Source organism: Trachypithecus francoisi, unplaced genomic scaffold (genome assembly GCF_009764315.1).
Source record: "Trachypithecus francoisi isolate TF-2019V2 unplaced genomic scaffold, Tfra_2.0 Lachesis_group15, whole genome shotgun sequence".
NCBI classification, from domain to species: Eukaryota; Metazoa; Chordata; class Mammalia; order Primates; family Cercopithecidae; genus Trachypithecus; species Trachypithecus francoisi.
The window spans coordinates 100621356-100906185 of NW_022681460.1; the positions used below are offsets into that span (position 1 = coordinate 100621356).

At 40.8% G+C, this 284830-nt stretch overlaps 1 protein-coding gene, 1 long non-coding RNA gene and 1 pseudogene across 20 annotated transcripts; 2 read left to right on the forward strand and 1 right to left on the reverse strand.

The window, feature by feature from the left end:
• Positions 1-303: 303 nt before the first annotated feature.
• Positions 304-206248, reverse strand: MRTFB (myocardin related transcription factor B). Of its 19 annotated transcripts, none has more exons than XM_033235703.1 (18): positions 206006-206248; positions 188711-188775; positions 158389-158476; positions 125574-125794; positions 58107-58172; positions 56011-56066; positions 54781-54856; positions 50989-51150; positions 49264-49442; positions 34259-34396; positions 28110-28357; positions 22738-22870; positions 20887-21924; positions 19308-19463; positions 16372-16530; positions 15892-16029; positions 9246-9306; positions 307-6175 (listed from the first exon to the last, which is right to left on the reverse strand). In XM_033235703.1, exons 4-18 carry the CDS (start codon positions 125725-125727, stop codon positions 5640-5642), a joined length of 3300 nt encoding a protein of 1099 aa, XP_033091594.1. In that variant the 5' UTR covers positions 125728-125794; positions 158389-158476; positions 188711-188775; positions 206006-206248; the 3' UTR covers positions 307-5639. The 19 variants fall into 19 exon arrangements, with proteins under 19 accessions (XP_033091600.1, XP_033091594.1, XP_033091593.1 ...); XM_033235702.1 differs by having other exon boundaries at positions 158376-158476; XM_033235701.1 differs by lacking the exon at positions 158389-158476 and adding an exon at positions 174308-174469.
• On the forward strand, positions 63984-64027 carry LOC117098155 (annotated as a pseudogene).
• LOC117097637 lies at positions 157027-177056 on the forward strand. Its single transcript, XR_004443012.1, has 4 exons — positions 157027-157135; positions 158391-158507; positions 171147-171185; positions 176542-177056. It is a non-coding gene; the product is annotated as an uncharacterized LOC117097637 (long non-coding RNA).
• Positions 206249-284830: the final 78582 nt, after the last annotated feature.

Sequence of the window (284830 nt, forward strand, 5' to 3'; positions counted from 1 at the left end):
GAAACTCAACCCCCTAGGGAGAACTACCTATTTCTAACTTTCACTGTGGAAGAAAGAAACTGACTTTGGTGCAAATCATGACATGTTCAAGTTCAGCTCATGCCTGTGAGAGTTTCTATTTTGTATCTCATGGTCTTGGATCCAGGGGAGGGTGACAAGTTCACAGGCTTTGCCTGGTGGCTTTCTGTTGTGAGTTGTGTGCTGAAGGTATAGTGTCTCCTCCTAATAAATCCACTCCCGTTCCACAGTCTACAATGGCTCCACCAACCCATAGGGAGTGGTCTTTCCTCTGCACAGCAAGAATCATAGTACATCAAAATGTCTTTTATTTGAGACACAAAAATGCAAAATTGCTGAGATATCAAACATTTCCCGATCAGCTACAATACTGCCACTATGTACAAAAGATCTGATGATAAATGTGCACACATATAAAAATACAGTATGCATTACCTATGTACAGTACATGTGCAAAATGTATGGCATTCAAACATGATATGGAATTGATTTCAGGGGTGCAAACAGCAAATACAAAGGCATCATGGTTTTTCTTTTAAAAAACAACATAAAGGCAATACATGAATGGACCCCCGACTGCCATAATTTTGTGATTAAACGAGTGCTTTAGCAAGCAGGGCTCTGCAGATTGGTATCTTTCTCCTTTTTTTCATAAAGTGAGATGCTAAGACATAATGTGACAATGAAAAGAAGAAGAGAAACACCTATCACATTGCATTTCTACTGCAAGCAAGAAAAGAAGAAAACTAATTTCTACATAGAAAAAAAACTTTGTATTACTACTGAATGTTATTCTTAAACCAACAAAGCGACTCTATGCTATTTTACATGAAAACAATAGAGAAATATCTACATCTTTGTGAAAATTATAACCTTAAATGGATAATACCTTTCTGGGACTGATTTTTGAGATCTCATTAGTCTCAAATTTTAAATAAAAAGTGCCTCCTTTTGGCAAATACTTGGCAATGCCTTTGGTTCCTTTAAAGCAAGTTTGCATTACTATTGGTTACTTGAGGTCAAGTACTTTTGGTAGATACTAAACCCTTTCCTAAATGCTGCTTCTTCCTACCAAATGAGCAAGATTCCTTACAGCATCACGTAGAGAGGTAATTGTTATGACTGTCAGTATTCTATAAACTTGGTTAAAGCTTTGTCTTCGTAGTTGGCATAAAGCTCTGTTAAACACTATAGATGTGATGATATCTCTCATATTTGATTCCCGACAGCACCTTGTAGATCCGAGATTGCCATCTTACTGTCACAAAACTGTGACATCACAGAGCAAAGTGTTTGCATGGAGGGTAAGAGCTCTTCTGTAAACATGTGCAGCTTTTCGAATTGTAGGCCTTCCATGAAAGATTTCAGGTAGAAACCCTTTGTGACGATGTGTTTCCTTGGATACTGCAAGAAAGGGTGAATGCGGAAAAAACACGGACCTGCTTATTGCCATGCAGACAGAGTCACTTTACAAATAAAAATGTAGCTCAGAGAGACTGCTGAATGAGCGAGTTATTGAAGGTTTAAACCAGGAAAAAAAATGACTACCTCTTAGTTGTTTTCCAGTTTTGACTGAAATCTCTTAAAAGATGAGTTGAAATGCAGTTAGGATGCTCTCCAGATACACACTGATGCACTTGTAAGCTATGTTCCTTGAAAAACCTGGCCTTCCAGTTAATGTTCTTTGACAAGTTTGGGCTAGTTTCGTGGCCTCTAGGGTGGTGGGACGGTGTGTATGGGTATTCTGTTGTCAGTATTCAACATTCATGTTTACAGCAGCGGATACTGAAAAATGGAGAGTTATTTGTGAATTTGGTTACATTGACACGTGTTGCTCTGCTGGTAGACAGTGAATAGCTGTTCTCTTTACATTTCTTTAAAAAGTCCCCAGCGGTACCATGAGCTCCCCCGCCAGGTGACAGCCAGGACTTCTGTGAGGCTAGCAGCAGGTGGGTGCATGGAAGCTGGTGAGGATGTATACTGAAATGTGGGCTTCTCACGAATATTTTAAGCCCTGCCAAAGTGCTCTACCACGTCTCTAAGGCCAAGTCCATTTGAGGACAGTACAGGGACTATCCCATCACTTGTGGGGACAGCCGTTTTGTCAACTGCTATGGCTGATTTCAGCCTGGGAATTCTGAAAGGACTCTGAAGAAAGCTATGCTGCCCGGAATGATCTGGGGCTGAGGGTCCAGGAAGCCTGAGTCAGCTCTGGTGACAAAATAGGTAGTGCGCTCCTGAGCCATCACTCAGGGTATGCTGACTGCACAGTTCAGAGATGCTATCTCATTACTATGACTTTGCCTTCCACAGGCAGCAGCTTGCAGGCAATACCACCCTGCCTTTGCCACTGTTTCTAAACAGCGCTGAAAGCCAAAAAGTGTCAGTTACATGGATCACAGAACCATGCGGCTTTTGAGAAGGAAATTTAAATAAGATCTCTTTAGAATTACAAAAATATTCATATGAAACAAACACAACAGTATCTAAGCAAGAAATTCCACAAATTCAGAATACATCTATGTACAATTATGTGGCAATATTATACAGTAGATTGCACATTTCAGGAAAAAACACTAGAACGTGAACCACTAACACTGTCCTATGAGGTTTCCTAATAGATGCTTTGCTGAAATGTACAAGATGACCACATACCCCTAGACTTTCCAAGACTTTACAGAAGTTTTGGTATAACTTTTTAAATTCATCCCACCCCCAGTAGGATGATCTGATTATCTACATACAGCAGAAAGGTAAGGCTGACACTACTGTGTTTTGAGAACATGTAGGAAAGTAAGATGGGGATGTGAGATAATGCCTTTCTAGGAGTTACTTTCTTGGCAGCATGATACTTTGCAATATGATACACAACAGTACCACTGCTTAAACCACACACGTGCATAATGAAAATTCAAATGGCGACTTTGACTTGTGCTGTAATGGCTGTGACACTAACCTAAACAACAACAACAACCAGTCTTTAGTCAACATCCACCCTTTCTCACTGCACTCACCATCACGTGCACTGAGTCGGGTCAGAGGGGCCTTGTTTACAGGGCCTCATCTTTGGTCATGTCACATGAGTGTGGGCACACAGCGTGTCCTCACTCTGACCTGGAACATGCAGTGGAGATCCTGGAGAGCAGCACTTGTGTCACAGGTGCCTGGCTGGTGACGTAAGCCAGGAGAGAGGAGGGTCAAGTGGAATGGTGCAAGTGGAGTGGTTTGCAGAATTAATGGGCTAGAGACGCCTTGCCTTTTTAAAAATGAAATACTGGTTTATAAAGGTTGAAACACATATGTGAAGTGGGGACTTTAGCAATTCATAGTCAAGAGAGTAGGCTAATGAGATAGCACTTTTTTTGCACTGCACTGTGTATTTTTGGAGAGCAACCTTCCTGTGGCATGTTTCAAACCCTATTTTAAAAGCAATAAAGGGACCAGAGAGCTAGAAAACTTATCTATACAATTCAGGATTATGGACATATAAAGTTATTCAACGAGAGTCAATGGCACTAGTGTTCGGTTACCTCCTACAGTCCCACTGATGTTTGGTGCTAATTTAATAAGCCATTCAAATCTGAATGAAGCAGATGCTCAGGGTCTAAGTATGGACCTGATAAGCCCAGACAGAAACCCTCAGCAAAAACACTGTGGCCAAGAACTGTAAGAAAAACACTTCCCCAAGTCAATAGCCTGGCCCTGGAGACAGGCCCCTCTCAATGGAACTGACTCGAGGATTCACAGAACATCTAGTGTGGTAAACTCTTGTAGGGCTTGGTCAAATGACGGTGTTCTGGTTAACAGAGAGTTACTGTATCCCATGCGTTGGTTTACCAATTTCTGAACACTTAAACTATTCATCACAGACTGCACTGAGCACAGTGGCCTCTGCCTTGAACCGCCTGGAAGGCACATGAGCACTGTTCGTGCCTTTGAGTCAGGAAGTGCCAGTGAGCAGAGGGCTTCAGCGTGCTCGTGCTGGAAAAGCAGACTTTTGTTACACGTAGTAAAATTTATAAACCACACACACACAAATCAGAAATAAGATCAGCTCTTAGGCAAAACACAAACCCAGAAATGATTCACAAATTCTTTCCAAGTAACGGGTCAGGCTGCCTCTCGCATGTCAGTATGGAACATTTACCATTTTGTGACCCAGGGGAACCAACCTGACCCGAGGGTTTACACAAGGGTGAGGTGGAGAGCACAATAGTATTACTTAAGAAAAACCTCCATGCTCTTTTGGTAGATTTCAGTTTTTTGTTATTTACATTTTGTCATATACCTCAATGACTAGCTTGAAATAATCCTGTGATAGTTGGCATTTTAGAAAATTCTTAAGAAATGACCTGACTTAACAAATATGTAATAACTGTTTTCTATATAAAAACACTAATAAAGCCTCCAGTTTTTCAATCTTAGGCTTGACAATATAGTGAGAGCTCTGGTAGAACATCCAGTTACAAGCCTGTAAAATGATAACCAGGGTTAGAGACAGAAGAAAGAGGGCCAGGGCGGGGACCTGGAGGCCCACCTCATGGCACAGTCTGACCTGTACTCATCATGGGAATGTCCTGGGTAGATGATAGACCTTTCCCTTACCTTCCATTCTTCTAACTCACCAGCTCAGAAAGATATTTCATGCTAAAGCCTTTTCTTGGTTCTTTGAGATGGGTCTGGTTACCTGAAAGTTAGTCAGCAATTCTTTAAATAGAGAAATACACGTGGCTCAAGTACTCTAGAAATATTCGAGCTATTAAAAAAGTAGGACCTTGGATACCCATTTTCTTACCCCAATGTAGGCTGTACATATCACAATGTTAGAGCATACATACAAATGTCTAATATATACATTAAAATCAATCTAACCAACCCAGAAGGTTGCTAATAGAATTTTCAGTGTTATCAGTATACCTGGACTTCTGACAGTATTTTGTAGTTATCTTCCGTTTATGGTGAAACATCTTGCATTTAAATTTAAATTTGGAAATATAAAGTACGATTCCAAAAATCACAAAATAAACTACAACATTAAAAAAACAACACAGGTTTCTGAATAGAACCAAAAGTCTTTAGCCGGAAGCTGTCACTGAACCGGCCAGGGCTCTCTACTGCCTGTGACCTCTGCTGTGTCTCGGGCCTGGCTCCGGCCATCTCTAGGAAGTACCAAGTGCAGTGACCTCTCACCTCCCTCGCATCAGCCTCAGCTTTTGAGTGGAGCTGTCTGCCTTTTATTTAGGGTCTTAAAGTGATCAGAGAGATTTAAATGTAGTTAATTACCAGAATCCTAACGTCACTGCTGCATATATTACTCCTCTTTGTTTTTTTATGTAAAGGTACTTTTCATTCTTTACTGAAGTCTGGAGAAACAGATGAGTCGTCTTTGACTGGTGTGTTTTTCAGAAGGCCCTGTGCTATATTAAACTGTAGAAATTCACTACTGAATGCAATGAAATGTTTTCAAACTTGGGTTCCAGGCTATGACCTTCCACCTATTCTTTCTGTGACAACATATTTTGATTCCAACAATGCAACTATAGATCTGTCTCTAAAAACTGACCTTTCAGAATCTTCATGTTCTTAAACCTCATCAACTCTCAGATAAGAAATCTGTGACATTAGTCCCATGGTAGTGGTAGGTCCTGTGGGTCTAGAAAGTCGGCGGAGAACATGCTCGGGGTGGTGGTGCTGAGAGGAGTGAGTCCTGAAGAGGAGTTGGGCATGGTAATGTCCAACCACTCCATGTTGTCCAAGTTTGAGTCTGACAGGTCGAGAGACAGACAGGGAGTACCTGCAGCAAACTGGGTCTCGGAAGTCTCCATGGGTGAGTGTGAATGGTCCAGCATACCTGAGTGACTCAGCAGGTCATTCTGGAGGTCCTCAATCAGAGAGAAGGGCTCTCTGTCTTCACTGCTGCTTTGTAATGGAGCAATTTCATTGGCTGAGGGTAAAGTTCCATCCAAGAAAGCTTCTAGTTGGTTCTCTAAGCTGGCAGATAAACTGCCCATAGGTTCTAAAGATACAGGTGGTGCCATTTGGACTTGAGGTGGTGGCCGGGACACCACTGTATTCACTGGCATTGTGGTGATGCTGGCTGTCACTGGTCTCATTTTGGAAATAGGAGAAGGTTCTTCTTTTATGGGGAGGGAGATCTCTGTGTAAAATAAATGAAGTAATTAGTAACTAAAGATTTATTACTACTTAAAAATTTTTATTAATTACTAGGACAGTTACTTTACTATTATGCGATTCCTTCTACGCACGTCCATCTTAGAAGTAGGAAGAGAATGCTATTGGTCAGGTACAATCCTTGACAACCTTTAGGATGATGGATCATTTTAGTTAAATAGATAAACATAAAAGTTTATTACATTCTTTTTTATTGTAAATTTAGTCAGCAGACTGTCCAAGGCCAGTTTATTGCATTCTGATATGCTTTAAATTCTTTTCAGTAAGACTAAGCATTAAAAGCAGTTATATCTCACTAGATAGGAATCAATGGTTTCAGATTATTTTATCTTTGAGTCCTTATTTTGTCATTTAAAGTTTTAAGATAGGGCTCATATCATTCTATGAATCTATCTATAGCAGCATGATACTCCTAATATAAATGTTGAAATGTACATCCTGAGTTTGTGCTGAGACATGAAGTACATCCTCAGTGTTATGAAAGAGGTAATTCTATTCTTTTTTCCTTTTTTTTTTTTTTTATCATTATAGTTGGACTGGGTATCCAATTTAGCCAAGTGCGTTCTGTGTAAAGTTCTGAAAATATACAATGGCATTTGATTTCATTTCTGAATTAAAGCTAACACATGGTCCCTCTGATCCTTTTCTTTTAAGGTGAGGTGGATCACTTGATTATTTCTTTCACTTTTTGGTCTTGTTTTCTGAGTTTATATAAAATTTTGATTTGGTAAATGTCTTCATTATGTGTTGTTCCCTGCCAGATCAAGTAGCAAATTAACAGACCATCTTCTATAAATACTAGTGTTCACTAAACTACATATATGAATAGAATATCTTTTAAAATTTTATGAGGATATGATTGGTTTCATTTATATGCAGATACACTAGGAAAAATAAATTTAATTAACAATAGCTCTTAAAGCTCAATGATTGGTATGTACAAATGGCTGAGAGAAGGAACTTAAAATTTGATTCTTAAAAATGAATTGTCAACTGTGTGTACTGCATTTATTTTTTAATGGTTTGTTACTTTTAATTATCAGTAGTCATCTCTAAAACTGTTTTGAAAGCTTTAAGTGTAATCTAAGTAACTAGTCTTTTTATTTTTGTTATTTTTTTGAGATGGAGTCTTGCACTGTCACCAAGGCTGGCTGGAGTGCAGTGGCATGATCTCAGTTCACTGCAGCCTCTGCCCCTGGGTTCCGGTGATTCTCCTGCCTCTTAGTCTCCTGAGTAGCTGGATGACAGGTGCCCTCCACAATGCTCAGCTAATTTTTGTATTTTTAGTTTCACCATGATGGCCAGGCTGGTCTTGAACTCCTGACCTCAGGTGAGTTGCTTGCCTTGGCCTCCCAAAGTGTTGGGATTACAGGCAGGGCCAGGCACAGTGTCACTAGTAACTAGTCTTATAACTAACTATATAAAACTTGGTTCTCATTATTACTGATTTTAGTAGACAATAAGATGAAATAATATACTTATTAGATACTTTGTCATAAAAAAAAATCCCATTTAGAAAACAGCTTGTTTGTGTCACATTTTAATTTCCAAGTTTAAGGCGCCTGCCACCACACCTGGCTAATTTTTGTATTTTTAGTAGAGACAAGGTTTCATCATGTTGGCCAGGCTGGTCTTGAACTCCTGACCTCAAGTGATCCACCTGCCTCAGGCTCCCAAAGTGCTGGGATTATAGGCTAAGTCACTGGGGTTGGCCAGCTTAAATTATTTTTGTTAAGGCCAATATAATTCTTAGCAAAAAATACTATTGGCGTTATGTAGAGCTGTAGTCAAGTATCAATTCTCTATGTCAACGTCAACTTCAGTGTCAAATGATACATGCTATAAATGGAGAACTTCTGATCACTTTGAAAATTCAAATAAAACTCCTTTCATCAGGGTAATTTTAAGACTACTCTAGGCCGGGCGCGGTGGCTCAAGCCTGTAATCCCAGCACTTTGGGAGGCCGAGACGGGCGGATCACGAGGTCAGGAGATCGAGACCATCCTGGCTAACACGGTGAAACCCCGTCTCTACTAAAAAAATACAAAAAACTAGCCGGATGAGGTGGCGGGCGCCTATAGTCCCAGCTACTTGGGAGGCTGAGGCAGGAGAATGGCGTGAACCCGGGAGGCGGAGCTTGCAGTGAGCTGAGATCCGGCCACTGTACTCCAGCCTGGGCGACAGAGCGAGACTCCGTCTCAAAAAAAAAAAAAAAAAAAAAAAAAAAAAAAAGACTACTCTAAATATGCAAATACTATCCAGGATTTTTTTTTTTTAATATTGATTTTTATACTTATTTTTAAAGATATGTAAGCTGAGGCAACAATATCCTTATTCTTTTTGTGGCTAATGTCCCTTTTAAATAAAGATGATATAAATCTAAGATTTCATATTATATTGTAGAAAATGCTTTAGCATTGACTTTGAATTTTAAGAAAGATACTGGAGCTCATGCTAGGTAGCTTGAGGTCACATAATTAAGGTAGTATTGGAATGTTTTCATCCCATTACAAAGACATACGCATGGAACAAGTTTTGAAGCTTTTCAACATGGAATTTAAATCTGGTTCTGCTTTGCTATCTTGTCTTTGTTTTTTAGCAGGCATCTATCTGTGGATAAATCTCACATTGTATTACTGTTTTAAGCTATCACAGTTCACTGCAGCCTTGACCTCCTGGGCTCCAGCAATCTTTCTACCTCAACTCCCTAGTAGCTGGGACCCCAGGGGTGTGCCACTAGACCCTGTTCATTTTAAAAATTTTTTGTAGAGACGAGGTCTCATTATGTTCCCCAGGCTGGTCTTGAACTCCTGGGCTCAGATTCCCAAAGTGCTGGGATTACAGATGTGAGCCACCACGCTTGGCCATAAGTTCTTTTAATGGCCTATATTTAACAGATTTTAAAACAGTAAATTCAGTTAGAAAAATACATTTCTCAGTATCTAAAGATAAGCTATGAGTGCTTAAGAAAAGCTTTCATGTACTTGTGTTAAGAGTTGCCTTCCTGTGAGGATGTGATGTGACTTTTGACTTACCTCCACTCTTAATGAGGATATCAAAGAGGTCATCCATCTGCTGACTGTGTGCGTTGGAAATCTACAATGAAGCAGAGTACAAATTAGGTTTCTTTCATACAAACCTGGAAGCATTATACAATGAGGAGTCCTAAGGGACTTTCTAGACGATTTAGTTCTAATCTATCATGTGATAATTTTGAAAACACTGAGGTCACCTGAGAAGTTAAGCCATTTAGCCAAGCTGTACAGCTGGTTAGTTGACACAGCAAGAACAGGCAGGGCTAGTCAGTACCCAGCTCCACCGACTTCTATGCTTCCCTTTTTTTTCTATCACTGAATTGCATTTTGAGAGGCCTCTAAGACCTTATTTTAAAAGTGTCTTTATTCGTTTGTATTTAGGTAAAAATTTGTATAGGTGATCACACTACATATATTTGTTCAGCTCTTATTGAGATTTACCTGACATACAGTAAGGTGCACTTATGTAAAGCATACAATTTGATATGTTTTGACATATAAATATACCCATGAAACCATCAACAAAATCAAGATAATGAACATATCCATTGCCCCTAAAGTTTCCTCATCCCCTCATCCCTAGGCAACCCCCAGATCTGTTTGCTTTCACTATGGATTAGTTTTATATGAATTGATTCATACTGTGTGTACTTTCTTGGTGGTAGGGGAAGGACTAGCTTCTTTCATCCAGCATAATTATTCTGAGATTTACGTGTCTTGTAGTGTGTATCACAGGAACAGTTCATTTTTTTTTGGTTGCGTGGTATTGCATTGTATGGAAATAACAGCAGTTTATTTATTCATTGACTTGTGGATGGACATTTGGGTTTCCAGTTATTGGCTATTACAAACAAGTTGTGAACATTTGTGTACAGGTCCTTGTATAGACATGTGTTTTCTTTTCTCTTGGGTAATTAAGAGTGGAATGACTGGATCACAGGATAGGTATCGGTTTAACATTTGAAGAAATGTCCAAACTGTTTTCCAAAGTAACTGTTCCATTTTATATTCCCACCCTCAGTATATGGTATAAGATTTCTAGTTGTTCTTCATTCTCACCAATACTTTGTAGGGCCGGTCTTTTCAATTTTAGATATTCCATTAGGTGTGTAGTGGTATTGCACTGGGGTTTTAATTTACATTTCCCTAATGACTAATGATGTTGAACATCTTTTCTAGTGCTTATTTGCCATCCACGTATCTTTGGGAAAACGTATGTTCAAATCTTCTGGCTACTGCAGATTTCTTCTGCTTGCTGCTTGCATGGTCTATCTTTTTCCAACACGTTTGCTTTCAATGTGTCTTTGTATTTAAAGTATGCTTCTTGGAGATACATGCATTAGTTATCTATTGATATAAATTATACCAAAACATAATGGCTTAAAATTATTATGTCACAGTTTTGTGGGTCAGGAATGGTTTTGATGGGTCGTTCTGGCTTCGGGTCTTTCATGAGGTTGCAGCCAAGACGCTGGTTAGGTTACTGTCAACTGTAGGAGTGGCTGGGGAATGCCCTCGACTGGCAAGTTAGTGCTGGCCATTGACGGGAGGCCTCGGTGCCCCTCCACGTGAGCCTCTCCAGATGGCTGCTGACATGTCCACATGGCATGACAGCTGGCTTTTCCAGAGTGAGCAATTCAGGGGAGAGCAAGGAAGAAGGGGCATGCCTTTTTATGACAGTCTCTGGAGTCACACACCATCACCTCTGCCAATTCTGTTTGTTAGAAGTGAGTCGCTAAATCCAACCCAGGGAGGAATGTCAAAGAATTTGCAGACATATCTTAAAATTGCACACAGTTGAGTATGGCTTTTATATCCATTCTGACAATTTTTTGCATTTTACTTGAATTGTTTAGTCATATATGTTATAATTACTGACATGGTTAAGTTTGGGTTTACTATTTTACATTTGTCTTCTATTCATCCTATCTAGTTTTTTTTTTTTTTTTTTTGTTATCCTATTTTTTCTTTCCTGTCTCTTTAAAAAAAAATTGACATTTTTGTATTCTAATTTTTCTTTCTTCTTCTTCTTTTTTTTTTTTTTTTGAGACAGTCTCACTCTGTCACCCAGGATGGAGTGCAGTGGCACAACCTTGGTTCACTGCAGCCTCAACCTTCTGGGATCAAGTGACACTCCTGCCTTAGCTTCCCAAGTAGCTAGGTCTACAGGTGTGCACCACCACACCTGGCTAATTTTTGTCTTTTTTGTAGTGATGAGGTTTCATCATGTTGCCCAGGCTGGTCTTAAATTCCTAGGTTCAAGCAATCCTCCCACTTCGCCTCCCAAAGTGTTGAGATTACAGGTGTGAGATGCCACGCCAGGCCTTTCTAATGTTTTTTTTTTTTTAAGCTATCTCGAATTTTTTAAATTGTTACCCTAGATATGCAATATATATCCTTAACTTCTCATAGGCTACTTAATGTTGTACACTGAATAAAACATAGAGATCCTAAAACCACACAGATCCACTCATTTCCTCCCCTATCCTTTATTAATTATTATTATTTTTTTGAGACGGAGTCTCACTCTGTTACCCAAGCTGGAGTGCAGTGGTGCCATCTCTGCTCACTGCAAGCTCCGCCTCCTGGGTTCACGCCATTCTCCTGCCTCAGCCTCCCGAGTAGCTGGGACTACAGGTGCCTGCCACCACGCCTGGCTAATTTTTTTGTATTTTTAGTAGAGATGGGGTTTCACCATGTTTGCCAGGATGATCTCGATCTCCTGACCTCATGATCTGCCCGCCTCGGCCTCCCAGAGTGCTGGGGTTACAGGCGTGAGCCACCGTGCCCGGTCTATTAATTATTTTAAGTATCGTCTACACATGCTATACACTCCTCAAGACAATGTTATCTTTGGTAATGAACTAACACAGTTTTTCTTTATCTGAAAATATCTTCACTTTCATTTTTAAGGAATATTTTAACTTGATGATAGAATTCTGGCTTCACAGTCTCTTCCACTTCTTCCTCCCTAAAAGCTTTTAAACGTGCTGTTACACTCTTTTCCAGTTTTCATAGTTTTTGACGAAAGCTTGACATTAATCAATTAGTTGTTTGCTCTGTGTGAAACGTGTTTTTTCTCTTGATGCATTTAAGATTTTCTCTTTGTTTTGTCAACAATCTGACTGTGTTGTGATTTATCCAGCTTGTTTATCGAGCATCTCAAAGCTGTGAATTTGTCTTTCATCCTATTTGTGAACATGTCAGCCATTGTTTCTTCAAATACTTGCCTCTCCAGTTCTTTCTCTCTTGTTCCAGGACTTCTCTTCTACCTATGCTAGACTGTTCGAATTATATAAAACAGAGTTCTGAGGCTTTGTTCACTTAAAAAAAATCTTTTGCCCCCATCTCTGTTATTCAGATTAGATAAGTTATGATCTATCTTCAGGTTCTTGACATTTTTTCCCCTGCCATCTCCATTCTGGTAAGTTCATCTATATATATTTTTTTCATTTCAGATACTGTACTTTTTTAGTTCTCAAATTTCCATTTAGTTCTCTTAAAAATCATTTCTGTATATATATGGATCCCTTTTAATTTATTACAAGCATATTTCCTTTTCCATCACTGAGGACAGTTGTAATAGTAGTTGCTTTGAAAACCTTGCCTGCAAATTCTAACATCAAGATGAGCTCAGGATTGGTCTCAGCCTTTTTCCTTTGAGAACAGGTTACATTTTCTTGATTCTTTGTATGATGCATGTTATGGATAAGTGTTATGGATGTTAAACTGTGGTGACTATGAATTCTGCTGTTATTCTCAGATGAATGGTTTCTATTGTTTTAACAAGCTATTAACTTGGTTAGACTTAAACTTCAAAATGTTTCTTGGGTAGATGTTCCAATCTCACTTTAGATCTTTTGTCTTCAGCTGAGCTGCTATGCATCTATTCCACGCCTGTATGGCTTAGGGGTCAGCCAGAGATGTGGGCACACATAATTTGGGGAGCTCCTCTCTAGCTCTTTCCCTCTGGTTGCTCTCAATTCAGTTCTCTGGATTTCCAGGCCATAAAGACTATGGCTTTTCCACCAGTAACCATGCCACTTAGCTGGACCCCAGAGTAAAAGCAACAAGAAGAGGGAAATCATGCCACATCACTCCCTCCCTTTGAGTGTGGGTTCCCCACCAGAGAATGACTGCTTCTATTTACTCTTCAATGCCTCAGGTAGTTGCTTTTTGTTATGACCAAGATTAACAGCTATTATCTGTGGGAAGACTGAACCAGTAGGGCCTTACTTAGCCACTCGTGGAATTCCAAGTCTGAGTAAATGTACTTAAATGAACTTTGGTGCTCAATGGCATATAAGAAGGTCCTACAGGTGGCTACTCATTTGAATAACCAAAAACCAATGTAGAACCTCAGTCTATAAACCTCAGTCTATAAACAGGAACCCAGAGACATGTAAATACCAGAGATTCCAATCAGCTGTCTTACGTTACAGTGGAAGATTTGTCAAGTAAGCAGGACTTAGGAAGGATGGGTGCTACCTTTTTGTTTTCTTTTTTTTTGTTTGTTTTTTTTTTGTTTTGTTTTTTTTGAGACGGAGTCTGGCTCTGTCGCCCAGGCTGGAGTGCGGTGGCCGGATCTCAGCTCACTGCAAGCTCCGCCTCCCAGGTTTAACGCCATTCTCCTGCCTCTGCCTCCCAAGTAGCTGGGACTACAGGTGCCCGCCTCGTCGCCCGGCTAGTTTTTTTTTTTGTATTCTTTAGTAGAGACGGGGTTTCACCGTATTAGCCAGGATGGTCTTGATCTCCTGACCTTGTGATCCGCTCGTCTCGGCCTCCCAAAGTGCTGGGATTACAGGCTTGAGCCACCGCGCCCGGCCTTTTGTTTTCTTTTTTTTTTTTTTTTTGTTGAGACGGAGTCTTGCTCTGTCGCCCAGGCTGGAGTGCAGTGGCCGGATCTCAGCTCACTGCAAGCTCCGCCTCCCGGGTTTACGCCATTCTCCTGCCTCAGCCTCCCGAGTAGCTGGGACTACAGGCGCCCGCCACCTCGCCCGGCTAGTTTTTTGTATTTTTAGTAGAGACGAGGTTTCACTGTGTTCGCCAGGATGGTCTCGATCTCCTGACCTCGTGATCCGCCCGTCTCGGCCTCCCAAAGTGCTGGGATTACAGGCTTGAGCCACCGCGCCCGGCCTTGTTTTCTTAAAAACTGCAGTTAAGCTCTTGGCAATTCACTTCATCTCTGCTCCCTGTGAAGACAACAGATACCACTCCGAATGGACCATCAGGGAGGAGTGTAGTCCAGCACCACCTGTTTGACTTCTTACTGCAAATGTTTGAACCTATCTTTGAAATCTGACTTCTCCCTCGCAGAGAAGGGCCTTTGCTGAGTCTGTAAGTAAGGAACGTCTTACAACTCAAAGTCACGTCCCCTCAATACAGTGAATACAAAGAAGCATATGGCAGGTTCCACTTCCTCCAAGAGGCAGCCCCCTTCGGGTCCTGAGTGTCCGTGGATGTCCTTGGTGAGGGTGCCAAACTGACAAGGTCGCCTGGACTAAGCAGCTTCTGTAGATGCTCACTCAGGCAACCAAGTGGGTCAAGGCAGCGTAGGCATGACTGCATACTCCCTGGGTGAGGGACTGGCTTGTTAGGTGCTTGATAGAAAAAGCGCAGAGCCCTTGGCCCCACGTTCCTTGGGTGCAGCTTGACCCACTGCATACACAACCACCATGTGGCCCCAACAAGTTACCCCACGGAACACGGGAGCGGGGGAACTGGCACAACTGCGCTGATGCTCCTGCTGTTTGCCGTGGATAATAAATAGTCCCGCTTGGATACTGTCTCTTGGTGTCCACCTTTAGCGCCCATGGAGTGGTGGCAGGGCCACTCCTTGAACTCTCTATGAGGCTGGGGTTATTCCCTGAAAGGTTAGTTTTAAGCTTTGACAGAAAGCTTTAGAGAGATAGAAAGATTGGAGGAGTGTTTAGGGTAATGTATGACAAGTGCTGTTGTGGCTGGCACCCACCATGGGCCATCTGCTTTTACAAATAGGAACCCTAACTTCTTCCATTGCCTGGTATAGTTGGGGCTACTTCTGTTTTATCAGTGAAACCAGGAAGGCTCAGAGACCACATGGTCACCATGTGTGGTGAAACCAGGAGAACCTCAGGTCTGTTACCTCCAAGCGCATTTGCTCAGTGTATGAGCAAAGTCATTTGGATGGGCTGGCCTGCTGGGGGCAGAGGCTGCTAGAGACCAGAGAGATGAAGCAGGACCAAGTCAATTTAGGTGCTGGTGGCCTTGAATGTCAGACAGGTGGAACAGTGATACCATGTCATTTTGATGCTGGCCTGACACACGGTGGCTTTAGAAAAGGGACCTGTATAAAATATGTGTCCTGGTCATAATCAGATCTATCTCTAACATGACTGATATCCTTACCCCAAAGGAAAAGTTAAGAGATAAACCCTGAATTTCTGAATAAACAGTAAATGCAGTTATACTGCTGCTGAAAGCTGTTTAAGATCTTCATGATAAATGACATTTTGATTTTAAATAACCATGTAAAATAACAAGGTTATTTTTGTATTTCTATTGAGGCAAGTCAGTTTCATACAAGGGATTCTGTACAGGTCTGCCCGAGACTGAAGATGGGCACATCCACCATAGCCTTATGCACCGTGACCCTGCCCTCACTCACCTCTGGCAGGGGGGCCTGTGTGCTGCGTGTTTGCTTGATGGCCTCCTCATAGCGGGGGGGATCTTTTGTCTTGGCGACTGGGCTCCCAAATAGAGAGTGCTGGACGACAAATTGCTGGGGTGGCGGGGGTGAACTAGGCTGTGTCAAATAAAGGAGGAGTGCACATTACATCTTGGCAATAAACTCTCTCTTTTCCTGGCTAGACTCGGCTCTGCTGTTCTCTATGTAGTGACCAAATCAGGGAATTCATGAGCAGGTTCTTTTAAGCACCTGTGAGGCTGACAGCACTGGTGGCCACCTAATGTGGGAAGGATCATCTTCACTGTGATCATCGCTGAGCTCCTCCTTCACAAGTTATCACTGAATTTTCAACAATTTTATCCCATTAATATTAGTCACTCCAAGCCCAAAGCACTAGGCTTTGGAATGATTTTATGCCCCTGTAGAACTGTCACAAATGCACAAGCCTCACAGGGTTACCTTGTTGGGTGTGTTAGGTCCATTTTGCAGGGATGGAAGCGGAGCATTTCTGGATTGAAGAACGCTGTTGGAGGCCTTATTGATAAAGGGCTGCTGGACAGCTGGAGCAGGATGTCTCTGATATGGAAGAACTGTATTTGATGCTGAGTTTGTGAAAACCTGTAATGAATAAATGTTTCTCCATTAATTTGTTCTTTGGCTTTTGCTAATGAAGTAAAGAAAACCATGTTTTAGGGCAGGGGTCAGCAAACTTTTTCTGTAAAGGGCCGCAGAGTATACAGCTTACCATTTGTGGGTCACCTGGCCTCTGTTGTTACCACTTGACTCTGCCATTGCAGCCTGAAAGCAGCCACAGATAGTACACAGATAAATGGTTGTGGCTGTGTGCCAATGAAACTTGATCCACACAAACAGGCGGTGGGTTAGATTTGGTCCATAGGCCAGGTTTTGCTTACCCCTATTTACGAGCATATGTGGTCCCTTTACGCAGTAACTTGCCTTTGATGGTGGTACAGACAGAGATTTGAGGAAAAACAGTGCTTGCTCTTTATAATTCTCCTCTTAAATGATAGCTGAGTTTTTTCTATTCCTCTCTAAGGTGAGCTCATCTACTCTCTCTCTTTTTTCTTTCTTTTTTTTTTTTTTGAGACAGAGTCTCGCTCTGTTGCCCAGGCTGGAGTGCAGTGGCACACTCTTGGCTCATTGCAACTTCTGCCTCCCAGGTTCATGCCATTCTCCTGCCTTAGTCCCAATTAGCTGGGACTACAGGTACCCGCCACCATGCCCAGCTAATTTTTTGTATTTTTAGTAGATGGGGTTTCACCGTGTTAGCCAGGATGGTCTCGATCTCCTGACCTTGTGATCTGCCCACCTTGGCCTCCCAAAGTGCTGGGATTATAAGCGTGAGCCACCATGCCCGGCGTACTCTCAAGTCTTTAACGGCCATGACTAAGCTAATAATCCCGAGTCACTGCTCTGTTTCCAACCTTGCTCCCAGGCATCAAAGCCACTTACATCATCTTCCTAGGTATCTCAAATTAAAAATATTCCAAATGATTTTTCTCCTTTTTCCCACTACCCCCTGCCTCTCAGCTTCTGAGGGAAAATAATTCTTGGTTCTGCCTTTTTAAAAACTTAAGTAAATAGGACTATCAGTCAACTCTGCTTTCTCCCTCAGTGTTCACACATCTCACGATCCCTCTTGAATCTGCCGCTGCTCTCTGCTGTCCTGCGCCTGGCCCTCACTATCCATCACAGGGATTCTGCAGCAGCCTTGCGGCACAGACCCCCTGCCACAACGTGTTCTCAAGGCATGGCCCCTACCACACTCATTGGCTCTCTTGATTTGGGTAAAACCCTAATCTTTGCCTGGCATGTAAGCTGCTTACTACCTGGTCCCTTTCCATCCTACCTAAAACCTCAACCTGCTATGGTCACACTCAATTTTCCAGTTTCTTGAAAATGTCTTCAAATACAAGCAAGGCCCCATTTAAAACTGGCCCCCTTCAGAGAGGCTGTTTCTATTCTAACATGCAAAGGTGAGAACTTCTTGCTGCAGAACTCCAAGACGTTTTGTTTAGCACCTCCATCAAGAGCCACAAGTTTTAGGGTCTTTTATAAATATGTGTCTATATTGCTGATATTGTAACTGTATTTCATAGAACTTGGTTTGCTCATAAAAATACTTAACACGTTCTATACTACTAATACTCCGAAAAACCTCTGTATTTCGTAAGCAGGAAAGTCTATGTGTATATACCTCAAACAGTACAACCTTGACGGTGATGAGTTCTGTAAATATACTCCTATTTGAAACAATTAAATTTCCTTATATTTGGTAAAAAATTACTTCCTTTACACTAGAAGTAATGATTCCTAATTCTAGGATCTTGAGACTTAGTGAAAAAGCCCTTATTTATCCTATCTACATATTTTTCCCTTTCCTCCCTAAAACAAATTGTCTTAACATTTGAACATTTACTAAGCTTTTAATTACACTAAATGGCATTTTGAGCTTTCCCCAAACTCAGTAACATACAACCATGATTCCTTTAGCAGAGGAGATTCTGAAGCAGCACATCTGTTACATGTGACTGCTGCTTTCTGTCCCCAAAGCTGGTTTCACCCAGACAGTTCACACTATCCTGAGGCAGATCACAGGCACAACTCATTACCTGGGTTCTTTTATGTTGAAGAGTAAAACTCTGGGATTAATAATTTTCAAGGTTTAAAAGAGTAAGACCTATTTTTGAGGCCTAAGATTTTTCTAGCAAGGAGATGTGCACATAGCTCCACCTACTGGCTACTGGGGAATGTGGGAGAATTTTTTTGGTAGGTATTTGTGTAGAGGACACTGAATCCTAGACCACCAACTTCATTTTAAAGATGAGGTAATGGACTCTCAGAGAAGGTAAGTGAATTTTGTGTGAGGCCAAACACCTAGGCAATGGTGAAATGGAATTGATAAGACCTTCTGGGCTCTTAATCTGAGATGGCAAAGTCTTACAAATGTATTTCAAGATCTTATTCAACATAAACATTTTGGGAGTACATTTTTCATCTTCAAATACCTTTTCCAAGGGAACAGCGTATCTTTTTTTCCACAGTATGTTTAATTTGAAAAACATTATTTTAAAATTCAGTACATTTAATATATGAGGATTGAAAACAAATACTTTTGAAACTCTCCCTTGGAAAAGGGGTTAACTGTGAAGGCAAGCTATCTTTCAGTAATGAAAAGCTTTCTCCATTCCAAATAACTGGGAAGTCTGCAGCCAAATGGCATCTGACCTAAGGCTCATTCCATCGGAGACGGATCACAGACCAGAATGAACAAGGAGCTTCCCAAGGCTAATTTTACGAAGACGCTTGTTGAATGGATGATTGGAGGGTGGTAAAAATCAGTGACAGTTTACTGCTCCTTGGCATTTACAAACCTTTCTGACTTGTTGAGGCTGACTGAGCACATGCTGTGGGAACTTGTCTTGTGTCTGAGGTACAGCTGGGGCCAAGCCTGAGGCCAAGGCAGCAGTTGGTATTTGTGCAGCAGTTGCTATCTGAGGCTGAGTCTGCATGCCTGCTTGTGGTGAAGTCTAGGGAGGTGAATTGAAAAAAAGTCAATTTAATTGTCAGAATCAAAGTTAGAAATGACAATTTAGATGCAGAATCACTGGTCACTTGGGGATTGTATCTAAATGAAGTAAGACCAAGGTTACAGATACACACTTCATCTGCACAGAAATCTGAACTTTAATGATTGTAAACCAGAGAGGGAAACACCGGACCAGTCACTGCATGTTCTTATTATTCCTAAGTAGCTAAGATTTTCATTTGAAAATTTTGAGAAAATGGAAATAATAAGAACCTAAGGCAGTTCTTCACACAATAGCTCAGGTATTGTAATACTTGAAGAGCAACAAGGAAACTCGTGAGACCTAACTGTCCCAATTGCTTTTGGTAAGCTACGCATGCATTCCCTAGGGAGAGCCGGCAAGGGGCCAGGGCGCCCTCAGACCCAAGGATAAAAACACGGTTCTCGTTTCTACTACAGCAATGGCAGATTTGGACCAAAAAATTTAAGGATTTACTATGGAATAGACTTTCAATTTTGCAAATACCCTAAAGATAAAACAGAGGAATTAGAGTTTTTTGCATGTGCCAAAGGGTCTGCAGGCCCTGCCTCCTAACCACAGGGATACAAGATGACTCCTCTTGCCTATTTCAGGTATTTGGGTGTCAAGGCTGAGGAGCACTGGTTCAAATGGTTTCTTGTTCACTCGTGGTCCATGTTTGCTTAAAACTTACCAAAACTGCATGACATGGAACAACCTCAGGCAAATACATAGGTTATGTAGGCACAAAAGGGAATTTCATGCTCATCAGTGTTTTCTCATCTTTTTCAATTATATCCTCACTCCTAAATTTTTGGTCATGTTTTCCTTAGTTTAGACATCTTCATATAAGCAGTGACTTTCGAGAACTAAATGTGGGAGGCAGAATATAAGAATGGGCATAAGAATAAAGGCTCTGCGGGCAGAACACCTGGGTTTAAATGCCAGCTCCATCCTTGGGGAACTCACTTGAGTACTCCTAGGCCTCAGCTCCTTATCCAGAGAGGGGTCATATCACTTACATCTTCTAGGAGAAGGGAGGATTAAGTGAAGCCAGCCATTTAAAATACTAGATGCTGTGCCTTGCCAGAAGAAGTGCTCAGCAGCAGAGACTATGATCACAATGATCATGTCACTGGTGTGTAAAAAAATGTCTGCATGGATGATACTGTGTTCATTCAAGGGAAAAGGTAACAGAACTAGAAAAGCACCCTGTATTTGTTTTCACTATATAAAAAGTGTTAGATATTCAGATTTCTGAATAACCCTCTCACACATGCATATGTTTCCTCTGTGAGGTCTGCTCTGGATGCATTTATGAAAGCTCAGGTATGGTTCCTTCCTTAGCAGGGTTTGCATTCCAAGCGTGCTGTAAGGCAAAGTAGTTAGAAGACACACTTCACACCTGGAGTTTGAGGCTGCCTACAGGGAGTTGCACTGAGGTGACACTCGAGCCCTGGATGGACACTGGGAGCAGGAGCTGTGCAGTCTGCGTGGTCAGTAAAGCCTGGGGCTGAGCAACAACAGCAGGTGGTGGCTGTCCCTGGGAACTCACGTAAAACTGCGAGACGACACTCTGCTGCTCTGCCTGGGCCACAGGGACCTCTTGCTTGATAACTACAGCCTTTTTGGCTACAAGGGTCTGGCCACCTGTAGAGACAGGCTGGCCTACAGTGTGGCTGGCTACTGGGATGGGCTGCCTGGAGCTGGAGCAGTCGGGGAGTGAGGCCTCATCTTTGATGGAGGAGCCAAGGCTGCTGTGCTTCTGATCTGACTTGTTGACAGAATGACCTGGGGCACTGGGCTGGGGTTCCAGGGGCCGCTGTTGCTGCCCTCGTTTTTCAACCTCAAGTTGCATTTTCAGCACTTCCACGAGCTTCTGCTCTTGTTCCAGTTTCCTCTTCAGTTCTTCGATTTGCTTCTCTTTCTCCTGAAGCTTGCGATCCTTCTCAGCTGCATCCAGTTCCAGGTTGGACAGAGTGCTGCTGGTAGGACTCAGACTGTCTTCATTATTTGTCATTCTCAAAGGAGATGAACTCAAGAACTGTGAAGGAGACATCATGGTCATAATCTCGGTGAAAGTGTCTGCCATGTTTGTGTCATCAGTACTGAGACTGGACTGTTCAGAAGGAGATGGTGAAATGGGCAGAGGGGAATGAACATTTTCCACACGGGCTGTGTTGCTGGTTCCTGTAGATGGCAATTCTGCCTTGAGAGTAGAGACTGGGCTAGTCACAGTGTTGTGTAGTGTTGTAACCGGCAAGGCCACAGTGACTTCTGGGTTACTGGTGACAATGGCTGACGATGACACTGCCACGATGCCCCCAGCAGCAAGGCCACTGCTGTTCACTTCCTGGTAGGGTTTCAGGCGCTCAATGAGGTCTGGTTTGGTGCCTGACACTGGCAGACCCCTTAACTTCAGTTCTGTCTTCAGTTCTGACACCTGGAAGTACAAACAAAGCAGATCTCTTGGTATTGGAGCTTTCTGGCAAATCTACAGTACACTTTTGTGATGGGAAAGGTGCCTACGTCTGTCAGGTAACTCTGTGTTACTGCACACCTGAAAGTGGAACTGGTTTTCTATTGAAGCACATAGAAATAGATAACTACGTACTAGACGTACTTGAGGAGCCAGCGATACAGTAAGGGTTTTTAGAGGGTAATTCCGCTTTTATGTCAAAGCAGAGAGAGACTACCAGGAATGATGATGGTATAGCTGCATTTATTGAGTAGCTGCCATGTGCAAGACACTGCTGGAAGTGCTCTATTCTTTCCACTCGTCTTCACATGACCCTATGAGGTGTCCGTATCATTATTCTTCCCATTTTACAGATCAGGAGGCAACAGAAGAAAGAGGTTGAAGCACTCACTGACGGTACCACAGATAATAGAAGGCTGAGCTGTGATAGAAACCTAAAAAGGCTGGCCCTATAGAGCTCATATTCTTAACTGTTACATTTTCCTGCTTCTCCCAAACTTGGCATTGAGCAGGGAAGAAAAAAAAATCACAGCCTCTGGAATCCAGCAGAACTGGCAGGTGCCCGCACAAGGTACACACTCAGTAAATGACAGTTATTGGTTGCTTTAAAAGAAAATTTAGTGGAAGTAAAAAGAATGTACCTTTATAAAGATTATCATATTGTTGGTAAAGTTGAATGTCTATTGAAAACTACTTAATGTCTGCTAGTCAAATCTGGCAAATCATTTACATGTTTGTGGTACTCAGGGGTGAATAAGCTCCAGTTGGAATTGTCACCTTTAAGTCATCCAGGCTAGAAGGCAGAGGTCCTGGCTTTCTCACAGGAGCAGATGTATTCTGTCTTGGTGTGTTAGGTGTGGTATTGTTCAAAGCTGAATTCCCACTGTTACTAGTTTTGTCATTGAGTGGCCTTCAAAAGAAAAAGAAAATTAGTTTATAATAATTTCTAGATTTGACATTGCTTCTATTAACAAGTTGACTAACTTATGAAGAGACAGATACCGTGGTCATGGATTTGGAAGGCTGAATATTGTAAAGATGCCAATTACATTAGATCTCAATGAAATCCCTGCAGGTTTTGTTTGTTTGCTAGCATGGTGGAAATTTAGAAGGCGATTCTAAGCTTTATACGGAAATGCAAAGGACCAAGAATGGCCACGAATCCTTGAAGAAAAGCAAAGCTGGAAGAGTCACACTACCAGACATCAACGCATAATTAACGTAGGATGTTGCTGATACAGGGACAGAACGACAGGCAAATGAGAGACTCCCAGCAAATCCAGAAACGGCCCTCTGCATACCTGGACCCTTGAGTTACCAAAAAGAGGACACTGTGATGTAGTGGAGAGAGGGCGGGACTTCTGATGGCGCCACGCTACGTTGGAAATTCACACAGAAAAAACATGGCTCTTGACTGGCCCCACCTCACCTTGTTCCCAAAATCTACATGTGAATTATGAAAATCTTTCAGAAAAATAGAATAGTATCTTCATGGTCTTTGGGTAGACAAAGATTTCTTAAATAGGACATAAAAAGCACTAAGTAAAAGGGACATCTTGAAGACAGTGAAAAGTCAAGCCACAGTGCAGGACAACAGATCTGTAATACATATTTCGGACAAAGACCTCATATCTAGAGTATATAAAGAGGTCTTTTAAAATCAGTAAGAAAGAGACAGAAAACCCAGTGGAAAAGTGGGGGGAAAATCTCAGATGTATCACAAGAAAGCATATCCCAATGGTCAATAAATAAAGGAACAATGGTTCAACTTCATTAGGTATGCGGAAAACACAAATCACAACAGAATAGCCCTGCATTTTCATTGGAATTGCTATAATAAGTAAGACTGATACGAAGTACCTGGGACAACCACAACAATCACACACTGCTGGCAGAGGTGTGAATGATGCAGCTATTTTGGAAAACTGTACTAAAGAAAAACATCTTTGAAACTTTTCTTTCGTAGTACTAAAGGAAAACATCTCCCTATCCTATGATCCCGCAATTCCATTCCTAGATAGACATCTAACAGAAAGACACATGTATGTATACCAAAAGACAGATTATTTATTACGGGGTTATTCATAATAGCCCCAACTGGAAGCAGCCCAACTATGCATCAAGAGTGAGTTGGATGGCTAAATTACAGTATAGTCAGCCACGAAATATTAAACAATAACAAAAAAACGAACTGCTATTGGCACCAACAAAGATGCTCCTAGGTATACTGTAAGATTGCATGTATATAAAGTTCAAAAACAGGCAAAACTACATTTTGGAAGGCCAAGGCGGGCAGATCATGAGGTCAGGAGATCGAGACCATCCTGGCTAACACGGTGAAACCCCATCTCTACTAAAAAATGCAAAAATTAGCTGGGCATGGTGGTGGGCGCCTATAGTCCCAGCTACTGTGGAGGCTGAGGCAGGAGAATGGCGTGATCCTGGGAGGCGGAGCTTGCAGTGAGCCGAGATTGCGCCACTGCACTCCAGCCTGGGCGACAGAGCGAGACTCTGTCTCAAAAAAAACAGGCAAAACTAATCTCTGCAGATAGAAGTCAGGATCATCACAGAAAAGGGACACAAAGGGGGCTTTTGGGGTACTGATAATGTTCTTGGTTTGGGTATTGGATATAGGAGTGTATTTATTTTTGCATCAATTTTCACTTATAATTTATGGACTTTTCTGTATGTAAGCTATACTTCAATTTAAAAAGCTTATTTAAGAGAAGTTGGTGCATCACTTGTCAAATTCTACTACAGTTAGGTGCTTTGTACTAATTTCCCTAAATTTTCAGTATTAAAACCAGATCCCCACCTAACATCTTCCAACTGTGATACTCTTGGTAACAGTAGTGTTTCCTTTCTGGATGGTTGCTACCATACAGCCGATTCCACTGCAGCTTCAGGCTTGGTGCTGAAGCCAAGAGACTTGGAATTCCACATTCTGAAACAGGGATTTGAGGTGACAGTGCCTATGGGGTGACGGCCATAGTTGGGTGAGCTTTCTCTGAGGAGTTCTGGGAAGTCTGTGGTTGAAGCCAGTGCTGGCTTTGTCAATAGCTAACTCTTGACATTCACTTTGGGGGTCTTCTAAAACCTGGCTGAATTTTGTTGAAGTTAAATACTTGAAATCTTTGGGATGAAGTTTCTTGTTATTGGATGAAATGACAAATATTTTATGCATCATTATTCTCCTTTATAAAAATTCAACTGTAAAATCTCAGAGTTATGAAAACATTTTCTTTAAGTCAGTGTTTCTCCACGTTATTTTCATTCATTAGGGTCTCCCAAAAGAGCCTTTTAGACATTTTCCTCCAAATCTCTCTCCCCATGAAGTTTCAACACCACAGACATACTGCATGTGTTTATGGACTGCACGTAAGTCTGTGCTTTATTACATAAGAGTAATCTCCCTGCTGAGCCACCTTTTGCTTCCTTTGTGAATGGTATTATCCCCTTGAGAATGAATGTAATTATTTTACTCATGCTGTTTTTTTTTTCCTGTTGAGATTCTATAATACTCTACCTATTATAATGAAGTTTGGTATTTAACTCAATCTTTAAAATAATATAAACATGTTAATCTATTTTTCTCCCAAATCAATAGAGGGGGAGAAAAAAAAAGGAAAGGGTTACTGATGAATGTGATTGGCAGATGAGAGACCTGAGTTCAGAGGGATGCAGTGGCCTTCGGGGACCTCCAGTGACTTCCCACTGTGCGGACAAGCTGGGCTGGACTAAAGCCCAGTCCCTTTGGGCGCTTGCTCCTTTGTGGTGGCAAAGGGCTACATGATTCAGGTAAAATCCTACCACTATGGGCACTGTAGGACTTCCACATTCAGTTTCTTGTAATGGAATTTTGATAAATATAAACAGTGCGTTAGGAAACAAGGTCTCCATTTTAAGGATCTGGAAACTGAACAGGACTTACATTCTTTTTGTGGTTAAATAATACACAAAAACAAGTGTTCTTTCTCCTTCTAGTATCCTGGGTCTTTTTGTATGATAATGTTCTTGGGTGAGCCTGGTTATTGTAGAGGTGCTGAATGTCTGAGGAGGAGAGGGGAATTGAAGCCTTAATGGAAAGACAAAGAACTGGTAACAGTTCAGCAAGCCCACACCTCTGATGGATTCTTCCCATCTACAAAGCCAACCACACAGCCAAATTCTTTCATTACAGAAAAGACTGTTTCAAAGATATCAAAAAAATCCTTTGGGATTTTCACCTTAACAGGTCCTCATCTGGGAATGCGGTCAGTAACAGCAATTCCTCCTAGACTTGCAGCAAAGATGAGGATGATGCACAGTTTTAAGCACAATGCATTATACATAGTAACTGTGAGCCATCATTACCATTATTATTATTATTATTGGTGCCCAATGCCAAAGGAGGATGGCAGTGGAAGAGGCCTCCCTAGGGCCTGGACAAAACTGCAAAGTAGCAGCAGCTTGGCTCGGATTCTCTTGGATTCTCTTGGGTATCTCCTGATTCCCTTCCGATGTCAATAGCTCACTGGGCCTGCTTGCTGTTAAAATAGTAACTGGATACAAAGTTCTTTGTCTCTTCATCTCCATACCCTGATGTTTTAGATTTAAGTACTTCACAGTCAGGTCTGAATTACTAACAGGTTTAATCTTCCTCAACATATCTGAATCTTAAGAGGGAAAAGAGGGGCTACCTATGAGGGAATGCTTAGGCTACATGTAGAAAACAGAAGTTTCTACAGATCATGTAATCGTAAGTTGAATGACTTGATCATGGCTAGTAATTTTTCATTATCATGAACTTTTGCATCTCTTTCAAGAGTAAAATGAAAGTATTTCTTTTTCCAGAAAAGTGAGGAAAATGAAGACAACATCTTTGCATTTTTATCTGTTTCCCAGAAAAAGCATATTGGGAATGTATATCCAGAAATTTTATTACATTAATTAAAATTAGCCATTGATGTCTTGCTGTGAACTCAGTTTCAGAAATTGTCAGAATTCACTCCCTTCTGTCCCCCTCCAGTTGGGTTAAAACTTTCAAAACACCTTTCTTCTTAGCAGTTGCTGGTCACCAAGGCCTTTAACTGTCTTCTGAAACACTCCCTCTGCTGCCAGAGCTCTTCACTGTCTCTAGACGTCCCTGCAACACCAGCATCCAGCTGTTCTTTCTTACATTTCAGCCTCACCACGTTAGCAGCTTGCTCTGAAGCACTCCATTGTCTATCTGCTGTGTCGAGTAAGAGTCTTCTGCCCAGCTTCAAGTCCCCTTAGACATTGGCTATACTCGATTTTTGTCTTCCACTTTTTTTCTTAAAAATTAATCAGATTCTTTGTTTAGGCAATTTTTCTCATCTTCCAATGAAGAGAGGCACTACTTACTCTATTCCTTCCTCTGTACTAGTGCTCACAGCATTCCCCTGTGCCTGGAAAGGCCCTTCTTGAGAGCCTTCTATATACAAACATCCTGCCTTTTCCACCAGGCTTTCCTTTGACCACTCCAGCTTTCATGCCCATCTTTCTCCTATTTTAGCTGTTTATGACAGTTCTTATACTACTTATGCTTTTCTCAGAGCATCTAGTACTATTTTGGTGTTCTAATAACAGGCAAATCTGGATGAATAATTGTGAAAAGGCATTTCTCATTGTAAAAATTCAGAACCTATTTTGGAGGACAGAAACTGGACTGGAATGCAGGCCATTCTCACCATGTGGACTTCAGACACTGTATGATAAGCTCTGATAACAAAGAAATGAAAATCATCACTGAGCACAAATAAATGACAATATTCAACTTTTGGTAACTTATAGTTCCTCATAAAAAACTACAGAGGCCGGGCGCGGTGGCTCACGCCTGTAATCCCAGCACTTTGGGAGACCGAGGCGGGTGGATCAGGAGGTCAGGAGATCGAGACTATGATGAAACCCCGTCTCTCCTAAAAATACAAGAAATTAGCCGGGCACGCTGGCAGGAGCCTGTAGTCCCAGGTATTCAGGAGGCTGAGGCAGGAGAATGGCGTGAACCCGGGAAGTGGAGCTCGCAGTGAGCCAAGATCGTGCCACTGCACTCCAGCCTGGGTGACAAAGCGAGACTCTATCTCAAAAAAAAAGAAAAAGAAAAAACCACAGAAAACCCCGCGTTGAGGACAGCATGGGCCCCGCCGTACTTGAATGGTGCAGGCAGGATGGTCTGGTAGTTGTAGTGCTGCTTCTGCTGACTCAGGATCTGCAGCTGCAGGAACAGCTGCTGCTGCTGGAGCAGGCGGGCATAGTTGGAGTCCATCTGCGGCTCGTTCTTCTCACCCTTCTGATCTGGTGGAATGTATTGGTGGTATTTTAACTTCTTTACCCGTGGTTTGGGATCTTTGCACTTTTTGCTACGGTGTTTGTCATTTGGATTCTTGGGATGGCTTTGCTATTTTTGAGAAAAAGAAAATAACATTTAAAGAGATGTCACCACATGAAATCTATTGTACTGTATGCCTAAATGATTTGAAATTAAAAAGAAATGTACCTTAGATATGGGTACAGCCACTTTGGAAAGCAATATGCTAAATCCATTTCAAGAGCCATGAAAACTTTTGCATATTAACTCTGACCAAGAAATGTTCTCCTGCTGCACTGTTCCCTCAGGGTATGGGCAAGGGGCTCAGCATGAGCTATTCAAACTCAAAGCACACTGACCTTAGGTCTCCTGTGTGAACACACTACCAAGTGCTTACACATATAATCTCCTAGTGAAAAACAAGCTGCATGCTAAATATCCAATGGGAAAAGATTAAGTATACTTCACCAAAACCATGTAACAGCTAAAAATTCTGTGGAGAATATGTAAAAATGAAAAAATGCTTCCAATGAGAAGAAAACAGAATATAAACTATCTCTAAGGAATATAACACAAAAACTAAAATACTGAGTGATATGGACATGAATTTAAACATTTTTCAAAAATATTACATTTTTCCTTTGAAACTGGGATGTGAGACCATGTATCTCTCATCTTAAGATTAGGAATCAGATGATGTTTTCCTGAGTTCTTGTTGTGTTCTCAGTTTTTAAGTTATCAGATCACTTTATATTTTTCAGTATTCAGATTCTAAGATAGCTTCATCTGAAAAAAACCCACCCAAACAAACAAAAAATACAGGAATGTATTCCTAAGCTTCTTTAGGGAACATATCCAACTTAATACAAAGACTTTGAGAAGTACTCAATTAAATGGAGCTATTGATATGATCACATCATATTCATATCCAAAGAATTAGGACACTGCAATCAAAGAAGAATAAAAACTCACTGCATTCTGCAGGTTAGGAATAGTCTCATTTCTAATGTTAGGCTATTCTAACATTCATAGAATATGACTATTAACATTCTTTTTTATATCCTTCCTTTAGATATGTTTTAATATAATTGGGATGATACCATATATGCTTATTAGAAACGTGCCTTTCTCTCTCTTCACTTGATATGTCATGAATTCTTAAATCCCTTTATAAAAGAATGATTCTGCAACAAGATTTTTATGGCCATTTTTACATAACAGTTTATGGACATAGCCAGCGGGGTGCTGGAGCCAGCTCTTACTCATGAGAACCAAATGTGTGCTTCTTCTCCCAACTTGCCATTCAGCAATATCACACGGGTAGCCTGAAACTGGCCACTGTGGGAATATTTACACCATGGGAATTGGCAAAGGTTATAATCTGCCTTCTGAGCCCAGTCAGTTATTAAACATTTACTGCAATACTACTGGACATAATATAATCCAATTAACTAGGAGCCTGTTTTTAAATGCTGGTAAATAAGAATTTATAAAAAGTAATTATGTACTGGAAATGATTGGTTCTTGTTAATCTCATCTCATGCTTTCAGACTTGAGCATCAGGACCTGGCCTCCTTCTAGTTCTTTACTGACTCCTATGACACATTTGACACTCCCACTGCTCTTTTACTTTCTTTAACATTACTTCAGTCACTGTTCTTGATGATTTTAATATCCACACCTACAATCCTTCTAACGTTCGGGTCTCTTAGTTCCTTGACTTCATTGCTTCCAGATATCTCATATCCTCTCTCAGCCAGCCACTGTGTGATGACAGCCTAGATCTCGTAATTATTTGAGCCTCCCTTGCTTCCCAGTATCCCAATCTCTGATACAATCTCTCATACCCACCATGTGTTTTGTCAATTCACTCCATCCAGGAAGCCAACTCCAACAATTGTTTCTCACTTCCCTCCCTACCCAGCTACATCCAATGGTCCCCTCAGTTGCACAGTCCCCTCTTTGTCATACACACCTGGCAAAACCCTTATCTAATTAATTCTGTCTCCTTCTGTTTCTCGACAGTGGCTCTACTGATGTTTTGAGCTAGGTAATTGTGTTGTGGGAACCCATCCTGTACATTGTTGGATGTTCAACGGCATCCTTGGCTACCACCCATTAGATGCCCCTAGCAACCTCCACCCATCCACTTCGTCCCCCGCATTGTGACAACCAGAAATGTTTCCAGAAATTGCCAAATGTCTGTGGTGGGAGGCAAACGTACCCCTGCTGAGCACCAGTGGTCCACTTCATGCCTGTACTCATATAACTGAAAGTGGCTACAGGAAAAACATAAAATCATGCTGACAAGTCTCACTTTAAACTCATGACCACCAACTTCAAGGGTTCATCAGTGCTACCTGGCCATCCTGTTACATTTTTCTGGTCCTTTAATTTTCCTGCTCTTCTAGAATACCGCCTATCTTTTCTTCTCTCTCTAAACCTTTAGTCTTTCACCCCCATCCTTACTGTCAACTGATGACCTCGCTGCCTAAACATGGAGAACAACATGTAAGTGATCAGCACAGAGCTGACTGCCTGCCTGCACCGAGACTCTGCACTTTCCTTCCTGCTGGTGTTGCTGTCTCAGGCTGGCCCTTCCCTCCTCAACTGGATTCTGTGTTCCCTTGCCCACACCTGGCTGTGGTTCCCCACTCTTCTCCTGGATCACTCCACTGGATCACAAACAGCCTTCCTTGACCCTACAGTACAATAAAACTACAGACCCATTTCTGTGAGCTCTCAAGAAAAGCTTTCTGTAACACCATCTCCAGCTCTGCCTTTCAGGCTCTCTTGTGCCCACTTCAACTAAGCTTTTGGAAACTGTTCTTGTCAAGGTCGCTGTGCTTCAGTGTTAAACCAAGGCCAGTTCCCAGCACTCATTTTAACTGGGGCACAGCAGCCTTTGATACATTTAGTCTCTCCCTTCTTGAAACATCATGTCTGACTACCTTGCCTCACTCCCCTTGCTGGCTGTTTTTGCCGAGTCTCCTTTGCTGGTTCTCCTCTCGAAAATGGAGGTTCCCAAGGACTCACTTCTTACACAGCTTTTTCACCTGTACTTAGACCGTAGGTGATTTTACTGGGTTCCATGGCTTTAAACACCATTTATACACTGATGACCCACATTTCTATTCCCAGCCTAGACCTCTCTCCTAACATCTGCACTCATTTATCCAGCTGCCTCTAGGACATGACGAGAGGTGCCTGCACAGCATCTCACACTCCAGGTGTACTCCTTTCCATTACAGGATGTGGCAATTGCAAGTTGCTAGTCGCTTAGACATATAACAGTAGATGGTTCACAACTTCTCTTCACACCACACATCCAACTTGTCTACAAATCCGGCCAGCTTAGCCTTCAAATACAACCAAAATCCAACCACTTCTGTTATCTCGCCAGCTGCCACTGTCTCCTGCTGTGCATTTTACCTGTCTCTGCTTCTACCTTTGTGCTCTACTGTTTCTAACACATCAGCTCAAAAATCTTCCAGCACCTTCTTCCCTTAGTGGTAATACAAAGCCTAACTTCTTACAAGGCTCTACAGACGCTGTTCTCTGGCCACACCCTGTCTGCTTCCGCCATTGCTGTTGGAGTCAGCAATGGTGGAGGCAGCTCATACTGGCTGCCTTGGTCAAACTTTCTTCCCATAGGTATCTTCATGGCTCACACCCTCACTTCCTTTAGATCTTCTTTCAGATCTCCAAATGTCATCTGCATATCCTCAGACCACTTCAATTAAAAGACACGTCTCTCCTTGTCTCCCCAGCACCCCCATCCTCACATTATTCATCACCACCTGGCATATTCTATGTTAGGGATCGTTTGTTCCTTGCTTTATTCCTAGTACCCAGAACAGTGCCTGGCACACAGAAGGTGCTTGAAAAAGTATCTCTTGAACAAATGAATGGTGAATGTGCATGCTAACTGGAAATCACTTTAATTATCAGGCACTTAAGGTATATACCTCGATGTCAGAAAACACTTTCCCCCACTTATTCTTTCAATCTCACAATATTAATCAATTCACTATTTACCTGCTTTTTTCATTATCAATAATTCATCTTATTTGTTTTTGAGGCAGGGTCTCACTCTGTCACTAAGGCTAGAGTACAGGGGCATGATCTTGGCTCACTGCAGCCTTAACCTCGTGGGCTCAAGTGATCCTCCCACCTCAGCCTCCGAGTAGCTGGGAGCATAGGTGTGCGCCACCATGCCCAACTAATTTTTTTGTACACTTTATAGAGATGGGGTTTTGCCATGTGGTCCAGGCTGGTCTCAAACTCCTGACCTCAAGCGATCTGCCTGCCCTGGCCTCCCAAAGTGCAGGGATTACAGGCATGAGCCACTGCACTGGCTATACATTTTATTTTTAGTCTTTTAAAACTGATCATAAGAATGAACGGGGTCTAGGATAATTTACACTCAAAATGGGGTTCGAGTATAACTGTTGTGGAGTGATAAAATAATTGACCCAGCCACAGTCCGGAAGGCACCTGTAGAGGAGGGGCACAGAAACATAGTAACTAGTGTTCCTCAGACGGAATCTGGTATTACCTATCAGCCCCCATAAGCGAAGGATGGAAAACAGCTTTCCTCATAGAAACACTGAAAGAATTCTGGTCTGTTTCCTAATGTTTTCCTGTCCCCTCCTCTCTTGGCATAGTCCTAGAATTCTCTAACCAATCCCTGAATTTCACATTCTTAAACAATGCTTCTTGCTCTAGAACCAAAGCCTTCCTTAAAGACATCAGTGAAGAGCAGACATTCAGAGAACGGGAGAGGCAGAGAACTCATTTTGAGGATTGGCAGGGAAGAAGGGCTGTGCATGCAGACCCTCTCTGTGCCGTCGGGGTTGCATGCATGAGGATGTTGGGAGAGGAGGTAAAAACTGATTTCATTGGCAGAGTTGCCACTTGTGACCCTCTGGAATTTCTGACTCCAATGCTAAGCAACAGAAGATGGGGAAATACACTGATGTGTGTTCTGAAGCCACCAATACTCAGCCATGCTGACAAGAGCCTTCTCTCCAGGAAGTTCAAGGACAAGGACAGTCGTGGGGACAGACGGCCATGAGGATATGCATTGTGTTCATCTGAAAGATGCTCCCTTGCCTCAGGAGAGTGCTGCAACAGGTAGGGGAGGCAGGAGAGAGCTAGACTTGGATTCAGGAGGTTGGGACCCTTCCTGGCTTTGTCATTTCTTCTTTGGGCCTCAGTCTCCCCATCTGAAAGGTGGTGAGAAGTTAGCTAACTATAATATCCTTTTTTAGTTTTAAAAGTTTGAGATGTATATTCTGCTACACTATTCCTCACTTTATTCTCTTTACCCACCTTATCTACAAGTTCTAAGCACAATTCTAAAAAGTTTAAATCTGTTTTTCTCTTGTTTTATCTTAGTGGCCTGGGTAGCAGAACTGGGGCTTTCTGCATAGCCCTAGAAGTTTTTTTTTTTTTTTTTTTTTTTTTTAAAGAGACAGGGTCTTGCTCTGTCACCCAAGCTGGGGTGCAATGGTGTGATCATAGCTCACTGCAGCCTCAAACTCCAGGGCTCAAGTGATCCTCTTGCCTCAGCCTCCTGAGTAGCTGAGACTATAGGCAAGCACCACCACCTCTGGCTTTTACATTTTTTGTAGAGATAGTGTCTTGCTATGTTGTTTGCTATGTTGCCCAGACTGTTCTCAAACTCCTGGCCTTAAGTGATCCACCCGCCTCAGCCTTCCAAAGCAATGGGATTACAGAGGTAAGCCACTCCATCTGGCCCCTAGTGTTTTAAATAGACCAAAATTTGTGCCATTTTTCTATGACTATAGCACAATTTCAAACATGAAGACCCCAGTCTAGCAAGTCTTTGCATGGCTTGGTTTTTGAGACTTTGGCCTAAAAGGCAGGCTGAGCAACTTGGATAAATGCCTTTGTCTTCCATTCAGAAGGCAATAGACAGAGTCACAAATGAAGCCACCAAACCCAGGGTGTATCCAAAGTACCCACCTTCACCAGCGCTGGGCCAGACTTTGCTGAGGACACAGTGTTTGTGGGGAGGACAGGAGCTGCAGGCCGGGGGGGAGGCTGATCTGCAGTTGGAGGAGCTTTCAAGAATTCAGGAACTGTTGGGGACACTGAAGCAAACTGATGGAAAAGGCAAAAAGGAACAAGTCTGTGAAATTAATGATCATAAAAACAGAAAAATTAGAATTACAAGGGAATGACCTAGTTTTTAAGTCCACTAGAAAAGCAGCAAAGGAAAAATATATCATTTAGTCTTTGCTCCAAGAGCAGTGAAGAATTAAAGCCAAGTAAGGTTAGATTGACGATATTGGAGTCTTTTCTCAAAAAGATGGTCAGAACCACTCTTTACTGGCAGGGAAAGAAAAGTCCAAGACACTTGTATATATGATCAAAACAATACATGGTAGTCTTTTTTTTTGAGACGGAGGCAACCTCTGCCTCCCGGGTTCAAGCAATTCTCCAGTTTCAGCCTCCCAAGTATCTGAGACTACAGGCATGCACCATCACACTCGGCTAGTTTTTGTATTTTTAGTAGAGATGGGGGTTTCACCAAGTTGGCTAGGCTGGTCTCGAACTCCTGACCTCCAGTGATCCACCTGCCTCAACCTCCCAAAATGCTGGGATTACATGCATGAGCCACTGTGCCCGGCCAATACATGGTATTCATAAAGTCCCTTTGCTATATAGGTCATGCTGACCCTGGCTGATCTAAACATGACCTTCAGGCTTCCCTGCAGAGCCTGGTGAATCCCCGTATCACACTCTACCCACCCTCCGGCAGCATCCTTCCCGAGTGCCCATGCCCCCCCATGTGTCCGTAAATGTGCTTACACCCTCAGTTCCTCTCTCCAAATCTGACTAGAACTCTCATTAACCATATTCCCCCATTTCTTGCAACAGAAGATTTGAAGAATATATTTTGGGAAAGTTGACCTGTTTTACTGACAATATTCTCTCTCTATACTTAAAACAAGAAGTTACTTTGTCACCCAGGCCAAAATCAATAATTACTGAATCTCAGTTTGGGGTCACATATTAACAAAGGAAGCTACAGAAGTCTTTACTAGGTTTTATCAATTCTCACTAGCAATCTATTTTACATAGATTTTAAGTATTCATTTATTGTAAAGAACAATTACTACTCTAATAAACTAGTCAAAATTTGCATATTGATTACTACTTGGGACTTACTTATACCAGCTTTATCTTAAGGAAAAATGTCCTCCTTGATCACTTCCACTTCCCTGAACAACTCTTGAATTCATTACACCAACAATCAAAATCTTGTTAAAGTATTTGCATTTTAAAATAGCAAACTGTATTTTTCCTTCCTAAAATAAATGACCTGAAAACTTGGAGGGCTATTAGCAGCATGAAATATGAAGTTTGACACATACTGGTTAACTCAAACAAATATTTGTTTAATTGATGAATGGGCATTCCTTCTGGCTTTACTCACGCTAGGTCACGTTCTCAAGCCCAGCTGAGACCATGTGTGTGCGAGTGTGCAATTAATCGTGCATGCCCGTGTCAGCTCTCTTGCTCCCTGAGGCTTCAGCTGCTAATTTCAGCTTTTCAGTTATTAGTAACTGTGAGTGTTGACCTTACTTTGAAAGATGGCTGCATTCAATTTCATTTTTAAACAGAAACGAAGGGAAAGGGCTCATCTAAGAGACTGGACACTTAAGTTCCAGCAGACTTCTGCCCGCAAAGAGCCCTGAGACATCTGGATCCTCGGTGAATCTCTGACCAACCAAGACTCACACATAAAGTGGAAGATGATGTTAGCTGATCACTTCTTTACTGAATATGACTTTACGTGGTTGGTTTTCCTTTCACCTTGCATATTTTTTTGAAATGGGGATACTTATCTGTGGGTCAGTGTTCACAGAGGGGAAAACATTCCTTGGCTATTGTGTAACTGGTATGTGAAGCAGATTAAAATGTTTGAATTCTGAACTCTATATAGATTTCCTGGCATATAAATCCTACTTACCTGGCAAGCTATTATACCCGTACGGCCCCCACTGACTGAGGATAGTGTGATCAATTTGAGAGCAGTAAGTGTTAATCATATGAAAAATAATCCAGGAGCATGGATGTGGTATCAAATGTAATATTTATGTCTTGCCTAAATTTCTAGACTGTTCCTAACTGTAGCCTTGATTACTGATATGCCTATCTTATTAGCTCTTTTGGTATTTCAGCATGACTTTACTACCCAGAAAACCACAGATTCCAGCATAACACAAGAATAACCCAACTGAAATACAGGAATTGTTGACTCTACCTAATCTAAAGATAAATATATCAAAACTTCTAATTTTGCCAGCCATTTTAATGTGCTTTAGAAAGGACCAAAACACAACAAAAGCCCCTCCCTTCCCCTACCAAACCTCACTTTAGACCATATCAAGGGCTCAGGCTCCTAGTGGCTAAAGTTAGCAAAAGAATCTAAATGTGAGTAATTTTGAAGTGATGTATTCCGAAAAGGATTAAAAGAGTATCCAGGCCTGGAGCTGGGGGCCGTTATAGTAGCGAACGAATGCAGGAACAGAAAACCAAATGCCACATGTTCTCACAAGTGGGAACTAACTGATGAGAACACATGGACACATAGAGGGGAGCAACACACATTGGCCTTCTTGAGGGTAGAGGGTGGGAAGAGCGAGAGGACAAAAGAAACTACATCAAACTCCTGTGACACGCAATTTACAAATACAACAAACCTGCACGTGTACCTGTGAACCTAAAATAAAAGTTAAAGTATTCAGGCCATAAGAGATACTTAAACTTACTTTGTTCCACTGTAAATTCAGCAATATGTCAAATTCTTAAAAGAATACTTTTAAGATTTAAAATGTAAATAGGTTTAAATGGCCACCAAGACCTAAGTTCAACTTATGTTCTACAAAAATTTAATTTCAAAATGATTCTGAATTGCTTCCCCAAAGAAACAAAAAAAGCTGCAAATTTTGCTTTGTCTTATTGGATCCGACCGCTGTTTCATTACAGGTTACAGGTCTCACAAGGGCCAGATCTTTAGTTTTCATCAGAAACCCATATAAGACAATGCAGAAAGATGGTTTTTAATGGATATTTATGCATTAAAAAAAAAACTAAAAAGGCACTGTTGATCATAAAGACTGACTTTTCTCCTACTAGAAACGGCTACAGGAAAGCTTTGCCACAATACAAAAAAACAGAAGTCAAGGCAAACCTCTCAGCTGATTAAAGCTCTATCCTGTTTCAGATGTCTGCACTGTTCCTGCTGCAAAACGCAGTGCATAGGCCAGGGGCCAGTCATTGCTTCCGGACTGTTCCTTTTTATTAGAATTTCTTTATGTGGTCTTGAGGGACAGAAACTAGATATTTAAAAACAAAGCTTTTCTGTATTACAGATTTTAAGTCAATAATAAATGTTTTTAATTTAGGATGCAGAAGAGTTCTTAACTAAGATGGAATATGCAAATAAGAAAGTCAAAATGCAATTACTCTTTAAATATTGTTTTCATATTCTAATCCCCAAATAAAATGAAAAATGAATGAGTTGAATAAAACAAAAATCACACATTGCATGTTTAATAGATGAATATTTTATGTAAAACTCTAGCTTTGTTAAAATGTATCACCTAGCACTGACCATTTGTTCCTGTAATATATGTTTAAGCATTTCACTTTTAGAATAAGTAACTGAATTTTTTTTTTTTTTTTTTTGAGACAGAGTCTCGCTGTGTGGCCCAGGCTGGAGTGCAGTGGCCGGATCTCAGCTCACTGCAAGCTCTGCCTCCCGGGTTCACGCCATTCTCCTGCCTCAGCCTCCGGAGTAGCTGGGACTACAGGCGCCCGCCACCGCGCCCAGCTAATTTTTTGTATTTTTAGTAGAGACGGGGTTTCACTGTGGTCTCGATTTCCTGACCTTGTGATCTGCCCGCTTCGGCCTCCCAAAGTGCTGGGATTACAAGCGTGAGCCACCACGCCCGGCCTAATAAGGAACTGAATATTAAAAGTGAATTTCCTTGCACAGAATCTAGTGCTTCATGACCTGATTGGTAATGAGGATGTGCACGTATCCCTGCTTTAAAAGTGCATTTAAAAAATTATACTAAAATGGGCCGGGCGCGGTGGCTCAAGCCTGTAATCCCAGCACTTTGGGAGGCCGAGACGGGCGGATCACGAGGTCAGGAGATCAAGACCATCCTGGCTAACATGGTGAAACCCCGTCTCTACTAAAAAAAAAAAAAAAATACTACACTCCAACCTGGGTGACAGAGCGAGACTCTGTCTCAAAAAAAAAAAGAAAAAAGAAAAAAAATTATACTAAAATGTATATAACATAAAATTTACTATTTAACAGTTTTTAAGTATATGGCATTAATTACATTTATATTGTTCTGCAACCGACACTACCGGAACCTCCAGACTTGTTCATGTTCCCAAGCAAACTCTATACCTTAAACAATGTCCCCCTGGTTCCACATTCCCCTCACCCCCACGCAATCACCATTTTCTTTTCTGCCTCTATGATTTTTACTACTCTAGAATCTTACATAAATGGAATCATACAGTATTTGTCTTTTTATGACTGGCTTGTTTCATTGAACATAATGCTAGAGTTTCATTCATGATGGATTGCAGAATTTCCTTCCTTTTTAAAGGCTGAATACTATTCCAACGTACACGTATGGCACATTTTGTTTATCCATTCATCCGGCAGTGGACATTTGAGTTGCTTTCACATTCTGGCTATTGTGAATGTTGCTGCTATGAACAGGGATATACAAGTATCTTCTGATCTAACGATCCAACTCCTGTTTTCTATTCCTTTTCTTTTTTTTTTTTTTGAGATGAAGTCTAGCTCTGTTGCCCAGGCTGGAGTCCAGTGGCACGATCTCAGCTCACTGTAACCTCCACCTCCCGGGTTCTAAGAGATTCTCCTTTCTCAGTCTCCTGACTAGCTGGTATTACAGGCATGTACAACCACGCCCAGTTAATTTTTGTATTTTTAGTAGAGACGGGGTTTCACCATGTTGGCCAGGATGGTCTCGATCTCCTGACCTCGTGATCCACCCACCTCGGCCCCCCAAAGTGCTGGGATCACAAGCATGAGCCACTGTGCCCGGCCCTGTTTACTTTTGGGCATATACCCATAAGTGGAATTGCTAGTTCATTTGGCAATTCTATTTTAATTTTTTGAAGACTGAACACTGTCCACAGTGGCTATACCATTTCACATTCCCACCAACAGTATACAAGAGTTCCAATTTATCCACATCCGTCCAAACTTATTTTCTGTTCTTTTGATTGTAGCCAATGTGATGGGCATGAGGTGGTATCTTGTGGTTTTGATTAGTATTTCCTTAATGATTAGTGATATCTAGTATCTTATTAGATGCTTACTGGCCATTTGCATATCCTCTTAAGAAAGAAGTCTATTCAAGTCCTTTGCCCTTTTTTTTTTTTTAAAGATAGACTGCAACAAAAACCACATTCAAACCTTTGCCTCTTTTGAACCGAGTTTTTTTGTTGTTGAGTTGTGGGAGTTCTTTATGTACATTAGATATTAGTGCTGTCTTAGTCTGTTTTGGTTCGCTTTAAAAAGTATTTGGCCGGGCATGGTGGCTCACGTCTGTAGTCCCAGCACTTTGGGAGGTGGAGGCAGGCAGATCACGAGGTCAGGAGTTCGAGACCAGTCTGACCAATGTGATGAAACCCTGTCTCTACTAAAAATACAAAAATTAGCTGGGCATCGTGTTGTGCACCTGTAATCCCAGCTACTCAGGAAGCTGAGGCAGGAGAATCGCTTGAACCTGGGAGGTGGAGGTTGCAGTGAGCTGAGATTGCGCCACTGCACTCCAACCTGGGTGACACAGCGAGACGTCTCAAATAAAAAAAAAAAAAAAAAAAAAAAATGAGGCTGGGTAATTTATAAAAGAAAAGAGGTTTATTTGGCTCATGATTCTGCAGATTTTGCAGGAAGCATGGCACCAGCATGTGCATCTGGTAAGGCCTCAGGCTGCTTCCACTCATGGTGAGAGGGAAATGGGAGCCAGCGTACAGAGATTACAGAGCAAAAGATGAAGCAAGAGAGAGCAGGGAGGATCCAGGCTTTTCTTTATTTTTTCTTTTTCTTTTCTTTCTTTCAACAAGTTCTCTCTCACGGGAACTAATGCAGTGAGAATTCATTTATTTCCAAGGTAGGCTGTTAATTTATTCATGAGGGATCTGCCCCCATGACAGAAATGCATCCCATTAGGCCCTACCTCTAACAAATGGGGATCAAATTTTGACATGAGGTTTGGAGGAGACAAATATCCAAACCATAGGAAATCCTTATAAGATATATGATTTGCAAATATTTTCTCCCATTTTTTGGATTGCTTTTTTACTCTGTTGATGTCCTTTGATGCACTCAAGTTTTTTTCTTGTTTCTTTTGAGACAGAGTCTCCTTCTGTCACCCAGGCTGGAGTGCAGTGGCCGGGTCTCAGCTCACTGCAAGCTCCGCCTCCCAGGTTCACACCATTCTCCTGCCTCAGCCTCCTGAGTAGCTGGGACTACAGGCGCCCACCACCACGCCTGGCTAGTTTTTTTTTTTGTATTTGTTTTTGTAGAGACGGGGTTTCACCGTGTTAGTCAGGATGGTCTCGATCTCCTGACCTCGTGATCCGCCCATCTCGGCCTCCCAAAGTGCTGGGATTACAGGCTTGAGCCACCGCGCCCGGCTTGTTTTTCTTTTAAGAGACAGGTTCTTGCTCTGTCACCCAGGCTGGAATGCAGTGGTGCTTTCATCGCTCAATGTAACCTCGAACCTGAGCTCAAGTCATCCTCTCATCTCAGCTTCTGGAGTAGCTAGGACTATAGGTGCATGCCACCATGCCCAACTAATTTTTTTGTTTTGTTTTGTTTTTTGAGACGGAGTCTCGCTCTGTTGCCCAGGCTGGGGTGCACTGGTTGGATCTCAGCTCACTATAAGCTCTGCCTCCTGGGTTCACGCCATTCTCCTGCCTCAGCTCCCAAGTAGCTGGGACTACAGGCGCCCGCCACCTAGCCCGGCGAGTTTTTTGTATTTTTTAGTAGAGACGGGGTTTCACCGGGTTAGCCAGGATAGTCTCGATCTCCTGACCTAGTGATCTGCCCATCTCGGCCTCCCAAAGTGCTGGGATTGCAGGCTTGAGCCACCGCGCCCGGCCTAAGTTTTTTAATTTTTATTTTTTGTACAGATGAGGTCTCACACTATGTTGCCCACGTTGGTCTTCAACTCCTGGCCTCCAGGGATCCTCCTGCTCTGACCTTCCAAACAGCTGGGATTACAGGCGTGAGTCACTATGCCTGGCCAAAACGTTTTGAGGAAATGTAATTATTTTTTCTTTTGCTGCTTTGGTGTCATATCCAGGAAACCAATCCAGTGTCATGAAGCTTTCCCCTATATTTTCTAAGAGTTCCATAGTTTGTTATTAGATTTAGATCTCTGTCTATGGAGTTAATTTTTGCCTATGATGCTAGGTAAAGGTCCAACTTCATTCTTTTTTGCATGTGGATATCCAGTTTTCCCAGTACCATTTGTTGATGAGACTATCCTTTCCTCACTGAATGGTCTTGGCACCTTTGTTGAAGATCATTTGATCCCATATCTAAGGGCTTATTTCTGGGCTCACTGTTCCATTCTATTTATCTATCTTATGCCAATACCACCGTTTTAATTACTGTGTCTTTGTAGTAAGTTTTAAAATCAGGAAGCATGAGACTTCTAACTTTTTTAAAATTCAGGACTGTTTTGGTTTTTCAGCATTCCTTAAGATTTTTCTATTTCTGCAAAAATCAACATTAGGGTTTTGACAGGACTGTACTGAATCTGTAGATGGTTTGGGGTAGTATTGACATATTAAAAATATTAAGTCTTCCATGAACACAGGATGTCTGTGTTTGATACTTTGTAGTGCCTTGTTTTGATTCCCTTCTCCTCTCCTTTTGCATTGCAGGAAAATAGGCTGTTGCATGGCCAAGAGTGTCTGATGCCATCTTGAAATAAAACTACCATGATGACTGGTGGTTGGCCCCTCCACAGCAAGGTGTTCTGCAGTAAGGTCTTTAAACAATTCCTATAGCACAGATAACCCCTCATAAAGATGCTATCAAACTTCCCCAGTGGTCACATCTTGACAAGAAAGTCTGAAGGTGTGACCAGCTGCACATGTTTTATCCCAAAAGCTTGCTATATAAAGAATATCTCTGGGAGGCTGAGGTGGGTAGATTCCCAGAGCTCAGGAGTTCGAGACCAGCCTGGTCAATATAGTGAAACCCTGTCTCTACAAAATTAGCCGGGAATGAATGAATGAATGAATGAATACTTTCTCGATGGCAGGTGTGGACAGCCACCCAAGACATTGCTTCTATTTTTAAGTTCCTATAAAATATTTCTCTCTGAGAAACTGGATTTGTTAGCCTCTTTCTTTGGCCTCTGAGTTTCCTCAGCTTTTGGGGGTAGGTTTGCATATGGCTGTTCAGATTCTACAAATTTTTTGTTTGTTTCCATAGGAATTACAAATAGTATCTTAGAATTATGACATTCTATCTTACATTGATAACAACTTCAGTCACATAAAAAAATGCTACTTCTTTACAGCTTCACCCCCTCTATGTTATTGACGTCATTCACAAACTACGTTGTTATATACTGTGTGGCCATTAACATAGATTTGTAATTCTTAATGAATGTGTCTTTTAAATTCTGTAGGAAAAAAGTAGAGTTACAAACCAAAATTATAATACTGTTTTTTTATTTGCCCACGTATTACCTTTCTTTCTTTCTTTCTTTCTTTTTTTTTTTTAAGATGGAATTTTGCTCTTGTTGCCCAAGCTGGAGTGCAATGGCGCGATCTTGGCTCACCACAACCTCCGCCTCCCGGGTTCAAGCGATGCTCCTACCTCAGCCTCCCGAGTAGCTGGGATTACAGGCCCATGCCACCATGTCCGGCTAATTTTCTACTTTTAGTAGAGACGGGGTTTCTCCATGTTGGTCAGGCTGGTCTTGAACTCCCAACCTCAGGTGATCTGCTCGCTCTGTCCTCCCAAAGTGTGCTGGGATTACAGGTGTGAGCCACCATGCCTGGCCAATTTTATATTTTCCTATGGCTTTGAGTTACTATCTAGCATCCCTTCATTTCAGATTGAAGGATTCTTTTTAGCATTTCTGATAGGGCAATTCTAGTGGTAATAAACTCCCTCCGCTTTTGTTTGGGAATGTTTTAATTTCTCCTTTATTTTTGAAAACAATTTTGCTGGATATGATTTTCAGGTGACTGTTTTCTTCTTTCATCATTTTATATATTTCATCCCACTGCCTTCTGGTCTGCAAGGTTTCTAGTGAGAAATCCACTGACAGTCTTACTGACCTTGTATGTGACCGCTTTTCTCTTGCTGCTTTTAAGACTCTCTCTTATTTGACTTTAGACAGTTGATTACATTGTGTGTTGCTGTGGCTCTCTTTGACTTTATCTTCTTCGGAGTTTACTGAATTTCTTGTACAGGCATTGTGGTCAACAATGGACTGCACATATTAAGATTATAATGGACCTGCTCTACACAGGTGTAGTATTTTAAAAAACCACTTACATGGTAAATGTAGTAAAAAAAATATTTACAGTACAAAGGTACACTGTAGTAGGTGTAGTAGGCCATACCATCTAGGTTTGTGTAAGTATACTCTATGATGTTTCACAACAACAAAACTGTCGAACAATGCTGATATAATGTGGCTCATGACCAAATCTCATGTCGAATTGTAATCCTCATGAGTTGGAAGAGGGGCCTGGTGGGAATCATGGGGGCAGACTTCCCCCTTGCTGTTCTCATGACAGTGAATGAGTTCTCATGAGATCTGGTTTTTTGAAAGTATGTAGCACTTGCCCCTGTGCTCACTCGCTCTCTCCTGCCATCATGTGAAGACATGCTTGCTTCCCCTTTACCCTTCCACTTAGGACTATAAATTTCCTGAGGTCTCCCCAGCCATGCCTCCTGTACAGCCTGTGGAACTGTGAGTCAATTAAACCTCTTTTCTTCATAAATTGCCTAGTCTCAGGTAGTTCTTTATAGCAGTGCAAGAGTTGACTACTACAAATGCTTTGCTCAGAATGTATCCTTGTTGTTAAGCAAAGCATGACTGTATTTGTATATCCATGTTGTTCCTCATATTTGTGAAGTTTTGGGCCATTATTTCTTTAATTAATATCTCTGCCCCTTTCGGAACTCTCACAGTGAATACATTGTTCTGCTTGATGGTGTCCCATAAGTCTCTTAGTCTCTGTTAACTTTTCTTCATTCTTTTTTCCTTTTGTCTTCAGACTCAATTTCAATTCATTTGCAGATTCTTTCTTCTGCTTGTTTGAGTCTACTGTTCAAGCCCTCTAGTAAATTTTTCAATTCCGTTATATCTTCAACTACAGAATTTGTTTGGGTTTAAAAAGTAATTTCTACCACATTCTCAGTTTGTTCACATGTAGTTTTCATAATTTCCTTTAGTTTGTTGTTCATGTTTTCTTTTAGTTTTTGAGTATATTTAAGATAATTACTTTAAAGCCTTTGTCTAGTAAGGCACATATGTGTGTTTCTTCTAAGATAGTTTCTGGAGATTTTTTCTTTCTTATAGGGGCGGGGTGTGTAGGGTCTCGCTGTTATCCAGGCTGGAGTACACTGGTGTGATCTTGGCTCACTGCAACCTCTGCTCCCTTGGCTTAGGTGATCCTCCCACCTCAGCCTCCCGAGCAGCTGTGCCTCCCGACAATAGGTGTGCACTACCACGCCCAGCTACTTTTTTTTTTTTTTTTTTGTATTTTTAGTAGAGATGGGGTTCTCACTATGTTGCCCAGGCTGGTCTTGAACTCCTGAGCTCAAGCAATCCACCTGCCTTGGCCTCCCAAACTGCTGGGATTACAGGTCTGAGACACGGCACCCAGCCTTCTGTCTGTTTGTTTTAAATGGGATTTTGCTATGTTGCCCAGACCAGACTTGAACTGTTGGATTTAAGTAATGCTCCTGCATCAGCTTCCCAAGTAAGCTGGGATTATAGGTGTGTGCTATCATGCCTGCCTTCTTTGCATCTTTTGTTGAAAATTTGGAATGTGAAAAAACAGCCACCTCTCCTTATTTCTAGTGTTCTTATTTCTCCGCAGCTTCACCAGCATCTGTTGTTTCTTGACTTTTTAATAATTATTCTGACTGGCGTGAGATGGTATCTCATTGTGGTTTTGACTTGCATTTCTTTAATGATCAGTGATGTTCAAGTTCTCGCTGTTGCTCAGACTGGTCTTGAACTGCTGGGATCAAGTGATCCTCCCACTTTGGCCTCTCAAAGTGCTGGAATTATAGGCCTGAGCCACTGCCCCCTGCCTCAGTCAGGCATAAAAAAAAAAAAAAATCACATTTTTCTAATTTCTCTGTTTAGTTTAAGCCAGGGGTGTCCAATCTTTTGGCTTCCCTGGGCCACACTGGAAGAAGAATTGTCTTGGGCCATATATAAAATATATTAACATTAACGATAGCTGGTGAGCTAAAAGAAAAAAAAAATCACACAAAACCACTCAATGTTTTAAGAAAGTTTACGAATTTGTGTTGGGCTGCATTCAAAGCTGTCCTGGGCCGCATGCAGCCTGTGGGCTGTAGGTTGGATAGCTTGGTTTAAGCCACAGGATTAAACATGCAGCACACAATTAGTAATAAATACATGACAAAATTTGGCTCAGGCAAACAAGAAGGAAAGTGAAATCTATGGCAGAGATTTCACTCAAAGTATGGTCTGTGGCCCTCTGTTACCTGTGAAAGTCACACAGAAATTTGATGTTACCCCACCACTTGTACTTTACAAGAGGATTAGTCCCCATGCATCAATAATTAAATGGGCTGGGTGCTGTGGCTCATGCCTGTAATCCCAGCACTTTGGGAGGGCAAGGCGGGCCGATCACTTGAGGTCAGAAGTTCAAAACAGCATGGCCAACATGGTGAAGCCCTGTCTCTACAAAAATACAAAAATTAGCTGGGCATGATGGCGGGTGCCTACAATCCCAGCTACTCAGGAGGCTGAAGCAGGAGAATCGCTTGAACCCGGGAGGCAGAGGTTGTAGTGAGCTGAGATCACACCACTGCACTCCAGCCAGGGAGACAGAGTGAGACTCCCTCCCAAAAAAAAGAAATATCTAAAAAAATCAAGCTAGTCCTTCACTACAGCCAATTCGAGGAGTGGTCAACAGCAATGAAATTTACCATCAAATTCTGACAATGAGTTATTTCAAGATTAAAAATTAAGAATCTTAAAGAACCCCTGAAAGACATGTATGTTGCTCTTTTATTATCTTTGTTTTACAAGCACATTTTAATAAATTGTGTCACAGCTCATCTTTGTGGCAGTGGTATGATGGTAATTCTAAAGCAGGAAAAAACAGACTGCAGAGAGAGTCTCCAAGAATCTGTCATGTGTTAAATCAGTTAAGGAAGGTAAGTACCTGCTGTGTGCTGAACCCCTGTGCTCATTATGAGGTTACTAAGATAAATCCCTGCCCTCTAGGAATTTGGTGTCTAAGGAGAAGCAATGTGTCAAGGTCCTTTCCCCTTGAGCTACGAATATGAAAATAAGTATATTTAGGTAGATAAATATATTTTATATACATCAAGTGAGATGCCTGGACAAATTCTATAACCAAACACTGGATAACAGTGAAAATAAAGTACAAAATTTGCCAAAACAAAACTTATCACCTTTAGATGACACAAAAATCCCCAAGACTTTACCAGCATCATAAAGTTCACCTCTGTAGTAAATTTAAAAAAGAAGTCAAAACAAAGCACCTACAGTGTATTAATAATCCTACTTAAGAATTATCTTTCTTTGACATCCGTATGGCATAGTTACCAGGGACATGCTTCTTTCATTACATGAATAAAAGTATAATAATCATGTCTGTCAGATTCCTTACTTATAAATACTAGAACACTTAATACAAGGGGGTTTCATGAAGGACACAATTTTAAGAGGTCTCAAGGCACATAGGACAGAAATGATTTAACAGGCAAAGCTACAGTGGAGCCAATCCTGACTCCAGGTTCTTTTTCTTGAATGTATACATAGGAACTGTTAACATCCTGAAAAGTGGGTCTTTTCCCATCGCCCTAGTTGACAGATAAAAAGCTGACTGTTAATGGTCTGCATGTAACAGGCAGCACTGGTACTGCAGCAGCACTGAAGGTACTTTGAAAACTACTGCTTAAATTCAGGAGTGACCCAAGGCTTAATGTGTGTTGCACTGGCAATAAACAGACCATATTTATTCTTCAAGAAACACTGTTATTACTATTTTCCTTCAAGGAATTCTGGACTGTCAGCTCACTGTGTGGGAATGTCTCTGGTTAAAGTGTCTCAATTAAAAACTTAGCTGGAGACCATGTTTTAAGACTACAGAAATAAAACACAGTAGTACCAGCAATACAAGGAAGAGAATTATAATCTTTCATGCAGGTGAAATGGTCTTGAAGTTTAAACAATAGGTGGCTGTTGTGACACAAATTCTGTATTACTAAAAGTTAAGGCCATGCTAATTGCTATCTGACATCCTAACCTACTCAAAACAGAAACAGAGAACAAACAACCCAAATGGATAAGTGTAACTGTTTGTTAATGGTATCTACTTGCATACTTGACATTCTTTTTACCGAATTTTTAAAGCTCAAAACCAGGGTGCAGCAAATATGTGAGAACACAGTAAGGTTTAGTCTCCCTCGCTCTTGCTTTCTGCCTGCTCAGACCTCAGACTGTGGGCTGGTCACTGACCCTTATACTTCTTCTAGGCCAGGGTCCAGTACAACTGAGGGGCCACGGTCACCCCTGCCCTGTGAACTTGGAGAGGACAATCTGAACTGCAGCCATCCACACTACTGTTGATGAGTCCACGCTGTAGAGGCTCTACATGCACATGGAAGAACAGAAACAAGCTTCCACAACCATTGTGTCAGTCTGCATTCAAGGTGCTTAATTCAAGTCAGCATTTACTAAGCACCTTTTCTGTACCAGGCCCTGTGCTACATGCTCAAGATACACTTGCTCTCTCTCTCCCCCTCCCTCTCTCTCCAAAGTAGCTCTTATCTTCTAACAGTCAAAATCCCTCTCATAGGCTCACATTTTAGTTGCAGGCATAGAGACAACAAATTAATTAACATATTTCAGATCATGGTGATAAATGCAATGAAGAAAATAATGCTGAAAGACATAGTTCCTAACAAATCAATGGTCATCAATGAGAAGAAATGCTGTAAGAAAATGGGCATTTTTAATCCCCAAACTTCCATACTTCTGTGAACCCAGGCTGCCTCTTGTATGAGGTTAAAGCAGATAATTGCTAAATTCCTTTCCGACTCAAAAATTCTATGATGCCACGCTTAACAAGAACATTTTCTGCTGACTTGATCACTCCCATTAAGTAGTTCAATAGTTTTGACTTTAAAATAACACTATTAAAATTTCAGGAAGGAAAAAGTACCATAAGGAGAAAAAACATTATGTATAGCACAGGAATTATTATAAAGCCAAAGGAAACATGGACACCCATTAAAAGGTAAGAAATGTAAATTTCCAATGCAATTACCAAGATATTTCTTACATTCCTTTGTATGCACTAGATTCTCAGTTCCCAATAAATCTGAAACATAATAGGTGCTCAATGTGTATTTGTTGAACAAACAAATTCAGTTCCATCAATGATCAAAACATTCAACTCTCCAAGATTTCAGGCAATGGTATTACCTACTTGTGATAAAGACATAGTGGCTGGAAATCTTTATTACCTTCCTGGAGGGCAGTTAAGTGCCTGCCTTTTGCCTAATCGATTTAAATTCAATTCAGAATTGTCTTCTGGTGACAGTTTATTACCTTAATATATTTAAAAAAAAAAAAAAAAAAAAAAGCATTTTCTTTCTTTAGCGCTCAAAACCAGAAAGATAATACCTGGGCTGGAGTGTTTGTAGTCACAGGAGATGGCGATTCACTAACTTTTGGCTCACTTGGGGACGCGGCTGACCCCTGTGACTCCTGACTCGCAGGCTGGTCCGGAGACAAAGCGTCACTGCTGTCTTCATCAAATGAGAAATCGCCCTGAGTGTGGGGATAGTCCTCCTTCCCAACGCCTAAAGAAAGAAATGATTTTTGACTTATGTTGGCTTTGGAATACCAAGCTTAATGTGAAGGAGGAAAACATTGTTTCCTATGAAAATTTATGAAGCTGCTTTAAAAAAAATTGAACACAATGTACTTCCCAGTGCAAGAACACACCACTAACCATGATGTATTCTTGGGTGAAAAAGAAAAATCAAACCTTCATTAGATTAAGACTTCGGGTCCAACTACCAGTTACATGAAGTACAAGTGCCAGGAATCTTAACACCTGGGGATGCAAATGCAATCAGTAAAATCCACAATGTGGGACATGCTAGAGGACAAAACAAGCCTGTTTCTCAACAAATAAGGAGTAAGAAAAAAAAGAAGATCCACCCAATAGATTAAGATTTAAGAGAAGTATCAGAAGCCATGTGTGGACCTTGTTTGGATCCTGACAGGAAATCCAACTGTTAAAAAAAACACGTGACAGGCCGGGTGCGGTGGCTCATGCCTGTAATCCCAGCACTTTGGGAGGCCGAGGCGGGTGGATCATGAAGTCAGGAGATCGAGACCATCCTGGCTAACATGGTGAAAGCCTGTCTCTACTAAAAATAGAAAAAATTAGCTGAGCATGCTGGCAGGAGCCTGTAGTCCCAGCTACTTGGGAGGTTGAGGCAGGAGAATGGCGTGAACCTGAGAGGAGGAGCTTACAGTATGCTGAGATCACACCACTGCACTCCAGCCTGGGAGACAGAGCCAGACGCCCATCTCAAAAAAGAAAACAACAAAACCAAAAAACAAAACACGTGATAAGGAGGAAAATGGGGCCACGACTAGGTGTGTGTTGATAAGTTCCCACTTTAGGGAGCAACCCGGCTACAATGACATCTCACATGATTTTTCCTTTTTTTCTGCTCAAGCTTATGCCAGAAATAAAAAGAGAAATATCAGTAACTAAGTGTGATAAGACCAGGATAAAATGGAGAGACACTACCATTCTGTACTCATCTGCTATTCACCTTGCTGAACTAACACTGAACATGCTATTTATATTTCCTAGAAGTAGACAGAAATAAAGTTAGTAAAAATATTAAACAGAATCTAAGTTTAACTTAGAAAATTATTTCAATAATAATGCTACTTACTCAGCAAGCAATTTTGAAAAGTTAATATCCTATCTTAAAACCTGTTGTCATTTTCATCACCCCTGGGGACTTCCTATTTTGCACTGGTATGACTTTAAAGCTTAGGCAATTTGTAGTCAAGATGTCTAAGCAGTACAATCAACCATGATTCCATGCAGTCCTAAAGAGATGGACCCCAAAAGGTGAGATGAAATCAAGAATGTACGAATTAAACCTCAGACTTAACAAGGGAATCTGTTAATCGGCGGCAGATACTAGACTTATAATATGTAATGAAATGACAGTAACAGAAATCACTCTAAGTGTTAATTTCTAATTAACCCAGAAAACAATACTCACGATTGGTGCTAGCCTTTAAATTATATTTGTTTTATCTAAAATTTCCAAGTTTCTCTTTCTCCCCCCAAACAGTAAATTTTTAGAGTCTTGCCTATAATTGCTTCTTTAACACTGGAGTCCACAGGAAGGATGTTTTTCTCTACCAGCTCCATAGGACCAGGTCTTTGAGCAATCTTTTCATTCAGATCATCTGCTAGTCGAGCTCTTTTCAACTTCATCTGAGTAGCCTGCAGGGATGGCTCTGCAAATGTTTCTAAAAAAGGAAACACAATTTTAACCATTACTCGAATTACTATTTCTATTCCATAATGTTATTTCAGGCCAACTAACTGAATTTAAACCGATTTAGACATATTTTTGTGTTCTCGACATATTTATGGAAAGAGAAAATGACTGTTTAAGAATGTTCCAGTATGCATTTTGTATTTTTTAGTTCTGGATAGCTTTACTTTCTCTATGTAATTTGGATGCCCACAGACTCAAATTAACAGGACCTTAAACCAAAGGGTACTGCTATTGTTTGTTTACGGTGGGAGGGTCAAATTCACATTTATTAGGTATTGGAGATATAGAGGATGAGCGAGACAGATGTGGCCCACGGTTCAAGAAGTTGATAGTTCTGGATTTGGCTTCATTGGAAAGTCAATTCTTAGAAGGGAGACACTGTCTCTTAGGCTTATAAGCTTCTCTTCAGAGGTCAATAGGAAGAGCTATCATTCATATTCTTGAATTGATCCCCTGTGTCTCGGTCGGTCATCATAATTAAGAATTTGCATTTATTTCTGGATGTATATCCTTGTGTCTGTTAGGAACATTCAACTATAATACACAGTAATTAATGGTTGTATACAGGCATCAACTCATCTACTTACAACTGCATAAAATTGGTACAAGCAATGTAAAACTATAAATACCATAATACATCCATCTGCTTCATTCTGTCATACTTGTATTCCTGGTAACTCTTGTTAATGTTTTTTCCATTGTTCTAAGAAATGTTTAGAAATGATGAAAAATAATGATGTGGTGTCTATCCAAATTTGGAGTTGAAAGTTGCTTGCCTCTTAAGTCATACAGTAGAAGGTCTTTTAATGAAACTCCCCATATGTCGGCGTAGGATGAACTGATATTCTTTATTCTGCAATTATTAATAGAATGTTCTCGTGAAGCCCAAGGCTCACTGAAAGCACATGGCTAGGAGGTTACCCTGCAGCACATCTGTGCAGATTCTCTATCCACCAGCTGAGCTGTATGCTTGCCAAAAGTGAGCCTTGATTGTCCACAAAATGATTCATATCTGTTGTGACCGCTATTGAGTGAATACAAAATTTAACTAAATGTTATGAGAAAATGATAAAACTTCAAAAAATAAAAGATCATTTCTTGGAAACATCTGATAAAAGGTGAGTCATTAAAAAAATCACTGTCAAATTTGTTTGGGCAATTAACAACTGCAAGAAATTTGAGAAAAAGGTTGCGAAATCTAGGATTTTAAAGCTCAGATTGATGTGAACTCCATTCATTAAAGTCTTACCCAAAGAGAAGGCCCTAGCACAATGTTGGAATACTGGTAAATAAATGTAGACATCTACAGGTTAAAATGTGTGTCCATCTCATTTTTATCATTTTCCCATACAACCAACTGTGGCCCCAATCTTCTGACATAACACTTGTAACCATACAAGATGATTGCTGGGGAGAATCAGAACATAAGAATCACTCTCAGGTTGATATTTCAATGCTTCTGGTTAAGATCTAGGTAGGACAGACTTCTGTCCTTCTCCTCTCTTACATTACTACCACCTAAGTGATAGCAATATGTATGGAAAGAAAATATTCCCAAGTAAGTAGAGCCTGGAATTTTGGTATGTTTCTGTTACTGGTCTTATTACCTCTATCCTCATGACTGAGGCTGAAGTTTAGCTGCTGAACTTCAGGAAGTAATTTAGACCCTTGCCTGCCAAATATCCAATCCAATCAAAATTGGGTTAATGTTAAAATACAGTTGGGAGTGGTGGTGGTTTTAAGATACTTTAAAAAATAAAATGACACTCTTTCTTATTTCAAAAAATCCCAACTTAAGAACAGATGTCCTAAAAACATCACTTATGGTTCATTCATAAATACAGTTAGATTTTTAAATGGTGGGTAGTCGTTAAAAAAAGATTTCTTTTGAGAGTTAAATGTATTTTCCTTGATTTTAATTATATTAATAAAGCTTGTTACAGTTAGAAGACAAATTGAAACAGATAGCATTGTTACTACAAAAATGTCCCTTATAGGTCAAGATGTTTTCAGGCAAAGAAGCAACCACTTACTTGGCTACTTACCAGTAAACTTGCTTCTTTGAAGATTCACTTATCCCTGACTGGTAGCTGCTCTACCCTACTACTGGAGTTCTGGAAAAGCCTTTTTAGTCCAGCGGACTTCTGAGAACACAACCCAAAGTAGAGAAAGGGACATACCTCTCACCTCCTGCCCCTGGAATGAGGAGGACAGCCATATAATCAAAGATTCTTTACAATAGAAGAGCCCCTACTTGAGGTCGTAGAGACCACCTTAATGCTTGGAAGTTCTTTACCACATCCTTAATATTGAGTTTTTTCTCTATCATAGCAGTCTGTTTACTCCCCACAGACCTCTTCTCACAATCTGTAATTCACTTGTTTTGCTTGTTTGTTAGCAAAACTAGACTGCAACCTCCGTGAAGTCAGGCATCCATCTGTCTCGCTCACTTGTTGGGTCTCTGGAGTCTAGCACACTGGCCAATGAAGGAATACCTCTAATAATGGTAGCCATATCACCTCCTGAAGATTTCATTTCTGGACATGTCTGACCTTTAAGATATTATTTCTTATGTTGAGCTACAATCTAATACTTGGTAATATCGACCTAACTTAATACTAACTCTAATCCTATCATTAGGCCCAGAGAACAAACCTCCCTTCTACCTGACCATTGTCTCTCAATGTCTGAGAAGTTTTCAGACTGTTTCTGTATCTTCTCAATACTTAACAGACCGAAGGCCACCAAAGACTCAAGCTTCTAGTCTTAATAAATTCGTTGGAGAAGCAAAACAATGAAAGAAAATGTAACTTGGGAGTTGATGGTGGAGGTATAAGCTTTCGAGAATGCTTTGCCTTTAGAGAGAAAAACATCCTGGCCTGACCCATGTGTTAACCAAAGATGTAACGGAACTGTCCTTACCAGCCTCGTAAGTGATGAAGCTAGATGGCTGAGATCATTTGGCGGAGGTGGGTGGGGGGTGCTAATGGTCAGCTCGAGGTGGCTTGTTGTGGGTAAGTGGCAATAAAGAGAAAACGTTGGGTGTGGAACTGTCCTTACCAGCCTCGTACGTGATGAGGTTAGACGACTGAGATCATTTGGCGGAGGTGGGTGGGAGGTGCTAATGGTCAGCTCAAGGTGGCTTGTTGTGGGTAAGTGGCAATAAAGAGAAAACGTTGGGTGTGGAACTGTACCAGGTAGACACAGATAAGGTCCAAGCAGTTGAAAATCTAGGGTTAGACTTGGGCTATTGCATTCTTTAGGACTTAAAAACTGGATATATGTTCCTCACTGGACATATATCCATTTTAGATGGGGTCCTCTGGACACTAATTTTTTTAATGGAACTGTAGAGTAGAGGCATCTGTGGTACCAGCTGGTGTGGAAGTTAGTCCATTAATTGATTATGTGAAGAATCAAACTTTCCCTGTGTATCTAACATAATGATTTAGCTTTGGGTCTTCATGTTGCTATCCAGTTTGGAGGAAGTAAGGCTGTGGGGTAAAAAGTTATTCAAATGGGAATAAACAGAAATGGTGAAATTCTCACTTCTTTTCTTGAAAAAATACAGCAAATTAAGAAGAAATAAATCCTTTACCTTCTAAAATGTGCATCCTGACAAGCTCAGAACGATCTGGTCGACTCCGAATCTTGTGTTTCAAAAAGTTTTCGGTCTTTAAAAAGAAAAACAGTCTTACCATAAATTATTTATTATTTATTGTGGTTTTAAATGTTGTTTAAGGCACTCTATTTAAATAAACAATACCCTTATGGTCATGTGTTTGAGAGGAAGAGTAGAAATTAGCACTTAGAAAAACTATTATCCAACACATGATTTAAAGTGTAGCCTTCAAAATTGTACAGGGACTTGAAGAGTATGTTGGTATGAACTAAGCACTTTATAAACTTTTAAAACTTATCAACATTGAAAGGTCATGCTTTGAAGATAATTTTTTAAAGATAATTTTTTAATAAACATAGGATTTAAATCACTTAAATATCTAAAATCAATAAAATCTATACTTCAGGTCCAGTAAAAATCCACCTAGATAACAATTTCCTAAAAGTACTAATGTATTTTCTTTGGTAAGTTCATATCCTTGATCAGATTTTCTTAATTAGAAATGTATTCAACTCTTAAGGAAGAAAGCCTTAATATAGGTTTTATAAGACTGTAAGAGATCATTATTTCATTCTAGAAAAATTTTAAAGAAAATTTTGGAATATATTTATTTCATGTTGCATGATAGAAATTTTCCCCAAGACAAACAAAATGAATGAATATTCATAATGGCATTTTTAAAGAAAAATCTTAACAATTATCATGTGCAAGTATGATGGTGCCATCTTAAAGAATAAAGCAGAGTTGAATGTAGCAATGTTTTCTGATTTAGCCATATTCCCCTACCGTTGGTCAAATGTACAGGTAACAGAGACCCAGTAGGGAAATCACCAAAGGATCTGGTGTCAGCACATCCTTAGCTGTCTCTTTGCAGGGGTAACAAATGACAGAATTACCCCCTCTTATGCCTCTAAAAACTGTTGTTATGCTCTGAGAGCAAGAAAGCAAAGAAGTATGATTTGTCATTTTTGTACAAAACTAGTAACTGGTTTTAAAAGAACAAAATTTGAATGTCATGTATTTTCTACAAACCTCCAGATCAAACTGTCCCAGAGTAAATGTTCTCTATGCCATGTATCCTGAAAATACACTATTTTTTTCTCTATTGACACGTTTAGGAGTAAGACTGCTACTTGTACACAGGTATTTTAGAACAGAGGGAGAGGAGGAGAGAGAAGTAGAACATTTTAAAATGAAATGTCTTACTCTGGCTCGTTCCAAGCTTTTTATCTGTTCATGGAATGCCGCTGGGCTCTTCAAAGCTGTGAGAAAAGAAATGGGTTCCACAGTATAAATGGAGTTCATACTTCAATCCAATGTTATAGTATATCATGTTGACAATCCTATTATTAATAGATCACATCTACAGTTCCATTAATTTACTAGTTCCATTAGGAGACCCACAAAATTTGAAATCTTAAATGTTACAAGATAAAAATTATGTATTTCACAAATAAAGTAGACATTTAAAACATAGTTGTATACAAAATGACAATGCAAATATCAGCTCAGACTAGTTCTGACTACTCATAGCAAATCTCCATTGCCAAGGGGACTGTCTGATGACCCCTTGATGAGTCTTTGCTCTTAATGGTCATATAAGCTATAGAAAAAGTCCGTATGTCCTTGGGAGTGATGTAACCTTGAACATCACACTGCACTTTGTGTCCAACAGATTTGCGGTATCATTTATTTAGAGCCCATAACAGGCTCTGTGCTTAACCAACTATGTTGCTATTGGTCCCTGCAATAAGCTTACAAGGTAGGTCTAAGCCCCAGTGCAGGTGAAAGGCTTAAGCGAATTCTTGAGGCCATACAACCAGATGGTGGTCAAAGTGGTATTTAAATCTAGAATTTTGAATTTGAAAGGTTCATGCTCTTTCTACCATACCACAGGGCAACTCACTGTAAAGACACAGTGACTCCTTAATATGCTAACTGCTGGTAAATCAAATATTCTGGAATCCCAGTGTGAGGGTAAGCAGTGCTTACCAAAACATTACCTACCAACAGTATTCTATCAATTATCTTTGCAAAATCTTGTCTGCGTATGTCCACCATTGCCTGGTAACACCCTGCACTTACAAGCATGCGCAGTCAGATGGGCGGATGGGATAGAGGACCGGGATTCCTTGGGCTGTCACTTCTAAGACTTGACCAATCAGCTCTTACAGCATTATTTTCAGCTCTGGCACATGAAGCACCACAGAGACTCCCGGAGCCCAGTCCAATCGGGTTTGGCTGAGGACCAGCCCCCAAAAGCAGATTAGAGCTGGCCTAGCAGTGGTGTCTTAAATATCCTAATTTGATCCTTTTTGATTGATTGGTTCATAGTAAGGAATGTGGTGGTGGAGAAATCTGGCAGATTATCAAAGCACCTTTTGACTATCACAACGCTAGATTTAAAATATTGAGATTCTCGATTAATAGTAGTCCAGAAAAAAAAGGTTTTACTGGGAAAAATATATACTAGAGAGAAAAATCATTCCATATCACAAACCAAGAAAACAGTTTATCATAGCCGTGATTCAGAAGACTGGAAAGCATAAATTAATTTTGTAATTTCTTTCTAGTGTTTTGAAACTGAGTAAGTTACCTCTTGGAAAGGTCAATTTTTACACAAAATCCAGATACACAATCCTAATGGCCTACACAAAACGGCCATTCCTCCCCACTAAAATATAAAACCACCTCCAAACTTGGTGACTAAAGGTAAAGAAAACAACTAGAACAAACATTCTAAAATTAATCAACTCTGAAAAATTTCTGAAAGGAACAAACCCTAGGGATACTAGGGAAATATCTGTACTGGAGCCAAAAATATGAATTATAAATGGAATGTTTATCAGTCCTGTAACTGAGATACACTTAATTACTGTATATAGATCATAGCATAGCACTAAATATTAATTGGAATTAAATGTCTAAGTAAAAGTTATAAATTGATTTTATGTTTTTTGGCAAGTCTAATGAATTTCAAATCTATTAGTATAGCGATTACTTTAGTCATTTCAAAACTAAAACAAATATTAAAGTTTAAAGAATGAATGAATGTTAGCCTTATTACAGTGTAAAAGTGTTCTCTGTGTAATATAAAATTCAAGTCCCTCTTTTAAACTGCATCTGGTTTTTAAAATGTATTCTAAACGATACACTTAGGTGCCTCATTTTTCCTTGGAAATTCATTTGGTAATTGTTGATTAAATGGATACAACTGAAAGCAGAGCAAGATGCAGGCTCTTCTTGGACACGCCCTTCATGTTCTGTCACGTTAGGGATGGCAGTGATGGTATAAATCTTACGTGGCATGATGCCCTGGTCCACTAGTTGTTCTCTCGTCCTCCTTTGTTGAAGCCTCAGCTGGAGCACTGTGAAAAGGAAATAATCACCATTAGAGTTTATCGGCAACTGTGGGATCCAATTTATGTGATTCCAGAGGAGATGCACTTAAGCTTTACCAAGCATCTTCTATTTCACAATTAAACAAGAAGGATATTACCTGGCACCACGTAAGTTGTAAAAGGGAAATTATTTTGTAATTTCTGCCTGTTTAGTGAACACTAAAGTTTACACAGCATAAATGTTTTGTTTAGTTTATCCTAGTTTGATGACCAAAGCTATGTATTTGTTGTTTAAAACATTCATAGTACTCAAGAAAATAAACAAAAATAGTTGGTTTATACATTAAGACTTGCTAATAAATCTAATTCATAGAAATAAGAGACGTGAAATTCTTTGACACATCTTAGTTTTTTTAAAAAGCAAATTAATAGCAAAAATTTATTTTAAGGAAAGACTGACTATAAACAGCTTTAAGGAGGGCTGCTTGTGTAATAAAAATTGGACCTATGAGATATTCCTAATGACCCAAAGGGAAATTTCTAAATTAGGAATTTAAAGTTTAGTAATCTTTGCACAAACATAATACCATATCTCAGTCTGTACGTTCTAAGAAAGTCACAAATCAATTGACACCTTATTATTTTAATAAAAGTAAATTATTAGAACTGGCAGAGAACAAGATACACATTATGAAATGCAGACATCCAGTTTGCCAAATTTAATAAAAAAATTAATTTTTTCTAGTTTTCTCAAGCAGATTCGTTTTATAAGCATCTACATATTTTTATGTGGAAAATGAGACTATTTCAAAATAAGGGGAATACAGGAGGTGACTCTGAAAAATACTTTTCTTGCTTTGCTTTACATTCAAACCAAGTTTCCATTGTGATTTTAAGTTGCCACTTTGATTTTTGTTTCAAACCATGGATGAAAACCAAGATTAGAATGATTAAGAGTCTGCTTAAGGGTTGTCAATATGCTTTAAAAAATTACTTATGTGCCTTTCTTAAACGGTGGAAAGAGAAGACAGAATTTTCTAGTGAGTGGTGATGGCTGGAATGAGAGGCTCAAATGCAGTGCGCATGGTGTCTCCTCCTTAAAATAAAACCCTGAGGCCTGCAAACGCAGGCAAGTGGCCTCATCCCTTGTTTTTCAGTTGGTCTTGTGCTGACTGCAGAGCAGAGCAGTCTTAGGTAAAGTTCAGAAAGAATCTAAGTTGTCACATGGCTTTTAAAAATATTTTATCATTGTTTGATATGAATGTCATCATCTATCAGATACAGAAATAGGTTTCGGTTTTTGTTTGGTTTGGGGCCAAAGGATCACAAAGCTTCATTGATACCTATTTAGAACTGAAGCAACTGATAAAGATTCTGCTACACAAAGCAAAAGAAATAAAATTTCTTTAAAAAAGATACACACATTCCTGACATTAAGATGTTCTGTGATACTTTGAATCAATTGTGCTCAATCAGAAAGATCTTTTTCCTAAGTTGATTGAGGTTAGTATGTTCCCACTGTACTTTACTAGGAACAAAATAACCAAGGAGCTGACCTGTGCTTAGTACAGCACCCAAAGACCTGTGTACTTTAACATTCTTCTAGGAATGCTAAAGTAAATGCTTGTCTGCATTTAAGATAGTCATATTCAAGAAGTAGAATCTCAAGAAAAAGACAACTGAGAGGAGAAAAGGGTTAGAACAGTTTTCCAGTTCAAAGGTTGATACTTCTGGAACATGGGGGTCCATGTCTGTTGGAGAACCTCTAGTAGGAAAATCTTTCCTTTCTCCCAAGGGAATCCTCAAAAGAGTAAAAAACAAAGAGTAATGAAAACATCAATGGCCCCCTTTTTGGTTTAAAACAAAAACCAAACAAAGCACACATTTGTGAGACAAATCTATCAGACATAATACGTTTTTTGGGTGAATGACATCTTTGAATGATGCATACATCTGCAACAACTTGATTTGCAAACCAACACTCTGATGACAACAGCTGGTTAGTCTTAGAAGCATCTCTTGATTGTACATTGGTCATTTCAGGTGCCTTCATTTACCAGGACAACAATCCTGCCAGCTGTAATCATCTATGACCAGAAATCACACTTTCATGCTAACATGGAAAAAGGTACCTGCTATCAGGAGGGTAACACACAACATGGATGCATGTCACTCCCATCTGTTTCTACTTCCAACACTTCTGACACCAGATGTGTGGGTTTTTTCCCTCATACCAACCAATTCTCCAACTCTGGATGCCCAACTGGGTGTCCAATGATTCAATTCTAACACTAGGTTCCTGGAGTTAGTGTCAGATCCTACAAGTTAAAGGGCTCTATCCCCAGAGACTGCCCTCACTTCAGATGCCAACTGTTAGTCCAAACCACTCAGACTTTTGACCAGTGAATTATAAAGTTGGGAGGTTCCTATAATCCCCTCCCCAGGTTTGATAATTTGCTAGAACAGCTCACAGAACTCAGGAAGGCACTTTATCTATTATTAGTAGTTTATTATAAAGGATATAACTCAGACACAGCTAAATGGAAGAGACACATAGGGCATGATATGGGAGAAGGGGCACAGAGCTCCCATGCCCTCTCTAGGTACACCACCTTTCCTCTGGCCATGCCTTGGTCTTTCTGGTGATCAGCCCCTATCTGGAAGCTACCTAAAGGCTTTCAACTACCTGTCATCTCAGTAGCATACAAAAATCACTCTCATCACTCTAGAGAGTCCAAGGATCTTAGAAAGAAGCTCTTTGTCAAGAACTAGCAACTAAGACCAAATGTATAACAAATGATGCTCCTATTACTCAGGACATTTAGGAGAACTTTAGGAGTTCTGTGCCAGGAGCCCGAGAGAAAGAACACATATACATTTCTAATTGTATTCACAATATCGTAGACACCAACCACTAATTATTAAAATAAAACAAACAAAAAATTTGTGTTTTCTATGTGGCCAAATAAGCAACCAAACAATCGTACTTATACTGCTTGAAGGTAGGAGAATAATTTCCCCTATTAATGCTCTCACCATTGCCTATATAACTTTCCCAAGAAACAAGAACCTCCCAATACAAGTATTATTCAAAGCAGCTGTGGCCATCAGCCTCCCCCAGGCACACTCATTTATTTAGAGCATATCTGTTAGGTGTCTGGGTACTGTATGGGGTAAAAATCCATGGGAAAGAGCAGCAGCAGTAGCTGTAAACGGATCTTTTTTAAGCGACGTTAGGAAGAACATGAATGGGAGGGGAGGCAGAATTGCAAGTAACTAGCCATTCTGTTAAGTATGTTCATTACTCAGTTTTTTTTTTTTTTTTTAGCTTTTATCTGCACCCATAGGTGGACAGTACTGGACATATTATATTGAATATGAGGCACTATGCCCTAGCAAGAGCTCAGGTACATTGCTACTTTGGGTTAGTATTAAAACACAATTATACTTTGGGAGGCCAGGACGAGACGGGCAGATCACTTGAGGTCAGGAGTTTGAGACCAGCCTGGCCAACATGGTGAAACCCGTCTCTACTGAAAATACAAAAACTAGCCAGGCAAGGTGGCAGATGACTGTAATCCCAGCTACTCAGGAGGCTGAGGCAGAAGAATCATTTGAACCCAGTGAGCTGAGATCGTGCCATTGCACTCCAGCCTGGGCAACAGAGCGATACTCTGTCTCGAAACAGAAACACACAATTATAGTATTATTTGTTGATGTCAACTAAAACCAGTTATTCACAATTGACACATGCTATTCTGAGAGCAACTACTACTTATAAAAAGTACCAATCATATAGGTATAGACTCATAATTTTAGCAGATATCAAACTTGCTTTCAGAACTTCTGTTCATCAAATTAGTAACAAAATTAACGTATAAGTCACAGCAGATATCTGCACCTTAGACGGAGACCATCCAAGGCCAGGAAGAACACGGCTTGAATGATACAGACAGCTTAACTGTCATGCCACACAGAAGTTAGGCAGAATGTGCTGGTGCTTATCCAGAACTGAGGAAGGGGTAAGGGACCCTGAAAACAGAGGACCAGACTCTTTTAATGATCAGAGAGGCATTTACGGTTGTGGGATCAGGAATGCTTTATCAAGTTTTCCTGGGACCTTCATAGATTAAGCCTGGAGACCTTCTTCCTCCCTTTTCAGCCTCCATGCTCACCCTCCATGTTTATATCTGCATGGAGGGAAAAAAGGCTTAGATCACTGAATGTCACTCAGCCTTGCACCGTTGTCTGACACACTGTGCTTGTGTTGACAAGATTTCATATCTGTAGCTGCAACCAAAGACTAGACACTGGCCTGGGACTGCTTTCCTGTGGCAGAGGCAGTCTGGGAATGGCCTCATGTGTCAAAACTGAACCCAAGAGCATTCTCTCCTGGTGACTTGTTGAGTGGATGAACCGTACTATTGGGTTGACATCATAGCCTCCATCCTCTTAGTAAGTTGAGTAACATTCAGTATCTTCCATGGCCATTTTGCAAATAGTAGCATGCAAGAAAAGGATACACGTACAAACTATAGAATCCTCACGGGAATAAATAGTTCAAAACACTGAGTGTGTACATCCTTTCAGAAACAAAGGACATAAGTAATAACGAGAAATAGACTTCATGTTACAATTACATTTGAACATTTTCAAAGAGTATTAATTTTGAGAAAGGTAAAGGCTAAACAATCCAACACATGGTCCTAAGAAATCCTGAAGTTTAGAATCATGGTTTGAAACAGGGTATAAACCTGTTTCATTTTATCAAAAGCGGGGGCAGATATAAAACAGCATATCTCATACAGGTAGCATTGTATTCTCTGGGCAAAACATTAACCCCAAGTTGAGAATTCTACAGTAGTTGTGTATTTCCAGATGACAAAACTCACAAGAGGCAGGCAAAGCACCCTCATGGATGGAGGGAGATGAGGTTATAAATCCATTTACTTCTGTACGTATCCCATCTTTCCTAACTAGCCTAGGTCTCAGGAATTTTTATTAAAAAAAATCTTTTCACACATGATAAGGGCCAAATATGTTCATTACACAAAATATGGAAATAGAAAACAGTAGGATAAAAAACTAGAAAATCACCGATAATATCATCCAGAGACACACAACTAGAGTTACCACATATTTCCTGTCTTTTCTCTAAGCATAATTTTTGATTCTCTGCTTCTACATACTCCAGTCACTCTGTAACTACAATGATAAATATTATTTTAGTGGCTACATAAAATATTCTGTTAGGTGGATATGGCATAGTTTACTAAATAGTCCCTGCTTATCACTTAGGTTGTTTCCAGTTTTTTAACTATAAAAAATCCTGTGGTGGAATTTTTGTGTAGAAGTTCCTCATTTCAGTTATTCCTTTAATTTGAATTCTTAAAAGGAAGACTATTCCAGCGTAATCTATATAAAGCATGATCATAAAGTAATGAGACTAATTTCCTCATGTATTAACTGTCATCTTTTGCAATTGTAGGAGACATCTGTGAACATGGATACAGGTGGCTATTTCATTTAGAGAAAAAAATTTAATTACTGAATTATGATCTTTTATCTCTTAGGGCTAACATTTACAGTTTCCTGTTCCATTTCAATAAGGAGAAAAGGGCGCATAATTTTGAAATTTTTACTTAATCTTTATTCCTTATCACAACACATAAAAACAATATTATGTCAATAGAGGTGCTGTGAATTTGCTCTACTTTTATGCAAGAAAAGTAAAAATTTGATTTTAATCCCAATTCCAAAAGAATGAAAGGTAGCTTATCTAATGATATACTGAAATGTCATTCCCAGCAATATGGTAGTTTACATATAAAGTATCTTAAGTGTTACAGCTCTTTTAGAATTTGTCTAGCAGGTTTTCCATAAAAAAAAAAAAAAAGTATCTTCTTTTAGTTCCTTTCTCCTGCTTCTTAAATGGTTCAGAGTGCTTTCAGAACAAAATTTTAAGATTCGTTTCCAATATAAAAAAGCTGTAAGGCCAAACTCAGTGGTTCATGCCTGTAATCCCAGTGTTTTGGGAGGCTGAAGAGGGAGGATGGCTCGAGACCAGGAGTTTGAGAACAGCCTGGGCAAACACAGTGAGACACTGTCTCTACCAAAAATAAATAAATAAATAAATAAATAAATAAATAAATAAATAAAATTAGCTGGCCTGGTAGCACACACCCGTAGTCCCAGCTACTTGGGAGGCTCTGAGGTAGGAGGATCACTTGAGCCCAGGAGTTCGAGGCTACACAGTGAGCTATGATTGTACCACTGCACTCAAGCCTGAGCAATAGAGCAAGAACTCTGTCTCAAACAAACAAACACACAAAACAAAACCTTTAAAATACAGTAACTTCTGATACTTATAAACCTAATTCAAAAATTTCACATGCTTTTGAACCAAGATATGTCTTTTCTCTTTTGTTTCCATAAGTAGAATGTGGAATTTTTTTTTTTTTTTTTTTTTGAAACAGAGTCTTCCTCTGTCGCCCAGGCTGGAGTGCAGTGGTGAGATCTCGACTCACTGCAACCTCTGCCTCCCGGGTTCAAGTGATTCTTGTGCCTCAGCTTCCTGAGTAGCTGGGATTACAGGTGTGTACCACCATGCCCGGCTAATTTGTTGTATTTTTAGTAGTGACGGGGTTTTGCTATGTTGACCAGGCTGGTCTCAAACTCCTGACCTCAAGTGTTCCATTCGCCTTGGCCTCCCAAAGTGTGAAATGTTTTCTTAATATGATGTAATTGAAGTGTCTTTTCCCCTTAAAGGAAACAACACATTGTATGCAGCATATTAATAACAAAGAGCAGCTTAGTTTGAGTTGAGCAAGCCGAAGCAAAGCATGGCTCTGGCCCTGAGTTTTCAGTGGGACCTCGAGGATTGCATGTTACCAAAACAAAGCAGAAATGACACTTTGTGGGAAGCATAATGGCAGGCAGCCATGGTCTTGGAAATTCTTTATGAATAGCTGGATTTCAGTTATGGGGTATGAAGGAGGGTCGGAAAGGGGAGAAGGGAGAGGTGATGAGGCACTATCTGAGTTAGAGAGAAGCTCCAACGTATATTACTTAATTACAGGGCAATGGACAGAATAAACTTCAGGATCATGAGGAGTGAAAAAAAAAAAAAAAAAACCTGAGCAGTCAAGTGAGGGTTCTAGAAGAACCATCTCTGAAGATGGAAAACTAAAGAATACTGTAGAATTGACTATGTATTGACTCTGAAGTCAGTACTAGGTAATAAACAGATCCTAATTTCAGTTGTTTATTGTTCAAACAGATGTCAGGGTAGTTAAGAGAATGAAGTGGTTGGACTTTGGCAAACATTTATTATGCATTGTTTAAACAGTATTAAGTGAAGGCCTGATCCTGTAAAAACACGACAGTTTAGAAAAGCCAACTTCCTCATATTATCTTTTGAGCTTGGATACAGGAGGGATTAATTGGATTCCATTCAATAGTTGTTTCAGTGTTTCATCAGATAGCAGTGTAGTGGCCAAATGTAGAATTGCACTTGTTTAATCAGCTAAGGACTTGAAAACAATTATACTGAAAGGGCAAAAGACTGATGAACTACTTTTCCTTTCTCTTAAAAATAAATGTTTAAAATGGTGGTGGCTATTACTAATTATTACCACTATTGTTACATTAGACACTTGGTGAAAATAATACTTTTTTCTCCAAATATAAAACCATAAGGCTTAAAAAATTTTAGTTCCACAAAGATTCACACATTTATAGTTCTCTCTTGTGAATAGTTTATTTTGCAGTCAAAGGGGAGAAAGTCAAATCATGGAGGGTCTCCTTCTGAGCCCGGGACTCAAACAGAACACGAGGTGTACTGCTAGTATCTTGATTTAAGAATCCCTGCTTTATAATATGTTTTACTTTTCTTTGTTAAAATAAAGTATACATGCACATAAAAGAGATTTTAAAAAGCAAAGTGAAAGTTAATCCATCCTACTTCAGACCTCCAGTCCTTCTCCCCAGAGGTAACCACTGTTAATTAGACTTCTACGGCTCCAGAAGATGTTTTGTGAATTGTCCACCAATGTTATATATAAAATGTGCAAAGGAAGTATATGTGTCAGATAATACTATTTATATAGTTTGGTAATTTGCTTAAAGAATATCATGGAATCTAGCTCTTTCTTAAAGGCTGTATCTAACTTATGGATGTATTATTCATATACTTAAGGTACCAGATTTTTTGCTATTACAAATAATGGTATAATGAATATCGTCATTCATTCTGGGGGCATCCTTTGATGATATACCTATACATTAAATTTCTAATGATGGAACACACACTTAAAATTTTGATAGGGTCACTTTGCCTTCCAAATGGTTGTGCCAATCTGTAGTCCCACCTACAAGATAGTACATTTTTATTTTTCCCCTTCCCCACAATGTATAACATTAAGTTTTAAGGTAAATTTAAATTCGGAAGCAAAGATTACCTCCTCTCACCTAAGGGTACTGGTGATCTTATGTCAAATAATATAAATAACTAATAAGCACTGAAGAACTGTAAAATATAAAAACAATTAGTGAGGACAATGGGGCTGGGTTTCTGACTCAATGGGAAATATTTACTGTGGTTGTCAAAAGCTCAGGGTAAGCTTTCTCTTGAAACCAAACATTTTTTTCTAAATTTCACAGAATTTTCCGATGTTCCAGGATAGAAACTTTGATCACAGGACTTATTTTTTTTCTTCAACTCCATCACGGCTGAGAGATGTAAAGAAGAGATTTGAGATACATTTAGAATAAAACCAACAGTGGATGGTAAGGGAGTAGATAGTGGGTCTGAAGGAGGAGGTGGTCACAAATATGACCCTGGGTTTCAGGCTTAGGCACCTGGGTAGGCCACTTACTGAGATAAGGAATGCATGCTGGCTATTAGGAAGCACAGTCTTGGGCATGTTTGAACAGGAAGTGAAGATGTCAAAATGGCAGTTGGCTACATGGGTCCGGATTTCAGAAGGTCTTGGCAGAGAACGGAATTTGGAAGTTGTTGCTTATGTAGTGTTTGAAGCCACAGGAGTTTGCTGAGGTAGAGAATATAAATAGAGAGGAAAAGAAAGCCCGGGGCTGAGCACTTAAGAAAGCCAACAAGTAGAAACCAGTTACAGGTCAGATAGGGAAGGAAGATCCAACAAAGAGGAAGGCAGAGGAAGCTGCCTAAAAAGGTGGAGGAACCAGGAGGGTGTGTGTGAATTTTTAAAGAAAGCATGATCAAGTGTGTCAAATGCTGCTGTTTTAATCCCTGGAGGAGCTACTTTTGTGAAGTGACAGATGTAAGTCAGGCTGGAGGAGGTCAGGGGTGAACGAGAGGCAAGAGTGTGAGTGCACCAAGTGTAAGCATACTTTCAAGATGATGCCCAGGAAGAGCAAGGGAGAAAGTGAAAACTTGAGGGTGTGACACTAAGTTGGAAAATACTTGAGCAAGTTTATAATTGATGAAGAGCAAAAGAGAGGGAAGGGGAGAAGAAAGAAATGAGAGTGAATACAAATGAGAGAATGAATAAGAGCGTAAGAGATAGCAGGTTTCTTGAAGGCAGCAGGAAGGGGACAGATGTACAAAGACATCCTTTATTAAAAGACACTTCCTCTATCATAATAGGAGGGCAATGAGGATTGGCTACTGCTGCAGGAAGCTTTATAGCTTTGGTCCGGGACATCCAGGGAGTTCCCAGATGATGGCTTTTAACTTTTCAGAGAAGTTGAAAGAAAGGTCATCTGTTCCAAGTGAGATGGGCAAAGGGAAAGTTAATTTTGAGGCCAGTGAAGGAGGTTTGGAATAACCATGGTAGACTGTGAAGAGAAAGTCAAAAAGAGAAACATGGTTATGCATTACCGAATGCTCCAACTAGTAAAGGCAACAGCCAAGGGGAGAGAAATCAGGAAGCTGCTTGGCAAGTTATTCACTGGCTCTAAATGGTATCATTTTTATCAGAGGAAAATACCACAAGGTACATAATTAGAACATTTAGCAGTTCTTTCTAAAGTCTTTCCTAAAGAAGTTCTTTTCTAAATTGAATATAATATGAGTTTATAACAACTGCAGCCCAGCAATTCTACTCCTAGGTGAAATAAGAATTGGAAACAAGTACTCAAACAAGTAAATGTACACACATGTCCATAGCAACTCTATTCACAACAGCCAACAGGCAGAAACTGCCCAAATGTCATCAACAGATGAATGGATAAACAAATTGTGGCATATCCATACAATGGAATATTATTCAGTCATAAAAAGAAATTACTCATACTACAATGTGGATGAAACTGAAAAACATTACAAGGAAAAGAAGCCAGATATAAAAGCTCACATATTGTAAGAGTACCCATTTACATGAAATATCCAGAACTGGTAAATTCAGAGACAGAGTGCAGATTGGTGGTTGCCAGGGATTGGGGGGAAGGGAGCATGAGAGCAACTGCTTAATCGCTAATTTTACGTTATGTGAATTTCACTTCAACAATTAAAAAAAAGAAACAGCAGAACAGACATTATGAAACTAATTTCTCAGTAATCACATCTCTTATTTCCTACCCACCCCTGGCTGGCCCCTCTCACCACCATAATTCCATTAACCACTGATAATGATTTCATCTTTTAACAATTTAGTAACTACAATAACTACATTATATATTCCCCATCACACTGCACTCTAGATATCTATATTTTGCCTCTATTTGCCCTACTAGACCTCATCCTTACATTTCTAGCACCTTCCACAATGCTTACCATATATATAAGTTTAATAAACCTATTTTACTCAAGTTTGCATGGTATACTTAGAGCATATAACTGAGTTGCTACTTTCTAAGGAAACAGAATACAATGTCACATTTAAGAAAAAATTACCAAAATAATATTCTATGGGCAAGTGATTATCATGGGGGCAAAACGCACACTGTTTGACTTCACTGTGGGGATCTGGAGTTTGGAGTTATTTCTGAATTGCTGATGATGGTAGGAATGAAGACAAAATGTAATTATGTTGTTCTGAAGGGTAAAAGACTAAAAAGGAGAAGCTATGAGCAAAAAAGTAAAGAAGGGCATGAAAAAGTGGTAGATTTCTCCACTTAGAATTAATGCGAAATTCAAGCTGCATTAAAGAAGAGAAAAGCACTGGCCGGGCGCAATGGCTCATGCCTGTAATCCCAGCACTTTGGGAGGCTGAGGCAGGTGGATCACTTGAGGTCAGGAGTTCGAGACCAGTCTGGCCAATATGGTGAAACCGCTATTAAAAATACAAAAATCAGCCAGGCGTGGAGGCGCACGCTTGTAATCCCAGCTACTTGGGATGCTGAGGTGGAGGTGGGGTGGGGATCGCTTGAACCCAGGAGGCGGAGGTTGTAGTGAGTCGAGATCACGGCACTGCACTCCAGCAACAGAGTGAGACTCCATCTCAAAAAAAAAAAAAAAAAAACAAAAAAAAAAAAGAAAAGAAAAACAAAAAAAGAAGAGAAAGCACTAACGTACTCTCATGGATGATAAAAAGTAGTAACTGAATATCACAAATTATGGGTTATATTTCAAGGGTGCTAATTTGCCAATTATAAAATAGGTGCTTCTTCAAAGAATTTAAAAAAGTGGAATGCAAACAGGCCAGAAATAAAACGGTGGTTTGTTCTGTAAAAGCTGTGCTATCTGCACTGAGCAAGCAAACTTCCACCAGCACTTCCGGTCTGAAACAAAAGCAGAGCGCCACAGTGTGCACATAAATATCAACCCCAGACACTACAAAGAGCAAACAGCATTTTCATCAGGAATTTTGATATTATGACTATTTTCGGATGAAAAAGGGAGCAATAACATCAAGTTAACTGAAAAACTATTCAAATTAGTGTCTGGAAAAAGGCTCTAGACCAAGTGGTAATACTGCTTTTGATTTCAACATGAGAAAGTCTACTGCATTCTTATTAAGTACACAGAATTGGAAAAGAAGGGAAGTGGCAGGTGGTATAGACCTGGGAATTCTAAACCACCATCCCTTGCCTGTAAGGAAGTCCCACAATCTAGAATGTAGCATCTATCTTCCCTTAGAAATTAAAGAGCAAAATTAAAGTAAAAACTAAAATGCTAACAGGACCGCCATTATTCCAGACTAATACACTTCAGGTTTCCTACAATAATCTGCAGCATGAGGTCAGGAAGACAATGTTTCAACACTCAGCTTTGGAAATTTACAGGAGCTTTGATAACTCTCTGGTTGGCTGCTGCTTCTGTTGCCATGGAAACAGACTGCTAAAAATGGGGCATGTTTCTTTAAACTCATCATACCTTCACACAAATTCCTTTCTCCTTTTTGTCAAAAGTTGGAATGAATTTAAAGTATGCTTCTCGTGATATGACAGTATGATGTCAAGCCAGGGGCCTAGTACAGAATGGCAGAGATAACATTAGCCTGCGACAGATACACATAAAGATATTACAAATATTTACATTTAAAAATCTCATTTGGTTAAAAAGTAGTAGAAATAAAGTCCACAGTAGGATAAATGTTAAGTATAACACGAATAACAGGCACTTCAAAAGCAAAATCATCCACTTAATTGTCTGATCACCAACAATGCAGAGGTTAAAACAATACTTGATTTTTCAAACGATTCATTTTTAACCTGTAAGATCATCTTGGTTCTATCCTTAAAGTTCTAAATTCCTTATCCATATGGTTCCCAAAGAAGATAATGTTTATTTTTCTTATTTTTAGGGCAATAAAAAATTCTACACTCCACCATGGTTTAGAATTTCAGTGTGCAGCTATAGGTAGAGCTAGCGCTATAAGTTAAAGCTCTGCTTCTAAATCCCTCTATAATGGAAAAATGTACATTGTATAGAATGTTCTCACGTTTCTTAATACAAATTCGTAAGGTGGGCCCTCTGAATAAAAGAACAATTAACAACGAAACAGGGAAACAGTGGAATATTGTTTACCTCCAATTTTTCCCACAATAGTAAGCACACACTACTCTGTTGAAGTCAGATGATCCAGACTCAGTATCTTGGTTTTTCTTTCCATTTTGTGGATTCAGGAATGGGGCTGATACAAACACACACTCAAATATATTTATACACATTTGTAGATATACCTGTGTATATATATACACACACGTGCAATTTGCCTAGCAAAACATAAAGACAACTAAGAACTGCCATAACGTGTGTGTTATCCTAATATCATAGCAACTGTGTGAGATGATCCAGACAATGATGGACCAAGCAGCTATGCGCAGCATGGAGGATTGCCACATTATCCCTTGCCATGCACAAGAGCCAACTATTTTGGTATTAGAATGTCATGTTTCATGACATGTTTCAATGTCAGTAGTATGTGGAGAAAAGTTCTGATGTTTGGATGTTTTTGGTGTTTAAACTCCAAGATAGACAGTCTACTTGCTCTACTGTTTAGATTCAAATAAACGAGAAATAGGGCAACTCTAGCAGATGATCATGCATGGTAGAATGCACAGACTGGACACTTGCACCTCCTCAGAAATCGTATTCAGTTGGGAAATCGCCAGCCTGTGTGCATTCACCTGGTTCAGCAGCCTAGAAATTGGTTTTACTTTGCCCCTCACTGGGAAAGGATGGCCAAGTGGGTCAAACGGAGCTTTAATGTGGGCTCATTGCTTGTCAGACTCCATCCTGGGAGCTTTATGGCTATCACCACATCTAATCCTCATAACAACCCTACATGGTGGGTACCAATACTGAGTTTTACAGAGGAATTAAGCATTTATCCAAGATCACACAGCTAATGAGAAGCAGAGCCAGAATTAAGGAGGAAAATTTCGTCTTTCCACAGGATAATTTTTCAAAAAAAAAAAAAGGCATACAAAAAGAAGTATTTCCTAATATGCTATTAAGTTTTCGTCACTGTACCAATTAACCTCATCAGTGCTTTTGCTCACACTATCTCTATTTTATAAGAAATCTTGTACCTTAACATTCCAATAGAAAAAGTTCTTACATCAGTAAGAGTTCACTGGTGTTATAGACCGAACTGTATCCCTCTCAAATTCCTACATGGAAGCCCTAACCCCCAATGTGACTGCATTTGGAAAAACGGCTTTTCAGAGGTAAAGTTAAATGAGGTCATGAGGTTGGGACCCTGATCTGACAGGGTTAGTGTCTTCATGAGAAGAGACACTAGAGAGCTCACCCTCCCTCTTCCTCTCCCTGTGCATGCACAGCAAGAAGGCTACAAGCCAGGAAGAGACCCACTACCATTAACTGGCCCTACCAGGCTTCCTAGCCTCCAGAACTGTGAGAAAAGTGACTTCTGCTGTTTAAGCCATGTAGTCCATGGTATTTTGTTATTGCAGTATAAGCTGACTAATACAACTGGGAAGACACAAAGAAATGTTGAGATTCTCTTTGCCATTCTGATGCCTGCTAAAAAACCCTGATAAAGCTATCTTTAGGAAACAATGGAAAACCCAATGTTTCAAACTTACCTATGTTTTTTCCTGAAAGCTTTTAATAAATTAGACTGGTGTTATGATAGTACAGATGCTCCTTCACTTACGATGGGTTTAAGTCAAAAACTGTAAGTCAAAATGCATTTAATACTTTGATAAACCCATCATAAAGTCAAAAATCCTAACTTGAACCACTGTAAGCAGGGACTATATCACCTTAATGAGGTGAGACTGATATGATGAAATAGTAATCAAGGCCTATCCTGATGCTGAATGTAGGTTTTAAAATGGTTTTAATGGTAATTTTGATGTGCTTTTTTCCTTTAGGTGATGGAATCAGAATAACCACAGCAGCCCTAGGAACACTTTCCTGATTATTCTATCCCAGGAAATAAACATCCTCCTGTGAAACAATATTTACCAAGTGAGCAGCAGATGTCATGGGCCGGCAGGTGCAAGCACCGTGGTTAACAAAATAGACTTAGCACCATCCTCATAGATCTTACAGTCTAGAGAGGGAGAGGGATATTGAATAAAATAATAGTGATAGATACATACAAAGACTACAAGGATCTAAGTCAGTTTGAGGAGGGAGGAGTGGTACTGAAGAGCCTCTGTGAGAAGGCAACATCTGAAGTGAAACTGAAAGGGTGAGCTGCAAGTGTTCAGGCCAGGGGCTGGGGAGGGGAGGCATTCTAGAGAGATGAGAGATGAGGGAGAGGGAGTCCAGCAGCTTCTGGAAACATAGGCAGGGTCTTTTACCCCATGGATTTTTTATTTTATCCCAAGTACAATGGAAATCAATTACAAGATGTGAGCCAGTGACACAACAGAATAGGATTACATGATCTTTTTTTTTTTTTTTTTTTTTTTTTGAGACAGGGTCTCACTCTTGCCCAGGTTGGAGTGCAGCGATGCTCCAACCATTGTATTATGACCATTGTAATACGATGATCACTCCTGACATTGGTGGAGGATGAAGGAATGAAAGGGGCCAGAATGTGTGTAGGGGGAGGGAAAGCCAGCGAGGCTGCGCTCTTTCTGCTGGAGTAAAGATGCCCGTAAATATGCGATCTGAGTAAAGGGGACCTGGACAGGGCTGTTGGCCGTGGTGATACAGTGCCGTGGACAGATGAAATATTTCTGAGGTAGAATTGGCAGCTTTGGCGGCAGGACTTGGTGACAGGTTCTGAGGACGTCAAGGAAGGTGTCAAGAATTGCTCCCAACTAGGTTCCTGGCAGGAGCCACTGGGTGGACAGAGGTGCTGTTTATTGAGATGGGGAACCCTGGAAGAATGTTTGGTGGGAGGGAATAAAAGGCCCACTGGAAACATCAGGGAGGCAGATGGCTGTGCAGGTCTGTAGCACAAGAGAGGCCCAGCCCCCAATCTGTAATGCTTGCTCATTTGGACCAAAGTGTATACAGTTTTTTTCTGTTACCTCATGAATGTGTTTGTGCTTTAACTTCTATTATCATTTAGTTTCTCACCGTTTAGGCTATCAGCTCCCTGGATGCAGGGGCTTACAGAAGTTTAACGTAACTGGCATTGTGCTTTGTGAAAGCACTCAAACTTTGCTAAATAAAATTATTTCTAATAAAAAATTACATAACTTCATCTCAATAGTATGCACCTTTTAAAAATATTGAATAGTGTCTGTGAAGAGAGATCTTTCACTTGTTCATTCCTGTTGTGTAAGAACCATATCTCATATCTTTTCAAATTTACTTTTTGATACAGAGGTCTTGTTCTGTCGCCCAGGCTGGAGTGTAGTGGCGTGATCACAGCTCACTGCAGCCTCAAACTCTTGAGTTCAAGGGATTACTGCATCTCAGCTTCCTAAGCAGGTAAGCCCACAGGCGTGAGCCACTACACCTGGCTAATTTTTTTTTTTTTGTAGAGTCGGAGTTTTGCTATGTTGCCCAGGCTGGTCTTAAACTCCTGGGCTCAAGTGATCCTCCTGCCTCAGACTCCCACAAGTGCTGGGATTATAGGTGTGAGCCACCGTGCCCCACTCTTTTAAAAAACATTTAGTGGCAACTCACTTGTATAACACTTGCAATTAGTAGAATGTTGGCAGAAAATAAAGAAGACATTCCAAAAGAAATCAAAATAGATGTTGCAAAATTCATGTGCTTATAACACCTTCTGTACGTTTTAACCATTTATTTTAATTGTTTATTTTATTTTTGAAGATGATTAGAAGCAGCAATCAGAAAAGGAAGAGCACCCCGAAGTGGCAGATGATTAAAAATCAAACAAACAACAAATAACCATTTGAGTAATCTAGTAATGATCCAGCAATCATTCTGTGCATGGACAACAATCTTACATACCTTAACAGTGCCTTCGGGGCACCATGGCATTACATTTGGGGTGAGCCATTAATTTATAATGGAACTATAAATTATATCTGAAGGTGATAATTCCAATTATTATATTCTGTTTAAGAAGGCAGAGAAGGGTATAATACTCTTTAAATACTTATGCATAATAATAATGTGTCTATGAGATGCAGGACATTGGGGGATGAGGGGGAAAAAGAGGCCAGACAAGAATTCTTTCCCCAAGAAATACTATGGGGCTAATAGCAAAGACAGCACAGATGTATATTACACGAGCATAAGGTGAAATGCCATAGAACAGTACAGATACAGTTACTGGGAATACACAGGAGAGAAGAAATTATCATTAGCTGATGGGATCAAGTGCCTTTCTTTAAAAAACGGCACAGGAATTGGGTTTTAAGAGACAGGGCCTGCAAGGCTGGAGCGAGAGGAGCAAAGCACTGAGTAGTGTTGTCCAGAGCTTTCTGTGAGGGCAGAAATGGAAATGTTCAATGCAGCAGCCACTAGCCACATGTGGCTCCTGAGTAGTTGAAATGTGACTAATGTGACTGAGGAGCTCAATTTTTAAAACAATTTATTTCATTTTAATTATTTTAAATTTAAGCAGCCATATATGGATAGTGGACAGTACAGGTAGAGTATGCATAATTTCCTTCATTTAAAAAAGTTCTGGTGCTTTGGTAAAGTGATTTATTTAATCTCGATGTATTTCCAGGTTGGAATATTCATAATATCTCAGACAAATGTTCATTTTCTTCTCAAAGCTACCACAGACACATCCCAGTACAGTATGTTAATTTACTGCATTGCTGGCTGGGCCATCTACCATAAGCTTTCATGTACTTCATCTTGGCTATTAGCCAGTGTGTGGCAGAACTGGAAATGTGGCCCCCCAAGTCTGTAACTCCTCCCCACTCCCTTGACACTCATGGTTGAACCACACAATGACAGAAGCCCAGGTCCCCAGGTCACTTCTTGGAGGACAGCTGTCTAGGATAGTTGTCCTGCCCACACTGGACTGTGTTTTGAGCAAGAAATGCACTTTGAATGGTTAAAACACTGCGATTGGGGGTTGACTGTTAGGGCAGTTTTAGTCAAAGCAATTAACACATAACTCAGTTTTCTTTCTGTATTATCTTATTTTTTACCATTAGAGAGTCCTTTATATCAAATATCATTTTTTCCTCTTAAAATCTATTTGCCTATAATAAATATGGAACATAACTAGCTAGTAGCATTAGAATTATGATTCACTTATCTCAATAATGACTCAGGTTAAAACACTTATCTGAATTAAATCATCTCAATTTATTTGATTTTTTCCCTGAAAATTCATAATTATCAATTCTTCAGTTGTCATGTCAGAATGGTTTGTAATACTCTTCTTAGTTGTAGATCCAGAAATTAAAAGCTCATGTATGTTGAGTGTAATTAGAGAATATTTGAAGCCGTTTGTAGACAAGTTAAAAGTTGAGATTTCCTACTGCTGCTTTGACAAAAGAAACTAGTCTAAGGAGAATTTTCTGTTTTGAATTTGTTCAGGGGAATTCATGACATTTATTGCTGTTCTCTCCTACAGGAGAAAATAATTAAATTCTCCAACCACATACACTGGTTGGTATTTATCAAAAAGCTTATATAAGCATCAACAAAGCTGTGAGATGATATGCTTTATTATCCAAACAATTCTCTGTGTGATGACAACTATTCACAGGTGGTCAGCAGTTAGAACCTTTTTCCTCTTTTAAATTTTCAAAAGGTATTGCTAAATTTTCTTGTTAAGGCATTCCATCAATTCTTGAATCCTACAGTGTTTGCTAATAAAGGCTGTTTTCCCCTCATAATAATTTCAGCCAACTAGCACTGTCAACAATTACAAGATTCTAAAACATCCCAATATAAGGAAGCAAGCAAGCAACTACTTGAGAAGCAGAGTAGCCTTCCAAGCCCTGAGAATAGACACATATCAGAAATATGAGAGCCCAAGCTTGTGTCTATGTGATTAAAAAATTAAATGAATCCAAATTTATCCCTCCTTCATTACCCAGAAACTTATAATTCAGACATTAAAAAAATTCTAAAGGTTGCTCTTTCAAACAACCCCAAAACAAGTTTTTCAAAAATGAGTAGAAAACCACTGTTGATATAAAATATGATAAATATTTTTAATCAGTGTCCTTTAAAACATGAGGTATAAACTATTAGGGATATTATTAATAGTCATTTATATATTTGTCTCTTTTGACAAAACAGCACAGATCTAATTCGACTCCAGGGTATCTTAGAGTAAAAAGTTAACCAAAAGCATTTGAACAACTGCTGCCATCTCAATCAACTTCCATGGATTCATGTAAACGATGCAGGACCCAATACTTAAAAGCCGATGAAGTTAACCAGGAGCTTGTCCCAAAGTTAAATTCTACAAATCTGATGAGCTAAACATTGTTGTTCATCTGCAGGCAGGATCAGTGATATACTGAATTTTGGGAGTTCAATTTTGCAAAGACAACCGAGTTATTTTTATATGACTCCAAATTTTAAAAGTGCCTATCATTTTTATTTTTTCCATTCTAATTAAATCCAGATCTAATCCTTTCAATGTCACTAACTTTGAGGCAGCAAATCGCCCTTAATGTCTATATATGTTATTTTAGCTTCAACCCTATTAGATGAGTAGAATCTATTAAATGAGTAGAAATATTTAGTCTGTTGAAATATAAAGCAAAACCCAGTTCAATGCAACTACAGTGAGACATTAATTTTATCATTCGATTATTTCTGTGGAGTGTTTTAAAGTTTCTCACCTCTACCTCTTTATATCAATGAATTTAACAAAACAATAAGATATATAATACTTGTATTTTGTAAATATATGCAGGATTTTAAAATTTAAATTTTAAATAGAAGGAAAAAGAAATATGAAAAAAGCAAGAAGAGAGATGAGAAACTGGCATTAATGAGGCATCTTATAAAATCACTATGAAGTAGGTATTATTTCTCCTCATTGTACAAACGAGGAAGTCAAAGCTCAGAGCAGTAAGCTTGTCCAGGATCACAAACCTGGTAAATGGTGAATGTAGGATTTGAATTCAAGTATTTCTCACTCCAGGGTCTATGCTGTTTTGCCATTGTACTATTGCACCTGTATAAATCGAAAGCATGGTCAGAATTGTTATGGAAAGAATCTGTACATTATGTAATTGTCTCAACTCTATTTTGTGGTTCCTGTTGATGATTCCCTTACTCTGTTTTTATATTTTTAATCCTTGCTTTCTATGTGCCTTAATCCCTTTGCTGTTGTGACATCTTTTTATTTCTACTATTCCGTTTTCATCTACTTTCCTAGTTTTTCAAGTACACAAAAATGTTTTAAATTTATAGTATTATTAGGAGCTTGACACTTGAACTTGACTTAAATGATAGATAATTCTCAAACTTTTAAAAAATTAATGATTTAAGAAATTTAAGTTCCCTTCAATGAGTCTCCAGAAATGCATCCTCAAAATTCCACTGGCATTGATTTTTATAAAAATCAACAGTAAGACATGCTGTGCACAAGCAGAGGCAACTCCATTGTTTGGTTCCTAGCAACAGCTATTTATACTTCATTGTGTGTCATTTATTTCGACCTAGGAGTTCTTCCTACCCATACACAAAAGTAGTTCAACTCCAGCAAGTCTAACTCTTGTTTCTTCTTCTTATCTTTTAGAAGAAGCTCAAAGCACTAGTTAGGCCAATTAAGTGTACATTTACTCTCTGGGTCTCTATAAGACAGGCAAGAGCGAGCGGGGAGGCGAGGGGGTGGCTGATGGCAGCAGCTGAAAAAGGGTTGTTGTGGGTTTTTTTGCTTCCCAAAATGACTAGGAAACCAATTTTCAAATTAAACAAGCATTGAGAAGAGTGACCCTCATGTCTCAAATTCAGGAAAACTTACTCTCTGTAGACCCTGAATTTCTTCAACACTGGCTACAGGAAGGCAAGCTGTGTACCAGTCTTGCCATGCTTCCGTATGCCAGGACAGAGGACAGCAATGCCCACACGTTTGGCTCTTTCCTTAAATCAATCAGTAAGGTGCCTGTGCAGTGTTTACTAACAATAATAATCGACCGTTTTTATTCTCAAGCTTATTCTTTGCTTGCTTTGTTACAAAACAAAATGAAGCTATGCAATGTGCTTTTTAAAACAAAACTAAAACGATGCTATGCGCATTACAACCAATTAACCTATCATTGTAGGATTTAAGAGCTAGCTACCTTCCTGGTTTTAAACAGTAAAAATCATGAGCATCTTAACTGAAAAAATGAATTTTGCTGGAATTATGTGTTTGGAAACCTAAAAGAAGCAGTGTTCTCACTAACACAGAAAAGGAAATGGCCTCTCCGAAAAGAGAGAGGGAAGAGAAAAAAAAAAGGAAGAAAATATACAAAATGAACCTGGGAAGATTTTACTAAAATGAGGACAGGCTGTACAAGTACCCTTACTGTATTTAATTACTGCAAAAGCCCTACAATTCCATCAGCTAATGAATTTTTAGTAACAGCTACCCAGAACAGCATTAAGCTTTCATTTCAAAGAACTTAGAACGTGTAAGGTACATGAGTGAACAGAGAGAGCAGACACACGGCATGGTAACAGACAAGACACGCTCAGCTGGCTGACCAGAATATGAATTTGGCAGTTTTGCCCCTGTCCACAGACAGACTGACCTTCCTTGAGACTTTTCTGGTTGCTCCCCTCAAGGCATTCCTTTTCTTTTAATGGTTCAAAATCCCCAGCAGTTAAAATCTCTGGGAAGCCCTGTTGCTGCTTCTTGGAGCTATCGATCATGGTGAGAGGCTTCTGGAGACAGGCAGCATCAAGCAGGAGAAAAGCTTAATTTGCAGAAGAGCGAAGTGTGGTGCTCAGAACACTCTGGTCCCTGGGTCCCTGGTTGCTCCCCACAATACCCCAATCACTGGCCAATTATGTCTTTAAGCAGTTGAAGGCAGCCATTACCCTTTAGTTCCCAGCTTGACCCGCAAATACACTCATGCCGCTGGAAGCCCTTAACTCTCTCCCACATCGGGAGGCAGAGCCACACAGGCACGATTCTAAAATCCCACCCCTTTTCCCAGCCAGCCCCCTTTCCCTTGCCATTCCAGCTTCCCCCGCGCTGGGGACTTCAATCTGCAGTTTGATGGTCCGAATCATCTGACAAACACTGAGTCAAGCAGTTAAAAATAAATCTTCTAGTTGTTAAAAGAGAAGACTTTGCTGATACCAAAGAAGACAAATTGCTGCCTGTGGTCTCTCTCCCGCTCTCTATAAACACAGCCACAGGCTGTGGAAATACTTTATACTGGCCAGACAAGCACATCCATTACTCATTAAGTTCTCCAGCTACACAAACGGCAGTCTAGGGCATCTAAAGGAAGCGGCTCTTATCTCCGCAGAGGCACACACTGAATAAACATGCTACCAGCATATGTGAATGAAGACAGAGTCATTTCACTACCAAAGTTCTTTTGTGGTGTGCTTTGTGCTGCATATGGCTCTTCCTGGCAAAGCCGATGCTCTTTGTAATAGGGAAATGTACTGTAATTGCAGCTTTCTTCCTTTGGCAATTCAGACTCAAGCAGCAGTTTTCCTTAGTGCCGCTAGTCGGCTGGGAGAGTTAACATCGCCATGATTTTTTTTTAAGGAAAATTCTCCTCCCATGCATTAAAAGTGGCAACACTGCAAGCTTCTATTTCATAACAGAGTAAACCAACGACCAGCCCAAGTTTAATTTTTCATGAGCTATCAAGGATGGGCACCTCTCCTGCAAGTCACAGGCTGCTGTTCACTGTGTATAGGGACACTGCTGGAAGGAACTCTCTAGATACAGGAATTCCAGGCAAATGTGGAGATAAGCCTGTCTCCAAATACTCCAGATATATATCTCTGTAGCCAAAATAATCTGATTTTTAAAAAAATGGTTCAAAGTGTGTTCCTTTGCAAAGAGTTCCCATAAAACCCATGAGAGGTTATAAGAGCAGTAGACTGTGAATACTGTTATGAGGTTCTGTTTTGTCCACTTTTTTTTTTTTTAAAATAACTTCTAGCAGAGTGCTTGGAATATTAGGTGTTCTCAATAAACATTTGCAGCATGGTTGAGTGAATGAATTAAAGCAGAAGACAGTGTATCAGGAAAACTTCCTTTAATAATACCCAGAATTCTAAAGAAGTCCTGGGTCAATAACTAAGAGTCACTAATTTTAGATGAGCAACTAAATAAGTTCTCTAAAGGAAGCACATTTTCTCTTTAAAAGAAAATATACAGACACATTTTAATCGTGCACCTGATGAGACCCTCCTGTGGGATAAAGGCTTACATGTTTACAGACAGAAAAACCAATATTCTTTCCACCACTTAAACACAGGTGGGACTGGATGAAGTAATCTGTCCTTTGTCCCTGGTTCCAAGGCTGGTATGCACTAAACCCATATTGTTCTAGAAAGATTGCTATCTATCCTTTTTCAGCATCTCACAGGACATGCTTCTTGTCAACTGAAATTCCTTCTGAAGCAATTTAAGTCCATCCTTGGCAGTCCAAACCTTAGCAGGAACAAAGCTTATCACACTCTCAAAAATGCCCTCAAATGTTCTGTTACTATCTCTGACCCCAACGCTTGTATTCCTCTAAAGAAACTACTCCTGCACTTTTAAAGGAGTAATAAAAATAACCATAGTTCTTTGAGGACATTCTTTAGGTGGGTCACTTAATTAGATGTTTTGCAAAGTTTATCTAATTTAACCCTCCACAATCCGTGTGGTCGCTATGATTATTTGTGTACGTTACAGACATTTTACACGCCAAGGCTCAAGTCACAAAGCTTGTAAGTAGCAGGTATGGAATTTAACCAGTCTTAGTTCTCCAAAGCCCAGGTCTGTCTGTGGCCTTGCCCTGCTTTCTGTCTTCTAGAATATGCTCCAGCTCCAGATTTTAATTTCATCTTGAGACAGGCTTAACAGCAGAAGCCATGACTTTGATGGTCCCCTAGTAATTTTACTCCTGCTGAGAGAAAAGCAAGCCAACATAATCATACTAAAATGATTTTATGAAAGCATTTTAATTACTCATGAAATAATAATAGCAGCCAACTTTATTTAGTGCTCACTGTATGCTACAGACTATATTATCTCATTTATCCTATTGCAAGACTTGTGAGTTCAACATTATTTTCCCAATCTACACATGGGAAAATGCAGGCTTAAAAAAATCAGTGGTGGGTCATGCCTATAATCCCAGCATTTTGGTAGGCCGAGGTGGGCGAATGACTTGAGGTCAGGAGTTTGAGACCAGCCTGGCCAAAATGGCAAAACCCCATCTCTACTAAAGATACAAAAATAAGCTGGACATGGTAGCACATACCTATAATCCCAGCTGCTCGGGAGGCTGACACAAGACAATCACTTGAACCCGGGAGGCAGAGGTTACAGTGAGCTGAGACTGTGCCACTGCACTCCAGCCTGAGCCACAGAGTGAGACTCCATCTCAAAAAAAGAAAATCAAATACTTTGTCAGAGGTGGCATATCTTATAAGTGGTGGCCAGGATTCCAAAGCAAGCAGCTTGGCTCCAGGGCCTACATGCTTAATTACTTTGCAAAAAGAACAACAAAAACAATAAACTCCAACATTTTTTTTTTTAAATTTCAGGATGTTGCTTTTAAATTCTGAAAAATGCCCAACTGTTTTTAGACCACAAGCCTATAAATCTGAGTAGATGCACAACTACACCAGCCACTTTAAAATTCTTTACCATATCTGTGTGTGTATGTATCTTCAGTGTGTATTAAATGGGTTTTTAAAAAGCTATCTTTTAAGAAACCTCTGCATGCTTATTTTTATATCTAGTAGATATCAAAATCCCAACAAGAAAACACATTATTCTGCTATAGGTTTATATCAAAAGTTGTGTCTTTGTAGTTCTCAAAGAAAGTAATTTCTCTAGTGGTGAACGCACCTGAAAGAACATTTAGTTATTTAAAATTTTGTTTTGAAATAATTTCGAATTTACAGAGCATTTCCCCCAGAATCATCTCTGAATAGGTTCTAACATGATACTTCTTTACCCTAAGTGTTCTAGTGTGTAATTCCTACAAACAAGGATATTCTCTTACAGAACCAAAATATAATCATCAATATCAAAATGATATTGATGATTGCTTAGTCAGTATAGATATATCAAATTAAACATTGATAAGAAAAAAAGCAAACACATAAAAAGAGGAAACAAATTAACATTGATATATCCGCATTCAAATTCCACCAATTGTCCCAACAATATCATGTATAGTAAAAGGATCCAAACCAGGATCACATATGGCATTGAGTTCTTAAGTCTCTTTAGTTTTTGTCCATCTCTAACATTCTCTCAGTCTTTCTTCACTTATCTTTCCTTGAATTTTGATGATTACAGGCCAGTTATTTTGTAGTATTATCCTCAATTTGAGTCTGTCTGTTGTGTCCTTAGGAAGGTTCTGGTAATGCATTTTCAACAGGAATACCCCAGAAATAATGATGCAATATTTGCATCCTATCAGATAATACACAAATTCAAGTATATGCAGTAAAGGTCTCAAAACTGATGATGTTCATTTTGACATCTTGGTACTGGCCAGATTTCTCCATGGCGAAATTATTCCTTTTGTATATAATTATTCCGTAGGAAGGTGCTTTGAGAACAAGTCATTGGTGTACTTGGCTAAATTATTTATCACCATGATGGTTGCCAAATGGTGAATTTGAAAAATCCATCATTCCCTCTTCATTTATTAGTGGCACATCCTGCTATAAGAAAAAAAAAATTCTCTTCACATGGTTTATGTTCCCTATTTACAGTCTCCTATTTCATGCAATAGCTTATAATCTGTGACTTTCATTATTTATTTTGATGCCCAAATTGTCCCAGATTTGGCTAGTGGGAACTCCCACAGTTCCTTACTGTCACAATTCTATCATTCTTTGAGCAGTTTCTTATCTTCTTACTCCCTGGCACAAGATGTCCCAGGCTCATCTTGTACTTTTTCCCTGCCTTGTTTAGAACCCAAGGTCTGAATGCTAGGTGTGCTCACTGCCGCAAGGGGGTCACTGTTCCCAGGCCTTCTCTGCAGACGGAGCTGGGGAACATGTCTGAGTTTATATGTATACGGATGTATACACACACATCTACATAACATTTATATCTCTATATATGAACGGATGTAAATATACATCTATATTTAAGTACATATGTCTGTATTTATTTATATGTATTGAAAACCATGAGTTCATCCCAATGCCTTCAATTCCATTCCAGTGCCACAGGTTCACTTTTTTTTTTTTTTTTCTGTATTTGTGGCCCCTTCTCCTACAGGAAGAAACCTGTCTCCCATAGCTTCTGCCCCTCCACTCATGGACAGCTTGTATACATCACCACTACCACTGCCGTGGCTAAAACTGTGCAGAAGCCTCTTCACCCTATACTGGCCTGCCTCCCCCTCTCCCACAGGGCAGCTGCCCAGCTCAGCCCCACACAATGCCTTTTCGGATGAATTAGGGAGAGATGGAGGAGACCTGCAGTATCCCTCAGTAGAAGAAGCCCACACCACTGTCACCTGAATTGCTTTCCAGTAGGTTTGCCCTTGTTCCTTACTAGATATGGTACATCATCTTCACTATCATTTGGCTCTAATGTCACGAGTGACATTTAACTTCAAATAATATGTGATGAAAGTCACTTCTGCTATGATAAATCTGCTTCCATAGTGTATGTTTGTATGCACACTGAAAAAGAGCTGTTTTAGTATGAAAGACATGACCATAAATCAAGTCCATTTTCCCACCACCCCAAGCAGATATTTAATAAGTGTGAGAAAAACTGTATGGCTTAGAGAATAGGAACAATCCAAGAAAGTCTTCAGGGAATCAGAATACAAACAAATGCAGCTCCAGGGACTTACACAAAAACTTGGCAGAGTTAATATATGCTTATAAAACTACTGATAAAAAGAGTATTGCTGTGATGATACTGTACTTCACTATGAAAAAACCTGATAATATTTTCAACTGGGCAATGTTTCACAATGTAAAAACATTCAAGAGTAATGAATAAAATAATTAGTAACAAATGCAAAGAGACGGGTAAATACTGAGGCATACTTTTCTGGTAGCATTCTTGACACAAAGATTGAGTAAAGATGACCTTTTCTTTTCATCTTCTGTGTCTCAGTACTTGGTAATAGATCCTCAGCAGCTATTCACTCAAGTGAATAATAGTAAACTTTGCAACTTCCTTCGTAAAGGCTGAGTCAGAGTATTACAAAATCTACATAGATAACGAGATTGGATGTATTTAGGAAGGAAAATTTCAGTCTAGGGTACACGTAAATTTTTTTTCCTAATGTTACCATATTTTTAGTAAAATACATGTTTGATCCATATTTTTCTTCCTTTTAACTTTATAAACACCACTGTAAAATACTATACCTTTAGATCGTTACTAAATGGTTATGGTAAAATTCCAACTTTTAATTTAAATTTTTTTTTAAACAAAGAACAATTAAAGAGTGTTATCTCTCAAATCAGATAGCATGTATTAAAAGCTCTTTACAGTTATCACTTTTAAAATATATATTGAAAAAGTCCTTCATTTTATCACTTTAAATATATATACTGAACATACAGTACTTCAGATGTAAACAGATTAGCAAATTAGCCCCTATGAAAACCGCTGTTTCATAAGGAAGGATACATTTTTCTGACCTTTCTAGGGTAATAAGATTTTGAAGGAAAACATCCATGTTTCACAGTTAAGTACTGCAGCAGAAGTGAACACCACAACAGGGCAAAACAGTCTGATCACTGGTTTGTCATTTGTGCTTGTTGTCCCCCACCCCGGAACAGACCGGCACACCAGCACATGTGGCACCTACCTCACCGCCGGGTTTGCTTCACCCTCTCTGAGGACATGAAAGGCAGTGAAGGTTTTTCGGGGTTGGAATTTCCCCATGCATGGTCTCCTGACTGGCCTGTGCTCGGACTGAGGGAGAGGACTGTGTGGGACAAGGGAATGGCAGCATGGGCAGAGGACAGCTTGTGTGGCTCCTCAGACAGCCGTTCACATGATGGCAGCAGTGTGCAACACAAGTGTTCTGACTACACTTGTGTAAGAGACTGGGGCCATTTGTCTCTTCCTGCTCAAATTGTTAGCATGAGTCATCAAGAAATGACAGAACATACTTTTATCAACTTAGAAAAAGTCATTCAAATCCTTTCTCCATTTCTAAGCTTTATAGTTACCTACATAAATACAACTGGCTACAAGATTTACAACAAAGAGCTTTCCTCAGATGATATGATCAGTCTTCCTCAAATTCTGAGATAACTTCCCTAGCTATGGATATCTGAAAGACTTTTAATGTCATTTCATCACCTCATTGATACAAATATGTCTAGACCTCATTAATGTAACTCACTGAGGGCCAATGTGCATTTACTAAGATCATTCTATGCACTGGGGACATGTTAGGTGTATGTGGGACACAATCTCTGTATCTTAAAGAATACAGTCTATAGCTTTTAACAATTTCTGACTGCCACTTTCTCCTCTTTTCCATTCTTTTGCTTTTATTAGAATGTTCTTTATACTAGTGCTTCTGTAATTATCTGTGGTTAAGAGAAATATTTTAAAACTTCCAATCTGCTGTAGATCAATATGTGGTCCCACCATGCATTGCTAGTATACTGGGTCACATTAGTTTGGTAATAACCAGACTAATCTGCTCTCTGTTGAACAAGAGGAATCCACTAAGCAAGCACTTGAGCATCTCACCAGTGTCGTGCTGCCGTCAAAGTTTCTAAACACTCCCAATTTCTCAAGTTACCTCACAGGAGAATAACAAAAAGCCTGTAGGATGGCACAGCACATGGACCACGCTGACTAGCACTGCTTGCTACTCATCGACTTCAGTCTAGTCCTCTGACCACTCCCCAGACTACTAGTTCATGCCCTACTTGCATCCTCTTGAGACTTAGTTTTAAGTCTAGGATAAACTATTTCAACCACTAAAGTCTTTCAATGTCTTGATATTCTGCCATTGCTCCTTGCTTATCCCCTGCCCACAAACGACTAATCTCAGTCAAGCAGTCAATCACAGAGTCTCAGGATTTGGTAGAACAAGCACTAGGACATAAATTTCCCGAGTCCAAAGATGTATTCTTGGGTATTCATGAACTCCTTATGGAAATGTATGCAATTTGTTTTCATTTTGTTAACCTGGAAAAAAAAATCTCCTTGATCACCTGGATGAGTATTTTATAGTCAAGTGTTGTCATACAGTAACAAAATCAGACATTGTGAGAATGACATGTTTGAGCCCAGAGAAGGCAAAAAGATAGCCAGACTGTAATAGTTTGAACAGAGAAAAGGAATGGGATCTATGAGTCATGATAGCATAAACCAGTGCTAGAGCAGTAAGGACCACTGTCAGGTGTCAAGCAGCAATCACATTTATGTAAAAATGCATCATGTCACAGCAAGTTAATATTGATTTGAATTTCATTAGCATTGTGGATTTCTATAATTAATATGCAAAGTGTTTCAGTTTTGTCATTGTATAAGTGCTACTAAGTACAAGGAGTTTATACTTCATTCATTTATAATTGTACATAATTCAGCAATGTTATATTAACAAAAATTAAGTCATCTGGCTGGCGCGGTGGCTCATGCCTGTAATCCCTGCACTTTGGGCGGTGAAGGTGGGTAGATTTCTTGAATTTGAGAGTTCAAGGTCAGCCCGGGCAACATGGTAAAACCCCATCTCTACAAAAGAATTAGCCAGGTGTGGTGGCATGCGCTTCTGGTCCCAGCTACTTGGGAGGCTAAGGTGGGAGGATCACTTGAGCCCAGGGGGCAAGGCTGCAGTGAGCTGAGATGGTGCCACTGTACCCCAGCCTTGTCGACAAAGTGAGAACTTGTCTCCGGAAAAATACAAAAAAAATCCCCTGCCCCCCAACACACTGAAAAGTCAAACTAATCATCTAAAAACTGTTTTTAAAAGGTCTGTATATTACTTAAGTTTGTGAAACACTAGTCCACCGTATAAACATGGAGAGAGGAGATGCTACTGCTTGGCTTACACAACACTCTCTTAAAGTGGGAATTAAGCATTTGTCTTTGTTTACCTAATCTGACTGACTGTCCTATTTTATTATCTTGGGAGTTACGGCAAAGGTAGAGAACAACAAAAGCACAGCTTGAGAAGTTAAGGAGCCAAGATGACTACCAAATCTGGTATGAAGTTATGCCATGCCCTCATATAAACTCCAAAATGTTTCCTTCATCTCTTACTGACTTTGAATCTCCTGCACCTCTGTTCCATAAAGCATTTTCATTTTCCTCAAGATTACACTACGCTACCATCCTCACAGCTTTCTCACCAAGTAACCTGGGCCCCTAGATTCGCTACCAATATTGAGATCTTCAGACATAAATTCTACAACACGTTCCCACTCCCATCCTTCCTTCCATCTTTGAGGAAGAAGTAAATTTTTTTCTTGCCATAGGGAATCCAGACAATTTGTTTAGGTCTGTAATCCCTCCCGCCTACTTACAAAACTGTGATCAATGTACTATACCTCTCCACTAGGATCCTTTGTGCCTACCAAGATATTTGCATTTTCCCTCAACTCCTCTTTTCTAATCTCCTAAGATTTGGACTTTCCATTTCTGCACCATCTCTCTTAATAATTTCAAACTGTGTACTGGCATCAACTATTAACTCTAAACACCCACCGGTGCACATATACACATGCACACACCTTACCTCTGGTTCATGTACTTCTTGCTTTCTAAATAGCAGTTTCTAAATGAGTTTTCTTTTCTTTTCTTTTCTTTTTTTTTAAAGATAGAGACTTATTCTGTTGTTCAGGCTGGAGTACAGTGGTGCAATTATTACTCACTGCACCCTCGACTTTTCAAGCAATCTTCCCTTTTCAACCTCCCCAGTAGCTGGGTCTACAGGCTCATGCCACCATGCCCAGTTAATCTTGTTTTTCAGTAGAGACAAGGTCTTGCTATGTTGCTTAGGCTGGTCTTGAACTCCTGGACTCAAGCAATCCTCCTGCTGCAGCCTCCCAAAGTGCCTAAATGAGTTTTCTTTCTGGAGTTCAGATATCCTTGATTTTAAGATTATATACTATACTTAAGACTAAATCATCTAATTTGAAGACAGGCTTTCGCCAGGTGGAAAAACAAAGATTAACAAACAAACAAAAACCCAAAACCTACAACAGCGAGTAATGGGTTAGCCTAGACCTCAGGTTGGTCCAGCTCTGGACAATGTACTTAAAAACTATGCCAAGCTATCTTATTTATCTCTGCAGTCCCAATGCCTTGGATGCTATGACTGCTTAATTAATGCTGCCTCTATGAATAAACAAACGCCACTCAACTGACCAAACCTCTTCCATGCCTCTCCTCTGTCTACCTAAGTCAGTCCACCCTTCCTAGCTTGGCATTCAAAGCCATCAGTGCTTTGTCTTCCACCTTCCTGACTAGCGTTATTAACTCCCTACCTTTTCCCTATGCTTCAGCTAATTCGAACTACTTGGTATTCCCTAATACACTCTGTACTGTCCTTGTTTTTGCACAAGTTTTTTCTTCCTAGATTTCCCTATTCCCTATCTCTGCCCATGGAAACTGTACTTAATCTTCAAGAACTAGTTCCAGTATCAGTCTCTTTCAGAAGCTTTCCAGATGTCTCTCTCCACGCCTGAGAGTCAGGTCTGTTCCTCTGCATACTCTGAACACTCATGATACCTGTCATCAGAGGACTCAGCACGCCATGTGATGACAATAATGAAGATGATGATGCTAGTTGTTACTGTTTATATGCCACTTACATTTTACAGCACTATATTTATGCATGGTGTTAAGTGCTTTACGTGTATTAACTCAAGTTTATTCCACTCAATCGCTCTCTCTACTACTATCTCCATTTTACAGTGAGGCAATGAGAGGTGGAATCACTTGTCCAGCTACACAGCTTTTAAGAAGTAGAACAGCAGATTTTTTAACTTAGTATGGCTTCAGTCTAGCTTTGTTCAATGGGTTCTGTGAGGAAATTAAGCCCTAATACCCAAAGGCATCCACTGTATATAATAAATTCACTTCTCTTCTAAGAATCTAAAATGGTATTTGCTATGTCATCCTTGGGAGAACTGAGAAAACAGTCACAGAAATCACATTAGTAGGGTTTAATTCTCTGGGCTGAGAAAGGCTGGATGTGTTTAACCTTTTATACTTTCTCTCAACATCAACACTTGTCTGTATACTTTTCATATTTCTGAAATCCCTTACCTCATCTTCATAAATTTTACAATCTTTGAGAGCTGGAACTGCATCTCATTTATCTTATTCCTATAAGATCTATTCCAGTGTTTTAGCAATTTTTACATGGTCAAGCTTCTCTTTAATTAAATTCTTATATTTAGCAGTCCAGGCTAGTTGATAAGCATCTTCCTTATAATCAATCAACTAACAACAAAAACTACTTGTTATATATTTTTTGGTTGTATTTAAAAGACATCTCAAAATCAATTTTGCTGAGATATAATTTAAAGACAATAAGGTGCATCCATTTAAAGTATATAAATTAGTGAGTTCTGATGGAGGCATGCACCTGTGAAACCACAGTCACATTTAAGACACAGGATAATTTCATCATTCCTAAAAGATTTCTCTTGCCCCTTTGCAGTTTCCAGATAATCACTGATCTGCTTTCTATCACTATCAATTAGTTTATCTCTTCTAGAATTTCAAGTAAATGGAATCATACAGTGTGTGGTCTTTTAAGTCTAAATTCTTTCGCTTAGCATAATGACTCTGAGACTCATCTGCATTGTTGCACCTCATCGGTGGTTGGTTCCTTTCTATTACTGAGTAATTCACTGTATGGATACACCATGTTTTGTTTATCCATTCATCTGTTTGATGAACATCTGGGTAGTTTTCAACTTTGAGCTACTATGAATAAGTCTGTTATGAACATTTGTCTATTAATCTTTGTGTACACATTTATACTCATTTCTTCTGTGTAAAGGCTTGGTCATGTAGAAGGTATATGCTTAGTTTTTAAAGAAATTGTGGTTTCTTCAATATAAATTTATTGGCAGTCTTATTTGTAATAGCCAAAAACTGCAAACAATCATCTACCCATAGTGAATGAATAAATAAAAATAAGTAAATGCATAGAGGAGAATGCTACTCAGAAATAAAAATGAATTACATACAACAACAAGGATGAATCTCAAAATTATGCTGAATGAAGCAGACAAAAAGAACACATACCATGTATAATTCCATTTATATATGAATAGCTGCCTAGAGACTGAGATGGAAAGAGGAATGGATTACAAACAGGCGTGAGGAAGTTTCTAAGGGTGATGAAAATGTTTGTTGTCTTGATTGTGGTGATGGTTTCACAGTGCATACATATGCCAAAATTCTTCAATTTGAATACTTTAAATATGTGCGGTTAATTGTATGTCAATTATAGTTCAATAAATCTGTTTTTTTTAACCCCATAATGGTACTTGTGGGAAGAGAGAAATTCCTATATGTAATACAATAACCCCAAAACAGTCTCTATTACAAAACTTTAATGCAAGAGATTATTTACCTGGGCTTCTAAACCATGAAAATGATTGAGCAGAACTACTCAAAAGGATCTTAAAAAAGAAAAAAAGAAAACCAAAACAACAAAACCTATTCATCCATTCAAATAAATCCCACCTGTAATAACTGAAGAATGATTTCTACAGTGCACACTGATGGTATAACGCAATGAGCTGTGACTGACAAGCCTATACTATTTTGGTTAACTGATGTGTGTTACAGATCAGGATGGCAAAGGGGTGGTGATCCTGAAAACAGAAAATGTAAAATTCAAGTAAAAAAATTTGTATGTGACAAAGGAAGACACTTTTCTGTGGGGTGGGGAGTAGAGTCTTACTCTGCGGCCCAGGCTGGAGTGCGGTTGCATGATCTCGGCTCACCGCAGCCTCTGCCTTCCAGGCTCAAGTGATTCTCCTGCCTCAGCCTCCTGAGTAGCTGGCATTACAGGCGCACACCACCAAGCCCTGCTCATTTTTGTATTTTTAGTAGAGACGGGGTTTCACCACGTTGGCCAGGCTAGTCTTAAACTCCTCGCCTCAAGAGATCCACCTGCATCAGCCTCCCAAAGTGCTAGGATTACAAGCGTGAGCCAACACGCCTGGCCACGAAGACTTTTTTTTTTTTTTTTTGAGACGGAGTCGCGCTCTGCCGCCCAGGCTGGAGTGCAGTGGCCGGGTCTCAGCTCACTGCAAGCTCCGCCTCCTGGGTTTACGCCATTCTCCTGCCTCAGCCTCCCGAGTAGCTGGGACTACAGGCGCCCGCCACCTCGCCTGGCTAGTTTTTTGTATTTTTAGTAGAGATGGGGTTTCACCATGTTAGCCAGGATGGTCTTGATCTCCTGACCTCGTGATCCTCCCGTCTCGGCCTCCCAAAGTGCTGGGATTACAGGCTTAAGCCACCGCGCCCGGCCACACGAAGACATTTTTTAATGCTAAAAGCTATATAATCAAAATGAAGCTATAACACTATGACCATGCACCAAACAACACAACAACCACTGTTACAAAACAGAAAGGACAATAGATCAATGTGACATAGACACAATTAATAGGAGGCTTTAATCTGCCACTCTTAGCACAAGACATATGATGTAGATACAAAATAAGGATATATAAGGCCAAAATAGCATAATCAATAAAGAGATCTTATTGATACATGTTGAACTGATCATCACACTGATAATAGTGAATACATCTTCTCAAATATACATGGAATTCCCCCCCCCCAAATTATATATTAAGTCACAGGAAAAACAAGTTCCATAAGGTAAAAAAAATTACAAACAACACTCTGATCTCAATGTAAAACCAGTATAATTAATAAAAACTAAACAGGATTGTGTATCTTGAAATTAATTACATCTTCTATTAACTCATAAAAAGGGAAAAATACAATGTAAAATAGAAGAATTTCTTTAAAAAAAATAGTTGTTTTGTATATCAGGACCTATGGCATGCATTTAAGCAGTGATCAGAGAAAAATTCAAATCCGTAAACCATTATATCGATAAAAATGAAAGAATGAAAATAAAGTACATGACAAAGAGGAAAATGATTAAAAAACAAAGAACAGAACCCCAGTGACCCATGTGATTATATCAAAAGTTCTATTTTACATGCAAGTGGAGTCCCAGAAGGATGGCAGAGAGAGAATGAGGCACAAGACATATTTGCAAAAATAATGCCAGAAAATTCCATGAATCTGAATTTGAAAAACATTTTGAATCTGAAAAACATAAATTTACAGATTCAAGAAACCTGGCAAACTTCAAGTAGGGCAAATTCAAACACACACAGAATTCAGTAGCCTTCAGATATACAAATAAATAAGCAGTTAGAGATTATAATAGTGGAGAAAACTCCATTAATTATAGCAAATAAAGACGATAAAAACTCTTAGGAATAAACTAAACAGGAAACGTATAAAACTCCTAAAAAATACTGAAATAGGCTAGGGCAAATAGAAAGACAGTTCTTGGTCTTGGATAGGATAACACATCATAAAGATGTCAGTTTCTCTAAGTTAATTTACAAATTTAGTGCAATCCCAGTAAAAACACCAACAAGCGTTTTAATGGAGCTAAGGCAAGTTGATACACAAGTTCATATGGAAAAAATAAAAAAATCCAAGGTAAGCCAGAAAAACAAAGAAAAAGAAAAGCAATGTGGGGGGAGGGGCCTTATCAGAAAAACAAACAAACAAACAAATTCCAAGAGGATCAGAGATCTGGGATCTAAATGTAAAAAAAGAAAACAAATCAAACCATATGAGTATGCTGAATAAATACTGATGGGATTCTTATGACCTGGACATAGGGAAAGTTTTCACACTGTGACCCAAAATTTAGATGCAGTTAAAAGAGGACTGATACATTTTGGCCACATTAAAGGAAAAACCCAAAAACATACTGAAGAGGAAAGGCTAATAGCCCAAATATGTAAATAACTCTAAAAATTGAAAAGTTCAAAAACCTGACAGAGAAATAAACAGATAATTCATTCTTTCCCTCTCCAAAAGATTCTGAAATGGTCCTTAAACGTATTGAAAAGAGGTTTACCCTTACTCATAATTAGAGAAACTGAACCCAAATTATACCAAACATTAGATGGTAAAAATGTCTGACAACACATTCTGTTTATTCCTCCAGGCTGTGGGGGAATAAACATTCTCTTACAGTGCTGGCTGGAATGCAAAGTGATGCAACCCTCTGGGAAAGCAATGTCTAACAAAACTACACATGCATTTTCCTTTTGACCCAGCAACCCTCTCTCTAGGAATTTACCTGACAGATAAATCTCTGACATCATAAAAAAAAAAAAAAAAAAGCCAAAAGTTATTTACCGCAGCAGTTTGTAACAGCAAAATCTTAGAAACAACTGAAATGTTCACACATAGGAGACTGGCTGAACAAAACTATGGTACAACCATACAATGGAATACTATATAGCTATTAAAAACAAGGAAGATCTTTACAAACTGGTATGAAGTGTTTTTCACAATACAGTGAGTGAAAAAAGCAAACTGCAAAATAGGGTCAATATGTTACTTCTTGTATGAGAAAGAGGAAATAAAATATAGCTGCCTGTTTGTTGGGGGGGAAGTGGTGGGGAAGGAAGGACAAATTAGAAATCAATGAGATTTATTACCTTCACTGGGTGGAGACACAGTGTAGAAAGGATGAAGGGATGGGAACGGGATAGGAGAGAAAGGTGAGGAGTGACACTTCTCTGAGGACATCTTTTTGTATATTTTTGACTTTCAGAACCTTATTAATATTTCAGGTACTCAGAAATGAATAAAATTAGCTAGGATAGAAGACAACCCAAATTTGAACATAAAATAAATGAATGCAACTGCATTTCAAATAACATGAACACGCTGAAGAAAGGACAGAATCAACCTTAACAACTTTTGAATGCAGATTTTGACTATATACCTGTAGGCTAAAACCAAAAAGATATGAACAAATACTGAACTCCAGTTAGTAGGTATTTTTAAAACAGGTTTGCTGAGATATAATTTAGAAACTATCATAAAGTTCACGTTTAAATGTAACACATTTATTTTCACAGTGGAATAGGTTAGCAATTCTAAAACTACTTTATGTATATTCTAGAATTAAACACATAAAATATATTGTGGATAATGGGAGCCAGGTTCTAGGTTCTCATTGTCAGAAAGTGGAGTTACAAATACATAAAGGAGACAGGCTAAAGGAACCCAGTGATGTGGGAATGAAAATGGAGTTATCACTAAGGATATCTGGCTTTTAATATATACAGTGATAGTTCCAGAAACAGAGATGTGTGTATATGTATTTCTTTTCTTTTCTTTTTTTTTTTTTTTTGAGATGGAGTCTCACTCTGACACCCAGGCTGGAGTGCAGTTGTGCAATCTCGGCTCACTGCACCTCTCTCTCCCACGTTCAAGAGATTCTTCTGCCTCAGCATCCCGAGCAGCTGGGATTACAGTTGCCCGCCACCACGCCTGGCTGCCTGGGCCTCCCAAAGTGCTGGGATTACAGGCGTGAGCCACCATGCCCAGAGTATGTGTATTTTCTATTTCTGTTCACTAAGAGGATCTAGAAACAATGAACACACCTAGTTCCCAGATCTTAGTTTATAAATATTCTACTAAAAGGTACCACACTTTCTTCGAGAAATGGCTGGCTCCAGGGCTGGGGCAAGAAAATCTCCGGTTGAGCCTGGAGTATTTTGTTGTGCCAGAATGCAAATAAATGCTCAGAGAATGATGTCGGGGCCTGTCAAAAGGACATAGAGGCTAGCTTGAAGGAGGTGGCCAAATCTGAGACACTTTGAGCATCAAAATAAGTAACAGTAACAGAGTATAACCCACAGACTCCATGATTCTGTAATCATATAAGTTAATAAAGGGAGGAAGAATGAAAACTTTTTTAAAAAGTAGAATGTCATCTGTTAATAAACATAAGGAATGATGGAATTATTACCACTTAGCAATTACCCATATTTAATAACAAATTTTTTCAAGGAGACCAGAATACTGTAAATACTTTCAAACACCGTCAATAAAAGTATAAATAATATATTTCTAGAATAGAAATGGAAATGTATTCAAGAATCCAGAAACAGGTCTCAACTCTTTGACCCTATAATACCTATGACTATTCTAAATGAATATTCTGGAATATATACGTATGATACATACTCTGATATATATGTATAATGGTTTATATGCAATGGTATTCACACCAGCATTAACCATAGCAGTAAATTCTAGGCTTGATCTAAATGTTAATCAGGGAGTGATTTAAGTTATGGCACATTTATAATGATATTGTAGAGCCATTGCAATTAGGCTTCAAAATCAAAAAATAATTATTGAGTGCTTACAATGAGCCAAAGAAGTAAAAAGTTATTTTATTTCAAAAGTTTTTGTTTTTTAACAGACAGGAAAAGACAGGGTCTGGCTGTGTCACCTAGGCTGTGGTTTCAAGGGAACCTCTCTCTCGCCTTGTGAGTAGCTGGGACTACAGGCGTGTATCACCACGCCCAACTACTTTTAAAATTTTTTGTAGAGGAGTCTTGGTATGTTGTGCAGGCTGGTCTCGAGCTCCTGGCCTTAAATGATCCTCCTACCTCAGCTTTCCAAAGTGCTGGGATAGGTGTGAGCCACCATGCCCAGCTGAGAGGAATATTTAATAACATGGAAGAATGTTCGCTGTAAGGGTGACAGGAGAAAAGGAAGCCATAAAAACATGATCAGTACAGTCTCCAATTAAAAGAAAAAATCATGACAAAATACTTGAAAATGTTACAGTGGTTATCTGAGTGGTAGGGCTTATAGTTTATTGAAATTCCTTGCCTTTTATCGTTCTGAATTTTATAAATGGTCTATAATGAACATGTGTTATATCTATGAGGAAAAAAGGCCAACCCCTAAAAAGACATTTTGTATGTTAAGATTTCTTTTTTTAATTAACATTTTTTATTCATTTATTTTTATTGAGATGGAGTCTCACTATATTTCCCAGGCTGGTCGCAAACCCCTTGACTCATGCAAGCTTCTTGCCCTAGCCTCTCAAGTAGCTGGAATTACAGGCATGCACCACCACGCATAGCTTACAATTTCTTTAATTAGTAACCCAAACTGTCTCTTCATAGTAACTGCCTGTGTGTAATTCACTTAAACAAATTTTAAGGTATTATAATTCTAAAAACTGATTTAAAAAATGATAAATTAGACATTTAAAACTAAAGTTTTTGCTCATAAAAAGATAATTCAAGAAAATGAATATGGAAGCCACAGATCAGAATATATTTGTAAAACACATATTTGACAAAGGATTAGGGTATATAAATCAAGGGTATATAAAAAACTCCAAAATTTCGTAATTAAAAGACAAAAACCAAGTTAAAAAAATGGGCAAAGTTAAAAAAAGGTGTTTTCGTGCTATTATGTTTTATGAAATATTCAGAATCGGACCTGAATGGGACTGACAATAATCTCAGAGTACAAACAGGCAGGAAAAGCAGAGAATGGATTTGGGGGAAAGAACATAAGAAGGAGAAGCATGGATAATTTGTTCTTACTCAAATAAGGACATTTTAAGTAAATACTGAAGATGATACACTTGCTGGAGTCTTTAGAGAGATGTGTACAGATATCTGAAATATATCAAAAAATGACGGATGGTCGGAGGGGGATAGGTAAGTGAGTATACATGAGGTAAAACAAAGCATGTTAAAATATTAATGGCAGAATCCAAGTGGGGTGTACATGAGAGCTCACTGTAACATTTCTTTAACTTCCTGTATGTTTAAAAATTACTATACTATAAAGTTGGAAAATATGAGCAAAAGATTTGGAAAAAATCTTTCACATGAATACTAATAAGCACATTAAAAAGTACTCAATATCATTAGATATCATGAAAGTGCAAATCAAAACTTCAATGAGATATCAATACACACCCACAGGAATGGCTAAAATGGAGAAGACTAACTTTGCCAAATACTGGTAAGAATGTGGCACAACTGGAACTCTCATACATTTATGGGAACATAAAATGATGCAGCCACTTTTGGGCATGCAGATTCAGAAAACTAAATATTTACCCAGCAACTCGTCTCCCACATATATACCCAAATAAATAAATACCTGTACAAGACTATTCATAGCAGCTTTATTCATACTAGCCTCAGACTGGAAAGTGTCCAGGTGTCCACTAAAAGGAAAATGAATAAACAAACTGTGATCTACTCATACACTGGAATACCACTAAGCAACAACAAAGAAGGACTGATATATACAACATTAATGAATCTCAAAAACATGCTGAATGCAAGAAGCCTTATACAGGAGCACGCAATGCATGATTCTATTCAGATGAAACTTGAAACCGTGAAAAAAAAAAAAAAAAAAAAAGGTAAACCTACCAAACCACAACAATAGCTGTCTCAGAGGTGCTAGGGTAGAAACTGATTGGGAAAGAGCAGAAAAAAACTTTCTGGGGTGATGGCAATGCTCTGTATCTTGGTAAACGTTTCAGGCACTTAGGCACATGCATATATCAAAACTCATCCAATAGTGTGCCTTAGATTTGTGTATTTTGTTATATATGGATAAGCATACACACACACACACACACACACACACACACATTTTATCTTTAAAAATGTAAACCACTGACCAATGGAACAGAATAAGAGAACTCAGAAGTGAGACCACACATCTACAATCATCTGATCTTTGACAAACCCGATACAAAACAAGCAATGAGGAAAGAGTTCTCTGTTTCATAAATGGGGTTAGGAGAACTGGCTAGCCACAGCCAGAAAACTAAAACTAGGCCCCTTCTTTCCTATACAAAAATTAACTCAAGATAGATTAAAGACTTAAATGCAAACTATAAAACCCCTAGAAGAAAATCTAGGCAACACCATTCAGGACATAGGCACAGGCAAAGATTTCATGATGAAAACATCAAAAGCAATTGCAACAAAAGCAAAAATTGACAAATGGGATCTAATTAAAGAGCAAAATAAACTGTCATCAGAGTGAATACACAACCTACAGAGTGGGAGAAAATTTTTGCCATTTATCCATCTGAAAAAGGTCTAATATCCAGAGTCTACAGGAAACTTAAATTTACAAGAAAAAAAAAGATTAAAAAGCAGGCAAAGGACAGTATATGAACAGACATTTCTCAAAAGAAGACATTTATGCAAACAATAAACATCTGGAAAAAAGCTCAACATCACTAATCATTAGAGAAATGCAAATCAAAACCACAACGTGAAACCATCTCACGCCAGTCAGAATAATTATTAAAGAGTCAAGAAACAACAGATGCTGGTGAGGCTGGGGAGAAATAGGAATACTTTTACACTGTTAGTGGGAATGTAAATTAGTTCAACCATTGTGGAAGACAGTGTGGCAACTTCTCACAGACCTAGAACCAGAAATACCATTTGACCCAGCAATCCCATTTTGGGTATATACCCAAAGGAACATAAATCATTCTATTATCAAGATACATGCACATGTATAATTGCAGCACTATTCACAATAGCAAAGACTTGGAATCAACCTAAATGCCCATCAATGATAGACTGGATAAAGAAAATGTGGTACCTACACACCACGGAATACTATACAGCCATAAAAAGGAACAAGATCATGTCCTTTGCAGGGACATGGATGCAGCTGGAAGCTGCGATGCTCAGCAAACTAACGCAGGAACAGAAAACCAAACATCACATGTTTTCACTTATAAGTGGGAGCTGAACAATGACAACACATGGACACAGGGAGGGGAACAACACACACTGGGGCCCGTCAGGGGCGAGTATGGGGGGCCAGAGAGCATTAGGAAGAATAGCTAATGCATGCTGGGCTGAATACCTAGGTGATGGGTTGACAGGTGCAGCAAACCACCATGGCGCACATTTACCTATGTAACAAACTGACACATCCTGCATATGTATCCCGGAACTTAAACAAACAACAAAAATGTAAACCACTTTTGTACTTTACATAAGGATGTTCACTCTGATTTGTTTAGAGGTAAAGTATACTGATGTTGACGTTCTTTTTTGAAATGCATGAAAAATTTTGATGGACTGGTAAGTGGATAAAAGAATACATACATAATAAATCAAGTATAGAAAAATGTTAATTATAGAATCTAGGTGTTTATTATATGGCTATGTATTGTACAATTCTTTCAGCTTCTCTCTATGGTTGAATTGTTTCACAATAAGATGTTGGCAAGAAAAAAAAAAAAAGAAAACCCACACAAAATCAAAAAAATTTCCTCCTCCACACACAAGGTATCCTTTAATTTCTGTAATTAGAAAGTAATACGTTATCCCATTCTTCTTCATTTCTAACCAGTAAGATTAACAAGCACATTTGGAAGTGGCTGCTCTATTTTGCATAGAAAGCAAGTATTATACTTTCTTCTTTCGAAAAATTATGCCCTACTTCTTACTTTCAACTATGGGGAAGGAGAAATAGAAACATATGGCTCTCACTGCACAAATGCTCTATCTCTTGTCATTTCAAGTAAAACATCCAAAGAGGGTTAAATTACAAAACAGTATCTAAAAAATAGGGAATGCTAAATATTTTACAGAACAAAGTATACCAGAACTGAAAAGATACATACAACAGTAATCACAAATTCAGGTTTAACACTGAAGGCAAAGGCTGTTAACCATTTTATGGCTCAGAACGACAAGCTAAGAACTATTTTCTCTGAATCATCTAGTTGGATGAACATGGAGAAAGCAGGAGTGCTGGAAGATGATGTCACATGAACGAGGTTATAGGGATGAGATGGGGAAAGAGGAGGACAGTGAGAACATGTACAAGAAGGCAAAGAAAACTACATGTACAAAAATACCAAGTCCCAAGACAGAATAATGTATGGCAAAGAGCGAGTAGTACAGCAGGGCTGGAGCACAGGGTGCAGAAGGCAAAGGCGGCCACATGGCTAGGCAAAGTCTAGGACATCACAGGACACACAGTCTGTAGGGTGTTTGGTCTTTATCCTAAAGGCAAATTGGTGTCACTGAAGAACTACAGACAAGAGTGACGTGCCCAAATACATGCATCAGAAAGATCACTCAGCTATCTTTGGGGTGTAGAGGAGCATCAGACTAGAAAGGAATAGATCAATTAGCAGCCTATTCCAATTCTCCACGGCAGCAAAGATGAAAAAAGAACAGATCAGAAATCACATCTCAGATCATCCTTCTATGCACCACATGCTCCATCCTCAATTGGCTGTGAGGACTAAACTTTGCAGCAATATACGAAGCAACTGAACTCTCTAAACTTACAACCTACTAATACTAGATACAACCCCATCTGATAGGAAACTAAGCACTGGGACAAAAGATTCATCCTGGAAACTATGTTTCTAGGAGCCAAGATAGCAGCAACCATCTGACCTTTTTTGGCCTGGAAAAAAGTGCTAAAATCTGAAATCTGAAACCTGAAAAGAAAGGATGATGTGGTTAGAAATGCCAGGTAGTTTTTTTTTTTTTTTTTAAATTTTGTCTTCAGCTTTTTTTTCCTTCTTCTACATGGAGTCAACCCTAACTCTCGATAATTATTTTACTTTAAGAAAGCAAAAATGCTCATAATTGAGCATCAGCTTTGGCGTCATAAAGATGTGGGTTCAGACAAATCCCAGTCTGCCACTTCCAGCCACGTGACTTTGGGTTTCCAAATCTCTCAAAGCTTCAGTTCCTATTAGTCCCTTATTTGTAAAACATAAAAGATAATTCTTATCCATCTTGCAAGATTGCTGGGAGGATTAAATGGGACAATGCAAAAAGCACCAAGTGCAGTGCCTGGCACATGTGAAGCCACTAATAAAATTAGGTGCCAAAGGAAAGGAAACGAGTCTATCAAAGGGATACCTGCACTCCCATGTTTATGGCAGCACTAATCACAATAGCGAAGATATGGATCCAAATTAAGAGTCCACCAGATGAATTGATAAAGAAAATGTAGTGTGTGTACACACCTGCCTCCCCCACAATGGAATATTATTCAACCATTAAAAAAGAATAAAATCCTTTTATTTGCAGCAATATGCATGGAACTAGAGGTCATTATATGTTAAGTGAAATAAACCAGGCACAGAAAGACAAATACTGCACGTTCTCAGTCACATGTGGAAGGTAAAAAAGTTGATCTTAAGGAGATAGAGAGTAACAAAATGATAGTTCGGAGGCTGAGAAGGGTATGGGGGTGTGGGGCGGGTGCTGGGGATGGAGAGAGAGTGGTTAATGGTATAAACATACAGGTAGATAGAAGGAATTAAGTTCTAAAGTTCAACAGCAGAATAGGGTGACTTAGTTAACAACAATGTATTATATATTTCAAAACAGAAGAGAGGATGTGAAATGTTCCCAACACATAGATCCTAAATACCCAGACCTGGTAACTGCACATTCTCTACATGTAACCAAATATAACACCACTCCCATAAATATGTACAAGTATTATGTATCAAAAAAGGTATTCTTTACATTCCCTCTAGTATCTATGTTTTCTACTGAACACAAATAAGATAAAATAAATAAAAAAGTTTTTTTTTTTTTTTGAGACGGAGTTTCACTCTTGTTGCCCAGGCTGGAGTGCAATGGCATGATCTCAGCTCACTGCAACCTCCACCTCTCGGGTTCAAGCAATTCTCCTCAGCCTCCCAAGTAGCTGGGATTACAGGTGCCTGCCACCACACCTGGCTAATTTTTTTGTATTTTTAGTAGAGATGGTGTTTCACCATGCTGGCCAGGCTGGTTTTGAACTCCTGACCTCAGATGATCCGCCTGCCTCAGCCTCCCAAAGTGCTGGGATTACAGGCGTGAGCCACTGCGCCCGGCCAAAAGTTTGTTAAGTGCAATATGGATACATGTGAACTATTTGGAAAAATGGCTTTCATGTGGCCTTGATCTTTCAGTAAGCAATATTACTGAACAGTAAACACAGCTGAGGCTTATATGTAACGTAAATTGATAGGATAATGCTATAATATTAGAAAATGTGTTGAAGATAATAACAGTCTAGGCTGCAATGACTTGATCTCCCTACAAACTAAAATATTTTCCTTACATGAGAAGTTGAATCACTTCTTTAGTCTCTTTAAATGGTCATACCTGACTTATTTCCAATTGGGTTTCAAGAAAATCTATCCAAAAGATATCAAACTGTAAAAAAACTAGTATGAAATGAAAGAAAGCAGCTTTTGAATGCAGTCTTGATTGTATACCCTCAACGAGATACAGTCTAAGAATAAAAAGAACTGCAAATAAATCTTGACCTTAACAGATTTGTTAGCAGCAGTAATATTGTTGGTGGTGTAATTCTGAAATGATTTTATATACTGTAGAATTGAGCAAATGAATAAAATACGTTGATTTTTTGGGAATCAAGGTTTTTCATTATAGGACAAAAGATAGACAAACAAGAACTGGGGGAAGCAGAAGAAAAAAACCCATGGTGTTAGATTGAAATTAGATTTAGGATTTTTATTTGTTACAATATGCATGCAGAAAGGAATGCATCGTAACTATACGATTCACTGAATTTGTAGAACTGATCACATCCACACAACTGGCATCAGGAAATCAAACATTTCCTACATCCTAAGAGCTCCGGCCTTGTGCTTCCCTTCTAGTCACTTCCTCCTGACAAGTGTAACCACTATCCTGATTTCTAATACCACAGAGTAGTAGTTCAGCCTGTTTTTGTACTTTGTGAAAATGGAATCATATGGTATATACTCTTGTGATTAGCTGCCTTTGTCCAATCTTATTTTCATAAGATTCATGCATATTCTTGCAAGTAGTTGTAGTGTGTTTGTTCTCAATGCTGTACTCCACCGTGTGAAGTATTACAATTCATTTAACCATGCTACTGCAGATGAGCATTTGGGTAGTTTACAGTCTTTCTCTACAACAAATAGTGCTGCTATGAGCAGAACAACCTAGAATGAACCATATAGAATTACCGACAGTACAAAACACAGTAATGTCATATAATTTAAAAAAAAAAAAAAAACCATCATCTTTTTTGGGAAAGAGGGGGAAACAGGGTCTCGCTCTGTTGCCCAGACTGGAGAACAGTGATGTGATCACGGCTCACTGCAGTCTCGACATCACAGGCTCAAGTGATTCTCCAGCATCAGCCTCCTGAATAGCTGGGACCACAGGCATGTGTCACCATGCCTGGCTATTAAAAAATTATTTAAATAATTTTTTTAGGCCGGGCGCGGTGGCTCAAGCCTGTAATCCCAGCACTTTGGGAGGCCGAGACGGGCGAATCACGAGGTCAGGAGATCGAGACCATCCTGACTAATACGGTGAAACCCCGTCTCTACTAAAAAATACAAAAAAAAAAAACTAGCCAGGCGAGGTGGCGGGTGCCTGTAGTCCCAGCTACTCGGGAGGCTGAGGCAGGAGAATGGCGTGAATCTGGGAGGCGGAGCTTGAGCTGAGATCCGGCCACTGCACTCCAGCCTGGGCCACAGAGTGAGACTCCGTCTCAAAAAAAAAAAAAAAAAAAAAAAATAATAATTTTTTTTTTTTTTGTAGAGATGGGGGTCCCCCTATGTTGCTCAGGCTGGTCTTGAACTTCTGGGCTTAGGTGATCCTCCCGCCTTGGCCTCTCAAAGCACTGGGATTAGAGGCATGAGCCACCACGCCTGACCAAAACATCATCTTTTGATGAACATATATATGCATTTCTGTTGACTAAATCTAGAAGTGTAAATCTGACACCCAGGGTAGAATTATACTTACCATGTTTCTAAAATGGTTATACCAGTTTATGTACCCACCAATTGCTCTAAATCCTTGACAAATCTGGTATTTTCTTTTTCATATTTTAGTCATTTTTGAGGTACTAATGAATACACATCTTTACCCATATATATGTGCATCATTTGGATATCCTCTTTTGTGAAGCATCTGTATCTGTCAAAGCTCTTGTCCGCTGATGACACTGGCTTGCAGAACTCCTTCTCTATTCTAAAGAAGAGTCTTCTGTTCAATATACGTATTGAGATTTACCCCTTCTTATTGGGTGGGTTGATTTTCTCTCTCAGTGATGTCTTTTGGTACATAAGAGTGCTTAATGTAACTATAATGCAATCTATCAGGTTTTTCTTTTATGGGTAGTGCTATTTGTGTCCTATTTTAAAATTTTTTGCCCACTTCAAGATCATGTAGTGAAAACTTTACTATCTTATCTTTTATAGTTGGAATTTTTTGAGTATGAGTTCAATCCAGATGAATTTCTTTCCACAGGACATTCAACTAATCTAGAACCATTTATTTAAAGACCATCGTTTCCCCACTGCACAAATGTGTTACTTTTGTAATGAATCAGGTGACTGAATATTGTCTATTTCTCACTCTCCATTCTGCTCCATTGGTCAGACTGTCTGTCTAAAGTACTACATGTTATAACAGGTCTTTGTATCTGGAAATGTAAGTCCTCTGGTTTTGTTCACCTACTTCATGATGGCATGGCTATTCTTGGCGTTAACTCACGATTAAAAAAAAAAAAAAAAAAATCCTAGCACTGCCTACTAAATCATGGCCTAAACTCATGATTAAAAAAAAAAAAAAAAGTCCTGGCATTACCTACTAAAACAGAACAGAAGCAATGACACCCAACTAACAAAAAACATGTCTATTTCTCAGATCTTGGTTTCTAAATATTATTCCTCACTAAAAGGAACCAGAAATTCTAAGAGCAAGGGCTAATTCCAAGACGGAGCCAACGAAAGCATAAGATGAATTCTGAAATATCTTGTGCCAGAAGGTAGGAAAGTACTAAAAAATTAAGGGGGATGGGCCAAAAGGATACAAAAGCCACCACGAAAGGGGTCACAGGGGCCAAATTTGGGACAATTTATGCATCAAAAATGCTGACCATAATGGACTCTTTCCAATTTTAAAAAATAAAATATCTGTAAGTCCATAGTGATACTTCCCTTTGAAAAGAAAGCTTTTTTTTCCTCAGAAGAATGCTAGTGAATAAATAGAGAACTAATGTCAGAATTAAAACATCATACTTTTGCAAGTACCTTTATAATGATTTACTTAGGGAATAATCATCATTCGAATCACAGATGAAAGGAGGTTGGGAAACAGAATAGTCTCATAGTTTCAAGGTATTATCCCACACATTACTTATTAATTACAAATGAAACAGTACATTTACATAAGAGAAACAGTAGGAACAGGGTAATGCTACCTTAACCTAGTGATCAAACTTAATCTCACCAATAATGAGACAAAATTGTCATATATCTTCTGATGTGATTCCATGAGGATCCATCACCTATTTAGTGTTATCACCAACAATATTTAGCATGAACTGATCACTAGGACTGATCTGACAAATTCAAATTGGGGTCATTCTGCAAAATAACTGGCCTAGAGTCTTCCAAAATGCCAAGTCACGAAAAAAATTTGTTAAAGGTGAGGAACTCTGCAATGCTAAATAAGGCATATGACAACTAAATGCAATGAGTGATACTTGAAAAAGCAATAAAGGCCATTTTTTGGGGAAAGTGGGGATATGTGAATATGGGCTGTGTATTAAATAATATTACTACGCCAATGTTAAACTTTTTGAGGCTGATAACTATGTTGTGGTTTACAGGAGAATGTATTTATTCTTAAAGATGCATACTGACATATTTGGGCATACCTGTAACTTATTTGTAAATGATTCTTAAATAAAGTTAATAAATTGTTCTAACTCCAGGGGTTAAAAAGATCATGTAAAAAAGATTGTTACCCTACTTTAGGAAATTAGAAGGGGAAAATGTCGATTTGTATTTTCCACAGAAAAGATAAAACTGACTTATAGAACTAGTAAAGGGAGATTTTCATTTTAGTTTTAAAAATGATATAAATTCCCATAATAATCTATTTTCAGGCTTTCAATTTTACTGGCAAATGTGAAAGTACATTTGTTTAAAAGGTAAAAAAAAAAAAATTACTTGGACATCTTCCACTAGAGAAATTTTTAAAATTTCTTCAATCATTTAGCTGAGTACCTTCAAAACTACTGAGCTAGAATGAAAACACACAAAATTGACTACAGCACTGTGTTCTAGACTACCAAGGTCCTTGGTTGTAAAGTAATTCTTCCTAGCATGGCAACATTTTCTGAGAAAAGTATAAAGTAGAATACAACTTGAGAACGCTGAATTTTTCTTTCTTTGTATGAATATCCACATGAAAACACCTAGTGAGGTCTCACTCTGTTGCTCAGGCTTGAGTACAGTGGTATGATCATGGCTCACCAATTCCTGGGCTCAAGCAATCCTCCCTCCTCGGCCTCCTAAGTACCTGGGACCACAGGCATATGTCACAACACCTTAGTTTCCTTTTTTTTTTTCTTTTAATTTTTATGAGATAGGGTCTTGCTAAGTTGCTCTTGCTATCTTGAACTCCTAGCCTCAAGTGATCCTCCTAGCTGAGACTCCCAAGTGGCTGCGATCACAGGCGTCAGCCACCACGCCCATCTCTCCACATGAATAAACTTTATATAGTATCTATTATATATGAATAAACTTAAATGAAAGGGAATCTAGGCAAGTTCAACATGGTAGATGGTTGACTATAGAATGTCTTAACCTTCAACAGGCTTTTAAAATAAAACAATTTGCTCAAGTAAAATCACCTCTTTTTAGCTTTGCATATGATTATATTTACACCTTTTATAGACATATTCATTATATAAAAAATAACAGCATTTTAATAATCTTAAACATATCTTTAATTAACTACCTTTCAAATGAAAGTTGTTTTTTTTCTATTGTAATAGCACCATTTATAACCATTAGAGGTAGCTTTAGAACCAACCATATACTTTAAAACTTTATTCCTCATTAGCTAGCTGGGTGTTCTGCATTATTTAATTTCTCTGACCCTCAATTTATAGGTTTTATAAAATGGAAACAATTAAAATCTACTTCAAAGGTAAAATACCTTTGCCTAGTCAGGGAAGACATCCTCTCACTACTGGCAGAATTTAATAGTTTAACTCACTACTTACCAATTGGTTCTAGGCCTACCGTGTAGGCAAGAAGGAAGAATGTGGAAATATGCAGAAACACATGGAAAAATCTAACACAGTGCCTTGTTTGTAGGTGGATCTATAAAAATATGTGTTGATTGGTTACATTACCAAAAGGAATGAGAAAAGAAATGGTTTGTTTTTGTGAGAAGACACATGGTAACTAAGAAAGTCAAAATAGCAGTGTTAGGTATTTAATTTACATGATTATAGTCCTTAACAAAGCAAAAGTGGGGGAACTGTCCCTTATAAAAACTGTATAGCTTAAAAATAAAAATTCTATTGGAAAACATTCTGCAACAACACATTAAAACTAATTAATACATTAATTCAAATAATTACATTTTCAAACATTTGGACCAATAAAATGAAACTGTATATATAAGTCATTTGATAAACATAGAATATGATATATTCTAAAGTACAAAGTGTAAGTATACACTGACAATTCTAATTTTCAAAAACACAGTCTTTTCACGTTTCATTTATTCAGTGATGTCTCGTTTATTTGGCTTCTATCTGTAGTATCAGTATCTGTAGTATCAGCAGGTGACTTGGACCAAATGAATCTGAGAACCAAACTCAACGGTTCCTTGTTGGAGCAGCATCTATCTGCTGTAGATCAGTTATTCTCCATCTCTGTGGCCAGTTTTGACATGGAAGCCTCCCTCCCCAAGCCCACTACTAGAGATTCCCATCTGTTCCCTGTCTCCTAACTCCCATGCTGGCTTCTCAGCCACTGTGAGACAGGCACACCACAGCTCATGTGGGCAGTAAGGGGTGGCCCTGTGAACCAAGATGGGAACCTTAAACCACTAGGCCCAAGGCTAAAAAGTAGGGAGTATGAACTTTGGGGAGCCAGACCACAGAGATTTTGACCAGATTATGTTTCCATGATTATGCTGACATATACTTTTGAGTGGTGTTATCAGATAATCTCAGTGATATTCTATCTTATTTCTATTCTACCACTCAAAACTCTTTATCAACCTAAATTCTTCTTTAAAGCTCTGGTGTTAATGAGAATCTATGACATGTTGTGAAGATTCGACTTGACGATTAGTCAGCTCTAAGTAGAATCCTCCCAATATCATGATATAATCATGAGCTACCAAATCACTATCAATCACTCTGATATTCCCTATTATATGACATTTGTTTAAAAAAGATTTTTACCTTGATATAAAAGTACTATGTGCACATTATGAAAAATGCCAACTATAGAAAGAGATGGGAATAGTTTATATGTATGTAAATTTCCAAAACAATTTGATATATTTCATTCCAAGACCTTTTCCTTCGCATGGGGGAGTGGGGAGTGGCTGATAGGAGGAACGCATGATGGGAGGGTGTGAAAAGGATGGTTAGCTGCACCTTGTTTTTCTTCTTATTATAACCAAGATTATCCTGACAAGAAAGTTCCCATTTAATATACATGTGAGAAGGAAAATACAGTCTTTAGTTGTCTCTTTTAAAGGCTGAATCTTTTGCCAAGTTGAATCAAATTCAAATACTGAGGAAAAGAGAATATTTTAAAATTTCAATATTTCTATAAGAGAAAATAATATACAAATGAAGAATGGATTCTGCCAATCAGTGAAACCTTTCCTCCTTGAGGCTTCAAATTTAAAAAAAGAGATGACTTCTTGAACCAAAGGAATGACTATGCCATTATCTCCAAGCAATCCCAGAGGCCCTAGCATGGTATCTTCTATGACAGTCTCGCTGACCATTCTGCATCAACAGCAAAAGTGAAAAGCTACTTGCCATGAGAACCAGCCATAACTATTAGCCTTGATCTTTAACCAACAATTTGGTTTCATTCATCCACTGATCAAAAAGCAGAGCAACTTGGTACTTCCAGTAAGGTCTGAGGGTTTGGGTGGGTCCAAAAATAAACTGATATTGCTACTATAATCCTAGTCAGAAAGTTCATCCATATGTACTGAGAGGAAGCATGTGTCACAGGAAAAGCAAAGGTCCTATGTGAAAATCCCAATTCCAGACTCTTGTCTTCCAGCCATGATGGAATAACAATCATTGGACTTAACTTCCTGCCATAGGAAACTAGATAACTGGGCAAAATACACGAAACAATTGCTTTCACGCATTGGGAAACAGGTAATGCGGGGCTGTGGCCCCTGAGAGAAGGGAAACAAATGAGATGAGCCCATAACTGCCCTAACTTTCTACCTGGAGGCAATTTCTAGACTGTGGGCGAGAGGAGGGAGAAATCACAGAGGAGCTTGTTAGACTTGCTGAACTGAGGAGACAGAGATGAGAGGACAGCTTAAGCAGGCTAACGCAGCTGAAGTTTCAGGGAAGATTTGTGAAAAACAGGATCTATGCTGAAAAAGAGTTCCAGAAACCTGCCTAATGGTGCCCTGGAGTCTTTGCTGAGTGCTAAGCTGTACGTACACAGAGTAATATTTCACAAGTTTGGGCAAGAAATGACCAGGGTCTATAAGCTAAATAATTCCCAGAGTGTATACAAGGTCGGGACATTTTACTCAAGCTCCAACCAGCTTGAGTGAAATGTCCTCCCTGGGGCACTTAGCAGGGCATGCAGCAGAGATACCTTTAAAGGGGGTCTCCCTGCCACAAATGCTACCCTAGATCTTTCCTAAAAAAATTTAAGAAAGGCCTTGAAGGTTATCCAAAAGTAACTTAGCTGCCTACCAAACCAAAGCCCAACTTTCTTTAACTGAAGACAACAAAAACAAATTCCAGACACTCAGTAATGCAACATTCACAAAGTTATATCCAATGAAAAATTATTATACTACTTATACCAGGAAGCAGCAAAATGCAACTCTTAAATAGGAGAAAAATTCATCAATAAAAACAGACCCAGAATGACAAAAATAAATGAAACTGTTAACAGCTACTATAACTATATACAAGTATTTAAAAGAAAACATAAATATAACATGGAGAAACACAGACAGTACAAAAAAGAACAAAATAAAACTTCTAGAGGTAAAAGGAAAATAAACTTTTATTGGGTGGGATTAGCTGCATATTAGATATGCATTTTAAAAGATCAGGGAGTACTTGAAAAAAAGAGGTATATCTAATAAGGCACTGTAAAATAAAAATAAAGTAAAATGGGGAAAGAATTAAACAAGGCAAGACAAGAAGAAGTGAGAGAGAACACCTAAGACAAATATATATATATATAGAGAGAGAGAGAGAGCAAGATGATGGATGATGGATTTGAACTCAATTGTGATGGGCAGCCTTTAGGGTAGTCCCAGGGATCCCTGCCTCCTAGTTTTTATGGCCTTGTATAATCCTCTCCCTTTGAGTAATGTGCTTCTCATCAGTCGAACATGGTTCAGTTTAAGGAATGTTACAAAAGATTACCACTCTGTCTTGCCAGAAGACTTCTCTCTTACTGGCTTTCATAAAGAAAGCTGTCATGTTGGAGAGACCCAGGTAGCAAGGAACTGAGGATGGCCTCCAGCCAATGGTCAGCAGGGAACTCAGGCTCTGAGTCCAATAGTCCTAAAGGAACGGAATCTTGCTAAGAGCAATGTTAAGTAAGCTTGGACATGAACCCTTCCCTAATTGAACCTTCAAATGAAACTCTGGCCTTGGCTGACACTCTGATTACAGACTCATGAGAGACTCTGAGGCAGAGGTACTCAGCTAAGACATGCCTGAAGTCCTGACCCACAGAAGCTGTGAGATAATAAATGCATGCTGTGTTTGGCTGTTATGGTTTAAAGTAATTTATTACAAAGCAATAGATAACTATTACACCACATATACCAGTAATTACCTTAAATGTAAACGATCTAAATTTTGCAATTAAAATTGTAAGAGATCGTCAGATAGAGTTTAAAAAGATTCAGCTCTATGCTATGTATAAGAAACCCACTAATTTTTAAAATTTCTTTTTTCATTTCTACTTTAACAGCAAGCTTATCCTTAATATTTAAAAAATCTTTCAAAAATGGAGATGAGGTCTCACTCTGTCACCAGGCTAGAGTGCAGTAGTGTGATCCTAGTTCACTGCAGCCTCAAACTCCTGGGTTCAAGCGATCCTCCTACCTCAGCCCCCACAAGTAGCAGGAACTACAGGCATATGTCATCACGCTTGGCTAATTTTTTAAATTTTTTGTAGAGACAGGGTCTAGCTTTATTGCCCAGGCTGATCTTGAACTCCTGGGTTCAAATGATCTTCTCACCTTGGCCTCCCAAACTGTTGAAAGTACAGGCATGAGCCACAATGTCCGACCAGAAACTCACTTTAAATATAAAGATACAGATGGGTTAAAGGTAAAAGTGTGAGAAAAATATATTTCATGTAGTTGTAAGCACATGATACTTAGAGGGACTATTAATATAAAACAGAGTAGACTTTAGGAGAAAAAATACATGTTGGTGGTTGGAGTTTTCAACATTCCTCTCTAATTGGTAGAACAAGTAAAAAGAAAATCAATAAAGGTATAGAAGATTCGAACAACTTTATTAATCAACTGAACCTAATTGACATTTATATAATCCTCAAAGGTACATGAAACATTTGGGGCCATTAAAGAAATATATATTTTTTCATGAGAGAATTCATTTTAAATAGTTTCATTGTAATAGTTAAAATCAAAAACCAAAGTATTTTCAAACACCACTGGACTGTGACAGTTATAATTTAAGACTAAGTTCTTGAATTTCTTCAAATGAAAATTTTTTAGTCCTAACTTGTTATGATTGAGTTTAAATTCCATAATCTAGAAAATCCTTCAAATTATAATATTTGGGTATTCAAATAAAATCTTCAACTTTCTGAAGGTACAAGCATTTTCCTTCTCTTGAGGGTTCAGAAGCACTGAGCAATCCATCAAAACAGCTACACGATTTCTATGCACAAACAAGTACAAAAGTATGCAACCAGAGGTTTCACTGGTTCATCTGCAAATTGCTATTTAACCAAATTCCATTTCTTTGAAAAAGATGAAGAGACTAACAAATATAGAGAAATAAAAAAGTTGTTAGAAAACATTAGAAAAGTAATACTTTTTCATATTAAGATCATGTCTAGTTAAATATCACTGTTATTCTTGGCTTGAGAGAAACAGTAATACACACATTTTATTTTTTTCAGCAGATTTTATTTATATTTTAAACATCAATCAAGAGCCACACAATTCTCTAGTACAGTCAATAACTCAATAACTAATTTTGACCAATTAAGCAATTTATTATTTCACTTTCATTTCTTTCCACTAAGGAGATCTAAAATATGCTAGGTTTATGACAGGTTATTAGAATATGATAACATGAATTTTATTTTTAGTACTAATTTTGTGAAGCTTGGTTGAGAGCATTATAAATCAATTTACTTGCCTGTGTCCCATTTTTAAACTCTTTCCCAAAATATATTACATTCCTACAACAGAATCAGATATCAAATCTTAAGAAATGTTTGATTGTATAGGACTTACATTTAGCAGTTAAAACTCTGTTGATTCAATTAAAGAATTCATTTAAAGGATTAAAAAGAAACACACAAAGAAGGAAACAAACCATACAAAATTCCCCAACAAACCTGGTCCTCCCAATGTGGAATGCTGTTCACCCTGGAATTTCATACATGCCACTCACAGACTTCAGATGAGACCACCATGAGGCTGTTAGCAGTTAAGGCCAACTACAAGCCAAATAAATCCTAATTACCCATTTCCTTAAGTTCTCCAGCCTCCAAATCTCTTGGGTTCTGCCCTTCTCATTTATTTTTAGCATTATATTCTTCTTTTTAAAAAAAGAAATGCATAAAAATACACAGTAAAATATTTTAAGAGGATCCAGATTAATTGAAAAACAACTTATAGATCCACCCCCTCTAGTGACCTTAGAGCATCATCTAAACAGCTGCCGTTACACCAAGATTTCACAGAAGAACATTCTACAACACTGGAACTGTTTCTGTTTCACATATTCTAAAGGTCACTGTAAAACATATGACATATGTATATCATATGTATATATTTATATATATGCAGAAACATTTTAACATATTTGTTTATACAAAGATAATTTCTAAATTTATTCAATTTCTTTGTTAAATGATTGGGTTTATAATGAAAAAAACTTAATTTAGAGATGTGATTATGACATAGATTTCCTGGAATCAAAAAGAAAAAGAATTTAGAAGACAACTCAGAACACAAAATCTCTTTAAACATTAAAAATAACTGTTTTATTACTTCAAAATACCAAAAGTCTTCTGTATAGTACTTATCATATATATCAAATGCCTTTTAAAAGAGTCTCAGCAACCATATCTACTATCTTAATCTCTTCAGAACAAGTACATAAGAAGGAGAAAATTCTATAAATCAGTCCTCGATGACAGAGGGTTTGTTTAGGAGTTTACCAAATGGAACAACCCTGCTGGAATTCCTTCAAGTAGCCTGTGAAAATGTCAGAATGGAGTCTGTTTTGGAGGTCATAGTCCCTAGAGAGCTCTGAGTTTTGGCCTGTTTGTCTTTTCACATGCTTTAATATTTGAAAATCCTTTTTTGCAGACACTGACTGATGCCTAGAGAATGCTAGGATTGTGGGAACTGGCAGTACCAACAAGAGACGAACTTCATGGGAAATCAGTGCCCACTGCCTTTGCCCTCTCAGCACTCATCAGATAAGCTGCTCTTCAAGTGTTATGAAGATACATGGTGAGACATTAAGAAACTGAATGTCATTTTGCCTTTTTTAAAAAAGAAATACTTGCAGAAAATTGGAGCAAAAGTCACTGGGACGACTGAAAGAAATGCTAAGTTATAAAACATCATGGTGAAAATTCTGAACAACTACACTGACTTAGTATGAATTAAAACACAGTTGACCCTTGAACAACATGACTTTGAACTTCATGGGTCCATATATATTTTGATTTTTTTCAATAAATGTGTTGCAAAAATTTTTGGAGATGTGTGAAAATTTGAAAAAGTTCAGATGAACCACACAGCCTAGAAATATCGAAGGAATTAAGAAAAAGGTATGTTGTGAATGTATAAACTATATGTGGAAACTAGTCTATTTTGTCATTTACTACCATAAAACATACACAAATCTATTATAAAAAGTTAAAATTTACCAAAACTTACATACACATACAGACCATACGAGGAACCATTTACAGCTGAGCAATGTAAATGAACATAAATCAACTGTAGTGGATATTGTACTACTGTGACAATTTTGCAGTCACCTCCTGTTGCTATCATGGTGAAGCTCAAGAGCTGCGAGTTCCGCTGAAAACACCAAGTGAGGCTCATGATCTCCGCGTGAGCAGTTGTCTTCTCCAGGAAACAGCGCATTGAAGTAAAAAGTAATCTCTTGAGGTTCTCACATATTTTTCATCATGTTTAGTGCAGTACCTTAAACTTTGCATAATGAGACTCCTACGAAGTGCCACTAGTGATTCTGGAGGTGCTCCCAAGAAGCAGAAAAACGTCATGACATTAGAAGAAAAAGTTGAATTGCTTGATATGTACCATAGATTGAGGTCTGCAGCTGCGGTTGCCCACCATTTCAGACAAATGATTCATTTTACAAACAGACTGTGTAATCTTCCAGTATTGATATATACAGTAAAATACTGTAGATATATCTTCCTCATAATTTCCTTTATTTCTTATGATGAGGTCTTGCTATATATTGTCCAGGCTGGTCTTGAACTCCAGGCTCAAGGGATCTTCCTGAGTAGCTGGCACGATAGCAGGGAGCCACTGAACCCAGCTCCTTATGATTTTTCTTAATAACATTTTCTTGTCTCCAGCTTACTTTATTGTAAGAATACAGTACATAACGCATATAACATACATGATATGTGTTAATCAACTGTTTATGTTATAAGGAAGACTGCCAGTCAACAGCAGGCTATCATTAGATAGGTTTTGAGGGAGCCAAAAGTTATATATGGATTTTTTACTGCACGGGGGGTTGGTGCCCCAACCCCTACATTGTCCAAGGGTTAACGATACTGCATTCTCAAAATATACATATATACATACTAATAAATAAAGTGCTAATTATGTGCCTGTACTATTCTCAATACTTGGTTTAGATTACTTGATCTAATCCTCATAGCAATCTTACGAAACAAATACTAGTGTGATCCTCACTTTGCAGATAAGGACACTGAGGCAAAGGGAAGGTAACTAATTGGTCCAAATTCACATAGCTAGTAATGGTATGGCTAAGATCTAGGCTTAGGTTGGCTCCAAAGTTAGTGCTTCCGTCGTGGTATTCTCACATCAGGCATGCAAGGCTGGGTTAATTATAACATGTACTGAGAGCCTAAGATGTGCCATGTATGTGCTAGACACTTTAGATGCTTTATTTCATTCAATCTTCCCAACAATCTAGGAGGCATATGTAAGATTATTTCGACTATGACTTTGAGGGGCCTGCCACCACACATTTAGTGCAACAGAGCAGCCTCTTGCTAGGCTTAACTCTATAGCCCTCCTTCTTTAAAACTAGGTTTTTCTTTTCAGTTATCCACAAGAATCATCTCCAATTATTTTTCTGTATACAGTCAGGGAAAAGTCTTTTAAAGATCTTTGTGTAACAAGTTTATGAGAATATACTACATCATAAACTTTCAACATTGTACTAGAGGCTAAAAATCTAGAAATTATTTTAGAGTAAGAGGCACAATGATCATTCAATAAATGTTTGCGAACAATAATTTTTAAAAGTATCATTTCCATTCTTGAAATAATCAATTTTTTAATACTTTGGGAGAGCAGAGTATTCTGATACAGCAAACTTTTCCTTCCTATAATATGTGACAGTGGTTTGATCAAGCAATCCAAGCAACATTCTTCTTAACTGCTATGTCAGGATCAAGGCTTCTGTCAAAGAGGGTCTTCTATTTTGTAGCTATGAATCGCAAATCTGCAGAGAGTGCTGACCAACTGTAACACTTGTCAATTTTTAAACTTAAACTATGAGAACCAAAGGCAAGCTGTGAATCAGACTTTTTGCTTTTCTTGTTATGTCTTCATTAAACGCAGAGGCCATATATCAAAAATTTAACTGGTGAAACAAGACACCCAATGATTTGCATTATCTTAATGGAAACAACAACACAAATACCATAAAAATATGAATTTGGGCTTTAAAAAGAGCTGAAAATTGTCTTTTAACTGACAGTTTGATGCTATTATAAAAATGTTAACACATACCTGCCAACCCTTAAAAACCATCAATAGAAACTACATATTCTAAATTAGACACATTATTTTTGAGAATAACAAATAAGTCAATTACTCTCTTTAAATATGGCAGGAAAGTCTGACTAACTGAGAGAGCTGGCAAGTATGTTTAGTAATACAGCTGTGAGGTCTGTATTAAACAGCAACACGACTAATTTGTATCTAAGGAAAATTCCACTGGTTAGCTGAGATGGAAGTTATCTTCCATGCTTTCTGTTTCTGCTGCCCAATGAATAGCACATGGCAAACATGACAATGAGATATAAGAACACATGATGTAATGAAGAAGGGCCGCAGGGAGACACATGGGCTGGAGGCTGCTGTACAGATGTCATAATGGGCAAGCTGTGACACAGAGAGCGCCTTAGACTTACCCATGCTCACAGACTGAGTCAGCAGAGTAGACTGAAGTCCTGACTCCCAAAAGACTACACTTCCTGTCAATAATACTGAGGGCAGTCGGTGAGGGCAGGAGAGCCAACGTACAGATTAATGTAAAGGAGTCAGAAAAACATGATATTTGCTAATTAGTCTAGGTAATTATTAATTACAAGCCAAAGAGAAAATTCCAACACATTTCACTTTATCAGTCTTACTATTTTCTGTCACAAGAGTACTTTATTATTGATGTCTTAAAATATAAGCAAAGTAACAAAGAAAAATTGTCATGGATCACTTTTTTCAAGTACATTCCCTGTATTTACTGGCTCTTTTATAGGTAAGGTAGAGAACAGGTGTCCAAAACTATCTTTTCTCTTTTTTAGCTACAAGAGGTCCTTGTGATTGAATTACGTGGCAGACATAAGTAAATGGAGCCCCACTTTAATTTTCCTAAGTCTCTCAGTCCAGTAGAGGAACTAATTATAAGCTAATCACTTAATTCCACCAAGTCTTGTGAGGTCTAAGTAGCTATGAGGTTATAGGTGAGTCACACTTATTAAACTAATCATTTATATTATGTATGTTATCTTTTATAATTGCTTTCTGAGGAACAGCAAAGACTATTTCTTAATAAATTTGTTTTAGTTTATTCACTGGTCCAATGTGTAATATAAATGATACGGTTAGCTCTACTTTTATGAAAATTATCTCAATCTATATAGAAAATAATGTACTTCTGTGACTTCAGTAACTATAGAAAAGTCGTCTAAAATGTTAAGTAAACATAAAATACAAGTAAACAAGTTTAAGATGATGTGGTCTTCTCATCGGTTTAAACTGCTAATTACTGTTATGTTTTAAATCTTACTGTTAATAAATGTGTTCACTGTGATGCCCCAAGTGTATTTCAACAAAAGGACACAATTTAAAGACTAAATAAATTACTCAAAATGAGCTTCAGGGGTGCTGTAATAGGGTCCATGGTCTTGCTGATGCACAAAGCTTCATCCACCCCTCATTGATAACTAAAGCAAGCCCATGTTAGCATTCTGATGCTGCTACTCCAGCAGGAGAGCAAACGCACTGCCAGCTACAAATGGGAGAAAGTAAAGTTACACACAGCCCCCTCCCTCGCTCCAAACACACTGCATGGGTGTGTTCTGCAATGCACTGAAGCAAACAAAATCCTCAGTAATAACAAAAACTGTCTAAATAAGACACTCAGACTAGAAAAACAGAAGGCAGACAGCGTTACAGGTGCTTATTTACACTGTGAATCAAAACATACTAATAGGAGACATTATAAAGGTTATTATGAAAGAGAATACCTCACCCTTAAGGTACTTACAAGCCTTCTTTTTCATTTTGAAGAGATTTTCACAAACAAAAAGAGTATGAGAGCTGCCACAATTAAGAATTTCATTTGCAGTTGTCAGGAGGCTTACAGCTTGCTTTTAAAGCTATAGTTGTGTTTAGTATAAATCCTAAAGCCCAATTTTTAAAAATATTAATTTAAAACAACTAAGGAAAATTATATTCAGAGTATATACTTCTCAGTGTAAGTACTCTAACTCCTGAAAGCAGGAAAATAAGTGACTTATCAGAATGTTTATTGATGTCCTTGAGAATGACATGACCCACTCCACATCCTAAATATGTTAACAGCAAAGTCAACGACAAGATTTTAGAGAAATTTATTCATTTCCATTACTTCCAGTTATAGAAAGGGAAAAGCAAGAATTCCACAGCTCTGTCTTGGCTACTGAGCATCTATTTGTTTCCTGCTCGTTTATGACACTATGACAACTTTGTCTGGCTATCTGCTCCACAGAAAAGCAGAAATTTCTTCTCTCTTCCTCACCAATCTCCATTCATTCATTATACCAGCTCACCTACGGCCTCAAGAACCCAGTTTTGCCCAAGACAAATGCTCAATGCCACCGTGTATTTCCAGATACTTGGACCAACAGTAAGCCCAGCAGGTTAATGAGAAGCAGGGAAACGCTCTCAAAATAAAATCCCCCAAAAAAGCCAGCTGTAAATATATGCCATTCATTTTCTATTGTGTAAGGCAAGCAGTTTTCTTTGGCTGGGTTCCATGGCTAGGCAAAGTTCACCTGACTGTCTGCAAACATGTTAATACATGTATTGAAACCAAAGCAAAGAGCCATCTTGGGTTCCCTTGTGTGCAGCAAACTTCTGAATAAATTATTTTCTCTCTAGTAAGTGATCATTTCAAGAACTGAAAAAGAGATTATCTAAAATTATTCAGTATAAATTTAATGAATGGAAAATCTTAGAAGAAAAGATTTCAAGATGGGACTATAAGCTCAAAACTCTAACAACTGCAGTAACTAGTAATACCAAAGTTTAAAATAAGAACGGCAAATGTCATTCCTCTTTATTGAGGCCTAAAACACACTGACTACTTCATAGTAAACAGAGTTTGAAAAAGCCTTTTAGTTCAGGAAGAGGGAGGTAGATGATACTGATTTTACAACAGTCTAAATCGGCTGGACTATGCTGTTTCTGTGACCACATAAACATGACATGACTGCTCCTCACCTTAAAAATACCTGGACTCGGCCGGGCGCGGTGGCTCAAGCCTGTAATCCCAGCACTTTGGGAGGCCGAGACGGGCGGATCACGAGGTCAGGAGATCGAGACCATCCTGGCTAACACGGTGAAACCCCGTCTCTACTAAAAATACAAAAAAAAAACTAGCCGGGCGACATGGCGGGCGCCTGTAGTCCCAGCTACTCGGGAGGCTGAGGCAGGAGAATGGCGTAAACCCGGGAGGCGGAGCTTGCAGTGAGCTGAGATCTGGCCACTGCACTCCAGCTGGGCGACAGAGCGAGACTCCGCCTCAAAAAAAAAAAAAAAAAAAAAAAAAAAAAATACCTGGACTCAAGACACACCATCAAGTATTAAAATACCAGTTTTTAAAAATGAAAATCTATATTAACGTCTCTGCTGACTCTGTAATAATACTGGCAATGACTTAAAAGCTTCAATTCACCAGCCAGCATCCCTGAGGGTTGCTCTGCCTGTCAGCTTACCGGTCTTGCACACAACCTCAGGAAGGAACAGCTTCTCTCGCAGGGTCCCCTCAGAGTGTAGGCACAGGCAAAGGGCTGCAGCTCTTTCAGTGATGTTGTTTCTACCCACTTTGTCTTTCCTTGCTGAGCTTTTCCGGTTTAAACTCTAAAGTCCTATTCCTTTGACTGGTTTCCTTTTTATTCCCAGTCTGCTCATGTGAAGGAATGTAAATAGTGAAAAAGATGGATCTAACATGTACTTAAAATGTCAAAATGAAGCTCAATCCCCTGTATATGCATTGTTTTAGTAAAGGTAGATTATGCATGCGTTTCTATATATCCATTATCCTTCATTAAGGCCTCACTTGTTAGGAAAAGTTAATTGCTTAAATATGGCTGCTTTATTTTTGAGGTACTATTTTGGTCACATTCAAGGTAAAGGAAAATCCCAGCTTCTCTTTACTATGTATCTCCCCTGTGTGCTCCAAAAGTGGGAATATCCTGCAGCTCCACTATCATCAGTAACATAAATATGAATGTAAAACAAGGGAAGATCCTGGAATCATTACTTAAACGTCAACTTGATTTTCCTTGTAAAGTGTATTTATAAACTATTATATATTACCCATTAGATACTAATCCCAAACTGAAATATCTCCATTTTTTCCTCAACAGAAAATAATTCTAATAAGTGAAATTCAAATGTTTAGGAATAACAATAAAACACAATCACCAAAAAAATCTGACTTCATTTATTTCATAATATCTAAACAATACTTTGTATTGATTAATTTTGATGCCAACAACTGCATTTTGTATGAGTTAAACATTGCATTAAGAAGACCTAAAAAATGAACGTGCCTGGAAAAAATCATTAAAGTAAGAATATTACGGTCCTTTCATGTATACATTACTTGATGTGAATATACTCTGCTCATATAACTGTCAAAAACTTAGATTTAAAAATTTTTAAATATATTTGCTTTTATTTTGAAACTGACAAAAATTATATATATTTACTATGTCCTTTTTTTGAAATATGTATATACTGTGGAATTGCTCAATTGAATTAACATATCATTACTTCAAATGGTTACTATTTTTTTTCATGGTGACAACACTTAAAATCTACTATCTTAGCAATTTTCAATACAATACATTGTTATTAATCTAGGTTACCATGTTGTGCAATAAATCTCTTGAACTTATTCCTCCTATCTAACTGAAATTTTGTATCCTTTGACCAGCATTTCCCCAAAAACCTAGATTTCTGACAGCCAAATAAAGATGTCTTTTATGCCTTGGAATGTATATGTAAATTAGGTTAATATATCATAAGCCTGAAATTATATGTCTGAATATAAAATAAGGCTTCTATAATAACTTCCTGAAGTCATTTATTAGAAAAGAGGGAACAATCTCATAGTGGAGTCTTTGCACGGTGTCTCAGAATATGAGATGTTGTTTCATTTACTCCATATTGAACAAAAAAGGACTCTTGAAGAAAACACACTGGCTTAAAAACCAACTTCATTTGAAACTATTTTCAGGTTTACAGAAATATTTTAATCAGAATCAGAAAAAAAACGAAGAGAGAAAAAGATCAATACATTATTCCCAGTTAAAACCTTAAAATTCAAAGTGTTGGGTGCTGTTACAAAGCAGCCGTTTAAAAACTGCTTTTTAAAAAGTAGTCAAATATTATTCTCTCAGAAAGAACCCTAGTAACAGTTAATTCTGGGAACTGTGCAGGTAAGGGACAAGATTGGGAGGGTAACTACTTTTCACTATGTAATCATAACATTTTAAACCACACGAATACATTATCTGCTTAAAAAAAGGCAAAATTCTTTTTTTTTTTGATATGGAGTCTTGCTCTGCCACCCAGGCTGGAGTGCAGTGGCCGGATCTCAGCTCACTGCAAGCTCCGCCTCCCGGGTTCACGCCATTCTCCTGTCTCAGCCTCCCGAGTAGCTGGGACTACAGGCGCCCGCCTCATCGCCCGGCTAGTTTTTTGTATTTTTTAGTAGAGACGGGGTTTCACCGTATTAGCCAGGATGATCTCGATCTCCTGACCTCGTGATCCGCCCATCTCGGCCTCCCAAAGTGCTGGGATTACAGGCTTGAGCCACCGCGCCCGGCCAAAAAGGGCAAAATTCTGAAACAGAAACTAGACCCCATAAAATGTAACAACCAATGACAAATCAAACAAGTATTATGTTATAGAGATTATGAGTATATAACTAAAACAATTTTTTTAAAAACTGTTTTGTGGGCCGGGCGCGGTGGCTCAAGCCTGTAATCCCAGCACTTTGGGAGGCCGAGACGGGCGGATCATGAGGTCAGGAGATCGAGACCCTCCTGGCTAATACAGTGAAACCCCGTCTCTACTACAAATACAAAAACTAGCCGGGCGAGGTGGCGGGCGCCTGTAGTCCCAGCTACTCGGGAGGCTGAGGCAGGAGAATGGCGTAAACCCGGGAGGCGGAGCTTGCAGTGAGCTGAGATCCGGCCACTGCACTCCAGCCTGGGCGACAGAGCGAGACTCCGCCTCAAAAAAAAAAAAAAAAAAAAAAAACTGTTTTGTGAATAGTACTTGTGATTTAGACATTAAATTTTCAGTGCCAAATCATGCACATGTTACAGAGCTGCTGTAACTCAAACCAAAGAGACAGAAATGAAGATGCACCCTGGAAATTAGTGCCAGATGGATGATGCACAGGGGTTCTACTGCTGATAAAAACACTGACCACAAAGATTCACATATACACTTTGAGTAGGATGGTTTTATGAACAATGAGAGTAGTTAAAGCAATCCTTCTACATTACTGCAATGCTTCATAAAATGTAACTACATTAATAAATTAAAATTTTTACCATTTAATCTACTTCCTTAAAAGTTTATAAGAGGAGAATGCTCTATAGTTGGGCTTACCACCTTATATTCTGGCATACATATTAACTTTTTGCTGCAAATGACCATAAAGGATAAAGTCTCCTCACACTTCCCTCGCCATTACAGAAGACCATTATTGTGCACAACTGTGTATTCTGATTTTATAACAGTTCAACTCTTATTTTCTTTCAGGGTAATAATTTGGACATTATACTGGTCCAAATGTACTGTGTAAATCTGATCACACTTAGTCATGTTTCAGTAAATGTGGCTATATTCTCTCAGCCACTGTCTAAGGTAAATCTGGGTTCTTAAAAGATGGAATGTTTAACCCGGGCGCTGTGGCTCATGACTGCAATCCTAGCACTTTGGGAGGCTGAGGCGGGTGGATCACGAGGTCAGGAGATGGAAATCATTCTGGCTAACACAGTGAGACCCCGTCTCTCTACTAAAAATAACAAAAAATTAGCTGGGTGTGGTGACAGGCGCCTGTAGTCTCAGCTACTCAAGAGGCTGAGGCAGGAGAATGGCATGAGCCTGGGAGGCAGAACTTGCAGTGAGCCGAGATCAAGCCACTGCACTCCAGGCTGGATGACAGAGCGAGACACCGTCTCAAAAAAAAAAAATAAAGAAAGAAAATAAATAAATAAATAAATAAAATAAAAGATGGAAGGTTTAAAAGCCATCACCAGTGAGTTAACCACAGCATCCTGAAGGTCTGATGGCACCTAAGCTAAGATGCTGCTTTAAACCTATCAAAATGGTCAAGGGCTGTGCATAGCAACAAGATTCAGATACAAAATATATTTTATTTGAAGGAGAACAAGTACACACCAAAGACATGTACTAAAGGCCTAAGAAGAGTGGTGTATGTATGGTTTTTTAAATCCATTTTCCTAAATAAGGTAAGCCCAATAAGTAGGAGGATTGGAAAACACTCAGCACCCAGGAAAATAAGTGACAAGGTACCTAATGAGGTACTCTGCAGGGAAAGCAGTTTTATTTCTTCTGGCTTTTAAAAAACTGAAATTTTCAAATATACTTGTGAGTGTAGGACTCATCAGAAGTGTGGAAAGTATAGTAATTCCAGAAAAAAATCCTTAATTCTGTTTTTTAATGCGTATGCTTCGAGTGTTTGTAAATTTTAACATTACTTTGTATTTGTTAGATTTTATATCTCAAGCATTAAAATTATATGTCATCTATCTCTATTTGTTTATGTTTAAAACTGACAGTATTGTGTCTTCTGGAGACTCTGGAATATCTCTGTGAGTGATGAAAATTTCCTGAACAGATAATGAATAGAAAATATTCATTTTGTAGACAAAGATGAGGCAGCCAAAGACTGAGAATATGGCTATATCCATACACATTAATATAATAAATACTCAAATAAAAAGTTCCTGACTTCTTAGTCATCACTGAGATAGCTTTGCCACTTCTGAAATTAAGGTGCAACACACCGGAGATGGAGAAAGTGGGAGGAGAATGTAGTCATATCCACAATCTATTTCCCTGGCATCAGCAAAGGAACCTATTTTCCAATGCCATTCCAGCATGAAATCATCTGCTTGTGCTAAAATGGCTGAATCTAAAGTTTATTTCCAAAGGTAACTACCAAAGATACTTGCTGGGAAAATAATGAAAGAAATGGATGGAAAGTGAAATTCCGCCTGTTATTAAAAACCATCCAGTACTTCTATAGGGTTCTCCTCCATGACAGACTGCTGAACTGACCAAAATACTACTACCAAACAGGAACAAACTGGGCTCCCAAAGAGGGGAAATCTTTAAATCAAAGATCCCATTGCACAAGCTGAACTCACCATTTTTCCTTTCGTTCAGAGGGGGTAAGTTTTGACTGGACTGCAAGGAGAGTTCCTGGAATTCATGAGCCACAGCTTCACTCTGAGGACTTGGAGCAAGATGGGCTAAAGGTCCCACTTCATCCTCGGTGTCTATCGCCCCTGTGTGATCCATTGTGTTCCAGCCACTGGCAACAGGGAGTGCAAGACGCCTCTCAAATGTGGCCAAAATACTGAAGACACTGCCAAAATAAAGAACGTGTAAAGAGATGGTGCAGTTATGTTTCTCCAATTTGCACAAAAGTATTAAAATGGGAATCCTGAGTTCTAGTCCAGTTTTACTGCTGTATGGTCATACTAATCCATTTACCCTCTCTGGACCTCAGGTTCTTTATCGAACAGGAATAACATACTTCCCACTTAAAAACAAGCAATTACAAGGTAAATAAAAGTTGAAATATATTTTGTATATTTTTTAATACCACAAATTTAAGAAAGTCATAGCCACTGGTGGCACTGAAGATTTAATGCATGCTAAAATGAAAAAAACAGTCAATAAATACTGATGAAAACAAAGAAGCAGTCTGGCTTGAAAATTCTTCTTAATTCCTATATATCAAGCAAGTTTAAATTAGTCAACATTCACAGCAACCAGTAAGGTTTCAGATAATGACTTCTATCAGCCTGAGTCTCAGGGTGAGAACAACAGAAAACAGAGCTTTCAGCTAACCCACAGTGGACATACGGTTCAAGACAAAGAAACAAACTTTTAAGTCACTGAAATTTGGGGTTGTTATCACAGTAAAACCTGGCTCATTCTGAATGATATGAAAATTAGCAACAGAAGTACCAAAGATACATCAAAAATTCTAAACATGTGACACTGGCTTAAGGACTACAAAGTAGGCAGCAGAAAACTGTTACTGGAGGCTAGAAGGATGGTCAGTCCCTGTTATGGCAGTGGCAAAACATTTGATCAAATTCTTTGCTGTCTGCTTATTTAGTAGCATTTCATAGCACAGTGTGATCATCCTTTCACCTACTGATGGACATCTGGGTTGTTTCCAGTTTTTGACTATTACAAATAAGGATGCTACAAATGCTCCCGTACAGGTATCTATATGGACACATGCTTTCACTTCTCTTGGGTAAATACCAAATATCCAAATGGTAAATACCAAGATGGTATTTACCCAAGATAAGTGAAAGCACGTGTCCATATAGATACTTGTACAGGAGTGAAATGGCTGGATCACATGGCAGTTCTATGTGTAAATTTTTAAAAAATTGACAAACTGTCTTCTAAAGTGGTTGTACCACTTTACATTCTTACCAGCAGGGTATGAGAACTCCAGTTGTTCCACATCCTCGGTACTTCATATGGTCAGTCTTTTCCATTTCAGTCACTTTAATGGGCAAGTAGTATCTCATTGTGGTTTTAATTTGCATTTCCTGAGTGACTAATGATGTTGAGCATCTTTTAATTTGCCATCCCTATATCTTCTTTGTCTAAGTATCTGAGCAAATATTTCTTTTTTTTAAATTAGGTGGTTTATTTTCTTATTATTGAGTTTTCAGAGTTTTAAAAATATATTTTGGACACAAGTGCTTTATCAGATATATGATTTACAAGTATTTTATCCCAGGCTATTTTGCATGTTCTTAATAGTGTTTTATGAAGAATATTTTTAATTTGATGAAATCCACTATTGATCAATTTTTTTTCTTTTATGGGTCATGTTTTTGTTGCTGTAGCTAATAAATCTTTGATTAGCTCAAGGTAATAAAGATTACTTCCTGTTTTCTTCTAGATCTAGTTTTATGTTTTACATTTAAGTCTACGATCCATTTTGAGTCAATTTTTATTTCTGCAGTGAAATATGAGTCAACTTTTTTTCAGGATTTTTTGGCATATGTATATCTGATTGTTCTATCATCATTTGTTGACAAGATTGTCTTTATTAAGTTGCCTTTGCACCTTTGCTGAAATTCAACTGAGTATGCATAAATAGATCTATTACTTGACTTTCTATTTAGTTCCCAAAAATGAGTGAGCCACAAAGCGGGGTGGGGGCCAGGTGTATGCACTGTGCTCCAAGTCTCTGGCTGATCCCTAAACTATATACATGGAGGGCAGACTTCATGCAGCCCAGCTAAGGCAAAAAGAACTGAACTGAGATCTCTGGTGCTGCCCACCAAAGAAAAGACAGCTTGCAAGAGTTCAGCAAAGTTAACTGCCTGCTCTTAACAAAACACCACTCTTAAGAAGGAACCTAATAGAATCTAGAGTCTCTACAACTGTCAATCTGAATTACATATCCAATGGAAATATCCTTTAATAATGAAGGCAAAATTGTCACCAGGAGATCCACACTACAAGAAATTCTTTAAAACCTGACTGAAGAGAAGTGATACCAGATAAAAACTTAGATTTCAGAAATGAAAAGCATCAGAAATAGTAAATGTGTAGATAAAAAAACTAAAGACTAGCTTTTCTTCTGAATTTCTCTATTATTAGCATTCAAAGCAAAAATTGTAACACCCTGTTGTGAGGTTTACACTACATGTAGATGTAATATATATGACAACTATGGAATAAAAGATGAAAGAGGGGTATGTTCAGTGTCTTTACTTTCCCATATATCATAAGATAACAGTGTAATTTTAGCTTTAAGTAGACTGAGAAGATCATATACAATTACTTAAAACAACTATTTAAAAAATACAAATAGTTTTAGCTAAAACATCGCAGGGATATTAAAATAGCATTCTTAAAAATACCCAATTAACCCAAAAGAAGGAAAAGATGAATAACTAAAAAGAGATGGGACAAGCAGAAAACAAACAGCAAAACAGACCTAAATCCAACCTTATCAATAATTACATTAAATGTAAATGGTCTCAACACTCCAATTAAAAGAGACAGAATAAATTTTTAAAAGTCTATAAATGTATGCATATAAGTGACATACTTTAAATATGAAGACACAATTAGGGTGGAAAACGGATAGAAAAAAGACAGGTCATGCAAACAGGAATTCCAAGAAGCCTGTGATGACTATTATTATTATCAAATAAAGTAGACTTCAAAAAAGATGTTAGGTGAATCTGCATGACAAATTACTTATTTCACTAAGGAATATTAAAATACAACTCCTAGAGTTTTTCAAAACTATGATTTTTCATTTCAAATTATTTATTCATACAAAATAAAATCTGTTCACATCAAATTAATTCTAAGATACAAGTACCATAATGCCCTTATAATGGAAAGATGTACAAGCTCTGAACATCCGTGCTAATGGGGAAGATCCTTTAGGCACAGATTTTAAAAAAATATTTTCATGCAGTATTATCTGTTCTACATACTGAAGAATTTTTTCAACCTATTATGGCTTGACTTTATGCTCACCTTAAACTCCCACACATCCCTCCCAATTATGAAAATTATAAGCTAAGGAAATCTTTATAAAATGTAGCAAAGGCAAATACTAAGTTTTCAAAAAATTTTAACTTAATATTCATGAACATGTTTGAGAGAGTATAGACTAAATCTACTCTGAAATTTTGCAAGCTGTCACCTTAAAGTCTACTTAACTACTTGATGATTTTCTTTTGAAAATAAGATCCAATATCAAATATAAAATTGACTACTCTCTGTATAGTAGTCAATAATTGAGATATTAAAGAAATGGCATTAGAACAGATTATTTCATTGGGCCGTAATTTAGTTACAAAAGTAAAACAATCATTTAGCTTTCACTGGACAAACTGTGATAAAATATTAATTTGTCTAGAACTGACAGCATGAATGAAGAAAGTTACTATCTTACAAATCCCAATAACATAACTGCAGCTCAAAATGAAACAAAGCCAACATTTATCCAGCACTAAGTAAAAGTACAGCATAATACTGGAAGATCAACCTGGGATACAACTTCTCTCAAAAAACAAACCAGTTCATTGTGAGATACTATGCCAGAGGTAGTAGAAAAAAATACAGAAAAAAAAAACCCAAGAGGCATTACACTTTCATTTTTCATCTATTGATTCACTAATTTTTTTGAATGGAGTCAAGATAGAACCAATAATAATGATCTTATATTTTAAAATATACTGGGCTATTGGGCTAAGGAAGTCCTCAAATCAGTGCTAACATGTGTTCACAAGTGCTTCTCAACTCTCCTCACGATGTAATAATTTGGGGAGGTTTAAAAAAAAAAAATCCCTGATGGGTAGGGGTTGTTGGCGGGGAATCTCCAGAGATTCTGCTACAATTGGTTTGGGACAGAGTGATCCTACTGTGTACCAAGCATTGAGAATCACTGGTCTAGCAGAACCTCTCATCTTTACAGAGAATAAATCATTTGCCCAATGAGTGGGAAGAGAGGTCAAAGGCAATTATTAATACACATGTAAAAAACAGTAGAATACAAATAGGGTAAGTAGGTACAAGGTGCTATTTAGGAACTTTTTTTTTTTCTTTTTGTTTTGAGATGGAGTCTCGCTGTGTCACCTAGGCTGGAGTGCAGTAGCACAATTTGGTTCACTGCAGCCTCCACCTCTCAGGTTTAAGTGATTCTCGTGCCTCAGCCTCCCAAGTAGTTGGGATTACAGGCACCACCAACACGCCTGCCTAATTTTTGTGTTTTTAGTAGAGACAGGGATCTCACCTTGTTGGCCAGGCTTGTCTCGAACTCCTGACCTCAAGTGATCCACCCGCCTTGGCCTCTCAAAGTGCTGGAATTACAGGCATGAGCCACCGCACCCGGCCTCTACTTAGGAACCTAAAGAATTAAATGTCTAATTGTATTTGGGTAAGTTAGGGAAGTCTTCAAGGATGAGTAGGAGTTCACCAGGCACAGAGTTCTTCTCATCAGTAAAAGGAAAGCAGCACAAACAGAGATCACCTAACAGCAAAAAGTTGGACAGGGCCAGTGTAGAGGGCATGATACAGAGTGGTAGAAGATAAGGCTGCTGCAGTAAAGCACAATTGTAAAGGAATGTGGACTCTAAAAACCAGTGATATGATTTAATTCTGACAGAGATCAGTTACTGATAAAGTCTCACGCTGAAATGCTGAGGAACGAAGACAGTGGAAATGCAGAAACAGGAATAAATTCAAATATAGTCATGCTTAATGACAGGGATACACTCTGAGAAATGCTTTGTTAGATTATTTTGTTTTGTGCATACCACAGTGTGCACTTACACAACCCTAGATTGTTACACACTCCTAGGCTGCAGGTCATAGCCTATAGCTCCTAGGCTACAAAAACCTGTACAGAACGTTACTGTGCTGAAGGCTGCAGATGACTGTAACACAATGGTAAGTATGTGTGTCTCTAGACATAGAAAAGGTACAGGAAAAATAAAGCATTATAATTGTATGGGACCAATGTTACATGGTGCAAGATTGTATTACTGACGAGATAAAATGTCAAGGCTTGAGGATGGCCCATTTGCAAGGTAGAGATTAAAGAGTTGAGGATGGCTGAGGTTTCCAGATTTGGGCAGCTGGAAAGGCTGGTGGTATCATTGACACCAAGGCAGGAACGAGTAGTGAGGGGCTACTCACAAAGAGTGTTCACTTGGAGAAACTACAGGTCCCCAAGGCCAGAATGCTGAAAAAAGGGTATGGCTGGAGAGATAGCCATTTGACTTCAGGCAAGTCATTTCTCTCTTAGAGACCTAGTTTCCTAATTTAAAAAAATGGGAATGACAACTGAAAAGAAGAGATGGGAAGAATATTTACTCTGCTTGACACTAAATCTAATCTAGACTTTCCTTAATTTTGCCCTAATGACCCCTCTCTGGGTATCAACATTCCCATTTTATAGATGTGAAAGCCAAGGCTTGGAAAGATTAAACAAAATTAGGAGACTAACATCAAAGCCACGTTTCCAACTTCAGAGCTCATATTCCTGCCCTGATAACATGGTATGTATGTGCCAAAATGCAAATAAATTGGAGCAAAGAATTGGGAGAGAGAGATGTGGGGGAGTGAGGTGGAGGGAGATGGGAAAGAGGGACACAAGGTTGCGAAAAAAATTCATTTGTACAAATCCTTAACATGTGTACTGAAGGCCTACATTATTAGGCACTGTGCTGGACACTGGGCTTCCAATGATGAATCATTCATGATCCCTGCTCTCAAAGGGGGCAAGACCTAGTCAAACAGGCAGTTACCACACTTTAGTGCTTAACAGGAGCTTTATGGCCGATGAAGGAAGCCCTCTCCTCTCGTTCCATTTTGCAAAATGCTGAAAGCGTGACTGGAATTAAATTTCAGAGAGGTAGTAGATGCACTACATACAAACCGGACATCTTTTTGATGTTAGGTTACAATTCTTTCAAATAAACAACTTCTAAGCAGAGTTTTTATTTGTAGCTGTTGGATTTTTACGTGTAGCCATTAAGTATACAGAAAAAATGTACTATAAAAATAGCAAATACTGACAATATGCTGTATAGAAAAAGTTATATAACATTCCTGTGCTGGAAGTGGCTATTACAGTTCTAAGAATGCTAATGTGAGGATTTAACTTATTCACTAGAGGAATAACTTTCAAACGAATACAACATGAAGCAAACTGCACACTAACCCTCCAACATGATACATTCTTAGTAAGTACTGTAACACTTAAGTAAACACCATTTTTTGAAATATTCATTATAATCCATCTATAAAAATTTGAACTAGCAAAAGTTTCAGACACACGTAGCTTTTAAATTACTACATAAAAAGACAAGGAATTAGAAAATGTTATTTGTTCTCCAAGTAAAATGGCCCAAACCCAAGTCTTTTCAGTTTGAACAACTGTGTTTTTATGTGTATTCATAATGAATGAATTTCAGAGAATAAGAATTGATTAGAGGATTAATTTTAAGCAAGGATGATTTCCATATTTAGCCAATATTGAGTTAAAAGCAAACTGTAATTTTGCTGAATTATAATTAGCATGATTTAAATGATAAGAAGTAAATGTTCACAGAGTAAACAAATATTTTATTTAACAGATAAAAAATATATTATACTCCTATTTCCAAGTTCTCTAAGGCAAGGAGAAAAAGCAGAAGGGAAGAGGACAAAGGGAAGAGATGAAAGAAAGAAAGGGAAAGAGAAAGGGAAACTAAAAAAAGGGAAGACTTTGTTTTCCAGTGTTTAACTTTTGCTATTAGCAATCAATGGAATTTAAATTTACATTTAAAATACATGAAAAAAATGAAGTTTGATTTACTTGTCTAAGACATTATGACTAATTAAGTGCAGTAGTGGGACCATGAGTCCCCTAATTTGTAATTCTGTTCTTTGGCACTTAATTAGCCAGAGTCAGAAACCCTGACGAATCATGCCAGTTAGTTGCTAAACTGAAAAACTAAGTTTAAAGAGAAGTCATTAAAAATAATAAGCACAAATCTGAAAACATTTTTCTTGAATTAGGGTACATAAATGTCAGTTCATTTGCCAGCCTTCTGATACAGGGTCAAGGCTATTTCTTGTCTCTTTGCAGATGTGCTGGTCTTCTGGCATAAGCCACCACTGCCTATGACTTCGAGTTTTGGCTTCTTCAAAGTGGAGTAAAAATTGAAAAGATTCCGAGTACAGACTGCATCTATATTTTATAATTTTAACCCAATATTTTTAGTTTCTCACCCATACCTGATATATTGTAGTATCATTTAAGCAACATATCTTTATTTCTAAACATCTAAATTTTTTTGCATTCATGTTTTGTCAGTTTACATAATATTTAGTTAAATTACTACAACTAGCATAAACAGATTTAGGAACAAACACAGCTGACTTTTGGTTAGGACACAAGTCAATCAGTCAGAACAGAACTACATCGCCAGACTTTAGCACACCTCCTGGCCATAACCACTCAGCATGTCCTGAAACAAAGGGAATGGAGAGAGTTGGTAATCCAGAAAGCTGGTCAAGTGGAGGATGGCTAACAGAGCTTCTGCCACTAAGCATTTTAAAAAATACGTTAATTTCAGGGGCATTTCAAATCAGAAACCTGGTTCTTAGGTTTTCTGGAATCTGTTAATACAAATTACAACTAAGATATTATTTCATTACTGTTTAACTTCTTGTAAAACGTGTTAATATTGTACTCTTGAGACAAAAGCTCAGAGTACATACCAAATAAAAGTTAATCTTCAGAGTTTCACAAAAGCACTTTAGCAGGTAGTAGAACTATAAGTTTCTAACACTGTTAGTTAAACATGAGATCATCTATTCTAATTTTATCAACGTCCTTCAAAATACTTCTGGGTTCTTTTTTTTTTTTTTTTTTTTTTGAGGCGGAGTCTCGCTCTGTCGCCCGGACTGGAGTGCAGTGGCCGGATCTCAGCTCACTGCAAGCTCCGCCTCCCGGGTTTACGCCATTCTCCTGCCTCAGCCTCCCGAGTAGCTGGGACTACAGGCGCCCGCCACCTCGCCCGGCTAGTTTTTGTATTTTTAGTAGAGACGGGGTTTCACCGTCTTAGCCAGGATGGTCTCGATCTCCTGACCTCGTGATCCGCCCGTCTCGGCCTCCCAAAGTGCTGGGATTACAGGCTTGAGCCACCGCGCCCGGCCACTTCTGGGTTCTTAACCATCTTAAAAGTGTAAAATTTGGTAGTCTTTTAATGTATTCAGAAGGTGTGTAACCATCACTATCCAAATCCAGAACATACTCATCACATCTAAAAAAACAAAAATCCTGCATCCATCAGCACACCAGTCATTTCTTAATCTCTCCCTCAGCCCCTGGCAACCACTAATCTACTTTCTGTCTCTATGGATTTGCCTGTCCCAGACATTTCACATAAACAGAATCATAGAATATGTGGCCTTTTGTGTGTATCTTCTTTCGTTTAACATATTTTCCAGATTCATCTATATTATCCAAGTATCAATATTTTACTCCTTTTTATGGTTGAGTAATATTTCATTGTATGAATTTACCACCTTTTGTTTACCCATTCATCAGATGATAGACTTTGGATTGTTTCTACCTTTTGGCTACTACGAATGTTGCTATGAAATGAGTACACACGTTTTTGTGTGTATATATTTTTTCCATTCTCTTGGGTATACAGGTAAGAGTGGAATTGCTGGGTCACAGAGTAAGTCTATGTGTAACTAATTGAGAGAATGCCCAACTGTTGTTCACAGTGACTATACCATTTTACATTCCCACCAGCAAAAGTTGGGGTTCCAAGGGTTCCAACTTCTCCACATTCTTTTTTTTTTTTTTTAATTATAGCTATTCTTGTGAAAGTAAAGCGGTATCTCATTGTGGTTTTGATTTGCAGTTCCCTAATGACTAATGATGCTGAGTTTCTTTTCATGTCTTATTGGCCATTTATATATCTTATTTAGAGAAATACCCATTTTTATATAGGGTGACTGACTTGTCTTTTCATTGTTGAGTTAGAACAGTTCTTTCTTTCATTGTATGTAAGTCTAATGGATACTAGATCCTTATGGATTTGCAAATATTTTCTCCCATTCTGTGGGCTGACTTTTCATTTCTTGATAATGTGCTTTGACACACAAAAAAATTTTAATTTTGATTAAGTCAAATTTTTCCGTTTTTTTCTTTGGTTGCTTGTACTTTTGATATCATAACTAAGAAACCATCACCAAATGCACATCCGTGACCTTTTGCATCTATTCACAATTCTGGTCACTCTATCCTAAATTAGCTAAAACATAGTTTAACTACATTCTCTTAAGCATGAGACTGTGATTGCCTCACCTACTGATGAGGCTCTTATTAATTTGGTTTGAATTTATATTAGATGAATTTTGAAATCCTTTTCCACAACAGAGACAGTATAGTATAGGGTATCAGTTCAGAGTTCATGTTTTGGAGTTAGATATGGGGACAAAATCCAGCACTATCACTAATAAATTATATGAACTTGAGCAATGTATAACCTCAATAAAGCTTAATTCCCCATATATAAGCTTGGGTCATAGTACACTGACATGGTTTGGCTGTGTCCCCACCCAAATCTCACCCTGAATTTTAGTTCCCATAATCCCCACGCGTCATGGGAGGGACCCAGTAATTGAATCATGGGGGGAATTACCCTCATGCTGCTGTTCTTGTGACAGTTAGTGACTTCTCATGAGATCTGATAATTTTATAAGGTGTTTTTCTCTCTTTGCTCACTGTTCCCTCTCCTGCTGTTCTGTGAAGAAGGATGTGTTTGCTTCCCCTTCCACCATGATTATATAAGTATCCTGAGGCCTCCCCAGCTCCATGCTCTTTCCTTTATAAATTACCCAGTCTTGGGTATGTCTTTATTAGCAGCATGAGAATGAACTAATACAGTACCTAACTCATGGATTATTATACAGATTAAATGTACACATACAAGTAGCTACTATTATAGTGCTTTCACCAATCAAAACGAATTTTCACGTATACGGTATTGGCAAAATTCTGAAAGTTTAATAACACACATCACTGGCAAGTCTGGGCTATAACTCACGTATGAGAGGAATATAAATTTTCTCTTTGTGGAGAAAAATTTGCCAACATCTATTAAAATTACAAATGCATTAATCCTTTGACCCAGGAACTGATTTTCTAGGAATTTATATACTCAAAATGAACCTGCAGGTAGCAAATCCTCTTCCCAAGGGTAGTGTAAAACAGGACAAAATTGTCAAAAAACAATGATTTCAGAACTCTAGAAATTGACAAAAGGCATAAAACAAGAGAAGTGTTTATTTTAGACAAAACGACTGACCCCTTAGTAAAAACAAAGGATTCTGTGGCATTTGCAAATCAATTATTTGATAATGACTTGTATCCAGAATATAAAGAAAAAAAGATAAAAACCCCAATTTAAAAATGGGCAAAGTATTTGAATTAACATTTCACTAGGCCGGATGCGGTGGCTCACACCTGTAATCCCAGCAGCTTGGGAGGCCGAGGCGGGCAGATTACTGGAGGCTAGCAGTGCAACACCAGCTTAGTGAATATAGCAAAATCCCATCTCTACTAAAAATACAAAAAAATTAGCTGGGCATGGTGGCGCAAGCCGTGTTCCCAGCTACTCAGGAGGCTGAGGCAGGAGAATCACTTGAATACTGGAGGCGGAGGCTGCAGTGAGCCGAGATCGCACCACTGCACTCATGCCTGGGCAACAGAGCGAAACTCCATCTCAAAAAAACAAACAAAGAAACTCCATCTCAAAAAAAACAAACAAAAACCATTTCACTAAAGAAGACATACGCATAACTAATAAGTACATGAAAAAATGTTCAATATAATCACTTAATAGGGAGATGCAATTAAAACCTACTGGTGGGTTCGAGATACTAAAAAGACAGATAAAAGCAAGTGCTGACAAAGATGTGGAGAAACAGGAACCCTAGCACAGCACTAGTGAGGATGTAAAACACTACTTTGGAAATCCAGCTGGCATTTCCTTAAAATGTTAAACATAATCTTACCATATGATCCAGCAATCCCACTCCTACGTATCTACCAAAGAGAAATAAAAACATATGTCCATCCAAAAATTTGCACGCAAATGTTCAGAGCAGCATAATTTGAAAGAGCCAAAACTTTAAATGTCCATCAACTAGTGAATGGATAAATGAAATGTGGTATATCCTAATGAAATAATATTCAGCAACAAAATGCAAAGAAATAATGATACAACATGGATGAAATTTTAAGACTCAAAAGTGATGATGGTACAACTCTAAATTTACCAAAAAAAATCAAATTTTATACTTTAAATAAGTGAATCTTATGGTATGTAAATGACACCTCAATAAGGCTGCTTTACAAAAAGATATTTTCTATCTGTTTGCAAATGTTCCTAACAGCTATTTTCATAATAGATCCCAAACTGGAAACAACCAAATGACCTAAATGGATTGGAATAAACAATTATGGCACATGCATCCAATGGAACACTACTGAGTAATAAGAGGAATGAACTACTGATAGGTGAAACAACACGCCTGAATCTCAAACACATTATGCTAACTGAAAGAAGTTGTACTCAAAGGGCTTCAATACTTGGACATGCTGGAAAAGCCAAAGCTGCAGGGACAGAGAATAGAGTAGTGGCTGCCAGGAGTGGGGCTGACAACAAGGGGATTTTTGGGTGATAGAACTGTTTTATATCTTGGTTCTGGTGGTTACATGTCTCTGTGTCTTTGTCAAAACCTAGAACTTATGCCAAAAATAGTGAATTTTATGATACACAAATTACAAATAATTAAAACAATGATACTGTCTAAGATTATTGCGATATGGTTTTTAATAGCAAATGAGTAGAAATAACTCTAGCCACGATCAATAGGAGATGGGTTAAATCGTTGTACATTCATACAATATAATACTATGCAATTATAAGTATGAATGAGGAAGCTCTCTCCAGGTGATACTGATATGGAAAGATATCTAAGATCTGTTGCTAATGAAAGCAGGGGGTTAACTTGGTCAGGTCTGCCCGCCCCGTTTGCTTTTGGTCACTTGCTTTTTATTGCTGTTGCTGTTGTTTTCCTTTTTCTAAGAAGCTGAAGGCCACAGTAGGTGAAGGTTTTACTGCCAAACACTGAAACTTCACTGGCTATGTTATAGATAACATCATAGGTCATCATAGTAATGGGCATTTCAGTTGTTTTCCAGGAATTTGGGCCAGCTCCTGTCCAGTTCCAACTGGTTGAGACCACCAATCCTTCAACTGGGCCTGTGTTAAGAGCCTAAGAGGTGACCCTCTGAGGTCGGGGTGGGGGAAAACTCCACTCTCAGATCATGCTAACGCCACTTTTGGCACATATGTCCTATGAAATGGCATGAAACCCAACTACACTTGCACAGAATGAACCTCTTACTTCATTTTCCCCCATGCCTTAGACTACCTCACTTCCTCAACTATAAATATCCCTAAGCCTTATCTTCAGGGAGGTGGTTTTGAGAGCTGTTCTCCCATCTCCTTGCTCAGCAGCCTTGAGAATAAATCTTTTCTCTTTTGCAAAACCCAAGTCACAGTAATTAACTTACTGCATGCAGACAGTTATATATATATTCAGTTTTGCTAAAATGAATATATGCTAAAATGACACCCTGGACAAAGACATAGGAAAGACTTGGACTTGGCCAGTAACACCAGTGAACTAGAAAAGGGGAAAAGAAGAATATATATATATATATATATTCACTTTTGCTACAAATGACACCCTGGAGAAAGAGGAAAGGAGTAGAGTGGTTCTCAGCCGTGTGTGAGCAGGAGTGGGATAGTGCAATGGAGTGGTCATTGGCCAAGGCTAGAGTGGATTTTAGTCTTTTTTTTTCTTCTTTGAGATGGAGTCTCACTTTGTCCCCCAGGCTGGAGTGCAGTGGTGTGATCTCGGCTCACTGCAATCTCTGCTCCCGGGTTCATGTCATTCTCCTGCCTCAGCCTCCCGAGTAGCTGGGACTACAGGCACCCACCACCACACCCGGAATTTTTTTTGTACTTTTAGTAGAGACGGGGTTTCACCACGTTAGCCAGGATGGTCTCAAACTCCTGACCTCGTGATCCACCCACCTCTGGTGTAAGACAAAGGTACTTACCAAGCCCGGCCCTTAGTCTTGTTATCTTTGAATGTGTGAATGTGTTGTTTATGCTTAAAAAGCAAACAATTTAAGGCTGAAAATCTTTTTGAATATTGTTCCATTTTGTAATATCTTCACTCCGTTTTGTGTCATCTGAAATTTGTTTGCCTTTTGCATATTCATCTTAGTAATTGATGAAAATACTGAACTAAAGCAATCCTTGCACAAACTAATAAAAATCTTTAATAAATGGATGTTAATCCATTATTCTGCACCATCCCAGCTTCACAAATTACAAAAATCATGACTATGGGCAAGTTAGTTAACCCCCTAAGCCTCTTTGACAAATGAGTATAAATAATATATCCCTTGCACAGTGCAAATTAAGTGAGATACTATACGTCAGGTGTTTGGAATTACACTTGGCTGTGAGAAACCATTAAAAAATTGCTCATTGGCTTCATTTTTAGCTACGGTTGTCTCCTGGATGAAGTATTCACTTAACGATCATAGTATTTAGCCCGTTTCAGGAGAGACTTCGTTAAATTAGAACTGTGATAGTTAAAGTTTTCTCCTCTGTTGTCAGACTGCTTGGGTTCAAATTCTAGCTGTGAAATTTTCTAGCTGGTGGGCAAGTTACTTAAAGTTTCAAAGCCACAGCATCTTTTAGTTAAAGCTGGGGGTGACAAAGGTACTTATTTCACAGGATTGATGGGAGAAGTGAAGAGATAATAGATGTGAGGTGCACAGTAGAGCTATGAATAAATCAGTAAATGTCAATAACGTCAGCAATTAGTGTTATTATTCTGTCTACCACATTCTTGGTTTCTTGAATCGATTATGTGAAATAATATAAAAAGTATAACATTATTATTTTAAAAAATTTAACACCCTTTCTAGCTTGTCTTGACTTTCTAATTAAACTTCAAACTTCCAAATAAAAAAAGTTTATTTCTACCAACTGTTCTGACACACACAGAAAAATATTCTGATGAATAAATGATAACAGGGTTTTAAAGTTTTCCTAGCCCAGGCATAACACAGGTTAGCTCTTAAAGTAACAGAGGTTGAAATTAATACTTATATTTTGCATTGTTTTCTCCAATATTTGGGATTTAACAGACATTTGGATTTCTAGGTATCTGGCAACATAACATGGCTATACATATAAACTAAGGTTTTTTAAAAAAGAAAAAAAACCCCTCTGGCTTTTAAAGAGTGGGTATTGTTTCTAAAGTTACTTCTTGAAACTAGGTACCCAAACTAATCTTAGTGAATTAAGAATTTCCGGCCGGGCGCGGTGGCTCAAGCCTGTAATCCCAGCACTTTGGGAGGCCGAGACGGGCGGATCACGAGGTCAGGAGATCGAGACCATCCTGGCTAACACGGTGAAACCCCGTCTCTACTAAAATATACAAAAAATTAGCAGGGCGAGATAGCGGGCGCCTGTAGTCCCAGCTACTCGGGAGGCTGAGGCGAGAGAATGGCGTAAACCCGGGAGGCGGAGCTTGCAGTGAGCTGAGATCCGGCCACGGCACTCCAGCCTGGGCGACAGAGCGAGACTCCGTCTCAAAAAAAAAAAAAAAAAAAAAAAGAATTTCCTAAGGTTTTATTTTCTAAAGTTCAATCAGTAAAATAAATTTCTCCATGTACTTTTTATTCCTTACTACATTATCTCTTTAGCTTTTCTTTAGAGTAGACAGAGAAGTTAACAAGTTTGAGCTTAGTCCTTGAAAGTAATTATTTAGGGTTACAATTTCTGTGCTGGAAATGACTAAACTAAAGAAGGGGAGGGCAGCTCAGGTTTCTGTGTTCCGCAAACTCTTCGTTTTCCAAGCAGCATTATTTTAATTATTTCCTATAAATACATCGTTGTCCTTAAGATAAATATTTTTTCAGATAAAGATGAAAAATTGTTAACCATCACTTGTAAAATCCCTTGGAAATGACCTCAGCATATTATAAACCTCAGACAGACGTCAAGTACAAAAACCCATCTGCCAAATAAGAAAAGCAACCACTGCCAACAATTTCATGAAACAAGTTATTCCAAAAAGAAAAAGATTTAGAAGGTTTTATCAGATGAGTGGAAACAGTATGTTTACAAAATTTCTGGGAGATATTGTAAAAAAACTACAACTGGAAAAACTGAGGTGCTTGCTACAGAAGAGTCTGCTCACCCTCACCCATCCCTACTGCTAGACGCAGCACCTCTGAGGGTTCCCCTCCAAGCTGCCCACTCCAGCTGACATAACCATTCTGTTTGCCAGGCTAGACTGCCATTAAACCAAATTCAGATTTTCTCTGAAATCTAAGATGAGACCTCAAGCCCACAGTGTTTACCCCCAGGAATTTTGCCCATGAAACAGAAATGGTCGTGCTGGAGGGGCTGGCAGCAGGTGTGCCTCGTGCTACATTTGCAAATACCCTTGCAGAGGTGGCCTCAAGAAAGGCAGAGGCAGTTGCAGCCAGCCCATATCTCTGAGAGAGACAACAGTAGGCATTCGTTCATGTTAATGTAACATCCCAGTCTCTTTCTCTTTAGCACACTGGACAGCAAGCAATCAGAACCATTATTACTGCACTAGAGAAAGACAATATGCCAACCTTAAACTGCAGGCTGCACCCAAGGATTCCAGTGGGGTCTTTATTTGAAGTTCTAAGGAAATTCTACTAGGTATCAAAGTACAAAAGAAAACGCAGATTTCAGTTTTGAACAACTCAACCCTATACACCAGCAAGGTACGCAGAAAACACAAAGGAAAATATATAACAGGAAATAATGTAGTGGTTAAAAAATATTTTAATAGGGAAAAAAACTGAAAACAACCTACTGCCCATCAGTAGGGTTAATAAATGTTAATACTCATTCCTTCTGAAACTGTTTCAAACAATAGAAAAAGAGGGACTCCTCCCTAACTCATTTTAGGAGGCCAGTATCATCCTGATACCAAAACCTGGCAGAGATACAACAAAAAAAGAAAATTTCTGGCCAATATCCCTGATGAACATCAATGCAAAGTCCTCAATAAAATACTGGCAAACCAAATCCAGCAGCACATCAAAAAGCTTATCCACCACGATTAAGTCAGCTTCATCCCTGGGATGCAAGGCTGGTTCAACATACGCAAATCAATAAACGTAATCCATCACATAAACAGAACCAATGACAAAAACCACATGATTATCTCAATAGATGCAGAAAATGCCTTCAATAAAATTCAACACTCCTTCATGCTAAACCCTTTCAATATGCTAGGTATTGATGGACCGTATCTCAAAATATTAAGAGCTATTTATGACAAATCCACAGCCAATATTATGCCGAATGGGCAAAAACTGGAAGCATTGCCTCTGAAAACTGGCACAAGACAAGGATGCCCTCTCTCACCACTCCTATTCAACACAGTTTTGGAAGTTCTGGCTAGGGCAATCAGGCAAGAGAAAGAAATAAAGGGTATTCGAACAGGAAAAGAGGAAGTCAAATTGTCTCTGTTTGCAGATAACATGAGTATATATTTAGAAAACCCCATCATCTCAGCCCCAAATCTCCTTAAGCTGATAAGCAACTTCAGCAAAGTCTCACGATACAAAATCAATGTGCAAAAATCACAAGTATTCCTATACACCAATAACAGACAAACAGATAGCCAAATCATGAGTGAACTCCCATTCACAATTGCTACTAAAAGAATAAAACACCTAGGAATATAACTTACAAGGGATGTGAGGGCCCTCTTCAAGGAGAACTACAAGCCACTGCTCAAGGAAATAAGAGAGGACAAAAACAAATGGAAAAACATTCCATGCTCATGGATAGGAAGAATCAATATCGTGAAAATAGCCATAATGCCCAAAGTAATTTATAGATTGACTGCTATCCCCATCAAGCTACCATTGACTTTCTTCACAAAATTGGAAAAAACTACTTTAAACTTCATACGGAACCCAAAAAGAGCCTTCATAGCCAAGACAATCCTAAGCAAAAAGAACAAAGTTGGAGGCATCATACTACCTGACTTCAAACTATATGACAGGGCTAGTAACCAAAACAGCATGGTACTGGTACCAAAACAGAGATATAGACCAATGGAACAGAACAGAGGCCTCAGAAATAACACCACACATCTACAACCATCTGATCTTTGACAAAGCTACACAAACAAACAATGGTGAAAGGATTCCCTATTTAATAACTGGTGCTAGGAAAACTGGCTAGCCATATGCAGAAAACTGAAACTGGACACCTTCCTTACACCTTACACAAAAATTAACTCAAGATAGATTAAAGACTTAAATGTAAGACCTAAAACCATAAAAATCCTAGAAGAAAACCTAGGCAATACCATTCAGGACATAGGCATGGGCAAAGGCTTCACGTCTAAAACACCAAAAGCAATGGCAACAAAAGTCAAAATTGACAAATGGGATCTAATTAAACTAAAGAGCTTCTGAACAGCAAAAGAAATTATCATCAAAGTGAACACGCAACCTACAGAATGGGAGAAAATTTTTGCAATCCATCCATCTGACAAAGGGCTAATATCCAGAATCTGCAAAAAACTTAAACAAATTTACAAGAAAAAACAACCCCATCAAAAGGTGAGCAAAGGGTAAAGAAGAGACACTTCTCAAAAGAAGACATTTATGCAGCCAACAAACATGAAAAAATGCTCATCATCACTGGTCATTAGAGACATGCAAATCAAAACCACAATGAGATACCATCTCACGCCAGTTAGAATGGCAATCATTAAAAAGTCAGGAAACAAAAGATGCTGGAGAGGATGTGGAGAAATAGGAACGCTTCTACACTGTTGGTGGGAGTGTAAATTAGTTCAACCACCGTGCAGGACAGTGTAGCGATTCCTTAAGAATCTAGAACTAGAAATACTATTTAACCCAGCAATCCCACTACTATGTATACACCCAAAGTATTATAAATCATTCTACTATAAAGACACATGCACACGTATGTTTACTGTGGCACTATTCATAATAGCAAAGACTTGGAACCAACCCAAATGTCCATCAGTGATACACTGGATAAAGAAAATGTGGCATATATATACCATGGAATACTATGCAGCCATAAAAAAGGATGAGTTCATGTCCTTTGCAGGGACATGGATGAAGCTGGAAACCATCACTCTCAGCAAACTAACATAAGAACAGAAAACCAAACACTGCATGTTCTCACTTGTAAGTGGGAGCTGCACAATGAGGACACATGGACACAGGAAGGGGAACATCACACACTGGGGCCTGTTGCAGAGAGGTGATAACATTAGGAGAAATACCTAATGTAGGTGATGGGCTGATGAGTGCAGCAAACCACCATGGCACGTGTATACCCATGTAACAAAACTGCACGTTCTATCCATGTACCCCAGAAGTACAATAAAAAAATAAAATAAATGTTGGTACATTAATTCCAGTGAAATTATGCTATAACTTAAAAAAAAAAAAGACATCTATAAGTACTGAAAGGGAAAATGTCCATGATACATAATTAAACAGAAAAAGTTAACTGCTGAACAGAATGTCCCATGTGTATATATATAACATGTACACAGAAAGAACAGGAGAAAGAATGGGGCAGGCAGGGAGAGTGGAGGCAGGCTGGCAGGCTGCATGCCAAAGCAATGGAGAGAGAAGGTGAGAAAAAAGGGACAGAGCAGAGGTCAAAGAGAGAAGAAAGTCAGGAGGCTGGTAGAGAGTGACAGAGAATGTACACACCCAACTGGCTATCTCTGAGTGTACCATACAGTAGCTACTTGCCACATGTGTCTACTTAAATACAAATCAATTACAATTAAATTAAAATAAACAATTCAGTTCTACAGTTGCACCTGTCACATTTTAAGGGTTTGACAGCCACATATGGCTAATGGTTACTATACTGATGGTACAGAATAGAACATTTCCATCATTGCAGAAAACTCTACTGGGGAGTTCTACTCTATACCCTTTGGTATTGCGTCAAATTTGTATAATGAGCATGTCCTACCTTTACAGTCTGCAAAGAGAATAAAGACATTTCCAATTTGAAAAAAAACAAAAACACGTTCAGGGCTTTCCCCCTCATTCTGCATCTCTTTTAATACCTCCTTTTCAAACACCACAGAAGCACTAGAGTTTTCATAAGGGCTTAAGAATCTAAGCAGTAGTCAATTTTTTCTAAGTTATTTAATTTTTACTGACTCAATTCTACTTAATAAGAGTTCAAATGTCACCAAAATAAGGAATACAACAACATACACTTGGAGCATCGTGACATCGCTCTTGTTCTTTAAAACAGAAAAAAAGGTCGTATTACTCATTCTCAGCAGAAGCAGGAGTGGTTGACAGAAACCCCTTACAGTTTAGACAAACATTTTAAATGGAAGCTTTTCTTCAAAAGAATAATGGCACTTAAAAATAGCAATCATTTTTTTTCTGATTCAATTCAGTACAAAGTAGAAAGGGGAAAAAATAAGCCTAAAGCTCAATGTAAAAAAAAAAACCACACACATTAACTGAAAAAGAAAACGACAATGCTAAGAACCAGCTTTCAAATGAAGACTATAACACCAAAGCAAAGAATACTCATAATAACCAGTTTTAAAGACTTTCTGATGTAAGAGAAGTTTGAGGTGAGGTTTTAAGAGAGCAACAGTTTAAAGAAGAGTTAAAAGACTTCTGGAAAAAATACATTATACACACATATGAGTTTATGCGGAATGCACAAACAACTTCTTGAGACCCGAAATATCCTTTAAAAAAACCACTCACTGCTGCTGCAAGATTATAGCCCAGGCCCTACTGCTGTATCTACCAGCACCCAGTGACCCATGGTCCCACAGACAGACCTAACGTGTGTCCTCAAAGTTCTCCTCAAAGCCCTCCACAAAATCAAGTCTACCTACTTTCCTAGCACAACCACCCACTATTCTATCTCCCACACACTAAGTTCCAATCATAACCACCCACTCAAGGTTCTTAACAGGGCCTTGCATAATGTATCAATACACAAAGCCATAGTGATTAAGATAGTGTGGAAGTGACACAAGCATACATTATTTTAACAGAATGTATTATAAAAAAATGAAGCAGCCCATGTATACTCAGGAAACTGAATACGTGATAAGGTGGCATCACAAATCAGAGGGGAAAAAGATAGACTATGCAATCAGTGACAATGGCTTGTGCAACCAGTTTATTCACATGGAAAATTTTCCCTATCTTATATGCACATACAAAAATAAATTGCACATGGATTAGACCTATACTGAAAAAAACAGAACAAACTTTTAGAAGAAAACATGGTAGGATCTCTTTATGACCCCAAAGTACTTAGAGAACGGAGGGATTAAACATGATGCAAAAAGCTTTAACTATAAATGAACAGACTGACAAGTATGACTTGATTATAATGTGAAACTGGCAACCAACAAAGCATACCACAAAGTGGAAAAATAAGCCACGATGGAGAACATATTTGAAATATGGAAAACAGGAAATGGAAAATATCAAAAGGTTAATCTGAAATATATAAGGATATAAACATACATAAGAAAAAAATACAAAAGAAAAACTGACAAGCCCCAAAAGAGGAAATGGAAACAGCCAAATAAACATAAGAAGTGATGCCCAAATTCACTAGAAATGAAGGAAATGTAGTATTTCACATAGGCAAAAATTTGAAAGTCTGACAGTACCAAGTCTTGGCAAGAACATGAAGCAATAGGAATTCTGAGACAGTGCTGTCAGGAGCCAAAACCTCAAAGCTGCTCTGGAGAATGATCTGGCAACGTCCAGTGAAGCTGAGGAAATGTTAAGACCCTATGTGTCAGCTGTTCCACCTGCAGGTGCTGTTACATTCAGTTTAGCCTAAAGCTGCTATGCAAGGCCATTATTTTAGACTAAACTCCTACACTAAGCCCCAACAGACCAAACCAACCAAAATACAATAACTTATACTAAATATGACATAATCAAACTAAAACTTAAAAAAAAAAAGCTTAAAACAGACCAGATTTTGTTTTTCTCCTATAAACAAAAAATTCCAACAAAAAAAGGTTCCCTCTACTCTAACCCTTAAAAAAAATATTATCTGCAGTCCTTGTTCCCACCTTGCAAAGTCCACTCGTCTACTATTTCCTAGTAAAATTTAAAACCAAAGTGACACTAATGCCTAAAGTTTTGGTCAATCTCTCGAAAGTGAAAATTTGAGAGACTGATCAAAAGGGAAAAACTACTAAATTTAATTTAGTCTAAACCTGCCTCATTACATATTTTAAATTCAGCTTAAAGGTTTCTCCATACATAAGAAACTATAACCTAGCTAAATACATAAACAAACTATAACCTACTCTTGTGCCAATCACCTAGTTTCGGCCAATCAGAGGCAGTCAACTGTCAAACTATATTCAAATAAGACCAACACTGAACTATAACCAATCCGACTGTTTCTGTACCTCACTTCCATTTTCTGTATGGCACTTTTCTTTTTCTGTCCATAAATCTTCAACCACATGACTACACTAATCCTAGCTTCTCTAACCCTAGTCTAGTTTGGGGGCTGCCTGATTCACAAATTGTTCTTCATTCAATTAAATTCTATTATATTTAATTTGTCTAAGGTTTTTCTTTTAATAGTACAAACCCTAGAGAAGCTGTCAAACATGCACGAGACAGGTACCACAATGTTGAAAATAACAAAAACCTCTCATTGACAGAAGAACGGAGAAACTGTAGTATAGTCCTAAAATATCATACAACAAAACTGAAAGAATTACTGCTATACACATCTACATGGCTAAATCTCACATGAAAGGCTAAATGAAAAAAGCAAGCCGCAGAAATACATATACAGTATGATACCCTACTATGCAAAGTTCAAAATCTTCAAGCCAAATAATTGTTTTAATAATATACAAACAATATACAGTTTATATATATGTGTGTGCGCATATATATGTAAATACTTACACTATCTATCTATCTATCTATCTATCTCAATAGTGTGTACAGGCATGCACCATGACATCTGGCTAATTTTTGTACTTTTTGTAGAGACAGGGTTTTGCCACGTTGCCCAGACTGGTCTTGAACTCCTGAGCTCGAGCAATCGGCCCAACTCAGTCTCCCCAAAGCGCTGGGATTACAGGTATTAAGCCACCATGCCAGGCCTCCCCCATCTTTTCACATGGGAGAGACAAACGCACACTTCAGGATGATGGTTCTTCTGCAGAAAGAAGATGGGGAGGTTTGGCACAGTGGCTTAACGCTGGTAATTCCAGCACTTTGGGAGGCTGAGGCAGGCACATCGCTTGAGTTCAGGAGTTCAAGACCAGACTGGGCAAAATGGCAAAACCCCATCTCTACAAAAAAAAATACAGAAACTAGCTGGGTGTGGTGGTGCATGCCTGTAGTCCCAGCTACTCAGGAGCACTCCAGCCTGGGTGACAGAATGAGACCCTGTCTCACACACAAAAAAAAAAAAAAAAAAAAAGAAGATGGGGAAATGCCATTTGGGAGAGGCGCGCACAGAGAGAATCAACTCTATGTGCAATGTTCTATTTTATTTTTTATCATTTTTTGTTTTAATGTAAATCAAAAGTAGCAAAATGTTAAGATTTGACTAAGCTAGGTGGAGGTTATATTATTCTCTATGTTTTTCTGTATTCATGAAATATTTCAAAGTATGAAGTAATATATTTTTAAAGAAGAGGGGAAGAGGCTGAAATTTACCAAAATGGTTGTCTCTTTATATTAAACCTATGAATGGCTTTTCTTTTTTCCTGTCTAGTCTTCCTGATTTTCTAATTTTTTTTCCCTATAAAGTCATCCCAGGTACTTCTAGTCCAGATTATTCTCCATCTCACTCCCAAAACCAACCATGCACTTTCCTGTCCCTTTGGTACAGAACTGAACACTGCAGTTGGCACCATCTCCTCCACTGGAATCCACGTTCTACGAGGGACAGCCACAAGTATTCTTATTTGTCTATAAATTAGGTTTTTAATGCCTATAATGTGCCAGTTTTTGTGCCAGGAGCTGGAGAAACATAAATGAACACAACAGACATTGTCCCTTTCTCCATTGAACTTAGTCTCAAGGAATAGAAACATTTAAGTAAAGCACAGAAAAAACTATACAATTAAAACTGTGAAAACTGCAGTGAAGGAAAAGAATAGATGCTATGGGACCATATATTAGGAAGGCCTGATCAAGACTGGATGGGAGGAGTAGGAATATGCCAGGAAAGGAAGGATGTAAGGGTCTTCTGGACAGAGAGGCAAAATCCACCAGTGTCTTTCTCACTGGGCTGGGAGCACCTCGAGGGCAAGGACTGCTTGTGATTCCTATCTGTGCCTATTACTTGTACAGTGCTTTAACAAATGCTTCCTGGTTGATTCTAACACAGCCTCCAACAGATCAGGACATTCTGTGGCCTGTAACTCTAAGGGACGAAATAATTCCTTGGGGGATGGCCCAAAGGCAAAAGGAGTAGTTATTCAAAGAGAAGAACAGAGTCTGATCCCCTTAGGTATGGTACCTCAATTCCTTGAAAATCATTTGCTATATATTCTCACATGCCATGTCCCGAGAGAGCTGAGCTAGACCTGTCTATCCATCCCTTTTCTTGCCCAGTACCCTCCTTCCCACCTTATTAATTTAATTCAATATGTTTAAGATGACCCATGTGTGCCAAGGTAGGAATATGAAGATGCCCTTAAGCACAGCCCCTTCCTCAATGTCTTCCTTCTAGACCTGTAGATCTCAAACATGGGTGACTGTGCCTCCCCACCCCTGAGGATGTCTGACAATGTCTGGAGACATTCTTGGTTGTCACAATAGGAAGGAGGGTTACTGGCATCTAGTGGGTAGAGACCAGGGATGTGCTAAACATCCTACAATGGTGCTTACAATGACCACCCCCGCCCCACCAACAAAGAATTACCCAGTTCAAAATGTCAATAGTGCCAAGGTGGAGACATCTGGTAAATATTATTTAGAACCACGCCTAGAAGCTGACTGCTAAAGCAAGGCAAATGTCAGAGGCCAAGTATGAGACGCACAGCAGGTCAAGTGTCAGAGGCTCAGGAGGGTGTTAAACACCAGGCCATGAAATAAGCATATAAAAAAAAGTTAATTGTGCTAAGGCTGAGATGCTTGCTCCAGAGAATTAGTAACATAATTATATCACAATGCAACAGGAGCATGAGACATTGCCCAAACACAAAGGCAGTGTACTCAATCTAGAACTAGGAGTGGAAAAGGTTTCCCTGGAAGTGAAATCTAATCCAAGACCTGAAAAATAGATGAGTTAGAAAAGGGACGTGAGGATAGAGGCAGGATAAAGAAGCTATTTCAGATGGAAGTACAGTCAATAGGCAAGCAGGACTATGGAACAGAAGATGTATGTTTGCAAGTTACAAAAAAATAAGGAGTGGCTATTGAAGGGCTGGAAAGGTAAAATGGGCCCAGATCACAATGAGTTTCGTATGATGGGTTAAGAAATGTGTGCCCCATCTGTATAGCAGTAAGAAGTCAATGAAAGGATTTACAAAGAGGAGCAATATGAACCAAACTTGTTTTAGGCCAATTACTCTGGAGACTAGATTGCTAAGGAACAAGAGGCAAGGAGATGGAGTGGGAGGAGGCCCCTGTGATCCAGGTGACAGTCACGGCTTATCCTAATGGTGGCCCAGAGCATGGAGGGGAGGGGAAGCACTCAAGGGCGGATCAGACAGTAGAATCGTCACAACACAATGTGCACTTATTACAGTTCTCTGCAAGTAACTCCAAAGACCCAAAAGTCTAAAACTGGGAGTTTTTCCATAATTCATCTGTGACCCAACCTGACCAGAATTATATGCAGCAAAATCAGAATCTGAGATGATTTGAGGCTATTTGTAGTGTATTTCCTATTTAGTGTGACTATTTCAAGGCAGAAATATTAATGTTTGATTATGGGGTACTGCCCCAAACTTCATTGGGTAGTACATGTCATCTTTTTAAAATTCAAAAAAACCTGTATTTAAAAGGCAGCTGGGCCGCAGAGTTTAAGAAAAGGTGTTGAGGACCTGTACAAGGTGCTGAATAAACTTTCATCAAACTACATTAAATGGGGCAAATTAGGTTACTGAACGATTACTTGTTCAAAATATTTATCTGTCACTATGCTTACTTACAGTATGAAACATCCAGATAACACATGATTAATTTTTTGGAACTCTACCTTAAAAACTCAGAAATTTGGCAATGTAATGATAGCAGATTTGAAGTAGTAGGATTTGGGGAAATAACTATAAATATATATATTTCACAAAAATCTACTTATTTAGTTGATAATTCCTCCTCCTGACATTGCTGCTCAGACGAAAGAGTAGGTACAATGTGTAGCAAGAACCAGATCCTCCCCTCAGTAGCATAATTCCAAGTAGTGTCAGAGTGGCGCTGAAAAGGACTTGAGGTCATCCTCCCAATAACTGTTAGCACTGGACTTTTCCCAGTAGAGGAGAGCTGATCCTTTCCATACTTGTGTCAAGTGCTGCAAATACTTACATTAAGTGGTCACTAACCATGGCTGTGGTGGCAAGAAGGAAGAACCTAGGACTCACTCTCATGCATTCATCCTTTCATTCAAAAAATATCTATGAAGAGCTTTCTGTGTGCCAGGCACTATTTATTCTAGGTGCTGAAAATACAGCGACTAACAAGATAGACAAGGTAGCCAGATAGCCCCTTAAAAGTTATGGATTTGGACAGGAAGCATATAATTACAGTAAGGTGTAACATATTATGATGGGAAAGCACAGTGATGACAATACATAGTAGCGGGGACCCAATGCACTAGAAAGGAATCTACAAAGACCTCCCTGAAAATGCAACATTTAAACTGAGACCTATAGGATAATAATTAGAAATTACTGGTCCAAAAAAAACTACAGACAGAAAGAAACTGAACTGAAGCAAACCAGAGAAGAGGATAAAATAATGGTTGAAATTGAGGGTGGGAGGCAAAACTCAGTGAAGCTCAGAGCCAGCACAAGCATGGTGGAATGTAGCCTCAACTGCAGGCAGGAAAGGAGCTTTTACCCAGAAGAAATCCTATTTGAAATTGGACTACTCTTTCTGATGTTCTGGAAGGTAGCTGGAACCTAAAAATAGAATAAATGTGGGAATTGAGATTGAAAATACATACTTAAAAGTTTTTTGCTTATTTGGGCTAGAAGAAAATAATCCTTCCATGTATTAAAACATACCTAAAATGCTCTTCAAACAGGTAAAATGAATAGTTCTACATTGAAACATTTAGAACATTTACAATGAGTCCAAATAATAAATTAGGTCATCAGCAATATGCTGCCAACTTTGTAAAGCACTATGGTCTGGCAGGGCATTTTAAAATAATAAATTTACCAGAAGCATAATTGAGATATTCAGATGTCAATTGGGAAGACATTGGCAACATTAAAGTTTCCAACCACAAATATATCAGTATAAATCATACTCTATATTTTGAACCTATTACAGTTTGAGAAGCAACTACTAGTACTTGACCCTAAAGATTCAAAGGAACTGGCAATCCATGGCAACTATTTTTACTGACAGGCTCTTGGTATCCCATGTCAGAGTAACATACTTTTAAAAACTAGCATTGACACATTAGTTCTACGTATGTAATTTTTTTTATTTTTAAAAAAATTCAAGAGACCTATAAAACCAAAAGAGTTTACATTTAACTAAATGTACCTGGAAAATTTAAGGAAAAAAACAAGCTTGATGTAGGGAGAGGGCAACACTTCACAACTGCTATTTTCCTTGTGGACATGCTTTTTAAAAAACCAACCCACTTCTCCAATTTTTGTTAAGAGTTCTCTATTGATCACCCAGCCCCTCCTAAATTCCTTAATGATTATGGGGCTGACTGGTAGTTTTTCTCTCCATGTCATCTCCTGCCATCGTGCTAGCAGCTGGAATTCCTTCTAATTATCCAATGTCCCAGTAACTCAACTTCCTCAACAACAGGAACCATCCCATTCTCTCCACTTCAACCTCCCACAATAACAATCACATCCTACACCCACTCTAGATCCTGAATTCTGAAACGACCTACTGTGAATAAATCATTTCCTCCTCCTTTAGGCCTCCTGTATCTGTTCACTGATCCATTCGTTCATTCCTGCTACATTCAACTCATATTTATAAACATCTGCTATTTGGCAATTTCTCCGTTAGGTGCAGGGAAAAAGCAATTAAAAAAATAAAGACATAGGCTGGGCGCGGTGGCTCACGCCTGTAATCCCAGCACTCTGGGAGGCCGAGGCGGGTGGATCACCTGAGGTCAGGTGTTTGAGACCGGCCTGGCTATCCTGGTGAAACCCCATCTCTACTAAAAATACAAAAACTAGCTGGGTGTGGTGGTAGGCACCTGTAATCCCAGTAACTCGGGAGGTTGAGGCAGGAGAATGGCTTGAACCTGGGAGGCAGAGGTTGCAGTGAGCCGGGATCATGCCATTGCACTCCAGCCTGGGCAACAAGAGTGAAAATCCATCTCTAAATAAATAAATAAAAATTAAAAAAACAAAGACATAATAACCTAGACAGAAATTTCTGCCCTCGTGGAATATACCAATAAGTAAGTAAGTAAAATATATACTGTCAAACCGTGATAAGTGCTGAAGAACAAACTAAGGCAGGAAAAGGGGCTGTGAGTGCATGGCAAGAGGAGTGCCATTTCAGATAGGGTGGCCAGAGAAGCCCTGACACTTCTGTCCATGGAGACACTGGAACACAAACCAGAAGGAGGTGAGGGAGCAAGCTATAAAGATACCTGGAGAACAACTGCTGGATGGCAATAGCAAGTGCAAAGGGCCCCTAAGGTAAGAATATTCCTGGTGCGCTGGGCACACCAAGCAGGCCAGTGCCTGGAGCAGAAACAGCAAACTCAGCTAAGGGTCAGGTCACACAGGCCTGGACAGATAGAAATGAAAACATCAGACTTCTACGTGAAGAACAGACTGTGGTGGAATAAGAGAAGAAGCAGGGAAACCTGGCTCTCACCTGGAAGACACTGCTTCCTTTGCAGCTCTTTTAAGTGGTGGTGATTTTTGCCTCTCACAATCCTCCTACTTTACTAGGCTTGGAGGCCAGCCAGCTCATCACTGTTATTTCCAAACCACTCTTCCTGCCAGCTCTCTGGAGCCCTAAGCTTTGAATCTCCTACCTTTGAACTCCCTCACCCACCCTTCCTCAGCCACTCACCTCATGATCATTCCCTAAACCAGGAACACTCCGTCATCTCCCCAGTTTCACACACCTACCTCTGACCACTCCCTCCTAGCTATCTCTCAAATTCTGGATCCAACAATCCGTTAACCCCACCAGGGTCTCCACACCATTGATCCTACCACCTTTTTCCCTTTCCTACCTCCCTTAATATGGGCTCTTGCTCTTTCTGCTTCAGGGTCACTCATTTAAACCCCACTGTTTCTTTATACCTGTTCGGCAGAGCTTCAGCACTCATTAAATCCCCCTCTGCCCCTACTCCACACTGCCCTTGACAGTGAAGAACTGATGGGGTGGGAGGACACAAATCAGTGAAGCAATGCCCTTGAGAGGTCAGAGGGGATGGTACCCAGTAAGAATGAGCGCCATGGACGGGAGCTGAGAGCACCCAGCCACCATATGGAAGGACAGGTGAGCACAAGCACACACCCAGGTGGGTGGGGCAGTGGAGCCTGCAGATGTTCTCTTCTCATTGCTTCTGTGTTGTCAGCATTTGGAAGCAAAGCCATCAAGTGAGGGTGAAAGGAGGAAAGAGGCACCAGAGGACCGAGAAAAAGGGGGAACCGGAGAGCGAAGGATGAATGGACACAGCACCTCTCTGAGGCTTCAGCACCTCCCTCTTCCGGGTTAGTCAGCCCCTCCCTCTTGTTTGCCTCTTCATCTAGTTTAGAAGCTGGCAGCAGGTGGTGGAGGGGATAGAGCCACTTCAGCAATACCAATACCCAACTCTCGGTTTGCCCGTCCAGGTCCTTGAAGCCAAGCACCACTGAGCACATCCAGAAAACTGAAATGAGTCCACCAAATTCACGTTAAATAACTTCAACTGGATTCTCAATGTTTCTTAAGTCCTTTATTCACCTCTAGTGAATGTTCACCTCAATGTCCACAGCAAGTGGGGATTTTCTACTTCCTTCAGGACCCAGCACCATCCCTCATCACTGAGCAGATAAGCTTGGCTTCTATTTTATTAAGGGCAAAGGCCACTTGATGTGAGTAAGCTTCTTAAAACTTCCTTCTCTCTGACTCAAAATCTCTGCATGTTTAACATCTACTTGTACTTTCCCTCCTGCCTCCCAAATGTTCTTTTCTTCTTTCTAGGGTTAACCCCACCTCTCCGTCTACTACCTGCACCTCCAATCTGCAGAACTTTATTCAGTTATACTATCTCTTTTCATCTCTCAATTTCTTAAATTTATAGGCTAAGATATTTAGGGGAAAGAAACAAAGGAAGTTATGGAAGTAGGAAAAAACATGAAATGCTTATATAAATAGCAAAAAATTGGTATTGTTACACTGCAGGGTGTATTAGAAAGAGAAAACAAAGTTAGATAGATAGGGTGGGATCAGATAATAGAGGATCTTAAAAAACCACAGAGCAGGTTGATGATTTCTGAGCAAGAAAATGCTCACGATGGAAGTAGTGTTTAAGGGAGATGAGATTCAGAGCATGGGATGGGGCGGGACAGGATGGGAAAGGAGGGATTCGCGCTGGGAATAGGCGTGAGTTTGGGGCCTTGGGGCAGAGAAAGGGTGGAAGGCAAGAGGGTGAGGTCGTTATCCTGACAAATATAACCAAAGCCTGGTCTCACGTGGAGCAGTGAGGAGGAGAAAGGAAAAAGACAAGACATTTCCTAGAGAAAAAATGGACAGAACCTGGTGACTGATGGCACGCTGTGGATGAGTTTCAAGCCGAAATTCCAGGAGAGGGTGGTGTGGCTGCTGCAAAATGGAAGGCATGGCACTGTACCGGTAGAGAGCTTGGAATCACAGCACTTTGAAGCTGAACGGGGCCAGAACCTCTGAGGTTATGGGATTCAGCTCCCCCAGTTTATAAAGGAGGAAGTTGAGGCCCAAAGACATGAAGAGATTTGTCTAATGTCACAAAACTAGTTGCTGACAGAGCTGGCACTAGAACCCTACCTCCCTGACTGCCTTCAGAGCTCCTTCACTACTCTACTGCCTCTTACAGGATCCATTCTCAGTTTCCTGCTTGCCCACCCTGACCCCAGGGGCTAAACTCGCACTGACAAAAACTATATCAGGGAACCAGCCATGTGGTTTTGGCCTCTGCACATATCTGGTCCAGAAGGGTTAGCTCTTGGCCACCAGGGCTTCAAGTCTGCTGGTCCGGCTTTACCCTACGACCTTCCTGAAGATAAGCTTGCCTTGCCCCTTCACAGGGAGCCCAGCTCAGACTTTGAGACTCCTCCAGACACTGTTTTGATGTTTCTAGTAAGTCCATATTTCAAGGTAGTAGAGTAAATAAGACACAAGCTCTACTCTAAGGATCATTAAAATGATTTTGAGATTAAAGGGCAAACCATATTGATCCTTATGGTTTCCTTCTTCCTCTCCTTTTCTGACTCAGGAACAGAATTTAAGATGCTGTTTTGCTCATTTGTGATGAAAGTCTTGAGCCATGTGTATGGTTCCCTGGCAAACACTGGAATTTGTATTGGATATTCTTTATACTGTCAGCTCATAGTACTCTACTGATAACAAGAAGTACTCTATAATTTTTAGCAAGGCCTCTACATTTCTTTACAGGCAACATTCATGAATAAAACAGGAGTTTCTAGATAATTTCCTACTGACTTCAGAACTTTGAAATAAGTTTACATAAACATTGGTTCCACGGTTCTGATGGTAACCAGGGACAATTACTTATACTAAATAAAAAATGGACAACTTGGTGATCTCATTTTCTCCATCAGTGTCAACAAGGACTTTAACAAGGTACCACGGACTTTGGCAAACTGTCCATAATAAAATAGCTATTTAGAGTGGATTGTACTGAACTATTTGAATGTATTAAGTACCAGTACCTGCAGTGATGACAATTCTGCAATTAAAATGTACCCAATTCAGGTATCAAACCTGACCTTTTGGTTTATGTTTTCTTCTTGATTTCCTCATACTATTCATTTTGAAATTAAAAATCTTTTTTTTAAACCACACACTTCAAGCATCTCAAAAACAAACTGAGTACATCTGTTTGCTTAGTGGCTTCGAGATACTCTCTTTTGTGACTAAGTGGCAGGTGCTGTTCAGTTTATTTTTATGCGTGTAAACTAAGCCCTTGAACTTAGAGTGAGGAAAAGCATTCAGTTTAAACTTTAGAAAGGAAGGAACTACACAACAGCTTCCTTGGGAACAGCCTGCTTTTTCAGCTTCCTGTATAAAAATAATACCATATTTTTATAGAAATTGCTAAGAAACAATGAAGAAATTATATTTAAGCCTTCAGACAGGTAAGCCTTAAATCCTTCAAAGATCAAACAATTTCTTCTAATAATTTTACTATTTAAATCAAGCCAGGAATAGAAAAAATAACGAATAAAATAGAAATGGGTACAAAGTTTAAAATGTATTATACGATTTTCGAATTACGAGAGAGGGGTGCACATTTGCTTCCAGTAAATAACAGACATTAACACTTCTGGCCTTAAAAGTCCCAAATATCAAGCTACTGTATTTGGCAGGGGAGATGATGGGGGAAAGGTTTTCTTTGTTAGTGAAAGAAGTTGCTGCTATCATCACGAAATCATTTTGCTTAAAACATATACACACACACATACCAAGTTCACTAATAAATACAGCTTTTCAGAATCTAACTCTAATAATACTTAATTATTTTCTATTCTCAGAAATAACTGAGTATTCTCTTTAAAAATAAAAATAAAAAGGATCCAGAACCTCCAATCCAAGGGGAGAGAGAAGTAACCTCCTGGGGTACAAGTCTTAAATGTTACTTTCCAAAATCCTACAAAGTGGCCAAGTTCCCCAGCAGTTAGCTTACTTGACCGTCTCTCACATATTGATTTTAACAGCTAACACGTACACAGCCAGAGAGATGATTATGTTGTCTACTGGCTCTAAATTCTCTCCTTGCATAATTCAGTATGTTACTACTATGCATTTACAAATGTTCTATCAAGGGTTGTTAAGTGAACTTAAGCTTATAATGAAACTCAACCTCACGTCCTCACAGTGTTCTTTCCTGAATGCTGGAAGTTCATCTTATTCAAATATTCAAGATTCACATGTGGTAGAGGACTCCATATATACTTGTTTTGTCTAGGAAAGAGCAACAGAGACACGCAAAACTGTAAGTAACTCCATTTCCTGAATGTTCTTTAACCCACCCTAATACTACTCCTTCACAGCATCTAGCATCGGGCCCAGCAGTTCTTTCAAATCCAGGGGTCCCAGAAGCATGTGACCCTGGTCTAAAGACTGAAGCCAGGTAGAAATTGTTAGCTCAATTTACTGTAAGCACCAACCCTGGAAGAACCACAGTCCACTGTTGTGGCCTGGACCCACTGCAGAAAAGGGGTCCCTGGTAGAGAAGCAGCAATGGGAATAGAAGGCAGGGGTGGCGAATATCTGAAACAAAAGTTCAGGTCTTCCTGTCCTTACCTGGGATTAGACACTTGGAGAAGACCATAAAGCGGTGTTAGACCAAAGGCAGGTATGTCTTCTAAAGATCCCAACAACGCCTACTGTGCCCTCTTCCTTGGTGTACCTCACACTGGGTATGCTGACCCGGTATCCTCCTCTCCAGCAACTGTTCCCCATGTGCATTACATTTATCTGTTTATCTTTATCTTTTCATCTGTCCATAAGCCTAAAGCTCACTGAGGTGGAGGAGCTCATCCTTTCACCTATGCATCTATCCCTAGTTTCTAACACAGTAGCTGGCACATGGCAGTCATGCAGAATTGGTTCTTGAACTATTTGTTGGAGAGTGTCCTAGAGACCAAAATGAAGTTTGTCTTCTAGTACATTCACCCTCTTTCCCCAACTGTGCTCACCATTTATTCTATGCTTAGTGTTCTTAAACCTTATATCTGGTCCAAAACGACTGAAAGAATATGATAAACCCCTTTGTGCTAAAATGAAAATGACAGATGTGTGGTTGGCTACTCCTGGTGGTCCTGCAAAATGATGGAATTTCAATTACTTAGATGTGAATGGGAGAGAGAGTCTAGGCGTCAGCCCCAGAATCACACCACAGGGGCAACTGCTTCTCTCTTATGGCCAGCAGGTCCACCACACAGAAAAGACTGTTTCCTACTTTTCTGGTTTTTTTTGTTTGAGACAGACCCTTGCTCTGTCATCTAGGCTGGAGTGCAGTGGAGCAGTCTCGGCTCACTGTAATCTCCACCCCTCAGGTTCAAGTGATTCTGCTGCTTCAGCCGCCTGAGTAGCTGGGATTAATTGCATGCACCACCATACTCAGCTAAGCTCTTTTCTATTAATTTTTTTTTTCTGAGTTTTCAACTCTTTTGGTTTTAACTGCCATTTCTATGTTCTGTTCTCTCTCTAGTAACCTATGCCTAGACCTCCTGGAAAACAGTAAATGGGCCACACAAGCAATACTACTACTGTGATATACTGAAAACCTGTATACAGCCATTTAGCACACTTATACAACTCTACTTTTATTTTCTATTTGTCCATTTTCATTCTCAACTAAGTTGGAAGCTGCCTATGGATAGGAGCGATGTATAATTCCTCTCACTGAGTCCTAACCTAAGGCTGAGCTCATACTAGGTATTCAATAGGGTACTACAAACAAGATTTGTCATCCAGCAAGCATGGGAAATGTTTTTAAAACATGATACCCTCACTCTTACAAAAGCCTTCAAAATTACCAGAAGATAATATTGTTGCTGCCAAAAAGCAATTCATGTTTACTTAGAGCTTACTAAATGTCAAACTTTGAGCTCTGCCCTTTAGAGAGAGTCTCCCATTTAATCCTCACAGCAACCCCATGAGTTTTGGAGAGGCTAAATAACTCACTCATATAGTTACACAGTCAAGTGGAACAGCTGATAGGCTGATTCAGTCTACACTTGATCAGCCCATGAATTCAAAAATTTAAGATCCCCCGAATATTTCCTAACAGTATGGGTAAGAAGAAGTATAGTGATTTGAAAGAACTGATTTAAAAAGTAAATCCTCCCCTCTCAGCCCTTACTTATGCAGTTTCCCTTGTAGGAACACCACCTTCGTTCCACCTCTCTACTAGCAAATTGCTACACATCCTCTAAAGTCACTGCAAGCATCCCCCAACTCCCCTCAACAGCACTCCCACTGCACCTGGCACTCACTGCCATTCTATCTACCTCCTGCTCTAGTCCATGTGTCTGTTTATTATTCACCCAGGAGAATCTGAGCTCCATGGGGTTGAGAACCTTGCCTTTTCACCTCCATTCCCAGGTTTCTAGCACAGTACCTACCACACACACAAGTGTACAGTAAATATTTGCTCTTGAAATCGTTATTGTGGTAGCATTAAGAGACTTAATTTGCAACATCTATCTTTCACAGCAGATCTGTATCACAATCTACATCATAACTTTCAACAATTCTTATTTGTTTCCATAGCAACTAGGGAAAGTGCTCCTTATAATGCTAGGAAAGGCAAGCTCTACCTTAAGGTTCAACCCACTCCAATACTTCACAATCACTTGCTTTTGTTCTTAGTGTGAAGAGACAGAATGACAGCATTTAACTTTATCTCTTTAAGAACACCTTAACTTTAATAATAACAGTAAAGCTTATTTTTTCATACGCACTAGAGTTTTCATTAACAAAAGGACAGCATCTTATTACTTCACAAATCTAAAATACCTGTAAGAGTCCAGGTGCTGTGGCTCACACCTGTCATCCCAGCACTTTGGGAGGCTGAGGTGAGAGGATCGCTTAAGGCCAGGAGTTTGAGACCAGCCTGGGCAACATAGTGAGACCCCATCTTTACAAAAAATTTAAAAATTAGCTGGGTATGGTAGCATGTGCCTATAGTTCCAGCTACTCAGAAGGCTGAGGCAGGAGGATTACTTGAGCACAGGAGTTCAAGGCTGCCGTGAGCCATGGTTATGTCACTGAACTGACGCCTTGGTGACAGAGCGAGACCCTGTCTCAAAAAAAAAAAAAAAAATTGTAAGAGAAGGATACATCTAATCAGGGCATAGCTATATAAAGTGTAACTTTTTTTTTTTAAGTAAACATCATTCCTTTCTGACAAATGACCTTTTATAAAAGATATCATCAACAATTTAGGAAAGAGACAAAGGAGAAACTTCTCTGGTCTAATTTAAAAGACAGCAATGAGGTACAAGGGGTAGTATGAGAACTTCCCAAGGCCTCTACCAGTTCAGTTATTTTCACTCAAAAGAAAGAAATAACGGTTCCATTTTTCATTCTTAATTAGAATGCTCACTTTCTGAGAGTTTACTGACTTCTATAACATTAAATTTTCCATTAGTTCTGGGCATCAGTTCACTTACTTTTTTTTTTTAAACAGATGGCCTCGTACTTTCATCTACTCCCTCCATTCTTAATTATCAGACCAAGAAAGGGGCACTGATAGCATCCTGACAGCCCTAAGTTCTTACAAGGATAACGAAGCAGAAATGTGAATGCGCTTCAGCGCCAAGTGTCCTCTTAACTATTCAGCTACAGTGTCGTTGGCATGGCAGGCCGACAAAATGTAGACATGACCAATCAAACATCCGAACTGGGAGGGCTATCCAATAAATGCAATACCTATTCCGTGAAAATGGACTGTGGTGCCTAGATCCATGCATTAAGTAAATCCTAAAGGAAAAGATCTCATGTAAAATTTACTGAGGTTCTCATGCCTATGTTTTAAAAACCTTTCTCACAACTTACTGCTGGAAATAACTGCATATAAAAGAAAACAATTCTCTTTTTTTGGTTTGGATTCCTTATGACAAATGGGATACTTTTTGTTTATAAAGTGAAACCCCAACACGTGGAATAATGAAGCCTTCAAATAGTACTGAGATTTACTGATATATCTGAAAGCTAAGGTTCTGCTATAGGAAGAGACTCATAGAACTGCACCATGTCATCCTGCCTGAGTGTAAAATGTACAGGCATCAGTCTACCTAAATCTCCATAAGCTTCCTTATAAAGTCTACTTGCTTACCAGTGCTTCTGCTGCTGTGGAGAACATGAATTTCAGGAATACATGAGACCATGTCACGTTGCTCCCTGATGTCTCTATCAGAAACCCTTAGAAATGGTGAAAAGGTAAGGAAAGAGAAAGTGCTCATTCTATGCTCAGCCCAGACAGTCACATTTTTAGGGGTCCTTCCTATCTGAATAAATACACAATGTTCAGTCTTTCTGGCTAAATTTCAGTTCAGGGCCTGGCCTCATACCTAAACACACCCTCCACTCTATAACATGTCAAAATTCTTTTGTAATTTTTATAAGTTTTTTCACTCTGGTTAAGAGCACCCTCTGAAAAGAAACTGTCATCTATGAAGTAGGGAGATTATACTTTAGTACAAACGTCACTTCATCATGTCATTTCATTATTTTTTTCCTCAATCCCAGTCAATACTAAATCATGGTTTCTATGTCTCAGCAGCCAGAAATCAGGCAGAGTTTCTCCCACAGGGAAGTTACAAATTCACCTGACTGCAGAGGGCTTAAACTCTTAATATTGTTCTACAGTAAAGGTAAGAGAAACAGAGGCCAGCTGCCTCTTTAAAACTGCTACTCTTTCAATTTCAATCATTTCTATTTCAATATCTAATTTACGCCAATCCTTGGCTGGATTGACTTTGATAAAGGCACTAGAAGCAGACAATATTTGTAGCAAACTGGCCAGTGTGTATAACTAAAGCAAAAGTGTAGTACACTGCGGCAGGATTTCGTTTCTCCTGATTTCAGCAATGGAAACAGGAATCCATGGGTGTATTCCAGGGTCCCACAAAGTCCCTGAATTTAATCAGCACTGAGTAAAGGCACAAGGGCTGTCAAGGGCACTAAGGAAATCCCTGAACTGATTCTTAGAGCTCAGACATTTCCTTAGTGAAAAAACAAACACCCTCCCCATATCCCCCTCCAAATATGGAAGAAGAAACACCCTTGTTAGAATAAATCGTATATTCTCATCACTCTCTGAACTTTATTCATTGAACTCAAGGCTTCCTATTCAATGCAATTTCCCTGAGCACCTTTGATCAGGAGTTTTGCTGGGTGCTGGGATATGGAGTTGAGTAAGTTTTGCTGGGTGCTGGGATATGGAGATGAGTAAGACCTATTCCCTCACTTTAAGGTTAGGAAGTCAGACAAGAAAACAGACATCACAACATAGTGTGGTAAAGAATATTAGATGAGAATAAATTGTTGTGAAAGCAAGGAGGTGTGCAGGGGGACGGGTTTTAACACAACTGGGCAAGGATCAGCAATGGGATTCTTTGTGTCCTTCTCACAACTTACTGCTGGAAATAACTGCATATAAACGAAAACAATTCTCATTTTTTTGGTTTGGATTCCCCACGACAAATGCAGTACTTTTTGTTTATAAAGTGAAACCCCAACACTTTGAATAACTTACTCCAGGAGTAAGTTGTGAGAAGAGGAAGTAAGTGCTGAAGCTGAGTCTCAAAGATTAAGATTGTAAAGGAGAGGGAGATGTGGAAGAGGGGGCACTCCTGGCAAAGGGAGCTGATACCCAAATGGTCTCTCTACTTCAAGACTTAGTATCACTCAACATGCTCTACTTCACTTTCTCCTTTCACTTTAAAGCTAACGCAACAGAATGCCCCCAGATAGAGAAAACTGCACGTTCTAAAGTACCTACCATGAAAGGGAAAAAGGCACACACACATACTATGCGAATATTATTAAACTCCAAGGCATGTAACAAGAGAAATAATACCATGTTTTAATACACAGTATTGTATGCTGGACACAGAAAGTTTGAGAACAAATGAAACTGAAGAGCCAATCTTTAACACTGAAGAGCTAACGGTTTTTAAAGCAAGTATAAACACATGGAAATTCAGTTGCATTTGTTTAATTAGAATAAAGAGTATCTGTAAGTCTAAACGTAGATGTGGTGGGTGAGTTGGATTTACTCTAGAAAACACAAAAACTCTAAAGTAAATAGCTTCTTATCTGTATATGACCCTTAATTATTTTCTTGAGTCTTTGAGGGGGAAAATGATGCCCTACCCAAAATAATATTAAATATGTACGAGTGATAACTCAACACATTTTCTCATTTCACCCCCAACTGGCAGAAAGGTATCACTATCATCTCCACTTTACCAATGAAGAGTTGAGGTTAAGCCTGTGATTAAAAGTCAGGATTAGAACCCAGTTTCCTGACTCAAGTGTCTGGATTCTGGTCTTTGCACTGTCACAAAACTAGCTACTTAGCCCAGTTGCTGTTTTCTCCTCTACAAAATTAAGTTTTAATTTTGAAAATCAAACTATCAAAGGAGTAGCTTGCTCTTTCAACCACAATTTCTTTTTTTAAAGACTCAGGTTGCACTTTTTTTTTTCTTTAAAGAGAAACTAAAATAATACACACAAACTCTCTGCCCTCATGGCCATTTGAAAATAACTCCTCTATTTTTCTCCTTTTGTTTCTTTCCTACAATTGACCACCGGTCCCATTAGTGCCTCTCAGCAAACAGCTGTTACGTATTTTTCAAAATACCTAAATATAGTACCTTGATTTAAATTGGAGAGGAACTCAAACTTTCTAATAGGGACACTGAGAAGATGTTATTACATTAGGCTGGTTTCACTCCATTTATTTAAAAAATCATAGAATTCTATAACTTTTTAATGATGAAAATCCTTTTTTTAAAAAAAAACTTAGAACTTGTCTTAAACAAGGAATAGTTTGTTGGAGAAATACCTGTTACTAAGTGAGCCTAAGTTTTCAGTGGAATACTGATGTAGATCTTTATAATAATCTCGCCTCACTCTACCCCCAAGTTTTCCTTCTCTTCAACAGAATCGTGTCAGCAACACTTGCCAAATGCAAGTGCATGACCACTGCAAACAGTCTTAATAGAAATTGAAAGTAGATTTGTCAATTAAACCCGAGGGAACATTAGCTGTGTGCAGAATTACTCCTGGCATATTCTAACTCATTTTTCACAATACAGCAACCAAGAAGGAGATCTGTAGTCAATGTAAAATAAACTTAAAGAACTAATAATTTGAGTGTGGTCTGATAGATTTATCCACAGACTTCACCAAAATACGATACCTGAGACATCAGCTTCTCCAAGGGGGTCTCCTCATGCCACTCCTCACAAGCTAAGCACCATTCCGTGTATTCCCTCTGCACCTCTACTTGCCCTACCATAGTTATTACACTGTAAGAAAAAGGACAGAGGCTATACATCTTAACTGTCTGTCTTAACTTCTCTGAGCCTCAAAGTCTTATATGTCTTAGAGAGGAAATAGCTCAAATCAGCACCTTAAATGAACTACACTTTACCCTTAAAATTAGAAAAACTTGGCAAAAAAAAAAAAAAACCCTACATAATTATATATACCCATAGAGAGAGTAAGTAGAAAAGACAAAGCAATGAAGAAAAGAGTAGAAAAATCAATGAAACAGAAAACAGAAAAATCGAGAAAAATCAATAAACCAAAAGCTGGTTATTTGAGAAGGTAAATAAAACTGATAAACCTCCAGGTGGACTGATCAGGAAAAAAGACAGAAGACACAAATTGCCAATATCAGGAGTGAGAGAGGCAACATCACCATAGATTCTATGCTAATAGGGGAATATTATGAAAAACTTTAAGCCAATAAATTCAACAACTTAGATGAAATGGACAAATTCCTTGAAAGGTACTACTAAACTCACTCAAGAAGAAACAGATACTCTGAATAATCATAGATCTATTTTAAAAATTGAATTTGTAGTTTAAAATCCCTCAAAGAAAACATCAGATCCAATAGCTTCACTAGTGAATTCTAGCAGACATTTAAGGAAAAATGTAATACCAATTCTATCTAAATTCTTCCATAAAACTGAACAGGAGAAAATGCTCCCCATCTTGTTCTTTTAGGCCAGCATTAACTTGATACCAAAACCAAAGACACTACAAGAGGCTCTTATGTCCCTCATGAGCAGAGATACAAAAATTCTAAACAAAATTTTAACAAATTAAATTCAACACATAAGAAAAGGTACATGACCAAATGGGGTTTATCCTGGGAATGTAAGGCTGGTTTGCCACGCAATACACAATATAATTCACCCTGTTAATGAATTAAAAAATAACAACCATATGATTATCTCAATAGATGCTGAAAAATATCTAACAAAATCCAACATCCATTGCTGATAAAAACTCTCAGCAAACTAGGAATAGAAGAGAACATCCTCAACCTGATAAAGGAGTCCACAATAAACCTACAGCTAACATCACACTTAATAATAAAAGATTTAGTGTTTTCCCTTTAGTATGAGGAACAAGACAAGCATGTCCACTTTCACCATTTCTATTCAACAATACACACTCCAGGTTCTGCTGGAGGTTCTGCTCAATTCAATAGGGCAAGAAAAATAAGTAATAGGCACTCAGACTAGAAAGGAAGAAGTAAAACTGTCTTCATTTAAAAAATAACATGATTATGAAAATCCAACAAAATAAGTGAGTTTAGAAAAGATGCAGAATGGCTGGGCACAGTGGCTCACACCTGTAATCCTAGCACTTTGGGAGGCTGAGGTGGGTTCACCTGAGGTCAGGAGTTCAAGACCAGCCTGGCCAATATGGTGAAACCCCATCTCTACTAAAAGTACAAAAATTAGCTGGGTGTGGTGGCCTGTGCCTGTAATCCCAGCTACCTGGGAGGCTGAGGCAGGAGAATTGCTGGAACCCAGGAGGCGGAGGCTGCAGTGAGCCAAGATTGTGCCACTGCACTCCAGCCTGGGCGACACAGCGAGACTCTGTCCCAAAAACAAACAAACAAAACAAAACAAAGAAAAGATGCAGAATATGGCTGGGCATGGTTACTCACACTTGTAATCCCAGCATTTTGGAAGGTCGAGGTAGACAGATCACTTGACCAGTCAGGGCAACAGGGTGAAACCCTGTCTCTACAAAAAATACAAAAAATTAGCCGGACGTGCTGGTATGCACCTGAGGTTCCAGCTACTTAGGATCACTTGAGCCAGGGAGGCAGAGGTTGTAGTGAGCTGAGATTGTGCCACTGCACTCCAGCCTGGGTGACAGAACCTCCGTCTAAAAAAAAAAAAAAAAAAAACAAAAAATAATACTAATACTAATAATTTTTTAAAACCCCACCAAAAAAACCCACATAATTTTATATTGAAAATTTTAAAAATACTATTTTAATAGAATAAATCTGACAAAAGAGGTGCAAGATCTCTACTTTAAAAACACTGCCGAGAGAAATTTTAAAAAATATAAATAAATTGAGAGAAATAACATGTTCATGGTTTGGAAGACTCAGACTTAATGTTGCTAAGAAGTCAGTTCTCTCCAAACTGACTTATAATGTCAATATCTCAGTCAAAAATCCCAGCAGACTGTTTTGTGTAGTTGAGAAGCTGATTCTAAACTCCAAATGGATATGCAAAGGACCTAGAATAGCTTAAACAACTTTGCAAAAAAATAAAAAAGTAAGTTGGAGGACTAACACTACTAGATTTCAAGACTTATTATAAAACTACAAAAATTAAGACAGTGTGGTACTGGTGTGAAGACAAACAAATAGATCAATGAAACAAAATAGAGGCCAAAATAGACCCACATATATGAACAACTGATTTTTTTATAAAGATGCAAAGGCAACTCAATGAAGTGTGAACAGTCATTTCAACAAATGGTGCTGGAACAACTAAATGGCCATATGCAAGAAATATGAACTTTGATCTACATCTTTCACCACATGCAACAACTAAATCTAAATGGGCCATACTGCAAAATTTAAGTCTAAATGGGCCATATACCAAAGTGTGAACCCAAAACTATCAAAATTCTACAAGAAAACAAAGGCGATAACTTCTGTGACCTCAGGTTAGGTGGAGCTCCTAGTTATAACACCAAAAACACAATGCATAAAATAACAAATTGATAAATTGAACTTTATCAAAATTAAGAACTACTCTTTGAAAGAATGTTAAGAGAGTAAAAAGGTAAGTCATAGGCTGAGATAAAATATTGCAAATCATAAATCTGATAATCTATATCCAGAGTACACAAAGAACTCTCAAAACTCAGTAATAAGAAAACAAACAACCCAATAAATAAACATATAAAAGATTTGATACTTTACCAAGTATTGGTAAATAAGTACATGAAAATATGCTCAATACCATTAGTCATTTGGAAAATGCAAATTAAAACCACAATGAGCTACTTCTACACATCTATTAGAATGAATAATGTGAAAAGACTGACCATACCAAATTCCAGACATGGAGCAACTGGAATTCTCATGTACTGCAGGTGGGAATATAAAAGGAAATGACAACTTGTAAACAGTTTGGCAGTTCTGAAAAAGAAGTTAAACAGACACCCATCCATCCTACTCCTAGGTATTTACCTAAGAGAAACAGAGTCCATACAAAGACTTGTATATAAATGTTCAGATTGATTTTATTTGTAATAGCCCAAAACTGGAAATACCCAAATGGCCATCAACAGTAAACACATCATCAACAACATCAACAAAAACAGTAAACAGATATACAAATCGTGGCATGTATATATAGACATATATATAGATATGTATATATAGGCATACAACCATGTCTAAGAAGAAATGAACTACTGATGTACTCAATAACATGGACAAATCCCAAAATAATTAGGCTGAGTGAAAGAAGTCAAACAAAAAAGAGTACATATGGTATGATTCCACTTATATAAAACTCTCGAACAGGCAAACTAATCTACAGAGACAAAACGCAGAAACAGAAAGCAGATCAATGGTTGCCAGGAAACAGGGGTAAAGGAGCATGAGGGAAGGATTACAAAGTCATACAAAGAAATTTTGGGGGGTGATGGGTATGTTCATTATCCTTATTGTAGTGATAATTTCATGGGTGTACACATGTCAGAACTGATTAAACTGTACACTTTAAACGTACGATTTACTGGATGTCAATTATACCTCAATAAAGCTGTTTACAAAAAGAACAGTTTAAATTTTATAATATCCCATTTAAATTGTCCCTTTTTCATCAGCACACTGAAAATCTTTCACTATTGCAAAGCAATTGCTGTAATTGCTTCAAATACACCCTTTCCTTTGACCTTTACTCTATATAAACAGAACTGCAAAAGTAAATTACTACTGAATGGGAAAGTGAACAAACCGGTCTTCCTGGATTGCACAGTGGTCTGTTTATTAGCTTCAAATGAAACCTGAATGTTTAGCTAAACTATCAGTACTGAATGCTTGGTCACTTAATACTGAAAATATTATAACCACAATCTGCCCTAAAGGAATTCATTAACTCAAATAAACGTTTATTGCACATATACGTCTGGCATTGTTGTAAGTGCTGGATTTCATGCAGAATGGTCAGTACTGAACTGCAAAGCCACTATGCATCTTCTCTTAGAATAATTTATAAGGTCATAATCATTGCATTTAAATAACACAATTAAAGAAAATAAATGGTAATAGGCCATAGGTAGACTAAAACAACGATTCTTCTAATACAAACTTAAGATAATAAATGCTAATGACTAAAGAATTGTAGTCCAAGAGCTTAGAATTCTAGAATGAGAGGTATCTCTTGAAACCTAGCGAATTCAGGACAAATATAAAGAAAACTACTTCTACATACAGCAAGAAGAATGGCGCTTGTCAGCTCCAAGAGGTCCTTTTGGCTTGCAAATACCAAAGAATATAAAAAGCTTAGGAACAGAGAACCAAAGTGATTTTTTAAAAAAAACTAGGAAATTTTAAGTAAATTCTCTAAAGGTTGGTATCAAAGACAACATTCTGTACCATAGTATATTTTTTATTGTTGATTGTAGAGAATTCTATGCTAACTAGACCAAGTATGAAAGTTACATTTTATAGAAGATGTGAGCTTATGAACTTGTCACAAATAAAACCCAAAAGATCCACATCTCTTGCCACAATATGTAAGTTATTTTACAGCTTCTCGAGGGCATCCATTTGAAAACCTTTTATTATCTTTTTTCCCCTGCAGTAGTACTTCTCTTGTAGACTTTTTCTCTAAAAGAATCCAATGAACTCCTACACTGGACATATAATCAATAAAAATCTCTTCTTAAAGATAACTGCTGGTGACACGTGCTTCAGAATTCCTTAGAAATATTCCTTTTCTAAATCTCAGGTTGCCAGCCAGGCACAGTAAGTCACACCTGTAATTCAACACTTTGGGAGGCAGAAGTAGGCAGATCACTTGAGGTCAGGAGTTTGAGACCAGCTTGGTCAACATGGTAAAACCCTGTCTCTACTAGAAATACAAAAATTAGCTGGACATGGTGGCGCATGCCTGTAATCCCAGCTACTCAGGAAGCTGAGGCGGGAGAATTACTTGAACCCAGGAGGCGGAGGTTGCAGTGAGCCAAGATCGAGCCACTGCACTCCAGCCTGGACGACAGAGAGAGACTCTGTCTCAAATAAATAATTAATTAATAAATTAATTTCAGCTTGCCTATAAACTGTCATGTTTTTATTCTCAAAAGAACAGTTGTACTAACCAATAAACTTTTAGTAAATTTTGCCTGACATGATTCCATCACATGTTCTGAACATATCATACCCAATTTATACCTACATTTGACACTGCTTGTAAGCACTGTTGTAAATACTGCATTCAGTACAGTTTGTAAATATTCTTATTCCCATAGAGAAGCAATAATCATTAAAACAAAAGATGAAAAAATAAACCACAGTATTCAGTCATTTTACCTTCTCTTTTTTGTTTTTCAGATTTTGAAAAGTGAAGATGGTTCTGTTTTGGGTAAAATGGTAAGAAAAGTATTCAAAAGCAGAGACATTCAATAGCTGATAGTTAAAATGATGAAATTTGTCCATTTCATTTCCAGTATTTACTTTTAAAATCGTGAAACCTGTAATCCCAGCACTTTGGGAGGCCGAGCGGGTGGATCATGAGGTCAGGAGATCGAGACCATCCTGGCTAACACGGTGAAACCCCATCTCTACTAAAAATACAAAAAATTAGCCAGGCACGGTGGCGGGTACCTGTAGTCCCAGCTACTTGGGAGGCTGAGGGAGGAGAATGGCGTGAACCCGGGAGGTGGAGCTTGCAGTGAGTGAGCTGAGATCGCGCCACTGCACTCTAGCCCCAGAGACAGAGCGAGACTCCGTCTCAAAAAAAAAAAAAAAAAAAAAAAAAGGTGAAATGACACCTGATGCAGTTTGCGTTTCACTCAAGTTCAGAACAAAGGTGCGGTTCTCATGATCCCTGCACTGCCAATTATTGCCCTTTCTTTTGAAGGAAGATATTGTTCCATGGCTTAACATCTGCGGGCAATTTATAATGTGTACTTTATATGCAGCATCTTCATTCATCCTCAGAACAACTCTATAATGGAACATTTTACAGGCAGGTAGAGTGTTAACAAGCTTAAGTAACTTGCCCAAGGTCACAGAGCCATTTCCCATTACTAACAGCACAGAGGGAATCTTGAATCCTTTACTAGGGAGTCTCCTAAGCCAGGCCCCAAGGGGAACCATACTTGCCTGATAATGTGGACTCATTTCACCAGAAGCACTTGATACTTAATTATTCTCAGCGTGGTTATTATTCTCTAATTCACTTTAATCTGACTGCATGTCTTAACATGGGAAGGAACGCTGTGGCAGGACTAGGTATATCCAACAATTTACCTTCCATGCACTGCCTTTCAGGTAGCCTTTGTTACCATAATCTTGCAAAGTCAGGCAAGTTCTCTTTGGTAAGATAAGAAGACTATTTTAGACCTATGGGGTGGCCTAACCAGCAGTGCTATTATTATTTCTGGTGATGTTTAAAGTGGCTTTATATATTTAAAATAATTCTGATATAAAATGTCAGTGTTTATCATACAAGCAAATAGTTAGCATAAAGCTGTAACAAAAAGGATACATAAATGGGTAATTTATCCTTTGTTTCTCCAAAAGAGACTCCACATTCATTAATGACAGCATGGAACAGTGGCTTTTAGAATGACACTCCTGGAGTGCTGCGGAGCGCCAGCCCGGCTTTCCACTATTCCCTGACTAAAACCCTTATTCTACCTGTTTTATATACTGGAGTTTCATGGAAAACGCATAAATTCAAGAAATTTACAAACTACATAATTCCCACTCTTTTAGAATTCCTGTACACCATTTTGCTAACTTTGAGATGCAAGGTGAAACTCAGATTTTATTAACAGTAGCAAGAACTAGGTGAATAGCTTCTGCATTCTCTGTCCATTAAGAAAGATTATTTAGTAGGGAGCATAAACAAGATTTGTCAGCTACTTAAAACTATAGAAACTACAGATGAAGCACATTAGAAATATCTTGTCTCCTTACATATGTATGTAAAATTTATAATCAATGATCAAATTCATCGCATCTGCTAGGCAACACTTCAGCCTAAATTCTACCTACATTTAAACAAATGCATTTAATTGTTTTATACTTTCTATACTCAAATTCTTCCCTTAATTCAACTAAATCTAGAGATTGTTTAATGCCCTATTATTGAATACTCCTTTTTGAATTATATTTATCAGTCATTAAAAAAACAAACTAAATGAGTGGAAATACTGCATATGTGAAAGCAATCTTGTCATTTTACGTGCAACAGGAGTGAGCTGGACAAGCCCAGAGACAAACTTTGCAAGGGCCTCAGGCTTCTTTCATCGGGGCCACATGTTTACCATCATCTAAAAGAGCTGCTTCCTTTCTCCCTGACATCTACTCTGGAACTTTTTTCTCCACTTTGAATGACACTACCTTTGAAGAATTAATGAGCAAAGAACAAAGCTGACTACTTCTTAAATAACAGAATCTTTTCAGAAAATAGAAAAAGCTGTATCATGTTAGATTGTAATTATTTTTTCCAGGAGCTGATAAGGGGTGTCTCCAGAAATCAACATTTTAAAAACTTCAGCTTTATAACTGATTTTAAAAGTGATACAATTTGCAGGGGTCTGGGATCCTGACACAGAAATCTTCCATGTAATTACTTAACTAAACAATGCAGAACTCAAATCCAGGATTTTGACCTCATCATTAAAATCTAAAATATACTCTCCCAGTCTTTGAGTCGCTTTGGTAAAACTCAAAATATACAAAGTCTTAGTCTATTAGATATTTGTTCAAACTTTATCTGAAAGAACAAGCATTAATCTGTGATTCAAATGAAAATCTGCTATTTTTTAAAAGATCATAATATCTATATATCCCTTAGATTAATTTAAAAAGCTGAGATGCTGTAACTCCATTTGAGTTCTTAAGAGAGAAATGCTCCACTAACTAACAACTTGCTAAGATGCTGACCTGCATTCAAAGCCAAGTTTAATGAAAGTTCTTTAGTGAAAAATTAAGTAAATAAATAAAAATGGCTCACATCTCTACTGCAAATTTAAAGAAAGGAATCTAGGCAATATGCAAAAACACTAAAAATATATGCAGTTTACTGAAATATCTTGTCATATGGAAGGGTGGCAGGACAAGAGTGCTTAGCCTATAAAAGTAATGCAATTGTATTTATGCTTTAAATTGTAAAAAAAAAAAAAAACCTCAAGTATGAATATCGCTCTTTATATAAATACAACTATGCTTTTCTAATATTTACATAATAAAAATTATAGCATATCTGAGCTACCAATGGTTTGGTTTTCCTGACTACAGAGGTAAGACAGAGTTGGAAGCACACTGACTTCAAAAATTAAAGGGTAAAAAAACCAAAGTCAAATTCCATTTCTAGTCTAGTGTTCCAATAGTCATTAAGAGAGAGGAATCAGGAGTCAGATTTCAAGATGCCAAGATCTGAAGTCTGTAATTCATTTTATTTTTATATAAAAGATGAAACTAAGTTAACATTTGCTATTCAGACTACAAAATTTATGTCTTGATGTAAGCTGACTTCTTACTTTTAAGGTGAACTTCCAATCCTTTCCATTCACAAATAGGACTTGATTTATTAAGTTTCTTGCTTTGTATCTCCAGAGTTGACCAAAGCACATTTTCTTAGTACAATCTGTATTGTTCCAAGTGTTTTATAAACATCTCTTGTGAGAGTTTACAGGAGTGATCTGAAATCATATCCAAGGTTTCATCCCATGAGTCAGTTATTCTTAAAAAGGAAATAGAATCTCTGTCTTTATCACCTTTATTTTCCTATCTATCACAAGTCTAATTATAATCTGTAACAAAATTTTAAAAAAATCATTGGCAGGATTGTCAGCAGATAATTACTGGCATTAAAAACTAAACAGGACAAAAAAGGAAAGAAAAGGCACAATTTCATTACCTGGACATAAAAATTACAGGTCTAGACAATATCCAAACTTTTATAAAGGTCCCTTCCCTAATAACTGTCAAGAGTTGTCAACCATCTAGCCCTACACAGGTAACTAACTCCTAAATCTGTTTCCTACCCTTACTTGAGATCCAATCAATCAATCCAACTGCCTACTGTACATGGTCACCTGCATTTATTCATTCGTACATAGATACACACTGTATGCCCACTATGTGCCAAGTTCAGTATGCTGGGCTCTGGAGAGTCGCAGCAAAAAAAACCAGTCCCTGTCCTCTCAGGGCTTCTAATAGTGAAGGAAACCAAGTCAACCAAATAATCACAAAACTATGTAACACAGCCACAATTTCTGAGTAGTGTGGTACTAAGCTGATCTAAACTTTGCTCACTGTACTTGGCTTGCATACCGCTGAACTTTTTCACTGGACAGAAGCGGTGCCATCATAGGTTACCAAAGCCACTAACTTGGGAGACATTCTTTTTTTCTTTTTTTTGAGACGAAGTCTCGTCCTGTGGCCTAGGCTGGAGTGCAGTGTGTGATCTCGGCTCACTGCAACCTCTGCCTCCCGGGTTCAAGCAATTCTCCTGCCTCAGCCTCCTGAGCAGTTGGGATTACAAGCAGCCGCCACCATGCCCAGCTTATTTTTGTCATTTTAGTAGAGCCGGGGTTTCACCATGTTGGTTAGGCTGGTCTCGAACTCCTGACCTCAAGTGATCTGCCCACCTTGGCCTCCCAAAGTGCTGGGATTACAGGTGTGAGCCACCACGCTCAGCCTTGGGAGGCATTCTTGACCTTTCCCTTATTCTCAGATCGTTTCAATCTCTGGGTTCAACCCATATGCCTAGAGTGGATGTGCACAGATGGCTCTGCCAGAATAATCCTTCTCCACTTCTTCTAGGAACTCTCAGTGTGACGGTGATACAGAGCTTCCAACAAAGACCCCAGTGACTGGCCAGCGGGGCACAAACTCCCAAGGCCAAGAGTGCCCCTGGGATTTTAAAACCAAGGCTGGGAGGGAAAAACTGTTTCCTTCCTCGTGGTTGGTGACTGTAAAGATGGCTCCTGCCCTGTGATAACGTACCACTTCTAATCTCTGAGGTCCCTGAAATTGTGCTGGTTTCTGCAGCATTTCATTCCTTTTGCAACCTTCTCCAGGAATCTTCCAATTAGCTCCCCTTTTAACTCAAGATAGTTTGAGTGAGGTTTCTGTTAACTTGCAGTCAAGAGCCCTGACTAGTAACTCCTAAACATTTCCAGCCTCTGTCTTCTACAACTCTACCACCAGTGCCCTAGTTCACATTCTTATCAACTGTCACCTGGACTCGTGTGACAGTCTAATGGGTTGCCTGTCTCTAGACCTGCCCCTCACATCCAGCATTCATAGTATAGTAACTAGAGTGACCCTATCACCTCCCCGCTGCTGGACTCTTCAATGGCTCCTCATCACTAAGGGCAAAATCTAAATTCCTTAATGGGACACATCCAACTGTCTATAATCAATCTTCCTCTCCAACCAAGCAACTGTCACTCCTTGCCTCGTCTTTTATACTCTGACTATACAGAAAACTACACACACACACACACACACACACACACACACACCCACCCACCCCATGCTGAACTGATTTTGAAAACCTGAAAAAATTAAAGTGGTTTTCTTTGGGCTCACTTTTAGGCATCAGAGTCATCACACCTCTGTCTACATTTTATTATATCAATAATCCTAGATATGGCTGTTGTGAGATACCTGGTGCTAGCATACTTGGGGTACATAGCAGGAAGTAACCAGAAGACAGACTAATAGACTGTAACAAAAAGTTCTGATCACCCACCCATCTTTGCAGATTGAGCACCAGCACCAACTCTTCTATAAAGCATTCTCACCCGAAAGAGGAGACTGCTGCCTTTCCCGCCTGGCACTACCATGGTCCTCTGTGGAAGCTTGCAGCATGGCAATGTGAGTTCCTATTCCTAAAGATAGGGCCACGTTCCACTCACCTCTGAATCCCCAAGCCCCACAAAGTGTTCAGTATGTATTAGACACATAAATGTTCATGGGATGATGCGTGCATTTTGAATGACGCAGAACAACGAAAGACATCTCTCTGATTTAAAAAACAAAAAAGCACATTGGGTGTAAGGTTAGGAAATTTGGTTTTCTCACACTGAATGAGCTGAGAATATCTGAAACACAAAAGACGTTTAATACCTCTTACTCATTGTATAGTTAATAAACTATTTCATTTTGTACAAATTTTTAAAATGGGAGATGTCTAGAAATAAGGTGTAATTTTTTAACTTAAAGAAAATTTCCGACAGAGAGAATGGCACAAGCAACCAAAACAAATTGGAAAATTGGACTTCATCAAAATTAAAACACTACTTGCTTCAGAGAACAACATGAAGAAGGTGAAAAGACAATCACAGAATGGGAGAAAAGATCTTACAATTCATATATCTGATAAGGGTGGGGGTGTTTGGGGGTATGTGTGTGTATACAAAATAAAGAACTATCACCACTCAATAAAAAGACAGTGCATTTAAAAAATGGGCAAATAATTTGAATAGGTATTTCTCTAACAAAGATATACAAGTGGCCAAAAAGCACATGAAAAGATGTTCAATACCATTAGTGATCAGGGAATGCAAATCAAAATCATGAGACACCACTTCACATCCATTAGGATGGCTACTATGAAAAATACAATCATGGAAAAGTGTTGGCAAGGATGTGGAGAAATTGGAACCCTCAAATATTGCTGAGAACGAAAAAGGTGCACCTTCACACAAAAGCAGGTGCACTTTGGAAAACAGACAGGCAGTTCCTCAAAAAGTTAAATACAGAGTTACCATATAACCCAGCAATTCCACTCCTAGGTATATACCCAAAAGAAATGAAAACCTGTGTCCACTAGAAAATGCATACGCAAATGTTCACAGCAGTATGATTCATAATGACCGAAAAGTGGAAACCACTACAATGTCCATCAACTGATGAAGAAATAAGCAAAATGTAATATTGTCCATACAATAGAATACTACTAAGCAATAAAAAGGAATGAAGTTCTGATACATGCTGCAACGTAGAAAGAAGCCAGACACAAAAGGTCACATATTTTATGATTCCATTTATATGGCACGTCCAGAATACGTAAATCCACAGAGATAGAAAGTAGATGAGTGGCTGCTAGAGGCAAGAGAGACAGAGAGGAGAATGGAGAGTAGGTATGGGATTTCTTTTTGGGGTGATGAAAGTGTCCTGGAATTAGTCAGAAGTGATGGGTGTACAACTCTGTGAGTATACTAAAAATCATTGAGTTCTACACTTTAAAAGGGTAAACTTTATAGTATATGAATTATATCTCAATAAAGCTGTTATTATTTAAAATGGTCAAAGTCATATAGTAACACCTCTGTGCAGAGGCCTGTTGAATCATTCTGCTTGCTACAGGATAACCTGTTGTAAAAACACACAAGCTGTTCAAATGAGGAAATAGTTTATTTTCCTACCAATAAATCCCTACAGTGACCAACCATAAAACTAAATCCAAAAGAAAAAAGAGGAAAGAACAAAAAAGCATGCAATTTGCAATTTGCTGGCAGGTACAGAATGGAATTAACCAAAGATGGCACAAAGAAAAATGGTTATCAGAACTGCTTACTTCTCTTTGATTATACAGATTTAACGAGTCAAAGTCCTTTTTACTCATGAAAAAAATGTGCCAGCTTCTTTATTAGCACACAGCAAGGAAAAACAAGCATTCTCTCCTATAACCAAATTAACATCCCGCAGAAGGTCTGTTTGTACTTGGCAGTCATGAACCTTTCATCTCAGAGCGCTGCTAAATTAAACAAGTCTGCTGTATTGAACATGATGAGCCAGACACCCTGGCAGGCTCCTCGGCTTCATGAGTTGATGTTGAAGAGCATTAGAAATAAAGAGGATGGTGAAAATGATGGTGGGGGTGCTCATAAAGTAGCATTATCTTCATTCTGTTCAGCATTTCCATGGTCTACAATGGCAACATTCTAACAACTTTCAAGCATTCTAACACCACCTCTCCCTGTCTTAGGGAAGAAAAGCATGGATTTTATAGCCAGAGAGATCTGTACTCAAGTCACAGTTTTGTTTTGTTTTGTTTTTTTGAGACGGAGTCTTGCTCTGCCACCCAGGCTGGAGTGCAGTGGCCTGATCTCAGCTCACTGCAAGCTCCGCCTCCCGGGTTTACGCCACTCTCCTGCCTCAGCCTCCCGAGTAGCTGGGACTACAGGCGCCCGCCTCGTCGCCCGGCTAGTTTTTGTATTTTTAAGTAGAGACAGGGTTTCACCGTATTAGCCAGGATGGTCTTGATCTCCTGACCTCGTGATCCGCCCGTCCCGGCCTCCCAAAGTGCTGGGATTACAGGCTTGAGCCACCGCGCCCGGCCCCGTTTTGTTTTGTTTTTAACCTACAAGCTGCATGCCCAAGTCCTGATTTCACAATCTCATTAAGTCCTTCTACTCTTTAAAACTGGGGTAATGAAATCTATCCTCACAGAACTGTTGTGGAAACAAAATGAGGTAATGCACACAAAAGACATCGTACAAGGCTCAGTGTACATCCCCACCATAAAATTCCTCACTGCTCCTAACTCTTCAAAGAACATGCTCATTTTAGAGTTTATATCACAGTATAAGTAATGGCCACTGGCATCCTTCTTCTACCCAAGGACATCTAATCAATCAAAAGATCCTATGAAGATTTCGTATTACATAAATTATTCCCCTCCATCCATCTCCACCTCACATAGACTTGAAGGTAACAAAGCCATGAATAAAATCTTTCAAATGTATTAAATCAGGGCATGGCACAAAGCATTCATTCACCTAAGAGGTATTTAAAAGCACTGAACTGAGAGACACACGAAGAGAAACACTTACTATTAGAGGAAAATGCATATTTTGCAGTGCAATAATTGGCAACCTTTCCATAAAGATTGATGCAATCTGATTGTAATTCTCAAGTGTCAGTTATCAGTTCTTAAGGTAAAAGAAAAAGGAAGTGGGATGGTTTCAAGTACGCCAAAAAAGATGTAGGAGGATATCCTTTCACACTGACAGCAATTAATGTTTGAGTGATAGCTGCTAGAACAATCAGACTGAAGAACTTTGTTACATTAGAAAAGACTGAAATATATTTAAAATAAAACTTACTGGGTTTAACATACACAAACACGTAATCTTCACCTTGAACTAGGTGTCCTCTCCGAGCAAAATGAAGAAGGAAAAGCTTGCATTTCTAATATTTGCCATTGCCTAGCTATGATAAGGAAGGAACTGATGGTTTTCAGCCATATTCCCATGTTGGACATCTATTTAAAGAGAGTAGCCTAGACTCTGCAGCAATACAGTCAGACTCACTCTCCTCAACTCAAGATAAATTTCCAGCATGCCACAACACTAAGCAAAGTGCCCAGAGTTAGGAAGGAAGGAAATTTCTCAAGGGGAATAGGACATTCGGAGGTTAAGTACATATCCTTAACCTAGAGAGTTTCACTGACTATTGAGCTCATCATGGAACTTAGGGCCCAAAGCTACTGTTCTCTCCTCCCTTTTCCAAACTCTACTCTTAAGACTCTGAGTTGAGAATACTCTTGGGAGAGACCAATTCAGCTGCAGATACTACAGAAGTAAGCCCTGAGCATTGGCTTTGCTAGAGATCTATTCTCTGTACTGCATACAAGCACTTCAATTTTTTTCCCCAGGGTTAGAGTTTAATATAACTCCATCTGAATATTCTACTGCTGCAAATTCTGTATATGAAGACAAAATTTTTCTCCTCTGCCCAACTTTCCAATCAAATGACTACTTCCCCTGCCAGACTAAACTTTAAGCTTTGTGCCTAAAATAGGAAGAAACTGTTGCAAATGCACAAAATCCAAGTCATTAAAGATGCTGAAAAAGTCTTAAACTTTCTGTTTAAGTACAATGTAAAAATTATTACAAATGCAGCTAAGAGGAGAAATAAATAATAAAGCCTTAATTTTCATTAAGACTTCTATTTACTGTAGTAATTCCTCACTTTCCAGGAGTATTTTTAGAATCAGGGCTTTAAAGCATGCAATTAAATAAAGTCATCAGTAAAATGATAACTACCATATAAGCAAATTCCTACACTGCCACATAAAAAAGATTGAAGAAACCAGAAATTTGGTTATTTTAGAAAACAAATACAAGATTATACCATTAGCCACAAGAAGATATCAGAGTTTTAAAGCCTAGAAAAACTTCATTAATTTAGTCCCTACTATTGAAGACTCAATTATTTCAAGTCTGCCTACATTTAACTTTGGATTATTTATTAAGAAAGGGGATGCTAAGCAAATTAAAGTGCAAATAAAAATTGCTAGAGGATTATTTAGTCAATATAAGATGTTATACATGGAAAAATAACTGCTGCTCAAATAGTGATTAAAACTAGCTCATGAACTCTCTGGAATCCTATATTCCAACAGAAACAAAGTGTATGAAAAGAGAGGCAAAAACACTGCTTCAATCTATTAATTATTCCATCTCCTCTGTTTAGTTTGGCTGTGAAAAATTGGTTAGGAGTCAGAAAGACTTAAAAGACAGGATACTGGACAAAGATTTATTATCCATTCTTCTCAAAGGCTAGCAATCAACTTCTCTGCTTCTATTTTTAATGAAATGCTGAGCCACAATTAAAATATAGCTCAATGTGTCTCCATTATAATTAAAAATTTATTTTGGGACATTCATTTCAGCCTTGTCTTCAAATAACATAACTATGAAAAACTTTCCCATGTCTATACTATGAAACATAAATCTGATTATTTAACAAGATCTAGTATCCTACCTAGTTTAGATACTTACTTTTCCCTTGACAACAACAAAGACACACAAACAAAAAAGCAGAGTTGGAAAATAAATGGGATACAGGCCAATTCAACATTTCAAACAAAATGTCACAAAATGTTATGGTAGCAAGTATCACTATAATTGTCTATGTTTAGATTTAGGTACATATAAAAATCACAGATGCTAGTTTTCTTATCCAAATTAAAATTTAAGGCACTTCTCATTTCCATCCTAATTCTAACAATGACAGTATTTACCAACCATTAATTCCTTCAAACACAATGTGGGTGTTTGCTGTGTGCATGCCAGGTATTATATCAGGTGCTAGATGTAAACCGGTGACTAAAACACCAGTTGTACTACTTGGTCCCTGATTTGGTGATATATGGTCAACAATGTTAACTTGGAATGAAAAGAAAAGCAATGACATTAAAGGCAATCTATATTATTAAAAGCTGTATTTTCCTTTTTTTTTTTTTTAAGATGACTTTCGCTCTTATTGCCCAGGCTAGAGTGCAGTGGGGCGATCTTGGCTCACTGCAACCTCTGCTCCCCGGGTTCAAGTGATTCTCCTGCCTCAGCCTCCCAAGTAGCTGGGATTACAGGCGCCTGCCACCACGCTGGGCTAATTTTTTGTATTTTTAGTAGAGACGGGGTTCTACCATGTTGGCCAGGCTGGTCTCGAACTCCTGACTTCAGGTGATCCACTCATCTTGGCCTCCCAAAGTGCTGGGATTACAGGTGTGAGCCACCACTCCTGGCCAGAAGATGTATTTTCTATCTGAAGAAAAAAAGGTGACTTTTAACTGGCTTTTTTTCTTTAAGATATGAGATCTTGCTATATTGTCCAGGATGGTCTCCAACTCTGGGCTCGAATAATCATCTCACCTCACCCTCCTGTGTAACTGCGATTATAAGTATTTGCCACCATGCCTTGTTAATTTTTTTTTTTTTTTTTTTGAGACGGAGTCTCGCTCTGTCGCCCGGGCTGGAGTGCAGTGGCCGGATCTCAGCTCACTGCAAGCTCCGCCTCCCGGGTTTACCGCCATTCTCCTGCCTCAGCCTCCGAGTAGCTGGGACTACAGGCGCCCGCCACCTCGCCCAGCTAGTTTTTTGTATTTTTTAGTAGAGACGGGGTTTCACAGTGTTAGCCAGGATGGTCTCGATCTCCTGACCTCGTGATCCGCCCGCCTCGGCCTCCCAAAGTGCTGGGATTACAGGCTTGAGCCACCGCGCCCGGCCAATTTTTTCTTATTTTAATTTAAACATTTTTTTTTTTTGTAGAGACAGGGTCTCACTATATTGCCTACGCTGGCTCTCTGATTTTCTTGTTTGAAATAGCTCCTGATAGTTAATTGGCTTTTTATTAAGTTAAAGAACAACCATAGGTCAATGACAAAGTTGATATATGTTTCATATGAAACCGTCCTCAAGTAAATCTTACTTGATTAAAATAAAATCTAAGGCAAATATAAAATTAAAGATCACACTCGTATCAGAAACTGTTAAAATCATTTAGACAGAAGAGATTCAACATCAGTAAACATAGGTTTACATATGAATGCATATTCACATAATCCACATAACTCAATATCATTACCCAAGTTTGTAAGTCATATTCTACATGCTATTCCACAACTGATATCTATGTTTGAGACATGTTAAGAAAGTAGTCTTTAAAGCTTCTTTATTTATCTTTTTAATTTTTTTCAAGACAGGGTCTTGCTCTGTCGCCCAGGCTGGAGTGCAGTGGCATGTTCTTGGCTCACTGCAACCTCCACGTCCTAGCCTCAAGTGACCCTCCTGCCTCAGCCTCCTGAACAGCTGGGATGACAGGCGTGAGCCACCATGCCCAGCTAATTTTGCATTTTTTGCAGAGATGGGATTTCACTATGTTATTGAGCAGGCCAGTCTTGAACTCCTGAGCTCAAGCGGTCCACCTGCCTCGGCCTCCCAAAGTGCTGAGATTACACGTGTTAGATACCGTGCCTAGCCTTAAAGCTTCTTGAAACTGCACTGTAAGTGAGTAAAAAACAAAGGGAGAGTTCTCTATGGAGGAAAACTTTCAGTATTGGAAATAGTAACAGTCAGTTGACCTATAGTTTAAAAATATTTATAATGAGTTAATGAAGGCAACAGATGAAAAACAAAGAATTCAACATACTTCAACACTCTCATCACATTTAAAGTCCAAGAGCGTTTCATCTATGCATGAGAACCACAGGTATCTTCTCAATAAGAAAACTCTTCACGTTAGTAAGAATATCAAATTGGAGGTCTTTGAAAACCTAAAAGGTATATTCCAATTAGAAACCTTGTTATCTCAAAAAAATACTGTTTTTGTCTCCTATTGGATTGCCAAAGATTAAAAAGATTAACAGGTTACATACAAAAGAAGGCGGTGCAAGATGGTGGAACAAGACTCTCCAGTATTCGTCCCAGGGCAGAAACATAAATTCGAACAACTATCCATCCCGGAAAACACCTTCACAAGAGCTAAGAAAAACAAGTGAGAGATTACAGTACCTGGTTATAGCACAAAAATTAAAAAAGACACACTGAAGGTGGTAGAAAGGATAGCTTTACATTATCCACATCACCCACACCCCCAACCATAGGCAGCACAGTGTGGAGAGAGATACCATCAGATGGGGGAAAGAGGTAAGTAAGCATAGGACTGTGTCTTGAATCCTAAAACCAGGCCCAACATAATAAAACCCAGTACCCAGAAGACCTCCATGACCCCTGACTCTAGGCCAGTACCCGGGGACTGTGCCTTCAGACCTGTCCTGGATCCAGGTGGAAACCTGTATCCCCTATGAGGCAGACTCCATTTCCAGTCCACATCACTGCCAGCCAACGACAGCAGGGTTGGGCTTCTGATACCCTCAGTGGCTTCAGGATTCAGGCATCCAATTAAGAAAGGAAGAAGTAAAACTGTTCCTGTTTGCAGATGACATGACCTTACTACATATAGACAACCCTAAAGTCTCCACCAAAAAAAAAACTGTTGGAACTAATAAATGAATTTAGTAAATTTGCAGGATATAAAATCAACATACAAAAATCAGTAATACTTCTGTATACTAACAATGAACTATCTGAAAAAAAAAATCAAGAAAATAATCCTATTTACAAGTTATCAAAAAAATAAAATACTTAGGAATAAATTGAACCAAGGAGGTAAAAGATTTCTACACCGAAAACTAAAACATCAGTAAAAGAAATTGAAGACACAAGTAAATGGAAAGACATCCCATGCTCATGGATCAAAAGAATATTTTTAAAATGCCCATGCTACCCAAAGTGCACTACTGATTAAGTGCAATCCTTATCAAAATACCAATAACGTTCTTCACAGAAAGAGAAAAAAATCCTGAAGTTTGTATGGAACTACCAAAGGATACGAACAGCCAAAGCAATCTTGTTATTTTATTTACTTTATTTTATTTATATATTACTATTATTTTATTGACACAGTCTCATTCTGTTGCCCAGGCTGGAGTACAGTGGTACAATCGTGTAGCTCACTGCAACCTCAAACTCCTGGCTCAAGCAATCTTTCCACCTTAGCTTCATAAGTAACTGGAACTACAGGTACAAATGACCACACCTGGCTAATTTTTATTTTTTGCAGAAACAGGGTCTCACTTTGTTGCCCCGCCTGGTCTCGAACTTCTGGTTTTCAAACTATCCTCCTGCCTTGCCTTCCCAAAGTGCTGGGATTTGAGCCACTGCACCCAGCCACAATCTTGAATAAAATAAAAAAGTTGGAGGTATCACACTACCTGATTTCAAATTGTACTATGAAGTTACAGTAACCAAACAGCATGGTACTAGCTTAAAATACAGACATAGACAAATGGAACAGAATAAAGAACCCAGAAATAAATTTATGCACTTACAGTCAACTGATTTTTGATAAAGGTGCCAAGAATAAACAATGGGGAAAGGACAGTCTCTTCTAAATGGTGTTGGCAAAACTGGATACCCACATGCAGGAGAATGAAATTAGATCCTTATTTCACATCATATACAAAAATCAACTCAAAATGTATTAAAGACTTAAATGTAAGATGTGAAATCATAAAGCTCCTAGGAGAAAACATAGAGGAAAAGTTCCATGACATTGGTCTGGACAATGATTTTTAGATATGAACCCCAAAACACAGGCAACAAAAGCACAAATCGACAAATGGGATTATACCAAATTAATAAACTTCTGCACAGCAAAGAAAGCAATCAACAGTGAAGAAACTTCCTAAAGAATGGGAGAAAATATCTGCAAACTATACATCTGGTAGGGGTTAACATCCAAAATATGTGAGAAATTTAACTCAACAGCAAGAAAAAAATCCCATTAAAAAATGGACAAGGGTGGTGGCTCACACCTATAATCCCAGCACTTTGGGAAGCCAAGGCAGGTGGACTGCTTGAGTTCAGGAGTCTTGAGACCAGCCTGGGCAACATGGCGAGACACTGTCTCTACAAAAAACACAAAAAATTTGGCAGAGTGTGGTGGCATGTGCCTGTGGTCCCAGCTACTTGGGAGGCTGAGGTGGGAGGATCACTTGAGCCTGGAAGGTCAAGGTTGTAGTGAGCCGTGATTGCACCACTGCACTCTAGCCTGGATAGACATTTCTCAAAAGAAGCATACAAATGGCCAGGTGTGGTGGCTCATGCCTGAATCCCAGCACTTTGGGAGGCTAAGGAGGGTGGATCATCTGAGGTCAGGAGTTCAAGATGAGCCTGGTCAACATGGTGAAACCCCGTCTCTACTGAAAACACAAAAGTTAGTCGGGCATGGTGGCAGATGCCTGTAATCCCAGCTACTTGCAAGGCTGAGACAGGAGAATTGTTTGAATCTGGGAAGCGGAGGTTGCAGTGAGCCAAGATCGCAGCACTGCATTCCAGCCTGCGTGAGAAGAGTAAAACTCCATCTCAAAAAAAAAAAAAAAAAAAAAAAAAAAAAAAGCAGCATACAAATAGCCAGCAAATACATGAAAAAGTGTTAAACAGCACTAGTAAATCCAAGTTAAAGCCACAATGAGATATCGCCTCCTGTCAGACTGGCTACTAAGATAAAAGGTTACTGGCTAAGATAAAAGGTTACTATAACTTCATAGTAAAATTTGAAATCAGGTAGTGTGATACCTCCAACATTTTTATTTTATTCAAGATTGTGGCTGGGTGCAGTGGCTCAAATCCCAGCACTTTGGGAAGGCAAGGCAGGAGCATAGTTTGAAAACCAGAAGTTCGAGACCAGGCGGGTTAACAAAGTGAGACCCTGTTTCTGCACATCCGACTCCTGTCGGAATGGCTACTATCAAAAAGATAAAAGGTAACAAATGCTGGCAAAAACGTAGAGACAAAGAAACCCTTGAACACTGTTGGGAGGAATGTAAATTATTGCCATTATGGAAAACAGTGTGTGGGTTTCTCAAATAAATTAAAAATGGAACTACCATATGATACAGCAATCCCACTACTGGGTATTTATGCAAAGGAAGTGAAATCAGTATGTCAAAGAGATAATCTGCACTTTCATGTTTACTGCAGCACTATTCACAACAGCCAAGATATGGAAGCAACCTAGGTGTCCATCAACAGATGAATGGATAAAGAAAATGTGGCATATATACACAATGGAGTACTATTCAACTATAAAAAAGGAAATCCTGTCATTTGTGGCAACATGGATGAACCTGGAGAACATTACCTTAAGTGAAATAAGCCTGATACAGAAAAACAAATACTACATGTTCTTACTCATATAAGGAATCGGAGAAAGTTGATCTCATAGAAGAAGAGAGTAGAATGATGGTTACCAGAGGCGTTAGAAGGTCGGGGGCATGTGGTGGTGTGGAGATGTTAGTCAAAGAATACAAAATTCCAGTTAGAAGGAATAATTTAAAGTGATCTATTGTACAGCACAGTGACTACTGTTAATTACGATATATTGTATTCTTCCAAAAACAGAGTAAATACAAAGAGGTTCTCACCACAAAAACGGTAACTATGTGAGGTAATGCATAATTTAATTAGCTAGATTGAAACATTCCACGACGTACACATACTTCAAAACATGTTGTACACAATACATACATACAATTTTATTTGTCTATGTAAAATAAACAAATTTGGAAAAAAGTTACACACACATCAACATTAACAAAACTCTGTGTGGGCAAGCATACGGAAAGCAGGACTCTAGTGGATTCTGAGTGGGGTTAGAAACTGGTAGTCTCTTTGGAGGACAGGTTAGCCATGTCTTAACATTTTATATGTGTATAATCTCTGACCCAGCAGTTACACATCTAAGAAGAGAAATGAACAAGTATACAATGATATAAGCAGAGGGTTGATCAATACATCTTTATCTACAACAAGGGAAAACTAGAAACGATCTAAAAGGTCATCAAAGGCATAAAGTATGGTGCCTCTAAAAGATGGAACATTAGGCAGCCAGTAAAATCATCATGTATGATTATGCATATCTTTTCCAATTCCTGCAGAGAGATGTACAAAACATATTTTTGCATTAAAAAAGGCTACTATATACAGGTAAACCAATTTATTTAAAATCTTGTATATAAATTCTTCTATATCCATAGATAGATTTCTAAAAGTATGTTCACCAAAATATTAATAGCAATCATTTCTTGGTGGCAGAAGTTGGATGCTAACTTTTATCATTATGTTGTTTTACACTGATAGAATTTTTTTTCATTATTATAATAAAAAACCCCAGAATTTTATTTAAGAAAAAGAAGTGTTCCTATCTCACCAAAAGTAACTTAAAATTCTTTCAACTCCCTATTTTAAGAAAAAAGTATTCACTGAATGCTGTAAAGTATATATAACCACCAAATAGCTATGGGTTTCTACTTGCTAGATTTCCTTCTCAGTACCATGCTTTAAAACCATGAGAAAACAGGAATTTAAAGATTAGATTCGAAGAGGTCGAGAACGTCAAATGAACTTATTTGAACAGCCCACATTCCTGGCATCTACCTTAAGAACTGTAGGTTCCATGAACTTAACCATTCCTAAAACAATCTCCCTGTTAGACCTCAAGAAAGCAGACTGTGAGAGGAAGTAAAAAAAATAAATAAATTACAGCTTCTTTGTTAAAAAAATTATTTAAAAACTTACCTCAGTAAGAATATTTAATTATTTTCCTGTCTTACATTCTCTTTCTTAGCACCTTTATTGTGAACCTGGAAAAAAAAAAAAAAAAAAGGCAAAAATTACTTTTTATTGAGCACCTACTATATGCCAGACATGGTGGTGTCTCCTGGAGAACGTGAAGTCTAAGATAAACTGGAAATAACAAAATAGAAGTTATTAAAATAGAATGGTAAGGAAGGAAAGTAAAAATTTGAAAGTATAACTAAAACTTTTCCTAAATTGTTCAAGAATCTATACATGACTGTATTCAAAGAATCATATTCAACAAACAAGCCTGGAGAACTGCAGCAGGTTAAGAGTTGGGGTGCTAGGCTCAGAGCATCTGCATTAGAATCCCAGTTCTACCACTTTCTACCTGTGTGATCTGGGGTAAGTAACTTCTCTGTGTGCCTGTTTTCCATATGTGTAACAATAGTACCCAATTCATAAGACTGCTGAGGATTACATGAAATAATCCACATCAGGGACTCTAAAGCACTTCCTGAAATGTATGTTCAATAAATACTATTTTTATTATAATGTTATTATATAATAATAAATCTGCCTCTCACCATCTCCACCACCAGCATTATTTATGATGATAATAATTATTACTAATTGGCTGCGCACAGTGGCATACACCAGTAATCCGCAGGCTTGATGAGGCCAAGGTGGGCAGATTGCTTGAGCCCTGAAGTTTGAGACTAGCCTGGGGCAACACAGTAAGACCGTCTTTCTTAAAAAAAAAAAAAAAAAAAAAAAATTTTGCCAGGAGTGGTGGTGCCCCTGTAGTCCCAGTTGCTTGGGAGGCTGAGGTATGATGATTGCTTGAGCCAAGGAGTTCAAGGCTGCAGTAAGTATAATTGTGCCACTGCCCGTGTCATGTACTCCAGCCTGCATGAGAGAGACTCCATCTCTAAAAAAAAGGGGAGAGGGGTGGGCATGAGCTTTGTACTCCAGGGGCTTACAGTATCCTGGGTGAAACAAGAGCTACCTAGACACATTATATAAAGCAAAAGAAAGATCAAAGTCAATTATTCACTCATTTAACAAACATCTGAATGTCCAATCTTTGCCAGTATTTTGCTGTGTGCAGGGCATTATTTGGTGTGCAGGACGAACACAGTTTCTCTCCTTACAGAGTTTACAGTACATCAAGGCCCAAGCTGCATGATGGACAAGCTATATGCAGAGACAGATACTGTTTTTGACTGGGTGGGGGACAGTAACAGATCTGAACTGGCAGAATTAGGTAGCACTATATTCTGGGTCGGAGGAATGTGGTTCCAGGAAACACAGGGCCTCTGGGAAACAGAAGCAGCACCATTGTTAAGGTGCTTCCAAGAGAGACTAAGGCAGTAAGGCAAGAAGCAGGAAGGGGCCTTAATACCAGGCTGAGTTTGTTCTCTGTTTTCAGGTACATTAATTGTCCTGCTGAAATTGAACAAGAGCTTAGTTTTAACTTCGATTCTAATGTCTTGTAACTGTTTTTCTCTATGGGTCCTTTCTTTTTTTCTTTTTTGAAAGTGAGAAGGGTAAGAGTGGGAAAAAAACGAGGGAATGGCAACCTCAGCCCATGTTGGCAACAATGGTGGGAGTGGACCAAGGGCACTAACAGAGTTTCACACGTTTTCTCTTTTACTCCCTCTAGCATTCTTACAGACAGTATTGCTCCTTTTACAGGTTAGGAAACTGAGGCTCAGAGAAGTCAAATAGATTTTAAGTTCATAAACTTAGCATGATCTTTATTCTTTAAAAGGTGCTTTCTGGAACTAGACAAAACGATTCTAAAGTTCACATGCAAAAATAAATAAGCAAGAATTGCCAAAAAAAAAAAAAAAAGAGCAACAAGGGGAAACTAGTTTTAAAAGATATTAAAACATTTTATAAAACCAATGTAGTACTGGTATATGAATAGAAAGACTAATGTCATAGAATAGGAAGTGCAGAGATGTACCCCAATACATCCAAAAACTCACACCACCATAAACTGGATTCAGAGATGAACACTGAAACAAATAGGTAAAGATAACTGGTGGCCACATGGAAAAAGGAAAAGTTAAATTATATATCACTCTGAACACCACAATAAATCCTAAATGGATCAGAGATTTAAGTGTTAAAATGAAACCATAAAAGCACTAAAAGAAAACATGGGCGAATTCCAGAAGTCGTGGAGGCCTCTGACGTAAAATCCAGATACCGTAAGAGATTAATGTTAAGTACATAAAATGTAAAGAAAGCCATATTTAAGCCTTCTTTATATCAAAAAACATGAAAGTCATTTTTAAAAACAAGTGACAAGTTGAGCGAAACTGCAACCTCACAAAGGGCTAATCTCTCTAATTTATGCATTCATAGAAATTGGTAAGAAAAAGCAATCCAAAAGAAAAATGTGCAAAGAGCATGAACAGATAGCTCACAGAAAAAGGAATACGAATAGCCTTTAAGCACATGCAAAGGTGCTCAGCCCGATTCATAATGACAGCAATGCATATTAAAACTACATGGAGTTATCATTTTTCATCTACGAGACTGACAGAAATCCAAAGGTTAACCATTGGAGAGGTTATGGAGAAATAAGGAGTCTCATACATTACTGATGCGAGCTCAAAATAGTGCAGCTCTGGAAGAAGAAAGTATTTATACCAATTACAAATGCATTGCCCACTAACCAGCAATCCCACTTCTAGGAATATATCCAACAGATAATGCCTGAAATATGCAAAATATGTGCACAAGGTTATTCAGCACAGTGTCACCTGTGAGTCTTGGACTGGAAACAACTCAAATATTGATCACGGGAGGCTAAACAGCCAAACAACGCATATTTTACAGTTGTTTAGAAAAACGTTTTCTGGGCCAGGGGCAGTGGCTCTTGCCTGTAATCCCAGCACTTTGGGAGGCCAATGTAGGTGGCTAACCTGAGATCAGGAGTTCGAGACCAGCCTGGCTAACATGGAGAAACGCCATCTCTACTAAAAATACAAAAATTAGCCAGGCCTGGTGGCGCGTGCACCTGTAGTCCCACTCCCAGTGGGAGGCTGAGGCAGGAGAATCGCTTGAACCCGAGAGTTGGAGGTTACAGTGAGCTGAGATGGTGCCACTGCACTCCAACCTGGGCGACAGAGCGAGACTCTGTCTCAAAAAAAAAAAAAAAAAAAGAAAAACAATGTAAAAAAATGTTTCCTATATACTATTTGAAGATATGTCAAGATAATATTAACTTTAAAAAAAAGTAAGGAACAGAATATTCACAGTCTGTATATTTTATATAAAAAGAGTATATATAGTATATTAGTATTTGCTTGTATCTGTATCTATACAAAAAAAGACATCTATAAGAAACAAATGAAAGGTTATTTATGGAGAGAATTAAGACAACTGGAATTTGGATTTCTCAAAATATGCCTTGTATCATTTTAATTGTTGAACCATATGAACATTTTATCTACACAAAAAGAATTTCTAAATGTTAAGAGCACCTTGCAAAAAGAAGTGAAAAAGAACTATCTATAAACCAGAGTCTAAATTTTCTCTGACATTGGTGTCAAGCAACTTTAGTGTGGCTATCACCGTAAATTATAAGACAAGGTGCTTTTCTTTCCTCCAATTGAGCCAAAGTATATGATTATAATAATCTATTTTTAAAAGCTGGGGTGAGGAATTAGAAGAGAGAACAGAAAAAGGTGAAAAGAGAAGGAGCTCTACTCTAATGGTTCTAAAAGTATGGTCCTTGGACTAGCAGAATCATCATCACCGGATAATTTGTTAACAATATAAATTCTATGGGCCCAGCCCAGACCTACTGAATCAGAGACTCTGGAGGCGTCGGCTAGCAATCCTTTTAATACACACTCAAGTTTGACAGACACAGATCTGGTCCCATGATTTTTACATGTTCATGTGCATTGCCCAGGAAGGGATCTTTTAAAACGCAAATTCTGGGCCAGTTGGTCTGGAGCTGAGCTCAGAGTCCACATTTCAAACAAGCTCCAGGTTGCTGCTGATGTGCTGATGGTGTGGGGACCACATTTTAAGACGTAAAGCCCAGGTCCACCTGGGGAAGAGGTACGCAAAGGGTCTTCACGTGATTAAGTTTGCTGTGAAACCTGCACTCAACATTAGACAGAAAAAGTCCTTACACAGGTTTCCTAGCTAAGGTATACCATGCAACTAGCTTCCCATAAAAACTGTGCACTTCACACAGAGTAAGTACGTTTTCAAATATATTTCTTAAACAACAATAACAACTATGATTCACTGAGATCCAATTTAAGGATGTCCCATTTGAGAAAACTTTCATTTATAAGTGGGTCTTCCAGAATGGAAACAAACAAAAAACACAAAAAACCATATTCATACAACTGCCTGGTTATATTATCTGATTAACTTTACCTCAAACACACTAACCACACCATCTGCTCTTCGTGAAAATTCATCAAGCAGTTTGTTTCCTTTTAAACATTTTCAAAAAAAAAAAATGGTTCTTATATTTATAAACATTGATTCTCCATTTGTTTTACATGAAGAAATCTCTACAGGAATCTTCTTACTAAAGAATTCTAGTTTAAATGGAAGGTCTAGAAATGTTGTGTATCTTCATATTGCAAGTCACCCTTTGAATAAAGTTTTTGGTGTTAAACATTAATCATCGTTTCATATTCCCTATTCATGTAGTAAAATTATGTAATAATTTTTACATATTCCCTATTTCATTGACTCTAACATGCCATCAATTTCAAGACACACTCCTATTTAATGTCCTACTAAGAAGTTGCCAACAACGTGCTAATTTTAAGATGTCATTCTATCTCATATATGTATCTTAAAAATCAATGAAACACCTTAATTACAAATCAGAGATATGTGCATAGTATTCATTTTCTAGTTAACATTTGTATCTCTCAAATGTAAAACTTCATAAAGGCATGAACTTTTATCCATTCGACAATCTGTCCCCCATGCCTAGAAAAATGGAACATTTTCAATCAACATTTTTTACATACAGGTGAATATTTTTTAAAGTTCTGATTTTAAAAACCAGTAATGACCTCTTTTACCCTGGAACAACATACTACTTGCTCAAATTAATATAAATTCATTACACTCAGTTTGGATAAATTTCCATCTCAAAGGTGTTCAGTGTCTCTGACTCTAGATAATTTAAAGTATAACCTTCTGTTTTGACAACAGTCATTACCTACATGTCTGTTTCCATAGCACCTTTCAAACGTAACACGCAACTAATAATAAACATCTTACATCAAGAAACAACTTATCTATTCAACCAAAAAAAAGCCAAATAAACTTTTTTTAAAGCAAGAGTTAAATGCATAATGTTACAATGTAGGGAACACTGTAACATATATTAATTTTATACTTAGGTAACATATAAATGGTCTGAGCTGAACTTTCTTAACTCTACTTGCATTTTCCCCCATGCAGCAAGACTAGCAGAGTTTGAAATGAAAAGACAATTCCTAACAAATCACACCATGAGGACTACTGGCATATGTGAGTACAAGTAATTTTAATTTTTACCTTTAAATACATCTACATTTTCCAAATTCCCTAACACAGATATTAGTAAGCAGACGAAGCTATTTAAAAGGTGATTACACTAGTTTACATTACACTTAGCTAAGACTTATTTCTACACATTATTGCTGTTGCTTCCCAACTCCATTCTAACCTCAATCTGCTACTTGATTCAAGTGTTTAGTTGTCAACATTTCCATTAAACACAGCCAATCTTTCAGACAGAGGGACACAGGTACTAACCTGGCCTCCCACCTGAGATTCTAGAATAATCAATGAAAGCGCCACTAACCAAAAGCATGCTTTTGTACGTCAGACACTTCTGAAAGAAGAAAAAAGAAACTCAGCAAAAACTGTCAGTCAAATTTCCTTTTATAATTCCTATAATAATTTACTAGATAACATTGTTGTTTGGAGTGGTTCTCCAAGGAGCTGCAACTGCCCCCAAGGAACATGTTTAGTTATCAAAGAGACTGGGGGACACCGTTGGCATTTAGGGCTTGGGGGCCTGGATCTAAAAGACTTCACACAACACATAGGTGGGACACATCTGTATAACGAAGACTCACCTGGTACAAGAGTCTTTCAAATGAATGGGCAGATTAAGCCTACTATAAACTGGCATTACTTTATAATATTTAAAAGTTTTTACAAGAAATTGCGGGGAAACGCCAGTAATGTAGGAGAAAGTAGCAAGGGAAGCTTAAACAGAGTAAGGGAAAACTGTCTAAACATTAGCGATCGTTTCCTCACACCACACACCATTAACATACAATTGTAATATCAGAATACTGAGCATATATAAACAAGTGAGATACTGATATTGAACCCAAAATATTCAACCTTGTTAAAGATTTTATTATTACCAATGGTAATTGCTAGGAAGCCAGTATTGTCCCTTCGAGTGTGTGACACAAAAGATATTCTACAATACAATTTAAAAATATGGATCCGTGGAGGGCTTATACTAATATTTACATGTGGATGAGACAGTCTGTTATTTGTCTTGCTATGCTATCTCTAGTTCAATCTAGGTTGTTTCTCTCTTTAATTCGCAAGAAACAGGTTATTCCAGCCTAGGTGTTTTTCCCCCCAACCTCCGTCTGCATCTCTGCTCTTTCGTTGAAGGGAGATCCCCTCACCTCAGCCTCCTGAGCAGCTGAGACTACAGGGGTGTGCCACCACACCACGCTAATTTTTTTCCTTTTTTGTACAGACAGAATCTTGCTACATTGCCCAGGCTTGCTCTTGTTTGAAACAGCGCCTCATAATTTTTTTAACCAATACAAACGTACTCATTAGAAGCTGACACAAGCACCCCAGTACATGCTGTCTTCTAGCATAAGCGTATGCCCTAGATGTGAATGATACATCAACATCTGTCATATACTGTTCTCTATTTCACCCTTACACTTCAATCAAACCATTATATTGCTTTTCAGTGATGTGTGTAGGGAGGTTACATTGTTTATGAATTTCATTTCAGGGTAGTAAAGTGGGCTTTAGACATGTTTGCTGCAAAGGGGAAGAAGGGACCTTGAGTCTGACGTGGTTGAGAACCACTGTTCCCAAGAGTGGAATCGCGTGCTGAAACGAAAATTAAACTTTTAGAGAAGTGTTTCTTTTGCCTAAGGCAAGCCCTGGGCTCCAACACTCGACTTCATTGGGCCTGACATCCCACCACCAGCACACGCCCGCTGCTCTCAGCCCACCTCTGCTTCCATGCAGAGCCAAACAATGGTTCTTGACTACTTGGGGATCCGGGACCCTTTTAGGAACGAGACAAAAGCCCTGGAAAAACTCTCTCCCGAGAAACCCATACACCAAGCTTCATCCAATTTCAGGGCGCTCCCAGACACCCCCTCTACAGCCCCATCGGGATCCCGGGAGAAAAGGGCTGAGGGCAGTGGGAAGTCGGAGGTGGGAGGAGGAAGGGGGCGCCAGGGTCCGGGTCCCCTCCCACCGCCTCTCCGCAGTGTGGCTTTGGCCCGGGCGCTCCACCTCTCTGTGCAGCCCCGGGATGGAAGCGCGCAACTTAAGTGCTCGGCACACAGCAGAGGCTCAATAAATGCTGCTGCCACTGTCAGCGGGGCCAACCCCGCAGTCGAGAGGGACACTGAGGCGGCCCCGGGGTCGCGCCCGGGAGCTAGGTCCGGTTGAACCGGGCACCGGCCCGCGGCCCCGGCCGTCCCGCCCCGCGCGAGTCCCAGGGACCGCGCGAACCAAGCGGCGCCGCAGCTGCTGCGGGGACTAACAGGGATGGCCGCCTGGGACGCGGGACGTTCACCGGGCCAGCTCCCCCACCCAGCCCTCGGTCTCGGCCGCTCTCACCCGGCCTCAGCCCCCAACGGCCGCCACCGCCCGCCGCTCACCTCCCCGGCCGCCGCCGCCGCTCCCGCCGCCGCCGCACGATCTCGCGAGACTTCGCTCCCCTCGGCACTCCCCCTCCCTCCCCGCGGCGCGCGCGGACCCCAGGCTGGAAGCGGCTTGGCGCGCTCTCCGGACGCTGCCCACCCCGCCTCAAGGGTCAAGCCCGGCCGCTCTCGCTACTTGTCCCCGACTCCCTCCCTGCGTGCACTCCGCCCACTCCCCGTGATGGAGAAGGGTTAAAGCCCAGGTGCAAGGCGGCCGCTCCGTCTCACCTGGCCGGCCGGGTGCGCGTGCGCATGCGCATGTCCGGGGCTCGGCCCTGAGCCTTTGCAAAGGCTTGGTCGGCGGCGACAAAGGTGACCGCTACCACCCGTCCTGAGTGCTCGCTGCGCGCCGAGCACTTAACAGCCCCCTTCGGTCCTCACACTGCCCCCCATAGTGGGTATTACCAGCCTCCCCATTCTAGAGAGGGGAAGAATGGAGGCCTGGCAAGCGAAGTACAGTAACGGCTCCATGTAACACAGCCAGGAATTGGCTGAGCCAATGTTGGAATCTGGTGTTGTCTGATGCCCAGCCCAAACCCCATTTCTGCACCTCAGTGACAGCCCCCAGGCCCTGTCCCTCCTTCCTGTCAAGGCTCGAGGCGCTGCCTCTCAGCCCCAGTCTTCATTCTCTTCCAAGATTCACCAAGGTGAGAGGAGTTCCTGGGAAGTCATTTGCTACAATCTCTCTGTTTTCAATGGAGCTGGCGACAGTAAAGTGCTTCTCCCTCACTGCACAAACTTCCTAAGGTTTGTGAAGCCCCTGTGCCAGCCCCTGTGCAGGCTCTGAAGGCTGTGGCTATTTTTATTCGGTTCTGTCTCCTCCTTAGACTGGTGGCATTTTGCTGGTAGAGAGCATGATGGAATGGCACACAGGACAGAGAATCAGAACGTACATGATGTTAGCACAGCGAGAAGTATGACTTCTTCCCAGGAGTAAGTCTTAATGTAATAATAATTGTTTGTAAAGAGGAGGGGCTAACATTTACTGCGGGCATATCAAGGTCATAGCAATCTTCTTGAAATCCTGGAGGTGGAGAAAGTAGCCTGTTTCCATTGTGAGATAGGATTTGAACCTGGGTCTGAGTCTGGAGCCCAGCACCAACTTGTAGGAAGGTCCTGTTCTGCAAGCAAGGGAGCATGAGCTAGCTCATCTGGACCAGCTGCCGTAAAATCAGGAGCCCGGGAGGTTCTAGGTAGCCTTCCACCTGCAACAGGGTCTGCATGGGCTTACCCAGCCCACCTGATCATCACATCAATGCCAGCAAGTGCTGGCCTGCCCGGCTCCAAACCTGTCCACTCTCCCTGGCAGTAATTGCTTTGTACAGGCCAGAGCATATGGGTGCCCTTGCATATTTCAACCTCACTCAACTCACCAGATGGAGGAAGTGGGTGAAGAAGGAAAATCACACCTGATGGGCAGTTACAAGGGGGTGAGCCCTGCTCCAGGTGCTATTTATTGATTTATTTAGTCTCCTCAACAACCCTGTATTAGGGTTCTCCAGAGAAACACAACTACTAGCTTATGGATAACACATGGGCACAGTTCTCATTCTTGTAATCCCGGCACCTTAGGAGGTCCAGTCAGGAGGATCGCTTGAGCCCAGGAGATTGAGACCAGTCTGGGTAACATAGTGAGACCCCGTCTCTACAAAAAAATAAAAAGAATTGGTTGGGTATGGTGGCACATGCCTGGAGTTCCAGCTACTCTGGAGGCTGATGTGAGAGGATCTCTTGTGCCCAAGAATTCGAGGTGGCAGTGAGCTCTGACTGTGCCACTGCCCTCCAGTCTGGGCAACAGAGTGAGACCCTGTCTCTAAAAAAGAAAAAAATATACAGATTTATAACAGGGGATGTATTATGGAAGCTGAGAAGTCCTGCGATGTGCCATCTCCAAACTGGAAAGCCAGGGAAACTGGTGACATAACTCAATCGCAGTCTTGGCCTGAGAACCAGAGAATCTGATGGTGGAACTCTCAGTTCGAAGCGGCAGGCCTGAGAATTTGGGAGCCACTGGCACAAGTCCTAGAGTCCAAAGCTAGAGAACCTGGGCTGGGCACAGTGGCTCACACCTGTAATCCCAGTGCTTTGGGAGGCTGAGGCAGGTGGATCACCTGAGGTCAGGATTGCTAGACCAGCCTGGCCAATATGGTGAAACCCCCATCTCTACTACAAATACAAAAATTAGCAGGGCGTGCTGACAGGTGCCTGTCATCCCAGCTACTCGGGAGGCTGAGGCAGGAGAATTCCTTGAACCTGGGAAGAGAAGGTTGCACTGAGCTGAGATTGCACCGTGGAACTCCAGACTGGGCGTCGAGTGAGACTGAGTCTGAAAAAAAAAAAAAAAAAAGCTGGAGAATCTGGACTTCTGATGTCGAGGGACTGGAGAAGATAGTGTCCTGGCTCCGGAAGAAAAAGAGAGAATTTGTCTTTCTTCTACCTTTTTGTTCTATCCAGGCCCTCAACTGATGGTGATGAAGGCAGATCTTCCTTACTCAGTCACTGATTCAAACACCAGTCTCTTCTGGAAACACGCACACAGACACACCCAGAAATAATGCTCTGTCAGCCATCTGGGTAGCCTTTCATCCAGCCAAACAGATGCCTAAAATCAACCATCACAAATCCCCTGTGGAAGTTATGGTTGTCACCATTTTACAGATGAGGAAACCAACAACCTAAGAGGTGAGAGGATGTGCCCAAAAACACACACAACAACACACAACAACACTCGACACACAGTTGTAAGTGGTTCCTTCCACCCCAGATCGGCCTGTTTCCAGACGCACAAACTTTGGCTTTCATGACCAACAAGGCTATTCCCTACCCCAAAAGCCTGTATCTTTATGAAACAGAAAATCCCTAAATCCCCTGAGGTCAGGACTCCAGTGTAAGATGCTGTTATGTTCTCCTCTGGGTGGCCAGTGCCTCAGTGTTCTCATCTAAAATAAGGACATGAGTAGGGAAAACTAACCAACTTAATATATGTGAAGCATATGGAAAAGCGCCTTACAAGATTAAGCACTCAGTAAATCATAGCTATTATTACCATGGGTGGATTCTCTGTGATATTTCATGCTTTCCTCATTGCCCAATAGAAACAGCAATTCAAGTAGGAGGATGAGCTCAGATATAGAAATAAAATTAGTTTTTAGGCCAGGTGTGGTGGCTCATGCCTGTAATCCCAGCGCTTTGGGAGGCTGAGGTGAAAGGATCACCTGGGGACAGGAGTTTGAGACCAGCCTGGCCAACATGTTGAAACCCCATCTCTACTAAAAATACAAAAATTAGCCAGGCATGGTGGTGGGCGCCTGTAGTCTCAGCTACTTGGGAGGCTGAGGCACAAGAATCACTTGAACCCTTACAGTGAGCCGAGATCACACCACTGCACTCCAGCCTGGGTGATGGAGCAAAACTCTGTCTCAAAAATAATAAAAATAAAATTAGTTTTTAAGTTATATTTCCAAATGAAATAAATAATTCTGAGAACAATAAATATTTTCGAAATGGACAGAATTACTCCAGTACTTCCCCCTAATCATGAAAGGATACCATTTCTCCTAAAGCAATCTCTTCCCAGTTTCCTGGGGGAGGGGCAGTCTGCTTTATAAAGGACTCTGTTTATATGGTAAAAGCCACCCAAATATTTTTAAAGATATGACTTGGAAGTCACTTCATAGGCAAAAACAAAAGCAAAGAAAAAATGGAGCTGAAACTTCTTAAGAGAATTTTGGTGTGGTTAAGAGTTAACACCAGGCTGGGCATCATGGCTCACGCCTATAATCCCAGCACTTTGGGAGGATGAGGTGTGCAAATCACTTGAGGTCAGGAGTTCGAGACCAGCCTGGCCAACATGGTGAAACTCTGTCTCTACTAAAATTACAAAAATTAGCCAGTTGTGATGGTGCACGCCTATAACCCCAACTTCTCTGGAGGCTGAGGCATGAGAATCACTTGAACCTAGGAGGCAGAGGTTAGCAGTGAGCAGAGATCATACCACTGCACTCCAGCCTGGGCAACAGAGCAAGACTCTGTCTCAAAAAAAAAGAGAAAAGAAAAAGAAAAAAAGGGGTTAACACCAAAGTGACATCATGATTATTTGAGGGAACGTTTTTTAGGAACTGAAGTTGCCACTACCCTCAGGCCTTGCTGTGCCAAATTCAGGTTTCTGTCCTGACACAAGATGTGCCATACTTTCCCATCAATGAGAATGGCTCCCTGTGGAAGTGACCCTCATGGGGAAGGGGCGGGCATAACAAGACCACGGGGCTTCTGGTCAGGCATGGTGGCTCACTCCTGTAATCCCAGCACTTTGGGAGGCTGAGGAGAGAGGATCCAGTGAGGCCAGGAGTTTGAGACCAGCCTGGGCAACATAACGATACCCTGTCTCTACAAAAAATTAAACATTAAAAAATTAGCTAAGCATGGTGGTTTGTGCCTGTAGTCCTAGCAACTGGTGAGGCCGAGGTGGGAGGGAGAGGGAGTTGGAGGTTGCAGGGTGCTATGATCGTGCCACTGCACTCCAGCCTGGGCGCGCGAGAGAGACCACATCTCTATAAAAAACAAAAACACAAACAGAGATGATTCTCATATGCACGCCCCTAAAGGTTTAAGGTATGGTTTCCATCAAGTCCAACAGAGCTTAAAAGTAAGAGATTTTTAAAAATAAAAAATAGGCCGGGCACAGTGGCTCATGCCTATAATCCCAGCACTTTGGGAGGCTGAGGTGGGCAGATAACAAGGTCAGGCATTTACAACCAGCCTGACCAACATGGTGAAACCCCCATCTCTGCTAAAAATACAAAAATTAGCCGGGTGTGTTGGCACGCACCTGTAGTCCCAGCTACTCAGGAGGCTGAGGCAGGAGAATCACTTGAACCTAGGAGGCAGAGGCTGCAGTGAGCCAAGATCGCGTGACTGCACTCCAGCCTGGGCAACAGAGTGAGACTCCATCTCAAAAAAATAAATAAATAAAAATAAAAATAAATTAAAAATAAAAAATAAGCACTATTAAATAAATAAATAAAAAGCACTATTAAAATGTCTTTTGATCCAAGAGGAATTGTATAAAGTCCTCTAATGGGGTTTGTTTTATGCACATTCATTCAATAAAAAATGTATTAAGCACTTAAGTGCCAGTTAGTATGTTAGTAACTATGAGCAAGACAGGTATAGTCCATGCTTTTGTGGCATTTATGGTCTAGAGAAAGAGGGAGATGTTAATTAAATAATTAAACCAATAAAAGTTGAAATACAACGTAGTAAGTAGAATAAAAAAAGAGCAAATGACAAAAATATGGCTGGATGAAAGGGTAGAAAATAACTTGCTTGGACTGTGTTCTGAAGGATGCATCAGAGAGAACTAGGCAGGAAGGAGAGGGGAGAGCATTCTAGAGATTAGCAAAGAGTAGGTAAGTGCTAAGTGTTGGTGGCTGGGCGAGCAGGGTGGACTAGAGCCTTAAAATACATTAAAAAAATTTTTTTAGGGATGGGGTCTTGCTATGTTGCCCATGCTGCAGTGCAGTGGTGTGATTATAGCATGCTACAGCCTTGAACTCCTGGGCTCAAGTGATCCTCCTGCCTCAGCCTCCTGAGTAGCTCGGACAACAGGTGCACCATCACACCGGGCTTTAAGAGGCATCTTCAACATCCTACTGAGTGGGCAAAAGCAGGAAGCATTCCCCTTGAGAACCAGAACACAACAAAGATGCCCACTCTCACCACTCCTATTCAACATAGTATTGGAAGTCCTAGCCGAGCAATCAGGCAAGAGAAAGAAATTAAAAGCATCCAAATAGGAAAAGAGGAAGTCAGACTACCCCTGTTTGTAGATAATATGATGATTTTATACCTAGAAAACCATAGGCTTAGCCCCCAAATCTCCTAGATCTGATGAACAACTCCAGCACAGTTTCTGGATACAAAATCAATGTAGAAAAATCGGTAGCATTTCCATACACCAATAGCATCCAAACTGAGTGCCAAATCAAAAATGCAATCACATTTGCAATAGCCACACAAACAGTAAAATACCTAGGAATACAGCTACCCAGGGAGGGGAAAGAGCTCTGCTGAAAGAAATCGGAGATGACGCAAACAAATGGAAAAACATTCCACGCTCATGGACAGGAAGAATCAAAATTGCTAAAATGGCCATACTACCCAAAGCAACCTACAGCATCAATGCTATTCCTATCAAACTACCAATGACATTCTGCACATACTTAGAAAAAACTATTCTAAAATTCATATGGAACCAAAAAAGAACCCAAATAGCCAAAGCAATCCTAAGCAAAAAGTACAAAGCCAGAGGCATCACATTACTGACTTCAAACCATACTACAAGGCCACAGTAACTAAAACAGCATGGTTCTGGTACAAAGATAGACATATATACCAATGGAATAGAATAGAGCTCCCAGTAATAAAGCTGCACATCTGCAACCATCTGATCTCTGACAAAGTTGGCCAAAACAAGCAATGGGGAAAGGATTCCCTTTTCAATAAATGGTGCCGTCATAACTAGCTAGCCATATGCAGAAGACTGAAATTGGACCCCTTCCTTACACCATGTACAAAAATCAACTCAAGATGGATTAAAGACTTAAATGTAAAACCTAAAACTATAAAAACTTTTGAAGAAAACCTAGGAAATACCATTCTAGACATAGGCCCCAGCAAAGATTGTATGATGAAGATGCCAAAAATAATTGCAATAAAAATCCACAAATGGGACCTAATTAAACTAAAGAACTTCTGCACAGCAAAAGAAACTATCAACAGACTAAACAGACAAATCACACAATGGGAGAAAATATTTGCAAACTAAGCATCTTACAAAGGTCTAATTCAAAATCTATAAGGAACTTAAATTAATAACCAAAAACAACCCCATTAAAAAGTGGCCTATGGACATGAACACTTTTCTTTTTTTTTTTTTTTTGAGACAGAGTCTCGCTCTGTTGCCGAGGCTGGAGTGCAGTGGCCGGATCTCAGCTCACTGCAAGCGCCGCCTCCCAGGTTTACACCATTCTCCTGCCTCAGCCTCCCAAGTAGCTGGGACTACAGGCACCCGCCACCTCGCCCGGCTAGTTTTTTGTATTTTTTTAGTAGAGACGGGGTTTCACCGTGTTTGCCAGGATGGTCTTGATCTCCTGACCTCGTGATCCACCCGTCTCGGCCTCCCAAAGTGCTGGGATTACAGGCTTGAGCCACTGCGCCCGGCCCACTTTTCAAAAGAAGACATATACACAGCCACCAAGCATATGAAAAAATGCTCAACATCACTAATCATCAGAAAAATGCAAATCAAAACCACAGTGAGATACCATCTCACTCCGGTCAGAATGGCTGTTACTAAAAAGTCAAAAAATAACAGATGCTGATGAGGCTGTGGAGAAAAGGGAATGTTTATTCACTGTTGGTGAGAATATAAATTAGTTCAGCCACTGTGGAAAGCACTTTGACAATTTCTCAATAAACTTAAAACAGAACCACCATTGGACCCAACAATCCCATTATTAGGTATGTATCCAAAAGAATATAAAGCATTCTGCCATAAAAACACATGCATATGTATGTTCATCGCAGCATTATTTACAATAACAAAGACATAGAATCAACCTAAATGCACATCAACAGTATACTGGATAAAGAAAATGTGGTACATATACACCATGGAATACTATGCAGCCATGAAAAAGAAAAAGATCATGTCCTTTGCAGGATGGACATCTCAATATAGATAGGCTACAGATAAGACAGCTGTTTGCTGCATCCTGCCCATCCTTGACCTAGCACTGGGTGCAGTAAAGGTGGTAGAACTGAGTTCAGATTGACCAACAGGAACCTTGGATGGAGCTGGAGGCCATTATCCTAAGTGAACTCGTGCAGGAACAGAAAACCAAACACCACATGTTCTAACTTATAAGTGGGAGCTAAACATTAAGCAGACGTGGGCACAAAGAAGGGAACAACAGACACTTGGGTTTGAGGGTCGAGTTGGGGAGGAGAGTGAGGATCAAAAAACTACCTATTGGATACCGTGCTGATTATCTGGGTGATGACATAATATGTACACCAAACCCTGTCGACATGCAATTTATAGAACCAATCTGCACGTGTGCCCCTGAAACTATAATTTAAAAAACAATAGGTTATGTGATTTGGGCGTAATATATAATAATACATGTGATTTTAAAAAATAATAAGACTTTTTTTTTTTTTTTTTTTTTTTTTTTGAGACAGAGTCTCGCTCTGACCCCAGGCTGGAGTTCAGTGGCGCAATCTCGGCTCACTGCAAGCTCCGCCTCCCGGGTTCCCGCCATTCTCCTGCCTCAGCCTCCTGAGTAGCTAGGACTATAGGCGCCCGCCACCTCGCCCAGCTAATTTTTTTTTGTATTTTTAGTAGAGACGGGGTTTCACCGTGTTAGCCAGGATGCTTTCGATCTCCTGACCTCGTGATTCGCCCGCCTCGGCCTCCCAAAGTGCTGGGATTACAGGCTTGAGCCACCGCGCCCGGCCAATAATAAGACATCTTGAGACACATGTGCACCCCGGGCACATGGAGGCAGTGGAGAGAAAGAAACCAAACCAGAAACAGAGGGTGTTGTGAGCAACGTGGTTGGTACTCAGATACTCATCGTTCCTGTTGGTCAGTCTGAGCTCAATCCTGTCACCTCTGCCGCACCCTGCTGGGTCAAAGATGGGCAGGATGTAGCAGACAGCGTCATATCTGTAACCTATCTGTCTTTGAGGAAATCTCACATTGTAAATCCGGGCACCCCAGAGATTTCGAGATGCAAATTTCCTGCCTTCCTTGCAACGAACACAAGCCGTATAATGTCGGCTCTGTCACCCGGAGGCACCCCATGAGAATGTTGAAGTGTTAGTGGCAGAAGCAGCCGGCTTTGGGGATAGTGGTTCCAGGGTCGAGCTCCCAGTGGCATAGTGGGCCCCGTGCTGATGGCAGCGGCCGCTACAGTGAGGGCAGGCTCCTGGCACTGATGCTTCATGGCGCAGGAGCAGGGTGGAGGTTAGTTCATCCGGCCAGGCCTGCAGTGTGGTTTGGGGCATTTTTCCTAGAAGCTTAGCCTCAAGTTCTTTTCTCTGGCCCTCCCAGTGTCTGTGGGATACCTAACATCCTCTCTTGCATTCCCGATTCTACTTAAACCAGCTCGCATTTTCATCCAAGGACGTCGACCCCTTACAGGCCAAAACCAATCAGAGCCTGTGAGACTTGGACAGGGGCTCACTGGGGATAGTGGGGAGGCAAACTTTCTCTGCTGTAAGGGAGAACCCAGGAAGCCAGCCCACTCCCCCTGCTTACCTGGAACCTCCGTTGCCACCAATGACTTTCCCCGCAGCTGTGATGGGAATGAACCCTAAGATAGGGCATGCATGGCAGAGACACCAAAAGATCCTGGAGGCTGGGTGGGTGGCTCACACCTGTAATCCCAGTATTTTGGAAGGCTACGGCACGGGGATCGCTTGAAGCCTGGAGTTCAAGGCCAGCCTAGGCAACGTAGCGAGACCCTCATCTCTACAAAAATATAAAAATATAAAAATTAGCCAGGAGTGGTGGTATGTGCCTGTAGCCTCAGCTACTCAGGAGGCCGAGGCAGGAGGATCGCTTGAGTCTGGAAGGTTGAGGCTGCAGTGAGCTGTGATTGTGCCACTGCACTCCAGCCTGGGTGACAGAGCAAGACCCTATCTCAAGAAACAAAACAAAACAAAACAGAATCTGGGTCCTTGATGACATCACCAAGCTGCTGGACTGACCCCAGACCCACAAAGCCCTGGCCACTCTCTTCCCTGAGCTAATGTATGTGGTCAAACCAACTCTAGTTGGCTTCTCTGTTCTTTGAAGCCCAAATATTTACACTGGTACAGAAAGGAAGGGAGCAATTTCTGGGGAATAAGCATGCGTCCTTCCTGGCTATGTCAGGAACCACCTTAAATTCTGTGCAATTTTAAAATCTATTCCCTCCCACCTTACCAGTCCTACTCAGGCAAGTCCTGCCTGGTTCCCAACACTTCATTCCAGAAAATACATCCTTCCTTGGCCCTCCCCCTCCATTGACTCTTTCTTCGATGAGTGTAAAGTGGTTCCCTTACTTGCCTAGCTTGCACATCTGGTAAGTGGTAGAGATGAGGGTCTGGAGGCAGTACAGATTCCAGGCTTTTAACCACTAGGTTGAGTGCCATGCACTACCCAGCTTTGTTACATTAAAAAAAAAAAAAAAAAAAAAAAGTCTGACCTTGAGCCAGACTGAAAAAAAAAAAGCTCAAATCCAGCTCCGTATTTGCTATCTGGCCTTAAACAAGCTTCTTAAGTCTCACTGTGAAATGAAGTCAGTGATGCCAGCTTCATAGAACCTGGTAGTTATCTGTGCTGTTCACCAATGACTTCAGGCTTCCCGGCTTCTGGGCACATGCAGGGCTGTACTTCCTGTTCCACTTGGGTGAGGTGATCTGAGTAGCTCTGGCCTAGGAGTGTGAATGGAGGGAGTATGTATCTCTTCTGGGCCAGAGCTCTGTCTCTCTGGCAGGGCAAATAGCAGTGCCCAGGATGGCACTGTGTTGAGAAGAGCCCTCAGCCAACCCATCGTGGGCACATAATGAGCAAAACACAAACTTTGGTCTGATGGCTGTCATCGCATGCGTTAGCCTATCCCGCCTGATATATCTAGGTTGGTCACTTGCTTACTGAGTCCTTTGAACACGTTTCTGCTGTGGTTCCAAACGCCACCTGGATAAGAGAAAAAGCTCAGGCAGCAGTCCTAAAGATTCTGGTTCAACACACCTTGGATGAGGCCCAGATCTCTGCAGATTTCTGGAGCACCCCAGTGATTCTGTTGCACTGCCCAGCCTGAGACCCCTGTATTACCATGGACCACTTGTGATGGTACAATAGGATGTGGTCCCTACCCTTGAGGGCCACATAGATTGGAGAAGACTGGTGCCGAGAGAGAAAAATGACAATTCGGATGGGGTAAGAGACCTGAAACCTGCGAAATGAAGTGAGAATATATGAGAGCTTTATGAACTGTAAAGCTTGACCTGGAATAAAAATAGATGTGCTTCCTGGCAAATCCATGCATCAACTGTGTGACCCAAGACCGGGTGTATAGGTTCTCAGCCTACCATATATATCATAAAATTATGTGTCTCAGCCGGGCATAGTGGCTCACACCTATGATCCCAGCACTTTGGGAGGCCAAGGCGGGCAGATCACCTAAGGTCAGAAGTTCGAGACCAGTCTGGCCAACATGGTGAAACCCCATCTCTACTAAAAGTACAAAAATTAGCCAGGCGTGATGGCGGGTGCCTGTAGTCCCACCTGCTCTGGAAGCTGAGACCTGAGAACTGCTTGAACCCAAGAGGCAGAGATTGCATTGAGCTGAGATTGTGCCAATGTGCTTCAGCCTGGGCGACAGAGCAAGACACCATCTCTAAATAAATAAATAAGCAAATAAATAAATACATGTCTCTCTGTTTTCCAGATATGAATATTGAAGTTGAGAAGGGTTCTGAAATGTAGCCTATGATCATGCAGTGAGCACATGGCTGAACTGGAATTCAGACCCAGGTCCTTCTATATTTAAAGTCTGAGGCCCCACTGGTTCGCACAAGGCCCCTGCTTGTCTCTCCAGCTTTAGCTCTTGTCTTCCCCTTCACCGTGAACCCTATCTTCTAGCCAACTCCAAGCTTCTCTTTCTAGGCACATGCTGTGCCATTTCCTCTGTGTTCTGGCTCATGCCTGTCTTTCTGTCATGCATGATTTTCCTCCATTCTCACAACCTTGCCTCCAAACACTGGAACACTCAGGGTTTGCAGGCATAATCCTTGAACACTCAGTTTGATGTGCTGTGACCATCTACCACAGTGTGGCCCTGCAAATGGCCTTGCACCTGCCGAATGGATGCCTCGGTTGTTAGATTGTATCTGTGTGGAAGGCAGAGCTTGTCGTCCTGTCCTTGGGTCATCTGACTAGCATCTTAACACTTATACTAAAATATCAGCCATGACCACGTGAATACTTAGCTCAGCAAAACCAAAACCTACAGCTTACAAGGCAGACCCTTCCAGGTAGCGGGCAGAGGGGGCAGGGAGAGGTTGATTAACGGATTAGCAAAATTACAGCTAGATGGGAGCAGTCAGTTCTAGCCTTCTGTAGTACTGTATGCTGACTATAATTAACATATTTTATTGTATATTTTCAAAAAGCTAGAAGAGAGGATTTTGAATATTTACAACACAAAGAAATAATAAATGTTTGAGGTGCCAGATACGTTAATACCCTGATTTGATCATTACACTGATTAGAGCATTGTCTGTATGTATCAAAATATCTGTATCCCATAAATATGTACAATTATTATGTGGCAAATAAAAATAAAAGGAAAAAATATTATGTTAATAATGAGTTATACAAAGGATTAAATATGTATTAGTTTAGGCTGGACATGGTGGCTCATGCCTGTAATCCCAGCACTTTGGGAGGCCAAGGCGGATCATTTGAGGCCAGGAGTTCAAGACCAGCCTGGCCAACATGGCAAAACCCTGTCTCTACTGAAAATAGAAAAAATTAGCTGGGCGTGGTGGCAGGCACCTGTAATTCCAGCTACTCGGGAGGTTGAGACACGAGAATCTCTTCAATCCAGGAGGCAGAGGTTGCAGTGAGCTGAGATCTCACCATTGCACTCCAGCCTGGGAGGCAGAGTGAGACAAAAAATAAAAATAAAAATAAAAAATAAATAAATATGTATTAATTTAAAGAAAGGCCCTTTCAGTAAGACCACACAGAAGAATATTTAAGAAGGCAAGTTGAGAGTTCTGATCCAGTCTTTGCCACTTTATAGTTCTGCAGCTACAAGCACCATATTTCATTCCTCTGGACCTCTTTCCCAGATGGGAAATGACATCTGAGACAGTACCTACCTCACACAGTCATTGTGAGAATTCAATGAGATTAATGTGTACAACAAACTCGGCACATTGCCTGGCTCATAAGGAAGAGTTGGACAAAATTCCAGCTGCCTTCATTATTTCTATTATTGTTGCCTTCTTCTTTTTATTATTACAACTACATAGCATGCCCCTGTAGCTACCGTTATTCTTATGATTACTCACCACATCCTCCCTCTCTTCCCGCCAACCCTGAGTGACTTTGCTAAAGATTCCTTCCGAGAATGGATAGTGTTCTTGGAATTTGCGAAATGAGTTCTTCATTGTCTTGTGATGGTTCAGTGCCCTAGTGGTGATTTTGCACTCCTGGCACCCCCGGGAAGCTGCCCAGTTGGCTCCCCAGGAAGTTGGTGCCTGCCAAGCCCATTCTATCCAGGCTTCCTGGATATGGCTAAGAAAATACGAGTTCTCCGTAGGCTCTCCCTCCCACTGACTTGACATCTCCCCGCTCTGGGGTATTCTGGGTTTATTCCTGGTCAGCTCAGGTCACTGTGAAGGTGGCCCCCACCCATGGCTCTGGGAATGGCAGGATCCCAAACAGGGCCATGGGCCTCTGGAATTGTTGATAACACTAAAAGGAATAATATCTGGAACACGCTTATTTTCTTTCCTCCCAGGAGGAGCTCAGAGTTGGACTCTTTAGTTTTGAATAACAAGTGCTCCATTTGCCATCAGAGTGAGCCAATCTCACCTTTCCTTACTTATTTTTCACCTATCCAGAGTGTGGTAGGCGGAATTTGGGTTTTTAGCGAGGCATTCCTTGGGGTTTCATAGTGAACAACTCTGAACTGTTATGAAAAGACAGAAAAACAGAAAATTCCTCCACACCCAAAGTATTACAAGAACAGGGAACTTAAGGAAAAAACCAAGTCCCAGACAACAAAATAAAGGGAAATGTAAACTTGGCTTTTTGGATTGAAAAGATTCTGATGATCCAGCCGTGAATGGTTTCCACTAGGATCTGCTTGGAGGTGAAAATTCACAGGGTCTGTGAAAAGGAAAATAAAGATGGGAAGTCAGAAGAAAAGGAAAGGGAACAACATGTGTGTTGGAAGATCAAGGGGACAGAAATCAATGAGAAGGTTAAAAGACAAGAGGTAAGGTGCCCCCAGGAACAAAGATTGTCGCCAAAGAGGGCCATCGGGTGACAGTATTTTCCAGAAGACTGGAGCAGAAAACAGACACACACACAATTTTTTTTCTTTTCCGGAACTATGTTGACACACAACTGCTCAAATAAATTTGCATTCCCATCTCAACTGACTCATTTTTTGGCTGGAACAGTGAGCTCACATTCCAGAGCCCGAGCCGACCCTCTTGCACCCCCACTGCCGATAAAGTATAAAATGTGTAATTAGTGCTTTTTGCAGTAGGATGGACCATGATGTCAGCTGGGCTCTCTTTCCTGTAGCCTCTGTCTGCAATATCTAGCATTCAGTGTTGCATTCTTATGTCAACCATTTCCACAGGAGAAAAGATGAGAGGAAGGGTGAGAGGGGAGCATATTTTTACAACTTACCAGGATTTAAGCATCAGTCTTTCAATTAAAAAACAAAGTTACAAATAGGGAAAAGAGGGATGTTAGACTGAGTGCTGTGATGATGAATTGAAATCAGCAGTATTGGTATGAACTAAAGGTTTCTTAATATGTAGAGATAGGTATAGGTGGATAGATGGGTGAATGGATAGATAGATAGATAGATAGATAGATGATAGATAGATAGATTGATAGATTGATAGATAGACAGACAGACAGATAGAGATATCCACGCCTGCATGGATTGGTATACATAATATATTCTCAAGCTCTGAACACTGAGAGACCCCAGCAGCAAAGATTTTCCAGTAGCAGTGAGCACACCTACCACTCAGATCTTGGTTTCTAAATACCATTCTCCAAAAAAAGAGAGACCAGGGCTCCTTGGAGAAGTGATCACTTCCAGAACTGGAGCAGAGAAAATACAAAATACCGCTAGAATACCCTGCAGTTCCAGAAAATAGGGAATTGCTCAAAAAATAATGGGGGCTTATTGGAAGGATATAGAGCTCCTCATGGCCAGAGCTGGAACAATTTGAGCAACAAACTAATGGTAATATTGGATTATAAGTCATAGAATAAATACCCATGAGTCCATAGTAATAAGAAAGGAAGAAAAGGAGTAAGCAAGAAAAGGAGGAAGGAAGGAAAAGAGGAAGGAAGCAAGGAAGGAAAGGAGGAAAGAAGGAAGGAACTCTTTCCTTAAGAAGAATTACAATTAATAGGCCAGGCATGGTGACTCACAGCTCTAATCCCAACACTTTGGGAGGCCGAGGTTGGGGGATTCCTGGAGGTCAGGAGTTCAAGACCAGCCTGGCCAACATGGCAAAACCCTGTCTCTACTAAAAATACAAAAATTACCAGGGCTTGGTAGTGTGCACCTGTAATCCCAGCTTCTTGGGAAGCTGAAGCATGAGAGTCACTTGAACCCAAGAAGCGGAGGTTACAGTGAGCCGAGATTGCGCCACTGCACTCTAGCCTGGGTGACAGAGTGAGACTCTGTCTCAAAAACAAAACAAACAAAACAATTAATAAATGTGGAAGCAATGAGGGAAATAAAAAAATCACCATTAGAACACCACAGTAGAAATTGCTGCAGGTAAGATGCATGAATGGATGCTAAAGTTTAAGTGAGCAAACGTTTGGGGAGAAACAAGATAGTCTTGAAGTATCTCCCTCGAGAGATTAATTAATGACAAAAAGAAAAATGGTAACTTTATAGCGAGGAAACCCAACGGACACCACATTAATCAAGTGGTTGAAGTTAACATCCCTAGTAATAAGTCACGTTGATACATTGATATGATAGATATGATTCAAAAAGAAGGGCACTTCACCTCTACGATTCTTCTCCCAAACCCATAACCCCTATCTAATCATGAGAAAACATCAGACAAACCCAAGTGGAGGGACACCGTACAAAACACCCCTCCAGTCTTTTTCAAAAGTGTCAGAGTCATAAAAGACAAGGAAAAGGCTGAAGAATTGTCAGAGGCTGGAAGAGACTAAGGAGAACTGATGGCTAAAGGCAATGTGAGATCCTGGACAGAAACAAGTCATTACAGGGAAAACTTGGTGAAAGCTGAATACAGTCTATAGAGGAGTTAATAATAATAATATTGTACACATGTTAACTTCTGATTCTTCTCCCCCTCCTTCCTCCCCCTTTTTCTTCTTCTTCCTCTTCTTCTTCCTCTTCTTCTTCTTCTTCTTCCTCCTCCTCCTCCTCCTCCTCCTCCTTTCTTCTTCTTCTTCTGAGATGGAGTTTCACTCTTGTTGCCCAGGCTGGAGTGCAATGGCGCAATCTCAGCTCACTACAACCTCCACCTCCCGGGTTCAAGTGCCTTAGCCTCCTGAGTAGCTGGGATTACAGGCGCCCGCCACCAAGCCTGGCTAATTTTTGTATTTTTAGTAGAGACAGGGTTTCACCATGTTGGCCAGGCTGGTCTTGAACTCCTGACCTCATGATCCGCCCACCTTGGCCTCCCAAAGTGCTGGGATTACAGGTGTGAGCCGCTGTGCCTGGCCTAATTTTTTTTAAAAATACTTTTTGTAGAGTCAAGGTCTCACCGTGTTGCCTAGGCTACATCAATGTTTATTGCAGTGCTATTCACAATAGCCAAGACATGGATTCCACCTAATTGTCTAACAAATGAATGGATAAAGAAAATGTAAATGTGTATATAGACATGATATAAATGGATATTACATATATCCATTTATACACACACACACACACACACACATACACACAGGGCTGGGCACAGTGGTTTGTGTCCATTATTCCAATGCTTTGGGAGGTCAAGCTGGGAGGATCACTTGAGGCCAGGAGTTTGAGACCAGTCTGGGCAATGTAGTGAGACCCCATCTCTAAAAAAGAACAATGTATATATACAATGGAACAACATTGTATGTCAGTCAGCCATAAACAAGAATGAAATCCTGGCATTTGCAGCAACATGGATGGAACTGGAGGTCATTATGTTAAATGAAATAAGTAAGGCACAGAAAGACAAATATCGTATGTTCTTACTCATGTGTGGAAGCTAAAAAAGTGCTGTCAAGGAGGCAGAGGGTAGAATGGCAGTTTCCCAAAGTGTTGGAGTGGGGATGAGGAGAGCTTGGTTAATGGGTACAAGCATAGATAGAAAGAATAAATTTGAGTGTTTGATAGTACAGCAGGATAACTGTGGTTAACAACAATTTATTGTATATTTCTTTTTTTTTTTTTTTGAGACAGAGTTTTACTCTTGTTGCCCAGGTTGTAGTGCAACGGTGCAATCTCAGCTCACTGCAACCTCCGCCTCCGGGGTTCAAGCAATTCTCCTGCCTCATACTCCCAAACTGCTGGGATTACAGGCATGAGCCACCGTTCCTGGCTAATTTTTTGTGTTTTTAGTAGAGATGGAGTTTCACCATGTTGGTCAGGTTGATCTCGAACTCCTGACCTCAAGTGATCCGCTCGCCTGGGCCTCCCAAAGTGCTGGAATTACAGGCGTGAGCCACCGTGCCCGGCCTGTATATTTCAAAAGAGCTAGAAGAGAAGATTTGAAATGTTCCCGGCACAGATAAATGATACATGTTCAAGATAATGGATCCTTAAATACCCTGATGTGATCATCACACATTCTATACATCAAAAGGTCACGTGTAACCCATACATATGTACAATCATTATGTATCAATAAAAATTTTTTTAAACAACAGTAGAAACCTTAATCCTTGTCTACACCACCAATGCCACCATGACTCCTCCCTCATTTCATGTAATCCTCCCAACAATCCTACCGGGTAAAGAACAAAGGAAGCATCAGCACGCCCCATGCAAAACTCTCTCTAAATGGTCACAACAAAACAAAGTATGACCACGTTGTATTTTAAGGTTGTAGAAGGGTAGGGGGTGCACTTCACCTCGATGGGGAAATGCATTTCTCTGCTGATCTTTTCCCCTTGCAAAATTTGATCTGAGAGGAAGAGACCAGATTGGAAGGCCTGGGTCTTAGCAGAGCACATTCACCAGAGGGAAGACGTATAAAGGGAAGTCCAGGATAGAGTTCAAAATCAGGGAGTTGAAAATAAATGAATCGTTCTGATCAGAAAAAAAGGTGGAGAAGAATATTTGGGAGGCAAGGTAAAAGAAGATTGGAAAGGAAGGATGTTTGGGGGATTCTGAAGAAAGATACCCAATACTCATAAGTGTACATTGGAAACTCCTTCCAGAGCCCCTGAACCTTGTAAAGTCTGCCACATAGGCAGGTCTGGTGTGTCTGTGAGTAAGTGCGTTCTGTATGAGTGTATTTGTGCGTGTGTCTGTGTCTGTGTGTGTATGAATGTGTGTCTATACGAGTGTGTTTGTATATCTATGTGTGTGTCTTGTATGTGTGTATATGAGTGCATATACGTGTGTCTGTACGTCTGTGTGTGTGTATTTGTATGAGTGTACTGTCTGTGTGTGTCTCTATGTCCATGGGTGTGTATTTGTATGAGCGTATCTATGACTTTGTGTCTCTATGTGTGTATGTGTGTATTTGTATGAATGCTTCTGTGTTTGTATGTCCATGGGTAAGTACGAGTGTGTCTGTTTGTCTGTGTCTGTGTATTTGTATGAGTGTGTCTCTGTGTTCGTATGCCCATAGATATGTACGCATGTGTCTGAGTGCCTGTGAATGTCTGTGTGTGCATGTGTCTGTACATCTATGGTGTGTGTCTATATGAATGTGTCCATGTGTGTCTGTATGTCTGTAGGTACATGTCTGTATGACTGTGTCTGTGTGTGTCTTTGTGTGTCTGCGTCTGTGTCTGTGAATGTTTCTGTCTCTGAGTCTATGTGTACCATTGTGTCTGTTTCTGCTTCGGTGTGTCTTTATCTCTGTGTGCCTCTGTTTGTGAGTTTGTGTGTGTCCAGGTGTGTTTGTGTGTGTCTTTGTCTTTGTGTGTGTGTTGGAAATCACAGCACAGGACTGAATTCCTGTGATGGTAAACACAAAGAAATCGCCATAAGAATCAGAGGGAGAACAATAAGTCAGCTGACACAGGAGGAAGTCAAGCCCTAGGTGACAGTGAGAATGTAAGGTGCCAGGAATTCGATGACATCTTTGCAAGGGAATTTCGCTGGGTCTGGAATGCGGGTGGGGATGGCAAGTCAAGACAGTACTATCCAGACCTCCAAGAGCAGGGAGACCCACCCCCATTCTGCACCTGGAGTATGCTGTGTTATCTCCATTTTGTAGCTGAGAAAACTGAGTCTGAAAACTAGTTCTTTTATTGGACTGAAGAGAAGGGCCCGACTGCTGAGCCAGCAGCAGCCTCTGGCTGGACTGACCCTTGAGTGAAAACACTGAATCACAATGAGAAAGTCATTCCCCTTTCTGTTTGCTTTCAATCCTTTCAAATTTAATTTTTAGAGATGGAGGTCTTGCTATGCTGCTTAAGCTGGACTCAAACTCCTGGGCTCAAGAGATCCTCCTGCCTCAGCCTGTGGAGTAGCTAGGATTACAGGCGTGCATCAAGGGAGATGGGAGAATTGCTGAAGCCTGGGAGGTCAAGGCTGTGGTGAGCTATGATCGTACCACTGCGCTCCAGCCCAGGTGACAGAGCGAGACTTTGTATCAAAAAAGAAAAAAAAATTGAGACTTTGGTCATGTTAGAGGTAAATTTAGGAGCGTTTTTATTTGTTTGCTTGCTTGCTTTTAATTTCTATTTTACAAAAATTCAAGACTACAGAAAAAGTTGCAAGAACTGTAAAATAATCTCTTATATACACTTTATCTAGATTCTACCTCTGTTTACATTTTTGCCACATTTGTTCTCTCTCTCTGTGTGTGTCTGTCTGTCTGTCTTTCTCGGTATATACATATCTATAAGTCTATGCGTATATACACATGCATACAACATACACACACACTTTTTTAAAAAGCATTTGAGAATCAGTTGCCAATATCATGATCTTTAATTCCTGGCCAGGCGTGGTGGCTCACGCCTGTAATCCCAGCACTTTGGGAGGCTGAGGTGGGTGGATCACCTGAGGTCCAGAGTTTGAGACCAGCCTGGCCAACATAGTGAAACCACATCTCTACTAAAAACACAAAAATTAGCCGGCCTGGTAACACATGCCTGTAGTTCCACCTACTCGGGAGGCTGAGGCAGGAGAATCGCTTGAACCAGAGAGGCAGAGCTTACAGTGAGCCGAGATCATGCCATTGCACTCCAGCCTAGCAACAAGAGTGAAACTCCGTCTCAAAAAAAAAAAAAAAAAAGAAAAGAAAAGAAAAAAAAATCCTAAATACTCCATCTATCTCCTAAGAACAGGACATTCTCTTTCATAACCACACTGTAGTTACCAAATTCAGCAAATTTAATCTTGATACCATGCCATTATCCAATATACAATCCATATTCAAAGTCTGCCAGTTGTCTCAATGAAGTCATTTCAGTCATTTTAGTTTTTTCTGATGCAGGATCCAATCCGCAATCATATTGCATTTATGTGTCATTTTTCTTCACTCTCATTTAATCTGGAACAGTTCCTCAGTCTTTCATGACATTGACCCAATTCTCTTTTTAACAAAGACAGTCGAAGCCTCAGGCTCAGAGCCTCATACTAGTAACAATATCCAGCTAAAATAAAATCAGTTTTTGTTTTCTGAGTATTTATGTTTCAATTATCATCTATTTACGGCAAGTGACACTGGCTTCTTATTTAGGGGAGTGATATTTGATTTCTTTAATGTTTTTCATTTAAGAAGTAAGTTAATTTAAAGGAAAACATTAAGGAAGTCATAGAACTGGCATGTAGATTTAGTCCAAGTTTTCTCAACCTTAGCACTATTGGCACTTGGGGCCAGATAATTCTGTGTTGTGGGGGCTATCCTATGAACTGTAGGGTGTTTAGCAGCATCCCTGGCCTCTACCCACTAGATGCCAGTAGCATCCCCTGCTCTGTCTCTCTCTCTCTCTGGTTGTGACAACCAAATATGGCACCAGACATTGCCAAATGTCCCCTGGGAGGCAAACTCACCCAGCTAAGAGCCACTGATATAGCCAAAAACCATGAGACTGGAGTGTGATTGACAGGAGCTTGGGAATAGAGTAGAGCCTCTGTCCAGTTCGGCTCAACCAGTGTTTACCAAGTGCTGCCACGGGCCTGGCTCTGCATAGGTCCTAGGGAGGCAGATGAGCAGGACACAGTCCAGCCCTCCAGGATCTCCATTGAAATCAAAAGGGGGTGGTGGATGTCCAAGAGGCAGAAAAGGTGGGAGCTGAGAAAAGCTATATCATCACCCAGAATTAAGTCTCAACCTCGTGACTCTCACAACAGCTCTTCTGCCCCAATAATTCCTTTGAAGACATGAATCAGATCATATGATTCCCTGATTAAAAGCTTCCGGTAACTTCCCACCACACTTAGAATAAGATCCAAACTTCTTATAGGACCTCAAAGACTCTGCACACTCTGGCCCCTGTGTCTTCCTCTGTGATCTGGATTTGCCTCACTGCCCATTATTCCCAGGCTCCAGCCACCCTGGACTTCTCTCTCTTCCAAGGCCTCACCACACTTGTTTCCAAGTGAGGGTCTTAGCACTGTGATGTCCTCTGCATGGAATATTCTGTCCCAAGTCTTTGCAGAACTGGCTCTTGGTCACGAGGTCTCTGTTCAAACGTCACCTCCCCCAACCACTTTATATACGGGAGCCCCGTATCCCATTATCCTGTTTGATTTCTTCCATTGCATTTCCTGTGGTTGACACTGTAGGTTGGCTGACCGACTTTCACCATCAGTGCCTGCCCAAGACCATGGGAACCCACCTTTTGCGTCAGTGAGACCTGGATGTGAGACATGGCGTCAAAGGAGATCATTTTGGAGCTTTAAGATTTGACTGCCCATTGGATTTTGAACTTGGAGCCTTTAGCACCTTCATTTTGGCCAATTTCTCTCATTTGGAATGGGTGTATTTATCTAATGCCTGTACCTCCACTGTATCTAGGCAGTAATTAACTTGCTTTTGATTTTACAGGCTCATAGGCAGAAAGGACTTGCCTTGTCTCAGATGAGACTTTGAACTGTGAACTTCTGAGTTAATGCTGAAATGAGTTAAGACTTTGGGGGACTGTTGGGAAGGCATGATTCGTTTTAAAATGTGAGCATACAAGATTTGGGAGGGGCCGGGAGCAGGTTTGGCTGCCTCCTCACCCAAATCTCATCTTGAAATATAGCTCCCGTAATTCCCACATGTTGTGGGAGGGACCCAGTGGGAGATGATTGAATCATGGGGGCAGTTTCCCCCATACTGTTCTCATGGTAGTGAATAAGTCTCATTAGTTCTGATGGTTTTATAAGGGGTTTCCCCTTTTGCTTGGCTTTCAGTGTCTCTTGCCTGCTGCCATGTAAGACATGCCTCTTGCCTTCTACCATGATTGTGAGGCCTCCCCAGCCATGTGGGACTGTGAGTCCATTAAACCTCTATTTCTTTATAAATTGCCCAGTCTCAGGTATGCCTTTAACAGCAACATAAAAACAGACTAATATAGTGCCCTTCTCCTGAGTGACCACCCAGGCAGATGTGGCCATCTGACCCACATCTGGCCCAGGAGAGATGCCGAAATTGGCTATCACTCCCTGATACAGGGACTGCCCCTTCCCTTTCTTCATCTTCCTGCTGAATTACAAGGGTGATGACTGGAGCTGTCCAGCCATCCTATGACCGTAAGGGAAAGACCATACACATGAAGATCCTTGAGCCATAGAACCAGCACCAGCATCCTCTCATTTTCTGCTCCGGGGAGAAAAATAAAGCCCTAGGGTTTAAGCCACTATAGTGAGGTTGCCTGGTACTTGCAGGCAAAAGCATTCCTAATCGACATACTATGTGAGATTCCTATGTAAATTTAGCTGTGTGTTTTTCATCCATATCCCTTTAGTATACTCCCTGCACTATGAGACAGGAATTCATGTCTGTCTTATTCACAACCACATCTCCAGCCACTAGGCACAGGGCCTGGCTGATGATAGACTTCAATAACTATGAACCTGTCTGTTCTCCAGTTCCCTTACATGTAAATAGGGATCGTCACAACACCTTGACAGATTATAAGGATTAAATGAGTCAATATGTATTATATACAGCACTTAGAGCAGTGCCTGGCACATAATCACTGCATAAAGAATTGCTATTATTTATTGACTTAATGAAGTAATTAATTTATGGAAGAAAGGATTCCTTCTCTGTGTGCTTCTGCAGCCATGTCCTCTGGCTTCCTCCTTCCCTTCAAATCAAAGCTGTGTTTACTCGGTGCTGACAAGTCAGGCTATTGATTAAGAAACATGACCATGGCAGTTGGAAGAAAGTCATACCATTTACAGTGAGCTGGGGGATTAGCACCTTTAGGGGGTGGAGCGGGGGAGAGATGCTGACACACAAAAGGGTAGGGTGCATAAAGCCTGGCGTATTCCAAAGGGCAGGCCAAGAAATGCTGGAAATGAAACCCAATATGAGGTTTTGCTGTTGTGCACCGTGGGAAGAAGAACAGAACTGTCCATTGCAACTGGTGCCCAGTGAAAGCCACTCAGATGTCACTTGGAGTTTATAGGGATGGAAATTCAACATGTGTTGTACGGGGATGGGCTACAGCCCACTGGGATCAAAGAGGTTCATTCATTCATTCGACAAAACATATGTAAATATTTTTGAGACAGGGTCTCACTCTGTCACCCAGGCTGGAGTGCAGTGGCACAATCACGGATCACTACAACCTCAACCTCCTGAGCTCAAGTGTTCCTCCCATCTCAGCCTCCAGAGTAGCTGGGACTATAGGCGTGCACCACCACACCCGGCCTCATTCAACAACCTACTATGTGTCATGTAGGGAGGGATCTGACAGAGAAACAGTAAGTACTGCCTTAACTGAAATGGTCACACGGGGTGATTCCAAGGGATCCCACAGTTTTTCTTTCCTAATTGCCTTGCAACAAGGTAGATTCCAGTCCCAAATTTCAGATCGCACATGACTTAGTTCATGACCAGTACTACTGTTACTAGCTAATATTTTCCGGTATCTACTCTGTACCAGACATTCTGCTGAGACCACTTTACCAACTACAGCCAGTACCACTCATTAGGAACTTAACATCGATTTCCCTCTTCTCTTTCACAAAAAAACCCACTTTCATTCACGGGGCAGGACACAGGCACCGCAATTTGACTATTAGCATCCAAACATATGCCCTAATGGACACAGAGGTACTGTTTCGTTCATTTCTCAGAAGTCAGTGAGATAGAGGTTGATGTCATTCCCATTTTACAGTGGAGCAAACTGAGGTTTGGAGAGTTTACATGAATTGCTTCTATCTGATGAAGGTAGAATGTGAATCCAAGCAACTGGAGTCTGAAACCTACATTCTTTCTATTCTTTTGGTCTTTCCCCATTTGTACAGACAACACATACAAATATTCTTGCATTTAACCCTCCCAATAACTTGGCAGGTGGTGTAATAGGTAAGGTTTTCAAATATCTGCTGATATATGTTCTCTAATCGGTCTGCTGGTTTCACTCTCTGAGTCACCTCCCTCCTTGCTTTTAAGGTTAACCTATTCCAGTCCAGTGGAGTGGAGAGTGTAGACAAAGAGGGAGAGAAAGCTGAGAGGCAGTCAGCTGTGTCAGGATCTAGGCAGAACTCCTAGGAGGTGAGTGTTAGGGCTTGGAGAACGCCAAAAGCAGAAGAGCTTTTGCATCATTTTTCATGTGATGTTCTAGAAAGAGACAACATTAAAATCAGCTTACAACGGAGTTAGGCAGAGGGAGGGCTCAAATTTTGCATTCAGAAGTTTCCAGAATGTTCCAGGTACCTTATGGAGGGATCTATAGAAGGGTGCTGGTGGTGATAATAAGTGAGACTGAACTTGCTGTAGGAGGGGTGCAGTAGCTCTCAAACTCAGAGCCACACGGCGACCAGAAATAAGACAGGGGTAAAAGGTGCATGGCAACCAGACCCCAGATGAAATTTGGCACCAGAAAAAGGCAAGGCAGGGCCGGTCAGTGGGAAGATGCCTTGAGTGGACTAAGTTGACCACCAGCTATCCAGGAGCCTACCGGTTGTAGACCCAGCAACTGTGGCCTGCTGGGACAGAGTGGGGGCAAGGGACCATATTGTCACAGAGGTCAGCAAGGGCCTCCTGGGCAGTATTCTGAAACATTGGGCTCTCTTCTGTATATCCCGAATGCCACCTTGATGAGACAGAGGAGAAGAAGGAACTCTGAAATGACAAAGTCTCTCAAACCAAGAGGATATGGCAATATCATTCCTTGGCAGGTTCTGGTTCCTCTCAATCAATGAGGACCTTATGGGCAAAACTTGGGAGGAACATTGGTGCAGTTATGGACCATCCAGAAGCAACCTTTGCTTTGCAGAGCTGAGCTGCAGAGGCAGTGTGTGCTACTGTTTAGTTCTGGCACACAGAATTCCTACTTTCTCCAGATTTTAGCAGACAAGCAAACTGGAAGTCACCGTGAAAACCACCTACCTTCTCTGAGCCTCAATTTCCTTGCTTTTAAAATGGGAACAATAAGGGCCACCTCCCAGGATTATGAGGGTAAAGTGAAGATTGGCGCCATGAATACCATGACAAAGCTCACATGCTCAACATGGGACCACAAGACTCTCCCTGCCTTCCACCCCACTGTTTTCCCATGGACGCTGTCATGAGAGACACCTAGAGCCAACTGTGACCTGAATGGCAGCTTGGTGACAGGAAAGAGACAGGCCTCATTTTAATGCTTGTGGAGAACCTAGGTGAGGCTCATCTTGTCACCAGTGGGTGTTTATTGACACTTAGTAGACTGACTGACTGACTGACTGAATGAATGAATGAATGACAAGGCCTTTACTAGTGACTACAGGAGACTTGGACACCAGGTGTTGTCATGTGAGGCTCCAGCGTGTTTTGGTGGGATCACCTAAATGGCAGAGGAAGTCATTTTTCAGTCTCATAAGTCTCATAAGGTGACAGTTCAGATGTCACCTCCTCCAGGAAGACCTCCCTGATACTCCCAGTCTGGTTTAGTCACCTACTGAGTGCTCCTATCACAGCACTGTATGGATTAGTCTGTCCATGGAGGTTTTCTCACCTGACAGTGAGTTCTTAGAGGCAAGATTATGTCTCATTTCATCTCCCTGTGTCCCTAGCACAAGGTTCGGCCCAAAGTGGGCATGTAGGAAATCACAGGAGCCATTTATTGAGGGCTTTCCAGGTACTGGGTGCTGGGCTAAGTGCTTTAGCTATGATATGCTTGTTTCCTTCAATAACCTCAGGAGCCAGGGCCACCTTATCATGCCGCTGTACAGGTAGGAAAGCTGAGGCTCAGAAATGCTAAGCAGCCTGATAGTTCTATATCTTTCTTCGCCAGACTACCTGGCCTAGATTCTTGAGGTTTGGGAATAGCATAAACCTCAGGGTGATGAGGCGGTCTGGTTGGCTGGGTGGGTGGGTAGGAAGATGGAACAATGAAGAAAGAGCACATGCTAGCAGCTGGCATCCACAGTGCATGCCAGACACAGGACCACAGCGCCGGGACCACCCGAGAAGAAATGCCTCGTGGCCTCTGAATGGGGAGTGTTAACCGCACATTCTATAGGACCCATCTGCTAACCGACTTGGAACAAATGGGTGCTTGACAGCTTGTGCTGTTACGTGTATGCATGATGCTTCTGGCAGAAAGAATGGGGAAAACACAACCCAAAGTCCCCTCCAAATCCCAGCAACACATATGGAATTACACAGAGGTGAGCAGACATAACATGTAGACAGCAACACAAAAATATCAGTGCCACAGTCAAGAAGGAAGAACAATGCAACACCCATTGCACAGCCCATTTTTAAAATAAAATAAAATGAGGCCACAAGTTTGCTTTTCCAAGGAGCCCCAGACAGTCTCCAGAAATCTCCCAGAGGACCTGTTCCTTTGCGGGCCTTTCCTGCCCAAGCTCCGGACTACCCGTAAATCTGACCCTCTCCAGGGCCAGGGGGCCTCAAGAGCTTGGAGACTCACCGGAGCAAACAACTTAGCAAAAACAATCTGTCCCATAAACAAAGCCAGTGGAAAGCATCCAGGCCCACACAATGGAGCTAATCTTCTGGGCACACATTTCCCGTCTGGGGTATTAGCAAGGATACGGCTTCCTTCTAGGTGGAGGTAAACGCTGCTTGGCCTGTGGGTCCAAGAACAACAATCCTCTGTAGATTATTCCCCCCTTGTTTGAAACATAACAGGCAGGAATTTAGAAGCAAGGAGCTGGTCTTCTCCCCTTCCTTTCTTTTCTTAAAGAAGCACTGCAAATTTAAAGGCCAGGGAACTTATTGGGAAGGACATGCTTTATGAACCACACAACCACACAACCCTCTGATTTAATTCATGCACTGGCGAACCCTGTGCTTTGGGACAACTGATTTAACTTCCCAGAACCATAACTTCACCATGGTTCAAGTGAGACCGTCTACAGATGTCCAATCCTACTTGTTCTCATGGAGGTATAAAACGAAAATGTTGAATGGCCACTATCAAAAGCAAAAAAACAAACCCAGTGGCCGGGTGTGGTGGCTCACACCTGTAGTCCAAGCACTTTGGGAGGCCCAGCTGGGCAGATCACCTGAGGTCAGGAGTTCAGACTAGTCTGGCCAACATGGTGAAACCCTGTCTCTACTAAAGATACAAACTTAGCTGGGCGTGGTGTCGGGTGCCTGTAATCCTGGCTACTCAGGAGGCTGAGGCAGGAGAATTGCTTGAACCCAGGAGGCTGGGGTTGCAGTGAGCTGAGATCACGCCACTGCACTCCAGTCTGGGCGACAAGAGCAAAACTCCGTCTCAAAAACAAACAAACAACCCAGAAAATAACATGTGTTGGTGAGGATGTGCAGAAATCAGGACCCTTGTGCACTGTTAGTGGGAACACAAGATGGGTCAGCATCATGGAAAACAGCATGGAGCCGCATCAAAAAATTAAAAATAGAATTACCATGTGATCCAGCAATCCCACTTCTGGATATATACCCCAAAGAACTAATTTTTTTTTTTTTTTGAGACAGAGTTTTGCTCTTGTCGCCCAGGCTCGAGTGCAATGGTGCGATCTCGGCTCACTGCACGCTCCGCCTCCTGGGTTCAAGTGATTCTCCTGCCTCAGCCTCCCAAGTAGCTGGGATTACAGGCACCCGCCACCACGCCTGGCTAATTTTGTATTTTTAGTAGAGATGGGGTTTCACCATGTTGGACAGGCGGGTCTCAAACTCCCGACCTCAGGTGATCTGCCCGTTTTGGCCTCCCAAAGTGCTGGGATTACAGGCGTGAGCCACTTCACCTGGCAAGAACTAAAATTTATATACTCATGTTCATAGCAGCATTATTCACAATAGCCAAGAGATGGAAATAACCCAAATGTCTATCGACAGATATATGAATAAAGAAAATGTGGTAGATACATATGATTGATGTTATTCTGCCTTGGAAAATGAGATGCTACAACATAGATGAACATTATGCTAAGTGAAATGAGCCAGACATAAAAAGACAAATACTGTATGATTCCACTTATATGAGGTATCTAAAGAAGTCAAACTCAGAGAACAGAAATAATTGCGGTTGCCAGGGGCTGAGGTTAGGAGGAAATGGAGAGTTGTTGTTCAATTTGTATAGACTTTCAGTTTTGCAAGATGAAAAAGTTCGAGAGATCTGCTGGATAACAATGTGAGTATAGTTAACACTACGAAACCGAACACTTAAAAAAGGCCAAGATGGTAAATTTTCTATTAAGTGTTTTTACCACAATTTAAAATCCTCCCCTCCCCTCCCCTCACCTGCACTCCCCTCCCTTCCCTGCCTCCCTTCTTCCTTCCTTCCTTGACAGTGTTTTGCTCTGTTGCCCAGGCTGGAGGGCAGCGGTGTGATCATGGCTCACTGCAACCTCAAATTCCTGGGCTCACGAGATCTTCTTGCCTCAGCCTCCTGAGTACTTGGGACTGCAGGTGTGTACCACCACGCTCAGCTAATTTTATTTTATTTTATTTTATTTCTTTTTAAAGTTTTTGTAGAGATGGGGTCTCGCTATCTTGCCCAGGCTGGTCTCAAACTCCTGGGTTCAAGTGATTCTCCTTCCTTGGCCTCGCAAAGTACTGAGATTATAGGCATGAGTCACTGTGGGATGAATCTTGTCCTCTCTGCCTCTAAATGTATATGATGGAGTCCTAACCCATAGTACTTCAGTTGTGACTATATTTGGAGACAGAGTATTTAAAGAGGTCATTAAGGCAAGATGAGATTATTAGGGTGGCCCTAATCCAAAATGACTGGTGTTTTTATAATAAGAGGTAGTTAGAACACAGACACACGCAGAGGGAAGTCCATGTGAGGACACAGGGAGAAGATGGCCATCTATGAGCCAAGGACAGAGGCCTTAGAAGAAACCAACCCTGCTGATCCCTTGGTCTTGAACTTCTGGCCTCCAGAACTGTGAGATAATAAGTTTCTGTTGTTAAAGTCACCCAGTCTTTTATTATGGTATCTCCAGCAAAGTAATAACAGCCCAAGTATGGAGATACCATAACATACCCAATATACTTGCTTTACAAATAATGACCCTTCGTCCAAAGGTAGAGGTGACTTGGGCAATGTCACAGAGAAAATATTTAATACAAAGCAGAATAGCAATGAGAGCTCCTTTCTCCTAACTGGAGTTCCAAAAAGTGAGAGCAAGCCCCACAGGTGGAGAAGGATTCTTGGTCAATGCTGGCTGACATCCGCTGAACTCCTTGTTCCTCGTTCATGATGATACGTGAGGAGCCTCTACCCTCATCCTTCTCTGCCTCATGCACTGTGGTTTCTCCTTAAGAATCAACCCCAGTTAGACCTTTTCTTTGCAGATTTACCTCCTGATGGAAAAGCAACCTCTCCAGGGAATTGTGCTCTTTTCCAGGAAACAATGACCACAACCATGAGAGCACCCAATATGGAGGCAGTGACCAGAAGCCCATGAACTTTCAAAACACAAAGTTATACAGAGGAAAACAAGTCTCACATCCATGTAAAGAGAACTCTCAATGGAAGACACCCTTCCCCCGTATGAAAATCTCCAGCCCCCACCCACATGTCCAGCTGCCTCTGGACAGCACCATCTGGGTGTCTCCTCAACATTGAAAACCTGTCAAGCTCAAAATAATCATCCTCCCTCCAACACCTCCGCCTACCATAGTCCTGATTTCATTTAATGTCATTGCCATAACAATAACCGTGATCTACTGTCTATTGAGCACCAGCAGTATGCCAAGTCCTTCACAGGAACCATCAATCAATTAAATGCAATCATACAGAGTGACTGTCATTGCCCTTCTGCAGATGAGGATGTCACCAACTGTGACATGGTCATGCATCTTGTAAGTGGCAGAGCTTGGACGCAAATCCAAGCCTGCCCAACTCCAAAGCAAACCGGTGGCCCACGGGCCACAACTGGTCTACAGATGGGTTTTCTTTGGCCTCAACAATGGTTTTTCTTTTTGCTTAAAAAAAAATAGTAATTCAAAAGTCAAGACATTTCACATAAAAACCATATTTCTGGAATCTCCAGAAAAAAAAAAGTGAGATGATCTGGCAGTGTGAACTTGATAAGCTAATTAACTTCTTGGAGCTCAGTAGAAACCATAAAAATGGGAAAGCTGCTACTCAACTCTGGAGCGTGTTTGGGGTGCAGTGGGGGGCTGGCCCTGGGTGCCAGGTGGTGGTAGTAATGCCTCTTGTTTCCTCCACACTCACCGGGAGCTTGAAGAGTGTATGATGGAGCTGAGATCCTACCCCAGGCCAGATTCCAAAACACCAGGCTTATGAAACCCTGGACTATGATAGACATAGGTAGTTATATATATATTTCCATATATATGATGGAATGTATATATATTTCAATCTATCTTGATTTGATCATCTGTAAAGACCCTGTTTCCAAATACCATCCATTCACAGGTACTGGCAGTAAGGACTTCACCATCTCTTGGGGTTCACCAATTCAATCCCTAACAGGCCTGTTCAGCAACTAGGAAGGAAGGCCCCACCGCCCCAGGCCTGCAGCAGGGACTTCTCCTTGACTCTCCAGGCCCCGATCTCCTTTACGCTTTCTCTGCTGAGGCAACCCTGCCTTTGGTCCCGGGGAGGGTATGTCTACGTCTTCCTCCACCCCATGAAGACAGAAGCATGGTCAGAAGATACCTGGCCTTGAGCTTTTGGAGATTTCACCTCCGAAGTGGCTTTACTCCGTGTTGTGTGCCTGCAAAACCACGAGTAGTGGAAGTCACCAAAGTTGCTCAGTTACATCCTAAACAACTGTAGCCCCTGCACCAATGAAGGGAGACTGCATTAGAGTGCGATCCTCCCCTTCTCCCTTCTTCTTCTTCTTTTTTTTGAGACTGAGTCTCACTCTGTTGTCCAGTCTGGAGCGCAGTGGCATGATCTCGGCACACTGCAGCCTGTGCTTCCTGGGTTCAAGCAATTCTCCTGCCTCAGACTCCCAAGTAACTGGGATTACAGGCGCCTGCCACCATGCCCAGCTAATTTTGTATTTTTAGTAGAGATGGGGTTTCACCATGTTGGCCAGGCTGGTTTCAAACTCCTGACCTTAGGTGATCCACCTGCCTTGGGTGGGACCTCGGCCTCCTAAAGTGCTGGGATTACAGGCATGAGCCACTGTGTCTGGCCTATTATTATTATTTTGATACAGGATTTTGCTCTGTCACCCAGGCTGGAAAGCAGTGGCATGAACATGGCTCACTGCAATATCCTGGGCTCAAGCAATCCTCCCGCTTCAGCCTCCTACGTAGCTGAGACCACAGGCATGTGCCACCACACCTGGTTAATTGATACATTTTTTGTAGAGATGAAGTCTTGCTATGTTGCCCAGGCTGGTCTCAAACTCCTGGCTTCAAGGGATCCTCCTGCCTCGGCCTCCAAAAATGCTGGGATTACAGCCATGAGCCTCTGCACCTGACTTATTTTTTTTTTTTTAATTTTAAATTTTTGTAGAGATGGTGCCTTGCTACATTGCCCAGGCTGGTTTCAAACTCCTAAGTTCAAGCAATGCTCCCACCTTGGCTCCCAAAGTGCTGGGATACAACATGGTTTTTAATGTCTGTTCTAAGAATGCAAGGGCATGATGGGAACCAAGGTCTAGAGTTCCCCAGCTATCTGTCATTTTCTAATAACCTTCCCTGATTTTTGCAGACCTACTAAAAAGCAAACTACAAAGGGAAACAAACCTTCTTCTGTTCTGTGCCCACAGAGAAGAGCATGTCTGTGGTTCCAACTCCTTGGGTGGCCGAGGTGGCAGGATTGTTTGAGCCCAGGAGGTCAAGGCTGTTGTGAGCTGTGTTTGCACCACTGCACTGCAGCCTGGGTGACAGAGCAAGATCATGTCTCACTTTTGACACCAAAAGTGTGGGTTTTCCACACCAAGCAATTCCCCAAATCTCTGCAGACACCAACTGGGTGTCCTATAATTTAGTTAAATCCTGGCAGTAGCTACCTGGGGTTCATACAGACCCCTCAGATTAAGGGCTCAGATCCATAAGACTGTCCCCCACTTCAGCCTCCAATCACAAGCAGTGGGTCCCCAGGTTACCCACAACTTCTGTCTGACAAATTGGAGGTTCCCATAATCCCCCTTCTCAGGTTCAATAATTTGCTAAGACAGCCCTCAAAACTCAAAGAAACATTTACTTGACACTTGCAGCAGAAAGAAAAAGAAAAAAGCAGAGAAACATTTATGCACATTACTGGTTTATGATAAAGGATCCAAGTTCCATTCCAATGGTTCAATGGAAGAAATGCATGGGGCAAGATATGGAGAAGGGAGTGGAGCTTACATGCCCTCTCTGGACGCATCACTCTCCTGGCACCTTGAATGTGTTAACCAACCCAGATGCTCTCCAAAACCCTGTCCTTTGGGGTTTTAATGAAGTCTTAATTATGTAGGCACATGGATGAAAGCATTGGCCATTAGTAACTAACCCAACCTCTGGATCCTCTCCTCCCCTGAGGTCAGGGATGAGGCTGAAAGCTCCAACTATCCAATTACATGATTGGTTCCCATGGCAACCAGCCCCATCCTGATGCTGTCTCCCAGTCTCTGGCCTTTTCAAAAGTCACTTCATTAGGCCAGGTCAGTGGCTCACACCTGTAATCCTAGCACTTTATGAGGCTATGGGCGAATCACTTGAGGTCAGGAGCTCGAGACTAGCCTGGCCAATATGGCAAAACCACCTCTCTACTAAAAATATAAAAATTAGCTGGGCATGGTGGAGCAGGCCTGTAATCCCAGCTACTCGGGAGGCTGAGGCAGGCGAATTGCATGAACCTGGGAGACGGAGGTTGCAGAGAGCTGAGATCATGCCACTGAACTCCAGCCTCAGTGACAGAGCGAGACTCTGTCTCAAAAAAAAAAAAAAAAAATGTCTCCTTACTAACACAGACTCCGCTATGGACAAAAGGGGCTTGTTATGAATGACACCTTTATTACCCTGGAGCTATTTCAGGTCCTGGGGACAAAAACACAAATATTGTCATACATGATGGTCCTTTCACTCCTATCACTTAGGAAAGTACAAGGGTTTTAGTAGCTCTGGCCAGGAGCTGGGAGAAAGACCTATATATATATATTTCTTATCATATCACAATATCCCATCTACTTACCCTTGATCCTAATATGTAACATTTTCTATGTACTAAAAGGACAATACAAATATTCATTTAATCATGGATCTGATGTGCTAGTTATTTAGTTATTTTTCTAGTACATAGTAAGATGCATAACTGTTAAAACGATAAATGTTTTTATAGGTACCAAAGTTTGTGAAACATTGACCTAATTTTTTTTTTTTTTTTTTTTGGGACAGCCTCACTCTGTCATCCAGGCTGGAGTGCAGTAGCACAATCTCGGCTCACTGCAACCTCCTCCACCTCCCAGGTTCCACCTCCCAGGTTTCCTGCCTTAGCCTCCCGAGTAGCTGGGGACTACAGGCACATGCCACCACCACACCAGCTAATTTTTGTATTTTTAGCAGAGTTACGGTTTCACCATGTTGGCCAGGTTGGTCTCGAACACCTGATCTCAAGTGATCTGCCTGCCTTGGCCTCCCAAAGTGCTGGGATTACAGGCGTGAGCCACTGCGCCTGGCCTAAACATTGACCTAATCTAATCCTATCCTTTCTTCTTATTTCTTTTCCAGGATGACTGATGAGGCACCCAGGGGATGCATGAGCCTTACCTGAAGTTTGCAGGTGCCCGGCTCCCTCTCCCCAAATGTCTTGTGAGATCAGAGGCCTGCACTGCTCGGCTCTGTCCTCACAAGACAGTCCCTCGTGCCTTAGATGCTTCTGTTTTTGTTTGTTTTTTAGAGACAGGATCTTGCTCTGTTGCCAGACTGCAGTGCAGTGCTATGTTCATGGCCACTGCAGCCTCAATCTCTCAGGCTCAAGCCATCCTCCCACCATAGCCTCCTGAGTAGCTGGGACTACAGACATGTGCCACCATGCTCAGCTAATTTTTAATTTTTTGTGGAGATGGGCTCTTGCTATGTTGACCAGGCTGGCCTTGAACTCCTGGCCTCAAACTCCTGGCCTCGAACTCCTGGCCTCAAGTGATTCTCCCGCCTTGGCCACCCAAAGTGCTGGGATTACAGGCATGAACTATCACATCCGGTCCCTGGATGTTTGTTAATGGGAAAGTCTCTCACTTGGGGCTACTGGCCATGGGCCAGGACAATTCTTTGTATAATTCTTTGTCCTGTGCTTTGCAAGACATTCCCCATATTTTATTACATACCAGCAGTGGGCCTCAGTCATCATGACAACCTATGCCCCCAACTCCATTTTCAGAGCCCCCAGTTGAGAATCACTTCTAGGGAGTCTCCCGTTCCTAACCTGCAGGATTCCTGCTAAGTCCTAACATTTTACAGATAGATCAATGCCTCTTGCATACCATGACACAAACTTGGATAATCAGCTTGAATTCCCAGCGGCTTTGGGGTCCACTAGGGACTGGTGAAAGCACAGACTCAGGATCCAGGCTGCCTGATTGGATTGGCTCTGCCACCACCTTGGGCGACTTACTCAATGAGTTTGTGCCTCTGTTTCCTCCTCTGTAAAGTGAGGTTGAACTAGCACCTGCCTTGAGAGACAGCTGGGAGGATGAATGAGAGCATCGAAATGGTTTTGGGCACACAGTCAGCAATTAGGGTCAACTTAAAACATTCCGTGTGCACTTGCATTGTCTACTGCATTCAGTCAGGCACCTTGCATGTCTTATTTCACTCCCAGAATGGTCCCATGAGGTTCATATTATGATTCCATTTCACAGATGATGGAATGGAGCCATAGAGAAATGATGGCTACAGCCTTAGCAACCACATCAAGAAAGTAGCAGAACCAGGGCCTGAACCAGCTATATCTGACTCCATGACAGTGTGGTTAGAGGGCAGAGGGGAGAGCACTGAGCTAGGAGTCAGCAGAACAGGGGCTGCTTTGCCACTGTTTGTGCAAAGGGCCGTTGCTAACCTGCTGTGGGCCTCAATGTCCTTATTGGAAAATAAAGGCTTTGGACTGAATGCTTTCTGAGGCTCCTGCTGACTCCTAAGACCTGTGTCTTCGTGAGACCCAGAAACATGAGCTAGAGGGGAAGTCAGCCCCAGGCCCTGTGGAGGCAGCAGAAGCCCACCCTCCGGAAACACCCAGCTCCCCTCCTCACCGTGCCCATGGAGGTCTGCCTGTTGGCTGATCACAGGAGGCTGTCACTCCTCCCCTCCCCTCCCCATGCCCAGCATCCACCCGACTCTCAGGGCATCTGAGGATGCAGAGGATGTTATCTCAGCCCCGACAAAACCACTCAGCCTGGAACACCGGGGCCCAGTTTCCAGGGAATGAGCCTGCGGAGGCTGCAGGTAACCCAGATAGCCAGTCTCTGTGCCATCCCCAGAGGATGCGCCCATGGGAACTTCCATGCCCAGGAAGTAACACACAGGGTGGCTGCTTCAGCTCTGCTTTGAGAACTGGACAGTGACCCTCAGAGACAGACACAGGGGGTGGAGGAGGCAGCAGCTCCAGCAGCTAAAAATACCTGCAAATTCTATGTTGTTTCCTGCATGTGCATACACATATATAACATTTTATACATACACACACACACACACACACACATATATATATATATATATATATATATATTTTGAGACGGAGTCTTGCTGTGTCACCCAGGCTGGAGTGCAATGTCTCGATCTCAGCTCACTGCAACCTCTGCCTCCCAGGTTCAATATTTATATATTTTCAATGGATAAAGTCTCTCTCTGTCGCCCAGGCTGGAGTGCAGTGGTGTGATCATAGTTCACTGCAGCTTTGACCTCCTGGGCTCAAGCAATCCCAGGAGGGATCCTGAGCCTCCCGGGTAGCTGGGACCACAGGTGTGCACCACCACACCCAGCTAATTTTTTAATTTATCTTTTGTAGAAACAAGGGTCTTGTTATGTTGCCCAGGCTGAACCTCCTGCCTTGGCCTCCGGAAGTGCTGGGATTACAGGCATGAGCCGCTGCACCTGTCCTCTGGTTACCCTTTAAGATCCACACCCCTTTGAGTTTTCCCCAGGATACTTGTTTTAACTCACTTCAGCTAGACACAAAGGAGACATCAATGGGAAGAACAAACCCATTCACAATGCTGGGGCCTACCTTCTGCACTGGCACCTGATGCACATGGTGAGGAGTAAGGTGAAAGGATCATATTCCCTGAGCACAAACAATCTGCCTGTCCCTGAGCCCTTGACCCGAATGATCTCAGTTTCTGCACCTGAGTCTAGTAAGCTAAGGAGATATTAGTCCCAATTCATAGGTGGAAACACTGAGGCTCCACGAGGTAAAGTGACTTGTCCCAAGATCGCACAACTAGGAAGTTGCAGTTGGGACTCCAACCCAGGCCTAAGAGGCTCCCAAAGGGGGCAGTGAAATTCCAAGTTGCAGGCAGGCAGCTCAAAGCAGCTCTTAGCCCAGGCTTGTGGGAGAGGAGAGCTGTGTGGGAGAAGGGGCCCCACGTCCCCAGTGCAATGTGCCCAACCGAATGGCCAGAATAGAATCATGGGGAGATCTTGTCCCTCCTCAGTCCTAGGGCAGCACTGCTGCTCACTGTCCACCTGCCTGTTGCTTTTCCAGGAATCACCAGCCCTGTCACTCATCTTCCTGCTGCAGGAAACCCGAGCCTTCCTGCACCTGCCAATCCAGGAGCCTAAGGCCACAGGACCTGGGGGAGGGGAAACTCGAGCTGGAAGACCTAGGTCTGGCCTCTTTTTTGCTACCTTCAGAGTCGGACTAGGGCAAACATTGCACTAAAGTATTCCTTTATTTCACAGTTACTTGCTACTTGTTTTTGTTTTGTTTTGTTTTTTGTGTTTGTTTGTCTTTTTTTTTTTAAGATGGAGTCTCATTCTGTGCTCCAGGCTGGAGTGCAGTGGCACAATCAGCTTGCTGCAGCCTCCGCCTCTTGGGTTCAAGCTATTCTCATGTCTCAGCCTCCCAAGTAGCTGGTACTACAGGTGTGCGCCACCATGCCTGACTCATTGTTGTATTTTTAGTAAAGACAGGATTTCACCATGTTGGCCAGGCTGCTCTTGAATTCGTCAGCTCAAGCCATCCGCCTGCCTTAGCCTCCCAAGGTGCTGGGATTACAGGTGTGAGCCACTGTGCCCAGCTCACAGCTACTTGTTAACTTCTATTTGCTACACACCATGGTAAGTTCCTGGAGAAACAATAGCAAATAAGATAGGACTGGTCCACAGAGGCACTTCACCCCTTCTCATGGCTGTGACTGCTCTATCACTGTTTCCAAACTTTCATAAGGAATCCCCTTTAAAGTTAAAAAATTTAAAATTTGAAGTAGTTTGAGACTCACAAGAACTTGCAAAAATAGTAGAGCTCCCTTGTACCATCTTCGTCCAGCTTCCCCAGTGATAACATCTTATACAATCACAGTCCCTTTTCAAAATCAGGAAACAGACACTGATACAATAGTATTCACTCAACTACACACCTTCTTCAGATTGCACCAGTGTTTACATGCATTCATTTTAATTTCTATAGTGTACAGTACTCCGAAATTTCATCATATGTAGAGGTTTCTGTATCTACCATCATGCTCAGGATAAAGATTTTTTTTCTATCACCACAAAGAAATACCCTCTTTAGATCCCATTATAGTTGCACTGTCTCCAATCCTAACCCCTGGCGACCATCGATCTGTTCTCCATTCCTATCATTTTGTCATTTGAAGACATTATATAAATGGAGTCATGTAGAACACAGCCCTTTGACAGCGTCTTTTTTTTTTTTCATGCAGCATTATGTCCTTGAGATTCACTTGAATTGTTGAATGTATCATTAGTTCATTCTTTTTTGTGGCTGAGTAGCAGTTGGCTTATCTATTTGTCGATTGAGGGAAATTTGGGTTGCTTCTGGTTTGGGACTATTATGAATAAAGCTGCTGTGAATATTTATGTACTGATTTTTATATGAACATACATTTTCATTTCTTTGGTATAAATATGCAGGAGTACAATTGCTGGGTCCTATGGTGAGTGCATGTTTAACTGTGTAAGAAACTGCTACACTTTTTTTCCCAGAGTTTCTGTACTACTTTACATTCCTGTCAGCAATGCCTGAGAAATCCAGTTGTTCCACATCCTCTCCAGCACTTGGTATGTCAATTTTTTTTTATTTGAGCCATACTAATATGTGTGTTGGTATAGCTCACTGTAGCTTTATTTTGCAATTCCCTAATGGCCAAAGATGTTGAACATCTTTTCATGTGCTTGTATGCTGACCATATATCCTTTTCAGTGAAATGTCTGTTCATGCCTTTTGCCCATTTTCTAATCGGATTTCTTCTTTATAGCCACTGAATTTTTAAAGTTCTTTTTGTATATTCCAGACTCAAGTCTTTTGCTGGATATGTGTTTTGCAAATATTATCTCACAATCTGTGCCCATCTTTCCATCTTTTTGACTGGTTCTTTCATTAAAACTAACGTTCTAAGTTTTGATGAAGTCCAAATTATGAATTTTTTCTTTATGGGTTGTGCTTTTGGTGCAATGTGTAAGAATGCCTCATCTAACCCTATGTGATGAAGATTTCCCCATATATCTTCTTGCAAAAGTTTTATAATTTTATGTTTTATATCTATGCTCTGAGTTAATTTTTGCATAAGGTGTGAGGCTTGGTTTGAAGTTTATATTTTTGTCTATGATTGTCTTTTTGTATATTTGTAAAAAATAAGTTGCGGGTACTTGTGTGGGTCTATTTTTGAATTCTCGATTCTGTTCCATTGATCTGTGTGTCTATACCTCACAGTCACAATGATTTTAACTATATAGTAAGTCTTAACATCAGAGTAAACCTATAATCTTCCACTTTCTTTTTCAATATTATTTTAGCTTCTTTATCTTTCTGCGTAAATTTTGTAATAATATTATTTATATCTACAAAAAAACACTGCTGGGATTCTGATAGAAATTGTGTTAAACCTATAAATCTATTTGGGGAGAACTGACATCTATATTACGTTGAATCTTCCAGTCCATGAACATGGTGCATCTCCCCATTTATTTAGGTCTTCTTGATTTATTTCATCAATATTTTGTAATTTTCAGTATATACTTTCTATATATGTTTTGTTAGGTTTATATCCTAAGTGTTTTTTCCCTGAGTGATTGTTAATGTTTTTTTTTTCATTTTGCATCCAAAATTGTTCATTGCTAGTATATGGGGAAATGATACATTTTTTGCATGGTGCCCATGCATCCTGTGACCTTGCTATAGTCATTTATTAGTTCCAGGGGTTGTTTTTGTGTTTTTAGATTCCTTACTGCTCTTCCAGGAATCTCTAGTCATTTTACTTAGCCTCACAGACTTCCATGTCCCTGTTCTAGGAAACCTGAGCTTCTTGCACCTGCCCAGCCAGGAACCTAGGCCCACAGGGCCCCAGAAGCAGTAGCCAGGAGCACGATGACCTAGGACTGGGCTCCTTTTTCCTACCTTAAGTCAGACTAGGGCAGACACTGCATGAAGGTTATTCATTTATTCTCTAACACCTAACAAGATCTTACTAGCTGTGAGCACTGTGATAGGCACTGGGTAAACAAGGCAAACTAAGACACAACTGACCTATAAAGATCTACTTCATCCTTAGGCTGAGCAACATAGGAAGACCCCAGCCCTACAAAAAATAAAAAAAAAATTGATAGCTGGGTTTGGTGGTGCATGTCTATGGTCCCAGCTACTTGGGAGGCTAAGATGGGAGGATTACTTGAGGCTGATGGGTCGAGGCTGCAGTGAGCCATGATTGCACCACGGCACTTCAGCCTGGCAGACAAAGTGAAAGCCTGTCTCAAAAAATTTAAGAAATTTACTTCATCCTTCTTATGGCTGACTGTTTACTGCCCCCTGTCTATCTTGAAGCTTTTGTGATCAAGTACCCTTTGAAGTTTTGAACTTTAAACAACCCTTAGTTGCTGCATATTGTTTGTTTGCACATTAAGACATGAACTGTTGGCCAGGCGCGGTGGCTCATGCCTGTAATCCCAGCACTTTGGGAGGCCGAGGTGGGTGGATCACGAGGTCAGGAGTTCAAGACCAGCCTGGCCAAGATGGTGAAACCCCGTTTCTACCAAAAATATATATATAAAAAAAAATTAGCCAGGCGTGGTGGCATGCACCTGTAATCCCAGCTACTCCAGAGGCTGAGGCAGAGAATTGCTTAAAACTGGAGAGGTGGAGGTTGCAGTGAGCCGAGATCACGCCACTGCACTCCAGCCTGGGCGACAGAGTGAGACTCCATCTCAAAAAAAAAAATAAAAAAAGACATGAACTGTTATATTACTATGTTATGTACATCACAAAAAAAAGGAAAAACTATATAGCATAAAGATGAATCCCACTTACTTGGAAATCGAACTGCCAGACTTCAAATCTGAGCTCCACTGGGGACCCTGGGACAAGTTACATAATTTCTCTGTGTCTTCGTTTCCTCATCTATAAAATTGAGATAATAATAGCACCCACCTCACAACAGTGCTGGGAAAATTGCAGAAACAGACCCTGACTCATAGGAAGTTTGTTATTCTAATTAAAACCTGTAAAGTACAAATAAAAATGTAAAATTAAAAACTAGAGATAGAATTTTGACACTTATTTCTTGCACCACCTCTCAGGAGGTGCTGTATTTCATTTAACGTTCTTCTTTTGATGAATGTTAGGTTGTCCCATTTTTGATATTATGAAGAATGCAGCAATGGCCAGCCTTCTTTGTGATGTCTTGGGTCTAGTTGCCAATGCAACTCTAAGGCATTTTCTGAGAAGTGAAACTGCTGAGTCATGAGAAATGCCTGTTTTTGATTTTAATAGCTACTGCCAGGCTGCCCTCTGCAGTGGTCATATCAGTTTACATTGTCTGGGCATTTCTATTTCTCTACAGTCACAGCAACACTTGATATTGTCAGACTTTGGCTACCTCTATCTGGGGAAGGGGAGAAGGGACCAGTAGGAAATATTTTGTCCAAAGGAGACATTAGCTTTATCCTCAACATTTTAATGTGCTTATAAAATGTATGCTTGATGACTTACGTAATGAAAAGTTAATCATAAGCAACTCCCTTCAACATAATAGCTCTGATGAAGCTCAGCTCTAACAGGAAAATAGATGCTGAGCAAATGCAAAAAGTTTATGATTGCAAATGGTAAGAAGGGCTGTGAACGATACCACCAGGAGGCGGCAATGTGATTGCTGATAATAAGGTAGATGATGGTGATAACAGCAGCTGCCACAGTACACCAGGCACAGTTTTTTTTTTTTTTTTTTTTTTTTTGAGATGGAGTCCCACTCTGACACCCAGGCTGGAGTGCAGTGGCGTGATCTTGGCTCACTGCAACCTCCGCCTCCCGGGTTCAATTGATTCTCCTGCCTCAGCCTCAAGAGTAGCTGGGATAACAGGTGTGCACCATCATGCCTGGCTAAGTTTTATATTTTTAGTAGAGACGGGGTTTCACTATGTTGGCCAGGCTGGTCTTAAACTCCTGACCTCAGGTGATCTGCCAGCCTCAGCCTCCCAAAGTGCTGGGATTAAAGGCATGAGCCACCACGCCCGGCCCTTGCGCAAGGCACAGTTTTAAGTGCTTTGCATATGTAAACTTAATTCACTCCTTGCAACACACATATAAAATATATATATTATATATGTATATGTGTGTGTGTGTGTGTATATATATCTGCCCTTGATATTGTTACTCTTTTCATTTTACAGATAATGAAACTGAAGCACAGAGCTTAAAAACTTACCCAGGGTCACATAATAAATACAGAAACTACGATTTAAGCGCAGGTAATCAGGCTCCAGAGCCAGGATCTTATTTTGTCACCCAGCCTGGAGTGTAGTGGCAGAATCATGGTTCACTGCAGCCTGGACCTTCTGGGCTCAAACGATTCTCCCACCTCAGCCCCCTGAATAGCTGGGACCACAGGCACACACAACTACTCCTGGCTAATTATTTTTATTTTTGTTTTCTTGTAGAGACAGGGTCTTGCCTTATTGCCAAGATTGGTCTTGAACTCCTGGGCTCAAGCAACCTCCTTCCTTGGCCTCCTAAAGTACTGGAGTTATAGGTGTGAGTCAACTGTGCCCAGCCCTGGAGCCCATATTTGTAAACCAGCTCTGCGGGTTAATATCTGCTCCCTTTCAGTAGAGAATTACTGGGGGTTGCAGAGGGGAACCACACAACATAAGAGCGAATAAAAGCATAAAATTAAAAAATAGAGATAGCACCATGTGGTATAAGAACAGTATTAGGCTGGGCACAGTGGCTCATGCCTATAATCTCGGCACTTTGGGAGGTTGAGGTGAATGATCACTTGAGGTCAGGAGTTTGAGACCAGCCTGGTCAACATGGCGAAACCCCATCTCTACTAAAAATACAGAAATTAGTCGAGCGTGGTGGCAGGTGCCTGTAATCCCAGCTACTCGGGAGGCTAAGGCCACTGCACTCCAGTTTGGGCAACAGAGTGAGACCCCGTCCAGAAAAAAAAAAAAAAGAACAGTATTAGCAATGACTTCTATGTATGTACTGAACTGATGAAATGTTTTTTATGGCCGGGCACGGTGGCTCACACCTGTAATCCCAGCACTTCGGGCAGATCACAAGGTCAAGAGATTGAGACCATCCTGATCATCCTGGCCAAAATGGTGAAACCTTGTCTCTATTAAAAATACAAAAATTAGCTGGTGCAGTGGCATGGGCCTGTAGTCCCAGCTACTCAGGAGACTGAGGCAGGAGAATCACTTGAACCCAGGAGGCAGAAGTTGCAGTGAGTGGAGATCACACCACTGTACTCCAGCCTGGTGACAGAGCGAGACTCTGCTTCAAAAAAAGAGAAATGCTTTTTGCTTATACAATTTTATTTAAGCTGAAACTCTACAATGGGATTGTGACAGAGTTGTTAAGTCCTGGCTCCCATCTCCTCTACAGAGATAGGAATTGGAACTCAGGGATTTGCTCCCAGTCACAGCAAGTGTTGGAGCAAGGGTGAAAATCCCATTATGCCACCTCCTTCTCTAGCGTGGTAGGCAGACTGGCTCTCCAAACACATGTAGACACTACAAGCCTCGGGAACCTGTAAGTGATGTTACACGGCAAAAGAGATTTTGCAGGTGTGATTAAAAGTATAGCCTTTAAAATAGGGAGATTATCCTGGATTTTTTTTGGTGGGTCCAACATAATCATAGGAGCCCTTAAAAGCAGATAACTTTCTCTGGCTGGAGTCAGAAAGATGTGGCAGAAGAAGTCAGAGAGTTCTGCTTTTAGTTCTTTAAGGAATCTATCATTTGATCCAGCAATACCACTACTGGGTATCTACCCAGAGGGAAATAAGTCATTATATGAAAAAGATACTTGCACACATGTGTTTACAGCAGCACGATTCGCAGCTGCAAAAATATGGAACCAGCCCAAATACCTATCAATCAATGAGTGGATAAAGAAACTGTGGCATATACGATGGAATACTACTCAGCCATTAAAAGGAATGAATTAATGGCCTTTGCAGCAACTTGGATGGGATTGGAGACTGTTATTTTAAGTAAAGTAACTCAGGAATGGAAAACCAAACATTGTATGTTCTCACTGAAAAGTGGGAACTAAGCTATGAGGATGCAAAGGCATGGGAATGATACAATGGACTTTGGGGACTCAGAGGGAAAGGGTGGGAAGAGGATGAGGGATAAAACACTACAAATTGGGTGCAGTGTATACTGCTTGGGTGATGGATGCACCAAAATCTCACAATTCACCACTAAAGAACTTACTCATGTAACCAAACACCACCTGTTCCCAAAAAACTTATGGAAATATTTTTTTTTAATAAGAAGTCAGAGAGATTCAAAGCATGAGGGGGATTCGTCCTGCTGCTGCAGGAGTGAGCCACATGGAAAGCATGAGAAAGAATGCAGGCTGCCTCTACTAGCAAAGACTAGCCCCCAGCAGGAAAGAGGCACCCCAGTCCAACAACCACAAAGAACTGAATTCAGCCAACAACTTAATTCACCCTCAGAGCTGGCCCAGCCGACAGATTGATTTTATCCTTGTGAGACTGTAACAGAGGACACAGCTGAGCCATGTGCTATGCATGGACTTCTGACCTCCAGAACTGTGACATAACAAACGGGTGTCATCTTAAGCTGGCGTTGGTGCCACCACACTACAAGAGAATAGCAGGGCTTGGTCTAAAAATATCTCCTCCACTGACATACCACATGGGTTGATATTCCTGCTGTCAGAGGCACACCTTGAAATTAAGGTGTTTTCCTACAAAAAAGTCTTGTTAAGTTCAGAGACGGTCTGAGATGAGATGTCTAATGCATTAGCAGCCTATCTGTAATTACCATGCAACCAGAGGAGTTTCCCACCCTGAAATACAGAAGAGCCATGTTTCAGTGCAGAGTCCAGAAGTTCCAAACAGAGGAGGATCCTGCGCTGAAAGGGAACCTCCAGTAAGGAGACAGAAGTGGCAAGGCATTGAGTAGCATACAAGGGTTAAGGGCTCACCGGCAACAGGAAGGAGAGTGGTCTCCATTATAATTGCATATGGAGTAGCCATGGTCTCACAGTCTCTTGCCTTACTGCCTTTACATCTGATGTTCCTTGTGCCAAGAATGCCTTTCTTTCAGCTCTTCTTGGGGGTGGCTCCTTCTCATCACGCAGGGTCAGCTCATCAGAAAGGCCTTCCATGACCACCTGGCTAAAGCAATATCCTTCTCCATGACCCTGTCACTCTCTGTGATGGTCTTTGAATTTTCAGGTATTTATAATTCCTGCCCCAAATTTGGCTACAAGCTTCAAGAATACTGGGACCTGGCTTGTTTACTGAAGCATCTCCAGAGCCGCAACAATGGCTGAAACACCATGGATAGTCAGCAAATATTTGCTGAGCAGATGAAAGACTACATGACAAGGTAATGTTTGACAAATGCAATCAAAAACATAAAGCATGAAATTCTATTAGGGTGTAGAGAAGGATGGAAAAGGATTCATGGAAAAGATCAAGGGTGCTTGCATAGGAGGCAGAGTGTTTGACCCAGATGGGATTTGTTCCAGGGGAGAGGGAGCTAACACAAGCAAAGGCAAGGTCATGGGACAGTGCAGGGGGTACCCAGGCAGGGGGGTGTCAATCCAGTTTGGCCAGAATGAGGATTGCATAGACAGGGTGAATATACTGTGAAGCTCACAAAGCTGAAGGGTTTATCACAGGCTTAGGTACTGCCAAGGCCCTGGTAGGACCCTAACGAGGGTCTCATGTGGTCAATGTTTCTGTAACATTTGCAAGAATAGGATAGTTCAACCGCAGTCAGTTAAGACTGATCAATATCAGTCCTTTCATCTGACTTCCCTTCCATTTCTCCCATCTTACTCCCTCTGTGTTGGACAGCACTGGAATTTCTGTAAGCCTTTTTTGGATCTATAACAGCTGAGGGAATTTGAGTTGGGGATACATTTGGTTTGGGTTCAGTGGGATCTATTTATGCAGTTCACAGTCACTTCCTTATACAGTTAAGTAACTGCTAGCTGGCTTAATGTAGAAATGGTTTCCAGAAATATGCTTACTACTCAGTGGGCCAACGCACCTGGAATTAGGACGTGAAGCCTGCACTGCAGCTTGAATATTTCCAAGTGTGTGGGTCATGGAGGAGAAACAAGGTTTGAGATGTACAGAGGCAGAAGTTAATCTGTAGAAAATTATTTTAAAAAATTTCGTATATGAAAAAAAACTTGATAGAGATTGTGATGGTTAATTTTATATGTCAACGTGACTGGGCTTCACAGCAAGAGAAGTGCAGGAATGGGCCCATGCTCATGGAATTCACTGGTCTTACCATCTTCCTTATCCTGCTGAAGCAGCTGGCTTTATAGAATACTAGAACAGCTCTTTGAAGACTCAATTACAGCACCAGCTAAGTAGTAATACCTTGCAGGGCTGGGGCAAGTTTCTCCAGAAGGATGAATATGCTCTCAATTAATATCCAATATATGGTGCTATTTCTCTGCTAGGCAGGATTCACGGATCCAGGAATCAAGGGGGTGGAAATGGGAGTGGCACCACGCACCATCACCCCTAGGGACCCACTAGCAAAATGTTTGCTTCCTGTTCTTGAGACCTTATGCTTTGCTGGCCTAGAGGTCTTAGTTCCAGAGGGAAGAATGCTGGCAACAGAAGACAAAACAATGATTTCATTGAGCTGGAAGTTAAGACTGCCACCCTGCCACTTGGGGCTTTTCATGCTTTTGAGTCAACAGGCTAAGAGAGGAAAAGGAAGGAATAGCCAATGATTAGTAATTGTGTAGAGCCAGGATCAAAAACTCAAATGCCCGCAGGGGCCAGGCAATAAAGCAAGTAAATGAAGGTGTTTGCAATGTTAAACTGATGGGCATAGTTTTTACTTAAATAAATGTTATGATTTCTTAAAAAAAAATACATGGCTTCTTTGATTTAGCTTTCATTTTCATGGGTACAAGAACGATTTATTGGCCTTAAGGGATATGATGACTTTGAAAGCACAATGATCCAGGACGATGGATTCTCCGTGTTAGTACTGGGGACTGGTGGGGACTGCGGTGAACCAGAGAATTATCCAGCGCCAGCTCATGACGCCAGGTGCAAATGGCCTGGTTTTATCAGACCTGATGTCCCAAGAGAAGCCAAACAGCCCAATTTTCAGGTGAACTCTTAATTTCTAAACATTGTCAATGCCTTTATTTATTTACTTTAAGAAAAATCTGTAGCCCAGAAGATATATCTATGAGCCAGATACAGAACCATGTTGGAAATAGAATTAATGAGCTCAGTGAAAATAATCAATGAAACTAAAATCATAAAGAGGCTGGTGATGAACATGTGCGTATTTAATATATGCCAAGTACTGTTCTAAATGTCTTGCCTAAATAAACTCATGTAGGCTTCACTGCAACCCTATAAAGTTAGATACTATTTCCTTTTTCTAATTGGGGAAACTGAGGCTCAGAGAGGCCCAAGTTCATGTAGCTGTAAGAGGTGGAGCCAGGATTTACAACAAGCAGGGCAGTTCCAGAGCTTGGATTCTTCCAGAAAAGCCCTCTGGATTCCACACTCAGGAACAGGGGTTATTACCCTAGGGACTGAGAGTGGGTTTCGGGAGGCACATGGAATCCTGAAATTCCATATATATTTTTATGTGAATACAAGAGTGTGTTTTTCTTGGAAAGGAAGCTTTCATAAAGATCTCAAAGGGAGGCCAAGTGCAGTGACTCATGCCTGTAATCCCAGCACTTTGGGAGGTCGAGGCAGGAGGATTGCTTGGAGCCTGAAGTTCAAGACCAACCTGGGCGACACAGCAAGAACCCATTTCTACAAAAAAGTTTTAAAAAAATTAGCCAGACCTGGCGGCACACGCCTGTTGTCCCAGCTGTTTAGGAGGCTGAGAAAGGAGGATCACTTGAGCCCAGGAGTTTGAGGAGGTTGCAGTGAGCTGTGATCACACAGGGCACTCTAGCTTGGGAGAAAGAGAGAGACCTTGTCTCAAAAAAAAAAAAAAAAAAATATATATATATATATATACACACACACACACACACACAAAATATATACATATATATAGATACTGTAGTCAGTCAGTTCTCTTACGGTTGCAAGGGACACAAAACTCATGCCATAGAGGTTTCACACAAACAAACACAATTTACATTTCATATAATCGAAAAGCTCAACAATTCAGACACAACTGGATTCCAGGGCTCAAGGAATAAAATCACAACTCTGTCTCCATCCATCTCTTGTTCCAGTTTTTGCTGCAGGCCATTCTCCAATTCTCTCATTCTGCTGTTAAGAAGACTGCAGTAGCTTGGGCCCACTATCAAGCTAGCTTTTATCTGAAAGGAATATGATTACATCTCGGAAATGCTTGTAAAAGTCTTCTTGCATCTCACTGGCCCAAACTAAATGACATACTCAGAGTTCAACCAATTGCTTATGATCAAGGGAATGTAATGATCTAATTGGCCAATTCTGAATCACATGTTCACATCTGGAGCCAATCAATACCATCCCAACCACCACATGGCCTGGGAATAGGTCAGAGTCTTTTTTTGTTTTTGTTTTTGTTTTTTTTTTTTTGTTTTGAGGCAGAGTTTCACTCTTGTTGTCCAGGCTGGAGTGCAGTGGTGAGATCTCAGCTCACTGCAACCTCCGCTCCTGGGTTCAAGCGATTCTCCTGCCTCAGCCTCTTGACGACCTGGGATTACAGGCATGCGCCACGCCTGGCTAATTTTTGTATTTTTAGTAGAGACGGGGTTTCTCCATGTTGGTCAGGCTGGTCTCGAACTCCTGACCTCAGGTGATCCACCCATCTCAGCCTCCCAAAGTGTTGGGATTACAGGTGTAAGCCACGGTGCCCGGCCTAGGTCAGAGTCCTTTAAGGGAAGTATGACAGGACCACAGATATCCATCATAGATAGTTACTGATGGAGGGTTATCTACTATGCCTTGGAGAATTGAGTGGGACCCACCTAAAAAAAAATCATGTTTAAAACCACCGCAAAAGTTGCAAGTTCCATGTCATTTGTTTTTCTTTTTCTTGTGACTGGGAGGAGCCTTACTCCAGGGTCTTCTAGGAGTTATTGGTCAGATGGTGACTTGATTGCTGCTCCCTAAATAGAGCTTTCACATCCGAGATGACTCTTCTAACTTTCTGCAGAGCTCCCACATCTGTTCCTTCATTTGATCTAAATTTAACAGCATTCCTATGAGTCAGAGAAGTGAAGTAACTTGCTTACAGTCACACAGCCAAGCCAAACTTCCTGCCTCCCAGCTTACAAACAGAGCAGTGGGTCCACCCATCTTGATCCTGGGGTACTGACAAGAAATATTTTGGAGAAGTTAGATAGGGTAGAGGCAGAAGTAGAGGCAATTAAACATGAAGGATTGTGAAGGCAAAAGATGAACCAGCCAGCTGTAGTCTCTGGATGCATAAATGGAGAAGACCCGGAGAGAAAAACTGACGTTCTCTGTGTTTACCTGTAAGCACAGGTAAGTACAGAACCTTCTGGGAGAGCCCACTGATTTTGGTGGCAACAGCCTTCTTCAAGTGAAGATGGGAGGGAGTGAGCCTGCATCTTTAAGTATCACACAATCTCATTTTAATTATTAACTCGCTGCATTATTAACAGACCAGCTGTGTGCAGCAGAAAACCAAGGGTCAGAACTCCAGGCCAACGATCCATTCCTGGTGCCACCTCCAGCCCAGTGGTCTCGAACTCTTCTCGGGACCCTTTCAGAACTTGATGAATGACAGCGAGACTTCCTTCCAGAAAAGTGCACGATTTGTCTGCAATTTCGGGATTCGGCTAGGAATACGGCTGCAGGTATTTCCCGCTAGTGTCTTGAGGGGCTTTCCACATCCGGTCTCATGTAGTCCCAGGTCCCTTATATTTCTTGGTTCCTTTCTGAGTAATGATAACTCCTAAAGGTGGATGCAGGGAGAGGAGGAAGGGGAAGAGATGAGGAGGTAGGACTTAGCAGCACAGGCCTGAATTATTTGGGGAAGAGAGGAAAATAAAGTTCTGTTTGCTGAATTGCCTTTCACCAGGCACTGGTCAAACAGACCTCTAAGTGGACAGTCACATGGATGAATGTGTGTGCATTCGTTTCCAAACTTGAGCCATGCAGAGACCACCTCCAAGCCTTTTGTTTCATTTCACTTGCCTTGTGACTGTTTCCCTTTAAAGCAATACTCTTGAATTTCTTTCCAAGGGAAACTTTATATTACTACCAGACCTGTAGAGCCGCAAATGTTATCTGAAAGGGATTAAACACTCCGAAAACCAAACAATAGTATTAAATCCTAGCTAGCCTCCATAACTGTCCTTCACTCTGAGCCCCAAAATGTACTTTCTATTTAAACAAAAAAGGAGGCAGGGTGTGGGGAGTGTGGAGGTGTTGGGGGATGAGAATAGCAAGGAAGAGATGTTAGACACCAAACTGAGACTTTTTTATTTTGTATTTTTTTTGAGATGGAGTCTTGCCCTGTCGCCCAGGCTGGAGTGCAGTGGTACGATCTCGGCTCACTGCAACATCCGCCTTCTGGGTTCAAGCCATTCTCCTGCCTCAGCCTCCCGAGTAGCTGGGATTACAGGCGCCCACCACCAAGCCCAGCTAATTTTTGTTTTTTCTTTTTTACTAGAGACGGGGTTTCACCATGTTGGCCAGGCTGGTCTCGAACTCCTGACCTCAGGTGATCCATCTGCCTTGGCCTCCCAAAGGATTACAGGCGTGAGCCACTGCACCTGGCTTCTTCTTTTTTTTTTTTCTTTTTGAGACAGAGTCTCACCATGTTGCCCATGTTGGAGCGCAGTGGTGCGATCATGGCTCACTGTAGCCTCCACCTCCCGGGTTCAAGCAATTCTCCTGCCTCAGCCTCCCAAGTAGCTGGGACTGTAAGTGTGTGCCACCATGCCCAGCTTATTATTATTATTATTATTTTTAATTTGTAGAGACAAGGTCTCACTATGTTGCCCGGGTTGGTTTCAAACTCTTGGCCTCAAGTGATCCTTCCGTTCCAGCCTCCCCGAAGTGCTGGGATTACAGGTGTGAGCCACCTTGCCCAGCACTGAGACTCTTGCTATTATCAGGACTGAAATGATTGCAAGAAGATTGTCACTTTCTCACCAAATGCTTCACTCTTACTTCATTCTCCACACAATTGGGAAACACTGTGATTTATTTAACAAATATTTATTCAGTTGCCTACTAAGTGTTCTTGGCCCTAGGGGAGGGGAGGGGAGGGCATGGGGAATACACATGGGTCCTGTCCTTCTGGAGGGAATATTTTCATGGTGGAGACAGACAAACAACTAAACGAAAAATAAAATAATTTCAAATGGGGTTGAGTACTATTTTAAAAACTAACAAGAGTTTACAATAGTGAGTTGTTGAGGCGTGGGAGGTGCGAGGGTGGACTTCACATGCTGGAGGCAAGAGCAGGAGGTAATTTAGTCCTCCAGTGAGTGAGAGCGGCATTTCCAATAGAAAAGTCATGTTCAGGGTCGGATTCTTAAGCAGTGGGAAAGTGGTTAGCAGCTGTAATTCGATATCCCAGGCATAATCTGAAGGACACTACAGAGACCTGCTCTTTGCCCCTGATTCAATCAGAAAGCAAAGCAGATGTTGTATTAACAGTTTTCCAGTCCAATGGCCAAGAGAAAACAAAATATGTCATACATGCGGTTGTATTTAAAGGCAAGATTACAACACATGTTCAACAAACGTTCGCTATTGCTGGAGCAAGGGATTCCATTCGTAATTGCAGCTGAGTTAATCTAATTAACCGCAAATGAAGACGCCTCTTTTCAAGCGCAGCCAAAACCGTCAGGGTACACAGTATTTACAATGTTTCCCCTCTTCTTTCCTTGCAAGGCCGCAACCTGCCATGCTGTTCTTAAGTGCCCAAGTGCTGGTGACAAGAGGGTTTCCCTTTGCCATCTGGACTTGATTGCCTTAGAGGTAAAGGTTCAATACCCTTAAGAAGTTAGATTCTAAAAAATTATAAATCGGTACCACAGCTTTTGACTGCAATTGATTAATTTCCAGATGGAGACTGCACAGTCCATGAAAACACACAACACTCTCGGAAGTCACTGCTCCATGCTGTGCCCCTCATCCCTGCCTGGGAGCTCGGTATCTCTACCTCCCACCTTACTAACCAGCACCTCTGCCTTCACTCAGAGCGCCCGGGACATGGGTGTAAGCCACTCAGAAACAGTTCTTGAATCTCAGGTTCAATACTGGCCTCCTAAATCCTAGCGATTCCCAGAGGAGTGAGAGGTGGGAGGTGGCAAGGATGAAAGGCTGATTTTAGCTCTGCATTTGGGGCCTCTTGAATCATCTTTGTTTGATGGGAAACTGGGAAGACTGGGGGAGGATAACGGATTAAGCTCATTCCATTGAAAAGAGCTCACTCAGATATCAGGAAAAAGCCAGATGATAATACTAGATTTACAAACCGCAGGCGGTTTGTCTTCTCATCCCCTACAGGCTGAAAGCTCCAGGGTCATGACATTTTAGGCTTCTTGAGGCAGAGGGATTAGAGTATGGGCTTTGGACCCAGGCAGCCCTGGGTTCAAATCCCAGCTCTACCATTTACTGCGTGTTAAACGTTCATACATTGCTTAACCCCTTGAGCTTCAGTTTTCTTATCTGGAAAACGGGTATGACATCAGCTGCTTCTCAGAGTTGTCCTGAGGATGCGAGATGATGCCTATAAAAATGTCAAGGTCAGCCGGGCGCGGTGGCTCATGCCTGTAATCCCAGCACTTTGGGAGGCCGAGGTGGGCAGATCATGAGGTCAGGAGATCGAGACCATCCTGGCTAACACAGTGAAACTCGTCTCTACTAAAAATACAAAAAATTAGCTGGACGTGGTGGCACGTGCCTGTAGTCCCAGCTACTCAGGAGGCTGAGGCAGGAGAATCGCTTGAACCCAGGAGGCAGAGATTGCAGTGAGCTGAGATTGCACCACTGCACTCCAGCCTGGATGACAGAGCGAGACTCCGTCTCAAAAAAAAAAAAAAAAAAAAGTCAAGGTTGTTGCCTGCCCTATAGTCGGCACCTGCGTTCAGTAAATAATAAGTTCTCACTGCCACCCTCACCTTCTCCAGATTTTCACTTTTCCCTCCCACTTTCCTCTGGAGGCTGCCTGCACTCTAAGCCATCTCTATGATGTCATCTAACCCAGATCTTTCCAATTCTTCCTAAGACCAGACGTTTTTCAGGGGCAATGCTGGGTGACAGCCATCAGTCCAAGCTGTAGCCAAGGAAAGTGCTCTATCCCTGTCTAAGGGTAATTCCCAAGTGGGTTCCCGGTCCAGTAACGAATGCCTGTGAGCATTCCTTGCAACAATTATTATTATTATTTTTGAGACGGAGTCTCACTCTGTTGCTTAGGCTGGAGTCCAGTGGCATGATTTTGGTTCACTGCAACCTCCACCTTCTGGATTCAAGTGATTCTTCTGCCTCAGCCTCCCGAGTAGTTGGGATTACAGGTGCCCACCACCACGTCCAGCTAATTTTTCCATTTTTAGTAGAGACGGAGTTTCACCATGTTGGCCAGGCTGACCTCAAGTGATCCACCCGCCTCAGCCTCCCAAAGTGCTGGGATTACAGGCGTGAGCCACCACACCTGGCAATAATAATTTTATTTTTAAAGGAATTCTGTGGTCATATTAATTTAGGAAATACTTAGAGATTCACAGTGCACATTAGCATATTAAGGGTTCTGAGAAATCCTTTTAGCAAATAAACCCATTTAGCTTTGTTTATGCTAACTTTCCCATTTGATCTGACCTGGTCACATCCTGTTATCCCTCCTCTTTTCTCAGAGTGCTTTCCTTTAACTCCTCTCAATTCATCCTCCCAAAACCCTCTCACCCAGTTTCACAGATGTGGAAATGGGGTTCAGAGAGGTGAAGTGACTTGCCCATGATGACTCAGCTGGGTAGCACCAGAACCAGCTGCTTGCTTCCTGAGTCCAAGGCTCTTTTCTCTACATCTGGAAGAAACAGCTGAATACATCCCTTTCTAGTTAAACAACCATAGAATCTATCAATCATTGCCTGGGTTCCTGGGATGACATTGCCCAACAATTTCATTTTCTCAACAATGGGAAAACCAGAAAAGGGAAGTGATTTTTCCAAAAGTGACAGAAACAGGGGTGGCAGAGCCAGAACTGGGACCCAGCCTATTAAATCCCATGCCAGGCCATCTTCACCCTATGCCTGGGGCCTACCTGTCTGGCTCAAACCCCTCAGTCATCTTCATTACAGCTTTCTTCCTTCCAGTACTAGAATATATTGTCCAATAGATCTTTCTGTGATAACAGAAATGTTCTATAGCTGTGGTATCCAATATGGCAACCACTAACTACATGTGGCTATTGGTCTCTTGAGACGTATCTAGTGCAAATAAGAAGTAAATGTTTAATGCTATTTAATTTCACTTAATTTACACTTGAATGGCCACACGTGGCTAATGCCTACCATATTGGACAAGGCAACTCTAGAGGTCAGAAATCAAGGCCAGGCACAGTGACTCATGCCTATAATCCCAGCATTTTGGGAGGCTGAGGCAGGAGGATTGCCTGAGCCCAGGAGTTCGAGACAAGCCTAGGCAACATAGGGAGACCTCATCTGTATAAAAACAGCTGGGCATGGTGGCATGCACCTGTAATCCCAGCACTGTGGGAGGCCAAGGTGGGAGGATCACTTGAGCCCAGGAGTTCAAGACCAGCCTGGGCAACATGGCAAATCCCCATCTCTACAAAAAATTTAAAAATTATGGTAGCCTGAGCCTGTGGTCCCAGCTACTCGGGAAACTGAGGCAGGGGGATTGCTTGAAGTTGAGGCTGCAGTGAGCCATGATCCCGTCACTGCACCCCGGCCTGGGTTAACAGAGCAAGACCCTGTCTCAAAAAAGAAAAATAAATCATATCATATCAAGTCTACTGAGATCCACTCAGTTTAACTATCATATGAATAGAAGATCCTTGTAAGAACCGTTGAGGCTAAACTGCCTGGACCTTGTTGGGGGCTAAATTCCCTTTCATCAGGGCACAATCCGAGATGTCTTTGCTCAAAGCTATTTCTTCCTTCCCTGGCAGCATCCTACCCAGCTTCTAATCTAAGCTCAAACACACCCTCCTTCAGGAAGATTTGCCGTTCTACCTTCTCCCCACCAAGCAGAGTGAAGGGATTCTTCTTTGGAACTCCCACTCTCCTTTATTTATCTCCAGATGGATGAAAAAGGAAGAGGGTTTCTGTTTTGCTAAAAGCCCTCTGGTGAGCAAGTGGATGAAAGAGGAGAGAGTTTGCCTGGGGAGGGGGTGGAAGGGGGAGTTGTGGCAGGGACATATCCTAGGTAGCTTGAGAGAGGTAAAGAAGATGTAATTAGAGAATAGGGGTGATAGGTGATTTAACCTTCTCCTGTATCTGCCTTACAACATCTTTAGTGAAAGTAGACATTACAAACCACAGTGACACGTGGATAAAACTCACGATGTTGGGGGAGAAGAGCAAATCATGTGCTTCACAATAAAAACACTCAATATCCTAGGAACAGAAGGGAACTTCCTCAACCAGATAAAGGGCATCTATGAGAAACCCAGAGCTAACATCACACTTAATCGTGAAAGACTGAAAGCTTTCCCCTTAAAATCAGAAATGAGAAAAGGATGTCTACCACTGCCATGGCTATTCAACATTGTTCTGGAAAATTCTAGGCAGAACAAGTAGGCAAGAGAAAAGAAGCGGTATCCAGATTGGAAAGGAAGAAATAAAACTGTCTCTGTTTGACAGTTGTCATAATCTTGTACATAGAAGATTAGGAAGAAGCTACCAAAAATTATTTGAATGACTCAACAAGTTTAGTATGGTTGCAGGATACAAGATCAATATGCAAAAACCAGCTGTAGTTCTTCTATATGTTGAAAAGAAGAACATTTAGAATGAAATTAAGAAAAATCCATTTACAAGAGCATCAAAAAGAATAAAAAACGAGGCCAGGCATGGTGGCTCATGCCAGTAATCCCAGCACTATGGGAGGATGAGGAAGGAGGATCACTTGAGCCCAGGAGTTTGAGACCACCTGGGCAATACGGCAAGAATCTATCTCTACCAAAAATTTTAAAAAATTAGCCAGGTGTAGTGGCCATGCCTGCAGCCCTAGTTACTCGGGAGGTTGAGGTGGGAGGATCACTTGAATTCAGGAGTTTGAGGCTGCAGTGAGCTATGGCCTGGTCACTGTACTCCAGCCTGGGTGTCAGACAGACCGTGTCTCCAAATGAAAATAAATAAATAAACAAACAAATAAATAAAAAAATAAATATTTTATAAAAGAATGAAATACTTAGGAATACATTTAACCAAAGAAGTATGAGGCTTTTTACACTGCAAAACTATATAACATTGTTGAAAGAAACTAAAGAAGACCTAAATAAATGGAAAGACATCCCATGTTTATAGATGGAAAATTTAATATTAAGAATCCAGTGGCTCACGCCTGGATTCCCAGCACTTTGGGAGGCCTAGGCAGGCAGATCATGAGGTCAGGAGATCGAGACCATCCTGGCTAACACGGTGAAACCCCGTCTCTACTAAAAATACAAAAAATTAGCCAGGCATGGTGGCGGGCGCCTGTAGTCCCAGCTACTCGGGAGGCTGAGGCAGGAGAATGGCGTGAACCCAGGAGGTGGAGCTTGCAGTGAGCCGAGATCCTGCCACTGCACCCCAGACTGGGCGACAAAGTGAGACCCTGTCTCGAAAAATAAAAATAAAAAAAAGATAGCAAAACTTTTCAAATTGATCTACAGATTCAATGCCATCCTTTCAAAATACTAGCTAACTTTTTTGCAGAAATTAACAAACCAGTCCTAAAATTCATATGGAAATTCAAGAGAATCAGAACAGTTAATCTTTAAAAAGAACAAAGTTGGAGGGCTCATACTTCCTGAGCACTAAAACTTAGTACAAAGCTATAGTAATCAGATAGTATGGAACTGACATGAGGACAGACATACAGATCACTGTACTAGGCTTGACGGTCCAGAAATAGACCTTCACATTTCGGATCAATTGATTTTCTATGAGGGAGCCAACACAATTCAGTCTTAAAAATGGTGGTAGGGGGCCGGGCGCGGTGGCTCAAGCCTGTAATCCCAGCACTTTGGGAGGCCGAGACGGGCGGATCACAAGGTCAGGAGATCGAGACCATCCTGGCTAACACGGTGAAACCCCGTCTCTACTAAAAAATACAAAAAACTAGCCGGGCGAGGTGGCGGGCGCCTGTAGTCCCAGCTACTTGGGAGGCTGAGGCAGGAGAATGGCGTGAACCCGGGAGGCGGAGCTTGCAGTGAGCTGAGATCCGGCCGCTGCACTCCAGCCTGGGCGACAGAGTGAGACTCCGTCTCAAAAAAAAAAAAAAATGGTGGTAGGACAACGGAGTAGCTACATTCAAAAGAATGAAGTGAGCCCCTTAACTCACGCCATAAACAAAAACTAATTCAAAATGAGGCCGGCGCGGTGGCTCAGGCCTGTAATCCCAGCACTGTGGGAGGCCGAGGCAGGCGGATCACGAGGTCAGGAGATTGAGACCATCCTGGCTAACACGGTGAAACCCTGTCTCTACTAAAAATACAAAAAATTAGCTGGGCATGGGCGCCTGTAGTCCCAGCTACTCAGGAGACGGAGGCAGGAGAATGGGGTGAGCCCGGGAGGCGGAGCTTGCAGTGAGCTGACATCGCGCCACTGCACCCCAGCCTGGGCGACAGAGCGAGACTCCGTCTCAAAAAAAAAAAAAAAAAAAATTTAGCTATTTTAAATAGGTCCACAGTGGCTATATTTATAAAGTTAAAAATTGGAAATAGCCTTAATGTCCAACTATAGGATATTGGTTTAAAATGTGATAAGACTTGGCCAGGCGCAGTGGCTCACACTTGTAGTCAGGAGATTGAGACCATCCTGGCTAACACGGTGAAACCTTGTCTCTACTAAATATACCAAAAAATTAGCCAGGCATGGTGGTGGCAGCCTGTAGTCCCAGCTACTCGGGAGGCTGAGGCAGGAGAATGGTGTGAGCCCGGGAGGCGAAGCTTGCAGTGAGCTGAAATCGGGCCACTGCGCTCCAGCCTGGGCGACAGAACAAGACTCTGTCTCAAAAAAACAAAAAACAAAACAAAACAAAAAAAACTAATTCAAAATGGATCAAAGACCTAAATGCAAGCATTAAAACAGTAAAACTCTTAGAAGAAAACATATGAGGAAATCTTTATGACCTTGGATTAGTCAATGGATTCCCAGATATGATACCCAAAGCATCAGCAACAAAAGAAAAAATAGAAATATTGGACTTTATTTTTTTAAGAGATGGGGTCTTATTATGTTGCCCAGGCTGGACTTGAAATCCTAGGCTCAAGTGATCCTGCTACCTCAGCCTCCTGAGTAGCTGGGACTGAAAACGTGTACCGCCATACCCAGCTAAATTGGACTTCAAAACAGAAAACTTTTGTGCTTCAAAGACATTAAGAAAGTGAAGACAACCCGCAGAATGAGACCAAATTTTCACAAATTGTATATCTGATAAGAGACTTGTGCCTAGAATCTATAAAGAATGATTACCACTCAATAATAAAAAGACAAATAACTCAATTAAAAATAGGCAAAGGATCTGAATAGACATTTCTCCAAAGAAGATAAACAAATGGCCAATAAACACATGAAAAGATGCTCAACATCATTTGCCATCGGGAAAAAGCAAATCAAAACCATAATGAGACACCACTTCACACCCACTAGGGTGGCTATAATAAAAAAGACAGATCGTAATACTGTTGGCAAGGATGTTGTGAAATTCGAACCATCATCACACATTGCTGGTGGGAATGTAAAGTAGCACAGAGCTTTGAAAAACTGTTTGGCCGTTTCTCAAAAACTTAAGAGTTACCATATGACTCAGCAACTTCCCTCATAGGTATATAGAAGAGAAATGAAAACATATGTCCACACAAAAACTTGTACATGAATGTTCATAGTCGTATTATTCATAATAGCCAAGAGCGGAAACCACCCAAATGGTCAACTGATGAATGAATAAATAAAATGTGCCGCATACATACGATGAAACACTCTTTGTCAATAATGAAGAACTGATCCCTGCTGCAACATGGAGGAACCTAAAAGCATTATGCCAAGTGAAGGAAGTCAGATTCAAAGGTCCGTGATTCCATTATAAATGGCATTCCATCTGTGGAATTCCATATAGGGAACGTCTAGAATAGGAACACTTCCTTTCTATAGAGACAGAAAGGAAATTGGGAGTTGCCAAGAGAGGATGGGGAGACTGGTGGGTGATGGCTAAGAAGGTGGCCATGTTTCTTTTTGGGGTAATGAAAATGTTCTGAAATTGATTGTAGTGATGGAGGTACAACTCTGAATATACGGAAAGCCATTGACTTGTACATTTTAAATTGGTGACTTGTACGGTGTACGAATTACATCTCAATAACGCTGGTTTTCTTTTCTTTCTTTCTGTACTTTAATTGACAGGGTCTCACTCTATTGCCCAGGCCAGAGTGCAGTAATGCGATCATAGCTCACTGCAACCTTGAACTCTTGGACTCAAGCAATCCTCCCACCTCAGCCTCCCAAGTAGCTGAGACTATAGGCATTTGCCACCATGCCCAGCTAATTGTCTTTATTTTTGTAGAGACGAGGTCTTGCTATGTTGCCCAGGCTGGTCTCGAACTCCTTGGCTCAAGTAATCCTCCTGCCTTGGCCTCCCAAATTGCTGGAATTAGAGGCATGAGCCACCACACCCAGCTAAAAAAGCTCTTAAAAAAAAAAAAGTTGCATACGGATACATACAACATAGGATTTATATGAAAATATTGAAATATGCAAACAATACTATTATTTAGAACACATACAAGTGCAGCGAAGGCATAAAGACATGCATGTGGATTACAACGGCACTAATTTAGGGCGGTAAATACAAGCACAGGAGGGGATGGTTAGTTAGTTCATGGAGACACACAGGCTGCTTCAACCATAATTGTAACATTTCTTTTTTTTTTTTTTTGAGACAGATTCTCACGCTGTTGCCCAGGCTGGAGTGCGGTGGCGTGATCTTGGCTCACTGCAACCTCTGCCTCCTAGTCAAGCGATTCTGTGCCTCAGCCTCCTGAATAGCCATGATTACAGGTGCATGCTACCACAACCAGCTAATTTTTGTATTTTTTTTTTCTTTTGAGACAAGTTTTGCTCTTGTTGCCCAGGTTGGAGTGTAATGATGCAATCTTGGCTCACTGCAACCTCCACCTCCCAGCTTCAAGTATTTTTCCTGCCTCAGCCTCCCAAGTAGCTGGGATTACAGGCATGCGCCACCATGCCCAGCTAATTTTTTGTATTTAGTAGAGACAAGGTTTCATCATGTTGGTCAGGCTGGTCTCGAACTCCTGACCTCAGATGATCCACCTGCTTCAGCCTCCTAAAGTGCTGGGATTACAGGCGTGAGCCACCACACCTGGCTAATTTTTGTATTTTTAGTAGAGATGAGGTTTCACCATGTTGGCCAGGCTGGTCTCCAACTCCTGATCTCAAGTGACCCACCCGCCTCAGCCTCTCAAAGTGCTGGGATTACGGGTGTGAGCCACCACACCCAGCTGTAACATTTCATTCTTAAGCTTGGCAGTGGAACATGATAATATCCCACATACCTTTTCTGTTTGCTTGAAATTCTTCACAAAATAATTTCCCAGGCATTTTCCAATGCTGCAGAAACTGGACGTGTATATTTGATGGATCAGTTGGGGGACTGGCCTAGGCGGGCCCTGGACTGGAAGAGCTGGTCCCTTTCAGGTTCCCGACACTCAATAAACATTTCCGGTATTGAATCCAGCAATATCTGGGACCATCTCCGGATCATTCTTTCCCATAGTTGGTGTTCTGCAGGTAACAGTCCAGGCTTTGCAACCATCCAGACAGCTCTGATTTCAGTCCCGACTCTGCCCTCATTATCAGCATGGCCTCTCGCCAATTACTTAATGCCTCTGGGCTTTACTTTCCCACCTGCTAAATGGGAATCATACCACCTACTCCTTGAAACTAGTGATGATGGAATGCAGAAGCCCCTGCAAGGTGCCTGGCTTCCCCTGCCTGCTGAGGATGAGGCTGTCACTCTCTGCTGAATCCTTCTGGGTGATGCAGGTTGTACTGGACCCTACATTTCTTCGCACGGTGTATGATCAGCCATCAATCAATACTCCCTGAGTAGAATTGACTCTAAGAACCTCACCTTCCTTCCTCCCTTTCTTACTACTTTGAAAAGTCAAGGGAACCAAAGGCCTCTGAAGAGAGCTCCCTTCATTACTTTAAAAAACAAAGAAATATAGAAATAAGCTGGCTCTGTCATTCTCCATGGATCGTTTTTGCATTCCCAGCTATTGTTCATCAGTTTCCAGAGGCTCACAGGGCAGTGCCAGCCTCCAGGGCCAAGGAATGGGATGATGGTATGTGAGGATCTGGATGTAGCCTTTCTCTCTCCAGTCATGCAGGCTCCTTCAGCCCTTCCTGGAGCACAGAGAGTTGGATGCCTTGGCAGTGAGATTTAGTCCCTGCTGATTGCAGCCTGGCACCTGGGGGAAAACCGGGCCTCAGAAACTGAGCCTGAGATCCAGGTGGACAGGCAGGAGCTGGGTCTATGCTGACCAGGGTAGATGGAAATGCTGGCTGCCCAGAGGAGCTTCTGGAGAAAGCTGTCATGCAGGTAATTCCAGTGACTGAACAGAACCCAGGAAGTGCATCCTCTGAGCTTTAGGCCCTGAAGCTTCCTCCTCCAAATGTCAGTTGCAGCACAGAGCTCAGCACTTGGCCATTCCTTCACTCCCTCTGGGACTTGGTTGGTTTGTTTTGGGAGGGTTGCAGTCCCTGTGTCTGGCTCAGGTCTCAATGTCATCCAAAGTCTTTGTGGCCAATGGGAAAGGGAGCAGGGAGACAGAGCCCCATGGGGCCCCGTCGGCTGTGTCCTGGCCAGTGGGGGAGAGCCTGATCATGGTGCTCCTGAATGGCCCCAAAGGAGTTCAGAGCACAGGCCGTCTTTACGCCACTTCCACCCGACCCACAGTAACCCCACCGTGACTCCCTGGGGTTGCAACTTAGCTGAAAAGCGATACATCATTCTAGCTTCACCCGTGGACCTTTGGGATCCCTTGAGGCCCCATCTGTTCAGTGCCTGACCCTGATTAACCTGTGGTCCTTCTGGCCTAGGGCTTGGCATCGTGGAACAGGATGGGCAGCTTTGGGAACCGAGGGAAAAGTGACAGTCCAGTCTCTCCACCCCGGTTATTTGTCTGCAGTCCAGCTAGGCCATTCTTCCATCCACTGGATGAAGGTCCTACAGAAATCAAGGTCCGGGGCTGCCACCAAGCCTTCTGGCTTCTCCAAGGGGCAGCTGGGGCTCATGGCTTGCTGTCCACAGCCCCTGCCTGCCTCCCACCAATCCTCCATTCTGCTGCCAAAACCACCCAGCCAACCCTCAAATGGAACTGTGTCACAAACCTGCATTACGGACCTTGCTGGGCTCTCCTCCACAGACTGGAGGCCCACAGATGGGTTTTTGCTTGTCCTGCATTGAGATTTTTAAAAATCTGGAAGTTGCCCAGCTTCCCTTGAAACACCAGTTGGCTGGTGCTAGTGCAAGGCCTCCTTAGGCAGGTACTTAGGGAACAGTCCTCACCATTCCCTGTTGTCTCACATCCAGCCTCCTTCCCTCATGAAATGCAATGTCTGGTGCCTGCATACTTTTGAGTTTCTCCCATCTAGTCTACAGGCAAAGGCTATTGTAGCATGGCTGGGAGGGAAGGAACAAGGAAAGAAGTGTAGAGGAAGGAAAGAAGGAAGGGAGGGAGGGAGGGAGGAAGGAGGAAGGAGGAAGGAAGGAAGGAAGGAAGGAAGGAAGGAAGGAAGGAAGGAAGGAGGAAGGAAGGAAGGAAGGAAGGAAGGAAGGAAGGAAGGAAGGAAGGAAGGAAGGAAGGAAGGAAGGAAGGAAGCCCCCAGCTCTGCTGGTGAATGCAGAGGGGCTCAAGCGGTGGTCTTCCCTGCCAGGACCTCCGTGCATGTTCTGCAGAGCAGGCTGGGAGACGTCTCTGTCGGGGAACCCGCCATGGCACTGCTGTGGCTCTGGGAGCTGCAAACTGCTTGGGGGCTGTTCTCTGATTTCCAAACCACCACAGGGAAGAGCACTGTGAGTGTGCGGGGGTGGAGGGTGGAGAGAGACAAGAAGCAGGAGCAGAGGGAAGTGGAAGGGGCAGAGGCGTGCTGCTTAGCAACCGCGGAAGAAAATTTACAGAAGTGACAGGACCATTTCTCCCAGTGCCTGAAAGGGAGGATTAAAAAGAAAAAAACAAAAAACTCGTCACACGCCTACACTTGTTCATCTTGTTGTGGCGGCTCTCGGAGTGTTGGCTGGAATTCACAGGGCTCCTTTGCAAGGGAGGGCCATTGTGGAGGATGCCTGGCCAGCATGTGATGTGGGAAAAGCTACAAAAAACTACGTCCTCAATAGCTCAAAGGGGACTGTCTTTGTGGCCCCTCAAGGGGAGGGAGTGAAGCCTTGCAAGAAAGATGTAAGAACACAACCTCACCTGTCTCGTCTTTTCTCTCTCACTTCTTCCTCCTAAGTCTACCAACATCTAGAGAGACAAAGGTGTCAGAAGACTTTCCTTTTCTCCATCTTTCCCCCGGAACCTCACAAACAGTCCCAACCCCATTCCTTCCTCCCCACGGAGAATTCTCTGTTGCTTTTCTTTCTTAATTTGATTTTCTCTGGCTCAGAATCGAGATCAAAAGAGGAAATTCTTTCCAGCCTTTTAGGAATAATTCCCAGAATCTCCCCCTGGAAATGCATACATAATTACCATAATTATTTCTAAAGAAATCTTTCGTGTTCTCTTACCCGCTTCTTTTCCATCTCTCCTGCAGGCTTGGGGAGGAGGGGAGAGGGAGGAAGCTTCGAGAGTGTCTTTGTGGTTGCTGGTTGACCAGTATAAACGGAATTTACACAGTTAGAGTGGCAGACTCACCAGTACATGAGAGAATTGCCGAAGATGCAGGCAGCTAACATGAAATGTACCCCTCCAGCAATCAAGGCGGTAGAATCACCTAGTAGAAGTTATTCTCTTTCTACCTCGTTTCCAGTTGTTTTAATTTCATTGAGTCTCAAGTTCGTGCTGGCCTAGGTCATTAGCACCTCCCGGAGACTAGCTAACGTTGCCTTTTTTTTTTTTCCCCAGACGGAGTCTTGCTCTGTCACCCAGGCTGGAGTGCAGTGGCATCATCTCAGCTCACTGCAACCTCCACTTCCTGGGTTCAAGCGATTCTCCTGCCTCAGCCTCCCAAGTAGCTGGGATTACAGGCACCCCCCACTTTGGCCAATTAATTTTTGTATTTTTAGTAGAGACAGGGTTTCACCATGTTGGCCACGCTGGTCTTGAACTCCTGAACTCAGGTGATCCGCCCATCTCAGCCTCCCAAAGTACTGGGATTACAGGTGTGAGCCATCATGCCTGGCCTAATCTTGCCTTTCAGCAACCATGACAGCACCAGTCTTCAGGCTTACAGCGAGCGAGAACAACCAGCTCTCATTTAATCGTAGGGTTGCTTTTGGTTGTATTTATTTTCTACGGACCATAAGAGGGGCTTTTTGTTATGGCTGGTTCCTTTTTTAGAGGAAAGACAAACAATGAATCAATAATAATTGAGTTGGAACGAGGATATAGTGCCTCATGGCAGAGGCCTGAAAAAGAGCCCAGATTGCCAGCCCCTATTCAAGGAAGTAGGCCCCCCGGGTGGCAGGCTGTAGATCAAGCTTGGGGAAGGTTCTGGTCTGAGGTCAGCGGGTCCAGCTGGTCAGCAGATGGCAATGAGGGAACTCTGATGAGAGTCGTTGTCGGAGCCCGCCAGCCTGCTTGAAGCCCATCTCTTCCCTGGGATTACAGAAGCCAATTCATCAGTGTTCATCACAGGGCACAAGGCCAAGGAGAGTGGGTGGCTGCAGAAGTCACCTTTGCTTTTGGCGGCCAAACCTGATTTTGCTCTGGGCAATCATTTTTCACTACTCTCAGATCTGGGTTTGAGCAGACAGGACCCACCTCGGGCCGTCTGCGCTTGTCTTCATTCCTCTGGGTGGAGTGATGGGTGTGGGTTCTGGATGGGTAGTGAGATGCAAAGAGGCTTTTGCTGGGAATGCTGGGGCTAGCTCTTTCCCACTGGCTCTGAACCCAAGAAGGGGAGATGCTGGAACCCCTGTATCCCCTATGAGGAGGGCGCTCACAGCAGAGCACGGAGCCGAGAAACCCAATCCTGATGGTATCGGTTCCATCCTGGATCCAGCTGTGCCTGAAGCTAGGTTCTACCCTTGGCTGCCTTTGGAGCTACCCACCAAGCCAGTAAATTCCCCTTTCGTGTAATCCAGTGAGGATCAGTGTTTCGGTCGCTTGCAACCACAAGCGTCTTAACTGATGAAATGGCTCGTTGCAAATCCTTGGCCACTGAGAGAGAAAGAACTCTAAGGGCATGTACTGCGGACATGGGTGAGGGACATTGTCGCTATACCCATACACCAGCATAGGAGAAGCTATCATTGTCACAGGAAGCTCCAACATTTAGATGATCATGTACCAGGCACAGGCCAAGTGCCTGGCATGCAATGGTTTATTTAATCCTACGTAGGTATATTTTGACCATCATTTTAAAGATTAGAAAACTGAGGCTCAGAGACCCTCTGTGGACTTCAGTGGCAGAGCTAGGTTGAGTTCCTTGATACTGTGTCGTTCCAGCCGCCCTTCTGTAGTAAGTAAGTAGGTTGCTCATTGGCAAATACAAAACTCAGACACTGTGTGATGGGAAGGGGACAAAGGGGACAAAGAGGTGTGGCTGTCAGGAGACACACGATGATACTTGTGTCCCAGGTGATGTGTGTACCCAGCCTGCATGGCTGTCCACAAGCCCTGCAGGGAGGGAATCAAACTGCTTTTACTCCTGATCAAAGACGGAAAGGCAGAAAAGGCCCTGGCTTTAGATCAGAACACATTAGCACTAATGAGCTGTGTGATTTGGGGGAAATCATTTCATCTTTCCAAGCCCCACTGCTTTTTCCCATCCGGGAAACGGGGAGACCCCGGCCCCTGCCTCACTGACCTCACCGAGCTTCTGGAGCATCAGATGTGAAAGGTGATTTGCAGGATAAAAAGAGGGGTTACGGGATGGAGGGGGATCAATCCCTTGACTTGCCTGCGGTGAAAGAGCGGGTGTAGACAAACAGACGGAATTCAATGACCTATGCGTCCTCCTCCATCACAGGGGGCTGGGAAGAGGCAGTCCAAGGGGTGACCCGAAAGGAACTCTTCTGTCCCTGAAGCAGAAAGAGATAACTGTGAAGCCAGAGAAGCGAGTGCTGCTACAGGCGCTCAGGAGTTTATTTTTACCCTGTTATCTCTATCCTGAAATGTCAGGCTCGGAGCCACCTCTCTCTCTCTCTCTCTCTCTCTCTCTCTCTCTCTCTCCAGCCCCCACCCCAATGTGGCAACGCAGCCTGGAAACAGGCACCCTCTCCTCCTCTGCTTCCTCTGCCTTTCCATGAGAGTCACAGTGCTATGGTGACGGGAGGCATGGAAACTCTGAAATAGAGAAGGGGGAGGCGAGACCATTTATTTGGGTCCTGGATCAGGCTTACTTCCTCCTAGAAACTGAAGGTGCAGAGGAGGCCTTCAGTGTTGTTGGGTACCTATTGCAATGTTTATATCATATAGGCTCTTATAATATGCAGCAAGGAAAATCCCACTTACACTGGGTTATGTAATAAAGAGCATTTAACTGGTAGAGGCCACTAAAACCTCCAGCAATAGGTCTGGCTTCAGGCAAGGCTCAATCCTGAGGCTCAATAGCATCACAAGGACACAGCGTTCTCCATCTCTTGCTCTACCTTCTGTAGTGTTGGCTTCATCCTCAGGCACCATGCAATGCTCCCCCACAGCCCCTAACAGTTCCAGAATCTTCCCCATAGTCACAAATGCCTGCAGTGGTTCTAAACGTTGCATCTTTATACTGATGGATCCCATGGAAAAGAGAGAAAGTTTTTTTTGTTTTGTTTTGTTTTGTTTTGTTTTTGCCAGAAGGCTGTAGACAATGTCTTCTTGACTTTCATTGGCTCTGACTGGGTTCTGTGCCCATCCCAGAGCCAGTCATTTTGGTGTGGGGATAGGAAGTGAAAACTATTTCTGACTAGCTTGAGCCAAATCATATTCCCAAGAACAGGAGAGCAGTGGCTTCCTGAAGGACACATAGGGCGTTGTCCCCAAAAGGAAAGAAATATGCTGAGCCACAAGCAGGGACGTGTTATATGGTTTATTCACTTTGAAGTTTCACCCTCTCCTACCCAAGAAAGCCTCTGAGGTTACAAGTGACTGTTCTTTTTTTTTGGAGACAGAATCTTGCTCTATCTCCCAGGCTGGAGTACAGTGGCAAGATCTCAGCTCACTGCAACCTCCACCTCCCAAGTTCAAGTGATTCTCATGCCTCAGCCTCCTGAGTGGCTGGGACTACAGGCACATGCTACCATGCCCCGCTAATTTTTTATATTTAATAGGGATAGGGTTTCACCATGTTGCCCAAGGTGGTTTTGAACTCCTAAGCTCAGGCAATCTACTTGCCTCAGCCTCCCAAAGTGCTAGGATTACAGGTGTGAGCCACCATGACTGGCCTTTTTTTTTTTTTTTTTTTTAAAAACCCAGAGTTTCACTCTGTCACCCAGGCTGGAGTGCAGTGGCATGAACATGGCTCACTGCAGCCTCAACCTCCCAGGCTCAAGAAACAGACCAATATTAATTTGTTATTATTTTTCTTCCTTCTTCTTCTTGTTCCTCTTTCTCCTTCTTCTTCTCCTGTCTTCCATCTTCCTTCTTCCCTCTTACTCTTCTTCCTCCTCCTCCTCCTCCTCCTCCCCCTCCCCCTCCTCCTCCTCCTCCTCCTTCTCCTCCTCCTCCTTCTTCTTTTCCTCCTCCTCTTCTTCTCTTCTTCTTCCTCCTCCTCCTCCTCCTCCTCCTCCTCCTCCTCTTCTTCTTCTTCTTCTTCCTTTTCTTTTTCTTCTTCGAGACAGGGTCTTGCTCTGTGGCCCAGGCTGGAGTGCAGTGGTGTGATCATAGCTCACGGCAGCCTCAAGCTCCTCGGTTCAAGTGATCCTCCTGCCTCGGCCTCCTGAGTAGCTGAACTACAAGTGTGCAACATCATGTACAGCTAATTTTAAAAATTTTCTGTAGAGGGTCTTGCTATGTTGCCCATGCTGGTCTTGAACTCTTGACCTCAAGAGATTCTCCTGCCTTGGCCTCCCAAAGTGTTGGGATTATAGGCATGAGCCAGTGTGCCTGGCCAATTTCTTTTCTTTCCATCTGTAAGTTTACTTGGGGCTCTGAGTTCTAAGAATCCCAGGTCTGTTACTCCCAAAATTTCACTGAGGCTACAGAATCTCCCTGAGGTAGATCAGTAGGTTCAGTTGAAGTGTCATGTTTTCACCTGCCAAAGGCTTCCTTTGCATTCAAAATAAAATTCGCTGTACACCTGGCCTGCCCATGATTCATCCCCTCGCTGAGTTGTAGCCACACTCACTTCTTGTGTTATTACTTAAGCCAATCTGCTGCGTGCCTCAGAGCCTTCCACTTCCTGTTTCCCTGTGTCTAGAATGCTCTTCCTTTAAATCTTTTCACAGCTGCTCAAATGTCATGCTCTCTGAGAGGTCTCTGACCAGTCTAGCATGTAAAACCACCTGAAATTATTGTGTTTGTTGATAGTTTGAGTCTCTCTCTCCTTTCTCTAGACTGTAAGCTCCATGAGGCAAGCATCGTGCTTGTCTTACTCGCCTGGTTCCTGGTTCTGTGTCTGGCACAATGTAGGTACTCAAATATTTGTTGAATAAATGAATTAAAATTCTTTTTTTTTTTTGAGACAGAGTCTTGCTCTGTCACACAGGCTGGAGTGCAGTGGTGCAAACATGACTCACTGCAACCTCCACCTCCTGGGCTCAAGCTATCCCCCATCTCAGCCTTCTGAGTAGCTGGGACTACAGGCACATGCCACCATGCCCAGCTATTTTTTTTTTTTTTTTTGGTAGCGATAGGGTCTCACTGTGTTACCCAGCCTGGTTTGAACCCCTGGGCTCAAGCGATCCTTTTGCTTCCGCCTCCCAAAGTGTTAGGATTACAGGCATGAGCCACCACGCCTGGCAGAAAATTCTTTTCTGAATGTCCTTGTAAACTTTTTCAGGGCAGGGCAATTTCTTATATTTTTCTTGGCTTTTACTCGGTGCCTGCAAAACACTGGGCATAAAAGAGACAAAATACAAGAATATTTTTTCAAATAAACTAAAGCTCTCTGCCGAAGGGATTGGCTCAAAGTTGCCCCCACATTAGTATAGAAAGATACTACATGATGCTAACTGCTCCTTTGAGGAATCTCCTTTCCAAAGTCATTGCATGTGAACATTTGAGATGCTCCCCATGTCTGCATGAAACTGCAGAGGGGAACGTGGGGCCATCTTTCTATCCTGGTCTCTGAGCGTGGTGATAGAGCCACCATGTACAGGCACAGGTCTGAAAATGACATCATGGGATGATGCAATTGTATACTCCTTTACCCAATGAGACAGAATGAGAACAGTGTCCTCTTATCAGTCAGTCTGTCCACTGCAAACCCATAAGTCAAGGTCACAACCCTAATGTGCTGATCACCCAGGTAGAACCCACATTTGTGGTCCAAACTCTCCCTCAGACCTATCAGCCTGTGGCAGTCCTCAGGACAATCAGGTGAGAGTGTGGATGGCTCCGCGCAGCTTGTAGAAACTCAAAAGCACACCTTCTACAGAGAGCCGTCGGTTGTCCCCGTACTCAACAGACAACACGCCACTGGGGACATCTCAAGTCTTCGTCCATTCTCTGCCTACCCAACCAGGCCTATCCCTCTCTTAGACTCTCACATGGCCCCTTGACCTTTGTCTCACGGGCTCTCCATCATTTGTCATGATATCTTTATTTAGGTGATTATTTCATTAATATCCATCTTCCCCGCTAGACTCCAAACTACTCAAGGGCAAGGCGCAATCTCTCTTGTTCAGTGCTGTATTCTGTCACCCAATCCTGTGCCTAACACATAGACCGTGCATCATAAATACTTTCTGAATGGAAGAATGGATGAATGGAAGAAAGAAGAGAGGCGAAATGTTTTCTCTGTCAGTCAGACCATATCACCTCACCACCACCCTGTCCCCTTCATCAAGGTGTCTCCTGTGCCCACAGTAGTATCTGGCATAGAGTAGAGGGGCCACAGATATTGGGAGAAATGAATGAATGGACACTGCTCTTTGCTTTCTCAGAGAAGTCTGCTTAAAAAAGAACCTTCTTCTTCTTTTTATTTTGTTGTTGAGACGGAGTCTCGCTCTATCACCCAGGCTGGAGTGCAATGGCGCGATCTTGGCTTACTGCAACATCTGCCTCCTGAGTTCAAGTGATTCTCATGCCTTAGCCTCCTGACTAGCTGGAATTATAAGTGTGTACCACCGTGCCTGGCTAATTTTTGTATTTTTAGTAGAGATGGGGTTTCACCATGTTGACCAGGCTGGTCTCGAACTCCAGACCTCAGGTGATCCACCCACCTTGGCCTCCCAGAGTGATGGGATTACAGGCATGAGCCACCATGCCTGGCTGCCTGGTTACCTTCTTAAGGATAAATGTATGGAGAGGGAGAATCAGGGGAAGCTACATGGTATGGTTTGGCTGTGTGTCCCCACCCAAATCTCATGTGGAATTGTAATCCTTGATGATGGAGGAGGGGTCTGGAGGGAGGTGATTGGATCATGGGGGCGGGCTTCCCCGTGCTGTTCTCGTGATAGTGAGTGAGTTCTCACTAGATCTAGTTGGTTAAAAGTACATGGCACTTTCCCCTTCACTTTCTTCCTCCTTCTCCAGTCAGGATGATGTGCCTGTTTCCCCTTTACCTTCTGCTGTGTTTGTAAGTTTCCTGAGACCTCCCAAGCCAGGCTTCATGTACAGCCTGTGGAACCATGAGCCAATTAAACCTATTTTCTTTAAAAATTACCCAGTCGCAGGTAGTTCTTTATAGTAGTGTCAGGAAGGACTAATATACTTCAATATACGAATATACTGAACCAAGCCCAAAGGCAGCATTTAGGTCATGCCCTCAGAATCAGTGGGGCCACTTCTCAAGGTCACTAAACCATCAGACCAGCAAGGGAGCAGCTTAAATTGCAAACTGAACTTGTTTGCAAGACACAATCCTCCTTTGGACTCAAGTGCAACCAGTTCTGGGCTTAGATGTTTAAAGTTTAAGTAGGTCATGGCTCCTGGTCCTTATCACACAGCCTGAAAAACACAAAACAAAAAAGCATCCCAGGAATGGTATCAGACCTTAGGAGATAACCTGACCCCAGTTTCTGCTACCAAGTCAGAAGGAAACTGAAAAGGAATGGAGTTTTCTTCTTCAAGGCCATGCCCTCCTTACTGGGGGATATCTGAGTCCCAGCGAGGTCTCTTTGTATCTGAAGCTCAACCAACGAAGGGCTGGAGATATTCAGTCTTTGTCAATCTTTCGTGGGGGACAAAGAGTTTACAGATCTGTTCTGCAACCACCAATCCAAAGCCAAACACCAAAAAAAAAAAAAAAAAAAGTAAATAAATAAGCAATCCCAAAACCATACTGAGAAACCATCATAAAACCAAATCTCCAAACACATCTGGGTTTCAAGCCCGCCCTAGCCCAGCAAACAAAAGTGGCTCACCTTTGAACTACAGAATCCCTTCCAGAACCAGAAGGAAAGGGAAAGGGGTTTACGGGTCGTCTCAGAGTTGTAGGCTCTGGCTGATCCCCAAGATGAGTTCATTACTTATTCTTAGAGACTGGACTCAAATGAAACAAACAGCACCTATAAATAGAGCGAGGATACGCTCAGCTTGGTGTCACTGGAAGGTCCTTTTTGCAGGGACAGACGTGCTAAATGGATGTTCTCGGGTTACCCTGCTGGTACTACGTGGGGGAAGAGTTGTACTTTTTATTTCCCTGTGTTGTCCAGGAGAGGGGACAGAAGCAGGTGAGTCAGACTTTGGGATTCAGTCCGATTCTGTCTTCATCTCTAATTGCTCCTTCACGTGCTACGTTAGAAGGAGCTGCAGAGGAAGGATGCCGCTCTACAGGCGACCTGGCTGAGCAATTTGGCTGCTCCCCCTGGGAATGGATCCTAGTTCAGACTGCACTGACAGAGTGTTCTGGTCTTTTAGATTAGATTGCAAACTCCCTACGGGAAGGCACCAAGTACTAGGATTTCCTCTTGGCTGCTCTCTTCCTGCCAAACGCAGGAATGGCTAGAGTTTCCATGGCAGGTCATGAACTGTGAATTAAAAGGACCTTGCTATGCACGCTGATCTTTGTGGTGGGAAACAATATGGGCCCATGTTCCAGACCTGAGCTTTGGTTTTAATCATGCTGAACAGCATGATTGGGAGGCGGAGTCATCACATCACCGTGATAGATGACTGGGGGCCAGAAACACCTGGAATAACTGTGAATAAACACAAAGCCGGGGGCAACAAGGTCAACTCACTATCATAATAACCAGAGTCAATAACATTGATTCAACCCTTGATGGGTCATTCTAGGCACTATTCTAAATGCTTTGTAAAAACTCACTTATGGGCTGGGTGCTATTGTTTATGCCTATAATCCTAGCAGTTTGGGAGGCTGAAGTGGGAGGATTGCTTGAGCTCAGGAGTTCGAGACCAGCCTGGGCAATATAGCAAGACCCCATCTCTAAAAAAAACTTTAGGCCGGGTGTGGTGGCTCATGCCTGTAATCCCAACATCTTGGTAGGCCAAGGCAGGGGAGCGGATCACCTGAGGTCGGGAGTTCAAGACCAGCCTGACCAACATAGAGACACTTTGCCTCTACTAAAAACACAAAATTAGCTGGGCATGGTGGCACATGCCTGTAATCCCAGCTGTTTGGGAGGTTGAAGCAGGAGAATTGCTTGAACCTGGGAGACAGAGGTTGCAGTGAGCTGAGATCGCGCCATTGCACTCCTGCCTGGGCAACAAAAGTAAAACTCCATCTCAAAAAAAAAAAAAAATTTTTTTTGTTTAAATTAGTTGGTCATGACGGTGTGCGCCTGTAGTCCCAGTTACTCAGGAGACTGAGGCAGGAGGATCACCTGACCCCAGAAGGTTGAGGTTGCAGTGAGCCGTGGCCATACCACTGCACTCCAACCTGGGCAACAAAGCAAGACCCTGCCTCAGGAAAAAACAAACAAATGAAACACTAAAATAAAAAAATAAAATAAAATAAAATAAAAACTCATTTACTCTTTCAAAACCCCTATTGGGTAGCGACTATTATTATTTCTATTCTACAGATACAGAAACCAAGACACCAAGAAATTGTGTGCCTTGCTCCAGCCCACACAGTTGGGAAGCTAGGTTTGGCAGCCAGGCAGTTTAGCTCCAGAGTCTGGTCTCTGATAGTAAAAATTAAACACGTAGAATATCTGTCTGTTGGTTTTCCTGTCCGGTAGCCTTCCTCCCTCCCTAGGTGATCACAGGTCTCTGGACCACCTCTTCCTACTCTCAGCCAGGTGGTTCTGGTGCCTCGTCTTAGAGGGGAGCCCTGACTAGTCCTGACCCGAGCCTGCACCTGGCCCATCAACAGGTCTTGCAGGCATGGCCATGGGACATGCAGTGCAATTGCAGTGAATCTCAGGACTTTAACTGGGAATGCTAGGATGAAAACACACTGGATTTCCCTCTGGATTTGAACTGAGAGCAGGCAGCCCTAAGAAGTGCCGTGGCTACCTTGCTACCCCAGCGGGAAACTGGCTGAGAATGAAATCAGTACTGAGAGGAAGCAGCATTGAAAAACAGATCTTGGTGGCATCCTTTGAAGCCTGAATCCAGCTAGGCCTGGTGCTGGAACCCACGCTTCAACTTTCCATTTTCATGAGCCAATATTTTCCCTTTGCTTTTTAGGCGGGTTAAAGTTGATTGGCCCAACTAACATCCTGGCTCCATCCATAAATGACAGCCCATTCTCACACCCTTCTCTAGCCCTGTTGGGCTGTTCAGAAATGCATGCACTACCCAGTGCAGTGGCTCACATGTGTAATCCTAGCACTTTGGGAGACAGAGATGGGAGGATTGCTCGAGGCCAGGAATTCGAGACTAGCCTGGTCAACATAGCAAGACCCCATCTCAAAAAATGTTTTAAAATTTTTAGGCCAGGTGCGGTGGCTCACACCTATAATCCCAGCACTTTGCAGTGAGCAGAGATTGTGCCACTGCAGTTCAGTCTGGGCGACAAAGTGAGACTCTGTCTCAAAAAAAAAAAGAAAAAAAAAATAGCCAGGCATAGTGGTGGGTGCCTGTAATCCCAACTACTTGGGAGGCTGAGGCAGCAGAATTGCTTGAACCTGGGAGGGAGGTTGCAGTGAGCCGAGATCACGCCACTGCACTCTAGCCTGGGTGACAGAGCATGACTTTATCTTGAAAAAATAAAAAATAAAAGAGAGAGAGAATGTATACGGAATTTTCTCTTTTTTTGCAAATACTATGCTGTCCTTCACCTCCTAACAGATACACACAAAAGTGGGGGTGTTTAGCCCTATTCCTGCACCTTAAGTTCAGTGAGAGCAGCTTCTCTGAGAGGCTTTGGAGAGTTTCATCAGTTTGCCATAATCTAATGAGCCAAAATCATTTATTTTGATTAAAACTACCAATTCAATCGATTCTAATCCTTTTTGGTTTCATTTGTAAGCTAAAGCTAAGATTAGAGTAAGGGAAGTGATGGTGGGGGTTGCGTGTGACTCTATCCTGAGCACCTGGAGGGGGAGAGACTGTGGCTAGGAAGCTGACATTGACTTGCACCCCCAAAGTTTGTTGTGGCAGAGTATGTTTTGTAGGGACCATCTTGGCAGATGGATCATCTTAGATATTGTCCTGTGGGGCAGCTTAGAAGGGTAATGAGCCCTCATCAGAGGCTGGAGGTGGACCACCAGAGTCCTGGGGGTGTGGAGGGATTCCTGGGGTGGCCTGAGCTGCACTGCCCCAATACTGGGGCCTCTCTAGGTACCCAAACATTACGTCCACGGGGTAACCTGACCATACCCAGAAGGTGCAATACCATGTTTTTTTTCTTGCCAGATTCAATGATTATCTAGATTTTTATTTCAATAGTTTTTGGGGAATAGGTGTGTTTTGGTTACATGGGTGAGTTCTTTAGTGGTGATTTCTGAGATTTTGGTGCACCCATCACCTGAGCAGTGTACACTGTACCCTATGTGTGGCCTTTTATCCCTCATCACCCTCCCACCCTTCCCCCTAGTTCCCAAAGTCCATTATGTCATTCTTATGCCTTTGCATCCTCATAGCTTAGCTCCCACTTATGAGTGAGAACGTATGATGTTTGGGTTTCCATTCCTGAGTTACTTCACTTAGAATAATGGCTTCCAAATCCATCAAAGTTGCTGCAAAGGCCATTATTGTGTTCTTTTTTCTGGCTGAGTGGTATTCCATTAACACTGGAATACTATGCGCATGTCTGTGTGTGTACACACACACTATATATAAAATCATATATACATATACATATATGTGTATATGTATATATGTGTATATATTTTATATGTATATATGTATATGTGTATATATGTATATGTGCATATATGTACATATATGTGCATATATGTACACACACATATATGTATATATGTGTATATATATGTACGTGTGTGTGTGTGTGTGTGTGTGTATCCTAGAGGCTGAGTTCCTTACCATTACACTGTACTTAGAACATGGTACCTGGAAACCCATGGCCACCTTCCTCTTGGGGTACGAAGACTGCCTGGAGTTAGCTGCTGCCATGCTCTATTCATGAAAATGGACCCCTGTTTGGTTTTGTTTTGATTTGAGACAGACTCTTGCTCTGTCACCCAGGCTGAAGTGCAGTGACATGACTCAGCTCACTGCAACTGCCACCTCCTGGGTTCAAGCGATTCTCGTGCCTCAGCCTCCCAAGTAGCTGGAACTACAGGTATGCGCCACCAAGCCCAACTTACTATCACTTTTTTATGGGTTAGGAAACTGAAGCTCAGAGATTAAGTGCCTTGACCAAGGATACATCGTTAATAAATTGAACCAAGGTAATTTGAATCCTAGGCCTACATTCTTAACAACTACATTAAAGTTTTCATTGAGATACTGTTTATTTTTATTTATTTATTGTTATTACTCTTGAGACCGAGTTTCGCTCCTGTTGCCCAGGCTGGAGTGCAATGGTGTGATCTCAGCTCACTGCAACCTCCGCCTCCCGGGTTCAAGCGATTCTCCTGCCTCAGTCTCCCAAGTAGCTAGGATTACAGGCACGTACCACCATGCCCAGCTAATTTTGTATTTTTAGTAGAGGTGGGGTTTCTCCTTATTGGTCAGGCTGATCTCAAACTCCCGACCTCAGGTGATCTGCCTGCCTCAGCCTCGCAAAGTGCTGGGATTACAGGCATGAGCCACTGGGCCTGGCTGAGATACTGTTTATTATTATCATTATTATTATTTTAAGAGAGTCTCCTCGTCACCCAGGCTGAAGCGCAGTGGTACAATTCATAGCTCAGTGCAATCTCAACCTCCTGGGCTCAAGCAATCCTCCCACCTCAGTCTCCAGAGTAGCTGGGACCACAGGGGCACCCCACTATGCCCAACTATTTTTTGTTGCTGTTTGGTAGAGACAGGGTCTCACTATATTGTCCAGGCTGATCTCAAACTCCTGGTCTCATGTGATCCTCCCACCTCAGCCCCTCAAAGTGAGATTATAGCATGAGCCCTATACTCAGCCCTTGTTTTTTATTAATGGATTTTTTAGACATCCCCACTGGGGGAGTAGAAGAACAACTTTGGCACGTGGCTTTGCTTGATCCCATAATGGGATAGAGCTCATGCTAGAGAGACTCATGTCATGGTTAGTAAGTTCTATGGGATATGAGTGCCTTCCTGAGACTAGGGTCCAATAATGATCTCCTGAAAGACAAGAAGACCCCTCTTCCTGTCATCGCCTTTATAGCTACAAATCATATTTCTCTGCCTACCCCCATTTCATGCACCGTGGTTTTCCTCTCAAAAAGTCAAGACCATCTTCCAAACACTGAGAGGCCTCTGTGATTGGATTTGATCAAGTCAACTTCTTAATTGGAAATCAGCAAAAACACTGGGAGAGGGTCTGTTTTCATTCAGAGGGCGCAGTGGCTCCCGCCTGTAATCCCAGCACTTTGGAAGGCAGGGCAGGCAGATCACTTGAAGTCAGGAGTTCGAGAACAGCCTGGCCAATGTGGCGAAACCCTGTCTCTACTAAAAATACAAAAATTACCTGGGTGCAGTGACGTGCACCTGTAGTCCCAGTTGCTAAGGAGGCTGAGGCAGGGGAATTGCTTGAATCCAGGAGGTGGAGGTTGCAGTGAGCTGAGATCACGCCACTACACTCCAGCCTGGGTGACAGAGCGAGACCCTGTCTCAAAACAACAAAACAAAACAAAAAGGTGATAGTACCTTCCTCTTAGTATTTGTGAAAGTCAATAGATTATTTACCAATATTCCAATTCCCCTTCCCGTTTAGGTACATGATAAAGGTATTATTATAGTTTGCATCCACTCTGAAGTTAACTATTACTATGTAACTCACTGGCCAGTGAAGGGAAGATTAAAGTAACTTCTTACTACTAGGTGGAAGCTTTAAGAGTTGGTGTGAGTTGTGCCTTTTCCTACTTCAGCAGTTTCCATTAGCCTGGGTTTCTGAGTGTCTCTGATGAGTGCTATTCCTCCTTCCCAGTTCTTACCATCACTAGACATGTAGCAGAAGTGAGAAGTAAACCTTTGTTGTTTCAAGCCTCTGATTCTTGGGGATTGTTTGTTATCACAGCATAACCTAGCCTATCCTGACTAACACAGTGTGGAGGATTAGATAAATAAAATGATGTAAACTAAGATACCTTTAAACACACACTAGGATGGCTGTAATAGGCTGGGCATAGTGGCTTACGCCCATAATCCCAGGATTTTGGGAGGCCAAGGTGGGAGGATTGCTTGAACCCAGGAGTTCAAAACCAGCCTGGGCAACATGGTGAAACCCTGTCTCTACAAAAAAAAAAAAAAAAAGTAGCCAGGTGTGGTGGTGCACACCTGTAGTCCTCGTTACTTGGGAGGCTGAAGAGGGAAGATCACTGGAGCCTGGGAGGTTGAGGTTGCAGTGAGCCTTGATCACGCCACTGCACTCCAGCCTAGGCAATAGAGCAAGACTCTGCCTCAAAATAAAATAAAATAAAATAAAATAAAATAAAATAAAAACAAGAATAAAACTACAAGGAATGACTCTAAAAAAAAAGACATAGTACCAAATGTTACCAAGGATGCGGAGAAACTAGAATCCTCATATATTATTGTTGAGAATGTAAAAAATGGCACACTCACTTTGGAAAACAGTTTGACCATTTCCTAAAATGTTAAATGTAAGTTTCCTATGCAACCAGCAGCTGCACTCCTCGGTATCTATCCAAAAGAAATGAAAACATGGCTGGGCGCGGTGGCTTACACCTGTAATCCGAGCACTTTGGGAGGTCGAGGCAGGTGAATCACAAGGTGAGGAGTTGAAGACCCGCTTGACCAACATGGTGAAACCTCATCTCTACTAAAAATACAAAAATTAGCTGGGCGTGGTGGCATGTGCCTGTAATTCTAGCTACTTGGGAGGCTGAGGCAGGAGAATTGTTTGAACCCAGGAGGTGGAGGTTGGAGTGAGCTGAGATTGCACCACTGCACCCCAGCCTGCGTGACACAGCGAGACTCCGTCTCAAATAAAAGAAAAAAAAAAGAAGCCGGGTGTGGTGGCTCAATCCTGTAGTCCCAGCACTTTGGGAGGCCGAGGCAGGTGGATCACAAGGTCAGGAGTTTAAGACTACCCTGGTCAACATGGTGAAACCCCATCTCTACTAAAGATACAAAAAATTAGCCGGGAGTGGTGGCGCTCACCTGTAATCCCAGCTACTTGGGAGGTTGAGGCAGAAGAATCGCTTGAACCTGGGAGGTGGTGGTTGCAGTGAGCTGAGATCGCACCATTGCACTTCACCCTGGCAAGACTCTTGTCTACAAAAAAAAAAAAAGAAAGAAAGAAAACGAAAAAGAAAGAAATGAAAACATACATCCTTAGAAAAAACTGTAAGTGAATGTTCACAGCAGCATTATTCATAATAGCTAAAAAGCTGAAACAATCCAAATGTTCCTCAACTTGTGAATGGATACATAAATGTGATATATTCATGCAATGGAATATTACTCACCAATAAAAAGGAAGTTACCACCTAGACGAATCTCAAAAACATTATACTAAGTGAAAGAAGCCTGGTGCAAAAGAATTCAATACTGCATGACTCAGTTGCTACGAAATTTCCAGAAAAGACAAATTTGTATAGCTAGAAAGCAGATCACCATTGCCTGGGGCTGAGAATGAGCTAGGGGATTGACTGCAAACAGGTTGGAGAGAGTTTTGGGAGGTGATGAAATATTCTAAAACTGGATTGTGATAATGGCTGTACAACCCCATACATTTTCTGAACATATTTGAGTTGTATAACTTTTTTTTTTTTTTTTTTTAGACAGAGTCTCACTCTGTTGCCCAGGCTGGAGTGCAGTGCCACAATCTCAGCTCACTGCAACCTCTACCTCCCGGATTCAAGCAATTCTGCCTCAGCCTCCCGAATAGCTGGGATTAGAGGTGCGTGCTGGGATTAGAGGTGCGCTCGGCTAATTTTTTTGTATTTTTAGTAGAGACAGCGTTTCACCATGTTGGCCAGGCTGGTCTCAAACTCCTGATCTCATGACCTCCCCACCTCGGACTCCCAAAGTGCTGGGATTACAGGTGTGAGCCACCACAGCTGACCAAGTTGTATACTTCCAATGGGTCAATTTTACAGTATGTGAATTGTGTCCTAGCAAAGCTGTTAAAAAAAAACTTAAGAACAACATTTGGCACGTAGCAAAATCTCAGTAAATGTTTGTTATTATCAGTCATTTTGGGAATGATGTAAATTGTATCTTAGCAAAGCTGTTAAAAAAACACTTAAGTACAATATTTGGCACATAGCAAAATCTCAGTAAATGTCTGTTATTATCAATCATTTTGGGAATGAAATGCTACGGTTGAGATCCTGTAATGAATTGATTAGGCGTGATCTGCATTCAATGAAGGGAGGCCTGGCAGTTGGGGATGCGCAGAGACCCCTCTTCTTCTATTCTCAATTTTGTATTTCCTCTTTGCTGACCACCACATGCAAAAGACCAGTGGAGATGTATGTTGTCCTGCATCAAGTTCCAGTTAGAGACCAGCAATCAGGATGCCCCAGTCCCTTGCAATTTTTTTTTGAGCTCTCATGATGTATTGAGATTGAGCCTTTTTGAGATGTTACAAGCAGACTCAACCTGGTTTGGCTGAAAGGTGTGGGAAGCCAAGGTGGGAGGATTGCTTGAAACCAGGAGTTTGAGACCAGCCTGGGCAACATGGTAAAATGGTTTCTCTATAAAAAACACAAAAATTAGCCAGGCATGGCAGCATACATCTGTGGTCCTGGCCACTTGGGAGGCTGAAGTGGGAGGACTGCTTGAGCCTGGGAGATTGAGGCTGCAGTGAGCTGTGATCACTCAAAACCATTTGAGGATAAAAAACCATTTGAGGATAAACCATTATCCTCAAACCTGTACTGACAAGGGCAATTAATATTTTCAACCAACTCTCATCATACGCTCCCTTTTGTCTTCTTAATGCTCTTGATTTTATCTTATTTAATTTAATTTAATTTAATTTTTGAGATGGAGTCTCGCTCTGTTGCCCAGGCTGGAGGGCAGTGGCATGATCTTGGTTCTCTGCCACCTCCACCTCCCAGGTTCAAGCAATTCTCCTGCCTCAGCCTCTGAGTAGCTGGGATTACAGGCGCACACCCCATACCCAGCTAATTTTTAATATTTTTGGTATAAAGGGGGGGTTTCGCCATGTTGGCCCAGGCTGGTCTCGAACTCCTGACCTCAAGTGATCCATCTGCCTCGGCCTGTAACCCCAAAGTGCTGGGATTACAGGCGTGAGCCCTCGCGTCCGGCCCTTAATGCTCTTTAGTAAGTCCTTATATCAATCTCACCAGAGCCAAGAGGAGAGAAGAGATGGCTGAGGGGGTTATGATTGGGGGTAAGTGTTGTTTCTTGTGCCAGGGTGTTAGAAACATACTCAGTGCATAAGATTGTCCTTCATTTACAGCCATGTCATTCCCAGGCTGGCCGATGCAATTCCAAACAAGAGCCACTGACGCCCCAGGGCCCCCCAGATAAGACTAAATTGATTCAGAAAGTGGGATGAGGTGGGAAGGGTCACACTTCCCATCATTGCTAGAAAGATGAGGTTCAGTCCTTCGCTAGAAACTGCCTTGGCTCTCTAGTTAAAAAATCAGCAGGAAGCAACCGTACAAAGGAGATGATGCTTGTGGTAGCTTTATCTGAAGAACTGGCATTTTAGACGCATAGCCAGGTCCCCAGTAGAGAAAATGCGTTTTTGATCTTTTCTATTTCTGGGTCCTCTCTCCCAACTACAACGTTATTTCTGTATATCCGTCTCTCTGGCCACTCATTGGAGAAAAGACAAAGCTTAAATGGTTTTGTTATTAAATAAAATTAAAAAACAACAACAACAAAAAACCCTGAGCAATTAACTATAACACAGAGACCAAAACTAATAAAATAAATCTAAGGACAGCAGAAGAAAAAAGTAAAAGATAAAAGCAGATATAAGCAAATTAGAAAACAGAAAACAATAGGATTGATCAAAATAAATCAAAAAGCTAGCTGTTTTAAAAGACCAATAAAAGAGACAAACCTCTGGCAAGGTTGCACGAGAAAGAAAATACAAATAAATAACACTAGAATTAAAGCGGGGCTAGAAACATAGATTTGGAAGAAGATGAAAGTTAAAAGCATACTGTGTTTAAATTCCTGCTAATAAAATATGGACCAAAGTAAGACAATAAAATCTGCTCAACAGGACGTAGAAAAATCCGACTAGACAACGAGTCATGGAAAAAACTGATAAAAGAACTCCCTGCTACTTTGACGAGACATACTGGCTCAGATGATTTGGGGGGTGAGGGATGGGTCGGTAAATTCTGCCAAATATTAAGAGGCGATTTCTATAGGATTTAATTGGTTCCAGAGTATCAAAAAATTTTAAAGTGTCTCAGTTAATTTGACAAAACGAAGTCAACTCCAATAACCAAATACTGATGGTTGGGGTCGGGGAGAGGGAGAGAAAGAGAAGAACATGAGCAACAGTCACATTCTTTAGGGACAGTGTACTGTGTTGAGGAGTGTCCCCACAAAATGCATGTCCACCCAGCACCTCAGAACATGACCTTATTTGGAAATATTGTCTTTGCAGATGTCATTATTAAGATGAGATTATACTGAGTTAGGGTGGGTCCTCAATCCAATGACTGGTATCCTTATAAGAAAAGGAGGCTGGGCGCCGTGGCTCATGCCTATAATCGCAGCATTTTGGGAGGCTGAGGCAGGCAGATCACGAGGTCAGGAGTTCGAGACCAGCCTGGCCAGTATGGTGAAACCCTGTATCTACTAAAAAATACAAAATTAGCCGGGTGTGGTAGTGTGCGCCTGTACTCCTAGTCTCAGCTACTCAAGAGGCTGATGTAGGAGAATTGCTTGAACCGGGAGGCAAGGTTGCAGTGAGCTGAGATCGTGCCACCACACTCCAGCCTGGGCAGCAGAGTGAGACTCTGTCTCAAAAAAAAAAAAAAAAGAAAGAAAGAAAAGAAATGAAAAGAAAAGAAAACAAAACAAAAGAAGGAAGGAAGGAAGGAAAGAAAGAGAAAGAGAGAGAGAAAATACTCAGGTATTTTTAAATACCTGATCTTTGGCATATCTTTTTTTAAAAAATCTGACCCTCTGTTAATACTAGGCCTGTTTCCCAAAGGGCAGAAATTGGCTGGGACTGAGCAGAAGCACCAATCCCTCAGACAACGCCTGGGATCTGAGTAAAGGCCTTGCTTGGCTCAGGTTACTCATTTATATTGCTTGACTGGGCCTCTTGAACCCATGCTATAAGACAAGAAATAGAAAAAGAGGTATAAATATTGACCACAGGACAAAATTATCATTATTATTTTTACATGAAGTAGATGGTCTCCCTACACTATTCAAAAGAATCAGCTGAAAAACTATTACCATGAATAAAAGTTCTATAAGATGGGAAGTTATAAAATCCATAAAAGTTCTTGTAGTTAGAATGGCCAGGGCTGGGGGAGGGAAGAAAGTTCAATCACAATTCGCAGCAACAATAAATACCTTTGAATTAACTTGGCAGGACGTGCGGGACCTATATGAATCGAACTACAATATGTTACTGAAGGAAGTGAAAGAAGACTTCCACAAATGGTAATATACATTTTCTTAATATTGTAAGGATTCCCCTTATTGTCAAAGTAAAATGAATGTAATGCAATTCCAATAAAAATCTAAACATCATTTTCTTTGGAAGCTTGACCAAAAGAATCTTATATGTTCAACTGGAAGAATAAATAATTGAGGATGGCCAGTTAGCCAGTAAAAATGTCAGAGGACGCAGTAATAGAGAGACATCTGTCCAACAAATTATTGAAATTTATTACGACATGATAGGGGCCAGGCACAGTGGCTCACGCCTATAACCCCAGCACATTGGGAGGCCGAGGTGGGTGGATCACCTGAGGTCAGGAATTTGAGACCAGCCTGGCCAACATGGTGAAACCCTGTCTCTACTAAAAATACAAAAATTAGCCAGGCTTGGTGGCCGGTGCCTGTAACCCCAGCTACTCACTCGGGAGGCTGAGGCAGGAAAATCACTTGAACCCAGGAGGTGGAGGTTGCAGTGAGCTGAGATCGTGCCACTGCACTCTAGCCTTCAGACAGAGCGAGACTCTGCCTCAAAAACAAACAAACAAACAAACAAAAAAAGACAGGAACTGAATGAAAAGCACAGAAACATATCTAAATGTAACATAAAATACAGTATAAGACAAAGGTGTGAATTAAAATCAGAAGGTAAATAAAATACTTTTCAACAAATGGTGTTGGATAACTAGTTCACCATTTTGCAAAAGGTTAGATACATACCACACATCACATATTGATAGGAGTTTTCAGTGAAATAGAGATTTAAATGCAAAAAACAAAACAAGAATAAGAATACCAGAAGAAAATGTGGGTGTATTTTATATATTCTCAAATACAAAATGATTTTTTAAATACCAAAAGATTTAACAACATATACATTTTTTTTTTTTTTTGAGACGGAGTCTCGCTCTGTCGCCTGGGCTGGAGTGCAGTGGCTGGATCTCAGCTCACTGCAAGCTTCGCCTCCTGGGTTTACGCCATTCTCCTGCCTCAGCCTCCCGAGTAGCTGGGACTACAGGCTCCAGCCACCTCGCCCGGCTAGCTTTTTTGTATTTTTTTTAGTAGAGACGGGGTTTCACCATGTTCGCCGGGATGGTCTCGAACTCCTGACCTTGTGATCCGCCCGTCTCGGCCTCCCAAAGTGCTGGGATTACAGGCTTGAGCCACTGTGCCCGGCCAACATATACATTTTTTGAAATCTGAAAGGCAGTAGCATAGAAGAAAAAGATAATTAGAAAAAGGTTTACAACATTTATGTTGCAACTTACTACTCTCAGTGGATATAATTCTCAAAAATAAATGAGTGGCCAGGCGCGGTGGCTCATGCCTGTAATCCCAGCACCTTGAGAGGCCGAGACAGGTGGTTCATTTGAGGTCAGGAGTATGAGACCAGCCTGGCCAACATGGTGAAACCCCATCCTACTAAAAACACAAAGATTAGCTGGGCATGGTGGCGCACGCCCGTAGTCCCAGCTACTCAGGAGGCTGAGGCACGAGAATCACTTCCCAGGAGGCGGAGATTGCAGTGAGCCAAGATTGGGACACTGCACTCCAGCCTGGGCAACAGAGTGAGATTAAGTCTCAAAAAACAAAAAATAAAAATAAAAAAATAAATGAGAGTAAGAACATTTGATAGATAAAAGGGACAATTTGCACACACATACCCTTCCCCTCCAACACACAAAGAAATGGCCAAGCAACATATGAAAAATCTAATCTCAATAGTAATTGAAGAAATACAGGCAAGAGTGGTGGCTCATGCCTGTAATCCCAGCACTTTGGGAGGCCGAGGCAGAAGGATGGCTTGAGGCCAAGAGCTTGAGACTATTCTGGGCAACATAGTGGGATCCCATCTGTACAAAAAACATAAAAAATAGCTGGGTGTGGTGGCACGCACCTGTAGCCCAGCTACTCGGGAGGCTGAGATGGGAGGATTGCTTGAGCCCAGAAAGTTGAGGCTGCAGTGAGCTATGATCACGTCACTTCACTCCAGCTTGGGTGACAGAACAAGACCTTGCCTCCAAAATAATTAATAACAATTTTAAAAAGAATGACACATCAAAATAGTGAAATGGCACTTGAATTTAGCATATTGATGATAAAAGGCACAGTGACACTTTCCAAGTGAAGGTATAGAAAAGTGGGGTCCCATATCCTGCTAATGTGAACCTAAGCTGATAAAACCTTTCCAAAGAGCAATGTGGCTGCATATACCAAAAACTTAAAACATGGTCTCATCTTTAGGAATTCCCGCTTGTTAAAATTGACCCTGAGAAAATGATCATGGATATGCACAGAGGTTTAGTGTGAAGGATGGCCATTTCATCATTGCTTCTATTGAGGAACAATCAGAAACACCGTAAGGGTCAGAAATATAGCGTTGGTTTCATAAAATCCACAGCCGATACGAGTGTATGGGAGCACTGGCCAGCATCCACTCTGATTGGTGGCTGTGATGCACATTTGACACAGACTTTAGATGTCACTCACACAGTGAAATACTCTGTAGCACTCAAAAATGATGATGCAGAACATTTATGACACTGACAAATTGTATACAATGTTAGGCAAAAAACTTATACGTGGCATATATATAAGAAGATTCCATTTTAAATAAAATATAATATCCATGCAAGTAAAGACAGAAAAATATCTAGGAGGCCAGGCATGGTGGTTCATGCCTGTAATCCCATCACTTTGGGAGGCCTAGGCAAGACAGATTGCTTGAGACCAGGAGTTTGAGACTAGCCTGGGCCACATGGTGAAACTCCCATCTCTACTAAAAATACAAAAATTAGCCAGGTGTGGTGGCACAGGCTTGTAATCCCAGCTACTTGGGAGGCTGAGGCACAAGAATCGTTTGAACCTGAAAGGTGGAGGTTGCAGTGAGCTGAGATTGCACCTCTGCACTCCAGTCTGGGTGACAGATTGAGATTCTTTCCCCCCCCCCAAAAAAAGAAAGAAAGAACGAACGAACGAACGAACGAACGAAAGAAAGAAAGAAAGAAAGAAAGAAAAGGAAAGGAAAGGAAAAAAAGTCTGGGATACACATTGAAGTGCTAGAAATATCTCTAGCTGATAAAATTATCTATATATATTTTTTGCCTACCCAGATTTTTAAATAATTGCACAAAATTCAAACTATACAAACTATAATTTATTTTTTATTTTTTATTTTTTGAGGTGGAGTCTCACTCTGTTGCCCAGGCTGGAGTGCAGTGGTGCGATCTCAGTTTACTGCAAGCTTTGCCCCTGGGTTCATGCCATTCTCCTGCCTCAGCCTCCCGAGTACCTAGGAATACAGGCGCCCACCACCACACCCGGCTAATTTTTTGTATTTTTAGTAGAGACGGGGTTTCACCATGTTAGCCAGGATGGTCTCGATACCCTGACCTTGTGATCTGTCCCAAAGTGCTGGGATTACAGGTGTGAGCCACTGCACCCGGCCCAAACTATAATTTCTTTAACAGAAGTTCTTTCTTTTTTTTTTAGGGTAATGGTCAGCACTGGTAAATGGTATTCCTGGATCAAGAAAGGTAGTGTCTGAATCATCTCCATGTCTAGGGTCAGGGACATCGGATAGTCGCACGCTACTGGTGGTCATATAGTTGGTTGCAGGTTTTCTGGAGAATCAGTAATGTCTGAAGATTCTGGCATATTAACATGTACAGAAAAAAGTCTGAGTGATGGGATTATGGTTTTTCTTTTCTTTTCTATGTTCTTCTCCATAGTCCAAATTTGATGAGTTCATGTTATGTTTATAATCAGGAAAAAAACTCACAATACAACTAGTCAGTGTATGTGTGTGTGTGTGTATATATGTGTTTGTGTGTGCGTGTGATATGTGTGTATGTGAATATATTTACTTATTTATTTAATAAATAATTTAATTAAATAATTATTTATTTAATAAATAACCCTTGCTCTGTCACCCAGGCTGGAGTGCAGTGGCGCAATCTCGGCTCACTTCAACCTCCATCTCCTGGGTTCAAGCAATTCTCCTGCCTCAGCCTCCTGAGTAGCTGGGATTAGAGGTGTCCACTACCACACCTGGCTAACTTCTGCATTTTTAGTAAAGATGTGGTTTCACTGTATTGCCCAGGCTGATCTCAAACTACCAGGCTCAAGCGATCCACCCACCTCGGCCTCCAAAAGTGCTGGGATTACAGGTGTGAGCCACTGCACTGGGCCCTAATCAGTATTATAAAAGCCTGCTATGGCTATAATTCCCACCAGGACCTGGGTCCTGCCGAACCTCTGTATTCTCTTTCCTCTCTGGGTTGTTTGGCCCCATTCCTGGGATTGTGTTGCTTCCTCCTTCCCACGTCTACTTTCACGGTTCCTTCTGCCAGGAGAGGATTCTTTTCTTTGAGCTCTGGATTAATCTGACAGAAATTAATTTGTTGAAAGCCAA

Coding starts and splice junctions, on each gene's coding strand:
- MRTFB (XM_033235697.1), bottom strand. CDS start 125,727: ATGGATCACACAGGGGCGATAGACACCGAGGATGAAGTGGGACCTTTA. Junction 16,531..19,307: donor AGCCTCAACAAGTCAGAAAG/GTTTGTAAATGC, acceptor TATTCATTACAG/GTTTTCACAAACTCAGCATC. Junction 6,176..9,245: donor TATCCTCATTAAGAGTGGAG/GTAAGTCAAAAG, acceptor TATTTTACACAG/AGATCTCCCTCCCCATAAAA.